Raw genomic sequence first — 288,358 nt, 5'->3', positions numbered from 1 at the left:
CGAAAGTGGCCGAAGTTTTTAACAAAGAAGTAACAAATCATCCTGAAAAGTTACAATTATTACTTAAACAAATGATTTATGTCAAAACTTTCATTTTTAATTTTAAATGATGCAATTTCACCCCTTGGCGCCCTTATAGTGTGTGGTCACACCAATTTGTCTGTGCATATTTTAAAAGCTTTAAAAAATACTCAAACAAATTTTATAGGGTATTCTTTGTTTCCTGCAGTGTGTTGTAATGGTTCAACGGTATTGTTTAACATGTTTTTGAAAGACCATATTAATGAATATATGATGGAGAAATGGAATGATTTCTATCCTGTTCACATTGCATCTATGTTCCACAATCCTGAAGTGTTATTGGAATTGCTTCAATATGATGTCGATGTGAATTTGCGAGCGGACGATGAAAATAAAATGACTCCTTTGATCTTAGCAGCTGGAAACGTTACCAAGGAAAGTGGTTTTCACCGCCTTTCAACAGTACACCTATTATTGAAGAATGGGGCAGATATTAATTTATCCTCCAATCACGGTAACACAGCTCTTAATATATCTTGTTGTAATGGACAGGTTAGCATTGCAAAAATGTTACTAGATCATGGAGCAGATATCAATATTTGTGATATTGAAGGATGCAGTCCTCTTTATAATGCTTCTCAAAACGGTCATGATAGCATCGTTGAACTCTTACTAGACAATGGAGCTGACTTAAATATATATAGCAATTACGGATTTAGTCCTCTCTATGCAGCGATACAAAAAGGACATCATAGGGTTATACAAATATTACTTAATTATGGAGCTGACATTCATGTTTGCAGCAAATACGGTGATACTCCTCTCAATATAGCTTGTTATAATGGAAACGATAATATGGTACAATTATTACTGGATCGAGGAGCAAACGTAAATGTGTGCTGTAAAAACAGAGCCAGTGCTTTAGCTAAAGCCTGTGAACATGGGTATGATAAAATTGTACAACTTTTACTTGGTAAAGGGGCAAATATAAGTTTATGTATGGAGAATGGAGACAGTCCGCTCTTTAAAGCTTGTCAAAACGGACACGTTAGAACTGTAGAAATCTTACTGGAAAATGGTGCAAATATTAATTTTTGCAATAAAAATGGAATCAGTCCTCTCTTTATAGCTTGTCAAAACGGGCATGAAAGCACTGTTCACCAGTTACTAAGAAATGGAGCAGATGTTAATTTATACATGAACGACAGAGTTAGTCCTCTTTTTGTGGCCTGTCAAAACCAATTTGACAATATTGTCAAAATTTTATTGAAAAATAAAGCAAACATTAATTTGTGCAAGACAAACGGAGCCAGTCCTCTTTACAAAGCTTGTCAAAACGGAAAGGATAACATTGTACATCTATTACTAGATTATCGAGCAGACATCAATTTATGTGATGAAAACGGAATTAGTCCTCTCTTTGTAGCTTGCAATAACCGATCTTATAGCACTGCAAAAGTCTTAGTTAAAAATCAAGCAGATATTAATTGTTGTAATAAAGATGGGGCCAGTGCTCTATACAAAGCTTGTCAAAACGGACACGATCAAACAGTTCAATTTTTGCTCAAACATGGAGCAGATATTAATCTCTGCGATAAAAACGGTTTTAGTCCTCTTCATGAAACTTGTCGGAACAAACATGAATATATCGTTAAAGTTTTACTCAGTAATGGAGCAGAAATCAACTTACGAAGCAAACATGGTGATACAGCTCTTAATTTATGCTGTTGTAATGGACTGGACAGAATTGCAAAGATTTTACTGGATCATGGAGCAGATATCAATCCCAGTGATATTGAAGGATGCAGTCCTCTCTATAATGCTGCACAAAACGGCCATGATAGCATCGTTGAACTTTTATTAGACAATGGAGCCGATTTGAATCTATGTAGTAAATACGGATATGGTGCACTATATGTAGCAATACAAAAAGGACACGATAAAGTTGCACAAGCATTGCTTAAACGTGGAGCTGACATTAATTCATGTAGCAAATACGGAGATACTCCTCTCAACATAGCAAGTAATATTGATCATAAAAGTATGGTACAATTATTGCTCGATCATGGAGCTAAAGTTAATTTTTGTGGACAAAACAAAACAAGTCCTCTTGCTGAGGCTTGCAAACATGGACGTGATGAAATTGTTCATTTGTTATTAAGTAAGGGGGCAGACATAAATTTATGTACGGAGGACGATGCCAGTCCGCTCTTTATAGCTTGTCAGAACGGACATTGTAGCACAGTGCAAATCCTGTTGAAAACTGGTGCAAAGATTAATTTATGCATGAAAAATGGAGCCAGTCCTCTGTTCATAGCTTGTAAAAACGGACATGAAAGAATTGTCGAACATATACTTCAGAATAAGGCAGATGTCAATTTATGTATGAACGACGGAATAAGTCCTCTTTATGTCGCCTGTCAAAACCAGTTTAACAATATTGTTCACATTTTATTAGAATATGCGGCAAACATTAATATGTGCATGACAAATGGAACCAGTCCTCTTTACAAAGCATGTCAAAACGGACAGGATATCGTTGTACAACTATTACTAAATAATGGAGCAGACATCAATTTATGTGATGAAAATGGAATTAGTCCTCTCTATGTAGCTTGTCAAAAGGGAAAAGATAGCACCGTACAACTTTTATTGAAACATGATGCAAACGTCAATATATGTGATAAAAACGGAATTAGTCCTTTCTATGCAGCTTGTCAAAATGGGTCGGTTAATACTGTAAAACTGCTACTTACGAATAAAGCAGACATAAATATTTGCAATAAAGATGGTGCCAGTGCTCTATATAAAGCTTGCCAAAACGGACACGATAGAACAGTTCAATTTCTTCTACAAAATGGGGCAGATATAAATCTCTGTGATATAAACGGATTAAGTCCTCTCCATAAAGCTACTCAGAACAACAATAGATACATATCACAACTTTTAACCAGGAGTGGAGCCAAAATCAACTTACGTAGCAATTACGGCGACACTGCTCTTAATATATCTTGTTCCAATGGACAGAATAGCATTGCAAAAATGTTGCTGGATCATGGAGCAGATATCAATCTCAGTTATATTGAAGGATGCAGTCCTCTCTATAATGCTGCACAAAACGGTCATGATAGCATCGTTGAACTTTTATTAGACAATGGAGCCGACGAAAATCTATATAGTCATTATGGATTTGGTCCTCTTTATGTAGCGATACAAAAAGGATATGATCGGGTTGTACAAGTATTACTTACGCATGGAGCTGACATTAATTTATGTAGCAAATACGGCGATACCCCTCTTACTATAGCTTGCTATAATGGACATTATAGCATTGTTCAAATGCTACTAAGTAGAGGGGCTAAAATTAATGTGCCTGGAAAAAATGGAACAAGTCCTTTATTAATAGCTTGCCAAAACGGACATGATAGCATTTTACTTCTTTTACTGAAGAGTAAAGCAGACATCAATTTGTGCGATCAACAGGGTTGCTGTCCTCTCTATAAAGCTTGTCAGAATGGACACGAGAGCACAGTACAAATTCTTCTGAGAAATGAAGCTAATGTTAATTTATGTATGAATGATGGCGAAAGTCCTATCGATGTCGCTTATCGAAAGGGATATCATCGTATCGTACACACATTGCTGGAAAATGGGGCAAATTTCAGTTTTGCAATTAAATAGTACTAGTTCTCTCTTTGGCATGTCTTTGTTAAATAACATTGCGGTGAAACTTATACAGAACTGAAGATCAAATATGGCATTGATAATTTAAAGAAACCGGGACTTTAATCTTTCTCTTTCTTTATGGAATTGATAGCTCTCCTTGGAATTTATTGCAGAATTAATAAACGGTTTATATGTCACAAGTTTGGTCATTTTTCTTAAAAGATTGTACTAAGGTACAGATAGAATTACTATTATTAACTAACTGCAAGTGTGATTTTTTAGGACCATGATATATATAGATATATATAGATATATATATAGATATATATATATAATACAGGGAGAAATTTAAATGTGTTACATCAGTTAGTTATGTTTTATTTAAAGTACAAATCAAACTATTTTAAAAGTAAAAACAATGTTTGATTATTTAAATTGTAACTGACTGAAAAATAAATTAAACGAACCAGCAGTATCTGATATGCAACAAACATTGTATAAACATAATTTTATGTTATCACAAAATTAGTATTGGTCGAATAGTATGAACATTTTGAGAGTAACAATTACATGTTGAATGACATGAATTCTTCAAAGAAAGTATAATGTTATTGACTGGAAATTAAATTGAATAAACCAGCGATATCTGATATACAACGAACATTGTACAAGTATAAAATTAATCAAAAACTTATCGCAAGATTTATATGAACCAAACCATGTATTGACATTCAAAATGGAATATGTAGAATAACAACACAAAATTTTCAAGGTAACAAAATATTTTGCAGCATATGATTTTAATGGAGTTGGGTGGGATTGGGTGAATTTTTCAGGGATGCTATGTGATGGATGGGTAGAGAAGAAAAGGATGTTGAACCCGATATTAATCAGGTCAATCTAGCCCGATTGATTTGTTAAAGCTAACTCCGTCAAAATATTTTAGTGTTAATATAATTAGTTGCTGTTACTTGTATAAATGAATTTATCTGTAGGGATAAATTCCATTATTTAATATTGTTTTCTCATATGTTGTGTCCATATTTTTGATTGATAAAACTTTGTTAAAAGATGTGTAAGAAACATCTATGGATCCTAAATCTTGGAACGATAACGATAACTTTGTTATGAACTCTTTTCCAAACAAACTTAAGTATTTGCATAATAATTTTGTCACGGTGTGAAATTCAATCTTTCGGACTATTTTTAATTATTGTGTAAATTAACGTTTTCGGACTTTGTGTTAATTGCTACAAAATCTATTTCGACAACTGTTTTATAAACGTTATAAATTCCGCGCAGTCTTAATCCCACCTGAGGCAGAATCAGTGATGGACAGCTAATATTTTAATTGACTTCCATTTATGTTTATTGACATTTAAGCTTCTTTCATTTTATTAATCTGTTTATGTACACGCTGCTAAAATGTCCTGAGTTACTCAATAGCTGTTAATAATTGATTTACTTACATCTGTACTTATTATGTTAATCCTTCATTGTGTTATTTATTGCATTGCATATTAAATATATAAGTTAAGAATATTTTGGAATTTTGTTTTCTGCAGATTTTTCATACCCGTAAAATACCACAGAAAATAAACAAGCGCAAAAATAACCATTATAAGGTATTTCACAAGATGAAGCCAAGGGAAATAGTTGATGTAGAGGGGGACAATAAAATTGCTTTGTATGATGAAAATATTACCGGTACAATAACAAGCTGTCGACCATCTCAAATATCCATAAAACGAAATACAAATTCGTAGCAGAGCAAGGCGGACCTCTAAAAAGAGAGAGGTAGGATCAGATGCCTAGGAGGAGTGAGCATCCTCTGCTCACCGGTCACACCCGCCGTGTGCTCTTTGTCGTAATCGGGAAAAAACGAAAAAGTCCATAGGTGATTAATTATGGTCTAACAATTCGTATGAAAAACATCAGTCAGCAGGCGATCCAGTGGAAGATTGTATTTGCTGACGGGTCGTTGTGTAGACCATAGAACGTACGAAAAGATGACTTCAAACGAGACTGTTGATAATCCTCTATTATCAACTTGTTTGTCAGTTTTCGGACTTGAACGTTGCGACTCTGCGTTTAAAACGGGGGAAATAGAATGCCGCTGGTTAATAGTTTCGATGACTTCTTACCATATGCAGATTGCATGGAAACTATTTCACTGTTAGATAGTATAGCATGTTTTCATGTAATTTTATATAAAAAATATTTAAAGGTATAATAATTTCCGATAATTTATGCTATGTATGATATTTAATAGGTGTGGCAGAAAACTTCCGTGTTAGGATGCTACGCGGCTTTGTTAAGGCTGTCCGAAGCTAAATATATATCAAAAAATGATACTATTTTAATTATCGCAATTTTTGTGACGTCATATATTTCTCTTAAGCACGTGACGGGTGTATTCTAACACGGTAAATAATCTATAAAAATCGCATCGGCGCAAGTGAATAATGACATTAAATCAAAAATATTTTTATGAAAAATCTTTTGATAAGTAATGTATTTTGCAGTTCTTGCTGAGGGTTCATATAAATATTTCGTTTATTTGAAATATTGTTAAAACATTTCGCACCGAAATTAGAATTAGGCACATTTTTACTTTTTAGGTTCGATTTACACAAAATTGGGTCAATCGGTAGGTTTCCCCCAGCAAGATTCACATTGGTACTTATTTTCTCTCCTGATTTCACGTAAAATATACTTAGATTGTTTTTATCTTTCATTTGCGCCAAGCCGTTTTTTATATGCATATATATATCACCATTCATTAGATTACACGTAGCAGGGGGAGTCTCAAAACCATTACTTTATGAATAGTTATTTACCTTTTACGAGGCTTTAAAACTGTTGATTTTTTTAAACTACATATCGGTGATATTGAATTTAGTATCACTAGTATTTGTAACAATGTCTATGTAAAGGAATGAAGCGGTTTTACTATGCACAATGAATATCACTTATTACGTTACGATACATTCCCTAAGAACGATTGAAAGGAATGCAGATCGTGACGTCAAATGCAAAGTTAACTATGACGTCATATATCTTATGAAGTACAGACAAGTGACTTTCTGCATATTGCTGTGAAATTGATCGGGCAGTCTTAACATAGCCGCGTACATTTGTAGTTATAAGCTGAAGTAATCAAAATATATAGATAAGTTTGCCACTATTTTAGCAACCAATTTCTAAGTCGTGCTGCTGTAGAAACAACTAAGGGTCTGACTGCGAACTACCGTCATCCCTTCACTGTACTGGCTCTCCAAGAAATCTGCATCCTCTTTTGTAATAACTTGCCTTGAATCCATGATCTTTGAAGTATTTTGATAAAAAAGAAAACAAAGTATTTTTTTAATATAAAATGGAATTGAGATATACAAAAAATTCATATCTGTATTTCTAGCTCCAAATAGTACAGAAAAAACGTTATTTTATCCTACAACCACCCCTTGCATTGTCTGAATAAATAAACCAAAGCTATATTTGGTCATTGTGTCGATATAGCCACATGCATTCATCAAGCCCTGCCCTCTGTCATTTTTGTTTCTCTTGTTTTTAGGGGTCCGAGTTAGCTTTATATGATCATCTGTAGTCCGTCGTCTATTTGTCTGTAAACTTTTCACATTCTTGACTTAAACTCTTCTCTAGAACCACTTGGTCAAATTTAACCAAACTTGGCTCAAAGCATCCTTTGAAAAGTGGAAGGGGAATTTTAAAATGTTAAACAAAGGGATAAAACCCTTTTCCAAATAGTCAGATAATATTGTGAAACATTTTTTTAAATAGGGTATATGACCCCTGAACTTCTATTAGGACCCAAAGGGGTTCAAAGTTTAACATAGAAATAAATAGGGAAATTTTTTAACTAATCTTCTTCTTGAGAACTACATGCTACAGTGTATGATATTATGCAAGCATAGCAATATAGCGTAGAATCTAAATTGTTAAATTATTTAAAGCCATGACCCAAGACTAATACTGTGATCCAAGGCAGGGTTCAAATTTAAACATAAAAATATATGGAAAAATGTTAAAACATTTTCTTCTAAAGAACTACAGTGCTACAATTTATTTATGATATTTCTATTCAAGAATCAAATGATACTGTAGATTCTCAATTGCTGAAATTGTGATTCAAAGATTTATGCAGGGGCCCAAGGCGGTATTCAATGTTTAATAAAGAAATATATAGGGAAAATGTTAAAAATTCTTCTTAAAAGAACCACAATGGTACAATTTGTAAAACTACATGTACTATGCTGACATTCTAAGATAATGTAAAATCTAATTGTTAATATTGTGACCCCAGGCAAAGACTTAGGCCCAAAGGGGAGTTTAAAGTTAAACTTAGAAAATGTAAGGAAATGTGTTAAAATATCTTCAAAGAATTAAAGTGTTACAATTTGTGAAACAAAATAATTTTAACAGAAGAATAAATATTCACCAAAATCATGACTATGTCCCTTTATTGTATTGCGAAATCTTAGATGACAATTTTTTTAAAGAATTCGAAATAGAATGATACAAGGAGCTGTTGTCTATGTGAGCGATGTGTCCCATGGGCCTCATCTTTCTTACCTTCGTCCTAATATCGTTCATATTAATGTATATAATATTTCAAAAATCATGTTTTGAAATCTTCTTCTCTATTCTCTTGTTGCTTTTCACTGTTTCTGTTTGGGGAATGAAAATTATTCACTCATTTTAATACCTACATTTTACACTAAGTGAGTTACATTCACTGTTTTGATTATTTTAGGAAATTCCTCAAATGTCCTGGGCTAAAAAGTAAATTTACATCGGTTATAATACGTCATACGTCATCATTCTTAATTTCTATAACTTCAGTCCGAAAAAATAATCTTTAAAAAATTCTTAATGTGTAATAAACTGTATTTATGTACGTTCGAAATATATTACAACTTATTTCTTATTTTTAAACGTGTTCGTGTATTCTATATATTGCGGATTAAGGAAAATTAATTGTTGTGTTTGTATGAGTGTGTTTCTACATGTAACGTGAAAAGCGCGTGATTATGTATTACATGTGCTTGAATGACAAGATAATCAAATGTTAATCTACACTCAAAGAATGAAGACGTGTTGTTTAAATAATTATTCGCTTGTAAGCCAATTCTTCCCTGATACTTATTTATTTTATTTTCTTTAAAAAAAATAGTATTCATTTGGATTTCTGGGGGAGGGAGTTATTTTTTTGTTGTGTTTTTAAATTAAATTGTTTTTGGACACTGAGATATATTGAGGTTAATGTATTTTTCTATATGACTACGTTAAAATTACTGGTTTTAGGCCTATTGTGGTAACAACCGACCGATACAATTTTTTCTGGCAAAATGTTGAATGATAAATCCCTACAGGTGTCTCTCAAATTCGATCTGTAGGAATAAAATAAGACTGGTTGCAAAAGGTTAGGATATCCTAACTTAAGATGTTCCTAAGTTGCGGTCGAATTACACCTTAAGAAGTGTCCTAAGTTGATCTAAGGATGTTCCTAATGTTTTCCTTAGTCATATGTTAGGAAAGTTTCGTGAACATGTCTGTGGGTGGTTTTCGAGTATCTTAGCAATTTTGATACTTTTAAATGAACGTTGCGCACTTAACTTTATTGTTAGATATGAAAGCATACTATCAGCGAAAAATTAAACACAAAAGACTCCGTCGTAAATTAGTACACAATGATTTCAATAAGAAATCGTCATGATAATCATTAGTTTGAAATATTGAACAGGCTCTGTTTGGAAATAAGACAAACTTTCAGTAGCAAACTCAACAGCAGCTTGAGTATATATTAACGTAAAGGCAAATCCCTTAAAGTAGAAAAAAGCTATGTTTAAGGAATATGGGTACAACAATCCTGTTACCTTAGTCCTGTACGGGAGGGATACTAATACATGTTTACTGAAACTCTGGCTCGACGTTAACTCAAGTTATCCGTATTTCAAATACCTTTGCCCATTGCTTTTTCTTCTTAAAAAATTATAGACGTATATTATAATATCACAGATAATATTACATCAAGATAAATTGAAACCTTTGTTCACAGCTATCTTTTTAATGTGCTTTAGACTTTTGTTATCTTTAGAGACAATCTTACATGTACACGTCAACTGGAAAATTGTCTACAAGATTGTTTACAAGTAACTAAAAAGGGTGTTATAGTCATTTAAAATTACAAATTTTTTCGTATGGTTTAAGCGTACTTGATTTTGACATTAGTATTTGTAACTAGAGCAGTATCTCGTGTTCAAGAAGAAAAAAAAACATCTATGCTGCTTAATAAAGGTTGTTTGCCAAACAAACGTCTCCTTTCGGGAAGAATATATTTTGTTCAAGGTGATTATAGTTAGAAGGCTTATCTTTCAATTAAAAAAAAAAGCTAACGGAGTTTGCTGTAAAAATTCATTTTAAAAAGTTGATCAAGAATTTTCTGTAAAAATCCTTGAATAACTCTCGTGTTTGTTTTTTCTGGTAAATGAGTTTTTATTATTTTGATTGTAAAATCTCACGACTTTAAAACTGTGCTTTATCACAAGGCATCACTGGCATTCCAAATCTTATTTACAGGTAACAAAATTTCAAATTAGTTCGGAGGATTCGTGTTTTTCTCCATAATCCAGGTCAGGCTTGGGGTAATGCTAAATGTAATGGTAATGCATTGCAATGCATTACATGTTTTCAAAGTAATGCTAGTAATGTGTAATGCCTCAAAATTAGCATTACAAGTAATGCCAATGTAATGCATTACTTTCCAAAATCTAGTGAAATGCTGGCATTACATGGCATTACTTTGCATTACTATGCATATTTATGCATGTTCACTTTAAAAAATGTGATGAATAAATAAATAGTTGAAATTGAATTTGTTTAAATTTATTTTTAAAGAAGAAAGAAATAATTCTTATTAAGAAAAACATGTTTTAATTGTACATGTTTTATTAAAAAAGGTTTTTTAAAATTCATTTTTGAATTGTTTATATTACTAAAGATAACAGCACAATTTCATAACATTTTTAAGAGTGTTGTTATTAAGAGTTTTTAATCATTTAAACAATTTACTCCAATTAGTTTGCACTTCAATAAGAAATGTGTCAACAACACACTATGCCCCCAGGATAATCTAAGTATCAAAACAATCTATTGTTATAAGAAGTGCTAAACACCCCAATCCCCTTCCCTTCGCTATGTCACAATAGAATAGGAGACAGACATGCACCTTTAAAAGCAAAATGAATGCACTGTCCATCCATGATGAAAATCAATATCACTTCCAATATTATAGCCCATTTGAAAATAATTTTACTTATTTTCTCTCTCTTTCTCTCTGTCTCTTTGTCTCTCTCTCTCTCTCTTGTATATTAATTACACTGTACATTAGTTTGGACTGATAGAAAATACAAGATTTTTGTATTTAATCTATTATTGCACTTAATATATCCTAAGATAAAGATCGTCAAACAGTATTTTCCAGCCCAAGCTTTGACTGCTCCTGCAAAACATTTATTTAGTATAGCCCGGTAGATGGATGCATTTTAAAGATGAACCCTTTGAAACTTCGATCATAAGTGCAACAGCAATCTTTTATCTTAAAGTGTCCTCCGTAAAAAGAAATACGATTAAAATATATTAAGAAATATAACTAGGAAAAATCATTTGTTAATAAATTAATCAAATTAAGTGTCCAGAATTATAAAGATTTGTGTAATCTGGGGATATATCTATATTTAGCTTTTAAAAACCGCAACATTATTTCATAAATTGTTTTTTGTTACGCATGTTATCCTATGTCTCTATTTCATATCTGATATTGTATCATGCCAAATGTCTATAAATATCATTTTACTTATGTAATATGTTGTTCATAACGCCACAAGATGATTATAAATTGAGCAAATAAAGAATGACTCTTGTATAGTCATTGAATTTGAACCTGATACTGAACATGAACCAGTAGATATGTTAAAGAGTGTTTTATATTTGAAACATTTGTAAAAACTCTTTATTAGCTTTACAATGTAATTCGCCCCAAGCCTGATCCAGGTCAGTGGTTTCAGGTTTATTGTTGCAGACATCGGATGGAGTAAGTGGAAATTTCCATTTAAATTCAGAACTGTACATATCTTATTACAAAAAGAATCATTTTATTTTTATGATGACGTACAATATGTGTGCATGTACTACCTTCCTTTTAAATAATTGAGAAAATAAATTTTATTTATTTAACACTTTATTAGCGATCGGAAATAACGAAACATAATTTCGACAGTAAACTTTGATATCCAAATTAGATTTCGTTGTCAAATGCATAATTTAGTTTGTAAACTATCTGGATTATGTGATAATGCTACTTAATATATGATATTGTTCCGAGGTAGCCAGGCTTTTAACTATTTCCCTTTAACTTTCAATAAGCAAAACGTTTTTACTGCCTCATATGCAATGATTTACTGCTGTCTTTGTTATACTCTGAACTGAAACCGAAACAGATGACTTGGATTTTTCCATCCACCAGGTTGCATAATATTTAGGACATTATCTTACAATGGGTTGTATTTTTGTTATAATGATATGGATAGATATACATCACAGCATGCATTGAGTAGCACTGTAAAAAAACTTAGAAAAATAAAATTGTTTCTTTTTTATAGATTTAACAAGTGAAAGGCTGTTAATGGGAGAGACAATTGGGTTTTCCTTAATGTGAACTGTATCCATTTTCCAAGTCAATTCTGAATTGATAAACTTTTTCTACCATTTCCAGAAAATTAGAGTACCCTTTATGCAATATTATGCGAGAAAATGACTAAGTTCAACAGCTGGGAATTTTTTATAAAGTAACACAATTCAAAATACAAGTTATACGCATACCTGTGACGTATGTGCCATTGACCTGCAAAACATTCTTCCTATCTTGAAAACTGTAGGAGGATTTATCCGTACAATAGGGGTACTCTTTATGCAATATTTTGCCAAAAAATGACTAAGTTTGAAAGCTGGTATCTTTTTTTAAATTAATAGAAATCAAAATGCTTGCAATATGCACACCTCTGATATATGTACAATTAATCTGCAGAACAATAACTTCCTGTCTTGAAAACTGTAGGTGGAGTTATCCGTACAATAAAGGTACATTTAGGCAGCCAGCCCGGCCGCCAAACCTCCACTTTCACCATTTCAATAACCGGATTTTTCCGTTGGAAAACCTGGTTAAAAATCATAAAGTAGAAACGCGCATTTTTAAATGCAATTACGACACACTTGTATTATATATCGCCCTACTGAACACATTTACATTTTTCAAAATTCTAAATGAGACTAAAGGTCTAGTTATGTACATTAAGGATGACGTTTATTCAGAATGGAAAAAAAACACAGATGATAATGAAAGCCATCTATTGTGTGTTATAGACCATTAATGGTAGTGTTAGTTTTTACTTTCTAAAAAGTGGAACAATGACCTTGTATTTGAATTAATGGCCATTGAATATTTGTTTGTGGAAAATTACAAAAAAAAACTTTAAATTTTACAATAGGACTGGGATTTTGTTAATTGTGAGAATATAACAGATAATCAAACTCTTTAAACAAGAAATGGCAGTAGCAATAAATGGATACAAAACAATTTTAAAGAACTATTCTAGTCCAAATTTCCTCTTTCAGTCAAATCCCTTCCTAATTTTGATTCAAATTAACAACAAATTGAATTATGATTATACAAAGACATTTATAGTATTTAACTACTTATTATACCCCCCGCAAACGAAGGTTGGGGGGTATATAGGAATCACCTTGTCCGTCCGTCTGTCTGTGCAATCGTATCCGGTCCATATATTTCTTATGGAGAAACATTGGAAGTTCTTACTTCACACAAAGATTGCTTTTGACCTATGGGTGTGTCATGACCTTGCAACAAGGTCATTCGGGCAAGGTCTAGGTCACTGGCAGAAGAAATGCAAAATCCTGTCCGGTCCATATCTTTCTTATGGAAAAACATTGGAAGTTCTTACTTCAAAAAATTATTGCTTATGACCGAAGGGTGTGTCATTATCTTGACCCAGGGTCATTCGGGCAATGTCTAGGTTACTTGGAGAAAAATGCAAAATTCTTGGCCGGTCCTTATCTTTCTTATGGAGAAGCATTGAATGTGCTTACTTCATACAAATATTGCTTATGACCATAGGGTATGTTATGACCTTGACCCAAAGTCAGTTGGGTAAGGTCAAGGTCACTAGCAGAAATTGCAAAATTCATGTCCAGTCCATATCTTTCTTATGGACAAATATTGAAGTTCTTAAATCACACAAAGATTGCTTTTGACCTATGGGTGTGTCATGACCTTGCAACAAGGTCATTCGGGCAAGGTCTAGGTCACTGGCAGAAGAAATGCAAAATCCTGTCCGGTCCATATCTTTCTTATGGAAAAACATTGGAAGTTCTTACTTCAAAAAATTATTGCTTATGACCGAAGGGTGTGTCATTATCTTGACCCAGGGTCATTCGGGCAAGGTCTAGGTTACTTGGAGAAAAATGCAAAATTCTTGGCCGGTCCATATCTTTCTTATGGAGAAGCATTGAATGTGCTTACTTCATACAAATATTGCTTATGACCATAGGGTATGTTATGACCTTGACCCAAAGTCAGTTGGGTAAGGTCAAGGTCACTAGTAGAAATTGCAAAATTCATGTCCAGTCCATATCTTTCTTATGGACAAATATTGAAGTTCTTAAATCACATAAAGATTGCTTATAACCTGAGGATGTGTCATGTCCTTGACCCTAGGTCAATTGAAAAAGTTTAAGGTCATCGTTTCATCGTTGTCTCAGGCCACATAAAATTATTTCTAGGTTCTCATCCCCGTCTCTCTGAAAATGGCCTGTCCTGGTGACAAAAAATCGGGCTCAGTATACCAATAATTCAAAATGTTGAAATATTGAATGGCTGCTTGACATGTGGATTTCGTTTGATTCGAGTCATGGTTGTTAACGTAAGGATGCAAATGTCCTAATGCCATTAACAGTTAACTTAAAATAAAATGGAATTAAAGGATAGAAATTGGTTGTTATTTATAGAAAATAGACAGTAAAATAATTCATCCAATATTTTCTATATTAGCAAACATACATGCGTAATGATTTTTTTCTTAGCGGGGGGTATCAATTGTGAGCTTGATGTGCTCACAATACCTCAAGTTTTTACCTTGTTCTGCTGGCATGAAATTATTATGAGGTCATTGATCTAAATTTTGAGATATGGTGTCTTTTATCGTTTCTATGCATTTTTAAATACTTTTGCATTGCGTGCCATACGATAATCTTCATTAATAAGTGAGATAAAACCAACAGAAAATAAGCAAATTTATATTGATTAACAAATAAAATAGTACCATCAAAAATGTCTTTTGAAAACAGAATCTGCAAAATTAGTCAAAATTTCTTCTGTTTTGCCATATGCCGATTATATTCCATTTTGATTGAGCCTATTCCATCATATAATTAGATATCAATGTTATATATGTCAATAGTAATTCATTTCATAAACACTTTTTGTGTTTAGAACAAATTTTGCTCATGCCATTTTAACAATCCGAACTTGACAACTCAAAGCTTGAGTAAACAATATCCTTAATATCAACCCATATCTTTTAAGTTTTGTCACAATTAATTTTTGGGAATGTTTAGGAAAATTCAATCCTCAATATAAGATTTCTTTTTCTGTTTGTCTGGTTTTTCACGCTCAACACATTGTATTGTGTCAAATGCACCTTAATCGACACAAGAAAGGCAGATGTGAATCAAGCTATATTATTAGTTACCAACAAAAGGTCTGTTTCCTGTATGTTGTAATTGTACGAGATTAATATCAAAACATGCGTGTTTACAGCTTTTGTTTTTATCGACAAAATAGGCAGGATCAGACTTGTCCCTGATTGTTTTAGTTTACAAAGAGTAACATGTATCGTCAACATTTGGTGAAATATGTGTATAACCTTTAGTCATTTAGACGATTTTTACTATCGTCGTTGTTGGAAAAGCGGCTATACTATGTAGAAATATACAAATGTTGTATCTGTCATTGTTTTGAAACTCAATTCCAAATTGAGCATCAGATATTACTTAATTATCACAATACCATTTCTATAATCTAGAGTTCAGAATGAATAAAAAAAGTTTCAATGTTCCTGATGTTATTAAATAAATAATGTAGAGATTGCAACAGCAAGTCTATGTCATACTTAAACGTTTCATTAAAAATCAAGTCTGAACTTTTCATTGTTCAAGTTTTTCATTGCAATTTAAATTTCTCCGAATATAATTTCTTTAATATCAAGTTCTTCATATACATTAAATGTATTTGTAGATGCTTAATCCAATTCCGGGTGCGGGTCTATTACTAGTAGAGAAGTGCACTCAAGGCATTTGAAGTGCTCGAGAAAAAAACCATTAGTTGTCATATCAAGTCTCACTGATTTATAAGATATAAAAAGATTCGGGTTTGATTTTCTTGACCCACAAACATTGTTCCTTCTATTGGCAGTTATGACGTCGCTCACAGGTTTCGTTGGGTTTTTTTTTATTTATTTCAGGGCACAACATTTCGCGTATTTTATTGGGATTTATTTTTATTAAATCGGTGCGCAAACATACGAGGGCGGTTTGATAAGGAACTTTGTATTGTATCACAGTTCGATAACACTTTGCACGATTTCGTGAATGAAGAAACTCTTGAATAACTAATTTAAAAAATTTAAACGGCATAAACACGAGCTTTTAGCTTGACATAACTTTTAACTTATGGCCATTTTAATAGTCTAAGAGCCCGCCTTTGACTACTGTTGTAAGTATGGTTTGGAAACGGGTTGAGGATATTAAAAAATTGGCAATTGGATCTTATATAACAGTTCGCACAAAAGTCGGACATTCGGTAATGCGGATTTGTAGTACTGAATTGGAGAAAGTTAATGTGTCTTATAATGTATCGTGAGACAGTTTGTAGATAAAAAAAAATCTGGCTGGCGCAAAGTCCGTCAAAGAACAAAATAGTGCAGGCATTTGCTGTGACAGGCAAGGCAAATGTCTCACAATTACATATAAAAAATGTAATTGAAAGTGATAGCAGATACACGATTCGTGATATTACCAAAACTATCGCGGGTGCACCACATTTTGAAGCGTATTTTGAAAGTACAAAAGATTTCTGCCATATGGATATTGCATATATGATAGATGACTAAAAATGGGTACGAGTACGAAACGCCATTGTATTGCTAAAGAATGTTTTCCAAATTCAAACAAAGACAACTTGCTGGTAAAGAAACATTGGATAATAATTTTGAAGTAGTAACAAAACAAAATAATGCTAACTAAACATGGTAGAAAGCCTGTAGTTTTAAAGAACCATAAGCACAAAAAAGGTTCTTTATTGCATATTCTTCTTATGTGATGGTGTAGCCGTGCAAATACCGGTGCCGAAGGGCAAAATTGTTACAGGTCGGTATTACTGAGATGTTATACTAAAAAGCTCAAGAAATATTATTATAAACGATGCCATGTGTCAAGATTTAGAAATGCCCGTCTACTTCATGATAATACCCCAAAAAATATATCTGAGCTTGTGAATCATTTTTTATCTCGCAAAAGGTTATCGTTTTGCCACCCCCTCCATAGTCTCCATGTCTAGTCCCATGCGACGTTTCCCTTTTATCAAAACTTAACAAAGTTCTTATCGGTTCGTAGTTACGAATCTCGACAAGCCCTTGGCTCAGCCATTTATAAGTGCCACAGCGGTTTACCTAAATCAAGGCAAAACAAGTGTATGAACAATCAGGAACGTGTACATGTACACCTCCCTAGAACAATGACGAAAACTATTTGCTTTACCCTAAGTGCTTTTAGTTCTTGCGAATTTTATCCTTTTAAAAATAAGCAAGAGTAAGGATATCGTGAATGAAAAAAAAAAGGTGTATTACCATAATACATGTATTTGTAAAAACTGCTAAAGATTACATGTAACACAATTGTGACAGATATGTAATTTAGCAACCAATAACAACCAAATTATTTCCCCAAGACATGCACAATTAGGTTGGTTTCGCTCCTCAGTCATCAGAATTCATGAAAAGGCATCGGATTCCTAAACACAAATAATACTTATTTCATTTTTATTAGTAGGTTATTTTACCGAACTTCACTAAAAGTGTTCTGTCATACTACTTTACATTTCACGCAATTTATTTTAAAGCAAAAAAGTTGCCGTTTCCATCGCGTGTAAATCTTTAAAGGGACATGGTCACGATTTTGGTCTAAAATTATTTTCCAAATTTTAACATTTACAATGCTTCAGAAAGGCATTTTAATAGGAAACCGAAATTTGAGTGTCATTAGATGAGTTATAAGCGAGTAACATAGCTTATAATTCTTCAGTATGTAAACAAAGCGTTTGTTTACATTTTGAACATTAAAGTAAAAAATTCAGTTTTAAGCCTAAAAGTTAGATGTTAAGAACTGTTTATCTGTATTTAAAATGAACAAAAAGATAGACAAATAAGCTGGAAATTTTTTTTTACTGGTATATTGAACCTATGTAAACAAAAACAGATCACGAGCCTTGTTTACATGAAAAAGAATTGTGAGCCCTGTATCTTGTTTATAACTCTACGAATGACTCTCAAATTTTATTGAATCATTAGAAAGGCCTTTCTTAAGCATTGTAAATAATAAAAACATAAAACTAGAATTTGAACAAAATCGTGACCATGTTCCTTTAAGTGTTCTTTCGTTATTATAATAATTGTAACACCCCACGCGTTTCTAAGTATCAGGACATGCAGGTGGCGGATTATAAAATACCAAACCTATAATTAGTTTGTTTTTTAACAATTTACCTCGCCTTTGATCTTTTCTTGCTTATTGTTCTTTCATGATTGGAATGAATTTCATCTTCTCTCCCTCACATCTCATGCTTTACGACGATTCGATTTGTCTGATAATTATGACATTTGACAATGTCCCTAAATTTTGTCGAACTTTACTTGTTCCTTGCTCTCGATTACCAAATTTGTGTGCTCTGTCGATTTTTTCTTTCACATGACAGATACCAAGTTCATTTTTTAAAATAGTGTTACCTTATATAAATGCAGTTTTCGTTTTTATAACACTAGGTTAACTCAGACACTCAACTTCAATGATTGTTTTGGGAGGTTGCACAATGGTTTCTGACTGTTGTTCATGCTTTGAAGTTTCAAACACCCTAAATCACCTGTCCAGAGGCGGGTTCAACAGGGCGGGTGGCATTTTTTTATTGCAGGTGTGGGGAATTATAGCGAGTGCTCCCGAGCACCCGCTCTGTTTAACACGCCTCTGGTTCATCACACTTAAATGTTTTCAGTTTGTCGGTCTTGCAAAAATGAAAAAAATATGTTTATCTTAACCATTAATAATTTATTTATATGTATTTCGTTTTAACCATTTTTGCAACAAATATCAGTGATCTGTGAAAAATAGAGCATGCATGTTTGGTTGAAATACCTGAGACTTCAATGCATGATAAATGATAATTTTAGCCTTATTTAGTTAAATAAGATAATTATTAAACAGAGGACTAACAGTCATTTTAGTTAACATGATAACAATTTTCTTAAAAGGGGCATGGTCACGATTTTTGTCAAAAATATTTTTCCAATTTTAATGTTTAGAATATTTCAGTGAGGCATTTTTGACAGGCAACCTAAGTGCGAGTGTCATTCGTTGAGTTAAAAATAAGTTACAGATCTTACAATTATTTATTGCTATGTAAACGGACCTTTTGTGTACATTTTGAATGTTGAAGTGAAAATTTCAGTTTTAGACCTTAAATGAATGTGCGAAACGAAGGAAACTCTTTATTTATGCTTATATTTGATTTTAAAAAATGCTTAATAATATGCGGTATATAGATAGCGTATGTTTATTTATGTTCATGGAGAAATGTGTTATTAAGTCCGGTGATGACCCTGTCGACGCCGGGTTAGAAATCAAAATAAAATGCTACTACTGACCATGGTGCGTTAGATCATTAATTAGAATGCACTTAATCGCATTTACTTATTAGGACGAGTATGTTGTAGCGCAGTGTCCGTGCGTTTAAAATGGGGTCGCGGGAAAAACAGCTGTCCAGTAGTCATTCTGCCACCTATTTTTATACAAGATAAATTATAGCGCTTGCGCGCATTCTCAAAAGAAAAGTAAATAGATTCAGATGGTTCAAATATTTTATTTTCAGAGATTTTTGTAATATATATTAATGTTGATAAGTTTCATTGTAATTAATATTTATTGTTTAAATGTCATATTAAATCGTTATTAAATAAAAGAGTAGTCATCTGGAAGCTGTATATCTGCCTCCTCTTTTTATACAGACTGGAATACGGGCAACTCCCCGTGTAGAGGAGGAGACATTTAGGCAACACCTTGGCTAGGGCACCCGCCAGGCGTGGGCATGTAGGAACAAAGCTCTCGAGGATCTATATAAACGAAATATCATAAGCTCCACATGACAAGGAAATGGCAGTATAATATAGTAGTGGACATTATGATAATAATTTAAACAATAAAATTCTTTCTTCGGATATAAAGGTGGCGACTTTGCAGAAAAAAATAGATAATCTGCGTTTGCCGGTTATGAAAATTGTTCTCTTCAATGACCGCTAGGTTTTGATCCCTCATTTGATTTAATCAGTGATTAGGCTACATAATTTAAGTAAAGTCATATTTAGAATTTTATCTGAACTGGACTATTAATATATTAATTAAAGTTGATGTTTTGAATTTACTGGAATTCTGAAATGAATTGAGTTGCTCCAGAATTTTTCACCTACAAATGTTATAACCCAACTGATTATTCAACTACAAAAGGTACTTGAATAGATCTTACAAATGCTGTGGAAAGAGTTGATAATATCGATGTGTTAACATCCTTTTGTGGGTATAAGTAGTCTGGTAAACCTTGAAATACACTTTAAAACATGCAAACAAAGGGCACACGAAAGAATTATAACAGACTACACCCATGTTAACTATATCTGACTAAATAATGACCTACAAAAGGTCAATTGGGACAGTGACGTATTTAAATATTAAGGATGTTCATAAAATTTTCACAGACGTATATACCCAGCATTCCTAAAAAAAGTAGTTGTCATTCGTCCCTCTGATAAAATCATGACCAATGGCAAAAGACGTAAAATGCATCAACAATATAGGTCCATTTTAAAGCAAAAATAAAACAAATAATAGTGACAACCAATGGAGTAAATATCGCTACCTGAAAAATCAGGTTATATACATGGTTTGCACTGCAAAAAATAAGTATAAGCAAATTCGTACTTCTGAAATATTAGACAGATCGATTCTACTATATAATAGTGGCACATAGTTTAATTATTATCATAGTATAACAATAAAAAAGTACAACCTCGATAAAGTCAAATGATAAAATACAGATACACCCAGTAGATAAAGCATCAGAACGAAATAAATATTGTTCAAGCATATCAAATACAGAAACAACAAATGAACCCAGTCTTCCATCTTAGGGTTCAAAGATCCCTCACAGTTTAGAAAGAATAAATATCACAGTTCAGGATGTTGTTGCACAACTATCAAAATACCAAATATCTTAACTTTACCAAACCTTCAGGTCCAGATGGAATCTCACCTAAGATTCTTGAAAACAGTATACCTTCAGTTTGTCGTCCGCTTGTTAAATTATTTACCTTTACACGTCATAACCAACAATTCTTTACAAAAACCTGCACAATTATATGAAGGACCACAACTTCTCATTTAAAAACCAATCATGATTTCATCCCTCTGAAATCCCTATTTATCAGCTTACTAGATTTATAATATTATAATATGTAACCTAAAAATGTAAAATGGATATTATGTTCATATTTTGTAACATATCAAAAGTGTTTGATAAGGTTTAGTATAAAGGTCTCATCTATAAATTTAAAAAAAGTGTTTGATAAGGTTTAGCATAAAGGTCTCATGTATAAATTAAAAAATATATAATCAGAGGAGAAATCCTTGGGTGGATTGAACACTGTCTTACTCATGGATGTCATTCTTGAAAGCATTGATGCTTAAAAACTTTGCCTTTATACGCCCTGTATTATAGTATGGTGATTTAGTCTGGAACAATTGCACAAATGAACAAAGTAGTTTATTGGGAAGTATACAGATTGAAGCTGCACGAATAATTACTGGAATACAAAACTCATCTTAACAATATCTATATCAGGAGCTTTGCTGGGAAACATCTAGGTAAACGAAGAAATAACTACAAATTATTATTATAACTGTTCCTAGTCTCTACTATTTGATACAGATTTATATGATATTTTAATTTTGCCTTTTTTCCAAAATTTGACACAGGAGGAAGACACGTTTATCATCCTTTTTTAATGAATATTCATGTAAGCTATCATTATCCCAATTTTAAACGATATCGATTCGGTATTCTAAATCTGTTCAATAATGATTGATAAACAAACTGTTAAAATTCTTTCAAATTTCTGATTTATGTCAGTTAACAAAACAAAAAGTTGTCGAGAAAACTATGATTAGATTTTGATTGAATTGAAAATTAACGTCCATCTTTTTAGTTACAATAAAGGGTACTAGTGTTCTATTCAGTTGTATATGATAAGGATTGGTTTACATTGCATGGATTAGCAAAGGCCAAAAAATGCCGGGTACACACTGACGCATTTCTACTCTTAAAAACTGTTAAACTGACAGCTGCAGGTTTAAAAGACAAATACTGTATACTTTTATGTCCGCTCTATTAAAGGTGTAAATGCTGGGAACGACATTCTGTGAGACGGTCAATTTCATGCTTATTTTGGGTTATTAATTACAGTATTCATTTTTTCAAATGTAAATTTAATCAAATTAGTTGCTGCGAGAAAAAGTGGAGGGGGGAAGCCCCCCGATGCTAAGTGCCTGTACACTGGTTATGTATTTTTTTCTGCAATGTCGCAAACTTCATATGCCGCATGAATCACCAAAGAAAGCATTTAATTGTTTAAAAACCTCCCCGACAAACTTGTAAACATTTCTGCATTTGAGCTTGTCTATGAATTCTTTGCTTTGGTTGGCTCTATCATTTCACCAAAAGCTGTTTTTTCCATTGCATTTTTATCCTCCTTTTTTAGATCATTACTAATTGGAACAGTGTCTGCATGTACTTGCAGTATTTCATTTAAATACTTTAAGTTTATCAAGAGGATATAGAGAAACACTTACATACTTAAGCATCAAATCAAATAAATTTGTATGTAAAAAAAATTAAATCTGTCATCTGTTCTGAATAGGTCTGTATGTACTCTCCATTCGAAGGAAAATAAAATTCTATGTTGAACGTTCAACAGCTCCTATTACTGAAGGCTTTTAAAAAGTCTTCAGATACATAATCTGCATGCCCAAGACACAAAGACGCAGTACTTCATGATGTGTGTTTATTTTTAAGATTGATATTTTATTTAAAAAGGAGGTGTATCACAATACAGTTGTACAGGAGAGCAATTCTTTAACTAGATTGCATGACACGAATTTTAAGGGGTTTATTATGGAATTTCATGCAAAAACGTGCCTTACGTTTTTAGGAATAATCTGTTCTTCTCTTCTCCAGCTTCTGGACAGTGTAAGTACATGTATATCACTTACTTATTAAAGACAGGTAAAATTCTGTTATAAAAAAACATTTCGTTAGGTTTTTTTTCGATATTGCTCGCGGTGTATATGTACCCACAATTTAAAAACAGCTTACTTTAATGGTTTATTCTACCGAAAAAGAAGAGAGCATGATGAGCCTTGTCACATAATAAATCCCAATTTTGACCAGAGGTTCTTGAGGACTTGTCCAACGCCCCCCCCCCCCCCTCAAGTATAGACCACCGAGTAATTTTTTTTTACTTAAATAGTCCTTTATGTCATACATGTATATACCTACATCCTGAAAAATCATCTCAGACATTTTATATAATATCACACCCGTCTATACATGTGTAATACAATAAGCTTAAGTCTAAACTTTAAACAATCAAACCTTTGATACATTTTATACATTGTCATTTTTGTCAGTATCTTTAGGTTTCTTTTAGTTAGCTCGTTATTTTGAAATACATGCTGCATAATGACCTCCCCTCAAACCTTGCCTACCCTCAAGACTGATGGTAAATTTGGTAACCTTATTAAAAACTAAAAGTACACTAACAGTCAACATTTGTGAACAGCCGCAACCATTTAAGACTATTTGTAGAGTTTGGTGACCTGAAGGCTGTTAGTAACAATTTAGTGAACCCAGAACACAACTACAGGAACAAGCGCTTGGTCTGTGGTTTTGTGTACTTTAAAGCTGACATGAATTCATAAATACGCATTATTTTTCTTTTATCTCAGACTATCGCCATATTAGTTGTCGATTTCTATTGTTCTGCTCATCGCTCCACACCCCCTTTATAAGGCCGAGAGGACTATTCATGCTTCACCGCATTCAGGAATTTCATACACCCGAACACATTACCTTGGACGAAAAGACGCGTAGAAAAACGTTTTGAAGAAAAATGATATGACAAACACTGCACTGGCAAGATATATCCAATAAACGACGAAACAAGACAGACTGAAATCCAGGCGCAGATAATTTCAAAATTCCTCGATAATTGTGGACCATTTTTCTGTGTATGTTATAACATCACGCATGCGCAAACCACACACTGTGGCAAATCGAGCAATGTCAATGATCCCATGGATTTTAGAAACAGAGCGTTTTTGCAATGACGGATGTTATGTTGTTACTTTCTTGGATTTACTATCATTTAGTTACTGTGTTGGATGTAGTTCCGCCGGGGTTTTCAAAAAGATGCAAACGTTATGCACTCTGTATGAACGACACACGTGTTCAATGTGCATGCGAAGTAAGGCAGCACTGTCAGTGCAAAAATAATATGGATACCTGCGAAATCCTTTCAAAGAATAAATATGTTTTGTATTTCATTGACTGTTGTTTCCTTTATTCTTTTATTACAAACATTTTTACAATGTGTAGTTCATGCATTTAGAAGTCATTGCAACCTGAATGCCTCGATCGGAAAGCAACCGACCGTAACTTTCTCAACCGGTATATATACCCCAGAGGCAGTAGAGGAACGATCGAAAGTAATATGGCGACCAAATGCTTCTATGAATTCATGTCAGCTTTAAAGAATAGACAAGCTCTACTTACCGCAAGTCGTCAAGCGTACACGGATATTATTTTGTATTGTACTGCTCCAATAAAAAATTACTCTTTCTCATACAGCTCTTTAACTTTTATTTCGGGGCAAAAAATGCCTTCTAAAATGACTTAAGGATAAAAAATATGGTACCCTAAAATACACAAGCCTTATGTATGAAAGCCATGCTTTTGTTAAATTTTGTTTGCTTGAAACGATAATATATTAATGAAGTGTAATAATGGCTTACCAGTAAAATTTTACCTAGAAAGGATTGATTTACGTCTTTTAACACAAGCCAGTTAAATGGATATTTCTTTTAAACTTACATTTAACAAAATGCTTTCTTATTGTTAAAAATGTGTGTTTAGGGAATTGCAGATGAATTTTAAAAAGAAAAAAAAACCTCTTACCATTTTATGTAGGAATAATTCAAGAAAAATCTTTTGAATTTGTCTCATAGCCCATATACCTAGAATTGTCAAAAGGATCTTTTGCGAATAGCAAGAGAATCGCCCTATAAGGGAGATATATATCTGGAAAAAAATCACTTTTGAAAATCATTTTTTTTAAATTTTCTATCATCATTTTTTTCTAAATGTGTCGAACTTCATTTTGAACTTATCATATTGTTTTTGCAGTTCTATTATTAGTCTTTAAAGTTTGCTATAACAATGTATTTCTCAGTAAAATGGTATATTTCTGCGGGGTTTTTTTTGTTGTTTTTGTTGTTTTTGTTGTTTTTTTTGCCTAAATATCCTTCAGGACCGGCCTGCCCCTAAAACATCTTTTGATAGGTTTTGTTCACAAGAATAATTAAGATAGAATGTTTTAGGGGCAGCCATGCCCTGAGGTCGAAAAAAAAAACAAGAAAAATTTCGGAAATTGGTCACTATCATTGGGGTTTATATACTAAAACACGCCTATAGCGAACACGCTTACAGCGAACTGTTTTTCGTTCCCCGTTACTTTATTACATGATGTAAACTTACCGGATATAACGAATTACGATTATAACTAAGCAAAATCGCCCGCCCCTGGCACTTCGTTATAACCGTGCTTTACTGTATTTACAAAAGTGTAAGTTCTGGATAACCCAGATGGTTAAACAGCTGGCTATGTCAAACACGATGTTTTTGTGCACTGGTTCGATTCCATCTGTAGGTATACTTTTTTTTTTTTAAATTAACAGCATTTATAAACACTGTTTTTATACAGAGTCGTGCATTTAATACATTAATCTACGATCTTCTTCCTTAAATGCACATTTTGCTCTTTAAATGAAGCAACCGGAACTATATCATAGTGTAAGCATGCTTTCTTAGAGGGCAAAAGTCATTCACTTTGTGTTACTCTAGACAGGTGCCACGTGCAAAAATCATGCTTAGCAAAATCTTGTGCGTGTGTCTTTCCAGAATATATATAGGAAATGGTACAATAGTGGGCGACTTACTAAATGAAATGTAGTTCGTTCTTTGCAAAGAACGTTTGCATTTATGATATTTAATGCCAAAAATACAGGAGGAAGGTTTCTAGATTAAAAAAAATGGTGGTGTTACATTTAGAATTTTCCTCCCCTTGCCATCCTGGCATCAGGTATGTCCCCTTATACAAAGTTGAATGTACTGTGAATGATGATAGTGTTCGAACGCCTCGTAAAAATCCTTCTACGAGGGTTGTTAGAAAAGTTCTCGGAAAAATTCGATTGTGAGTGGACTATTCGCATGATACCAGCGAACCTTTTTCAGATTTAAACTTATTTTTTGTAAGAAATATGTCAAGATTAGTATGTTTTAAATACATCATAAAAATATACAGCATAATTATTTTGATAAGATATGCTTCATGGAGATTTTTTTATTTTTTTCTATTTTCTACGCATTTGTCCTAATTAAGAAAATCAGATTTTAACTTGATGTATTTTGTAAAAAATATATACAGATTTGTATGTTTTAAATGTATCATTAAAATATACAGCATAATTATTTTGATAATATATGCATGTCAGATTTTTTATTAATTTCTTTTTATTTTGTACGCAATTGCCCTTATTAAGAAAATGTACCGTTTAAGCGCATAAAAATGAACGATATATCATATGACATCACAGTGACTTATGAAGGTCATTTTGTGAATGTTTCAATTAATTGAAGAATTTCTGACCATTTTGTCGCCGAATTTGGACAAACAAAGCCCGAAAATTAAGTCAAAAACGTTGGCGTCAGTGGACATCCTGGAACACCGGGTCATTTTATTTTGTGTGCACGCAGAAAAATCGGATTTGAGACCAAAGGTTCTTAAATGCTGCTATTTTTAGAATAAATGTTTACACCTAGAATCACAATGTTTTAAAGATGAAAGAACTGATATTTGATATTTTGAGCTCTTGCAACAGACCCCCCCCCCCGGATCTTGCACCTATGGATTTCACTTTTTTCCCTGAAAGGGGCACGGTCACGATTTTCGTCAAATTCTATTTTTCTTTTTTTATCATTTACAATGCTTAAGAAATGCATTTCTAATGATCAAATAAAATTTGATAGTCTTTAAGTTTTACGTAAGATACAGATCTCACAAATCTACATGTATGTCATAAAACATGACTCGTGCACTGTTTTTGTTTACATAGGTTCAATATACCAATTAAAACCATTTTCAAGCTGATTTTTCTATCTTCTTATTCATTTGAAGCATAGATAAACAGTTCCTAATGTTTAACACATTCATTTTAGGAATCTTCACTTCAACATTCAATATGTAAACAAAAGCTTTGTATACATGTCAAAGAATTGTTAGCTCTGTAACTCGCTTATAACTCAACAAATGACATTCAATTTTGTTTGTCTATTAAGAAAGCCTCACTGAAGCATCGTAATTATTCAAATCGGAAAAATAATTTTTGACCAAAATCGTGACCATGCCCCTTTAAATCTAAAGTCAAAACTGCGTGGACAGAGATTTTTGGACCTAATGATCTACGATATGCCACAAAAGATATTTTCTAAAAACTTGATAAATAATATTATGAACGTGTATTTTATAAATAGGTTAAATGACTTGAAAAGTGTGTGGAACTGAAAGGTGTTTACTTTGAAAAAGAGTAATTTTTACATGTATGACTTTCAGTTGTGTGACGTCACCATCACCTGACGTCGTGGAAATATGAAATGGTGCTCCGTAAATCTAATTCATACCAAAAAATTCAAATTCTTTTTTGCATACTTATTTTCATTTGACAGTCATTTAATAAAACATATGCCATCATACAAAGTACACAGTCATTTTGCCAAAAATCATTTTGTCCGCTAACTTTTCTAACAGCCTTCGTAAATCTATAATAACATTATTCCTGTCGTTTCTGTTGGAAAAACTTTAAGGCGACATGCTTTATTTGTCGCAAAGAGTCAAAGGGTTTGCTACCTTTGAAATCGCTTCACGCGAGACTTTCGATAGTTGCTAATATGTCCTTGATCGTAAATAAATGCATATAAGAATATGCATCGTATTATTGAAAGTAAACTGAAAATAAAATTAAAGATAATAAAGTAAGTAAATATAAGCCGTCCATAACTCAAACTGCTCGGGCAACAACTGCGGAACTTTTTTTTAATCACTATACATAATGAGATCTAGAATCTAAGAGTTAACTGTGTATGGCCTAAAATAAAAAATTGGAACAGAAATCAATATGCTTTTTGTAAAGATAGAAACCAGTACCGAATTGTGTGCATTTAATTACATTTTACTGAATCATGACCGCCTAAGTAATTTTGGTCCTGCAGTCCTAGTTAGCGTCGATTTTAACATTGAAATAATTAGAGATTTTTTTGGTTATCTTTTTAGAAACCAACTGTCCAGAAAAGTTGAGAATCCTCAAGTAGTGTAGGTTCAAGTTTGTTCAAATCATGATGTTTGAGGGTATACTTTTTTTTTTGAGGAATAAATGTGGATTTATCTTTTTAAATCTTTCAAAAAATCATTTGACCATAAAAGTTCTATTTTGTGAAGGGGGCATTTTGAAGTATTTTTCTGTGGCAATAATGGTGAGGGGTTAAATTGTACAATTGTTTGGTATTATGATCCGGAAACAGTTATGCTAGTATCCCTTCCTGATGTTTATACAAAAATTACTTTGTTTTATTTCTAACGATACATGGTGTCAGGTTTATCCGAAAAAAGGTACATTAAAATGGTGTTGTATTGTATATGATATGGTTACATGTAGGTATATTGTATTTAGTTTGAAAGTTTTGTTTAAGTGAACGATGTCGCAAAATGGATTTTGTTTGAAAAAAAATGTTGATGACAAGGATATGTCTTTTATAGTAATGTATGGGTTTTTAATGCAGCTTTTTACAGATGAAAAAGAGCATTATTTCTTTTAAAAAGTTCCCTCCATAAGGAAAAAAATAGCATTAGATTCTAAAATAAATTAGTGATTCCAGAGTACTTTTTCACTCAGTGGCTATTTTATAAGTCTCTTTTGCAATTTCTTTATCCAAAGTAATTTACAAGTATTTTTTTTAATTTTCAGAGAAAGCTGGAAGGTTATGAGTTCCCGGTGTATTCAACCGAGTTTTGTCCAAGAAACAGGTCAGAGTGGGGTCAAAGGTCATCAGCTATCAACTGTACAGACAACAATGGATACATGTGTCTACCAAACGAAAATCGCACTGAGCTGTTAGAATTCTGCTATATATATAGTCAAACACCGATTGAAAATGGTAACAAAAAATCAAGCAAAGAAAAACGGAACCGAATTTTTAATTGAGTAAAAGACACTTATAAAAGTATTTATATATTTTAATACCTTTATGTAAAATTTATTAACAGATACTTTGAATTTATTTCAGACCTGTGTTTATTTTTAATCAAACGCTACTCAAGAGTTGACTCATACAGCTGCAGAAATTTTAGCTATGGATGCCCTAACTCCACTTATTCCTCCTCTGAAATCTTTAAATGTAGGTATCTTTTGCACTTCATACACTTTAAATAATCATTGATTACTGTATAACTTTCAGCCACGGAACATGTTTTTCAGTTCTCTGGATATGTATGCTGTTTCAGTTGTTTAGAATTACCCAGTTAGATATACTAGGGCTATTCATTATATAGCTACATGTATATATACAGTGACACAACGTGTACTCCGTTATCATTTTACGTCTGATTAAACTGACTATTTGTCAAAGTAAAGACTGCAAGAAACCCCAAAATAAAAATTCGAACATAAGGTCGTTCACTTCATACCATTATTAAAAGAAAATTACAGGGGAAAACATTTAAAGAAATCGTGTAGTTTTATTGATACTTTTTTGTATCAGTTGAATTCGATGGATAAAACATTTCAAATTAGGTATAAAAATTAAAAAGATTTTTAAAGCTTTGCTCTATTTATTCCTTTGTTAAAATTCAACTTCCCAGTGTGGCCCCACCCTACTATCGATGTCATGATTTTCACAACTTTTAATTTACACCACCTGAGAAAGCTTCCATACAAGTATCAGCTTTCCTGGTTGATAAGTTCCTGAGAAAAAAAGATTTCAAAAGATTTACTCTATATATTACTATGTTAAAGTTTGACCCCTAATGGTGGCTACCTCCGGGTGTCATGATTTTTTTTGAATCTACACTACATGAGGATGTTTCCAAATAGGTTTCAGCTTTTCTGGCTGATTAGTTCCTGTGAAGATTTTTAAAAATTTAATTTATATATAACTATGCATTTCGCTAGCCAAGGTTTTCTGATCCGCACCGCTTCTCACAAACCTTTGGCATATCGTGCTATCAAAAGTCGGGATTTTTTCCTTGATTTTGATTGGGTTTACTGAAACCCTCGACCAATCAAATAATGCAAAGCATATCTAATTTAATCAACAATGTTTTCCTACTTTTTAACAAGAATAGCTCAAAAGCCTTATTTTTCTTGTTTTTCTTTTTGAGCCTTTATTCAATGGTACAATAATAAATATACCAGATTGTTTATAAACAGAGGCATTCACTTGTAGATTGAGGATTTACCAACTGTTTACCGCTCCAACTCTTTCACCTTTCGAATAAATTCGATCTATATGTAACATTTCACATTATTCCTATTTATTGAATACATTAAAACGGTCTTCTAGCTTGTCAATATCAATGTCTACAGAGGCTGGCATTTATGCTCCAGTTACGTTTATAGCACGGCATCTTTCATCACTTGGCTGATTTTAAAAAAGGATGGGAGATCACGTTACGAAAAGAATCCCGACTTTTCATAGCACGATATGCCAAGGGTTTGTGAAAAGCGGTGCAGATCAGAAAACCTTGGTTCGCAAAGAAGATTACTAGGTAAAAATTCGATCCCCCATTGGGGCCCCACCCTACCCCGGGAGTCATGATTTTCACAACTTTGAATCTACATTTCAAGAGGATGCTTCCAAATAGTTTTCAGCTTTCCTGGCTGATGAGTTCCTGAGCAGATTATTAAAGATTTACTCCATATATTCCTATGTACAAATTCGATCCCCTATTGTGGCCCAATTCTACCTTCGGGCGTCATTATTTTCACAATTTGAATTTATACTACCTGATAATGCTACCACATCAGTTTCAGTTTTTCTGGCCAAATGGTTCTTGAGAACATTTTTGAAAATTTCTCAAAATTCTTCAATAATTCCTAAGAAGCTCCCTTTGAAAAAGGGCTTTGTCCTTATATTCACAACTTTGAAGCCTCTTGCCTATGGATGCTTTGTGCCAAGTTTATAATTTGCCCAGAGGCTCAGGTGAGCTAAAAACTAATGAAAGTTTATGTGAAGTGAGATAAAAGATTTCAAAATACAGTTAATACAGGGGTTGGTACTTTGTTACAATTATGAACCTAAACAATCTAGGAAACAAAATATGGATCACTTAGCACAGCACACAACCTATAATTGCAACGACGAAGACTCTGTCGCAATTATCTTTAATTGTAATGATGTAGTTGCTCAGATATCCAACAAATTGGCAGAATGTGTTACAAGAGATGTTAATATTCATAAAAAACTATCTGATGTATAAAAACAAAAGAAGATAAGAAGACCAGAGTCAGAAATGAGAGAGAGACCTATATCTGACACTGCATCTGTGCACACTGCAGAGTACACAAATGACTTTTTACTTGAAAATGGTACATAACAATTGGACTATCCTTCATATTCATTACATGTTCCACAAGTGAATTTTTCTATTAACTATTCCAACTTCTATCTCGACGACGTTTTCACTCCCGTTCCACACTAGCGGTTTCTCGGTGTCTGAGGAGTATAGCTCTTTCAGAGTAAAGAGACGCATTCCAAAGCATAAACTTAATATAATAAGGGTGCTGAAGCTAATGTTGATTATTATGAGAAAATGTAAATAAGACCGTAAAAAGTACACATTATTTCGATTATAACATAAGTCGCACAATTTAATGAATAGCCCTCATATTTTTTGTTTTGTCGCAACTTTGACATCTCCTTAATTCAGTAAGAATGGTATTGTATACTTCCCTTTGAATGTTACATATAAAATTGGTAAAAGGTTCTATGTATGACCATTATTTTACACGAATAGTAGTCGTAGTAGGAGTTTACGTCAGCAAGAAGCAAATTTTTTAGTGATTTTGGCAATGTGAGACGAATTTGTTCTGATCTCGGTTGGCATGTAAAAAATATGCTTATAATATTTCAGCGCATAGTGTTTGTTTTGTTCGTATGAAATGTTTGCTTATTATTTGCATTCACCTTTTAAATCTTTTCTGAAAAGCTTTTTATCAGACCATTTACATCCGTATAATTATGAAGACTGCTTGAACAAGGTAATTTCTTATAAGTAAAAGTACAAAGTGTATGCAAAGAAAATGTAATTTATAATACCAGATCAATCAAATGCGGGATGTCCCTCGTGGAAAAAAATTGTATCAGGGCAATGCGGGTATAATTTGGCAAAACTGTTAATCAGTTTTCAAAATTACGTATACATGATCGAGACCATGCATGAGAAGAAAATTATAATTCTAAAATGTTTAAAACATTCAAAAAAAAAAACCGCATCTTGTCAGTGGCATTAGTTATCAGTCATCATTTTCCTTTATTTTCTTTCATTTTGTTAAAATATGGTAAATCCCAAATATCTTTGTGATTATTCTTAAAGAGTATACCAAATGCGTCGGACACGGTCAAAATAAAGTGTAGATATTATTTTATCTTATTCAAATTACTGTGATTATCATTTGTTTACATCTATATTAAAAATATTTTGTTGTAACTGGTACTTTTTAAGCGAAATTTGTGTACACGTATAATTTTATTCCATTCTTGTCTTAAAGGATTACAAGTTTTTTAAAGAAAAGTAATATTTCGTTTTAAACCTATGCAACATTAAAATGTAAACTAATACTACAGATATTTGAACATATAATGTGTTCAGGACATTTAAAAATTACTACGGTAAATTTATCTCCTTTTTCAAGTGTGTTGTGCAACAAATTTCTACATTGATTATTCGTTTAAAGTTAACTCTACATGTTATAACGATTTTAATTTTATAAAATCAATTATACTAGATGTCTCGAGAAGGCATTCACCAAAAACTTTCGGAAGAAAAAGTAAATTCTCTCTTTTATCTTTATCTATTTATTGTTTCAGTAATATCAGGTGTTCCGCAAAAGAATTTTAAATCGTTTTCAAAATAGTATTGATAATCATAATTTTGATTTTTGTTTATAGACCCAAGTTGTAGTCAGATTGAAAATGGTTGTTTTTTGGCAGATACAACATGTAAAAGGTATGTCATATATTCATTTTGTTATATGTTTAAATATCTAATAAAGATGAAGGTAATTCTTACACTCATAAAAACTTTATTTATTCATTATACAATGTATAATTTTAATTGTGTGTGTCCCAAATTTTTTGAAACTGCGGTTACCTTTGTAACCTTTGTTACCTTACTGTAACTTTTTTTTAATTTGCGCAAGTCATTTTTATGCTTTAAAATGTTTATTATAGTACATATATACACACCAGAGCCCAAAAAGCTCTTTAGGGTTTTTATGCTAACAATATAGTGGTTTCGTTTTTTTAACAAGTATGGTAGGGTTTTAAAAAGGCAAATGTAGAAGCAACAAAATTAAAACATTTATATTAGTCTTTGTAGTGAAATGTAAATTTAAAACTAGAGAGGTCGCCTGAATACTAGTATTTAAAAACTCTTATTTCCTTCTAAAATTCCCTAAAATAAAACAAATATTTAAAAAAAAAAAAAAAAAAGAAAAAAAAAATTCCAATATAACCATATTATTATTTACTTGATTCTCTATGTCATATCAGTCGTATCACGCAATTGAATGTAATATTTTATTTTCTTTCAAGTCAAAACATATTCAATTGTTTATCTATATTTCTAACGTATAGACGTTTACAAAGGAGCAATTAATTTCTTGAAATATAATATAACTGAGCGAAAATATTTCTGGTCATTAGAATGCTTATCTAAACATTGCCTTTTCTTTTTTAGCAAACTAGTTTTATTATTTAATGTCATTTCTATAGAGAGAGAGAGAGAGAGAGAGAGAGAGAGAGAGAGAGAGAGAGAGAGAGAGAGAGAGAGAGAGAGAGAGAGATGCTTAAATCTGTTAATTTTGGTTTAAAGAAAGTAAACAAAATATCAGTAATAAATAACTCATATGATTAATACTCAATAATTAATTAGGTTTATCTATAAAGATACAAATTTATAAATATGTTATGAACAGTTAACTTTGTTTTTAACTGATCGGTTCAATTACTTTAAGCCATATACCTGAGGAGAATGTTCAGAATGACAGTAGAACAACAACTTATCCTCAGGAAACAACAGAATTTATGGGAAAAACAACAATATATATAAATCATACGACGTTACATATAGCAATACAGAATGGTCAAATCAATGACAGAAATGTTTGGGTCAAGTTTGCTGCAGTTTTAGGAGTTCTCATCCCTATATGTGTCACATCCGTGCTGTATATTGTCTGTAAAAAAGGTATGTATTGCTTAATTTTCCTCCTTTTTAAAATCTAAGATATTTTAAAATCAAGGTCATATCAAATGAGAAAAAATCCATCGCATTATTTCATGGAATAGAAAAGATACACATAGATCATTACTTTCCCTTTTGTTTCCTACTTAAACTAAATCTAATTCATTCCTTTAAAAAACTTAATATTAATTCAAATTCAATTTAAATATTAAAAACAATCCACAAGCAATTTTTATTCTATTAAAATATAGTAATTCAAAAGTACAGAAGAAATAATGATGTAGAAAATCGTGATGAGGAAGAACTTATACCATTTTACCAATACCGTCAACACGATAGGACAGCATACAACAGCGGTATTATACAGTATTTTTTAATACGTTTATTTTCCTTTAGATTTATATGTTTGTTCTTGTTTATTTCCCGTGAATAGAAAAGTACATAAAATGAAGAATCGTTGTTAAAATAGATAAACATATCGTATTATGATAATAGGAGATATAATTGGTCAACATTTTGTGACTGGTTGACTGTAAATTCTTCTGTCGACTAACTAGTCACTATTATGTCCTATGAAGATGTACTAGTATATTCTAAACAAAATTGAAATCCAAATTTTAACTTTTTTTACTTTATTGTAAAACGGCAAACTTGTCATTTAAAAACTTTAAACAATCCACACACTGAAAAAATACAAACATTAAAACATTCATATAGTCTGCCATTAAATAGTGCCAGTGAATGACCATTGTTTACCTCCGACATTATATTGTTTTGGTTTTAAAATCTGAAATTGTTGACGTATCATTCCATTTACATGTACTGGTATTTTCATGTGCGCAGTGTTTAATATCATTTTATATGGGAACGATTTGAGTAATAGCAATGGTCAGTTAAATTCAAACCCATTCAATAGTATATGATTGACACTTAATTCTAATTCTTTAGGTGTTAACTATGGATGTGCTGATCTCATATAAGGATTGTTTTTATCAATGTGTAGAAATAAATACAGGCTATACCTAATTAAGTTTAATTCAATGTAATTTTAATTCTTTAAGAGTAAATCCTTAGCTCTATATATAATATCGTTCAGAAATGAATTAGCAATGAAAATATAAATAGATACATTAAATGATAAAATATAGAAAAGTACATAAAACATTATTTGATAGGACCAGTTAGATATGAAACAATAAGTCAATGTTAATTACGTATTCTTTATAATTTAAATACATTTGCTAAAAACTATGAATAAATGTATGGGGGGGGGGGGGGGTCGTTGAACTCAGTAAGCTTACTAACCAGGACCAAAAATTGTTTTTTTTTTGTTGTTTTTTTCACAAGATTTTTCATACCAGGACATATTTGAGGAATGGCAACAGGAAGACAAGTTCTTTGTTCCGACAAAAGCAAGCAAACAAGTTGAAAATAAAATAAAACAACAACATTTGGTTATTGCGACAGGGCGCTCGGGATCTGGAAAGTCCGCCATCATCCAGCACGTTGCTATCAAATATAGAGAAAAAAATTGGACTGTGAAACCCGTCATGAGAGTAGAGGAAATCTTAAACATATGTCCAACAAAAAGCAAAACGTTATTTGTTCTTAATGACCCAATTGGCAAAGAATCCTTAGATGAATTATTATATGATTCATGGCAAACATATGAAGAGGACTTGACATCTATCTTAGACAAAGACAAATTTCTGGTGACGTGTAGGAAAAATGTTCTCTTCGATAGCAGGGTAAAAGGAGTTATCAGTGACAAATCAAATATTGTAGATATTGATGATGGTCAATATAAATTTACTTGGGATGAGAAACGACAAATATTAAACAGATACACATCTGATATTAATTTATCCGACGAGGAGTGTTTTGAAATAATTAAAACTGAAGACTACTTTCCGCTGTTATGTAAATTCTACTTTAGCAAAAACAAATGCCAAAATGTAGGATTAAGATTTTTCAAAGACCCTTTTAAATGTTTAATAGCAGAAATAAGTGCATACAGACACACAATCAAAGAAAAGTATTGTGCTCTGTTTCTTCTTGTACTTTTTAATAATAATCTCTGTGTGAATGATCTTCTAGAAAATGATCAATCTGAAAACAAATACAAACATGCATTAAAACTTTGTGGAATTGATAAAAACACAAGCCTTGACACAATTGAACACAATCTTGATTCTTTAAAAGGATTTATGGTCAAGAAAATTGGTGACAAGTACCAGTTTTATCACGATTTTTTCATGGAAGTTATTTTCCACATTTTTGGAAGAAATTATCTTGCCGAAATAATTAAATACACTGACATCGGTTTCCTTCGGAGAAGAGTTACATTAAGTAATGATAAAGAACGCAAAGATCCGTTTATTATAAATGTAGATGGTAGACACATCAATTCACTTGGAAAAAGACTTTTTAATGAGATTTTTAGAGGTCGAATATTAGATGTCGTTCTCAATCCATGTTTAAGGCAAACGAAAGTGGCCGAAGCTTTTAAAAAAGAACTAACAAATCATCCTGAAAAGTTACAATTATTAATTAAACAAATGATTTATGAAGAAAAACAAAATCAACGAAAACAACAAATCACGTTGTCAAAACTTTCATTTTTAATTTTAAACGATGCAATTTCACCCCTTGGCGCCCTTATAGTGTGTGATCACACCAATTTGTCTGAGCATATTTTAAAAGCTTTAAAAAATACTCAAACAAATTTTATAGGGTATTCTTTGTTTCCTGCAGTGTGTTGTAATGGTTCAACGGTATTGTTTAACATGTTTTTGAAAGACCATATTAATGAATATATGATGGAGAAATGGGATGATTTCTATCCTATTCACATTGCGTCTATGTTCCACAATCCTGAAGTGTTATTGGAATTGCTTCAATATGATGTCGATGTGAATTTGCGAACGGACGATGAAAATAAAATGACTCCTTTGATCTTAGCAGCTGGAAACGATACCCAGGAAAGTGGTTTTCACGGCCTCTCAACAGTACAACTATTATTGAAGAATGGAGCAGATATTAATTTATCCTCCAATCACGGTAACACAGCTCTTAATATATCTTGTTGTAATGGACAGGTTAGCATTGCAAAAATGTTACTAGATCATGGAGCAGATATCAATATTTGTGATATTGAAGGATGCAGTCCTCTTTATAATGCTTCTCGAAACGGTCATGATAGCATTGTTGAACTCTTACTAGACAATGGAGCTGACTTAAATATATATAGCAATTTCGGATTTAGTCCTCTCTATGCAGCGATACAAAAAGGACATCATAGGGTTATACAAATATTACTTAATCATGGAGCTGACATTAATGTTTGCAGCAAATACGGTGATACTCCTCTCAATATAGCTTGTTATAATGGAAACGATAATATGGTACAATTATTACTGGATCGAGGAGCAAACGTAAATGTGTGCGGTAAAAACAGAGCCAGTGCTCTAGCTAAAGCCTGTGAACATGGGTATGATAAAATTGTACAACTTTTACTTGGTAAAGGGGCAGATATAAGTTTATGTATGGAGAATGGAGACAGTCCGCTCTTTAAAGCTTGTCAAAACGGACACGTTAGAACTGTAGAAATCTTATTTGAAAATGGTGCAAATATTAATTTTTGCAATAAAAATGGAATCAGTCCTCTCTTTATAGCTTGTCAAAACGGGCATGAAAGCACTGTTCACCAGTTACTAAGAAATGGAGCAGATGTTAATTTATACATGAACGACAGAGTTAGTCCTCTTTTTGTGGCCTGTCAAAACCAATTTGACAATATTGTCAAAATTTTATTGAAAAATAAAGCAAACATTAATTTGTGCAAGACAAACGGAGCCAGTCCTCTTTACAAAGCTTGTCAAAACGGAAAGGATAACATTGTACAACTATTACTAGATTATGGAGCAGACATCAATTTATGTGATGAAAACGGAATTAGTCCTCTCTTTGTAGCTTGCAATAACCGATTTTATAGCACTGCAAAAGTCTTAGTTAAAAATCAAGCAGATATTAATTGTTGTAATAAAGATGGGGCCAGTACTCTATACAAAGCTTGTCAAAACGGACACGATCAAACAGTTCAATTTTTGCTCAAACATGGAGCAGATATTAATCTCTGCGATAAAAACGGTTTTAGTCCTCTTCATGAAACTTGTCGGAACAAACATGAATATATCGTTAAAGTTTTACTCAGTAATGGAGCAGAAATCAACTTACGAAGCAATCATGGTGATACAGCTCTTAATTTATGCTGTTGTAATGGACTGGACAGAATTGCAAAGATTTTACTGGATCATGGAGCAGATATCAATCTCAGTGATATTGAAGGATGCAGTCCTCTCTATAATGCTGCACAAAACGGCCATGATAGCATCGTTGAACTTTTATTACACAATGGAGCCGATTTGAATCTATATAGTAAATACGGATATGGTGCACTATATGTAGCAATACAAAAAGGACACGATAAAGTTGTACAAGCATTGCTTAAACGTGGAGCTGACATTAATTTATGTAGCAAATACGGAGATACTCTTCTCAACATAGCAAGTAATAATGATCATAAAAGTATGGTACAATTATTGCTCGATCATGGAGCTAAAGTTAATTTTTGTGGACAACACAAAACAAGTCCTCTTGCTGAGGCTTCCAAACATGGACGTGATGAAATTGTTCATTTGTTATTAAGTAAGGGGGCAGACATAAATTTATGTACGGAGGACGATGCCAGTCCGCTCTTTCTAGCTTGTCAGAACGGACATTGTAGCACAGTGCAAATCCTGTTGAAAACTGGTGCAAAGATTAATTTATGCAAGAAAAATGGAGCCAGTCCTCTGTTCATAGCTTGTAAAAACGGACATGAAAGAATTGTCGAACATATACTTCAGAATAAGGCAGATGTCAATTTATGTATGAACGACGGAATAGGTCCTCTTTATGTCGCCTGTCAAAACCAGTTTAACAATATTGTTCACAATTTATTAGAAAAAAAAGCAAACATTAATGTATGCATGACGAATGGAACCAGTCCTCTTTACAAAGCTTGTCAAAACGGACAGGATATCGTTGTACAACTATTACTAAATAATGGAGCAGACATCAATTTATGTGATGAAAATGGAATTAGTCCTCTCTATGTAGCTTGTCAAAAGGGAAAAGATAGCACCGTACAACTTTTATTGAAACATGATGCAAACGTCAATCTATGTGATAAAAACGGAATTAGTCCTTTCTATGCAGCTTGTCAAAATGGGTCGGTTAATACTGTAAAACTGCTACTTACGAATAAAGCAGACATAAATATTTGTAATAAAGATGGTGCCAGTGCTCTATATAAAGCTTGCCAAAACGGACACGATAGAACAGTTCAATTTCTTCTACAAAATGGGGCAGATATAAATCTCTGTGATACAAACGGATTAAGTCCTCTCCATAAAGCTACTCAGAACAACAATAGATACATATCACAACTTTTAACCAGGAGTGGAGCCAAAATCAACTTACGTAGCAATTACGGCGACACTGCTCTTAATATATCTTGTTCCAATGGACAGAATAGCATTGCAAAAATGTTGCTGGATCATGGAGCAGATATCAATCTCAGTGATATTGAAGGATACAGTCCTCTCTATAATGCTGCACAAAACGGTCATGATAACATCGTTGAACTTTTATTAGACAATGGAGCCGACGTAAATCTATATAGTCATTGTGGATTTGGTTCTCTTTATGTAGCGATACAAAAAGGATATGATCGGGTTGTACAAGTATTACTTACGCATGGAGCTGACATTAATTTATGTAGCAAATACGGCGATACCCCTCTTACTATAGCTTGCTATAATGGACATTATAGCATTGTTCAAAAGCTACTAAGTAGAGGGGCTAAAATTAATGTGCCTGGAAAAAATGGAACAAGTCCTTTATTAATAGCTTGCCAATACGGACATGATAGCATTGTACTTCTTTTACTGAAGAGTAAAGCAGACATCAATTGGTGCGATCAAAAAGGTTGCAGTCCTCTCTATAAAGCTTGTCAAAATGGACACGAAAGCACAGTACAAATTTTACTGAGAAATGAAGCTAATGTTAATTTATGTATGAATAATGGCGAAAGTCCTATTAATATCGCTTATCGAAAGGGATATCATCGTATCGTACACACATTGCTGGAAAATGGGGCAAATTTCAGTTTTACAATTAAATAGTATTAGTTATCTCTTTGGCATGTCTTTACGTAAATAATATTGCGGTGAAACCTATACAGAACTGAAGATCAAATATGGCATTGATAATTTAAAGAAACCGGGGCTTTAATCTTTATCTTTCTTTATGGAATTGATAGCTCTCCTTGGAATTTATTGCAGAATTAATAAACGGTTTATATGTCACAAGTTTGGTCATTTTTCTTTAGAGATTGTACAAAGGTACAGATGGAATTACTATTATTAATTAACTGCAAGGTGTGATTTTTTAGGACCATGTTGGTCATTTTATTTACTTAACGACAGAAGGGTGAAACGACTAAATATTGGATTGCCGTGGCCAATTTTTTTTTTTAAGAAATGGGTAACCGCAAGTTTATTTTAATTGGCTTATTTTATTTATTTATTTATTCATCTATTTTGTGTAATGCAAAAACTAGATCGCTTCCATTTCAAAAATAAAAACAAGCCGTTAGTCTTCGGTCTTTAAACCTTATGTGGGTTTTTTTTTGGTTTTTGGTTTTTGGTTTTTATTTTGTGTGTTCTTACTTTTGTATCATTTTGGCTGAATATCATACTTTTTTTGATATTGTACAGTGAAAGACATTGTATTAAATACTAATTGTTATTCATATGATTGATTTTTTAAATTGGATTCTATATTTTTTATCTCATTGTCCTTATCATTTTTAAAAATAACTCTTTTAATGATTGATCCTTTAATTTATAGTTTCATGTTTGTAATTGTTATGTACCAAAGTTGTGTAGTTAACATTTCGTATGTACCAGAAACAATAAAGTAGTGAAGAGTCAAATTAAAACTTACATTGTCTCATATATTTATGCGAACTGGCATATCATGCTTGAATATTTCTAGATGAACATATCAATGTTTTTGTCTGTTTGAACTGATTATATATATATATATATATATATATATATATATATATATATATATATATATATATATATATATATATATATATATATATATATATATATATATATATATATGTATGTATGTATGTATATAACACAGGGAGAAATTTAAATGTGTTACATCAATTAGTTATGTTTTATTTTAAGTACAAATCAAACTATCTTAAAAGTAAAAACAATGTTTGATTATTTAAATTGTAAAAATTGCAATTAGATGGCCATTAAGTGTAAAACGCAGTTGTGTTGTTTTTAATTAAACACATCTTATTTGAAGAAAGAATATTTAATGATAGATTATTCGTATTTACCCTAAATGCCCCTTTTTTTACGGCAAACTTGTAATAATTTTGTGTCCCTGTTCCTTGTACGCAACGTGGAAAAGCTTTATAAAAGATAACAGCTAAACACAAGCTGGCGATTTGGTCATGGCTTATTTATTAATTGGCAATAAGTTTAACAACCGACCTGTCACCCACTTGATGAACAGGTATATGGCTGCACAATAAATCAATCAAAATCAATAGTTCAACAATCAAGTTATTCAATCAATCAATAATCAATAAATCAATAATCAAAGTTGAGTTAATCAATCAATCAATCAATAAATCAAAGTTCAAATATGAAAGTCAATATCAATATGGCTTTGCTTTAAGCGGGTTGCTGGTTAGGTTAGGTGGACCCTGGGAACATTTGATCACCTATTCCCAATTTTTGAGCAGGCCCTCGGAACAGTTGCCTACATCAAAGACTTGAGAAACCTTGCCATGGTGCAAATTCCGCCATACGATCAATTTCGCGTCCGTAACTGACAGTTGTAAGAGCACTTGAGGAAGCGGATGAAATATTGGTATAGGCCATGACGGGTATCTGAGGTAGGTAATAATGGGAAGGTATCGGGTTGCTGACTGAAAAATAAATTAAACGAACCAGCAGTATCTGATATGCACTAAACATTGTATAAACATAATTCAATGTTATCACAAAATTAGTATTGGTCGAATAGTATGAACATTTTGACAGTAACAATTACATGTTGAATGACATGAATTCTTCAAAGAAAGTATAATGTTATTGACTAAAAATTAAATTGAACAAACCAGCGATATCTGATATACAACAAACATTGTACAAGTATAAAATTAATCAAAAACTTATCGCAAGATTTATATGAACCAAACCATGTATTGACATTCAAAATGGAATATGTAGAATAACAACACAAAATTTTCAAGGTAACAAACTATATTTCAGCATATGATTTTAATGGAGTTGGGTGGGATTAGGTGAATTTTTCAGGAATGCTATGTGATGGATGGGTAGAGAAGAAAAGGATGTTGAACCCGATATTAATCAGGTCAATCTAACCCGATTGATTTGTTACTCCGTCAAAATATTAGTGTAAAATAGCTGGGTAGAAATGAATGTAAAAACGTCCCCCACCTCATACCAGGTCTGCTTATCCAGAGTACCTCAGCCCCAATCATGTCATGAAGGTCCATTGAATTGCCTCCAGCGTGCGTTTGGCTGTGTATTTTAGCTTTGGGAATAATTGATGATCCGACTATCCATATGTGAGGCGCTTGACCTGAAATTCTTGTTATATGTAAGCATTGGGTTAAAATGATGCAATAATGAGGATTTAAGACTAAAGCCTTATGTATTTCTTGTAACACATTGACTTCCAACGCCCCTTGGACTGAATTTGGTGTTCTGGGATACCTTTAATGAAAGCTGCCGTGGCAGCGCCTATGCGGAAAGAGTGGGATTTAAAGGCTGTGTGAGGGATCTTAAGATGCTGTAAAGTCTTGGTAAGGATTGTGGAAAATTGGTATGATGTAAGGGGTTTATTATCAAAATGGCAAAGTAGTGGGCCGTCAACAGGTGGTCTTACAGAGAGAAATTTTGTCAGAGCTTGTTTTAATATTAAAGTTTCGTGATCCATAGGTATCACTATGGTGATTCCCGTGCCAGCTTGATCTGCTTTTGAAAACTGCAGGAATAATCGTATGGTTTGAGATGTAATTGAAACTGCGTTGGCTTGCAGAATTCTACTAGGAGATGTACCCATTGTGACTGTTAATTCACCAACACGCAAGAAGCCAAAATAAGCTAAAAAGTAAGCAGAAGTGAAGAGAATTGACTCGTAAGTGGAGTGGCATGTGTGTGGTAGGGCCTGAATTATTGCATGAAGAAGAGGTAATGTGATAGGTCTTCGAATGTCGAGAGAAGGGTTTTTCCTGGAAAGGCCAATCAGAAGCTTTTGAATTATGAAGGATTTAGTAGTGTCCGGGAAGTTGTAAAATTTTTGTTGGAACGCTATTGCAGAGATGTAGGTTTTGATGGTAGAGGGGGCTAATTTTGAAGCAGACATATAACCTATGAAATTAATCAAATGGTCCAATGGGGGGATTGGTGTGTGGTTGATGGTAAGAATCACGAAACTGGGAAAAGGCAGTCATGCCTTTGGAATAAGTGAGCTGAGTATTTGTTGAAATCGATGCCGACAGTAGTGTTTGGACCTCCTCTACAAAAGGCTCCAGAACTCTGATGGGATTGGTTGCGGGTTGGGTGATGCTGCTGGTGCCAGCTGACGAAAGCGGTGCCACTGAAATCGTGAAATAGAATCAGCTATTTCATTAAGCTTAATTTGAAGGTTTAAATGTAAGCATTTTAGGACCAATGGCCTAATGAGGGACATAACGCGTGGAGACTTTGATAATTTGGAGTTGATAATGGATACCAAGGCCATGTTATCTGTGTGAAGCAAGAGTTTGGAATTTGACAACTGACAGCCCCAAATATAAATGCCCATTACAATTGGAATTAATTCTAAGTAGGATATATCTTGCCTAGTGGCTGAGTCCCAATGTTTGGGCCATGAGATGTAAGCCCATTCCCCATGGAAATAAACACCACCACCTGTTAATTTAGCGCTATCTGTGAAAAATTCCAGATCCGTGTCCAGAGACCACGACTGATCAGGGAAGGGGCAGGTTCCATTTAAGGAGTGAATAAACTTGAGCAGAACGAGTGCATCTTGCCGCATTCCTGAGGTGACTCTAATCATGTGGTGAGGTCTGTAAGCGCATAGCACCATAGAACCTTCTGATAAATGCTCGAGCTGCTGGTAATGCCCTACCACAAAATGCTAATAACCCGCAGAGTGATTGTAACTGTTGTAGAGTGATTTTTTTACGATTGCAGAGGTCCCTAAGTTGGACATTGAGGGATGTGACTTTATTATGTGGCATAAAAAGTGTTTGAGATACTGTATTAATCCCTAACCCTAAATAAGTAATGTTAGTTGTGGGACCTTTAGTCTTGTCAGCCGCGATCGGCACACCCAAATCTTTGCAAATGTGGCTGAATTGTTGCATTAATCTATCGCACTCGTTTGAAGCATTTGGACCGACAAACAGAAAGTCATCAAGGTAGTGACAAATGTTACTGGACTTTGTAGTATGGCTTAATGCCCAATGTAAGAATTTTGAGAATTTTTCAAATAACGCGCATGACAGTGCACACCCGAAAGGAAGGCATAATAGAAATCTTGGAACTTGATACCAAGTAAGCAGAAATCACTGGGATGAATAGGTAGTAGCCGAAAGGCGGACTTTAGATCCATCTTACCGATCAGGCAAGCTGGACCTTGCGACTGTAAAAGAGTAACTGCTTCGTCAAAAGAAGAGTACTTAACTAAACAATATTTGGGGTCAATGAAGTCATTAATACTGTTACCTTCCGGGGCAGACAAATGAGTAATTAACCTCCAGCCGCCCGATTTTTTATGAACAATGCCAATTGGAGAAATGCGCAAGTTTGAAAAGGGTCTGACAGGATACGGACCAGCCGTTCTACCTACATTTTAGTAGCTTAGTTTCTTGATCTAATATATTTTTAATTTGATCAGGGTGTTGCTGAGCGGATTTTAAATTTTTTGATTCAGTGAGGGTTCTAGGGCCTGCGAAGTTGAGTTTAAAACCCTTTGAAAAACCTTGTAATAGAAACTGCTTGTCCTCTTGATGCGGGTAGTCTTGAATGTACATATGTAACTGCTCAAATATTATTGGGGTAGCTCCTAGTTGCCATTTGTCTATATTGTCTTGGACCTGACATATGTGGTTGGGTGTGGCGAGGTCTGGTGAAGTTGAAGCGGGGGGATGATGGGCCAGAGATTCTAAATTGTGCGGAGCCTGGGCTCCGAAAGGGCTGATTGTAGGTGGGTGATGCGTTGCTGTGAACTTCTCGCCTTTGTCGAGCACAGGGAACTTGTGGGTGTGAACCGGAGCAATACATGCATAGGTGGGAGTAAAAGCAGGACTGGCGAGAACAATAGCCCTTAAAGTTGTAATCGTAGCACTTGTGTGAAGCTGTGGGGTTGTTTGTTGTTGAGGCCATGTAGATAAGCCAAAGCTCTGAGTCGGTTGCTGACCAGCTAATTGATGGATCAATGGACTTGCGAAGTCTAATTTGTTTGTCGTAATCAAGCCAGCCTTGACTGTTAGGGTTGCGGGAAGCCCTTGTGCGAATGGTGTCAATATATTTAAGCAAATGGGGGGCTTGGTCAATATGGCCAGAGATGTAGATGCCGGCGAACACGAGCATTGCGTCAGTCAACCTCTCTATGGAAGTTAGTTTGCGTGCTTTCGGTGCATTGGAAACAATGGCCAGCTGGCCGTCTTTAACTGAAAGTTTATGGTGGTCAGCATCAGAAGAGTCTGAGCCTGATTGCAACATGTTGGCTAAGTTAATGTATTCCCCCTTAAGTATCTTTTGTTTAATTGGTTGCGATACATGATTCCCAAGAGAGGACCCTACGCTAACAAGTGGTTGGGGTGAAAATTGCATGCTCGTAGTACCTGATATATGCAAGCGTTGTATGTCTTGAGTATCGGAGATTAGCGTCGGAATCGGTGCTGCAGTAGATACGACTTCTGTCTGTATGGGTGCTGCAACTTCCTGATGTTGGGGTCCAGCAGTGGGGGGAGTAGGTACCATGGTTGGAGCTGAATTAAGAGGTTCCGCATCTTTGCGGGCCGGTCTGCGTGTCCTAGAAGTGGGTGGCCTTGCCGGGGTATTTTTTGATTTTACTTTTGGCATAGTTCTACAATGTTGTAAAACAATTTAAGCCAATTGTTACAATTTAGTTATATTAATAATGTAGCAATACTGACAGTGAACTGCTATTTATTTGGCATATCTTTACAATGCTGTATAACACTGATAAGCTAAGGGTGCCAATGTAGCGTTGCGACGATATATATAATAATATAAGCATAATGATTACATGATTTAAGTTTTATGATAATAAAGTAAGTAACATATGTTTAATAATAATTGAGGTTATAAATGATGTGTTGTCAAAACAATGGAACTTTTGTGTGTTACAAATACTGCACCCCACGTGGTGTAATTCTATCACATAAAGGAAAGTGCAACGTTACCCAATTATCGACGAAATAAATTGTCGAAATACGGCCATATGAGTTGAATTGTATGAAAGCCCGTACTTACAGTGATAGGAGATATACTTAACCTCTATGATATGTGAAGATGTTTGTCGATGACGCCAGATTCCCTGGATTCTCAACGTTGAATTTTTCAGGGATGCTATGTGATGGATGGGTAGAGAAGAAAAGGATGTTGAACCCGATAGTAATCAGGTCAATCTAACCCGATTGATTTGTTAAAGCTAACTCCGTCAAAATATTTTAGTGTTAATATAATTAGTTGCTGTTACTTGTATAAATGAATTTATCTGTAGGGATAAAATCCATTATTTAATATTGTTATCTCATATGTTGTGTCCATATTTTTAATTGATAAAACTTTGTTAAAAGATGTGTAAGTAACATCTATGGATCCTAAATCTTGGAACGATAACGATAACGATAACTTTGTTATGAACTCTTTTCCAAACAAACTTAAGTATTTGCATAATAATTTTGTAACGGTGTGAAATTCAATCTTTCGGACTATTTTTAATTATTGTGTAAATTAACGTTTTCGGACTTTGTGTTAATTGCTACAAAATCTATTTCGACAACTGTTTTATAAACGTTATAAATTCCGCGCAGTCTTAATCCCACCTGAGGCACAATCAGTGATGGACAGCTAATCTTTTAATTGACTTCCATTTATGTTTATTGACATTTAAGCTTCTTTCATTTTATTAATCTGTTTATATACACGCTACTAAAATGCATTTATTGCATTGCATATTAAATATATAAGTTAAGAATATTTAGGAATTTTGATTTCTGCAGATTTTTCATACCCGCAAAATACCACAGAAAATAAACAAGCGCAAAAAAATAACCATTATAAGGTATTTCACATGATGAAGCCAAGGGAAATAGTTGATGTAGAGGGGGACAATAAAATTGCTTTGTATGATGAAAAAATTACCGGTACAATAACAAGCTGTCGACCATCTCAAATATCCATAAAACGAAATACAAATTCGTAGCAGAGCAAGGCGGACCTCTAAAAAGAGAGAGGTAGGATCAGATGCCTAGGAGGAGTGAGCATCCTCTGCTCACCGGTCACACCCGCCGTGTGCTCTTTGTCGTAATCGGGAAAAAACGAAAAAGTCCATAGGTGATTAATTACGGTCTAACAATTAGTATGAAAAACATCAGTCAGCAGGCGATCCAGTGGAAGATTGTATTTGCTGACGGGTCGTTTTATCGACCATAGAACGTACGAAAAGATGACTTCAAACGAGACTGTTGATAATCCTCTATTATCAACTTGTTTGTCAGTTTTCGGACTTAAACGTTGCGACTCTGCGTTTAAAACGGGGGAAATCGAATACCGCCGGTTAATAGTTTCGATGACTTCTTACCATGGGCAGATTGCATGGAAACTATTTCACTGTTAGATAGTATAGCATGTTTTCATGTAATTCTTACATAAAAAATATTTAAAGGTATAATAATTTCCGATAATTAATGCTATGTATGATATTTAATAAGTGTGGCAGAAAAATTCCGTGTTAGGATGCTACGCGGCTTTGTTAAGGCTGTCCGAAGCTAAATATTTCGAAAAATGATACTATTTTAATTATCGAAAGATACTTTAACCGAGCGAGTTTCTTTAAACTTTTATTACCTAAATTAGCAGTGACATTCAACACTATATTTGATGTATTTTTGTGACGTCATATATTTCTCTTAAGCACGTGACGGGTGTATTCTAACACGGTAAATAATCTATAAAAATCGCATCGGCGCAAGTGAATAATGACATTAAATCAAAAATATTTTTATGAAAAATCTTTCGATTAGTAATGTATTTTGCAGTTCTTGCTGGAGGTTCATATAAATATTTCGTTTATTTGGAATATTGTCAAAACATTTCGCACCGCCATCGAAATTAGGCACATTTTTACCTTTTAGGTTCGATTTACACAAAATTGGGTCAATCGGTAGGTGTCCCCCAGCAAGAATCACATTGGTATTTATTTTTTCTCCCGATTTCACGTAAAATATACTAAGATTGTTTTTATCTTTCACTTGCGCCAAGCCGTTTTTTATATGCATATACATATCACCATTCATTAGATTACACGTAGCACATATGAAGAAATGATGTACATTTTAATAATTTGCATAGCGGCCATATTGTTATCAAAATGACGATTTTCAGTACAATAGAAAGGAATGAGAAAAATTACTAATTTAAAAAAATAAGTATTTCGGAAATATTTTCTCCTCATTTGGTTTTGTCATTTACTTCATCCGGGATTGGAATGCGCTTGTTTTGTTTACATTAGAAATTGAGTTGGCGGTTCCTTTTCAATCAGAAAAATCGAAGCGGGGCGTTGTAGAAATTAAGTGTGTTTTTGTGATGAAAGGCGTCATGAAGGGATTTTGGAATTATTTTTAGAATATTTGCCATTCATAGGTAAAGTAGTTCCTCATATATTTACAAAGTTTACATTGCAAACTAGTTGTGTCAGAAATCTTGACTCAAATTGAAAAAGTCTTGTCGGTTCCTTTTCGCTTTCAATTTAGCATTTTTCAAGACTTTCTCAGTAACCTATCGGACTTGCAACTAGGCTTTAGGCTTTTTATTGAATCATTAGACATATTGCATATTGCTATTTAAGAATTATCATTAAAATTGAATGAAATTTTTCAGGTTATAATTCTATTTTGTTTCAAGTTGATATTTTTAGCTGTTTATTTATTTATTTATTTACTCATTTTAGCCGGTATAGTCCTATTTTTAGATTATTTATAATGGTTGGATAGAGAGGCATTCAAAGTGAATTTGAGGTGTGAATCACTGATTGTGGTGACAAAAACATACACAGATAATCTATGCATTGCCCCAACACATGTTCTCATTCCAAAAAATGAAAGTTTTGAAGTAATCACACAAATTACATACATAAAAGGTATGTAATTTTCATTCGTAAGGGAGACAATTTGAAGACATGAATATTAATGAGAACAGTGTCACGTGTCATTTAGCTCATGAATAAAGTGTACGAGATTTCTCCATATGAGGGGAGTCTCAAAACCATTAGTTTATGAATAGTAATTTACATATTACAAGGCTTTAAAACTGTCGATTTTTGTAAACTCCATATCGGTTATATTGAATTTAGTATCACTAGTATTTGTAACAGTGTCTATGTAAAGGAATGAAGCGGTTTTATTATGCACAATGAATATCACTTATTACGTTACGATACATTCCCTAAAAACGATCGAAAGGAATGCAGATCGTGACGTCAAAGTTAACTATGACGTCATATCTTATGAAGTACAGACAAGTGACTTTCTACATATTGCTGTGAAATTAATCGGGCAGCCTTAACATAGCCGCGTACATTTGTAGTTATAAGCTGAAGTAATCAAAATATATAAATTAGTTTACCACTATTTTAGCAACCAATTTCTAAGTCGTGCTGCTGTAGAAACAACTAAGGGTCTGACTGCGAACTACCGTCATCCCTTCACTGTACTGGCCCTCCAAGAAATCTGCATCCTCTTTTGTAATAACTTGCCTTGAATACATGATCTTTGAAGTATTTTGATTAAAAAGAGAACAATGTATTTTTTTAATATAAAATGGAATTGAGATATACAAAACATTCATATCTGTATTTCTTGCTCCAAATAGTACAGAAAAGGTTATTTTATCCTGCAACCACCCCTTGCATTGTCTGATTAAATAAACCAAAGCTATATTTGGTCAATGTGTCGATATAGCCATATGCATTCATCAAGCCCTGCCCTCTGTCATATTTGTTTCTCTTGTTTCTAGGGTACGAGTTAGCTTTAAATGATCATCTGTAGTCCGTCGTCCATTTGTCTGTAAACTTTTCACATCTTGACTTAAACTCTTCTCTAGAACCACTTCGTCAAGTTTAACCAAACTTGGTTCAGAGCATCCTTTGAATAGTGGAAGGGGAATTTTAAAATGCTAAACAAAGGGATGAAACCCTTTTCCAAATAGTCAGATAATATTGTGAAACATTTTTTTTAAATAGGGTATGTGACCCCTGAACATCTACTAGGACCCAGGGGTTCTAAGTTTAACATAGAAATAAATAGGGAAATTTTTAACTAATCTTCTTCTTGAGAACTACATGCTACAATGTATGATATTATGCAAGCATACCAATATAGCATAGATTCTAAATTGTTAAATTTTTAAAAACCATGACCAAAGACTAATACTGTGATCCAAGGCGGGGTTCAAAGTTAAACATAAAAATATATGGAAAAATGTTTAAAAATTTTCTTCTAAAGAACTAGTGCTACAATTTAATTATGATATTTCTATTCAAGAATCAAATGATACTGTAGATTCTCAATTACTGAAATTGTGATTCAAAGACTTATGCAGGGGCCCAAGGCGGTATTCAATGTTTAATAGAGAAATATTTAGGGAAAATGTTTAAAATTCTTCTTAAAAGAACCACAATGGTACAATTTGTAAAACTACTATGCTGACATTCTAAGATAATGTAAAATCTAATTGTTAAAATTGTGACCCCAGGCAAAGACTTTGGCCCAAATGGGAGTTTAAAGTTTAAAGTTTAAACTGAGAAAATGTAAGGAAATGTGTTAAAATATATTCAAAGAATTACAGTGTTACAATTTATGAAACAAAATATTTTAACAGAAGAATAAAATACACCAAAATCATGACTAAGTCCCTTTATTATATTGCGAAATCTTAGAAGACAATTATTTTAAAGAGTTCGAAATAGAATGATACAAGGAGCTGTTGTCTAGGTGAGCGACGTGTCCCATGGGCCTCATATTTCTTACCGTCGTCCTAATATCGTTTATATCAATGTATATATTAGTTATTATTTCAAAAATCATGTTTTGAAATCTTCTTCTTTATTCTCTTGTGTTATTTTTCACTGTTTCTGTTTGGGGAATGAAAATTATTCACTAATTTTAATACCTACATTTTACATTAAGTGAGTTGCATTCACTGTTTTGATTATTTTAGGAAATTATTCAAATGTCCCTGGCTAAAAAGTAAATTTACATCGGTTATAATACATCATGCGTGATCATTCTTAATTTCTATAACTTCATTCCGAAAAAACAATCTTTAAAACATTCTTAATGTGTAATAAACTGTATTTATGTACGTTCGAAATATATTACAACTTATTTCTTATTTTTAAACGTGTTCATGTATTTTATATATTGCGGATTAAGGAAAATTAATTGTTGTGTTTGTATGAGTGTGTTTCACATGTAACGTTAAAATCGCGTGATTATGTATTACATGTGCTTGAATGACAAGATAATCAAATGTTAATCTACACTCAAAGAATGCAGACGTGTTGTTTAAATAATTATTCGCTTGTAAGCCAATTCTGTCCTGATACTTATTTTCTTTAAAACAAATAGTATTCATTTGGATTTCTGGGGGAGGGAGTTATTTTTTTATTGTGTTTTTAAATTCAATTGTTTTTGGACACTGAGATATATTGAGGTAAATGTATTTTTTTCTATGACTACGTTAAAATTACTGGTTTTAGGCCTATTGTGTTAACAACCGACACGTACAATTTTTCTGGCAAAATGTTGAATGAGTAATCCCTACAAAAGTCTCTCAAATTCGATCTGTAGGAATAAAATAAGAATAGTTGCAAAAGGTTAGGATATCCTAACTTAAGATGTTCCTAAGTTGCCGTCGAATTACATCTTAAGAAGTGTCCTAAGTTGATCTAAGGATGTTCCTAATGTTTTCCTTAGTCATATCTTAGGAAAGTTTCGTGAAAATGTCTGTGGGTGGTTTTGGAGTATCTTAGCAATTTTGATACTTTTAAATGAACGTTGCGCACTTAACTTTATTGTTAGATATGATAGCATACTATCGGCGAAAACTTAAACACAAAAGACTCCGCCGTAAATTAGTACACAATGATTTCAATAAGAAATCGTCATGATAATCATTAGTTTGAAATATTGCACAGGCTCTGTTTGGAAGAAATAAGACAAAACTTTCAGTAGCAAACTCAACGACAGCTTGAGTATATATTAACGTAAAGGCAAATCCCTAAAAGTAGAAAAAGCTATGTTTAAGGAATATGGGTTCAACAATCCTGTTACCTTAGTCCTGTACGGGATGGATACTAATACATGTTTACTGAAACTCTGGCTCGACATTAACTCAAGTTATCCGTATTTCAAATACCTTTGCCCATTGCTTTTTCTTGTTAAAAAATTATAGACGTATATTATAATATCACAGAAAATATTACATCAAGATAAATTGAAACCTTTGTTCACAGCTATCTTTTTAATGTGCATTAGACTTTTGTTATCTTTAGAGACAATCTTACATGTACACGTCAACTGGAAAATTGTCTACAAGATTGTTTACAAGTAACTAAAAAGGGTGTTATAGTCATTTAAAATTACAATTTTTTTCGTATGGTTAAAGCGTACTTGATTTTGTCATTATTATTTGTAACTAGAGCAGAATCTCGTGTTCAAGAAGAAAAATAAAACATCTATGCTGCTTAGTAAAGGTTGTTTTGCCAAACATACGTCTCCTTTCGGGAAGAATATATTTTGTTCAAGGTGGTTATAGTAAGAAGGCTTATCTTTCAATTAAGAAAAAGCTAACGGAGTTTGCTGTAAAAATTCATTTTAAAAAAGTTGATCAAGAATTTTCTGTAAAAATCCTTGAATAACTCTCGTGTTTGTTTTTTCTGGTAAATGAGTTTTTATTATTTTGATTGTCAAATCTCACGACTTTAAAACTGTACTTTATCACAAGGCATCACTGACATTCAAAATCTTATTTACAGGTAACAAAATTTCAAATTAGTTCGGAGGATTCGTGTTTTTCTCCATAATCCAGGTCAGTGGTTTCAGGTTGATTGTTGCAGACATCGGATGGAGTAAGTGGAAATGTCCATTTAAATTTAGAACTGTACATTTCTCATTACAAAAAGAATCATTTTATTTTTATGATGACTTACAATATGTGTGCATGTACTACCTTCCTTTAAATAATTGAGAAAATAAATTTAATTTTTTTAACACTATGTTAGCGATCGGAAATATCGAAACATAATTTCGACAGTAAACTTTGATATCCAAATTAGATTTCTTTGTCAAATGCATAATTTAGTTTGTAAACTATCTGGATTATGTGATAATGCTACTTAATATATGATATTGTTCCGAGGTAGTCAGGCTTTTAACTATTTCCCTTTAACTTTCAATAAGCAAAACGTTTTACTGCCTCCTATGCAGTGATTTACTGCTGTCTTTGTTATACTCTGAAATGAAACCGAAACAGATGACTTGAATTTTTCCAACTTCCCGGTTGCATAATATTTAGGATATTATCTTACAATGGGTTGTATTTTTGTTATAATGATAGGGATAGATATACATCACAGCATGCATTGAGTAGCACTGTAAAAAACCGAAGAAAAATAAAATCATTTCTTTTTTAAAGATTTAACAAGTGAAAAGCTGTTAATGGGAGAGAAAATTGGATTTTCCTTAATGTGAACCGTATCCTTTTTCCATGTCAATTCTGAATTGATAAAGACTTTTTACCATTTCCAGAAAAATGGAGTACCCTTTATGCAATATTATGCGAGAAAATGACTAAGTTCAACAGCTGGGAATTTTTCATAAAGTAACACAATTCAAAATACAAGTTATATGCATACCTGTGACATAGGTGCCATTGACCTGCAAAACATTCTTCATATCTTGAAAACTGTAGGAGGAGTTATCCGTACAATAGGGGTACTCTTTATGCAATATTTTGCCAAAAAATGACTTAGTTTGACAGCTGGTATCTTTTTTTAAAATTAATAGAAATCAAAATGCTGGCAATATGCACACCTCTGATATATGTAGAATTAATCTGCAAAACAACAACTTCCTGTCTTGAAAACTGTAGGTGGAGTTATCCGTACAATAATGGTTCCTTTAGGCAGCCACCCGGCCGCCAAACCGACCCGTTCACCATTTCAATAACCGGATTTTTTCGCTGGAAAACCCGGTTAAAAAACCCGGTTAAAAATCATAAAGTATAAACGCGCATTTTTAAATGCAATTACGACACACTTGTATTATATATCGCCCTAATGAACACATTTAGATTTTTTCTAAATTTTAATGAGACTAAAGGTCTAGTTTTGTACATTAAGGATGACGTTTATTTAGAATGGAAAAAAACACAGATGATAATGAAAGACCATCTATTGTGTGTTATAGACCATTGATGGCAGTGTTATTTATCCACTTTCTAAAAAAAAAAAGGGACAATGACCTTGTATTTGAGTTAAAAATATTCAAAAAAATCCCTTGAAATTTTACACTAGGACTGGGATTTTCTTAATTGTGAGAATATTACAGATAGTCAAACTCTGAAACTCTGAAAGAAATGGCAGTAGCAATAAATAGATACAAAGCAATTTTAAAGAACTATTCCAGTCCAAATTTCCTCTTTCAGTCAAATCCCTTGCTAATTTTGATTCAAATTAACAACAAATTGAATTATGATAATACAAAGACATTTATAGTATTTAACTACTTTTTTTTACCTTGTTCTGCTGGCATGAAATTAATATGAGGTCAATGATCAGAATTTTAAAATATGGTGTCTTTCATCGTTTTTAAGCATTTTTCAATACTTTCGCATTGCGTGCCATATGATTACCTTCATGAATAAGTGAGATAAAACCAACTGAAAATAATCAAATTATATTGATTAACATATAAAATAGTACCGTCAAAAATGTTTAAACGGAAAACAAAATCTGCAAAATTTAGTCCAAATTTCTTTTGTTTACTTGCTTTGCCGAATTGGTTCTATTTTGTTTGAGCCTATTCCATCATAAAGTAAAATATCATGTAAAATAAAAATAAATGTTATGTCTTTTAATAACTCATTTCATAAATACTTTTTGTGTTGGATTTTCTCAAACATTCCCAAAAATTAATTGTGACGAAACTGAAAAGGGAGGGGTTGATATTAAGGATATTGTTCATTCAGGCTTTGAGTTGTCAGATTCGGAATGCTATAAAGTTCAATGTCAGGTATACATTTTAATCATGACATTGAACTTTATAACTATCCGAATTTTACAACTCAAAGCCTGAATAAACAATATCCCTAATATCAAACTGACAAACCATCCCTATTCAGTTTTGTAACAATTAATTTTTGGGAATATTTGGGAAAATCCAATCCTCAATAAAAGATTTTTTACTGTTTGTCTGGTTTTTCACGCTCTACACATTGTATTGTACCATATGCACCTTAACTGACACAAGAAAGGCAGATGTGAATCAAGATATATTAGTAGTTACCCACAGAAGGTCTGTTTTCTGTACGTAGTAATTGTACGTTATTACGAAGAGATTAAAATCAAAATTCAAAACATGCGTGTTTACAGCTTTTGTTTTTATGGACAAGTCAGCCAAAATAGGCAGGATCAGACCTTGATCGTTATAGTTACAAAGAGTAACATGTATCGTTCACTGATGGTCAAATATGTGTATAACCTTATTTAGGAGATTTTTACCATCGTCGTTGTTGGAGAAGCTGCCATCTATACTACTATATTAAAATAATAGACTCGAATTTTTGGGCTTTAATACCGAGAAATCGGAAAAGTACTGTCTTTTGTTTTATATATTTTAAACATCATTGGTACTTGAAGATTATCAATTTGTTTTCATTTTTTCTTAATCAAGCTTTGCTTATTAATAAACAATGAAAATTCCTGTTAAAAATTCAGAAATCATCCGAGGTTTTTTTTTAATCTTGCGCATGCGCATTACATTCACGCTAAATCACGGGAGGATCTTTATTTTATGTTTTCACAATATCACATTTGAATGAATAAACTCAAAAAAGATTTTACAAATACGTGAAAATGTTCACTGAAAATTTGTCATATATTCTGTTCATCTAACTTAGTGCATTTAATATGAAAAGTCGCGAGAGTTCCGAGTGTCAGCATGGTGTGTAAATTCGAAGCCAGTAAATGACATTGGTGAAAAAGTGTATAATTCTTTATTGATATGAATTAAGTTTTAGATGAAAGGTATTTACAGCTTTAAAATGGTTTGTTATGAATAATTTGACTGTTATTTTTAATGCTGCTTCATTAATTTTCTTTAAAATCGTTTTGGAGCGATTATGCAATTTTTTGCTACATTACGGGTTAATGGGAGCAAAGACATAAGTAAAAGAGATTGTCAACTCTGCCATTAGCGTGTTTTGTTGTTGAAAAATGTTACGGGACCAACCTTACTTTGAGAACTACATTTTAGTAAACTAACATAATGGTCTTAAAACAAAAAAAAAGTATAAATGTGCATAGGTTTTAGACATTTTGAAACAAAAAATTGAAAAATACGATTATATGATATATAGAAAATATATTGGCCAGCTATAAAACATCGCCGAAATCTCGGACGACAGGTGGCCAACTGACTCCTAAAACTCCTCTTTTAATATTGTTTATGTGATATAAACTCATTAAAAAAATATTTTGAATATGTTGGTAGTAGGTTTTAGCTTTTTATATTTCGATATAATTGTTAATTAGAGAGATATACTGATTTAAACTGGGAACACTTTACAATAGGGACCGCGAGATTTCGCGAGATTTCGATCAGTTACCAATCTCTGTTATTTGTGTCTCTCATGGGAGGCATTTTAACTGTGGTGAAGGTCGATACCAAGACACAGATTATTCTAACTAAGGAGAATGTAGTGAAATTAATAGCATTATTGTATTGCACTTATTTTACACTGATTTTCTTAACACACGTGCTACTATTAAGCCTTACTTCGCAAGATATTAATAAGGACCATTGAATTGTTCCAATCAGGAAAGTCAAATATTTTTTTTATTTTCTTTTAGACTTTTTTAGGTGACCTATTGATATCCGTTTTTGTCCGTCGTCGTGCGTATACAATTTACAATCATGTTTATTTTCTTTAAAACTACAAGGCTGATTGTTACTATTTTTGGTGTGAGGCATCTCTATGGTAAGTGGAATCTAAATTGTGAAATTCATGGCTCTACCACCCCCGGGGCGCCACAAGTGGGGCCAAATATGCAAAAAAAGCCAAATTTTCAAAACTCTTCTTCTCTACTCCCACACACGTGAGGAAAAAACCGGTTGCATAGTTATGATGTCCATGAGGCCTTCTACCAAAATTGTGAAATTCATGGCCCATGGGTCAGGGGTTCAGGCACTAGGGCGGGGCCAATATGGCCAAATATTAAAAATGTATTAAATCTTAGAAAATCTTCTTCTCTACTCCCATATATATGTGTTAAAAACTAAATGCATGATTATAATGTCCATGAGGCCCTCTATTAAAATTGTGAAATTCATGACCCCTGGCTCTGTAGCCATCCATATGTCTTGGGCAATTTTCAGACTGGTCAACTTTATTATTTATTCCCAAAAATCCAACAAACGCTAAGCGTACATTCACTTAACTACCATGTATTTTTTAAATCAATGTCACTAAGAAGCATAACAATCTTTGTTACTTAGCTAATATGTGTCGTAGCTTAAACATCATAGTAACTCACGCGATTTTATGACCGAATTTGTTTGAAGATTCCTATCGGCTGCATCGTTAACATTATTATATATCACAAAGTTTAAAAAAATATATTTAAAAGATGCTTCACACAAATATTAGCATAGTTTCTTACTGGATAACATGTCAGTCATTATACAGACGTGTTTTACACAATTTCACTTTAACAAAGGGAAATAACTGCAATAGCAAGTCCACAAAGGGAAAAACCAGGGCCGGGATTCATAAAAATACTCAAGTTTTATAGCAAAACAACTACTTTAGTAAAAAATAAATTCTTAGCTAAGAAAAATTACAGGTCCAGACGGAATCTCACCTAAGATTCTTAAAAGTACTATACCTTCAGTTAGTCGTCTAATTGTTTAATTATTTACCCTCTCACTTCAAAACCAACAATTTTTTTCAAAAACCTGCACAATTATATGAAGGACCACAATTTCTCATTTAAAAACCAATCATGATTTCATCCCTCTGATATCACTATTAACCAGCTTACTAGATTTATTATATCATAATATGTAACCTTGACAAAGAAATGGATATTATGTTCATATTTCGTAACATATCAAAAGTGTTTGATAAGGGCTGGCATAAAAATCTCATCTATAAATTACAAAAATATATAATCAGAGGAGAAATCCTTGATGGATTGAACACTGTCTTACTGATAGAACGATAGAAAACAAAAAGATTTCATGGATGTCATTCTTCAGAAATTGAAAGTATTAATGCTGGAGTACATAAAGGATCAGTACTAGGACTCTTCCTCTTTCTTATATACATAAATGATATAGTTGAAAATATAAGTAACCAGATTCTTTTCAGATGACACATCACTCTTAGTAGTAGTTGATGATATTGACAATAATGCAACTAAATTATTAACAGTTGATCTTTAGATAATCAAACAGCGGTTTAATTAATGGTTAGTAGATTATAATCCACACAAAACAATAAATGATAATTTTTCAACAAAACAACATATATATCATTAAGTCACCTTTGATGATACTTCAAAAAAATTAATCCCCCCAAAAAATAATAATCACTGTCACTTGGCTTACCTTGCAATCAAAGCTAGGGGGGGGGAGGGAGGGGGGTGGCACACCATCCATCAAATATCTTCAAAAATGCATGCCATGCTACGCATTCTTCAATACATAATTAATAAATAATAAATAATTAAAACAATAATTAATAAATAATTAATCAAAACGTTGCCTGTATTAGAGTATAGTGATTTAGGCTGGAACAATTGTACAGATGAACAAATTATTATTAAAACTGTTCCTAGTCCTTAAATTTCTTCTCTATTATGTTGATACAGATCTAAATGATATTTTAATTTTGCCTTTTTCCCCAAAGGTTGACACAGGGATGACACGTTTATCATACTTTTTTGTTTAAATGAATAGTCATATAAGCTATCATTATCCTGATTTTAAATGATATTGATTCGGTATTCTAAAACTGTTATTGATAAACAAACTGTTAAAATTCTTTCAACTGGTTTATGTCAGTTAACAAAAACAAAAAGTTCTCGAGAAAACTCTGATTAGATTTTCATTAAATTAAAAATTAACGTCCATCTTCTTAGTTACAATAAAGGGTACTAGTGTTCTATTCCATTGTAAATGATAAGGATTGGTTTACATTGCATGGATTAGCAAATGCCAAAAAATGCCGGGTACACACTGACGCATTTCTACTCTTAAACTGACAGCTGCAGGTTTAAAAGACAAATACTGTATACTTTTATGTCCGCTCTATTAAACGTGTAAATGCTGGGAACGACATTCTGTGAGACGGTCAATTTCATGCTTATTATGGGTTATTAATTACAGTATTCATTTTTTCAAATGTAAATTTAATCAAATTAGTTGCTGCGAGAAAAAGTGGAGGGGGGGGGGAAGCCCCCCGATGCTCAGTGCCTGTACACTGGTTATGTATTTTTTCTGCAATGTCGCAAACTTCATATGCCGCATGAATCACCAAAGAAAGCATTTAATTGTTTAAAAACCTCCCCGACAAACTTGTAAACATTTCTGCATTTGAGCTTGTCTATGAATTCTTTGCTTTGGTTGGCTCTATCATTTCACCAAAAGTTGTTTTTTCCATAGCATTTTCATCCTCCTTGTTTAGATCATTACTAATTGGAACAGTGTCTGCATGTACTTGCAGTATTTCATTTAAATACTTTAAGTTTATCAAGAGGATATAGAGAAACACTTACATACTTAAGCATCAAATCAAATAAATTTGTATGTAAAAAAAAATTAAATCTGTCATCTGTTCTGAATAGGTCTGTATGTACTCTCCATTCGAAGGAAAATAAAATTCTATGTTGAACGTTCAACAGCTCCTATTACTGAAGGCTTTTAAAAAGATACATAATCTGCATGCCCCAGACACAACGATGCAGTACTTCATGATGTGTGTTTATTTTTAAGATTGATATTTTATTTAAAAAGGAGGTGTATCACAATACAGTTGTACAGGAGAGCAATTCTTTAACTAGATTGCATGACACGAATTTTAAGGGGTTTATTATGGAATTTCATGCAAAAACGTGCCTTACGTTTTTAGGAATAATCTGTTCTTCTCTTCTCCAGCTTCTGGACAGTGTAAGTACATGTATATCACTTACTTATTAAAGATTAAATTCTGTTATAAAAAAACATTTCGTTAGGTTTTGTTTCGATATTGTTCGCGGTGTATATGTACCCACAATTTAAAAACAGCTTACTTTAATGGTTTATTCTACCGAAAAAGAAGAGAGCATTATGAGCCTTGTCACACAATAAATTCCAACTTTGACCAGAGGTTCTTGAGGACTTGTCCGACGCCCCCCCCCCCTCTCCCTCAAGTATAGACCACCGAGTAATTATTTTTTTTAACTTAAATAGTCCTTTATGTCATACATGTATCTACCTACATCCTGATAAATTATCTCAGACATTTTATATAATATCACATCCGTCTATACATGTGTAATACAATAAGCTTAAGTCTAAACTTTAAACAATCAAAATTTTGATACATTTTATACATTGTCATTTTTGTCAGTATCTTTAGGTTTCTTTTAGTTAGCTCGTTATTTTAAAATACATGCTGCATAATGACCTCCCCTCAAATCTTGCCTACCCTCAAGACTGCTGGTAAATTTGGTAACCTTATTAAAAACTAAAAGTACACTAACAGTCAACATTTGTGAACAGCCGCAACCATTTGAGACTATTTGTAGAGTTTGGTGACCTGAAGGCTGTTAGTAACAATTTAGTGAACCCAGAACACAACTTCAGGAACAAGCGCTTGGTATGTGGTTTTGTGTATTTTAAAGCTGACATGAATTCATAAATACGCATTATTTTTCTTTTATCTCAGACTATCGCCATATTAGTTGTCGATTTCTATTGTTCTGCTCATCGCTCCACACCCCCTTTATAAGGCCGAGAGGACTAGTCATGCTTTACTGCATTCAGGAATTTCATTCACCTGAACACATTACCTTGGACGAAAATACGCGTAGAAAAACGTTTTGAAGAAAAATAATATGACAAACACTGCACTGGCAAGATATATCCAATAAACGACGAAACAAGACAGACTGAAATCCAGGCGCAGATAATTTCAAAATTCCTCGATAATTGTGGACCATTTTTCTGTGTATGTTATAACATCGCACATGCGCAAACCACACACTGTGGCAGATCGAGCAATGCCAATGATCCCATGGATTTTAGAAACGGAGCGTTTTTGCAAGGACGGATGTTATGTTGTTACTTTCTTGGATTTACTATCATTTAGTTACTGTGTTGGATGTAGTTCCGCCGGGGTTTTCAAAAAGATGCAAATGTTATGCACTCTGTATGAACGACACACGTGTTCGATGTGCATGCGAAGTAAGGCAGCACTGTCAGTGCAAAAATAATATGGATACCTGCGAAATCCTTTCAAAAAATAAATATGTTTTGTATTTCATTGACTATTGTTTCCTTTATTCTTTTATTACAAACAATGTGTAGTTCATGCATTTAGAAGTCATTGCAACCTGAATGCCTCGTTCGGAAAGCAACCGACCGTAACTTTCTCTACCGGTATATATACCCCAGTGGCAGTAGAGGAGCGATGGAAAGTAATATGGCGACCAAATGCTTTTATGAATTCATGTCAGCTTTAAAGAATAGACAAGCTCTACTTACCGCAAGTCGTCAAGCGTACACGGATATCATTTTGTATTGTACTGCTCCAATAAAAATTTTACTCTTTCTCATACAGCACTTTTAACTTTTATTTCGGGGCAAAAAATGCCTTCTAAAATGACTTAAAGATAAAAAATATGGTACCCTAAAATACACAAGCCTTATGTATGAAAGCCATGCTTTTGTTAAATTTTGTTTGCTTGAAACGATAATATATTAATGAAGTGTAATAATGGCTAACCAGTAAAATTTTACCTAGAAAGGAATGATTTACTTGTTTTAACACAATAGCCAGTTAAATGGATATTTCTTTTAAACTTACATATAACAAAATGCTTTCTTATTGTTGAAAATGTGTGTTTAGGGAATTGCAGATGAATTTAAAAAAAAGAAAAAACCCTCTTACCATTTTATGTAGGAATAATTCAAGAAAAATCTTTTGAATTTGTCTCATAGCCCATATACCTAGAATTGTCAAAAGGATCTTTTGCGAATAACAAGAGGATCGCCCTATGTATATGTATGATGTATATCTTGAAACGTCGGTTGCTTTCCGATCGAGGCATACAGGTTGCACTGACTTCTATATGCATGAACTACACATTGTAGTAAATAATGTATATCTTGAAAAAAATCGTTTTTGAAAATCATTTTTTTTTTAATTTTCTAAAGTAATTTTTTTCTAAATTTGTCGAACTTCATTTTGAACTTATCATTTTGTTTTTGCAGTTTTATTATTAGTCTTTAAAGTTTGCTATAACAATGTTTTTCTCAGTAAAATGGTATATTTCTGCGGTTTTTGGGGGGTTTTTTTTGCCTAGATATCCTTCAGGACCGGCCTGCCCCTAAAACATCTTTTGATAGGTGTTGTTCACAAGAATAATAAAGATGGAATGTTTTAGGGGCACCCCTGCCCTGAGGTCGAAAAAAAAAACAAGAAAAATTTCGGAAATTTGTCGCTATCATTGGGGGCTATATACTAAAACACGCCTATAGCAAACACGCTTACAGCGAACTGATTTTCGTTCCCCGTTACTTTATTATATGATGTAAACTTACCGGATATAACGAATTACGCTTATAAGTAAGCAAAATCGCCCGCCCCTCGCACTTCGTTATACCCGTGCTTTACTGTATTTACAAAAGTGTAAGTTCAGGATAACCCAGCAGGTTAAACAGCTGGCTATGTCAAACACGATGTTTTTGTACCCTGGTTCGATTCCATCTTTGGGTATACTTTTTCTTTTTTAAAATTAACAGCATTTATAAACACTGTGTTTATATACAGAGTCGTGCATTTAACACAGTAATCTACGATCTTCTTCCTTAAATGCACATTTTGCTCTTTAAATGAAGCAACCGGAACTATATCATAGTGTAAGCATGCTTTCTTAGAGGGCAAAGTCATTCACTTTGTGTTACTCTAGACAGGTGCCACGTGCAAAAATCATGCCTAGCAAAATCTTGTGCGTGTGTCTTTAGAATATCTATAGGAAATGGTACAATAGTGGGCGACTTACTAAATGAAGATGTAGTTCGTTCTTTGCAAAGAACGTTTGCATTTATGATATTTAATGCCAAAAATACAGGAGGAAGGTTTCTAGATTTAAAAAATGTGGGTGTTACATTTAGAGTTTTCCTCCCCTTGCCATCCTGGCATCAGGTATGTCCCCTTATACAAAGTTGAATGTACTGTGAATGATGATAGTGTTCGAACGCCTCGTAAAAATCCTTCTACGAGGGTTGTTAGAAAAGTTCTCGGAAAAACTCGATTGTGAGTGGATTATTCACATGATACCAGTGAACCTTTTCAGATTTAAACTTATTTTTTGTAAGAAATATGTGAAGATTAGTATGTTTTAAATACATCATAAAAATAAACAGCATAATTATTTCGATAAGATATGCTTCATGGAGATTTTTTTTATTTTTTTTTATATTCTACGCATTTGTCCTTATTAAGGAAATCAGATTTTAACTTGATGTATTTTGTAAAAAATATGTATAGATTTGTATGTTTTAAATGCATCATAAAAATATACAGCATAATTATTTTGATATAATATGCATGTCAGATTTTTTTATTAATTTCTTTTTATTTTGTACGCAATTGTCCTTATTAAGAAAATGTACTGTTTAAGCGCATAAAAATGAACGATATATCATATGACATCACAGTGACTTATGAAGGTCATTTTGTGAATGTTTCAATTAAATTGAAGAATTTCTGACCATTTTGTCGCCGAATTCGGACGAACAAAGCCCGAAAATTAAGTCAAAAACGTTGACGTCAATGGACATCCTGGAGCACCGGGTCTTATTTTGTGTGCACGCAGGAAAATCGGATTGGAGACCAAAGGTTCTTAAATGCTGCTATGTTTAGAATAAAGGTTTACACTTAGAAACACAATGGTTTAAAGATGGAAGAACTGATATTTGATATTTTGAGCTCTTGCAACAGACCCCCCCCCCCCCCCTCCCCGGATCTTGCACCTATGGATTTCACTTTTTTCCCTGAAAGGGACATGGTCACGATTTTCGTCAAATTCTATTTTTCTATTTTTATCACTTACAATGCTTAAGAAATGTATTTCTAATGATCAAATGAAATTTGATAGTCAGTCTTTAAGTTTTACGCAAGATACAGATCTCACAAATCTGTGTCATAAAAACATGACTCATGCCCTGTTTTTCTTTACATAGGCTCAATATACCAATTAAAAACCTTTTTCAAGCTGATTTTTCTATCCCCTTATTCATTTGAAGCATAGATAAACAGTTCCTAATGTTTAACACATTCATTTTAGGAATCTTCACTTCAACATTCAATATGTAAACAAAAGCTTTGTATACATGTCAAAGAATTGTAAGCTCTGTAACTCGCTTATAACTCAACAAATGACACTCAAATTTGTTTGCCTATTAAAAAAGCCTCACTGAAGCATCGTAATTATTCAAATCGGAAAAATAATTTTTGACCAAAATCGTGACCATGCCCCTTTAAATCTAAAGTCGAAACTGCGTGGACAGAGATTTTTGGACCTATTGAACTACGATATGCCACAAAAGATATTTTCCAAAAACTTGATAAATAATATTATGAACGTGCATTTTATAAATAGGTTAAATGACTTGAAAAGTGTGTGGAACTGAAAGGTGTTTTCTTTGTAAAAGAGTAATTTTTACATGTACGACTTTCAGTTGTGTGACGTCACTATCACCTGACGTCGTGGACATATGAAATGGTGCTCCGTAAATCTAATTCATACCAAAAAATTCAAATTTTTTTTGCATACTTATTTTCAATTGACAGTCATTTAATAAAACATATGCCATCATACAAAGTACACAGTCATTTTGCCGTAAATCATTTTGTCCGCTAACTTTTCTAAGAACCTTCGTAAATCTATAATAACATTATTCCTGTCGTTTCTGTCCGCTAACTTTTCTAACAACCATCGTACATCTACAATAACATTCTTCCTGTCGTTTCTGTTGGAAAAACTATAAGGCGACATGCTTTATTTGTCGCAAAGAGTCAAAGGGATTGCTATCTTTGAAATCGCTTCACGCGAGACTTTCGATAGTTGGTAATATGTCCTTGATCGTAAATAAATGCATATAAGAATATGCATCGTATTTTTGAAAGTAAACTGAAAATAAAATTTAAAGATAATAAAGTAAGTAAAAATAAGCCGTCCATAACTCAAACTGCTCGGGCAACGACTGTGGAACTTTTTTTCAATCACTATACATAATGAGAACTAGAATCTAAGAGTTTACTGTGTATGGCCTAAAATTAAGAAATGGAACAGAAATAAATATGCCTTTTGTAAAGATAGAAACCAGTACCGAATTGTGTGCAGTTATTTACATTTTACTGAATCATGACCGCCTAACTAAGTTTGGTCCTGCAGTCCTAGTTAGCGTCGATTTTTACATTGAAATAATTAGAGATTTTGTTGGTTATCTTTTTAGAAACCAACTGTCCAGAAAAGTTGAGAATCCTTAAATAGTGTAGGTTCAAGGTTGTTCAAATCATGATGTTTGAGGGTTGAGATTTTTTAAAGAAATAAATGTGGATTTATCTTTTTAAATATTTCTTCTAAAATCATTTGACTATAAAAGTTATATTTTGTGAGGGGGCATTTTTAGGTATTTTTCTGTGGCCATAATGGTGAGGGGTAAAATTGTACAATTGTTTGGTAATATGATCCGGAAAAAAGTTATACTAGTATTCCTTCCTGATGTATGTACAAAAATTACTTTGTTTTATTTCTAACGATACAATGTGTCAGGTTTATCCAAAAAATGTACATTAAATTGGTGATGTATTGTATATGATATGGTTACATGTAGGTCTATTGTATTTAGTTTGAAAGTTTTGTTTAAGTGAACGATGTTGCAAATTGGATTTTTGTATGAAAAAAAAATGTTGATGACAAGGATATGTCTTTTATAGTAATGTATGGGGTTTTTTTAATGCAGCTTTTTTACAGATGAAAAAGGGCATTATTTCTTTTAAAAAGTCCCCTCTATAAGGAATAAAAATAGCATTAGATTCTAAAATAAATTAGTGATTCCAGAGTAGTTTTTCATTCAGTGGCTATTTTGCAATATCTTTATCCAAAGTAATTTACAAGTATTTTTTAAATTTTCAGAGAAAGCTGGAAGGTTATGAGTTCCCGGTGTATTCAACTGAGTTTTGTCCTAGAAACAAGTCAGAGTGGGATCAAAGGTCATCAGCTATCAGCTGTACAGACAAGAATGGATACATGTGTCTACCTAACGAAAATCGCACTGAGCTGTTAGAATTCTGCTATATATATAGTCAAACACCGATTGAAAATGGTAACAAAAAAATCAAGCAAAGAAAAACGGAACCGAAATTAATTGAGTAAAAGACACTTATAAAGTATTTATATATTTTGATACCTTAAAGTAAAATATAATAACAGATACTTTGAATTTATTTCAGACCTGTGTCTATTTTTAATCAAACGCTACTCAAGAGTTGATGCATACAACTGCAGAAATTTTAGCTATGGATGCCCTGACTCCACTTATTTCTCCTCTGAAATCTTTAAATGTAGGTATCTTTTGCACTTCACACACTATAAATAATCTTTGATTACGTGTATAACTTTCAGCCACGGAATCATGTTTTTCAGTTCTCTGGATATTTATGCTGTTTTAGCTGTTTAAAATTACCCAGTTAGATATACGAGGGCTATTCATTATATTGTTACATGTTTGTATATAGTGACACAACGTGTACTCCGTTATCATTTTACGTCTGATTAAACTGACTATTTGTCAAAGTAAAGACTGCAAGAAACCCTAAAAAAAAATGTCGAACATAAGGTCGTTCACTTCATACCATTATTAAAAGAAAATTACAGGGAAAACATTTAAAGAAATCGTGTAGATTTATTGATACTTTTTGTATCAATTGAAATCGTTTACCGATGGATAAAACATTTCAAATTAGGAATAGACTGAGTTAAAACATCCAACAATCTGAAAGACCTAAATCAGTTATTAATGAGAATTCATTCGCAGCAGGGAATTCATCATTGACAAATAGTACGTAAACAGTAAACTATATTGCAAAACCATTTGTCGGGTGGTATTTTTAATATTTTTAAAGAATATAAAAGTGCATCTTCGATAGGCAAGTGTCCGATTCGTTTTTCTCATCGATGAGAAAAACGAATCGGACATTTGGCTAGCGAAGATGATAAAAGTGTGAAAAAAAATTTGCGGGGAAAATCCCACACACATTTTGAATGATGAACAAACTTAAAAGCGATTGCAATTTTTTTAACAAGGGACCCATTGGTCACATCACTCACCTCAGAAGCAAAAGGTATGATAAAATCAGATTAATGGCGTCAAAATACAAACTATCAAAACAATGTAGTATAATACAGGTAGACCCTGTATAAATAATAATCCCCCCTAGATATTTTTATGTTTATAATCAAGTTCCTTTTCTTACAGGATGATTTTATAGTCCTACTACATGTTGAGTCTTGAAGTTCTCAAAAGATTCTAAACAATTGTTTATTTATGGAATATTAACCTACATCAAACTCTGAACCCCTTGTCAATCCAAAGAACCGTCAAGGGGTCAAAGTCTAAAAAGAATTTTAAAGAATCAGCAATAAGCTGAAATGTTTGCATATAAGTAAAACAATGAATTATAAGTATTCAATTTTTTTAATTATTAAAATGCTGTCCATTGTAAAATTGGATCCTCAATGTTGTCCCACTCTACTTCTCAAGTTTTTGATTTGAACGAATTTAAATCTAAATTATCTGAGGTTGCTTTTACTAATGTACAGCTTTTCACCTAAAGATACACAAGTTTCAGATTTCCTGTGATTATCTTTGTGATTTCAGATATCTTTGTGATTATATTTAAAGAGTATACAAAATGCGTTGAACACGGTAAAAAAAATGTATAGATTATTTTATCTAATTAAAATGACTATAATTATAATTTGTTTTACATCTATGTTAAAAATATTTTGTTGTACCTTTTTTAAACGAAATTTGTGTACACATACATATTTTTTATTCCATTACTGTCTAAAAGGATTATTAGTTTTAGAAAAGTAAAGAAAAGTAATAGTTCGTTTTAAACCTATGCAACATTAAAATGTAAATTAATACTACAGATATTTGAACATATAATGTGTTCAGGACATTTAAAAATGGCTACGGTAAATTAAGCTCCTTTTTTCAAATGTGTTGTGCAACAAATTTCCACATTTGTTTTATCGTTTAGTGTTAACTCTATGTTATAAGGAATTGAATTTTATACAATCAATTATATTAGATGTCTCGAGAAGGCATTCACCAAAATCTTTCGGAAGAAAAAGTAAATTTTCTCTTTTATCTTTCTTTATCTATTGTATCAGTAACATCAGGTGTTCTGCAAATGAATTTTAAATAGTTTTCAAAAAGGTACTGATGATCATAATTTTGATTTTTCTTCATAGACCCAAGTTGTAGTCAGATTGAAAATGGTTGTTTTTTGGCAGATTCAACATGTAAAAGGTATGTCATACTCATTTCGTAGTATGTTCAAATATCTAATACAGATGAAGATAATTCTTTTCACTTATAAAAACTTTATTTAGTCATTATATACGGTAAAATTTGTTTGTTACAAAATTTTTGAAATTGCGGTTAATCTGTAGCTTTTTTAATTTTTACGCTTTAAAATGTTTATTATAGTACCTATATATACAACATTAGAGCTAGAAGAGCTCTTTAGGTTTTTTATGCTAACAATAATGTGGTTTAGTTTTTGAACTAGTATGGTCGGGTTTTAAAAAGGCGAATGTAGAAGCCACAAAAATAAATCATTTATATATATTAGTCTTTGTAGTGAAATGTAAATCGTAAACTAGAGAGGTCAACTGAATACTTGTATTTAAAAAATCTTATTTCCCTCTAAAATGTCCTAAAATAAGGCAAATATTTGTTCCAATATAGCCATGTTATTATCATATCATACCATATTATTATTTACTTGATTCTCTATGTCATATCAGTCGTATCACGCAATTGAATGTAATAGTTTATTTTCTATCAAGACAAAACATATTCAAATTGTTATCTATATTTTTAACATACAGACGTTTACAAAGGAGCAATTAATTTCTTGAAATATAATGTAACTGAGGGAAAAATTTCTGATCATAAGAATGCTTATCTTAACATTCCCGTTTCTTTTCTAGTAAACTAGTTTTATTTTTTAATATCATTTCTATGTAGATGATAGAGAGAGAGAGAGAGAGAGAGAGAGAGAGAGAGAGAGAGAGAGAGAGAGAGAGAGATAAATCTGTTTATCATTGGTTTAAGGAAAGTAAAAAAAGAAAAATATTATAAGTAAAAAAAAATAACTCATAAGAATGATACACAATAATTAATTAGGTTTATCTTTAAAGGTACAGATTTTATATAAATATGTTATGAACAGTTAACTTTGTTTTTAATTAATCGGTTCAATTACTTTCAGCCATATACCTGAGAATGTTCAGAATGACACTAGAACAACAACTTATCCTCAGGAAACAGCAGTATTCATGGAAGAAACAACAATGTATATAAATGAAACGATGGTACATATACCAAGACAGAATGATCAAAGCAACGACAGAATTCCTCTGATCATATTTGGTGCTTTTTTAGGAGTTCTCATCCCTATATGTGTCACATTTTTGCTGTATTTTTCCTATAAAAGAAGTATGTATTGCTTAATTTTTATCCTTTTTAAACATTACAGATTTTTATTAAAAATCAAGATCATATCCAATGAGGAAAAAATGTATCGTATAATTTCAAGGAATAAAAAGGATACACATAGTTTATTACTTGTTACTTTCCGTTTTGTTTCCTACTTACACTAAATCTAATTCAAATAAAAACTTAATAAAAATTCAAATTAAATTCAAATATTTAAAAAACCATTATTCACAATCCATTTAATTCTATTAATATATAGTAATTCAAAAGTACAGAAGGAATAATGATGTAGAAGATCGTGATGAGGAAGAACTTAAACTATTACATGAACGTCAACACGATAGGACAGCATACAACAGAGGTATAATACAATATTTTTAATACATTGATTTTCCTTTAGATTTAAATGTTTGTTTATTTATTTCCCGTAAATATAAAAGTACATAAAATGAAAAATCATTGTTAAAACAGATAAGCATATCGTATTATGATAATAGGAACTGTAATTGGTCAACATTTTGTGACCGAATGACTGTAAATTCTTTCAGTCGAATAACTAGTCACTATTGTGTCCTATGAAGATGTACTAGTATATTCTAAACAAAAATGGATTATAGGTTTTAACTCTTTTTACTTAACTGTAAAACGGCAAACTTGTCATTTTAAAATTTTAAACAATCCACACACTGAAAAAATACAAACATTAAAACATCCCTATATTCTGCCAATAAAAAGTGCCAAGGAATAATCGTTGTTTACCTCTGACATTATATTGTTTTATTTTTTATATCTGAAAATGTTAATGTATCATTCTATTTACATGTACTGGTATTTCCATGTGCGCAGTGTTAAATATAATTTTATACGGGAACGATTTGAGTAATAGCTATGGTCAGTTAAATTCAAAACCATTCAATAGTATAGGATTGACACTTAATTCAAATTCATTAGGTGTTAACTATGGATGTGCTGATCTTATATAAGGAATGTTTTAATCAAGGTGTAGAATTAATACAGACTATACAGAACTAAAGTTTAATTCAATATGATTTAAATTCTCTTAAAATAAATCCTTAGCTCAATAGATAATGTCGTTCCAAAATAAATCAACAATGAAAATATAGATAGATTTATGAAATGATAAAATATTGAAAAGTACATAAAATATTATTCGATAGGTCTAGTTAGATATGAAACAACAAACCAATGTTAATTAGTCATACGTATTTTTTTTTAATTTTAATACACTTGCTGAAAACTATGATTTAATGGTGTGTTTTTTTTCGTTGAACTTAGTATGCTTACTAACCAGGGCCAAAGATTGATTTTTTTTTTTGTTTTTTTTTCCATAAGACTTTTCATACAGGGACATATTTGAGGAATGGCAACAGGAAGACAGGTTCTTTGTTCCGACAAAAGCAAGCAAACAAGTTGAAAATAAAATAAAACAACAACATTTGGTTATTGCGACAGGGCGCTCGGGATCTGGAAAGTCGGTCATCATCCACCACATTGCTCTCAACTTTAGAGAAAAAAATTGGACTTTGAAACTCGTCATGAGAGTAGAGGAAATCTTAAACATATGTCCAACAAAGAGCAAAACTTTATTTGTTCTTAATGACCCAATTGGCAAAGAATCCTTTGATGAATTATTATATAATTCATGGCAAACATATGAAGAGATCTTGACATCCATCTTAAAGAAGGACAAACTTCTGATGACGTGTAGGAAAAATGTTCTCTTCGATAGCAGGGTAAAAGGAATTATCAGTGACAAGATAAATATTGTAGATATTGATGATGGTCTATATAAATTTACTTGGGATGAGAAACGACAAATAATAAACAGATACACATCTGATATCAATTTATCCGACGAGGAGTTTTTTGAAATAATTAAAACTGAAGACTACTTTCCGCTGTTATGTAAATTCTACTTTAGCAAAAACAAATGCCAAAATGTAGGATTAAGATTTTTCAAAGACCCTTTTAAATGTTTAATAGCAGAAATAAGTGCATACAAACACACAATCAAAGAAAAGTATTGTGCTCTGTTTCTTCTTGTACTTTTTAATAATAATCTCTGTGTGAATGATCTTCTAGAAACTAATTTATCTGAAAACAAATACAAACATGCATTAAAACTTTGTGGAATTGATAAAAACACAAGCCCTGACACAATTGAACACAATCTTGATTCTTTAAAAGGATTTATGGTCAGGAAAATTGGTGACAAGTACCAGTTTTATCACGATTTTGTCATGGAAGTTATTTTCCACATTTTTGGAAGAAATTATCTTGCCGAAATAATTAAATACTCTGACATCGGTTTCCTTCGGAGAAGAGTTACATTAAGTAGTGATAAAGAACGCAAAGATCCACATATTATAAATGTAGATGGTAGAAACATCAATTCACTTGGAAAAAGACTTTTTATTGAGATTTTTAGAGGTCGAATATTAGATGTTGTTCTCAATCCATGTTTGAGGCAAACGAAAGTGACCGAATCTTTTATAAAAGAACTAACAAATCATCCTGAAAAGTTAAAATTATTACTTAAACAAATGATTTATGAAGAAAAACCAAATGAACGAAAACAAAAATTCATGTTGTCAAAACTTTCATTTTTAGTTTTAAGTGATGAAATTTCGCCCCTTTGCGCCCTTATAGTGTGTGGTCACACCAATTTGTCTGTGCATATTTTAAAAGCTCTAAAAAGTACTCAAACAAATTTTATAGGACATTCTTTGTTTCCTGCAGTGTGTTGTAATGGTTCAACGGTATTGTTTAACATGTTTTTTAAAGACCATATTAATGAATATATGATGGAGAAATGGGACGATTTCTATCCTATTCACATTGCATCTATGTTCCACAATCCTGAAGTGTTATTGGAATTGCTTCAAATTGGTGTCGATGTTAATTTGCGAACGGACGATGAAAATGAATTGACTCCTTTGATCTTAGCATCCGGAAACGATACCCAAGAAAGTGGTTTTCCAAAACAATCACACCGCATTTCAACAGTACACCTATTATTGAAGAATGGAGCAGATATTAATTTATCCTGCAATCACGGTAACACAGCTCTTAATATATCTTGTTGTAATGGACAGGATAGCATTGCAAAAACGTTACTAGATCATGGAGCAGATATCAATATTTGTGATACTGAAGGATGCAGTCCTCTTTATAATGCTTCTCGAAATGGGCATGATAGCATCGTTGAACTCTTACTAGGCAATGGAGCTGACTTAAATATATATAGTAATTACGGATTTAGTCCTCTCTATGCAGCGATACAAAAAGGACATGATAGGGTTATAAAAATATTACTTAATCATGGAGCTGACATTCAAGTTTGCAGCAAATACGGTGATACTACTCTCAATATAGCTTGTTATAATGGACACGAGAATATGGTACAATTATTACTGGATCGAGGAGCAAACGTCAATTTGTGCGGTAAAAACAGAGCCAGTGCTCTAGCTAAAGCCTGTGAACATGGGTATGATAAAATTGTACAACTTTTACTTGGTAAGGGGGCAGATATAAGTTTATGTATGGAGAATGGAGACAGTCCGCTCTTTAAAGCTTGTCAAAACGGACACGTTAGAACTGTAGAAATCTTATTGGAAAATAGTGCAAATATTAATTTTTACAATAAAAATGGAATCAGTCCTCTCTTTATAGCTTGTCAAAACGGGCATGAAAGAACTGTTCACCAGTTACTAAGAAATGGAGCAGATGTTAATTTATACATGAACGACAGAGTTAGTCCTCTTTTTGTGGCCTGTCAAAACCAATTTGACAATATTGTCAGAATTTTATTGAAAAATAAAGCAAACATTAATTTGTGCAAGACAAATGGAGCCAGTCCACTTTACAAAGCTTGTCAAAACGGAAAGGATAACATTGTACAACTATTACTAGATTATGGAGCAGACATCAATTTATGTGATGAAAACGGAATTAGTCCTCTCTTTGTAGCTTGCTATAACCGATCTTATAGCACTGCAGAAGTCTTAGTTAAAAATCAAGCAGATATCAATTTTTGTAATAAAGATGGGGCCAGTGCTCTATACAAAGCTTGTCAAAACGGACACGATCAAACAGTTCAATTTTTGCTCCAACATGGAGCAGATATTAATCTCTGCGATAACAACGGTTTTAGTCCTCTTCATGAAACTTGTCGGAACAAACATGAATATATCGTTAAAGTTTTGCTCAGTAATGGAGCAAAAATCAACTTGCAAAGCAATCATGGTGATACAGCTCTTAATTTATGCTGTTGTAATAGACTGGATAGCATTGCAAAGATTTTACTAGATCATGGAGCAGATATCAATCTCAGTGATATTGAAGGATGTAGTCCTCTCTATGATGCTGCACAAAACGGCCATGATTGCATCGTTGAACTTTTATTAGACAATGGAGCCGATTTGAATCTATATAGTAATTACGGATATGGTGCACTATATGTAGCAGTACAAAAAGGATACGATAAAGTTGCACAAGCATTGCTTAAACGTGGAGCTGACATTAATTTATGTAGCAAATACGGAGATACTCCTCTCAACATAGCAAGTAATAATGGACATAAACGTATGGTACAATTATTGCTCGATCATGGAGCTAAAGTTAATTTTTGTGGACAAAACAAAACAAGTCCTCTTGCTGAGGCTTGCAAACATGGACGTGATGAAATTGTTCATTTGTTATTAAGTAAGGGGGCAGACATAAATTTATGTACGGAGGACGGTGCCAGTTCGCTCTTTATAGCTTGTCAGAACGGACATTGTAACACAGTACAAATCCTGTTGAAAACTGGTGCAAAGATTAATTTATGCAAGAAAAATGGAGCCAGTCCGCTGTTCATAGCTTGTAAAAACGGACATGAAAGCATTGTCAAACATATACTTCAGAATAAGGCAGATGTCAATTTATGTATGAACGACGGAATAAGTCCTCTTTATGTCGCCTGTCAAAACCAGTTGAACAATATTGTGCACATTTTATTAGAATATGAGGCAAACATTAATATGTGCATGCCAAATGGAACCAGTCCTCTTTACAAAGCTTGTCAAAACGGACAGGATAGCGTTGTACAGCTATTACTAAATAATAGAGCAGATATCAATCTACGTGATGAAAATGGAATTGGTCCTCTCTATGTAGCTTGTCAAAACGGAAAAGATAGCACCGTACAACTTTTACTGAAACATGATGCAGACGTCAATCTATGTGATGAAAACGGAATTAGTCCTTTCTATGTAGCTTGTCAAAATGGATGGGTTAATACTGTAAAACTGCTACTTAAGAATAAAGCAAACATAAACTTTTGCAATAAAGATGGTGCCAGTGCTCTATATAAAGCTTGTCAAAACGGACACGATAGAACAGTTGAATTTCTTTTACAAAATGGGGCAGATATAAATCTCTGTGATACAAACGGATTAAGGCCTCTCCATAAAGCTACTCAGAGCAACAATAGATACATATCACAACTTTTAATCAGGAGTGGAGCCAAAATCAACTTACGTAGCAATTACGGCGACACTGCTCTTAATATATCTTGTTGCAATGGACAGAAAAGCATTGCAAAAATGTTGCTGGATCATGGAGCAGATATCAATCTCGGTGATATTGAAGGAAGCAGTCCTCTCTATAATGCTGCACAAAACGGCCATGATAGCATCGTGGAACTTTTACTGAACAATGGAGCCGACTTAAATCTATATAGTCATTATGGATTTGGTCCTCTTTATTTAGCGATACAAAAAGGATATGATCGGGTTGTACAAGTATTACTTAGGCATGGAGCTGACATTAACTTGTGTAGCCAATACGGTGATACTCCTCTTACTTTAGCTTGTTATAATGGAAATGATAGCATTGTACAATTGTTACATCGTAGAGGAGCTAACATAAATGTGCCTGGAAAAAATGGAACAAGTCCTTTATTAATAGCTTGCCAAAATGGACATGACAGCATTGTACTTTATTTACTGAAGAGTAAAGCAGATATCAATTTGTGCGATCAAAAAGGTTGTTGTCCTCTTTATAAAGCTTGTCAAAATGGACACGAAACCACAGTACAAATTCTACTGAGAAATGAAGCAAATGTTAATTTATGTATGAATAATGGCGAAAGTCCTATCAATATCGCTTATCGAAAGGGATATCTTCATATCGTACACACATTGCTGGAAAATGGAGCAAACTTTAGTTATGCAATTAAATAGTTATTTGTACTATTTCTTTCTTTAGCATGTCTTTACGTAAATAACATTGCAGTGAAACTTATAAGTAGGAAACTGAAGATAAAATACGACATTTATAATTACAGGAAACTGGAGCTTTAATTATCAACATTCTGTGCTAGAATTGATAGCTCTCCTTACTACTTTTATTGCAGAAGTAATAGACAATTTCTATGTCACAAGTTTGGTCATTTTTCTTTAAAGATTCTACACAGGTACACATGGAACTTCGGAACAGGTAAACCACTTAATCTAAATGCACGCTGTGATTTTTTAGGACCATGTTGGCCATCTTATGTATTTTAAAACAGATTTAAGAGAGTAAAGACTAAAAGAAAATTTTGAGTAATGGGTTACTGCGATGTTATTCTAATTGGATTATCTTTTGTTTTAGTAAAAGGACAATAAATCTAATTAGATTACATGGATCTAGTAGTTATCTTGGCAGAAAGTGTTGCATGACCTTAAACTACAGAATAGGAACATGTTTCTTCATTGAGAAATTAACAAACGTTAAGTGAGTGTCTTTTAAACAAAGTGTGCCAGTTAGGATTTACCAAAGAAAACATTTTATTACATGTACTTAGAAATTTTCTGATGTACACAATTTTGGGTTTTTTGTGTAATGCTCGATCGTTTCTATTTCAAAAAAAAAACAGGCCGTTAGTCTCCGTTCTTCTAACCTTGCGTGTACCAGTATCTTTTTTCTTGTCCATACAGTTGTGTCATTGTTACTGTAGTATTATTTTAATTTGTCTGAATATCATTTTTTTATTGTATATATTGAACGACAGTGTATCAAATACTAATTGTTATTTAGATGAATTTTTTTTAATTGTATACTTTTTATCTCATTGTCCTTATCGTGTTAAAAAAAACTCATTTAATGATTGATTCTTTTAATATTATATAGTTTTATGTTTGTAATTATAATGTATCAAAATTGTGTAGTTACCGTAACATTTTGTATGTACCAAGAACATTGAAGTATTAAAAAGAACAATTCAAAATTATCATTGTCTCATATATTCATGCGGAACTGGCATATCATACTTGAATGGTTCTACATGTTGATATCAATGTTTTTGTCTGCTTGCACTGATTATATAGATATTTAGAAGACACAAAGAAAGAGTTAAACGTTTTACATCGATAAGTTATGTTTTATTTTAAGTACAAAATCAAGCCATTAAGGTAAAAACAAACTTTGATTGTTGTTAAAATTTAAAAATTGCAATTAGATGGTCATTGAGTGTAAAACCAAAATCACTCAGCCACCTCAATCAATTTGTTTTGCAAACATATGCCTAAAATTACGAAACCCCCTATTTATTTTGCTTTTGGCAAAGGCTGTACCAACATTATTCATACAAAGCTGAGACATAACTGTGTATTAAACTATGATCTTTGTAAACGTAATATTATAAATAATCCGTTGTGTTTATGTGGTCAAACAGAATATGTGTATCATTTCTTTTTTTCTTGTAAAAAAAATACTCTAGAGCGAGAAAGAACATATTTGATCAGTTGTTTATGTTAGATTTAGTCAATATTGATACTAATTTACTTTTATATGACAACAACAACCTACCTTTACATATCAACAAAAGCATTTTTGCTTCTGTACAAAAGTTTATACACGAATCCTTGGGATTTAAATAATATTTCTTTGTGTATATCAATATTATTTTTTCTTTTGTTCTATATTCATATGCATGACAACTATTGTTATATTTAACGAGAGGAGCTTGTAAGTTGTTAGAACTTGTTTCTGATCCTTTTGTTTAATCAATAAAATATGTTCAAAACAAATCACTCAGTTTCATTTTTTAAAATGGCATATATAGTATTGAAACCCGATTCTTAAAGGGCGTGGTCACGATCTGAGCTAAGAAAAGATTTTTTTTTTTTCATTTTTTATAGTTCAAATGTTTTACCAAAATTTTAATAGTTAAAATGTTTCACCCAAATTTTGAATGTCATTTATCAATTTGTGAGATACAAATCTCACAATAAATTGTTAATTAAACCAGAACGATTAAAACTAAACATGACACGTAAAGGCATTGTCCGCCATATTTCTTTCATCGCCGCTCTCCACCCCTGTATAAGCCAATAACCTATGACCAGTTAAAATATTTTGCTGTAGAATGACGTACATCTTGCATCGCGTTATTACTTGATCGCAATGAAATTATCATATACTTTACACACTCTCTCCGAACCGAACGAAAAAAAAAGAGGCTGTGATAAATATATTTATTACTTTCATATTAAGATTTGTGTCAATGTAAAATTTGGAGCAAAAATTACCTAGGAAATAATTGATGAATTCCAAATCTAGTTTTTTGTTTTTGGGGTTTTTTTTTTACACAATTTGTTTACGAAGTTAGTTTTTTTCTAATTATTTAAGTGAAAGGGTACATACAAACCATAAGTGCATTTACGTTTATTTGTAAATGTTTCACTAAAGTTATCAGTTCCAAGGTACAGATGTATGTGTCAGACGTATGGAGGACTTAACATAAACTACCCAAGTACACTTACATGTGTATTAAGTATACTAGTATTGAACGAGGCTTCATATAAATTTGAAGTTAGTTATATAAAGAGTAGGTGTATTTAACGTACGGAATAAAATCTGTTTAATCTGGAGTCAGTGTTTTGCATTGGCTGTATGATAAATATACATTATCTAATATTTAAAAAAAATTAGGGACTTTTGACGACTCTAAAACATAGTTGGAGCTTTCATCATATTTTGGTATTTACATTTTAACAATACTAAAAATACTTTTGTGATTAACCTTAGTTTAACTACCTAAGCTAACACCTTTCTCTCACCAAAAATGAAATAAAAAAGAGGAAAATATAAAGTAAATAGTTCACTTAGTGAGTTTTTGAATTTCAAAATATCCCGCTCACATATTTTGCGAGGAAGTTGGGGGTGGGGGTGGGGGGGGGGGGGTGAAATGCTTGAAATGCTAGACATTTCTTATACTTTTTAAACAAAGATACCTTTGTACTACATGTGCATCATGTACATCTGTATGTATATTTTCCTTATTATCCATTGCCCAATTTATTAAAGAATATGAAACGTAAATTAAATTATTGAATAAAAATAATCGAATGAAAACTATATATCGATTGTCTACATATGTCATTTTAACATGTAAACGGCAAGTGCAAATATAAAGAATGTGCATAAAACATAGAAAGATTCTATTCGAGAACGACTATTTAACGCATTAATTATTTACAAACAGAAAATCCACATAAACCAACAAAAAAGGCACAAAATCTAAGAAAAAGTACATGTAAGGAAAACAACTCAATCTTTTTAGACCAAAAGTTGCGGCTGGGGACCTAACGGGATTTACTCATGCAAAGCTTTTTTCTATTTTATGTTTCTTAATTTGATATAATTTATGAAAAAAGAAAAAAAAGCGTTCATTTCTCACGAAACTGGAAAATTCTCACGTAAGATGGCTCAAATTAATGGCGTCCAGATTCGAAGTGGTAGAACATCGCAGCGACGCAATGCCAAGTCCATAATTACATGTATGTTTACTATGTAACTCTGTATAGAGATATAAAAGATATGGCGACAACAAGCCCACCAATTTGACAACGCACTTTGAAAAAAAAATAACGCACTTTGAAAAAAATGTTCAAAATGCGTTAAATTTGGGACCAAGTCAACGCACTTTGAAAAAACAATCAAAGACTTTTTGCGTTATGAGTGTACATCAGCATTTTTAATTTATTGATCAAGACACTTATCGCACTTCGAAAAAAAAGATATATATATCCCGAATATGGTCTTCGTTATTAACAGATTTAGTTTTAGGCAGTTTAAGTGTTTTTATGTCTTTGTAAACACTGTTTGATGTGGTACGTGTATATCATCATTGGGAACGGGAAGGGAACAACCAAAGTTCCAGTACAATTTCCAATAAATTTTCCATATTGAAAAGAATGTACCCGCATCTTTCCTTCTCCCTAAACATCATATCTATTCCATAAACTTATAAATCTGCAGGTGTAAGCGTAAATGAACTTCTCAAATTCAAGCCAAATAAATTAGTACGATATTTGATAAGATAGTTTAGGTTCAGCCGTTAAAGCAATATCGACTCATAAATAGGCATTAAATTTTGAAAATGCGCTTTTTGCAATAGTTTCCAAAATAATATCAAGCTAGTATTGAATTTAATATACTTTGTCATTTTCTTTGCTCATAAGCTTATAAACGCCATAAACATGTAGGTTAGGTATTGTTTTCCATAAATTTTATCATTTTACCCTCTTTTTACACAAAGAAAAAAGTTTTTTTTTTTTTAATTGGAAGGACGGCGGACGGCCAATTAGTGCAGTCTATATGACAGTTTATGTGATGTTTTCATTTACAAATCTCAATAAACTCATTAAACTAAATGATCCTACAAACAAGCCTTTACGTTGCAAATTTGCTAATCAGGATAGCTTAAAATCTTATTGGTTTCCTTTTTAATGTCCCATTAGCTAAACTTGGTAAAAAAAAATTATCCATCATATCTGAGGGTCTTAACACACTTTAAACAAAAATATTTTTCTTTCAAAGTGCGTTGAGGTTCCTTGACACCTCGTGACTTCTACTTTTTATGACAATACGTCACAACTTGGCGATTTTAACGTGAAAGTTTATATCGCAACAGCTTGTTGTCTATCTCTGTGGGTGTATCCTCGATCTACCGACCCGCAGGTCCCGAGTTCGACTAATGCAGGGACTTATTTTTCCGAATATGGTAAAATTTTAAATTTGTCATTTTCCCGCCAAAATTAATTTTTTCTGTCATTTCCAAGTCGAACAAATGCTAGAAATTCATATTTTCAAGTGACTTAGAAGAATAGGCATTTATGCACAACTTTTCATAGGTTTGTGGACGACCCTTAACTTTGTCCTAAATTTAAGGCCCTTTGAACACATATCAAAGAGTATAATTTTACAAAGTGCATTGTAACACACCAATTCAAAAATTAAATTGCATATACAGAGGTCGCAAAATACGACAACAATTTGCATGCAGAACCACAACTACACTTATCAAAGTAAAATTTCAGTTAAATCAAATTAAAAATAAGTGAACAAGGTGTCTCCTTTAAGAAGTTTATTACAAGTAGAACATTCACACCGCAAATAAAAGAATAAATTGAACAGTTTATGAACATAAAGCATGTGTTCTCAAAGCTATCTCAGTAACCAAGACATCCTCTCACGTTATAATCATCAGTGAAAAGGGAATGATGATGAAATGTTAAATAACTTCTCATGCGATTTTCAAATGATATACAATGCATATTTAAAATGCTTTGACAACAAGACTCTGTTTCATTTTCTCTCATAGAAATTTCTGACCCAAGAAAAAGTATTTTATTAGTAAATCTCCTTAAAAAAATAACTACATGTAATTTAAAAATCATGCATCTGATGCAATGCATTTCAGAACTTGAGCTTAAAAATAACCACTATTCCCCAAAAGGTTACAACAAGAAAATTACTTAATATGTGCATTTATATCTGTATTATATCTAATATGAAACAAATGCAATCATTTTCACAAAATCTCTCTCCCATTCATTCATAACACACAAACACATCACACTAAACCTGCACTTTCATGATTTTGCAGTTTTACCCAAAAGTCTCTAATATACATGTACATGTAATAAATATGACAAGTTATTTCATAACGATGAAAAAAAAAACTTTCACCTCAGAGAGAAAAATATTAAAGAATTGGGTAAAACATGCCACTTTCTGACAGTGAATTAAAATATAGCTGCTTATATTCTCTTGATTGCTTCCTAATATTTCATTCTATAAGAATTTGAGAATATCAATATACCAATTTTATGACATGTTTTTGTACAATATTTTCATCTGTGTAGTTTCCACTTGTTCCTTATTAAGTTCAAAAACTGTTTCCCAAACTCATATTTTATAAATAGGTGTTTTTTAAGGATTTTAGAGGGGAAATCTTTGAAAAATAATTAATAAATCCTATACATATTAGAACCCTAAACACTATACAAGTTTCTTGGCCTCGAAGAAGCTCTTGAGATGCCTCATCTGCCAGAATCCTGTGATGAGAAGTATGATGGTTTGGGCTATAGACCACCATAGCACTCGCTGGTTGGTGCTCTCTGATGTTTGTCTGAAACGCTCCTCACGATACTGAAAGATTAAACGAGTACATAAAATTTACAGCTGAAATAACAATCAGAGGAAATGATATGTACGTCAGAAAAATACCGTAATAAATTATCTTTAATTTCATAACAGACAAGAACATTTCTATATGTAATATCAAAAGATTTGTTTAAGATTTATAGAATAAATTATAATTCAGAGTATATTACTTATTTGAAGAAAGCAATAAATATATTTATAAAATATCTACAAAGATAAATATCAAAGAAGCAAGCAAATAGAAAGGGAGGTAACTTTTTCTGAATTCAATATGAAACAAATATTTTTTTTCTTACTACAACATCAATGTCTTACATCAAGATATTGACCCTTCCTCTGTACACCAGAGTACACCTCACAACAATACATTGAGCACTCACCCTCTGATAATTTTGTTCTTTAGTAATTTGCTCCACCTGATCCAGCAGCTGTCGGATTCTCAGCTGGAGTTCGGATAATTTGTCCTTGGCCTGGATTTGGGAGTAATCCACAGCATGTTCTCCAACCTGGATATCCATGTGGACTCTCTGAAATTCAATGATCAGATCTCTCATTAGTCTTTCATACATATAAATAAGTGTTTAGGCTTTATTGCGAAAATCAAGTTTGTGTTTTTTTCAAACACAGATCTACCATGTCTACTGTCAAATAAAGTAAAACATGTGATTGGCAGAGGGAGAAAAAGTAGGAAATCAAATCACTCAGGAATCTACACTGATCTAGAGAATGACAATTTTGATTTTCAAATCTGCAAAATTTTGCATATTAAGGTCAAGATCTAGTAAATGAAAGGTGCTTACAGGTTTATGGAATTCAAGATATAAATTTTTTTAATGGTGCTTCATAGTAATATCTTTGTTTCATGGGGTATACCGGGGCTTAATTTTTTGGTATACAATAAAAAATCATGTTTTAAACAACCATTTTCTATGAAATTTGAAGGATAAAAGTAACAAGTCTCGGAGTTTTGTCCATTTTGGACTAATGAAATATATCTAGATTGCCTTCAGTCTTGCCAAAAACGACATTAAAGGCCGAACATTTTTACTGGGTGGTAAATCTCAGGTGAGGGCGGGGCTTAATTATTAGAGGTGTGAAAGCCTCCGGGGCTTACAGTCTACCTGCGGTCCTGGACGCTGCTAATCACTATACACAGGAGGCAAATTAATACACAGGAAATAAAGAATTAGTCAGAATTGGTCTTAGTTTAAATATCTTATTGTTCTAATGACCATACGAAGCGATTTTATACGGAAATGGTATTGTCGTCCGAATTTTCTCTAAGCACACGTGTGTAAAGCACAATTGAAAAAATGCAGTAAATTAATTCAGCTATAAAAGTATATAACTCAGTACATTGTGTTTAGCACTTGACATTGCATGTTTAAAAAGTTAATTTTAACAATTATAATAGTATAAGAAAACCATACGATCAGTAAGAATGTGGAATGTAAAGACAGCCATTATACGTCGACAATTAATGGAGTTCGTTTTCCATGAAGAGACGTTTACATGCACCAACTTCCAACTGAGTGAATTACCAGTAAATATAGCTTTAGTAGCACATTGTACGTTTGTTGTAAAAAGAAAATTTTATATGTTTTGGAGCTGTCCATGCATTTTCGTGGAATTTATTAGCTCACACACATTCAACATAATTCAAATATAAATTGTGCGTATTTTCAATCACTGAATAATTATTTTTCATAATACTGGTAATGTTTAAAAACCAATTTTCAATCCCCCCTTTTTAATACATGACTGAAGATATCAAAGATCATGTTGTTAATTGCTAGTAAACAGAAAACCGCGGACCTGGCAAGATCATGCTTGGACAATCACGTCAATCAAACTGGGTGCTATTGTTTCAAACTTGATTGACAAGCGGCATCATTTTGAAGTTTGTACAGGTAAAAAAGGGGGCGTTTGTAAAATGTTTGGCCTTTAAACAAGCTCTTGGCCTCCTATTTAAAATGATGTCAAATTGAATATAGGTACCGAGATTACTTTTCCCGTGATAAAACATAGAATGTCAAAATATTGTTTTATTTTTTCTACATAATTCCTTTAAAGCTGTAGAATACGGGAAAAGATTCATCAAATATATTATGACGTCATAATGGTTCTAGCACCAAAAGGACAGTGTGGAATCATTTACTAGATCTTGACCTTAAAAGAAAAAGCACATCCCTGAATAAATCTCTAGCTAATTTATGCCAGATACATGTACTAGTATCCGGTATGTTATAATGAACCTTAAAAGAAACAACATATGACTGTGAAATGAGCATCATATTAAACATATACATTTATCAATGGAGCTATATTTTTGGTCTGACAAATTTGACAATGTGCACACATAATTGTGGGTCTCAAGTTCAAAGGTCAACTCACCAACTGGCCACTGGAGAACCAGGCCGTGGAGTTAGAGTGTAGACAGATCACATGTTCCCCCGCTGAGTGGGAGGTGAAGGTGAAGCGGCCATCAGCAGCGTACGTCTACAAAATCAATCAGATTCTTGTAATTACTTCATTCCATGGACCAGAGAATCACGTTACCATACAACTGGGTTTTTATGAACCTATCAGGCTATTTTGGAATCAGAATTAAAAATTTTCCACACAAATAAAAAACCCAAGTTATATGGTTTAACATAAAAGTACCGCAAATTTCGTCTTTTTAATTAATAGAAAGGTTAAGCATTTGAACGAGTACGAGTACGCGTCACTAGGGGAATCCCCTAATTTTACGTATTACGTCATAATTTCTACAAGTTGTACAAAACGTGTAGAATAAAAGTACAGAGAGGTGAATACTTGAAGCATTTTTCAAAAGAAATACAGACATTGTGTATATCAAACGTTGTTTCGTGTAAAGCAGACAATAAGCATATGATGAGTGTGCTTTTGGTTTCATCAAATTCACAGAATTATTTCATAAACAGTGAGAGTAAACTGAACATGTTGAAAATGTTAAATCTAATTATTTTACATGTTCATTTACAAGTAGTTTATTCAAATTCTAGCACATGTACATGTAAACATACTTGTAGTTCTACACGTAGCTGTAGATGTACATGTTCAAATGGCATTAATGCTTAACCTCTCTAATAAATTGATTTAATTAACCTTTAACAAGTAAAAATGCTTTGAATATAAATTTATATTTGAAAATTTTTATTTTTTCATTCAAAATGCTGAATGGCTAATTTTTTGAAACATTAAAATATGAAGATATCTTCACTTTAATCATATTTTCAAGCTGAATAACATAAAACATCAAAATAACATGCATATGATAAAATAATCATCAATAATGCAAATAAAATGCTAAACATTGAAACTAAAAACAAGGCATGCAGAATTAATCCCCAACTGCCATTTAAAAAAATAAAATCTTGATTTTTCCTACAAAGAAAAATCCTCTCCCATAAAAATGGCTGTCTGAAACAAAGGAACAAAATGGGGAATTTCATATGACACCAGCTTCTAGGCAGACGAGTGGTTTTGCATAGTGTATTCAAGTGGGGTTTTGTAACCTGACTTTATTTTGAACATTTTCATTTGAAACATTTTTGGGGCAAATTTCAGGTCTTCATTGGTATGAAATATATTTTAAGCCATTTTGCTTTTGTAAAGTCACTTAACTGAAAATAGGAATCTTAATTTAATCAAATAAGAAAAATAAATTGCTTCATATATCTTAGTTGTAAGAAGGGCCACACAGCAGAATTATTCGGTTTTCACTTAACTGGGGGTGACAATAACTCACACTGATGTAATGAGTATATATATGTTCAGGATATACATAGAAGTTCTCATACTGGGTTAAGTCTGTGCTACAGAAATCATATCCGAACTACTGTGTTTTTGAGTAACTATTAGATTACAAAGAGAATATCACCAGTGTGTTTTGAGGTTTGATATTAGTTGTGAATCATATAGTTGATTATCTGCTGGGATGCAATGCAAAGCACTTCAAAAAAGAGAGACATCTTCGGTCTCCACAATTGGTGAAGTCAGAAAAGTTCAAAGGTCAGAGAAATTCAATGCAACAGCTTCCTCCTCCAAAGGGGGAGCAACTCACCCTGGACAGGACTACTTTGTCCTCGGGGTCCTTGACCTCAACCAACATGCCCACCCCCGGGGCAGAGGGGAGGTAATCCTTAATAGAATAGTCATAGACTTGTACCCTGTATGTGCCTGAAACAGAGGGGCATTTTATTTAGATTCGCTGTCAATGTTATGAAATTAATGCAAGTCTCCTCTCAAACTGTGATGTAAAGCTACATGGGCACTGCCTAGCATTCCAAAATCTGCTTCTTTTCCTGGCAACAAAGAAGAAAGCTCAATGGATTAGATAAATATTGGCACCTTAAAGATTTCAGTTTTCTTTTCCATATTAAGAAAATCTGAAAACTAAAACCGATAAAATCCCATTATCTTTCATACAGCATTGCACATCCACATCAACATGTCAAAATCTTAAATCAATACCAATTCAAGACACCTGGAACTCTTCCTCACTTCACATGTGATTTTTAACCAGCATTCAAAAACGACCAAAGTCATCAGTGTTTTATTTACATTTTTTTGTCTTTAAGAAACCCAGGTCTGAGGAGATAATAAAGAAAAAACCCACTTTGAATTTGGTCTTGAATTAGGACTGATAAAAATTTAGTCATGCATTGGGGATAGTGATGCCATGCATTGGTGCGATTTCAGTGATCCCTTACCCTTGACATGATAGTTTTATCCTCAGGGTCTGTGACTTCAACATGCATACCAAGTCCGTAGACTGTTGGTACATAATCATTGACATTTCTGTCAAACATTTCTACTTTATAATGACCTGAAATGAACATCATGTATGTTGAAATATTTTTATCTTTCCATAAAGGAAAACAATCTTTTCAGGCGATTTTATCAATAAATCAAACAATCTTGCATTTCTGGAAATATATGCAAGAAATATTAATGGAAATTTGATTATCTCTCTTGATATCTCTCTTAAGGTGACAAAGTCACTCAAATTAACAGGAAAATTTTTTGATCATGAAAGATATAATAATAAACTGTACAAATGTCAAATAAGCAAAAAATTTGCAGTTTGGGGGTAAAAAATGAATATCTAAATAATTATTCCAGTAAGTATAAAAAAAAGCCCCTGTAGGATTCGAACTCGGGATGTACGGATCACAAGTCTGACACGTTATCCACTCGACTATGGAGTACGTTACATGTTTAGTCCATAAAATCCTTTTGATAAAACGAAATTTTGTTTTGATCAGCGGTCAGCCCTTTTGTGATGATGTGTTATTCCACCTTAATTCAAAATAACTTGCAGATCTCTATACACAACTGATTTCATATAGTAATGATAACTAAATCATGTAAATGGTTGAACTAGTTTGTACAGTAGGGATTTAAACCATCAGTAAACATAATTCTTTTACTCTGAACTGTATCAATATTGAAGTTATAAGGAACTTAATAGTTGCTATCATATGTGTGAACTTTTTGTTCAGCACTTAAGTCTCTCAATGGTCGCAATGGTGAAGGTAACATTTATGCCTCAAAGTAATAATTTCTGATGGGTGCACTTTGCAAAGAGTGATTTCAAAGGTCAAAGTATAACTTTAGATAATTTTGTGGATAGAAACAGACCAGAGACATCTCTGAACAGACTGAGTGATTCTAAAATATTCATTAATCAATTTAAAATTTCATACTGTCCTTACTCAAGATTAAAATTAACAGCATACACCATTTCCATGACTTATCCTCGCTATAACATTTTGTATTTTGTGCATATTCATGCAATGCATGTCCAACCGGCGAGATTCTCATCGAATTATTTTGCATAAAACCTTCAGAAATGTAAAAGTACCATATTTTAACTCCTTAACTTATTGTTTATGTCCTTAACTTGCAAAACGTACCGACAACCATAGTTTCATCTGGAATTTCTTCGATAAAACATTTCTTTTCTGTCTCGCCGATGTGAAAATATAAACCTGATGCCACAGAAATAACAGAAAATAAAGCAAACGCCAACATGTTGTTGGTACCCATCTTGGTGCAAATTCACAGGATGTTACACGTTGGCATGCGCACTTGTTGGCCACGTAGCGAAGAATTATCTGAACACTGAACCCGATGTCAATTATTGAAAATGTCAACAACAACAAATAGATAAATAGATGAAAGAAGTTTCTTTTCTTTTTTCAATTTGACCACAATTAATGTTGATTATATATTGTTTTAAAAACAAAAAAAAGCACAAATTATGTTACAATTTGATGAAAAAGATAATAAACCATAATGTAATACTTGCAAAAAAAATATAGTTTAACGGAAGAGTGTATTACAGCTGTAAATTATAGTTTAACCGAGCCTGGTGTGCAATGCAGCATAAATTTTTAGTCAGCATAAACAGCATTGAAAATACACTTTTGATCATTTATGATGCAATATTAAAAATGAATATTTATCTTAATAAGTTAAAAATCAATGATTTTTAAAATCATAATCAATGTTTCCAAATTATCATCAACACAGATAAATAATTATTAAAATAAAACTAACAAACTTGATTTATAGACTTGTTTACGAATGTTCTTGATATTTCCTTTTATTTATCGACTTATCTTCTTCCGTTTTGTGAACATAAAAGATATAAGATTCAAAATCTTGCAACATGGCATGATTTTTTCTCGAACCGTGACCATTTACAAGTCTAAAAGCAAAGTCCAGGGAATGAATGCTTTTAGACTTCATCATGAAAATACTGTATATTCCGATCTAGTAGAGATTTTCAAACATTCCTTTTAATTATTAATTTGTTAAAACGGAGTCTCGATCCATATTGGGTATAAAACATTTTTAAATTGTGTGTGTGTGGGGGGGGGGGGGTTGTTTTGTTTTGTTGTTGTTGTTTTTTTAATTTTTAAACAAAAACAACTCATTTCATTTATTCCATATCCATATGTCAAGTTATAAGAAATAAGAATTATTCAGTTATCGACAATGTGTCACTGCAGCAGGGTGTGGTAAGCGGAGGCTGATATACAAGCTCTCCGACGAGAGGATAATATACATGTACTATTCACTGATACACGCTAAAAATTTCTTCATAATACGTGTCATTCTAACAATCTAAATTATCTTAATTTGGCAGGTTTTGGATAACCTTCTCCATTCAAATTCAAAATTTAATGAAAAAAATTTAGTAGATTAATTTGTTATAATTTTTGTTACTCCTATCTCTGAATTACACTGAGTTCATTAACAAGCTTGAAAATGTGGGCCGTTTATTGAAATATTATCAATTATTGCCAACGAGGAAAACAATACTAAGAGAACTCATGCTTGCCATTCAGTTTTTAAATTTCTTTAAAAGTAATAAGGCAAGGAACCACACCGAGGACTCTCCAGTGTCTGGCAGACGACAAGCTTCAGAAAAGCTCCGCCAGGCGTCGTCCAAATTACCGATCCGCAGTGACAGGTGCCCGATCAAATTCAAAGTCTGGACGTGGTATTTTTGTGGGATACGTTGGAGAGAAGACGACATTTCGTCACAGAAGATTTGTGCATTCCTGAGATTGTTTTGCGACAAGCTAACCAAACATCTCAGAGCAAGAGCGAAAATTTCGGGGTGGTAGAAGAGAAAATTCTCAACCGACGAGGAAATTTTCAACACTGCAAGTTCTAGTTGGATAGGAAAGGGTACACAATCTATTTCATCCGGAAATAAAATGACTTCTGTTAACAACCACTTTTTCGAAAGAAATTCTAGGAAGTTCTTTTCCATATCAATTAAAGGATGGATATGTTCCCCTAGGTTTTCAAACAAACCCTGTGCTAATCCACATTTATAGGCCCTTTCTATAATATTTTTGTGCTTTGCGTGGGTTTCTTCGTGTGATATCGATTGCCCCTTCAACAAATTTGATAAGAATTGTATAAATATATTCTCTAAATCCCTTGCCGTTGTTAACAATTCCTCATCTCTGCCATATAAATTATGTTCAAATACGTGTACAACGTCTTTTAAAATATTTTCGACCCGTTCATATTCTTTCATCATGAATTCAAAATTTGCGAGGCGAAGTTTTGACCCGACGTCAATTCCTTTAGAGCCTTTTTCAAAGTTTTTTCTCGCATCGTCAACAAAGAGATTTAGGATCTCAACTTCTTCTTCGTCGTCGGGATTTATCTTATTAATTGTAATTTCAATATGCTTTAATATCCCTAAAAAGGTGTGGTTTACTCGAACAAATGGACGAGAAAACAACTCATGAAGCGGGTTGTCGGCCATTGCTTTTAGATTCTGTCGATTCTTGACGATAAAAGCCAGTTTCTTGTTGTGTGTATCATAATGTTTTAGTGTCGTTTTCCAGAAAAAACCACCCGATACTGACACAAGTTCATCTAACTGTCGGTAACACATCAAGAACCACTGAAAACTCAAGTGACATTGATGAAGGAAATCGAAAGTCATTAATGAGGGTTTGAAAAGTTGGACAGCTACGTAATGCGGTGTAGGGGTCTTCTAGGACAGAATCTAAAATTTTACTCAGTTTTCCACACGTTTCATCCTTAAAAATTTCCCTGTCAAAGAGATTGGCGTGTTCGATAAAGTAATGCGGACAATGACGTGATTTTATAAACGTCATCAACTTGACCAAACACGTTTTAACATGTTTCAGTAGATCTTTGTCCGACCAATCCGGGTCATCGGTTTCTTCTAACACCCAAAGCAAAGTAGTTTTGAAATGATATGATGTTAAAACCTCCGTGTCAAAATGGCTGGCTAAATTTTCTTTGTTCAGAATTTTTAGTAGTGCAAAACATTTTCGCTGGCAATCATTGAAAAACCACATGATGTGTCTTTCAGGTTTTACAAAGGAATATCGCCACTCAAGCTCTTCTGTTTTACTCCCTGGAAACCCAGTGGGGACCAAATGACACCCCAGCTTTGCAGCATTTATGACATCCGCATTTTCCGGCCAATTTCGTCTTCGTGTTATCCAATTCTGAGCACATTTTGGCCAGAATTGACACCGGTGGCCATAAACTAAATCTCTCTTTGCGTATCCTTCTTCTTTGCTCTCGATCGTAACACTACTTGCTGGACCATGGCGCTCGAATTGAACTCCACCTAAAACTTCCTCCTCACGAATAAAACCCAAAAGCTTCCGATTGATTCGCATAAGAGACGACAACGTTTTCAAACCCGAAAGGAACAGTCGGTCTTCAAATTTGACAGCCAAATGCAATTTCGAGGGTACTTTAACGGTTATCAGTTCCAGTTTTGCATATCCTTGTCGCACACTGTTATGACAAACCCGGGCCACCAACTGGAAATTATTTGGGGCATCGTCTTGAGTTTTGTCTTCATCTACGATGTACGGAAATCGGTTGAAGATAAACATGATATCGAAATCAGCACGAGAGATCTTTGAATAATAGTTACCACTGAATCCTTCAGCTAAGCTTCCTGTGTAAATGCAGGAAAATTCCGAATCCAAACAAGCATTCTTAGTTAGCTCTAGTGCTGCAACCATATTTTGTCGTATGTGGCAGACGGATTTCTCAAATCCAAGAGCATTTAACAGTTTGTTTATTTCCTGATCCTGATTGTCAACCGCCATGTCGCATTTCAACATGTACATGCAACGGTTTTACAGTTCAGTTGTCGTACTATGTTTCAATCGATAGGTAGAACCCTAGTAGTCTGAAAAGGTATTTAAAGTTTTACAATGATACATAAAAATAGTTCACGGGGCATACTCACTATCTTCCTGTGCATATTGTATGTATTCCAAAATAGTTATATGTTCGAGATTTGTGTATATATACCGAGTATTTACATTTTCCAATGTTTTGTGTGACTACGAATCATTTGTAGCATATAGTTCATTAAACCCCAGTGACGTATGTGGGCGCAATAAGGGTTTGCATAATAAAGTATACGAAATGAAAATAACGTAAAAATGTCAATGACTTAAATCAAATTAAATATCAATTGGTGAAATCTAAGCCTTCTGGATTTATTGGAATTGATCACTCCGACTATATTTGATACTCTCATAATAATATTATAATCAAAGAATGATTCCTTAAATTATTCCTTTAACAGAACTTTTCTAGAGAGGTTTGTGATGTTTTATATTTTATGTAAAAACACGCAGTGAAAATGTGCTAGGGAGGTCATAGGAACAGCCGCGTTGATCATTTGCGGCAATACACATCGTTTTGACTGGAACTAACACGTGGAATTGACATGGTTTTAAACTTTTTACGGTTTGAAGTTGTACTTTCATGATCAGTGCGAGACAAATAGGTATTTCTGATCTGATAATTTACTGATGACGTTTATGGTATATTGGAGAATAATGTCCGCGGCATATCTTTGATCTCGGCAATAACTGTATAGTAGAATAAAATATAAACTCTTACATGACATTGTAGCTCATATTGCTTTGATATAGGCGATATGTTTATACCTTTTAACATACATATATATCCATGGGAAAGTAATAATCCATGAGGATGAAATAATATTTCAACAGAATAATTAGATTTTCCTGTAGGATTTTCAAAAAATCCTATAGGAGTTATATTTTCTATTTAAAAGATATAGGTTTTACCTACAGGAATTTAATTTAGACACATTATAGGTAATTTTAAAATAGGCTATTTTTGTTATCCAATCGGATTTTGAATTAATACCATTACTTGGCTATTTGCTTGGCTACTTTTAATTTAGTAGAAAATTATTTTAATCCTATGGAAAAATACTATTTTCCCAAAGAATTTATTTTATAATAAAAATAGCTAAAGATAGCTAAAATCGTTGAATATTTGCCCTCAATTTACATGTTTTTTTTTCTAAAAAAAATATGCTTACATGTTTATCAAATTATAATTAAACCAATGTCTAATCAGAGACATAAATAATAAATGTTATTTATGTCTCTAGTCTACAGAGTATTATAAAAAATAGTATACATAGTAAACATATAGCTTTTTTTTATAACATGCAGCCGAATTTGTTATTGTAGTGTACATGTATTGCATATGATAAAGGCGATATTAATCTTAGCAGGCGATATATTTACCTTTTAAAATAGATATCCCATAGGAAAGTAATAATCCATGAGGAAGAAATAATTTTTCAACAGAATAATTAGATTATCCTGTAGGATTTTCAATAAATCCTATAGGAGTTATATTTTCTATATAAAAGATATAGTATTCCCTACAGAAATATAATTTAGACACATTATAGGTAGTTTTTAAATAGGATATTTTTGTTTTCCAACCGGATATTATATGTAAATCATAACATTACTTAGCTATAGGAAGTACTCGTAATTTAGAAGAAATTTCTTGTTTTTCCTACAGGAAATAATCATTTTTCTAAAAGAATTTATTTTATAAACGTAAATATATAACCTGACAGGTGAGATTAATCAATAACAAAAGTGGTTATAAACTACTTGAGTCATGATTTATTAAATTGCATATTTTTTAATTAAAGGGATGCAAAATTGCCACCTTGGCACTTGCATAAATATCCGGCCAGGATTTCTAAATTAAGCCGCAATACGATATTTCTTGCATATAACCATGGGCGTCTATGTGCCAAATGTTGTATATGAAAAACAACCAGCATTATTAAACACTCGAAAAATCTTCCCTTCCGCTTTAAATTTGAAAGGGACAATCCAGATTATTGCGTAAGAGGGCGAGAGTCCAAGTACAGTCAACATGACGAACAACTATTACGATTTTAAAAAGGTGTTATTCGGAGTGGTTCGTGGAGGTGTTTTCAATTTTAAAACATTTACGGAAATTTATACTAGTATGCTATTTTTTGTGTAAGTTTCTAAATGTTCTAAGTACATTACAAAAATAAAAGGGCATGAGAGAAGAAAAGGTAATAAAAACGTTTATTGTAAAATGAATTAACTTTCAACGAGATTGACGATTCTGCACTGTACATAGAAATGATTACACCTCCCACCCCCCCCCCCTCTCTCTCTCTCTATAGTTTAGTTTATAGTTTAATAAGTATTTTATTCAAAAATATACATATAAGTATATAAATGAATCTGGATTGAACAGCAGGCAACACTAGCCTATATTAGTTCTCTCCATCTGAGATCAAGGTATAAATATTTATAATACTAATAGTATATACTTTTCAAAGATTTACATGGACATTTACTAACTTATAAAGAATATAGTAATAAAGGATTTAGATAAATAACAATATAATGATAGACAAAAGAACAAAAGAGAAAATAGAGATATATATATACACATATATAGTACTAGTTATAGTATAATAGGCTCAGTAATTAGTATATGTAAAGTACATTTAACACAGTGTTACTCATTGTTAATTTACATCTTAAAATCTTTTACTGTTTTTTATAAATTGATGAACTTGGTCAAAAAATGATATATTTTCTGTTAGAGATAAGCAATCATAACCATTTAATAAAATATTGATATCTATTGGTATGTCATGATCACTCATGTATCTAAACAGAGAGTTTATCTGAGAATTATAAAATTGACAATGAGAAATGTGAAAGTCTTCAAATTGTTCCACGGGTATGTTTGTCAAATCAGTTATTTTTATAAAAAGCATAAATATAAGAAAATGTAATTGTAGATCAGTTGTGGATAGCAGCTTTAAATTAATCTGTAGTCTATTTTTTACTTCTGGAATTCAAATTTATTTAAATAACCCCTTAACTGCATTTTTTGACAATTGACATACTAAAATGATCAATAGTGTCCTTTACAAAAATTTAGATTATCGAGAATCAAAATTTGTACATGACAAAAATTTTGATTCTCAATACTCCAAATGTTTGTAAAGGACAATAGGATATATTTATTTTGTTATTGGCGAAAACTTTTATTTCAGATAATGAAATCTAAATTGTTTAAAATAAAAAAAATACATCAAGATTTCATTTTCATAATTAAAGTCTAGGAGTTCTGGGTCCTTCTATAAGAATGTATTTTTTTCTTTCGTGATAATCATGCGTATTTTTTTGAAACTGTATCATTGCAAAGACTGTGTAAGGGAGTGGTTTTTCATTGCACTTAAGTACTTGTTCTCCGTGTGAAGAATACAAAACGTAACAGCTGTGATAATAAGTCACAACAATGGTGGTCTGGATTTTACTAATAGTATTCCTTACACGAGCAATTGCGGAGAAAAGGATTTTACTGAACGATCCAAACTTAGTTCAGTCGCAGATTCATGCGCTTGAGAGAAAGATGGAGGATGTGGTTACTAAAAACTCTGATCTGGCCGCCAAATACAACGATTTGTTCGCTAAATACAACGATCTGTCCACTAAATACACAGATCAGTCCCTCCAGTTCACGGATTTGTCTGCGAAATACAGTACTCTGCTAACTAAAACCAACGGTTTGTCCACTTATCATCGACAATATTTTCACATTTTATAAATCAATCTAGACATGCGATATGTTATAGTGAAAATGATAGTAATTTGATAAGATGTTAAGTTGCATTGCAGCTTTATAGTACATGATCATATTGACGAAATTTGAAAAGTTAACAATTAAAATTTGCTTAATTTTGAGATTTGTTATTTCATACAGTATTTCTTGAAAGTCAATTCAAATTTTATCCTGGTACAAATTACGCCTCTATTTTGGTTCATATTTATGGCACGCAAAATTCAAATCCAGAAGATTTTTTTTTAAATCATTGTTTCCTTCTGTTTAACTCGATCATGATATCACATGGTACTTTTTTAAAAAGAGCATATCAAATTATAACTCAAGTAATATTTTTTTTAAGCTGGTGGAATTTTTGTGCGATGGGGACGAAAAGATTGCCCTGGCAACAATACAGAATTGGTTTATTCAGGTACATATAACTACATAAACTAAAGAATAAGAACTTGACCAGACTCGTCCCGTATTTGATAATAATTATTGAATAATTACCACTTTAATAGCTTGAATTTGTTTTGAAATTCTTTTAGAAAAAGAAGAAATTAATATATAGTTATTCTACGAATTACATCCGGTTATGAAAGTCACTAAAATATTATGTCACACAAAGTTCCTCTTATCGTTTCTTTTCTGTTAGGGTTTGCTGGAGGTTCATATTATCGTCACAATGGAGCCGCCGCCGAGTTCGTTTGTCTGCCACCTGACCCAGATCTCACTACAAAGTATACTTCTAGTTATGCATACATGTATGGGTCAGAATATTATTCGAATGAGTTTGGTCATGATGGGGGCAATGACCTTCCATGCAGCGTTTGCCGGAGCACAGTACAGTCAAGCGTTCTGATGATTCCAGCTAAATCTTCCTGTTACGATGGCTGGAGCATGCAGTACCAGGGAGACCTTGTGGCAGGATATACTGCTAATGAAGCAGCAAGTCAGTATATATGTTTAGACGAACATTCTGAAACCTTGATTGGAGGGCAACGTAGTGACTATGGAAAACTGTTTTTTCCCGTTAAAGCAGTGTGCGGAGCCTTGGCCTGCCCACCATATCACAATGACAGATACCTTACTTGTGTTGTCTGTACCAAATGACAATAATTAAACCGTTACATGTATACGGTAATTAAAATAATAGTGTGTATATATATATATATAATCAAAAAAGAAAAAGAAAATGAACAGTTCCAAAGTTTCTATTCACTAGCGCTTTCTGGATTTACATCCTTCTTCAGGTGAATGTACATAACTTATGTACGTTCACCTGAAGAAGGATGTAAATCCAGAAAGCGCTAGTGAATAGAAACTTTGGAACTGTTCATTTTCTTTTTTGATTATTTATACTGTGTGATATCACCTTTCACTCATTTTGGATTATATATATATATATATATATATATATATATATATATATATATATATATATATATATATATATAATATATATATATATATATATATATATATATACACACACACACACACACACACACACACACACACACACACACACACACACCATTTACTGTATTTGAATAACGTCATTAAACATGAGTGACACAAAATGAGCGTGTCTTAATGCATAACCGAAAAAAGGTATTGGCTGCGCCTCGTAGTAATACATTGCATGTGCTACATAAAAATAGTGGTTTTAAAATAATAATATAAGTAATAAGGAATCATTCTTTGAATATTATGTGATGATAATTTCGGTCGGAGCGTCTGGTCAAATCTATCAAAAAGCCCTTCGGGCTCCATTGGGTTTGACCACGCCACGGCCGAAATTATAATAATTATAATACCCAAATTATATAATAAAATATATAATGATTATAATTTATCATTTATTTATAATAATTATATAATAAATCATAATACCCAAAGAATGATTCCCTATTACATAATTTTATGACTATGTAGATAAATTGTCGTAGAAGAGAATTATATAGTGAGCACTTTCATGTTTCCTTTTGTATGGAAACATAAATGATTGCATTCTATGTAATTATGAGTTGGATACATTGTGTTATTATAATACAGTATAGAGTGAATCTTTATTTTTTATTACAGAAACATGCGGCTGTGGCTCTTTGTAATACTTAATATTTAGGCATTTAATCCATGTAATGTAACTATTCTTTAACAAAATTACATTTTTGAAATAAAAAATGAACAACTATTTTGCCATTCAGTTTTTAAATTTCTTTAAAAGTAATAAGGCAAGGAACCACACCGAGGATTCCCCAGTGTCTGACAGACGAAAAGCTTCGGAAAAGCTCCGCCAGGCGTCGTCCAAATTACCGATCCGCAGTGACAGGTGTCCGATCAAATTCAAAGTCTGAACGTGGTACTTTATTGGAATTAGTTGTAAAGAAGATAGCATTTCATCACAGAAGATTTGTGCAGTCCTGAGATTCTTTTTGCGACAAGCTAGCTAAACACCTTAAAGTAAGAGCGAAAATTTTTGGGTGGTAGAGGAGAAAATTCTTTTCCGTCGAGGAAATTTTTAATGCTGCAAGCTCTAGTTGGAAAGGAGACGGTACACAATTTAATTCCTCCGGTAATAAGATGACGTCTGTTAACAACCACTTTTTTGACAGAAATTCTAGGAAGTTTTTTTCAATGTCAACTAAAGGCCTAAGCTGGACATATCCCTCTTGGTTTTCAGACACCCCTTGTGACATTCCGTATCTATATGCCCTTTCAGTGAAAAATTTGCATTTTATGTCCCCCGTTTTTTCTGCCAGTGATTGCCTGTCAAATACATCAGATATAGTTTCAAAAAATAATTTCTCTAACTTTGCCATTTTTCTTGCAAATTCCTTATCTCTACCAAATAAACTGTTTTCAAACACAATTTCTTTTAAAATCGCTTCGACCTGATCATATTCTTTCATCATGAACTCAAAATTTGCCAGGCGGAGTTTTGCGATGACTTCATTTCCTGTAGCGCCTTTTACAAAGTGTTCTCTCGCATCTTCAATATAGAGGTTTCGGATCTCAAAATCCTCTTCGTCAATGGGATTCATTTTAGTAACATCAATATGATTTAACATTCCCAGAAAGATGTGGTTAACTCGAACAAATGGACGCGAAAATAACTCATGAAGCGGGTTGTCGGCCATTGCTTGAAGATCATTAAGAACTCGGATGTTATAAGCCATTGTTTTGTTGGAATTGTAATGGTCCATCATCACTCTCCAAAAGCGGTCTCCTAACATCGTCACAAGTTCGTCTAACTGTCGGTAACACATCATGAACCACTGAAAACCCACGTGACATCGATGAAGGAAATCAAAATCTTCAACAGTGACGTCACTATCAAAGTTTTGAAAAGTGGAACAGTTACGTAATGCGGTGTAGGGGTCTTTCAGGACAGAATCTAAAATGTTACTCAGTTTTCCACATGTTTCCTCGTTAACGATGTCTCTGTCAAAGAGATTGGCGTGTTCGATAAAGTAATGCGGACAATGACGTGATTTAATAAACGTCATCAACTTAGACAAACACGATTTAACACAGTTTAATAACGTTCTCTCCGACCAGTCAGACTCATCAGCTTCCTCTAACACCCAGAGCAAGGTAGTTTTAAAATGATATGACGTAAGGGTTTCATCGTTAAAATGACGGGCTATTATTTCTTTGTTCAGAATTTTAAGTAACGCAAAACATTTCCTTTGGCAATCATTGAAAAGCCACATAACATTTCTCTCAGCTTTTACGAAGGAGTATCGCCACTCAAGCTCTTCTGTTTTACTCCCTGGAAACCCAGTCGGAACCAAATGACACCCCAGCTCTGAAGCTTCTATAACAGACGCCCTTGTCGGCCATTTTCTATTTCTTGTTATCCATTTTCGAGCGCACTTTGGCCAGAATTGACACCGGAAGCCGCATACAACATCGCGTTTTGCGTATCCTTCTTCTTTGCTATCGACCGTAACACTACTTGCTGGACCGTGACGCTCGAACTGAACCTTATCCACCTCTTCCTCTCTGTGGAGATGTCCGACTATCTGACGGTGTGATGGCATAAGAGTCGTCAGTGCTGCGGAACTCGAAACAAAGAGTCGATTATCGACCTTCACAACGAGGCCAGATGTCAAGGCCAATTCTTCCTCGATAATCGGCTCGAGTTTTGTATAGCCTGGATATACGTCGTCATGACAAACTCGGGCCACAAACGGGATATTTGTGTCGACATCGGCCCGACTTTTATCTTCATCCACGATGTACAGTAACTTATTGAACGACACCATGACGTCAAAATCGGACCGGGAAAGTTTCGAGTAATATTCACCACAAAATCCTTCGGCTGAGCTTCCTGTGTGGATGACAGAGACTTTCGGGTCGATGAAGGCATTCTTTACTCGCTCGTGGGCTAGAACTTTAGCTTGTCTCCTACGACAGATGGACTTCTCAAATCCCAGAGCATCCATCCATTTGTTTATGTCCTGATCGGGTCTACTCGCCGCCATAACGTTTTGCGTTAAATTCCTCTTCGTATTTTACAGTCCAATGGCCATAAAATGAATTTAAAATACTTTGGAAATAGACCCCAGTTTTCATAGAGACATTCAGTGGCTTAAGGAAGGAGTCTTTTCTGGTTTTCGACTTGTCAAACGTAAAATTGATTAATTGTTCATTAAATCAAGATGAAAGGAAATTAAAATAGAATATTTTTCTTTCTTTTTTATCATCATACAACTTGGCATAGAAAAAGTAATCAAAGTTTACAATCTAACAGGGACTACATGTATATTTTTGGCGTAATATTGGCGTAGGAAAATATCACCTGTTGCGCAATTCAGAATTGCTGCAGATTAATGAGTCTGATTTAGCATTTTAAAAACAATAACATTAATGTTGGATTTTTTTCACTAATGTAAACTAATGATATGATACTTGGGTTTCAGAATATGTTTTTAAAATATGATTTGCCTATCAAACTACATTTTTATAGGCTTTTTAAAGCGCCCATTCTATACACTGATTTTTGTGAAAAAATCACTAAAATCAGTTTTTCTCTCTTATAAAACGGTCAATATATTAGCTTTTCTGTCAATTTATATCTTTTAATAAAGTCTTCATTTTACATAAAAATCATAAATATTTTATTATTTGAAGCATAAAAAAATAATAAAAATTTCTTCAAAATTTAAGAAAATTAGAGGAAATGCGGGCTAAGCAATATCAATTTCAGTATAAATATTTATTCCGATTTAGTAGTATAAGCTGATAGACATTCTTATATTCTATCATTTCATTGAAGAATAGAATATTCAAATCTTAAACAAATGTCTACAGAACTGCAAAGATCCACACTTATTTTTATCATCCTTTACATTGAGGAAAAAGGTAGTGACCTTGACCTGACCTTTATGCAAGAACGAAAAGGTCAAATTTGATAAAACTGATAGAATCATTTGGTAATATGATCCGTTTGACTGTGTCAAAATTTCATGAATTTCTGATTATAAGAAATATGTTTGATAACGAGAAGACTCCTTCCTTAACAACAAACCATTTAAATACTAAAATAGCACCACAAGCATTACAGTGCTTATATGCATGTCATTCTCATCAGCTTGCCTTGATGAGTCATCAGTATTGATCTATAAATGTTGTTTTCTCGAGAGGCTTGATGGAAAGAGGGGGTGTTATAAAAAAGTGTTTTATTGTGCGCTCAAAACATTAACAAGGCAAGGCACAATGTATACGCTAACAAAAAGATGCTAAAAACGAATGAGAAACATTATTTGGTCTTGCCGGTATCTATACTCTTATTGGGACCTGCAGTAATTTTTTATTTAAATGATGAATTAAAAAATATATAATTTTTATGGATAACTACAATCATTATATGACTGTGTATTTTTTAAAATGAGAGGATATCGAATTCACATAGGTTAACTATGAACCCTTCAATGTCGTACTGCATTTCGCGGGCGACGGATTGTACGTAAAGCACTTCATGTGCGTGTGAATTATGACGTCATCTTTTTGTCATAACGGTAAAAAGAATTCTAACGTCTATACAGAGCGGTCGTTCAACGTTTACCCCACTAAGGTAAGTCTTAATTTATTTCAACATCGTGACTTTATATTCTTTTTTTTTTGACCAGACGACACCAAGGGATATAAATATAGGAAAAGTCTCGTCAATGAATTTCTCTTAAATTTGTATATTGCAGTTTGGGTCTCAAATTATTGTTATTTTAGTGCGTAATTCGTTTCTACTTAGTTGATATGTTTACAATGTTTGGATTTGAAAGCAGTTCACCTAATCCGTACACCTGTCCTTCAAACCACCCCCCCCCCTTCCTTACCTTTGAATGATGAATAAAAAAAATTTGAAGGCGTAACTTACAGGGTATCTAAAATGGTATTTTTTGTAAATGAATTGCCATAAATTGTCTTTCATGTTTTCTCTATAGAAAATGAGATTCTTGTAAAGATTTAATCAGATCAAAAGTAATACATAAGAACACTTTAATAGCGGTCAGAAGAGCGCCAGTTCATGTACAGTAGGTCGGCTTTGACTGGTCCAAGCCCCGTCAGTGAAAAAAAACAAATTTAATCCTCATATGTGTGCCAATCATAGTCTTTTCGACCAAAATCGCAATATTACTGAGCAGGTATATAGTCAAACATGCATATATTTCTATTGTGTAAATAATAAACATTTTTTTCCTTCGTTTTCTGTAGCGCAAGAAATGGCTACCACGGAAGTCCCATCCCTTCTAGAGAATCACTCGATGTTGAGCAGAAGTAAATCTAAATCTATCATAGAAACTTTCCAAAAGAAACGCCTGGCACACGACAGTCGTTTGAACAGACTGGGGGTGGTAACGGAGGCCGAGTTAAACCTGACGCGACTTCCGGCGTCCTTGTGTCAAGAGGTCAACCGCCGAGCAGCCGACAATATGAAAGGTCATAAAATTTCTTTCAAGTGCAATGGCGGCGCTAGCAACGAGTTTTACATCAAGACAACAGACAACAAGGCGTACGGTTCCTATCTTTCCACTCCATTAGTGATGCAGGTCTACCCAAAATCCATGTGTCCCAATAGGGAGGACCATTTAGTCAAAATTTACCTGCAGAAATTGGACCTTCCGTTAGCTTGCCCCACGTGTTGGAGTTTACAGAGGAATGCTTGATGCTTAGTACATGTATAAATAAAAAGAAAAAGAAAAGAATCGTTTCTTGTTCATTTTTTATTCATTTGTTTCTCTCAGATTTAGATGGGTTTTTCTTACAACAAATACAGATATCAACAAATAACAATGAATATCCATGAACATGCTACAGAATGATGACATAAATGATGGTCAAAGATTGCTTTAAAACAAATACAGCGTTCTTGAAAATGTATAACTAAGATGGTTCAAGATTGTTATACATATAATAAATGTCAGATAATATTATCCCAAGATTGCTTTAAATCAAAAGCACTTCAATAGAATTTTTTTATCATGATGATGAAAAACACAAAAACACTTTTATAGAATGTTCAATCATGATGATGTTCAAAGATTGCTTCAATAAAACAAAAAGTTTTATGCTACATTACTTCAACCTTCAGAGATGCAATGAAGAGGGCAGTTATAAAAGCAAATGTCTATACATCTCCATTTGTACACTCTCATAAACCTCACATACAAATAATCCTAACACAAGTCCAAACTATTTGACACGGTGAAGTCACATAGTTCTGGGGACTTCTATGTCCCCTGTAAGATTCAGTCCTCTGACACTGTGTATCAGGCTGTGTGCCCCTAGACCGTGGACCTGGGTTAAAATCCTTCCTGATACTGCTTACTCTCCAACTTTGCAATAATTCGCTCCAGCTGTCGCTTGGCTTCACACATTGGGAAGTTGGACATTTCATAATATTGAGGAGCTACCTTGATTAACCTGAAAATCAAAATTGAAAGATACATATTAAATACATGTTTAATAAAAAACCAACAGTAGAAAAAAAATTAAACAGGAAAATGATCGAAATACACCATATACTGTAAACCAACTTAATATTCCCAACTTTACTTCATAATGTACCACTGATATACTCATTCTTCGCGACTAACTTTTGCATCCAAACGTGCGGACAATAATATTGAATAACAAAATACACTGAAGAACTGGTTTGCTGCCAGGAAATATTTGTGATGTCAGGATTTAACAAACATAACAAACCTTTCTAGCATGCAAACAAAGGTAGATTAAAAGGATCACCTCAAGCAGATTCAAAACATTCCATTGCATATGCATTATGTAGTTCTAACTCTTGTAAGCTTTCACACATCCCTATAGATCATAAGTACCCACCACTCTTGTAAACTTTCACACATCCCTATAGATCATTAGTACCCACCACTCTGGTTAACTTTCACACATCTCTATAAATCATCAGTACCCACCACTCTTGTAAACTTTCACACATCCCTATAGATCATTAGTACTCACCACTCTTGCAAGCTTTCACACATCCCTATAGATCATTAGTACCCACCACTCTTGTAAGCTTTCACACATCCCTATAGATCATTAGTACCCACCACTCTGGTTTGATGTCCGTCACAGTCCTGATGTAGTTCTTGGTGGTCAGTACAAACTCGTTGTACAGGACCCACTCAGGCTTGTGGTCCAGGCAGGTGGACGGGTGGAGCTGTACCACCTGGCTGTCCTTGACCGTCAGATAGTGACCCGTCCTCTCCAGGTGGGCAATCTTAGGTACGAGGAAAAGATCTCATTAGAATGGGCAATCTTAGGTACTAGGAAAAGATCTCATTAGAATGGGCAATCTTAGGTACGAGGAAAAGATCTCATTAGAATGGGCAATCTTAGGTACGAGGAAAAGATCTCATTAGAATGGGCAATCTTAGGTACGAGGAAAAGATCTCATTAGAATGGGCAATCTTAGGTACGAGGAAAAGATCTCATTAGAATGGGCAATCTTAGGTACGAGGAAAAGATCTCATTAGAATGGGCAATCTTAGGTAAGAGGAAAAGATCTCATTAGCAATAAAAAGAAAATCATGGCCAGATACACTTCAAAATCAAAACTATATTCACCACTTTAAACCTAGATTTAACTAAGCATGCAATAAATATAATAATATATTTGACATTTTAATCTAAGAATCACCTTTCTACCCCTCGCAAACACATTTCTGACTAAAATATCTCAAATAATTAGTTAGGTACATTTGAAACAACTTTTACCTGCCTTATAATTAAAATAGAATTACTTTTCTCCAAAAAGATATAAGAAAACCAGTTAAGGCAAATTTAAATTTTTGCTTTTTGGTGAATCTTAATTTAGGTGGGAATTGTAAATATGATCTGAAACAGGATCCAACAATCTCACTCCCTGGCCCTACCTGCATGAAGAACCCGGAGACCAGGGCTTTCCTGATGTTGAGGTAGTAGTCCCGACTGGCAAAGTCAGTGCTGGAGCGGCGGAGGTTGAACCTGTCCATGATCCGGGCCAGCTGTTGTCGCACATTGTCCGCGCTCTTCAGTGACCGGTAGTTGACAAAGTTGTCGTAGCACCACTGAGGGTCTTCCTGGCCTGTAAATCCAAGTACAACACAGGATTACATGTACTTCTCTTATGAACATTACATTGTGGAATTTATTAGTAACAAATATAGGAGATGGTTTTCTAATATCTCCATCAGTTTTGATTATTATAAATTTGTACACCCTTGAAAGTAAAATCCTGAAGTAAGGTAGATCCCTTATTATCCAATGAATTAGAGTTTGAAAATGAGTAGTGTACACTCACATTGCTTAAAGGCATGGTAGACATTCAACAGGGTCAGATGATCGCCGTCTATGTGGGCAAATCTCATCTTGGCCTCGTCTGCCGTTTTCTTCATTTCCGTGGGTCGGACAAAACACTGTGGGACTAAACAGGGGGGTACGGAACGGGGCCAAAACACGGCCCAGCCCCATCGCCATTAGTGACATCACATCAAGTCAATACTAAAAGGAATGCTCTATGTTATGCAGTGCACGGAGCTAACTGGTTAAAGATGTCCGATAGCCGGACAGCTACAAATCATTAACGTTAAATCTGATCTCCGAAAAAATATCTTACGTGCACTGCAGTGTTAATTTCTTCAGTGAGAAATGTTAACATTTTCATTAAATATAGATAACAAATATTAAAACACAACATTCTTAAAAATATTTGATTTTGTCATTTCAGAGCTCTTGTATTTATGCAAACTGAATAGATACATGCAATTCAGAAAATTGAAATTCTCAAAGCAGAAAAAATCAACAGGACAGAAAAGTTTGCATCGGACGGAATAAAGACTACCTGACAACATGGCGGTGATGGACAAAATCTCATTGGAACAGTTGTGATCACAACTGGCAATGACCATTTTGGCCAGCTGAGGGTCGAGGGGAAACTCGGCCATCATTGAGCCCAACTCAGTGAGCTCACCATCATCGTCGAGCGCAGCCAGGTAATTCAGCAACTCAAGAGCTCTCATCAGGGTTTCAGGAGCTTTAATAGATGTATGAAGAAGTTTTTAGTTAAATTTTAAAAAGTTTGTTAATTTAAACTCAAGTTGAACATAAAAAAAATATATCAAAATAAAAATATGCTTAAGAACCTATTGACTGAAAACTTAATGCATTCAGGAATGAATGTCTAGAATTGACCAAATTCTTCTACTTACAAGTTACTCAAAATTACAAAAGCATTTTGAGACACACATAAATGACTGAAATGGTAACAAACATTGAACTCTTACCTGGGGGGTCCATGAAATCAAAATGCACTAAATCATCAATTCCTAGCTTCTTCAGTTGTAGCACTACAGATCCCAGATTGGATCGGAGAATTTCGGGGTATGTGTTATCTTGCATTTCCTGTTTGTAGGCTTTCTCTGTGTAGAGACGGAAGCACTTTCCGGGCTTTGTTCGTCCGGCACGCCCCGCTCTCTGCTGAGCACTGGCCTTACTGATAGCGGTGACTAGGAGAGACTCCACCCGAATCCTGGGGTTATATACCTGACAAAAACACCACAGGGTCATTCAGTTTCCATATTATCATATGTATATTACTACTTATATTTATTGGGGAACAAATTTCCATCAATTTCAAGGTTTGCCTGTTTAATCATCTATCAAACAAAATAAGAATGACAAATTCTGATTCAGGGTTGTCTCTAAAAATTGAAGTAGAAGGAAGAAAGAAATCAAAGGCCTGAAGGGCCACAATGGCGTCGAGTTAAAGTTAATTTGAAGAGTAAAAACCTAAATAATTTTTTAAACAAGTGAAAAGCTGTCAATGAGACAGCTAACTGGGTTTTCTTTTTATATGTGAAATGTATCCATAATCCATGTCAACCCATATCCAGTGAAATAAAGTACCTCATATGCAATATTTTGCTAAAAAAAGACTAAGTTCAAAAGCTGGTATTTTTTTCATAAATAATCAGAAATAAAAATCCTAAAAATATTCACACCTCTGATACATGTACAATTAATCTGCAAAAGAACAACTTTTTATCTATAAAACTGTAGGAATAGTTATCCGTACAATGAGGTAACCCTATATGCAATATTTTGCTAAAAATTGACTAACTTCAAAAGCTGGTATTTTTTTCACAAATTATCAGTAATCAAAATCCTAGCAATATGCACACCTCTGATATATGTATAATTGATCTGCAAAAGAACGACTTCTTATCTTGAAAACTGTAAGAGGAGTTATCCGTACAATGAGGGTACGCTATATCATATGCAATATTTTGCCAAAAAATGACTTAATTTTTTTTCCATAAATTATCAGTAACCAAAATACAAGCAATTTTTTTTCATAAATTATCAGTAACCAAACTCCTAGCAATAAGCACACCTCTGATATATGTATAACTGATCTGCAAAAGAAAAATTTCCTATCTTGAGAACTGTAGGAGGAGTTATCCGTACAATGAGGGTACCCTATATGCAATATTTTGCCAAAAATGACTAAGTTCAAAAGCTGGTATTTTTTTCATAAATTATCGAAAATCAAAATCCTAACAATATGCATACCTCTGATATATGTGTAATTGATCTGCAAAAGAACAACTTCCTGTTTTGAAAACTGTAGGAGGACTTATCCGTACAATGAGGGTACCCTATATGCAATATTTTGCCAAAAAATGACAAAGTTCAAAAGCTGGTATTTTTTTCATAAATTATCGAAAATCAAAATCCTAGCAATATGCATACCTCTGATATATGTTTAACTGATCTGCAAAAGAACAACTTCCTATTTTGAAAACTGTAGGAGGACTTATCCGTACAATGAGGGTACCCTATATGCAATATTTTGCCAAAAAATGACCAAGTTCAAAAGCTGGTATTATTTTCATAAATTATCGAAAATCAAAATCCTAGCAATATGCATACCTCTGATATATGTTTAATTGATCTGCAAAAGAACAACTTCCTATTTTGAAAACTGTAGGAGGACTTATCCATACAATGATGGTACCCTATATGCAATATTTTGCCAAAAAATGACCAAGTTCAAAAGCTGGTATTTTGTTTTCCATAAATTATCAAAAAAATTTTTTTTCAAAAAAAATAGAAAATGTTATTTATCACATAACTAATAAAATTACAATTCATTACAAATTTGCTCACCTAATTCTTAAAAAGTTTTGAATTTCAATTGAAAATTTAAGTTTATAGTAATATCTTAGGAGTTAAAAATTTTTTAGATTTTTTTTCTCTATTCATATGGAAATAAATATTTAAATTATTATTGTGTTTAATTCTATATATTGTATACTGCTGATAACCACTCTGTCTCTTATTATCAATTTCATCTAAAATTCACAAGGATCCAAATGACACGGGCCGAAAAGATCGGGGGTAGATAAAAGAAAGCACCCATTCACGTTGTTTACAAAGTGAAAGTAGTTCACTAGTTGGTTTATGTAGATGTACTTATCACTCGATTAGGAAGTTTTGTTTCTACAAGATCAAACATTTGTGCATTGTCAATTTTCGATATGGATACAAAATCATCTATTTTGCAGGCTAGTACATTTCATAACCAAATTGAGTATGTAAGCCCAGCTATCGCATGTGTCTCGGTGCTAGTGTATTCATCCGCTGAAACCGAGACATATTGTTTTCAATAAAATGTGAACATTTTTAAAGACGGCAACCATTTCGAATCTGCAAACTTGTTTTGTTGACGTACAGTTCTGCTCGAAATTGAAGTATGTCATCTATTTTTCTTGAAACACATACGAAAACTTTGCACTCATTTGAGTTGTTTGGCTCCTAAAAATGTAACTTCCGGACGTACGATCCCTAGATGGCTTTCGAGCTTCGCTCGACGCCATAAAAAGTAGAAGGCATTATAGGCGGAAGAATCCCCCCCCCCCCTCCCCAGTCTTAGAGACAACCCTGCTGATTATTTTCTACAATTATTTCACCATAAACCTATCAATCCCATCTAACCCCACAAACCAAACCTTTATAAACTTTCCCCATAATAATAATTTAATGATTCATGGTATCTTATGGGAATAAAAAAATATCAAATCATGGGAGCTACCATTTTATAAGAATATATTGCCATAATTATATCATATAAGAAAATCAATGTTCAGCAACATATTCCAAATACATTTTTTTTTATAGATATGAACAAAAATATGCATATGCACATCTTCTTAATCTGATTGGGTTTCTTTAACAAAGAGGATAAGCCACTCACTTTTTGTTTGGCGAACCCTGGGTCAATCACGAACACAACTCCATCAATGGTCAGTGAGGTTTCTGCAATGTTGGTGGACACCACCACCTTTCTACCCACCGCCCCGTTAGCCTTGGTTGCTGGCGCTGGCTCAAAGATCCGCTGTTGTAGATTGGGGGGCAGGGTAGAGTACAGGGGGATACACTTCATGTCCCCCACTTCTGGTCCCAGGTTATCAATTTCTCTTTGTAGTCTTTTACATGCCTCATCAATTTCCTGTTAAACATTGATATCAAACATTAAACTTAAATTTACGAAATACTATAAATCCAACATGATGAAATGCGTTTTACATCAATAATGTTATGTACGCTATAGTCTATGACTAGCATTGTTTTTGGATCCAATAATGAATTACAAACAGTTCAAGAAGCTCCAAATTGATATACAGATATTCATCCTCTTTTATAACAACTGAACAAAATCTCATTGACAAATGTGCACCCTAACCATCTCTTTAAACAATACAAACAGAATATGGATTTCTGTTCACTCGTTCACAGTATCATTCTGTGTTATATGTCTCACCTCTTGTCCAGTGAGGAAGAGCAGAATGTCTCCAGGTCCCTCCTCACACATGTGGATCTGGACCACGGTCCGGATGGCAGCCTCCAGATAGTCTCGCTCGGCCTCTGGAGTGTAGAAGATCTCCACAGGATGTGTTCTGCCTGGCACTGTCATCAAAGGGGCATTATCAAAGTAATTCTGAAAGAAAAATTCCATTAATATCAGAAACTTTTCAAATGAAAACATAATTCTTTGCATACAAGTAGATTTATCAAGTAAAATTTTAGCATTTCAAACTAAAGCTGCTAATTATTCTGACAATGTAAAATACAACAACTGAATATGATATCTTTCTAAAACGATCTCTTCATAACTCTTTCGTTTGTGTTTTAAAAGTGAAATAAAATTAGCAAAACTCCTGCAAATTAACTCCCATGTGCTGTGTAATGGCTTAACCAGAAATCTTGATATTAATACTCTGTACTAGGGATTAAGAACAGAACGTATGTAAACCAACTATGCTTAATAAATACAAGCTTTGTAATGAGAAATAATATCGATTGAAGCAGGGCTCACACTGGCTCAAAATTTTGTGTCGCAACCTTTCGCGTGATAAATCATTTTTTCTATCATAGTCTTTATCACCATACTAGAATACTAGTTTTAGATCTTACATGTACATGTATATTATAGCATACCCCATACTACCATTTTATTATTAAATTATTATAAATATTTATAGAATTATGTAATTAATTATGGGTCTATATGGTTGTGAATATTGACATCTTATGACAAATATCAAGCTTTTTTTAGATCTTTTTTAGAAAATTATTATTATACAGATTTTATCTTTTAATTTGTTTTCCTATGATTAAATTTATTTTTAAAAAATAGAGCAAGAGAAGAGGTCAAATTTGCTGTATTGTAATATTATTCAATCCCAAAACATGATTGTTAATGCATCTACTTGGCTTGTTGATTGGCGTATGAACATCATATCTAAGTAGATATATGTAGTTTGAGTTAATTTCGGGAACAGAGGAAATTCTGGCTGAAGGTATTAAATGTAAAGATTGTGATTTATAGTCAAGATTATCATTCCAAATCATACTTCTTTTGTTTCAAATAATTAGTAATTGAACTGTGACATTTTAGCTAAATTCAAATCTAAATATTCCAAGTTTGCTACATAATTCTATTCTTAGACTACCCTTACAATGTCAGAATTTTAAGTCTAAGCAGCTTGTCAAAAAAACTTACATAACAATTCAAATTAAGTAATTTTGATCAACCATATATCATATCTTATACCAGTTACACTTTTTCGAAATATATGTTTCATTTTTTGCAGTTTTTTGTTGTTCGTATCCATATTCTTTGTGAAATGACGATCACATTGTAAGCTCAGTTGATGAAAGCATTAGATATGTCCGTGGTTAATTACAAATCCATTTAGCTGTAATAAGGTGTGAAAATCACCTGTCATTTTTTAAAGACAGTTGTGTATACCCCGCTTACAGATGGCTTCCACCGTTTACCTGTGTCATTGTCTTAAGTCAGTCAAGCGTAAGGTCCAGCTACAGACTGTCGCTTGGAAGAGATTATGCAATCAAAATAAAAGGCTGGGTGATTTTCAATGAAATCTGGGTGTCGCATTTTACAAAAAACTGTCGCATTTAATTCTGAAAAATCGCAAAAAGCGACAAATGCGATGGGCAGCGTGAGCCCTGTTGAAGATACAGAATTGCTCAACTCCTGACCTGGAACTTTCCGGCATCTAGGGTGGCACTCATGACGATGATTTTGAGATCGCCCCGCTGCTTGGCTACCTCCTTAAGGAGCCCCATAAGAATGTCTGTGGCCAGTGTCCTCTCGTGGGCCTCGTCCAGCATGACCACCCCATAGGCCTCCAATAGAGGGTCTGACATTGCCTCCCGAAGCAACATACCATCTGTCATGTACCTGTAACAAAAGAGCAAGGCTTTATCTACTTCCTGCCAATGTGAAAGTAGATTTCATGTCACGAGGAAAAAAATCATAATCATAGTGTTTTCTAAAAAAAAAAAAAAGGAAAAAAAAACATTGCTTGGAAAAGCATGGTAATTATTCTCAAAACTGTACTATTTGCATTATCATTCATTTATTGTAATACTATCATCTTTCATTTTAACATAATCTAAGAAAATTGTCTTGTATAATTCAGATTAGGGGTCAAGACAAAGATTAAAGCCAGAAAAACAGACATTTAAAAATTCATCCTTTTGAGTCATAAGACCCTTAGATTCTTCATGTTTTTTACTGAAAATGCACCTTGCAAAAACTACTTACTTGAGTAGAGTCTTGGACGAAGTGCAGTCCTCAAATCGAATGCTGTACCCTACTTCCTGTCCGAGACCCACGTCCATTTCCTCTGACACACGCTGAGAGACAGACATAGCGGCCACCCTCCTGGGCTGGGTACATGCCACTCCCTTCTTCTGATACCGACACCGCACCCACTCCAAACACCACTGAGGAATCTGTACAAAATTCAGTTCAATATTTTTTAGCTATTATACTAACTTGATATAAAAAATAAATTACATCAAATGACTACAGACGCAGACAGTAAGATGATGTTTATGAAGTCAAGCAAAACTGAAACATCACTTTCTGTTCCTACTGCATAAATGTATCATATTCCTACATTTCAATTTAACACAAATGATGCAAATTTGACACCAATTCATCAACAGAAATAGGCTTACTATTTATGTAATTTTGACCTATTCTGCTCATGAAGAAGGCAAATCGACTTTCAATAATAAAAATTCCCCCCCCCCCCCCCCCCCCCGAAATCTTTAATCATTGACTGTGATACCTGTGTTGTTTTTCCACTGCCTGTTTCACCAACCAGCACGAGGATTTGGTGATTGTTCAGGATCTCACAGAACTTCTCTTTGTACTCCCAGACAGGAAGCATCTTCCTTTTGTTCAGTAACTCAAAGTACTTTGGAGTGTACGGCAAGCCTGAAAGATAAATCACTTGTAATACCGAAACTGCATTATTTTAAGTGACATTTTGCAAATTATCAAGTAAACGTAATTTCAGATGTAACGGTTCAGTAGAAATAACGATGGACCAGACATGGATTTGAACCCGGGCCACCTGAATCTCTAGCCAGGTACTCTTTCAACTGAGTTATCTGTCGCCAGCCATCAAATGGGTCTGACCATCATATTCCTACCCCCTTCAATGATCGCCATAGCCCAATATCATCACCGCAACAACACGTACCCCCAACCCAACAACAATTCACCTACACCCTAACAGTATGTTAAACTTACTGTATCTTATATTTCTTTAACAAAGAGAGTTAAGGAACTGAGGTTGGGGAAAATTTACCTGTGAAGGGATTCATCTGTAACGTCGGCTTGGAGATCCCAAACTGCTCAAACACCGACTTGTACGACTTCTCATCTTTCTTTTCTTTTTCATCTTCCCTGTAAACAACATAAATGTCATAAAACATCACAAAAGCCGAACATATAATTATCCCAATGCCAGTATAACGTTACATTTCGAATTTATTCTTTGTCACAGCAATCAGTGTTTACTAACTTTGCCTTGTTTTTATTCGGATATTTACAAAGAGGAAGATTGACAATAATTTACATGAAAACGCTGAGTTTCTTATTTGTGTCACATAATGATAATTTCCCCCTGACTTTGTCTACTTACCGTCCACGTTTACTTTGTGAAAGGGAATCACCGACGTCTATACGTCTTTTCGACATTTTTGTCGGCTAGGATTATTTAAGTCTCTAGTGTACGTACAGAAAGCATGGCACAATAAGCTTTAGGCATTGTGGGTAAATAATACTGTATTTGAGAATGAGGTACTGTAAGTGCCCGGATTAAAGCAGCATGTTGTTCACTTCCGGTTGAATGAGAAAATCAAAACAGTGCCATGTGATAGCTGATGTAAAGTCACTGTACAGTTACAAGAATTAAATCACGATGTCTGAAGACACGTTGTCTTTTCATGAGATGGGTCTTGATGACAGGCTTCTTAAGGTGAATAACTAATCATTACGATGTCTTTGTAAACTCTTTCTTTTTCATACTGATAAACTGATGTAAGTTATTTCAGGTCCTGTTATTTGTAACAGAACTAAAGAAATTGAAATTTTAAAGAATATACCAATTCATTTCTTATCATATCTTTTTATGTCTTTGATTTTTGAAAACTTTTTGTATAAATAATTCCTCACTCTGTACAGTATAGTTTATAATATTCTTTGAACTCATTTAAGGCAATTTCCCAACTAGGTTGGTCAGAGCCAACACCAATTCAGGAGAAAGCTATCCCACTTGCGCTTGATGGGAAAGATATATTGGCACGAGCAAGAACAGGATCAGGCAAGACGGCTGCATTTTGTATCCCAGTCATTCAGAAAATACTAACAGCTAAACAGGTACTATAGTTGGGTTCCATACATTTGTATTTATAAGGCTTTGTGCATTTGATTTAGGAATATGCATGGACTCAATTGAGGTATCATTGCAAATATAAAGTACTGTTCGACTAGTTATAGAAGCATTTAAATTTTAGGTTTAGAATAAAAAAAATGACAGACAAGACACAATACACCCCTCAAAACTTTGATCTCTTACTTCCCATTCGGAAAGGTCACAGTACCTGCATTGATTACTTGTTGTCTGTAGATGTTAAGGTTAAAGGGAAATAAAACATGAAGGTCAAAGTCATGTGGGAAGTTCAAGGTCAAATTGATTATAAGACTTGGATTGGGCACAATCTAATGATGTTACACCAAGGGGCATGATGATTAGGACTGATTCCATATTGTGTTTATTTTTTTTTTCCTGATTTATATAGACAAGTAGCACAGAGCAATGTGTTAAAGCATTGGTCCTTACCCCTACCAAGGAGTTGTGTCATCAAGCATACAAGAATTTAATGGTAAGAATATCTTATTTGTTGTAATTTAAGTTATAAGGTACAAAAATGAAATTTAATTTTTTTCTGTGAGGTCAATGATTCCACATACCGAGTACATGTACATATTTGAAGGTATATATATTATTATCTTAATTTACATGAAAGTAACACATATTTTTCAAATTAGTTATAAATTCAATAGACAAGTTATAAGAATCTAAATGATTTTAAGGTGTATATGACCACATACTGAGGAGTGACAACTCATTTTACATGTTTTATTTTGTATTATAGGACCTCACATCAAGCTGTTCCAGAGAAGTGAAAGTCCTTGACATTTCACCCCAGGTGCCCCTTCCCACACAGAAGTAAGTGAAAGTCCTTGAAACTTTACCCCATGAACCCCTTTCCACACATTAATGAGAAAATATCATATCATAAGGATAAAAAATCTAACTTGTAATTTCAAGAGAAGATCCATACTATTTGAACATATAACTTATTAGGCCAGTCAACTTGCTTGTTTACAAGGAGAATTAGAATATGGATTTTGTTAAATAGGCCCATGTTGATGGAGAAACCAGACATCATTGTTGCCACACCTACCAGAGCATTGGCCCACATCAAAGCCGGTAACCTTGACCTCAGACAGTCACTGGAGTTGCTGATTATTGACGAGGCTGACCTACTTTTCTCCTTTGGATATGAGGATGATGTCCGAGGAATTCTTAGGTACATACACAGTCCATATCTTCATGTATAAATAAGCTGTAATATAACACAGTTCAGTTATATGATAGAATCAAGTAAAATCTTGTTTGTATTTGAAAGCTTTATGTTGTTTGTTAAATTATTTTTAATCTGTATTTTCCCAGTAATCTCCCAAAGATATACCAGGCCTTTCTGATGTCGGCCACACTGAGTGAAGATGTCCGAGCGCTGAAGAGAATGGTGCTCCATAATGCTGTGAGTGTGATGGAAAATACACAGGACTACAAATTTAGACTCATCTGTATCTTTAAACTAAAAAACGAAAATAATAGCTATTGTTGTGCGAGACACAGTTTTATTTTACATATTGATTATCGAAATAGCTTTCTTATTTTTACGTTGTAGGTGATTTTGAAACTTGAGGAATCACAATTACCTGAGGCATCACAGCTGACCCAGTACCATATAAAGTAGGTCAAAGATAAAAGTACAAACAAAGAGTATCCATTGACCAGGGTTGTCTCTAAAAATTGAAGTAGAAGGAAGAAATAAAAAAGGAGAAGGGGGTCTGGGGGTCTTGCTTATAGCTACATTGTGTTTGAAATACAAAAATAGTCGGGGAAATTCCCAGACCCCCCGGTCTTGGAGACAACCATGAATTGAAAAAAATACATGTTCAATATGGCATTTTATCTTTCTGAATATGGCAGTCCAAAAGTACATGTACAACCTGTCTTTGTGTCTTTATTGGTTTGTTGATTGAATGATTAATTGATTGATTGTTTGATTTTTCCCTAGGTGTGAAGAACAGGATAAGTTTACATTGGTGTATGCTTTGATGAAGTTAAACCTACTTCGTGGGAAGTCCATCATCTTTGTTAATGAGGTCAATCGTTGTTATAAGTAAGTTCTGCTATCCTACTTTTGAGTGCCCGTTGAATAAGTACAGCCAAACCTGCCTAGAGCATTGCCTGTTTCACAAATTTTCCAAATGATATTTATCAACTTGAAGGTTTTTTAAATATGTAATACATTGATTTTGTAAGTTCCATAGGGATGAAATATCCCCTGATTTGAACAGAGGGCAATAGCTAGAGGCTCAGCTGTATGACCAATATTGCCCTTACCCTATCAATTGTGAAGAGTTTAACTTAAAAAAAGTATTGTACTGTCAGTGCTAGTTACTGGTCTCTTAGACTCTTTTTGTAGATAGACTTATGATAGCCCTGTATAATAATTTATGGTATATGTGACATAGGCAGGAAGAAAAATGAGATAACTATTAATATTTTGAAGTCTTGCACTTGTCAACGAATTCTTTAATTGATGTATTATTTACGTAGAATATTAAATGGTGTATAGAAGAATATCCTGTATTTCTAGGCAATTGAGATATGGTACATGTAATAGATACTCTACTCTTTCTCTTATAATGAATGCTTTTAAAGAGGGCTACATAAGTTTTAGAACTTGTGCCCAATCCCATTGTTAGATAAATTCAAACCAAATCAAAACAATGCTTTTGAATGTTATCTACACATGCCTTTGTACATGACAGCGATGTGTATCGTACTTACATGTATTGTTCTGTTGAGAAGTGAATATTCTATTTCTATTTTACATTTTCAGGTTGAAGTTATTTTTGGAACAGTTTGCAATCCCAGCTTGTGTGTTAAACTCCGAACTCCCAGTCAATTCAAGGTACTGAATGCTTTACGGTGGAGGACTAGGTTAAGCTTTGATCTGGTATTGCCCTTGTTTTTACAAGATATTAAGTTTCCATTAAGTGTCCTCCTTTGTTCCAATGAAATGAAAGGCCAGCTTTAAAAAAAACCCTTTTTGTTTACCCTTTCTAAATTGACTGACGTGAGAGTACCAGACTGAAGATATTTTTATTAACAATCTTGACATATTTCTTTTATAAAAAAGAATTCCAATATGCAGATATATTTGCTAGTTTTTGGCAAAACTTAATAAAAAAAATCCTTTCCCTGCCTACCTCCTCAAAGTTTAAACAAAGAGTTGTGAAAGGCCATACAAACATTTTCTTTAAGATGGTCAATACATTCCATGTAATATAATTGCTAAGAAATCTGTTGAAGACCTTTGGGCCTGTGGTTTTCTTTGCTTTAGTTATGACATTGGGAGAAGGGTTACTATAGCACCTGTCCATATTTTTCAGATGCCATATAGTTAACCAGTTTAATGAGGGTCTGTATGACATCATCATTGCTTCTGATGAAAATTTACTGATGGATCCAAAAACAAAACCATTGGATCCCGAGAAAAAGAAGGACAAAAAGTAAGAGTTCTCCCCAGTGTAGATCATTTGCACACCTGTAACAGTATAATATTTAAATTCTGTAACAGATATTCTATGAATGAATGGTCATTTAATAATATAAACTAAGATGTGGGGTTAATGTAATTTAAACGAGATTGACACGATAAAAATATTTTTGTGAATTTTTACTGGTACATGTACTGTATATTGACTAATTCACACATCTGATTAAAGAACATATTTGTGTTTCTGAAATGATACTCATTTGTTATCAGAGATTCTCATAAATAAAACATGCTCAAATATCCACTTTGAAATTGGGCTAAAAATAGTTTCTGCATTGGTAGTACATGTACATGTAGTATCTGAGCTATTTCTAAAATTAGGTCAGGTTTTGTAATAGAATCAAATCTATTTTCCTTATCTTGTAGACGAAAGAAGAAAGACAAGGAGTATGGTGTTTCTAGAGGAATAGACTTTCAGAATGTGTCCAATGTAATAAACTTTGACTTCCCTTGTGATGTGGATACATACATACACAGAGTTGGCAGGTGAGAGATTTAACCTGCTCATCTATACAGTTATCAGTATGAATTTTTAATCCTTGCATTGCAATGCAGGTATTATGCCCTTGCAACAGATTTAAAGGAGCTAGATGAATGTTAGTGAGTTACGAGTTATTTTGAAATAGTTTGGAAATTAGAATTAAATATTAGAATTTACTCGACTCAAGTAAGTCTTCTCCATTTGGCAAGGAATATCAGTGCATGCATTTGTTCTATCAGTGCATATATTTGTCCATTGCTCTCCGTAGGACAGCCCGTGGGGACAACCAAGGTAGTGCTCTGTCCTTCGTCAGTGTCAAGGACATGGACTTGTTAGTGGAGGTGGAGAAGACGCTCTCAGAATCAGGCAGTGAGTACACTCATCATAATGAACACAGAGTCAAGCATTGTTTACACTCATCACAATTAACACAGAATCAGGCAGTGAGTACAATCATCACCATAAATACAGAATCATTAAGTGAGTATACTCATCACAATTAACACAGAATTAGGGAGTAAGTACACTCATTACAATTTACACTGAATCACAAAGTGAGCATACTCATCACAACACATAATCAGGCAGTGAGTACAATAATTAACCCAGAATCAGGCAATGAGTTCACTCATAACACAGAATCAGGCAGTGAATACACTTATAACAGAATAAGGCATTGAATAAGCTTATAACACATAATCAGGCAGTGAGTACACTCGTAACACAGATTCAGGCAATGGGTACACTCATAACACAGAATCAGGCAGTGAGAACACTCATAACACAGAATCAGGCAGTGAGTACTCTCATAACACAGAATCAGGGAGTGAGAACATTTATAACAAAGAATCAGGAAGTGAGTACACTCATAACACAGAATCAGGCAGTGAGTACACTCATAACACAGAATCAGGTAGTGAGTACATTCATAACACAGAATCAGGCAGTGAGTACACTTGTAACACAGAATCAGGTAGTGAGTACACTCATAGCACAGAATCAGACAGTGAGTACACTTCTAACACAGAACCAGGCAGTGAGTACACTCATAACACAGAATCAGGCAGTGGGTACTATCATAACACAGAATCAGGCAGTGAGTACTCTCATAACACAGAATCAGGCAGTGGGTACACTCATAACACATAATCAAGCAGTGAGTACACTCATAACACAGAATCAGGCAGTGAGTAATCTCATAACACAGAATCAGGCAGTGAGTACACTCATAACACAGAATCATGCAGTGAGTACACTCATAACACATAATCAAGCAGTGAGTACACTCATAACACAGAATCAGGCAGTGAGTACTATCATAACACAGAATCAGGCAGTGAGTACTCTCATAACACAGAATCAGGCAGTGGGTACACTCATAACACATAATCAAGCAGTGAGTACACTCATAACACAGAATCAGGCAGTGAGTAATCTCATAACACAGAATCAGGCAGTGAGTACACTCATAACACAGAATCAGGCAGTGGGTACACTCATAACACATAATCAAGCAGTGAGTACACTCATAACACAGAATCAGGCAGTGAGTACTATCATAACACAGAATCAGGCAGTGAGTACTCTCATAACACAGAATCAGGCAGTGGGTACACTCATAACACATAATCAAGCAGTGAGTACACTCATAACACAGAATCAGGCAGTGAGTAATCTCATAACACAGAATCAGGCAGTGAGAACACTCATAACACAGAATCAGGCAGTGAGTACTCTCATAACACATAATCAGGCAGGGAGTACACTCATAACACAGAATCAGGCAGTGAGTACACTCATAACACAGAATCAGGCAGTGAGAACACTCATAACACAGAATCAGGCAGTGAGTACTTTCAAAATACAGAATCAGGCAATGAGTACACTCATAACACATAATCAGGCAGGGAGTACACTCATAACACAGAATCAGGTAGTGAGTACATTCATAACACAGAATCAGGCAGTGAGTACACTTGTAACACAGAATCAGGTAGTGAGTACACTCATAACACAGAATCAGGCAGTGGGTACACTCATAACACAGAATCAGGCAGTGAGTACACTTGTAACACAGAATCAGGCAGTGAGAACACTCATAACACAGAATCAGGCAGTGAGTACACTCATAACACAGAATCAGGCAGTGAGTACTTTCAAAATACAGAATCAGGCAATGAGTACACTCATAACACATAATCAGGCAGGGAGTACACTCATAACACAGAATCAGGTAGTGAGTACATTCATAACACAGAATCAGGCAGTGAGTACACTTGTAACACAGAATCAGGTAGTGAGTACTCTCATAACACAGAATCAGGCAGTGAGTACTCTCATAACACAGAATCAGGCAGTGGGTACACTCATAACACAGAATCAGGCCGTGAGTACACTCATAACACATAATCAGACAGTGAGTAATATCATAACACAGAATCAGGTAGTGAGTACTCTCATAACACAGAATCAGGCAGTGAGTACTCTCATAACACAGAATCAGGCAGTGAGTACTCTCATAACACAGAATCAGGCAGTGGGTACACTCATAACACAGAATCAGGCAGTGAGTACTCTCATAACACAGAATCAGGCCGTGAGTACACTCATAACACATAATCAGACAGTGAGTAATATCATAACACAGAATCAGGTAGTGAGTACTCTCATAACACAGAATCAGGCAGTGAGTACTCTCATAACACAGAATCAGGCAGTGAGTACTCTCATAACACATAATCAGGCAGGGAGTACACTCATAACACAGAATCAGACAGTGAGTAATATCATAACACAGAATCAGGTAGTGAGTACTCTCATAACACAGAATCAGGCAGTGAGTACTCTCATAACACAGAATCAGGCAGTGAGTACTCTCATAACACAGAATCAGGCAGTGGGTACACTCATAACACAGAATCAGGCCGTGAGTACACTCATAACACATAATCAGGCAGGGAGTACACTCATAACACAGAATCAGGCCGTGAGTACACTCATAACACAGAAACAGGCAGTGAGAATACTCATAACACAGAATCAGGCAGTGAGTACTCTCATAACACAGGAACTGGCAGTGAGTACTCTCATTACACAGATTCAGGCAGTGAGTACACTCATAACACAGAATCAGGCAGTGGGTACACTCATAACACAGAATCAGGCCGTGAGTACACTCATAACACATAATCAGGCAGGGAGTACACTCATAACATAGAAACAGGTAGTGAGAACACTCGTAACACAGATTCAGGCAGTGAGTACTCTCATAACACAGATTCAGGCAGTGGGCACACTCATAACACAGAATCAGGCAGTGAGTAATCTCATAACACAGAATCAGGTAGTGAGTACTTTCATTAACATAGAATCATGCATTGAGTACACTCATAAACACAGAAACAGGCAGTGAGTACACTTCTAACACAGAACCAGGCAGGGAGTACACTTAAAACACAGAATCAGGCAGTGGGTACACTCATAACAGAATAAGGCAGTGAGAACACTCATAACACAGAATCAGGCAGTGAGTACAATCATAACACAGAAACAGGTAGTGAGTACACTCATCACAATTAACACAGAATCAGGGAGTGAGTACACTCATCAATAGCTCAGTGACACATATTAAATCCTATTTTCCAGCTGAGGAAGACAGTGTTTTTAATCCATACAACTTCAAAATGGATGAAATAGATGGATTCAGATACAGAGCTAAGGTAGCTAACTTTGAGATTGGAAGAAATGTTGATTTTGAAGTACACTGAATGTCTTAATTAGATGTTTTGGTCAAAGCAGAAAATAAATTACTGTAGAGATTCTTAATCATACATTATAATGTCTAATACATATATTGCAGAAAGCCATTGTATATAATTAAACATTGAACATTTTAGAAACTACAATGAAGATATACGATGATACTTGTATTATTTAAATAAATGTATAACCGTTAATAACTGAAATTCAGTGTAATTGAAATGTTTCATCAATAGGATGCCATGAGGATGGTGACAAAAACAGCAATACGAGAGGCTCGACTGAAGGAGATCAAACAGGAAATGTTGGCCTCCAACAAACTGAAAGTAAGAAACACAATTCATGCTTGAATCTAATAGCTGCAGACTTTATTGTTACCAGGGTTTAAAAGATTTGAATGTTTGTCTGGTATGCAAGCCTATATTAAAGTATCATGGATCTGTGAAATTCAATCATTTTATATTCAAATGGAATTGATAGGGTTTTTAGCTCACCTGAGCTGAAAGCTCAAGTGAGCTATTCTGATCACATTTTGTCTGTCATCCGTCTGTCCGTCTGTCTGTCCGTCCGTCCATCCGTCTGTCCGTAAACTTTTCACATTTTCAACATCTTCTCAAGAACTACTAGGCCAATTTCAACCAAACTTGGCACAAATCATCCTTAGGCAAAGGGGATTCAAAGTTGTGAAAATTAAGGGCCACACCCGTTTTCAAGGGGAGATAATTAGAAATTAATGAAAAATTTCGAGAATTTTCAAAAATCTTCTTCTCAAGAACCAGAAAGCCAGGAAAGCTGAAACTTGTGTGGAAGCATCCTCAGGTAGTGTAGATTCAAAGTTGTGAAATTCATGACCCCCGGGGGTAGGGTGGGGCCACAATGGGGGGTCGAAGTTTTACATAGGAATATATAGAGTAAATCTTTAAAAATCTTCTTCTCAGAAACTAAACAGCCAGGAAAGCTGAAACTTGTGTGGAAGCATCCTCAGGTAGTGTAGATTACAAGTTGTGAAAATCATGACCCCCGGGTGTAGGATGGGGCCACAATGGGGGGTCGAAGTTTTACATAGGAATATATAGAATAAATCTTTAAAAATCTTCTTCTCAGAAACTAAACAGCCAGGAAAGCTGAAACTTGTGTGGAAGCATCCTCAGGTAGTATAGATTCAAAGTTGTGAAAATCATGACCCCCGGGGGTAGGGTGGGGCCACAATGGGGGGTCGAAGTTTTACATAGGAATATATAGAATAAATCTTTAAAAATCTTCTTCTCAGAAACTAATCAGCCAGGAAAGCTGAAACTTGTGTGGAAGCATCCTCAGGTAGTGTAGATTCAAAGTTGTGAAAATCATGACCCCTGGGGGTAGTGTGAGGCCACATTGGGGGGGGGGGGTGTTGAAATTTTTCATAGGAATATATAGAGTAAATCTTTAAAAATCTTCTTCTCAGAAACTAATCAGACAGGAAAGCTGAAACTTGTGGGAAGTATCCTCAGGTAGTGTAGATTCAAAGTTGTGAAAATCATGACCCCTGGGGGTAGGGTGAGGCCACATGGGGGGGGGGGTGTTAAAGTTTTACATAGGAGTAAATCTTTAAAAATCTTCTTCTCAGAAACTAATCAGCAAGATGATTCTTTATAATTGTTAAGACTTTGGCTCCAGGACAATTCTTCGGCCTCACAAGAAGGTTCAGAGTTTGATGTAGCTAAATATCCCATATATAAACAATTGTAAAGGATCTTTTTGAGAACTGCAATACTCAACATGTGATATGACTATAAAATTGAAGCAGGCAGCTATTTTTTCATTAGAATCTTTTTGTATTACTGTTTTGGGTTATTGCCCTTGATTTATTGATTCTTGATTATTTTAATTAATGCACATACTTGCCAACTGACCCGATTTCGTCGGGTCACACCCGATTTTTTAACCCTTCACCCGATTATTTTTTATGACCCGGCGGGTCATGCTTTTCACCCGATTTTTGTCGAACAACCCGAAAATCTCCCGATTTCCGGATTTGGTTCGTAAAATACGTTGCGCGTATGACTTCCAGTTATGAACCCAAGCTAAGCTTGGATTTACGTAACGTGTAAACAATGCCGATGGCTATAAGAGACACATTATTTAATAAGTGTAATAATTATCGTGAGTTGTTTTGACTAAGCGAAGGTTTAAATCATTAAGTTTGATGGCTTCCAATAAGAAAAGGTCTTCATCGGGGCCAACGGAATCAAACCCAACAAAAAGAAAACGATATTTTTGTACCTATCAACATATCTGGGAAAATGAATTCTCATAGGTAAAACAAAGTAATCGAGTACAAAACGAGGCTTTTGCGTTCTATGTAACGCACATTTGAATATTGGATTTTGTGCTCAAAATGATTTGACTAAACATTCAAAAACGCTAAGTCATGTATTGAATGCATTTTAATACACAAAAGTCTTCCAAGTCGCTTACAACTTTCATGCCATCATTTACAGAGTTCAAAACCAAGGTTAATGTAGCAGAAACTCTTTTTGCATTTTTTTTTTCAGCTGAACACAACCTACCATTTTCTGTGTCAGATCACTTTACAAAATTCAAAATCAGCAACTGTTAGTTAAAATGCTTCTTTGCAATAAAGTACATGTATTACACATAAGTTTTAACACATATTTCTATTGTATATACCTATTAAATGCATGATAAATATGTCGTGAATGTCGTTACGCGCTATGACCAGATTTTTTACTTTCCAAATCTGGTCATGACCAGATTTTCACATGTTGGAGGTTGGCAAGTATGTTAATGCATCCACTGTTAACCAATTAATGTGATGATTATTTTTATACAATAACAAATATTCAATGTATATAAGTTGTTCTGCATAAGTAGTTTTGGGTTAGGCTGGATTAGTTTGTTTATTTTTGATTTCCAATTTTTAGATACTATGAATTATTTTAGGCTGGCACATATATAGGGACAGTGTCTATTGCATTGCAATGAGCGACTGTTTGGGGTTAAACTTGAACAGGTACGGAGAGTTTGAGGGTGTTGACATCCCTGCTCTTTCTAATCTTCGTGTTTTTCTAACCAACGATACAGAATGTGCGGTCATTTCTGCCCTGTATTGCATTGATACAAGTGTGCGGTCATACCTGCTTGTATTGGTGGTGGTTGCGGCGGAGCACTAGTGTATGGTCATCCCTGCTGGTGTTCTGGCCTTTCTAGCGCAAGTGTGCGGCACTCCCTGCGTTAGGTTGAGCTGTTGGCGCAAGTGTGAGGTTATCCCTGCTTGCGTTATCTCTGCTTGCATTAACGTTGGTACCTGTTGAGTTGCGTAGGTGTGCGGTCATCCCTGCCTGCATAACGTTGAGTCCCTATATATGTGCAGGAGCGGTGATTAAAGTCTGCTCTTGTAAATATTTTCAGCAATCAGGGCTATCCGAGTTCCAAGGGGGAAAAATGGATTTTATTTATACAGGATCTACATGTATTAATGTACATTGTCCACATTGTATTATGACTCCATTAAGCTGACTTTATCATACCTATTGTTCCTCAGGTGAGCGATGTGGCCCATGGGCCTCTTGTTTTATGATATAATATGTTGTTATACTTTCATGTTAAATACTGATATCTGATTGGTTAAGACGCAGTTAATAATATTTACTATTACCCTCAGCGTTAGCAACGCACTTGGCAACGGGTAACATTAAAAAATGTTACATGCGCGAAAACTATGCGCATACGGTTCGCTGTAGAATTCACGTTATTCCTATATAAAAGCAGTAAAATTTTCTTAAAAATTTTAAAAAAGACATTCAGTATAACAAAATAAATAGTGCCTGTTTGGGAGGATAACAGTTGAAATTGACACCCCTCGAAAACCATTGTCAACCTCCGCTTCGCGTCGGTTGACAATGGTTTTCGAGGGGTGTCAATTTCAACTGTTACCCTCCCAAACAGGCACTATTTATATATTGGCCATTGATAATTTTTTTGGCACCAAGAAAGAATGTTACATTGACGTATAACTATCAAGTTTTTTTTATTGAAATCTATTGAATTCTGGAAATACTAAGCTTATCTGGTTCATTTATATTAATGATTTCAATGCATGTATGTGTACAATTTAATTTTATAGACATACTTTGAGGACAATCCACGAGATCTACAGGTCTTGAGACACGACAAAAGTCTTCACACAGTGAAAGTACAGAAACATCTCAAAAATGTCCCCGATTATCTAGGTAAGCAATTAAAAAATTATCCCTAGTACCTGTGCATGATGACATCATGCACGTAATATAGGTACCTTAATGTCGCGTGTATAAAACACACTTTTTTTCAGCCAAAATTTGATCTAAGGTGGGGGGTGCGTGTTGTACATAGGACTAAAATTTTACCCCATTTTTTCAAGCCGTGATTTTTGATACCAGGGAATAGTGACTGCCGATATAGCGTGTTATGCAAGTTGTATGAGTGTATACTAAATTTACAGCATCAGAAATACCTTATTCTTAGTTTTATTTTCATGTATTGAAATATTTATCCTCTCTCAACAATATTTTTTGCATCAAACAAGTTTAAATTTCACCAGTGTATTCGCCATTACGTAAGCAGTCACCTGTTGACTTTGCGTGTTGTCAATGTTTGTTTAACAATTTCCGGTGTCAAAAGCATGCACCTGTTTTGTGTCGGACTTCACAGTTTTGAAGTGCATGGAGATAAGCAATTATTCTGATTTTATTAAACTTGATTACTTCGTGTCCAGTTATGCAGTTAACGCGATAGCTTAAGATAGACATTGCTAAAATAACATCGATTATTTGTACGACTTGATAATGACGATATACGACATACATACGTTTCTTCACAATGTTTATTTAACAACAATCAAAGGGTTAGACTATAATTAATTAATTAAATCATTTCTTTTGATTTTGTTTTGGTTTATATCTGCAAACATTTATTATTACTTTTAAGCATTAACCTCGCTTGCCATTCTTCTCTAAGTATGATGATCTTCAACTTCTCCGCTGTTGTATAAGAAACTCTTGAAGTGTCAAATGATATTTGATACCGCCCATGTAAATCATGCCGTCCTTTTTAAGTAAAATTGTTAGAACTTTGACTCTAATATCGCTTGGGCCATGTTCTGATCATGAAATTACAGTAATTACCCTTGGTTATAGGATTATCATTAAACATCGATAGTAATTTGGAAAAATGGCGGCCGTCGATTTTCATCGTCTGTGCTATGTTCCGATCACAAAATTAAGGAAATTGCACTTGGGTTATATAATCATGAAACAATGATTGTTTGGGGGGAAGTGTTGGCATTTGATTTCGCCATTTTTTGGGTGCGTATTATACATAGGACCTGCTGTTTTTCGCCATTTTTTGGTCAACTTTGGGGGTGCGTATTATACATGAGTGCGTATTATACACGATACATTACGGTAAATTATTTTTGAATTAAAAAATTAAATTAAGGATTTAGGTTCTTTTGAGAACTTCAGGATAGCCAAACAATTCCTCACGACATGTATATTCACCACTTTATGTATTTAACATGGTATTAATGAACTTAAGTTCTATGATCAGATAAACCATGGACTTCATGTTAAGCTTTTAGGGTTATGGCATCCATTAACTCCAGAAAGTTTTTTTATTTTTCAACTATATTCTTAACATTATTTAATGAAAATTTCTATTTGCAGTTCCTCAGACTCTTAGACACATGCGAGGTATGTCAGACAAACCTGGCAAATCAAAAGCAAGGCGGAAAAATATGGCACCCAAAGGACCCACAAAGGCGGAAATTAAATACAAGGTGGGCGGAAATGTAATTGAATCAGTGAATTTCTTGGAAATCCAAATTTCTGGAATTTGTCTGTGCCCTCACCCACCCACTTGATAATAATTAAGTGGGTTGATATTAATTAGTGAAGAAAATCTTAAGTGGCCCCCAATTAATGTAAATGACACCACATAGTCTGACTCTTGTCACAGATATTACAGCTAGAATGCCATATTACTAAAAGTTCTCCAATTATAGAAATTCTAGTCTCGTAATCTCAAATCGGGTTAAGCTAAGGAAAAAAAAATAACTGAATTATGATAAATAATATGGATGTTAAATTTAAACTTAACTAAATAATCTGTGTTCAAAACACCTAACTCAGCATATTTGTTGTTCAGAGATTATACTTTGGTTTGAATGAGCAGTGTATTTACTTTTTGTTACAGAAGAGGAAAGCAGACCCCCTGAGAAGTTTTGAATCGGCCGGACTGGTGGGAGGGGGGAAGAAGAAAAAGAAGTCATAGTGTGTAATGTGTACTGATGATAATAAATGTTGATTTTGTTGACAAAACTATTGATTTTGTTTTGCTGTTATCAGTATTTATTATAACAAAGCAAATAAATCTTTAAAAAAATTAAAAAAAACAGGTACATGTAATAGTAAAGCCTGGATATTAGGTAGAATCCTGCGTAAAGCCTGCCACTGTAATTTATTTCAAATGTTGCCTATCAGGCCAAAATAAAATTGTTTGTTTGGAATTGCCTCCTGCCTCGTTGAAATACCCCATGCTAATAAAATTTTAATAAATAGAAATTATTTTTATATGGAGATTTTTATTTTTCACCATTTTTACATTATTAAATTAAGATTGAAAAAAAAATTCAAATTTCCTCCCTCCTGGGTCTTGAAACCTCACAATTTCTTATTTATTTTTTATATATATTTTTTTATAAGGATTGCCTCAGATAATGTATTTTTTTCCAAAGCTCTGTACCTTCAGGGAAATTATAATGTAACTGAATTTTATTAATGAATAAGAAATAATTCTTTGACTTTTATGAGGAGATCAATATTGGTTTGGGGCTTGATCAAATCCAATAAAGCCTGAAGGGTATGGTTTATGGTAAATTTGCATGAGTAACGACCGTGATTGATCCTCTTATTAAAGTCAAAGAAATGATTCCTTATTACCTATATTTAAATTATTTTTTGATAAGATATTCCAAGTACAATTTAAATAATTGACATTTTTTACATTAATTTCATCCCGCAAACCTTGCCAGTGTCCCAATAGCGCACGTCATTTGACACCCATGTCAATTTTCCAAGTAAATACATGTACTGGTAATGAGGACTATTACAGGTGCATGTACCACATGGCACAAAGCATTGCCACATGATGCCGTTAAACATGCCTTTTATAGAGTATGTGCTCACAATGAGACTGCACTGTGACTAATTTAGCGAAAAATGTTTAAGTAATCTGCAATTTGATGAAGCACAAGTACTTGATGACTTTCTTAGGAAACAATAGTTTGAATCCTTTTTGTACACAGATGATTTTGGAGCTAAGAATGGTATTTTAAAAATACTTGTCAACTGCTTTTTTCATTCAAAGTGAAAATGGTTGCAATTTACAAAAGGTAGGACTCCATATAATTTTGAGTTGGATACATTGTTTCATTATTGTCCAGTACAACAATAGTAGTATTACTATAGGGTCTAGGTCAAGTACCTATGATCTTATGCAACATTTCTCATCTTCCGTAATGCATTACATTAAGGAAAGTAAACAGTAACACATAGACTAATGTAATTGTTTAATTTTTATAACTGATTCACAAATACATTTAAAATGTAAGAAACAAACATTCTGTCACATGATGAGGGCCACGCCCCCTGTTTACAATGTCAAAGTTTTCACAATATCAATTCCATTTGTTGTTGCCAGGCAATGGTAATATTCCACATCTTTGACCTCAGTCCTCGGTCCACTCGAATGGCTCTGGTGGCTCGGGTTCATCTTCCTCCTCAATCTTTGGTCCTCCAGCTGAAAACAAAGGGTGCATTGTTAATTCTTGCAGTACAAACTATCTCTTATTTTAATATGCACAGAATACTGTTGTCGCCATTTATATCAATGTAAATATAGATCTTAATATGGACACACATTCCACGGTCCGTTTGAAATACATGTATATATCTAAATCCACCTATATGAACTGACTGTACAGACTACCTGCCACTAGTTCTGTCTCTTACCTTAGATAGTATGCCCCCTCCCCCTATATCCATATAGACTACTGTGGAATCATTCGATTTCATGGTGGCTCAATTTTATTGGAATTCGTGGGCACCGCTCACCCACGAATTAACATCCTCCAGGAATAAATAAATTAGGACTGTAAAGTCCCAACGAACCTGTTAAATTGAAGCAATCCACGAAAATTGGCCCCCACGTATTTTAATGATTCCACAGTATATCTACCTGCTTGTAATACTGTTGTCTCTAATACATGTACCAGTATATAGATAGCGCGGAGCATGGGACCCCCATCCCAGCCTCCAACAATATATTTAGATCCCTGATCCCAGAAAGGTAGATAGAACAGCACGCCCCGTCCCCCCTACAATAAGTCCAACTCATCTGCATTCGGAGTAGCCATACACAACGTTTACAGTAGATAACAAAGACCCCCCTTCCCAATATTTCTAGCCCCACCCCTGGTGACCTGACTATGAGATGACGGCGTACCTGCCACTGGCTCAATGATCTCCTCCTGTTCTCCTGGTTTGTTGTTCCTCAGCAAGATAATGCCTCCATTAAACACCTACATCAAATACAAAACAGTTCAAATTAAACCTTGTGCTGGTGCATTTTATTCATGACCTTTAAATGTACTGTACATGGATGCTATAGGTATAAAGCTCTGATCATGAAAATCTGTAGTGGCAAACTGATATTATAAAATAAGGTTATCGCAAATAAGAGGTTTTTTTCCATTAATTAAATACATATTGCAAATGCCTTAATGTGTGCTTACAACAAAACAAAGGAAAGAGCCTCCTATTCCTTTATTATTATTACAACAGATAATTATTCGACATCTAAGTGTGGCATTATTCGTTTTTAAAAACTATGCATCTTTCTTAGAACAACTAGACTGCATATAGTGAGTGCCATTGATTACGCAGCATCGATTCCCAATTTTTATATAAAAAAAAAAGCTAGATACAGCCTTTTTCTTTTTTTTTAAATAAAACCCACATTAACAAAGACTTTTCCAAACCCACAATATTTTCTATTATTCGAACAATGAATGTTTTTTCCTAGACGGATACACGATATGTCTACATTTACTTACGTCTTTCACAGGTACATAACGGCTTCCTTCTGGCATGACCAACACCTTCAGCTGAAGCGAGAAAAAAAAATATAAAAATAGTTTAAGAGTTGCTGCTCTTGAAAAAGCTATGCAACTTTGATACCTTTACACAGTAACCTAACTTAATCAAAACCTGTGTATTCCGTTCCTCTGTAATTGCAACTGATACTGTGGAATCATTAAAATTTGTGGTGGCTCAATTTTCGTGGTATTCGTGGGTAGCCCTCCCCCACGAATTTACATCCTCGACGAAAACAAATTTTGAAGGAGTTTGTTATCTTACTGATACTAAAAACCGACAAATCCACAATATGACATCCCACGAATAAGCAAAAATCTCACAATCCACGAAAATTGACCCCCACGAATTTAAATGAAACCACAGTAATTGTGACTGTTCAGCAAAGTATACATTTGTGTTAATACCCTGCCTCTTATGTCATGGATATTCCTTCCTATAAAATGTCCAAATACAAGATAAATTTTCCAAACTAAATTTAATCTTTATAATCTGATACTTTTGACTTTCAATATATTGAACAATGCAGTGACTGTCATGAATCCCTGAAAAAGGATATCACAAATAGAACATTTTCAATTATATAAGTTTAATTTTCCAAATTGCACAATTCGCCACAATTTTGTGGTATTTGAATGTCAAATATTGTCATAGCATGATATTGTGAAAGTGGATATCAAAGATGAAATCTGTGTTCATAATATGTGTAAGTAGTTGTGCAAGATCTCAAGTAACTTCAGAAAAATAGTGAATTGAATGCTTCTTATAAACTGAATGCATTTTTATCATTCCTTGTACATGATTGTATTTAAACTGAAACAGAAATATTTTTTCCATGCCTTACTCCTGTGTACAGAAATCCTCAATCAGAGACCAGATTCTGGTTCCCAATTAACCTGTTGACGTTCGCGCTCGTCGAGACATTGGGTTCAAACAAATTCACCCCTTTAATGTCCTCAGAGCCAGCTGTATATTGTACAATAAGAGTACATTTGAATGTCAAAGCCCAGAAATGCTTAAAACTTATTGTTTGTTCTGCACAGTAATTGAGTTTGTTCAGATGAACCCGATTACTCCCAAGAACGAAATGAAAAAAAGGAAAGAATTATATTAACCGCTTTGGTGGTAGAAGTGCAAAATACAATCATTCACTAATTTTTCTGAAGCCTCACCAGTATCTCAGTTGTATCCTATAATTCTGATCAAACAAATGAAATCAAAGTTCATAAATATGTGCACTAGTTCGCATTCATCTGCAAGACAGTGTGATTGGGTGGGTGGTCCAATACTTTGTTTTTTAAGTCTGTATGATTCTTGGTGCAGAAATGATTTTTCTTTTTCACGCTTTGATCACACAATACCAAAACCTCCATGAATCTGAGATTATGGTTTTTTTTATTCTACAAAGTTTTTAACAATTTCATAAGGTTTTATAATTTGTAACCCTTGAGTTGTCTTGCTTTTTTTTTTTAAAAGAGGGTGAGTGGGGAATTTCTTGCAGACCAACATAAGAACTTTTTCTAAGGTCTGGAATATATTTGAGTTTCAATTCAATAGTTTTCAAAATGTCTCTATAGCAGGATTTCATCATGCTAGCTCCTGACCTTTCAGTTAAGATGTGGAGTTAAATTTGGTCATCATCACAGTGTGTGTGGTTATAATTTTCTCTTTACCTGAGCTTTCATGACTCGGGCGGGATTATCCAGCATCTGGAAGTTAGCTTCTGGTTCTTTCTCCTTCTCTGATTTCTCTTTGTCCTGTTTTTCTTTCTCTCCTTCCTCTGTCTCCATTTTCTCCTCTTCTTTCTCTTTCTTTTCATCATCCTGTAACATAGAAATCTCCATCTATAGATAAGCAATTCACTGAAATTCTCTTGGACATCTCCATCTATCCTAATCTCCTGCTAAGAATAATACATCAACAGAATGTAGGATTTTGTTCACGAATTTATCTAGATCTAACAGTTTTCACTGAAACAAGAATAGATCACAATAAACAAAGTGAACAAAAAGTCATGCATCAATTTCCAACAACTGGGATCCAACCATAGCTTAATATTATCTTTTTTTTTCCAGTTTGAAGAAGCCCAAAACAATAAATATATTCTTTAAATACTATATGACCTTGGTGCGTCCTTGATGAATTTGAGACTTTGACCTTGACTTTTCAGTTTATAAATAACCAAGTATGAAGTTTCAGTGCCTCTTTTGTGCATTTCACCATGCAAAAATTGAAGACCAATATTTATACTCATAGAGTTCAAACAGAACTATCATGCAAAATATGAAAAATGTAATTATCAAAATGAACAATGAGTTTAAAACATTTAGTTTTGAACTTGCTGTCCTTGAAGAAATGCTTGTAAATGATGAAAAATGCAATGTCATGAAATTTTTGAAGACCTCAATCTTTTCTAATGGGACATTTCTGAGCTTTAAAGTAAAAGTCCACTTACCCAAGTTCTGTAACTCTCTAGAACCCAGGCAGATGCACCATTGTGTAAGTGTTTCATACACAAATGTAATTAACTTTTCATCTTTCATTACCTGCAAGCTGCGCATTTTTATCTCCCTTTCATTTTTATTTCCTTTTCAAAAGAGAACCGCCAAAGAAATTTTAACAGAAACTGACATTATTTACCTAATCCTCCAGTATTTTGACAACTAGTGATTATTTTGTACTTATTGTGACTGGAACTTTGCTGTTACAAATCAACATGTCTATTTTTCTTACAAGTAATTGTACATGAACACATAGCAATAAGATAGAAATGTTCTGACAAGAAAATCTTTTCTTCCGAGTCCATTTTACATACTGTAACACCATACTAGCTTGCTAGTGCATTGCACAAGTACATGTTAATATACATATAAGGCAGCAATAAAATAAGAACCAACTTTAATCGTTCTCCCACATAAACTGACCAACTTACAGTGTCATTGAAGCTGACGTCAAAGTTTAATGCTTAATTTACAAGTGTTATCCAATTCACAACACATTCATATGAGTCGTTTCATTTGCTATTTAAAAAGAATCTTGATTGAAATAGAAATTGAAAACGTTACGTGAGCCAATAAGAGGACTACATGCATATAATGCAAATAAAAAGTTCTATATATATAACAATACTTCATTTAATGATAGGTATAACAGTAAGAAATATTAATTCAAAATGTCAAAAGGAAGAAATTAATACTAATTTCTATGATTTGATGCATCAGAAGCCAGTAAGATTTTTGAGCATGACAAAAGATTTATCGATTCACGTACATTTTAGAAAAGGTGGGCGAAGGGCTATAATTATATTTTTACCTGCTTCACTGCATCCCAGTAGGATAAATTCTAATACAGCATTTCTCATTTTGATTCACAAGAAACCATAAACATGAACATGGTAACGTTAACAATTTGATCTGAAATTTCTCATTTATTTTTCCATTTTTGTAGTTGTGTTACGATACTTTACTAATTAACAAATGAAAGGTAACAAATACTTCACCATCTGTCTTAACTGTCATACCTATTCTTCTGCTTGATATTTTGACCTTTTTCTCCCTATACATTTCACTTCGTGAATATGACTTTCTTATCACATGAACTTTGACCTACCATATCCATCAATTTTTCCCTCACAAAACACATGCTTTTGCTAAGGTCATCAACGTTAGATTTGACTTTGAGACAACAAGCTTATTAAAGTTGACCTAATACATCCACTTTTTTCCTTCTATATTCTACTTAACCTACTTCTATTTGCCCTTAATTCTGTAAAATTTGACCTTGAGATTATGACCTTGTCTTTTCTTCTATGCCTCCTTCTTCTGTCCCCCCCTTTAGAATTATGATCTTTACCTTGTTTACCATTTTTTTTAATTACTACATCCATTTTTTCTTCATCTTTTTTTCTCCTGAACCTTCTTCTGTAGATTATGTCCTTGACCTTATTTTGACCTACCACATCCATTTTCTCTTCATCCTTCTTCTTCTCAGCCTCCTTCTTCTTCTGTTTGGCGGTGATGCTGAGGACCGCAGTGAGGACCTTCTCCTTTGTCTTCTCCTTCTTGTCCTCCAGGGGCGGGGGGTAGGCGTACTGTGAGGGCTTAGCATTGGAGCGGAACTCCAGCTTGGGCATCTGAAATATACACAATTATATGAATGAATCTATTGTAACTCTTCAGAGAAAGTCTTTGATTTATACAGTCAATCAAATATTTCATCAGTTCTTTGAAATCAGTTGGAATCTAAAATCTTTGATCCCCTCCTTTCTTTCCAAGGATTCTACTTTTTTGAATACACATCTGCAACATCAATAAAAATAAAAACACATTTAGCTATCTACAGTGAAGTATGATCGATTCATAAAAATGAGGAGGAAGAGGGAAAATAAATCAAAATCTGCGTTAAATAAGCATGGCCAGCCCCAATACTATCTGAGAATACATGTGGAAAATGTCCATCTATCGTAGCAGGAAATGTTTTGATTTTTTTGTAGATTCGATACTCTGTAAATGATGGAAGTTGATTGGAGTTTGGAGTGAGTAAGAGTAAATGTTGTGTAGCCTTGGGGTGCAGGTGGACTTTCTCATCTCTCAGCTAATTCCACTGGATCTGTAAATCCCTGAATTTAACTGCATTTGTTTTGGAAAATCTTGTTCTTTCACACCCATGTATAAAGGCCTCTAAATAATTACTGCTAAACTTAATATTAATTAAGGGACCTTGACCCACTTTTGAAAAGTTTGACACAACAAATCAAACTATAAATAAGTTTAATAGTAAGTTGTAAAAAAATCTCTTTGACACAGACAATTTATTTCAATTGGATAGCTCCATCCAACCCATTTATTATTCCATGTTTTTCTGAATGCCAGGAAATTTGAACATAATGGCTTCAGTCAGTGTTTTTCTTCCGGTCACCATTTACATGTCCTGCCATTCTATGTGATGTAGGTGTACCGCAGCCTCACTCTGGCCAGAGATTCACTCCCTCCACGTCAAAATAATCGAAGCATTCATTATTCACTCCAGCCAGTTAAGTGAACGATTGCAATCTATTGTTTCTGCGATGGTCGTTACCAATGGTTGTCGTCCAATAGTCGTTACATAGCAGTGGGACATGACAGGGATTTCCTGTATGTAGGAGTCGGCCGTGTGTGTGTAGTTAGGTCCAAGGTCAAATTTCTCCTATCATAACCACACCGCAGATAAATTCATGGAAATTGATGTAAATCAAAATCTATGACTATTTGTGCATATGAGCCATTGCTGAATTGATAGTCATTTTGTCCATTTCTTATTGTAAAATGTTTAAGATAAATAAAAGGGCATTATGCTTCCTCAGTATGCACAATAATTGGATGGGATGAGGTGAGGGGTTTGCAACTTTACAGATCAGTACCTTATAGTGTTGTGCTTGATTAGTATGCACAATAATTCATATTTTCTTCACAACCTATTTGAGTATCCTATTTTATAAGATGATGTATTTGGGTGAGGTTAGGTGAGGGGATTGCAACTTTACAGTAATGTTTGATGTATTGCTTAATTAACTTTTTGGCCATATATCTTTATTATAAAGGCGTGTGGGATGAGGGATTTAAATATTGGTCAGGATAACATGGATTGATCAGTATGAGCAATCAAATTGCCTGATATTTATTTTTTTTAATTGGGTTGGAGGTGGGTGCAAGCTAAAATACAGGTAATTTAGTGTTTTGCCTGATCAGTATACAAAACATAGTACACAAATTCACAAGTACTTTTTATTTGTACTGACTGCCATCAACCAGTATAAACAATAATATGTACTACATAGTACACATATACATTCTAACATCAAACAATGGTACTATTAAGTGTATGTGATTTGAAAAGTACAAGTATTTGTGACTTGAACTGACCTTGAGATCCTCGTTGAGCCCCACGAGACAGGTGGGTGTGAAGGCCATGGAGAGGAACAGGGTCAGAGGGTACCAAAACCAGAACTGGGTGAAGACCAGCATCCCGACCACCCCCTCCATGTTCATGTGACCGGTGCGCGACTGCAGCGAGATCGTCATGTTACGGCCACCTGAAACAGAGAAAAAAGGTTGTCCAGTTACAAGGTCAATTATTTTATCATTTTCATTAAATAGCATGTCATGATTTTGTGGAAAATATAGCGGGAAAAAAAAAATGACAACAAAAAATATTTCATGTGAAAAGTAAATATTTTTTGAAACTCATGCATATGCTCCACTGGGGTTTCAGCATTGTTTGTTGAGTACCAATATTAGTGGTTATTTCTGAGCGGAGGAAGAAAAAACAAGACCACCCTTTGTAATGGCAGACTCACTCTGTCATCGTCATAAATTGACGTATACTTTTCTTGAAACTATGTTCCGTTCAAAACCCATGAAAATGTATGCCCACCAATATCAATGAAACACAATACATGTATATGCAATTCAGGTCATTCCATTGGATGATCAGATTTGTTATGTCCAGTGGGAATGTATGAATAAATGTTAACAGTACTCAGAGAGTGCTAGTGATCTTATTTATGGTGGACTGTGGCCAAAAATTCTCACGCTGCAGTCCTCTCTAGGGGAAAAAATGGCTATTTTAATATTTCATTGTTAACATTCATTGTCACTTATTGATAGGAACTGCTAGAAATGGTGCCAAATCTCACAAACTCTTTCTTATAATGGACATATTGATGGTCGTAATCTCTATCAATATTGCCAGCAAAGACCAAGAAATTATGGCATAGTGAAACACATAAAACCACATAGACCACAACTGTTTTTTTTTAAATATTGGAATGTAATTAATGCTCCACAGAGTAAAATCACAACTACAGCTCCAAAGTAAAAAATCCTACTGGAGACCTGTACTTGTGATTTTATACTCTGTGGAGCATTAACTACATTCCAATATCTTATTAAAAAACATGATATATCATTTTTATATACATGTGCAATGGTTCCAGTTAAATTATAAGTCATATTAGTTGTACCTTAAAGTTATTAGTCCCCTACCGGTTTCACCGGAGGGGACTATAGCTTTCCTCTGCGTCCGTCAGTCCGTCTGTCCGTCCGTCCGTCCGTCCGTCTGTCTGTCCGTCCGTCAGTCCGTCTGTCTGTCCCACTTCAGTTTTCCACACTTTTTTTCTTTATGCATTTGAGGAATAATATGAAACTTGCTGAACAGCTTCAAAATGTCAAACTACAGATCAAGTTTACACTTTTGTAGCGTCTGATTGACATATTTTCGAGAAAATTAATTTTTTATATTCCAATTTTTTAATGTTCGGGTTCGTTATCGGGTTCGGAGTGTATTGAATAAACGAGGCCAGTATGTAGTCAGTAATAATATCGTGCGTTACTTGTACCATTCCTTTTATCATATCTAACAAAAAAATAAATTCTGTAAAATAGTGTTAAACATTGTGTTGTAAATTTAATCGGCAGGGGTTTTTTTGGTATTATTACAATCGGGTTCGTTGTCGGGTTGAGCTGTTTAACTGTTTGGTTTGATTCGGGGTACAGAAGACGGTAAAAAATGATATTGTGCATAACAGTGCATTGTTTTCACAAATTTTTACCAGCGAATACAGAATAGACTTGGCGAAATTACAGGAGATGGAAGCTTTCATAGAATAATACAAACCGGTAGGGGACGTGTATTGCTTATGCAATACTCTCAGAATGCTTGTTACATTTACAACACAAGTTGTTAGACTTACAGAGCATTGTACAGATTGTTATTACATGTATTTATTATCAGCTACTGGTACTATTCTAGACCTTATATTAACTATGTTATTACTTTATAGTACTTATTCTATGCCATAGTTCATGCCTTGTAAAACTAATAAAGTTAAATACAATTCCTGAATGATAATTGACCATTTTGTAAACAAAATCATTAAAATTGACAAAATCCTAAAAATCTTGGTGAGCAAATCAATTTTTAGAAAAAAGAAACTCTTGAATAACAAATTCTTATTTTGGTTTTAAATCAATGAATTCTTAAGTTTCATTTTGTTGAAAAGAAACAAGATGAAAGAAATTCAAAACTGCAGAGATAACTCATTTCTTCAGAAAACATGAAAATTCAGAATTCCTGATAAAAATAAAAGATGGCAATGTCATTTTTAATCTGAAGAATTTCAAAATGTGATAACAATATACAAGTAATTTTCCAATCTAACACATAATTATTATCACACAAAATCTCTTATTTTGTTGTTGTTGGTACATGGCTAAAATAAAATACTGAACCAACGAACCAAAATGTAGCCGACAATCTGAAACCAATTAATGCGTTTCTACACTGACTTCTGTTTTACATCTCAAATTGTCTTTTTATTATCACTGGCAACAAAATTCATCGCGGCAAATAAAAAAAAAGAAAGAAAAAAATTCTTCCGATGTCTAGAATGTTCAAAGAGACAAAGAGCATGGTTGCCCAACCCCAACGCTGAATTCCACCGAAATTCTGATAAACAACACCCCCGGAATAAACGTGTACATATTCAGGGGGAGCCGTCATACAATCGTGCAAAATTATCTCCAAGACATCACAAGTTTGCTCCATTCTGAACGATATCTAAGTCTCAATCTTTGAAAATAAATGGCATAGTCTTGTTAATTTGGTATCAAAACAACTAGCTAGCTCTTCCTTTTCTAAAAACAAAATCCCCCAAATAGTAAAAGAGGGAAAGAAAAAGGTTCAATTTCATTACAAAGAAAAGATACTCAGGTCATTTTAAAAAATCTTACAGTTGTTGTGGTTTTAAAATTCTTGAGAAAAAACTATAATAATTTCAGATTCCAACTGAGAATAACATGCCACAAACTAAAATATTGAGTCACTGGGATGATTATTCGAGATCTTCAAACACTTTCTTTGAAAACTGTAAAGTCAGACAAAATATAAAACCCCGACTGTTCTAAGAATTCAGGTGGTAATTAATGGGCTAGAATGACATTTCTTGAATCAATTTGCAAAGATTCACAGCATAATAAAAGTGTCTGATTCTTTTAACAACAAAGTATCAATTTAGCTGAACAGATGAAAGGAGAGGGTTCAAGTTTTAGTACTGCATAAAAGTTTTAAAGATTTTCATCTCCTCATCATCTCATCTTGCAATAAACTTATATGATGCAGCATTATCTTTACAGCATGGGAGGTCTTTGTTTGTTTTTCTCAATCATTATGGCTTCTTTAAATGTTTTCTTCTTTTTTCTTAATTCTAAACATTGCTTTAGTATATATTACCTGCAATGTGCACAGCATAAATATATATATATATTTGTTGCAACTGCACTAATCTAATGCTCAACAACAAAACAGTTAAGACATTTCTTTGCATGGTGAGATACTGAATATTTCATATTTTAATTCATCTTAAACAAAAATATGTTATAGTTGGCTTTAATTGAGTCCAATCCGCTTCTTTAATTGACCAATGAGAAGTCAGCATAGAAAATTAAGAAAAAAAAATACGAAAAATCCAAAATGTTGTCCAGTTTGTCGTATCAAAAACTGCACAATGTGTTAATGCATATAGAACTTGTGTGCAAAAGAATTCTACTGATAAAATAGCTTACAACAATCATTGTTTAATGTTGGAATTTTTTTTCAAATGAATTGAACATTTGTTTTGTGTTATATAAATAGCTAAGGAATGTAAACAAATGTGGGTTTTGTGAATGAACACAAGGGGTGAATTATCTCGATTGATGAAAGCTTTTTAATGCTATGTTTGAAAATGTTTAAGAGAATTTACGCAAATGTTTAGTGAGATAGATCTGATAAGTTCTTATCATTATATAGATGATTTGAATTCTATAAATATAAAACATTTGGAAATGTTTCCTGTAGGAGCTGACTTCTGATTCCACAAAATATATAAATTCAATGGATATAAATGAAAAATCATTGATAAAAATGAAAAATGAAGTCCAATTCACTTAAATCAAGAACTCGCTGGATAACAGAGAAATGTTTCCTGTTAAGTGATATAGACATTCTTGATAAAGTATAAAGACATATTACATATACAATTTGAAGAACTATTGAGGAACCCAAAGAAGATCAGAAATCTTAGATCTACAAAATACATTGCAACAGTTAAAAAGAACAGTGTCAAAAATACTGAAGAAAAATTCTGCTGACATGCAGAAAATATAATATAGGATAAAAAAAAAAACCCACCATCTTTCAGAGGAACATTTAGCATGCATTTATCAGTTACAGAAAGTTGTGGCAATTTCATGAGAGTCAGTCATAAAACATGAAGCTTGTTTTAGGAAAAATTTGAATGCATTACACCCATCCATAAAACGATCACATTACTATTACCCTGCCTGTGTAATGTGAGGGGATGGCCAATTAGCAAACAATACGAGAAAGGAGCCCCGACCAATTAACCAACACTGAAATTTCCGGAACACTATTGCACCTTTTAGCCTCAGTATTTGTTAAACTAAGGGAATCATCTATATACTTAAGGGAACATCGTTACACTTGAGAATAAATAAGTATACACCTTCACCCACCTGGTCTGTAGCACGCTCAAACTAAAATCAACGAGTCAATGGTGCTTTTTTTATTAAGTGTTTATTGTCTGAAAACCGTAACATTCAAATTTTTTTTATTTTGCACTCCAATGGAGGGAGACTTACACAGATGATGCTGTCTTAATGTGTAATAGCGTTACTTGCCTGAAGTGGCTTTAACCACTGATCTAAACTATCAACTGCGAAAGAAAACATGCAGATTCTACGTCAACATATAAGATTTCTTAGTCATTTCATACTAATTTAACTGTCTGATTTGGCCCCCCTAAAATCCCAACAATAAATCTGTAAGCACTTAATATTGTTGTTTGATAATTATGGTTAGTCACTGTGCAATTGCGGAGAGGACGCAAAGTGACAGATTGTCTACGTGTTTTTTGTTTACATGCCGTGAGATCACGCACGTAAATAAACTATTTTTGTAAATGATTCTTCATGCAATATGTTGATGACATAATTATAAGCTACATGGGATAGCCTTAACATAGGAGCTTGTTTGAAAATTTGGTAAATCCTTCAACAACAAAGAAGCATTGCGACTTTCTTGATGCCCTCTCTGCGATGTCTACATGCTTCTTGCAAATTTGTTTTCAACTCGAGAACATTGAGCCCTCCTTCAGCTTGCATGAAAGCTAAATTCTGTTACTGTATACCAAGAAAACCACGGTTCAGATCTGATGATTGCATGATCATCATTTTATAAAATTTGAGAAAACATTGGCAGACAAATTATTGCTTGCAGATAAATTATTGTTTGCATGTGTTTGGTCTGACTAATTACTCATTTTTGACGAAAAATTTGAAAAGACCTAACATTTATTTCCAATACGCAATATGCAAATGTAGTACCAGACTTGAACTAAAAAAATTTAACTTTAAAAATGCAAAATTCACAAAGAAACAACATTCAGAGTCTCAGAAACATTCAGAAAGTTTTGGAGAGAACTGTATACAGAAAATTATTTGCTCCTGTTTTATTTTTGCCCCTTTTGACTTCATTATTAGTAGGCGAATTTTAGACTGGGCGAATATTAATTCAACTGTCTCGAATTATCTCTGTTTCTGGGCGAAATCAAGATGGAGCGGAACTGTTTGGAAATGTAGAAGGGTGAAAATTACACAAGGCAAAGCTTACCCTGTAAACAGTAAATTTTTTAAAAAAGAGGGTGAAGTAATAATACACGTATATAATTTTGCATTGCTATAACCTACCAAAGTACATCCATTGCAGCAATTGACATGCTCACATAAACCCAGTGTTGCTCAACTAAATGACACCCATTATCAGACCCCTCATTTTTCTATCTCTGATTATCACTGCATGAAGATCTTGTTCACACATCATCTCATTTTTTCCTATAAGGTCAGTCTACTCTATCTTCCATCATCTTGTCCTACTTTTTTAAGGGGAGTTCGAACTTGAAAAGTGCAATATCATATTCTCACACGCTGCACCTCGCAAATGCCGTCTTTCATTGGGGTCAGTCAAATCCCTGGTACATAAAATAATCATCGAAAATATCTCGATCCTGGATTTTTTCCCCACAGAAACACGTACAAGAAGTCAGAAAGGCCCTATGTGATATCTGTTGAGGAAATGGTCTTATCTCCCAGGGCACCTGCTACTACAGTCTCACAGCCATCAGTAATTTTTTCCCCCTCTCCCTGGTATTTGCCAGGAAATCATACATATCACATTCATGAATCAATCTGTCAGATTATAAAACATAGCGATAACCAAACCACTGCAGTTCCCATCTATTGCCCCCCCCCCCCCCCCCTTCAATTTTTGGCACAGAATTCTCTCCCCTTTTCTATTTATTTTTAACACTCAATCACTTCTTTCAACGTTCAAAACACTTCTATTGACTTTTAATGAAGAAATAGAATACGTCTGCAAGACTGCAACACAGATAAAAACGTGATTCTGATCAAGCGTCTCTCTTTATTATCTCCGAAAATATTTATCCTCTTTGAGAGGCGGGAAAAAATTGATTTTGTTTTCTAAGAAGAATGGCAAAAAAATTTATTGTCCAATCAAATGGATACTTTAGATAAGATTGATTGAGCTAGAGAAAAAAAATCGAAGCTCTTAGGATACTAACATTGAAGTTCAGAATTTTCAATTTTGGTCAATTACACAGCTATAAAAGAATTTTTATTGGTATCTTTTATTATGTACTCTATAACATGCCATTCATGACGATATGAATTCATTGAAACAGCCAACCAACGGAAATTTAAACTTATGTTTGCCTTGATTTCACAATATTTGTTATCCAAATAAGATTCTCTCTCTCACCTGCGTCAATAATTCCTTGGGCCAGGATTGCTCCAAACTTCGCCATGACATCATCGTGTTTGTCGCTTATAATCTTAGAGTAAAGGCTTCTATAGTGGGCAACCTATAAAATAAATACAACTTTAAGCAATGACACCGAAATTGAAAATTGCATGCATCAAGAAGACCCAGACCAACCTGCTAACTTATTTTAACTATTTTCTAAATTGTATATTAAAATATGAAGATCATATTAAACATTGTGGTTTCTCATCAATATTAGTTGAATACCTATTTTCAGGGACTTTTTTGTTGAGTTCATCAACAAAATTAGATTTTCATTGGAGTATGATTTTTAATAACAATTGTATTGATATATGGTGATATACATGGTCTATGAATTGATGTCTTCTAGAAACTGTTCTTTTCATTACATCCATAAATATCGATGCCAACTAATACTGATGACACCACATTATTTAGAAAATCATATTTGCTATATGACTAAACTGTGGGATTGGGTATGACTACCTGACAGTATTTGACCTGTAATACCTTGGGCCATTTGCTCATCACAGCTATATTGGCCACCCTTTGTGTGCGACTTGTTGACTGTCATACCTTAGTTCTCACATTAGTAGACAGGTATTGACAAAGATCACTGCCAAAAGGTGCAAATGATTCTACTCCATCTACCACAACCCGCAAATTATACGCTTCTCGTTAGCACAGACTAATCAGAGCAGCTGACCTTGGACCAACATCAAAGCTGACTAATATGAATTTTGTAATTCTATTATTATATATTACATGTATTGTACTTATTGACATGGTGACTTTCACAGAAAGCACCTACACTCAGAAAAGGAAACTAGGATGAAAGAGGATTGTCACTGCATTTAAAAAAAAATAGCACACTACCGTATATTCGGGGTTTTTTTTTTCGCGTGTCACAAAATTTGCAAAGATGGGGAAAATATGTAGTATTTTTAATTTGCGTCAATCATGTTTTGCGATTTTAAAAGTTTGTTTTAGAAATGATACAAATTATTTTGCGATTCAAAAGACATTGAGAAAAAAGCAAAAATTAGATCATCGCAAAAATTACTGGACACACAGTATGTTTTCTGTGGTCAGTCTCACTTGTTTTAAGCTTAGAAAAGCCTTGCAAACAAAGAAGAAATCAATTTACGTGTAAATTTAATTTCCTGTTACAAATACCTAGTAATCATTGTCAAAAATATGTGTACTATGTAATTTAAAATACATAATTATTCCAAATTGATAATTTTCTCAGATTTAAAATTCAATTTTGAAATTAGTGTTAACGGCCAATTTTCTATGGATGAGTGCACAACATTTTCTGCCCTTATTTTACACAATCTTTGATTTGATTGGCTAGCGGATGCACTTCCTGCACGATAACGTCCGCTTTGATGATATTGTTCTTCCTCAGACACCTCAACCGAGAACCCCCAGGAAGCCGAGATAAACCTGCCGCACGGAAAATCTCCACGCACTCTTTATTTCATATTTCAAAAGGACTCTCCATGATAATGAAGGGCATGGATATATTGCTTTTGAGAAACTTCAAACATTTCTTGTTGAAGAGCATGGATGTAAAGCAAGATGAGCTGATAAAATGCTTCAATTTCCTCAGATCTTTTAGTGGCAGACATTTCATTGACCCACAAAGTGTGAAGTCTCTCATCGAACACTTCAGAAAATGGAATTTTTTTTTTGCTTGCCCCCAAGAGTTGCTAACTGTCCATCAGAAATTACTCTTAACCGAAACATGAATTATCAAAGAATCATTTGTTAATCTATAGAGACTCATTTGTGTATCCAAAATCTAACAAATCTCTTTAATATTTGAGTAAATTTTATCAACACAAATTTCAGCTGTCAAGAGAAAACATGAAATTCCTCTACCATAATTGTATAACTTCAGACATATTTAATTCATTAATGCATTTACCAAATAATATAAATCATAATTAATTAAAATAAATCTTCATAAATCACCAATGTAATATGTCTTCCAATTACTTGTTAAACTACCATTGAATGGAATATTATGCTCTGACTCTATTGTCTGCCCTTGTTTAAAGAGCAGATAAATCTGGCATTTCCCAAGTTTAGCAAAATTTTTCCAACTACACTATTCAACGAACAGAAAAATAGTACGGTTTGAGTCTAAATACCTCTTGCTAGAAAACTTTTTGATATAGATATGACCTTGGACTATTTGCCCATGAGCAAGGTCATGACACACCTTTGGGTCATTTAACAAACTTTGAGGCAGGTATAAACTTCTTCTGCTGTTGTTTCTTCTATAAAATATTGTGGATTAGACACAGGGGTGGTCAGATTAGTCAAACATACATCATCCTCTCTAGTTTTGTTTGCAAAGGTTAAAAATTCCAAAATATACCTTCACATTTTTACGACATGTAATAAATTGTTAATCTCTTGTTGCAACAAACAGCTGAAAAGGGTTTCTATTGAGAAATATATTATGTTTCCCTCCTCAAAGCGATTTTACTTTCTTGAAATTTATCATTAACTCATAAATGAAAAATAAAATATCATATGTATTACCAGTACTTTAAAGTCACAAATGACTGGCAATGACCTTGACTTGTACATTTACCCTTACAACACCTTTATCTGCAGCAGTGCTATAACTTTGTTGCTATTACCTTAGGGCAGGTGTTCTCATTTTGTTGTACAAGAACCAGGGCTGAGGCAATCAGTGCACCTTGACGGACATAGTTCACGGGGTCATTGGTCATCGGCTCCAGCAGATTTAGGGCTTCCTGTTACAAGAAAAAAAAAGATACCATTATATCACATGACTTTAAAAAATAAACATGAAAAATTGGTCATCAGCTCCAGCAGAATGAGGGGTTCCTGTTATGAGAAAAAAAATGAACTGTTACACGATAAGCATGAAAAACGTATCAGATTAATTTTTACATAGAAGCAACACAACTTGCTTTCTCATCTTGTAAACTTGAAGCACATGTTACAATACACCAAACACCCGTTGTAGGTAAGAAAAGGTTCAATGTCTGAACTCCTTGATTGTGGTTTTTGTTCTCACATTTTTTATTTTTTCTGAAGAAGACTATTTAAAACATGGAGTCAGTTGGCAGAGAAAAAAGATTCCCAATCCATACAATACCCAAAGAAGAATGAATTCCAAACAGTCACTATAAGATTCAACATAATTTCTCTGATTCTCGCAAAGAAATTTTTTGTTGTAGTTGAATAATACAGTGGAATCCGCTGAAATACTGATCAAATAGTAGCAGCATTCTTGGCATCAATGCATGCATACTTTTCCTATGTGTGGGTAAGTCTACATATTCTTTTAATCTATATTGATCAAGGAACAACAATAAAATAATAGCTAACAAATGAAGATTAAGGTCAAGGATAGCTCAGTGTTACAAGATAATGACCTTGACCTTTTGCAATATCATAGGGAATAAATGTTTTCGATCCACATTGATACGTGTCAAATTCTATAACAAACATGTAATTGTTTTCAGTTTTCTGCCTCTATCCTTAAAATGAATTACTGGTATATATATTGATAAAACAAAAGATGTTTGTGAAACACTTATGTCCCCCTCCTTGAAGACCTCTGCAAAGAAACCAATAAAAACTGCAAAAATTAGAATTTTTTTGAGTCCAAGGGGTATAACTCTGTAAACAATTGCTCGATCGTATCCAACATCAAAATTGGACTAGATATTAACATGATAAATCTGTATACCAAATTTCATTTCAATAGTATTATATGTGCGACCTCTGCGAAAAAATGAACGAAAACTGTTGGTGGACCGACCAACAGACAAATTTTTAACAGACAGCAGCAAAGCAATACACACCCTCCCTTCTTCAACAAGATTTTGATTTCTTATACCAAACCAAAAACAACAGATTTTATTCTTTACAAATTGACATATCAATAACAAATAAAGTAAGATATACCGTATTTTTCGGGGCATATGTCGATGTGGGGCATAGGCCGAATTCCTAATTTTTAGACAAAATTCAAGAAAAATCCTTAGACTAGTCTAATTGGGGGATAAGCCGATTTTCAATCGATGATTACTATAGTGAAAGTATGACCGCTGATTAAGAAAGTCACCGTATTAAATATATACTTTCAGAATATCGATGTAGAAAGTCAAAAGAGTAATTAAAGTTATTAAATTTGCTTAACATATATATTTCAAGCAATTTTCAAAAATTAATCTGTGTTTTGTGGCTGTTTGGTCTCTTCCGTATTCGTCGGTGTATCGCTGTGTATCGTAATTTTACATAGTGTAAATTTAATTGCAACACCAACCTCCGTGGTTCTGTCTGGTAGAACTAAGTATAATATTTTACCAAACCTTTTATATTTTATTAATACCTTATTGCTAAATCTCATTTAATCAAGTTATACTTTGAAAGCTACTTGTAAATACGGGGTATGGCATCCATTAGCTCAACACGTGGTTTCATATCCAAATAGAGTTATCCCCCGTAATCGCTATGAATGAGAAAACGAAATACCAAACATAAAATATTTAATTTGTGTTCTTTCCATTAATTAATTAAATAGTGACTTGCCGTTATGCAGAGAAGTTGTAATGTTAAAAACACAGTTAATGCAATGAAGTGTAACGGTGTACACTACGTGCCCCCAGGCTGTGTTTTAGTCACGGGTTTCACACCTTTGTATATACACACGACACCAGAATACCGTTATTTCATCCAACAGAAAATTAATTGTAAAAACACATAGCATTTGATTTATTCTACACCCAAGACCAGTGATTCCTACGAACGCAGAAATGAAGAATTCACCAAAATTCCGTCATATTACATTCTACCCGGTTTCGTTTTCTTTTTTACTACGCAATAATAGTTTCCAGGGTTCATACACGAACGTGGGAAAAAAATTCTTTTGATTGGGATTGTAAAGAAATACCTTGTACAGTACTGTACATTTTATTACTCACGATGTCATTACAAAAATTATCAACGGGACAACTATCGAACAATAGTTCAAACGGATGAAAAAAACCAACCCTCATAATAAATTGCTACAACAGTACAACGGATAAAAACAGTGGATTTTATATTTTACTGTTAAATTTTTTAAACTTTGAGTCTAAGAATAGCCGATCCCGGGGGATAGGCCGGGGCTCGCTCATCGGAGGAAAAAAATACCGGCCTATGCCCCGAAAAATACGGTAATAGGCAAAAAATCTCTCTAAAAATTAATAATAATTGAAAAGCCCATCCATAATGTTCCTCTGAGATAGTCAGTTGTGTTGAGAAAACAGCATTCTTCCAGCAGTAATTGCCTAAATTTAACTCTCACTCCATACATCAATAACGAAAATAAAGACGCATTAACTGTAAACATTCTTATTAAAAATACATTTCGACTGGAATAGGCTTATCACTGTAATACTGCTTCTAACTGGCTCCTGGGGTTTGGTCAATCACGATTGACTTCAGTTTTAATGGGACCACAGAGGAGCAGACTGTTCAAAAGAATCTTAATTGGCTTTTGTTTGTGTGGATCCTTAAAACCGTTAGATTTGATTGATCCATTTTGAATGAAGCCAATCCAAAAAAATACACTACAGATACACAATTTTGTTGTTGTTTTTGTAGTTTTAAAGTTTTCGATATTATTAATTTCCAATATGCTTGTCACAGGCTCACTACATTTAAAATACCACCTTGAAACTCAGTATTCTATCCCACTTTCGCAATTATTAATAGTTGTGGGACTATCAGACCACGAATCTTGGACAGCGATTATTAATTCATTTAGAAAATTATTGTTTGGAGACAGTAAATTGAACAAGTGGGTGTGATATTTTGTCAACAGTTGCTGATGCCTTATTAAATGGCCACAGAACAGTAAAAGAAAATTAATTCTACAACACTGCATTGATTTTGAGACACTACATTTTTCTTCGCAATTATTTTGTGATGTTACATCAATTTCTTTAAAATGTTAAGGGAATCTCAGATAATTAAAAGATCTCTCTAAACTTAATGTACAAATACTTTTAAGAATCATATCAGTTACAGTTTACTAATTTCAAAGAAATGACAGCAGTTCTTTTAAACAATCAGAATAATATAAGCTACAATTTCTTCAATACTTATGAAACATCTGTTGGATTTTGTGGACTTAAATTGTTGATTTGATCTAAGAAATTAAATGTTCCTTGAAGTGCAATATCTGAGAAACATATTGTATTGATAATATAAGATCATACTGTCAATACTTGTGCTTTCTTGTTCCACTAAATCAAAGAAATGTGATGCTAACAAATATTATCAAAACCCCAGTTTACAGTTTTACTTCAGAGGTTCTTGGTTCTCCAATTAAACATATTCAAATACTTTTGAGATTCTTGTTTCTGCATTTTACAGTATACATATATATACTTTCGAGGTTCTTATAAGTTTCTACATTCTACAGCATTATATACTTTTGAGGTTTTGGCTTGTTTCTACATTTTACAGTATATACTTTTGAGGTTCTTGGCTTTCCAGTTTACAGTATATACCGGTACTTTAAAGTTGGAAGTTTTTTTGCTTTCCAGTTCATGGAATATACTGGTTTTCCAGTTTACAGTATATATTTTTGAGGTTCTTTACTGATCCCCCAGTTTACAGTATCTACTTTTGAAGTTCTTTATTAGTTCCCCAGTTTACACACAAAAGTATTACTTTCCCGGCTTAACGTTTTACAGGATATACCTTTGAGGTTCTTGGTTTTAATTTACAGTACATGTATATACATTTGAAGTGCATAGTTCTGCACATTTATTGTTAATTTGGATTGTCATTAATCTAGGACGAGACTTGCCCAATATCTGATTAACCTGCATACAAGTAGGCAGTAATTGCGGGGTACCGATTGCCGGGGACTAATGGCATAATGTCTGCCCCGGTCTCTTCCTGTGGAATCGTTGCATGATGAAGATACTCTACCAGACCACTACTAATTGAATGGTTCTTTCAAGTTCCATAAAAATTATAAACGAACTAAAAAAAAATTGTACCATTACTGAACATCACTGATTTTTTTTTTCCCCATTTTTTTTTCCGAAAAAAAACCCCAAAACAAAACAAGCACTATTTCTCTTAAACTGTTGCCATTTATAAATCATTCTCTTTAATATCTTACCACATTAATTTCACTTAACTAATTTTAAATGGAGTATCTCTGTTAATTAGTCTCTGTGTGATCATCCATTGAATTTGTGGTCCATGGGCCACAATATTCTACTCATGACAGGATTATGAAACTGAATTTGTGAACTTTATACGCACACACCTGGTAAATTAATGACTTCAGAACATCTGTATCTTTGGACTTACCTATTAAACTGCCCTACATATTTGAACAAAATTTAATTTTGAAGCCAACAATTATGTAAGTAAAGCATACTTGCCAACCTCCAACATGTGAAAATCTGGTCATGACCAGATTTGGAAAGTAAAAAATCTGGTCATAGCGCGTAACGACATTCACGACATATTTATCATGCATTTAATAGGTATATACAATAGAAATATGTGTTAAAACTTATGTGTAATACATGTACTTTATTGCAAAGAAGCATTTTAACTAACAGTTGCTGATTTTGAATTTTGTAAAGTGATCTGACACAGAAAATGGTAGGTTGTGTTCAGCTGAAAAAAAAAATGCAAAAAGAGTTTCTGCTACATTAACCTTGGTTTTGAACTCTGTAAATGATGGCATGAAAGTTGTAAGCGACTTGGAAGACTTTTGTGTATTAAAATGCATTCAATACATGACTTAGCGTTTTTGAATGTTTAGTCAAATCATTTTGAGCACAAAATCCAATATTCAAATGTGCGTTACATAGAACGCAAAAGCCTCGTTTTGTACTCGATTACTTTGTTTTACCTATGAGAATTCATTTTCCCAGATATGTTGATAGGTACAAAAATATCGTTTTCTTTTTGTTGGGTTTGATTCCGTTGGCCCCGATGAAGACCTTTTCTTATTGGAAGCCATCAAACTTAATGATTTAAACCTTCGCTTAGTCAAAACAACTCACGATAATTATTACACTTATTAAATAATGTGTCTCTTATAGCCATCGGCATTGTTTACACGTTACGTAAATCCAAGCTTAGCTTGGGTTCATAACTGGAAGTCATACGCGCAACGTATTTTACGAACCAAATCCGGAAATCGGGAGATTTTCGGGTTGTTCGACAAAAATCGGGTGAAAAGCATGACCCGCCGGGTCATAAAAAATAATCGGGTGAAGGGTTAAAAAATCGGGTGTGACCCGACGAAATCGGGTCAGTTGGCAAGTATGAAGTAAAGCATTTTCTGCTCCATACAAAGGCAGTTCTGTTTCTTACATGAGGTAGCTCCATTATGTCATACAATTTACATGAATTATATCTTATGCCAAGTGACATTTCGCTCCCTGTGATATGATGTAAAATTGAATTAATCGTAACCAAAAAAAAAAAATTCATGTGAATATTATGTGAGAAGAAATCTCAAGTGAAATGTCATGTAAATGCTCGTTTCACATGATGCATGACATTTTCACATGAAATTCACTATAGTGGAACAACCAGATGTGTAAATGTGAAAGCATCTTCACATTATCAGGTGATTAACACCAGCTAACTGTTATTTCATACTGCCGTAATGTTCTTATCAGGCAAGATAATATTATACCAAGATGATTAAATGGCCACTGAAAGAAACTTAAACTTGACCTGGATGTGCAGTTTTTACATTAATGTACTCTTCCATTAGCATTTTTTTAAAACTATTAGTACAGATTTCTGTACTTTAACTGAAGCCAATAAAGTACTTGAACACCATGATAGAACAATAGCTCTAATGAATAATTCTTCTGATTAACTGATTATAATACTGGGTTATTGATTGACACATACCTACAGTACATGTACTACAATTTATATACAAACATTGTAAAAACTTAAACTATGTCTGACTCAATGAAGTACTAGCAAAGCTGTGTAGTATGTTTGCTCTCATTAATAATTCTATAAATTATGATTAACGGAATTATACTATGGGCTCTTTCATTGACATTTCTATGGTGCATGAGAAATTTACAAACATGATATATTTTATGTGTACCCAAAAAAGTACAACCACATAGAAAAACAGATCAGATCTTCAATAATGAATAATTCTTTAATGATTAACAGATCATACCATGGGCTCATTGAATGGGAAAATTCGTAGTACAATATGGACTTACACTTAATCAATTTAACCAAAGTAATCCAAAACACTTAAAGTTCAGTACCATACAAACAAAATTATAACCATTTCACTTTTTTGAACTACTCACTCTTTGTTGCTTTTTCATCTTTTCTGTATCACTGTTTTTTACCTCTTCTGTCTCGTTTTGTTTGTTTTTGACCTATTCTGTCTCGTTTATTTCAGATTGCAACCTTTTCCATCTTGTTTTGTTAAATCATCATTTCTGCCTTGCTATATTGTTTTAATATTTTCAACCTTGTTTTGTTTGTGACCTTTTCTGTTTGGTACTACCTTGAGTCCGGTCCCTGCACAGGCGATTCCCAGGGCCATGGCTGCCCCGAATCTGACGTGGGGGTTGTAGCTCTCAGACAGAAGGGAGACAACTTGTGGGCATTGTTCTGGCGTTCTGTAAGAAATGGAAAACATTAAATAATGTAAATACCTAGTACCAAAAAATTCACAACATTAAGAAATGAAAAATCAACCTCTTCATAGGTGCCTATCATAATTTGTTAACTCATGACAAAATCTTATGGTCATTATGTATAATGTAGTTCTATTCAAAACAATATTGTTTAAAAATAACATCATGCAAGCACAATCTGAACAAAAATTGTTTACAGTGACTTTAATAATCAAAACTGTAAACAATTAAAAAATTAAAGCCCAATCTTCCAGTCAACCACGACCAGCTATTAATGCATCAGCCACCTCCTTATACATTCTCCCGATTACAAGGATTCCCATTACATTATCACAGTTTACAATGATCCCCATTACCTTATTTCCATTACAAGGATCCCCATTACATTATCCTATTTTAAAAAAATCCCCAATACATTATTCCCATTACCAGGATCCCCATTACATTATCCTAATTTACAAGGATCCCCATTACATTATTCCCATTACCAGGATCCCATTAAATTATCCTAATTACAAGGATCCCCATTACATTATCCTAATTACAAGGATCCCCATTACATTATTCCAATTACAAGGATCCCCATTACATTATCCTAATTACAAGGATCCCCATTACAATATTCCAATTACAAAGATCCCCATTACATTATCCAAATTACAAGGATCCCCATTACATTATCCTAATTACAAGGATCCTGGCATTACAAGATTACATTTTAGATCCCCATTGTAAGCCTGAATCATTGTATAAAACAGCTTGTGCGCATTGTGCTGTTTAATATGCTTTCTCATGTAGAACTCCTTGAAATCAAACCTCATATACAAAAGGCTATTGCTCTCTCTGGATGTGTTTGTGTGGAGTTTTACATAATTTGACAATAATCTGTTTACTTTACTACCAACCTCGCAGACCACAATCCATTTAATTCAGCCACTGTAGCCATGAATAGTCTCAAATGGCATAACGTTGGGGCATTGATTTCTTTTTCTACCGACAAATTAAGCAGATTAAATACTCACAACTGAGTTAAAAAACTCTGAACATGGATGTTGGCCCCCAGACTGACAATAGAACGGACACTACACATTATGCAATCAGTGACCTTGAGAAAATGAGCATTTCTCTGTTCCAAAACTGTTTGTGTGATGTCAACAAATTTCTGCAATCCTAGCTTTATGATGTGATACTGGGGGTCATTGGTTATGAATCAGCTTCATTTTGAAGTCTACCGGACCCCTAGAGCTATTAATAATGCCGGGCAAACTTCCCGCTTTACCACTAATACGATATCAACAAAACAAAACTGGCAAACAATCTACAGGAATTGGTCTCAAAGAGAGTTCAATAGTCTTGTTTTCAAATGAATGACACTGAAACCAAGCAAATATTGCTTTTTACTATAGTAGGATCCTCTAATACCATTTGTTTTCTTTCTATTATAGGATACATGTACTAATCATGACTTCCAAAACAAACAAAGATGCTGCAACCTCTGGCAAAAAGGCAGCTTAAAACAAGAGATGCTTGGTTTCCAGGGGATTGAAACAAGCACAGGGGGAGAATAATATAGCTCAAGGGTAGCACAGGCCTGGTAATACATGTACATACAGTACTGTATACACTGAATTATCTGTCCCTGTTTTATTTTTGCCCCTTTCTCTCTCATTGTCTCTGAGCAAATTTTAGGACTAGTTGAAGTAAAAACAAATTTTTAATAAATAGCTTTGTTAATTTGAATTAGAAAGAATTTCAATTTCTAACTGTATCTTGCCAAATTCACGACTGGGTGAAACTGTTTGGAAGTGACTAGAAGGGGAAAAAAAAGTATCAAAAATAACCCTGTAAACAGTACTAAATAATACAGTGTAATTAAACTCTGATACCCTTGGTTTGCTTTCCTGACAATTTTTAATTTTGGACATTTATTTCCAAAAATTGTTGATTAAAATCATAAAATACACTCTCTTTTCAAGACAAAAAAAAATCATTCAGAAAAATTGGTATTGGAACTTGATATTTGGATCATCCTGGCTTGGTAATACATGTATACTGTATACAGTACATTCTGGCTTTCTGGAGAAATTTAGGCTCTTTGAAGACGTTTCACAGAGGGTCAAATAAGGTCAGTCTGAGAGACAATGGTTGGTTGTACATATAGATAATTGTACGGTCATGGATTGAGTTAGTCCGCCTAAAATCTCTGCCAACCTGCCAGTCGCTAATCCAACTCCATGTCTGCTAGTCGATAACTCCATGTCCGAGACATCTGCTCTCCTTATTGCAGACACTCCTGGGCTGGTACATTGTTAATGCTGCATGCAGACATTGATATGGTTGTATTGAACATGAACCTAGATTACAGGCCAGCATTGTATGTAACCACTAATGTGTGTTTTGTACCAGTATATGATACACTTCTTCTAATTGTATTGATTCAGTGGTTGTCTCAGCTTATTTAATACCAGTGAGAGCATTTTACTAAGGCCAAACAGACTTTCTTTTCTGGGAAAATAAAGTAACTGATTTGCAAAGAAATCGAATAAGCTTAACATCAAAAAGTGCATGCAGGCATAATGTCTCCATAAGCTTTTAAAATTTGTGTCCCAATATGACTCTCTGATAGGAAAATCTGGAGATTACCTTATTCTTGTTGTTGTTTTTTTTTTGCTTTGTTCCATAATTTATACATAATTTAATTTTTGAAAGTGTGACATTTCAGTCATGGGGGAAAACCAATTATCTTTTGGAAGGGACCATGGGGGAGTTAAGGTGTAAATAGAAGAGAAGCAAGAGGGAACCATTGGAATTCATGACATATTAATTTAGTTCATTATACATGTAACATGAATCGACCAAATAAAAGAAATCTAAGAAAAAAAACCCAACTGAAATGTAGATATGTTATCATTATCTTCATTTGTAGTTTTGATAAGATAGAATTTTTCCAGCTGATTTCTTAGACCACTCCCTGGCTACAATGATCACAGAACTTTTAATACCCGGTAGCTTTCAAAGTGAAATCTTGATAAGCCATTGGTGTTAAATTTTAAAAGAAAATCAAATTTCTATAATTACAATCTAACTTATAAGCTTTACATACAGTGCTAATAAAAATCTCTTGCATAAAAACTTTTACATGACTAGCTTTAGCATTAAACAATTTACAAGCAAGATTTAAAAAGGGTAAAAAATAAACCCCAAAAATATGAATTACGTTTAGATTTAGAATTCAATTAATTCTACTTTTAAACTCCCGCTCTCTTTGATGTTGGCAATGATAAAAATTATGACATGTACTGCAAATGATTTCCACACCTTCTTCGTGTTCAGATATCTGCGCCGTCTCGGAGGGATTTATATTTTACGTCATGCTTATCAAACCAGTGACATTTTGTTTTATGTGTTTTGATCCATATGCACTGATGGAAAGAAACATTTTTGCATGTCTGTAATTAAGAAACTTTGTTCCATAAATACTTGAATGTTCCTTAATCAGTTGTTTGCAGAATGAACAGTTCTTTGCAGAACACGAAGCTGGAAGTTTACAGATATTGTCTGAAAAGGAGCGCTAATTGACTATTTCATGTCATTGAGTGGTAAAAACATTTGACTGCATGGTAAGGTGGTATACATTAGCCTGATCAGGTGGTATTATTACATACATATGTGGTTAAGGTGGTCTTTACATAAGATTGGTTAGGTGTTTTTTGTTTGGTGGTTATGTATATTGATAGAGATGAGGTGGCATACATTATGGACAAATCTTATCTACACAAGGAGAAAAGTGGTTAATATGCCTTAAAGATAGAGACTTTAAATGGTTACCTGTATTATAAAATAAGTGGTATTAAATATTTCTTACTTTTATACTTCGTCTAATATTTAAGAACATTGAGGTAACTTAACTATAAATTAATGAAGATAATATTCGTGTTCTCTTTCTCTCTTTATTTCTCAATATAACCTTAGTAAATAGCTAAATGCAGTAAAATCACTTCAAACACTTTGTTGAAATAGAGAATTAAGTTCAAAAGCCAATCAACTTGTCAGTCTTAGATGGGGAGCTAATTGATTAATGACCTTGCTATCTAGTTTTTCCTTTTAATTGATAATTGTGATTTCCCCTCTTTTTATTATTAATCCATGTCCCATAAACCCTCCACATGCTGCGTAACACCGTCACATTACAAAAAACGCTCAGGTAACCCCGGCAACCTCTGACGTCCCTTTCACTTTCCATTCTGTTGCAACACAAGCATTGACGAAAGAGTCATATGATTCTAAGATCACACTGAATTGCACAATGGTTTTATTGGTATTATGAAAGTTTCACATCTCTCTGTTAGCGACCACACCAATTGACAATATATAGTTTTCTTAGGGTTTGAACTTTAAAATGATGAGGTAATATTAGAACAGGGTTTTAATAATTCTTTAAAAAAAAAATTTTTTTGTTGACAGCAATCCTTGCAAAGACTGCAAAATGGTTAACATTTTAGCTTACTGTGGGGAATCATTCAATTCATTGGGGCCAATTTTCATGGATTGTGGGTTTTTTGCTTCTTTGTGGGGATGTAATTTTGTGGATGCATCAGTTTTTAGTTTCAGTGAGAAAACTTAATCTTTCAAAATTGTTTTTCATTAATGATGTAAAGTCATGGGGGAGTGCTAACCACGAATACCACAAAAATTGAGCCACTATGAATTCTAATGATTCCACAGTACAAGAAGCAACCTAATATTGCAAGTAATATTCATTTTATGATATTTTCCCCAATGATATTAATAATGTGTAAATTGACTCAATAACATACCAATTAAACAATTAGTCCCCTGTACAATTTCTAACAGACATCAACACGAAATGAAGAATAATTAAAGGTTAGCCCAAATGAAGCGAAAGGAGGCTGAAAAATATTTATGACCATTAATTTATCAATGATCTATTCCCGTCTTTTCCTGCAGTGTCACCACACCTGACGTCAATTTCTTCCTGCGATTCATGGCTCTATAATTAGCAATGGGCTAGGGCCCAGTCCTTTGTTTTTACAAATTGAAACTTTGCATGTTTCGTCAATACCACCAAAGCGTTTATATTGAAAGGAGTCAATTTAGAAAAGCATGTGGAGATTGCTAACTTGTTGTTAGTGCATTTAATTATAGTTGATCGGTGTGCATGCTAACATTACATTTTGGGTTGGGGATTAACAATGAAAAATGTTTGCAATTTTGAGATTCCAAAAGAGATATTTCCCTGGAGTCAGCAATTTCAATGGATGAAAGTGAGACTATAACAACACAAAGGTGTGGACACTTGGTGGAGCCCGTTGCTTTTGATAACTTTTGAGAGCCATATTACTTGAATTTATTTCATGTTATGAAAGTATCAATCAAAATTTGGTGATGAAAAATATCTTTTTAAGACTGAAAACAAAATTTTCTAAATTTATATAAATATTAATACAGATACCATAGTTACTATTACACAGACTTAAAAAAAAACCCATATATTTTACATTGTAATTACTGTCTCTTTTCTTTGGATGTCATGTCTTAGATTACTAATATCCTCTCTCTTTTTAAACTAACAGTGGATCTCAAGGTCCAGATGACCTCCATAAATAAGTGCTCTTTGTAAACCTCGGTTGCATTTTAGAAAAAGATCTTACAACAAAGTCATATATATTGTTTGTCTCATGGAAGGCTATTTTATGAACAGAATTTATATAAAACTGTTAATTTTTTTTATTTCCGTGCCTATATTTTACAACCATTAAATTGATCGAAACATTGAATAGTTTGTGATAAATAAGCATTCATTTATTTGATCAAAAGTGGTAAGTTCTTTCGTAAAATGCATGGAACCCCGATTCTCAAGGTCACACGAATAGTCCTCTAACAATGGTGAACTGCACTTCTATATTGCAAAAGTCCTTTGCTACAAGCAGGTGTCAAGATTCAAACAAATATAAAATCAAACAGGCTCTTTCATAACTTTAGGATGTTAAGACATCCAATGCCTTTTCTTCATATAAAAATTCTTATACACCCTCTTTTTATGTTTTTGTTCTAAAAGACTGAAGTTCAAATACTGTCAGGAAATATCAAGCCAATATGTGCAGTAAACAGGAGACATTGGACAAAATTATCTAAACTTCAATCAATCTCATCAAGCAAGAGGGGAAATAAGAAGAGAATTAATAACAACTGTTTAGCTACTCCCAAAAATTCTCTGACAGAACCTAAGAAACCAGCTGGGGGGCAAAGCTTGGTATTTTTTATGTTTGCATATGCCACTTGATAGCTATAAACTATTGACATATCACTTGAAGACATAATTATTATGCTAGTACGTAATACACAACAAATTATAATCAATAAACATTGAGAGAGAGAGAGAGAGAGAGAGAGAGAGAGAGAGAGAGAGAGAGAGAGAGACTGCACTGACAACTGTTGTATATTCAGCCTAGGTTTGTACATAAAACATTCCTAACTATTCCTGGTGTCAGCGAGTCCAAATATTTTATTATATTTACATTCTACTGTGTTTTTCCATTAAATTTTGTGATCTTCAAATGCCTCTAAATGCAACAAGTAGTCAAAGGTCAAATCGACGAGTTTTATTATGACGTCACAAACGTTGAACGCTGTAAACTGCAACGTCACAAGCGAAAATCAAAGTTCACGCTTGTGGCTGTTACTGTGGCTCTTCCATTAATATTAACTTACCCTTAGGATAAGATAGGAATTTTAAGGTATGAATCACATTTGCAGACAAGGCAAGAAGTTAAAAAAATGTAAATATAAGCATTAAATCATGATTTTTTGAAGTATACACTCTCATAACTGCAGCGGTGTGTGCATACAAATTTTCTTAACGCGCTAACGCGCGTTACTCAATTTGTATGCACACACCGCTGCAGTTATGAGAGTGTATACTTCAAAAAATCATGATTCAATGCTATAATGGACACACAAAATTCAAACACATTACATGACTGCAAAACATAAATACTGTGATAATAAATGCCATATTAGTCTGAGAACAGCTGTATTTCAGTACAGTTAACCCCCAATAAGTATAAATCATTCTCTATTTTTTTCTTACAACTGTTTACATATTTCCGGTTTCCCATCTTTCCAATCTGCAGCATGTTATGTAAAACACTTCCCTAAAAATAAAAGCAGTATGACCTTGACATTTGCCCTTGACCCAGAGCGGAAGGATATAAAATAACATAGTCAGGAAAGAGAACAAAAATTACATCATATTTAATAACATTTTTAGACAGGCATGAGTCATCATTAAAGGAAACTTTAATACAGAAGTGATAAAACTTAGTGATTATACTGAGAGTGCATAATATTGCATCACTCAGTGATAAGAAAATGGATTTCTAATGAGATCGTAGTAACAGTATCAAGGCCTGCATGTGGCATTATTAAGAAATAGAAATCATAAGAATTCTCAAAAATTCCAAAAAAGAAATTCATTATCTCTCTCTCTCTCTCTCTCTCTCTCTCTCTCTCTCTCTCTCTCTCTCTCTCTCTCTCTCTGTAATTGGCTATCATTTTTACACTCATTTCATGATGCAACATCAACTGATTGATAACATGTGAAACATACTGTCACCACAAAAAGAAGCAGACAGCAAAAAAAAAAAACCCCAAAAAACAAAGAAAATAAAAATCTAAACAATGGACACACATGAACAAAAAAAATTGACCCCCCCCCATATTTTTCAACTCAACGACAGACACCATGCACCAAGGTATAATATTTCAGTATTGGTTCTAAGCTAGGTGATATATAACATTATCGGATGTCTGGCTTCCCTCTTGAGATAAAGCGAGGAGGCATCTCTTGTCTAACACCGGAGCCTCCAAATCTCCATCACTGATCACATCTAATTCAAAGGAGCACCATGGATCAATGGCAGGTTTGGAATCAGGTGTTCAGAGCTAAGGGCCAAGAGAGTTCGACAATCTCTCTCACTTACCACTTGTAGAGAAACCCTCTTTGGCCAATGGAAAACAAATCTGGATACATGTGAAAATTTTTCTTTTCTTCTAATCATCAAAGTTTGATGAAAGTTTGATGTTGTTGGATTATTTTTTTTTTTACCGTGGCTATATAAATTCAAAGTGCACAAAAAATTTGGAAGAACTTTCATATACTTGGATAAATAGATTACATTTTAACTGGACAATTTATTCTATTGCAAACTGCCAGAAATACTGTAAGAAAATTTCTGGAAAGCATATAGCTTCCAGTTGTTGAAAACTTTGTCAAAGGCCTCTTGAGAACTGCATTGATACTGGCTGCACACAAACAGGTGCTAAATATAACATTCAAATAACGGGAGCCTAATTATCATTTGAGTTAGCACTTCTGATACTGTCAATTCCATTTAAGCTTGCAGCTTACAATGCTCGACCACTAAGTGTAGAAATACGGAGGACTTAAGATTCATTTTCTAACTAAGAGGTGGAATTAAAAATAAAATTCATTTTTAAAAAAATCCCCTATCTTGTAATTCAGTATATCGGAACCCCCTAAATCCTTTATTCCAGAATTGGAGTAAAATGGACCCCTCATCGCTTCAGTGGGATAATGATCGGCAACAATACAGGTAGAAAGCTTTAATGGGATAGATTTTTTCCTCAGTGAGTGAATGAGGCTGAACAGAATAGGACCAATTAATAAAACGGCTGAATGATCCCCGCACTTCTGATGGAATCTACAGTGACTGTCGGAGATACAAATTCTGTGTGATACAGGTAATTGTTTTATTTGTCTGTTTACTTGATTTCATGTTAGTTGACAATGATCTATGTTGAATTGGTTTGTTTTAATTCAAGTAGCTCCTCCATTTTTCTCCTAAATTTTGAGTTCAGATTATAATTATGATACTAAAGAAATATAATTTAAAATAAATTTTTTTTTTTTTATTTTAGAAAGAATTATATTTTTAAAATGTTTGCACACATATTACTCTCTTATTAAAAAAAAATTAGTAATGTATGAAACTAATATATCCCCAAAGATGTAAAAAAAAAAAAAGAAGAAAAGAAATGAATTAAATAAAAGCGCGACTTGCTTTCATCATTGGTAATAACTTTATCATAGAAAGTAGAGAAACTGGTCATAAACAACAGTTTTAATCAATACACTGCTGCAATCTGTCAAATTCGGATCATTTTTATTGCGGTATTTCTTCCCCTTCAAACTTTATGCATTTAATACATAGGTTACAGTTGTTTCTTTTTTTTTTGCCCCAACAGGAAAATAAATTACAGTGAGGGACTATAAGGCCCAAAGTATTTCCTTTTCCATTCAACTGTGGAAAATAACTTGCATTCTACTATTCCTGAATGGGGAAAAAACTCTGAATGAGTTGGAGTTTCACAAAAAGAAGAAATATATTTGAAATTTTTAAGAAAATTACTCTCCTGTGCAGTTAAAAAATTAGAAAATAATTGTGGATGCTTTCAAAGTTGTCACCATGGAATTAAGACAGAAGAAAGTGAATTAAGGTGTGTTCAATCTTAGGGACGGAATATAATATTCCCTGTACCCAAGTGCAAATTGTTGAAAATTTCCAGGAGAAACAAATTTCTTAAATGCCGGTTGGAAATGTAACCGCGTATTACACCAACACTTCGCTCGAACAAGGAATAACCAATGGAATGTTTCTGGTGGAAAATACAAGTGTTCAACTGAAGACAAATGAGTGTCCATTCTACCATGGAGTACTCAACGGATCAGTCAACTGTAGTGAAAATCTGGCCATTGTGGACGAGCCACGGGGCTACAATTGGCCCATTCTGTTTCTGACCCCCCTGATATTCTTTGGGGTGGGTGGGAATATTTTGGTGTGCATGGCCATTTCCCTGGAGAAACGGTTACAGAGTGTGACAAATTATTTTCTTCTTTCTCTAGCTATCACGGACCTACTAGTTTGCATCATAGTTATGCCGTTTACAGTGATAAATGATTTTGCAGGTAAGGAATTCCCTGTCCCCCCATAGCTGTAACTCCCCTAAACCCTCACCACATATCCAAATATTTTACATTCTTCCACAATCTACCCCTCATATATGAAATAAACAGATATATCAAACATATCGCATAAAAAATTACTTCAATTTCATACTCAACTCAAAATGTATTTTTCTATACCAAACCACAAAACCTGTCCATGTACATGTAAATACCAGTACATGTAATCCCACAAAGCGTCTGCGCTGCATGCAATCACATCACAACATGCATCGCAAAAAGAATGAAAAAGAGCAATAATCCCGCTCAGGGCTCTACGGAGAAAATGCTGAGAGACTAGAACGCACTACTTGACTACAACAAATTAAACACAAAAAAAAACCCAAAAAAGAAACAATTCAATTTGCTATTACATTGATCTTATACAAGGTTAAACACACACAAAAAACCTAGAGGCGCAGATCCACCTTAACCATCATTTACAAATTATCAGTGGGTCTGTGAGAGAGGAAAGGGAAACGTACATTACAAGAATTGACTCTGTAGCTGGAATTAACTGCAGGTAATTGTTAAAATGAGATAAAGAGTCCATGGGGGCAATTCCAGTGTTTTTCTTTAATTAACATTAAGCTTCAGGGGGCAGACTTTTCTATCCCTTGTCTGGTGTGGCTACTACAGCTATTTAACACAGAACAGAGTCTTGGGGTCTTGCTGCACAGTGAAAGTGATAACTAGGATCCGGTAACAACAGAGAGCAGTGATGGTGATAGCATGTCTGTCTGAGATGTGAGCTTCTGTGAACTATTCGTTGTAAGAGAGAGAGAGAGAGAGAGAGAGAGAGAGAGAGAATTAAGGAGAGAATGAGATACAAAGTAATGACTATAAATAAATGAAATTAAATTTTCAATTTAGGTATGTTTCCAAAGATTTCACATATAAAGGAAAATTACAGGTTATAAAACTTTATTACAAATATTTCCATTTTGACTCAAATTTAACTGAGAGAACACTGGCTGCCTGACACAGACACATATCAAAGAGTCCAAACTTCTACTTTCTACATGTGGTATTGCAATAATCCCAACACATTCTGTCATCATAGAAAGCAGTGTTCATATGAAGCATCAGGAATCTAGCTCAATTAGACCCATTAAACAGATTCAAAACCCAGCCTCCCCATTCGGATCAGAAGATGCAGGGCTGAGATTTAGGAGAGAAACAACCCATTTCTTTGGGCCTATCTCTGCAGGCAGTATTCTTTTCTTCTGAATCTTCTTTTTCCCTTGCCCCAATACGTCAGAGTTAATTAACATTAGGAGAAAAAAAATCGCCCATTACACAATTCCACACCTGAGGAAACACATCTGCGTTATTAATTAATATTTCCCCCAATTTCTCTACAGTGGGTGTGGATTTAATGCCAGCAGTTACCGAGTAAAATCCTCCATAAACCGTCTATAATCATCAAATAAATCAGGTTTATGAACTTCTGGCTTTAAGCTTATTAGGATTTGTAACAGTAGCAACAAGTTAATTAATGTAATAATTAGGTTAATCAATCAGTCCTCCTTTTTCTCTTTATGACCACAATACAAAAAGCAGTTTTCTTCTGTTTGATGACAACAATGAAAATTCTTTTGTGTTACCATCATTTCATGCCAAAACTACCCCAAACTACAGTGCAACTTGAGTAAGCAGAATTCAATGTTCACTTTAAAGCCATTTTAAGCTGACCTAATTATGAAATACGTGACATAATTATCAAACTGCCTTCTGGATTTGAAAGATATTGTCTCTCTCCAGACAGTTGTATCCAGGACTATTTTCATTTATTTTCAAATTACTTGAAGTTAATGCAAAATATTTAACATCAACGTTAAAGAGTCTGTAAATATCAACTAAAAAAGAGAAAGGAACATAAAAAGGTGGTCATTATAACATGACTATCATTTAAATTAACCATATTAATTGTCATTTAATGTGCTAAAGATGCATGGAAAATTCTATTTTCGTAATGAATTTTCTTTGCTCTTTTACTTTATCTTTCACAAAATGAATTAATTTCACCAGATCAATAGCTGCATGCGGCAGCAATATTCCATCTAAACTTTTCATTACACAATTTCAGCTTTATCTTCCATTTAACATATCATACCCATTTGCAGTAATTAACTTGATAAGCCAGCAAATTGATGAACTGTAATTTTTCTCCCTCTAAAACAAAGTCAAAATAATCTCGCAAACTCAACACCTCAGAAGCTATAACGACCATATTCAAATCATAGATATGACTGTAAAATTATAGAGAAAGCAATTTGCTTTTGGAGAAAATGGCATTTGCTGTGAATGAATTCATGTTTTTCCTGATGATAAATGTCTTGCATATCATAATTCATCTAAATCTATGGCAATAAATGGCCTAGCCTCTTTCTACAGATGACTGAAATACATGTATCAGATAATAACTGCAAATTAACCAATATTCATGACCGAGATGAATGCATATTAATATATCGTCACACCTTTTGAAGCTTACTTATCTCAAACAATACAGATCATAACTATTACAGTACTTCTTATTCCTTTATAACATATTGCAATGAATTCATAGTACAAATACATCATCAAAGATAATAGCTTATCACTTGCTAAATTGAGAGAGCTTCAGCGATCGTATATTTTCTATCAATAAGCACATAAGCATCTTGTTCCAATGCTAGCATAATCCTGAGAAAATCTTACATTAATTAGTACCATCGAATACAAGACCATTTCTATCAGAAATTAATAGAGCTATTTGCCAGAAAGGCCCAAAATTCTGCAGCATACATCATCATCTCATGCACAGGAAATTGACTGACAACAGTATAATATTTCTTTATATGAAAATTCATTGCTCCCCAATTAACCAAGTCATCTACCAATTCCTTCCTCAATATGGCCATTTGTCACTTATTCATGTCCGCCTGCAGAAACTGGAAGCCTCTGACCATTCCATGGGATGGGCATTCCAATCTCGATTTCTTTGTTCTTCGGTTCATCAATGACCTCTCTTAACCTATCAATCCATCATCGTACTAACAAAATGACTACATGGAGTAAAACCTTCCTTTTCCTTTTTTTTCTTTGAATTTATTTACACCTTAATTTCAGCAACAAGCTGGCTGTACTGAATAAAGGTGGCCATATTTATGATCATTCACCTTTTTGTGAACATGACATTTCTTTGACCTTCTGAATACCCATTCAAGCTTTAATTAAACTAATTATGAAACATAAGCATCAAAGCTTGAGCACTTATCCACGGTACCCTCTTCATAATCGACTGGGTGCACTTAGGAGTTTGTTTGGCTTCACCAATAACATCCCTGCGCGACCTTGTTGAAATTTGATTAAAAAGGAGCGAGGGTGATTGTTCTGAGATTTATAAAGGGAGATAATTCTAAATGGAGTTCCTTTATTACCAATACACAGCAGGGCCCGATACAGAGAAAACATTTTCCTAATGCTTTGATGTCGACACTTGCCGCTATGTAAACATCTAATTATCTCCGAGTCTGCCTCATCTAAGGTACTTTATGTATAAGCAGAGGCTAAATGAAAAGAGTTATGTCCCCTTGACTGGTCAGGCTGACAATAATGACCACAGTATTAACTTAATCATTGGGTGAATCAGCACAGAATTCAATTCATAGGACCAATATTAGATCTTTTCCCTATCCCATATACTAAATTTTTTTTTTTACCAATTTCAATCCGTCTACAGAATAATTCTGGCAATACAAAATAAGAGGGGTATTAATTCATCTTTACCACTCTACCATGCCTGGCTATTGGACGACTGCTTCAGCATAAACTAAAACAGAATGGCATTATGGGCTTCTGATGAAAGCGTACTCTCAAGATACCAAATAAATCCATACAGTCGGAACAATTAGATCCATTAAGCCGTAAAAACCCTTGCTCTCATAACTAGAGCAAGCGGAAAGACAAATTCCGCACACAAACAAGATGCCTACAAATTAATATCTAGATTAGTTCCACAAATATAACAGTTTAATTACTGGTTATATAACAGGCAATCCTTTACATCACGATGTCAATGCAATACTTCAGAGAGGTAGAGTATTTCTATTCCAGAGAGAGAGAGAGAGAGAGAGAGAGAGAGAGTAAATGAAGAAGGAGGAGTTCTCAAGCAAATCATTTAGTAGTTTTAAGCTTCCTCTTTAGTGAGATTAATTATCACTAAATTTAATGGTGGGGAAAGCTGTTGAAATAAATGAAAGAATGCAAAAAACTTAAACATTTTTTGGCAGCTCTTTGGAATATCAACAAGACCTTAAACAAGCGCTAATTTCTCCCCCTGCCAATATTATTCCAGTATTCCAAACACTCTCAACAAATAATTCCACTGCCCCTGCATTCATCTCTGCAAAAATGCTTTCTAACTGGCCATTAGAAATTTCTCCTCGCCCCTGAAGAATGGGGTTAACGAGATTGAACCCTTCCTAATTTACCAGTAAGCTACCTGAAGACAGAGTATTAAAGCGGGGAAAAGGTAGAAGGGAGGAGGCCTTGCTGGGAAAAACTTCCAACGTTTGAAACTCATGATCAAAATATTAACCCCATTACCAAAATCAGGGCATACCTTTTGATCCTCATTTACCCAATTTGAAAATTTTGTAAATTTTGACACCATTCATGAGCTCTACAAACTAAAGAAATGATAGAAGGAAAATAGTTCCAATTTCTAAATTGGCTAGAGAAGCCAGCAGCCTACATGCAGCAGATGGAATGTTTGAAATTCTGACCGCTTGTCACTGTTTCCCATTACAGGGCCCTATTAACCTGCATGCTGCTGAGATGGAGTGCATTTCAATATTTACTTGACCAGTTAACTGATACAGACCCCCCTATCCCCTGCCGAGATCAAAATCCATGTACATGTATGAACGAACTCTTAACCAAAAATGAAAGCTTTTGCTTCACCTGAAAAAATTAATGAAATACAGGAATTTATACAAAGATTTTTTTCACTTCATTCCTTCACTACCAGATTCTTATCTGTTTCTTGTTTTCATAGCTGATATTTAATTTATAATCATATCAATTCACACTAAACATTTATCAATTTGTGCTGATAAGATCATAAGACTATTTCAGGCAATTTAGTTTTCCACTAAAAAAAAATAAAATCAAGATGTAACCCCAGTAAGATTTTACACTTTCAGAGATGAGTTGATACTATTTAATTAAGTCAATTAATCGATTAACCAATTGGTCTGTATACATTATTTAGCATTTAGGATGGCTTATTTTTCTATCTACCTCTTTTCTGAATCTTTCATAGGAAATTAGGTTTCATATAAATTTTTACAAAAACAAGATACGTAATAACAAGAATTTCACTTCACATTAATTTTACAATAGGTTTTTGGTGCTTAATTTATAGTCATATTCTTTGCACTTATTTTGTAATTCACCACGAATTTTACATGACATTCATTTGAAGACACAACCTCTGCAAGTGAATGGAACTAGTTATCTCCCTTTTGTAACGATCAGGACCCTCAGAATCAGCTGGCATTTAAATACATCTTTATTAGTTAAAGAAGCGAGCAACAACAGAGAAATTCACTTAAGAGTGAACCCTAATCTGTAGTTATTCTTGACTTTTGTGGCCCAGCCTTTGCCTGAAGAAACTGTACTGGTCAACAGAGTTTGATGACCCTATCAACTCTTGTATGTGTGTGGCAAATACCATAATGTTCCACTACTATTGCTAAGTGGAACCTCTTTCATTTCATGCACAAACACTTTTCCTGCACCTAACCACTGTCATCCATCATTCATTATAACATACTAGGACATTCTGTCAATATTTTTGTTTGTTCTGTTGGATCATAACTATATTTATAGTCTTGTAAATAAGAATGGCATATGTTGAAAAGGATTATTACATTTTATCAAAACTAAGTTCTCTTTTTGAGAGAGAGAGAGAGAGAGAGAGAGAGAGAGAGAGAGAGAGAGAGAGAGAGAGAGAGAGAAGGGATGGAATATGTCCTTAGACAAAATGAACATCTCCAGAAAACAGCTTTATACATACAATTATCAAAAGCATAAGTATTCTCATTTCCCTATGTATGTCCATTGGAAGCTAGTTTGCCCTGTCAAAATATTCAGCCTTCTGATTATGACAAACGATCTCCAAACTCATAAATTCGGGATGAGCTGAAAAAGACTTATTTATCATATGTACAGAAACAGACACTAAAAAGCGATAAATGGGCACCAAGAGAAAACTGAACAGAAATTCCACCTACACGATTAAATAAGAGATTGAGTCTCGTGCTATAGCAGCGTTATGTTATTCATGTTTTATCGCTGATCTCGGGATGATTTTGTGGGAGATTTAAGAAGCATCGTGCTGAATACGATTCCCAGCGATGATTAATTTCAATCGTAATCGGACCAAATTTAGAGATAAATTCCCCTTCTCCAATCATTAGCCAGAGAATCACAAATTACCATCAGAGCATCCATTCAAATCAAGTAACAGACTAATCCTGGGATCCCAAGCTCCAAAATTCTATGAAAAATTGGTCACTTTATCTGCCATTGATAGCGCTCCAATCAATTACCGTCTGTGATGTAACTGGTCTCTCATTGAATGCCAAACCAAGGTTTATTGTAAACATACAATACAAAGAAATTAACAGAGAAGCAGATTAACGCCATTAAAAAATATCAGACAGTGGAACGTAATAAAACGGTCCTTGGCCGCAAAAAAATAAAGGAAAAACATAACCTTTCCTCTCCTTTCACAAATAGCTCGTTACAATTGATGAAAATGGACGGAAATAGGACAAATAACAGCCTATATAAAAAGTAAAGAATAAAATTAACCTTGAATTTTTCATCATTGTCAATACCAATAAATAGATTGATTCAAGGTGGGCTTTGTGAATTGAAGAGTTTTTATTGATAAAACAATATATAAAATGGGCAATAAAAGAAAAAAGAGTCATAACTCACATCTTGCCAATTTATGAATCAAGCATTTGTACTATAAAGACCATTATTAATTCGTAAAGATTTTTCTTTTCTTTTTTTCCCATTGACAAAATGGGAAAACTATTGAGGAAGCCATTAAGAATGAGCAAGTCGTGAATAGAAATTCATTGACGGTCTCAACCTTTCCACCATATATCAATCAAACGGCTATATTTCCCATGAAATTTCAGTTTTAAACTAATTGTTTTTTTGTTTTCTTTAAGTGCAATTGCAAAAAAAGAAAACACATCAAATTTCAATATTAAATTGATGCCTTAATTGATGCTATTTTACTTCTTTGTTGTATATTTTGAAGAGTGGGTGAATGAATTTAAATAAATAACGGTTATGTAAAACAAAACCCCTTCTCCACTGACCTCCATGTTCCTCATACCAATTCTTTCCTACTCACTACAACTTTTACTCAAAGAATGAAATCAAGTTATTACTTTCTTAAAACATTCCCAAGCTCCTCATACCAATTCTCTAAATGCACTCATTGTAAATTTTGCTAAAAAAAACCCTGCTTAATAAATCAAATTGTTATACTCTATTTCTTGAGTGATACTTAATGAACTTTGACCCTGCCTCTGTTTCAGGGTACTGGTTATTTGGACCAATCATCTGTAACCTCTATGTGACGGCTGATGTCTTGATGTGCACCGCCTCCATCCTCCACCTCTGTACCATATCCTTAGACCGCTACATGGCTATCCGCTCCCCGCTAACCACCAGAAACATCTCCAAGTCCGTCGTGGTCATCAAACTGGCCATCGTCTGGGTCACCTCTATCGCCATCTCCAGTCCAATCACCATATTAGGATTTATAAATGAGAGCAACGTTTTTTCGAACCAGCACTGTGCTTTATCAAACGGTAACTTCAAGATCTACGGATCCGTCTGTGCTTTTTTCATTCCGCTACTCATCATGGTTTTGTCTTATGGACTGACATTGTATACGTTAATAAGCCAATCTCAGAAGCTTCATGCTCAAGGGAAGGAGAATGAACAACCCGTCATACGAAGGTCCCTGAGCAGGAAGCCATTAAAGCGAGGGACCAGAGTCCGATTTCAGACCAGAAATCGAAGCACTCATCACCAAGAAGAGGCTGATGAGCATTTATACACGCCCATAATAAATCGCAAATCTATCCCCAAAACATCCTTACATTCTAGCATGGAAAACATGTGCGAAACTTCTAGCCAGAAAGGTACATGTGCAACCTCTCCATTAATAGACAATCATCATCAATCTAGAAAAATTCCCACAAAAGAATTCAGCATGTCAGATTCTAGCTGCCATCTTAATATCGACCATGGGTCCAATGACCAGTCCAAAGAAATTGTGCCTTGGACTAGGACAAGATTAATTCTACCCAACGGCCATACCAGCAATCTGAGGGGACTAGTCAGAAAGCACCAGTTAGTTCTCAAGGCGACCAGCATATTGCTGATGAAGAAAACACACATTAAGAAGCTAGATGACGTCCATACAGAGCAGAAGGCTTCTAAAGTGATTGGGATAGTGTTCATAATCTTTGTAGTGTGCTGGGCACCGTTCTTCATTCTCAACATTATGACTCCTCTGTGTAAGGACTGTAGGATTCAGCCTGCATTGTTTGCCTCCTTCAACTGGTTGGGTTACATTTCTAGCACCCTGAACCCGATCATCTACACCATGTTTAACAAGACATTCAAGTTGACCTTCAAGAAACTCCTGCTGTGTCGCTACGACCGTATCCAACGTAAACAAAGGGCCCAGAGTTGGATGGTCAGCAATGGATCATTCTATCACAATGGCTCCGACTCAAACAACAGTATAGACAAGTGTGACACTCCATGCTGATCATTGAGTACAGGCTGTCAACCATGTGACAATTGCTGGTCAACCATGTGACAATTGCTGGTCAACCACGTGACAATTGCTGGAAACATCATATCACATGTGACAGACACTCAGGTGACTTACTTGATCTTGTGTGACAATATCTTTAACATGTGGATCAAGATACAGCTGTACACAATATGTTGATCATATGAAAGTCATGCGACAATACATGTCATTGATGTGTGACTTTCCATGTGGATCATGTGACATGCCTATCATGCACCAATTGGAAACAAAATTCAAATCTTGTGACAATTGGGGAAAATGCCAAGCATGTGATCTGTTGGAAACAATTCATGTGATGTATTGTGTAAGAAACCGTGAGGTCTGACATGGAGTGATGTGATGTAAAATGTAACTGTATCGCACTGAAGAAAACAAGGAAGACTGGAAACTCTATCATATTGTGATAATTGTGATTCCTGGAGTTGTGTCTTTGAAGTGTACCAATAAATGAGGAACATTATAAGTGACCATCTAGAAATTGATACATTGTGACACAAAAATGTGTAGGAAATAGTCTAAACCATTTTGATATCTCATCCAATTCCAGTGGTTTATATTACATCTGATTTTGACTTTTTCTAAAGACTGAGGACGCTATTTACTGGATTCTAAATACTTATCCTTCTACTAGTTAATTATACTGAAACTGACCATCCTTAACTAAGGATTTTGGACTGTATTCTGTGGTTTTAAATTTCGAGATTGAACAATTCTGATTTTGTATGGAGTGTCCAATTTCAGAGGAGACTATAACTTGAAGAATTTTGAATTCTTATTAATGATTCACAATTTCATTGTGTGAACTCTAAACTGATGATTCTGATTGAGAATTACATTTATGGCATACTCATAAAAGACTATATTTCAAACTGTGATAGACTTTAACAAGATAACTCAGTAATCTATTTTATTGAACTTTTATGCATGTCTTTCTGTGAATATTACTATATGTATAGATCCATGATATTAAAAAAAAAATGCCAAATCACCAAAAGTGTTCTGGCCTCTTCAGATGTTTTTATCAGTGATATATATTTAGTCATCATCAAATGAGACTGAAATTGATGTACTATTTTAGACCTTCCCCCAGAAAAACGTTTTCCCTTATCAAGAACCCACCTTACTTAGCTAAGTCTTTTGAGAAGACAATAAATATAGATCCCATACATTAATCCAATATTTTCCCAGAAAATCATCAACCAATTGATTACTTTAAGTTTCGTGTCAATGCGTGCAGCACCTAAGTCACAAGGAATATTCAATGAGCAACAAATCCTTTTAAGTCTCGGCCATAAGAGCTTTAGTCATAAAATTTTCAATCAATTCCAAAACAATGTAGGCCATCATGGCGTCATCTGAGAATATACGTAACTGTGTAACTGATGGTGCTAATACCGTGGTATAAAGGTAAAATACCATTTTGCATCAAGGGTGACATGATACCACATCAAAAGAATGTACTTCCTCCCTTGGTATAAAATTCTGACGTACTTGATATTTGTTGCATCAGAGAGGAGGTAAATAAAATTTACACCTCTCCTTTCCATAAATAAAAAAAAAAAACGTCCATCCATTTTACATACTTTTAAAGGATGATAAATCAAAAGGATAAAAAAAAATTACAGGCTCTTAAATTATACATTCATAGATTTTAAGTGGGATTAAAGACTAAATTTAATGAAAGAAAATCTAAAAATACAACTATGATTGATCTACATGCAGTAAATTTTTCCCACTGAAGCCTACACCAAATAACTCATACTTTAAGGTGCCGTTAAAAAAGAGTGTTTATCGGAGATATCATTTAGTTGCAACCATGTTTACGATTAACTTAATAAACCCATGTTTACAAATCATAAAGAAAAATGCCCATAAATCCTTTCCCCAGTGCATGAGAAAAACTTTATCAAATGATGAGTTTGTAGCTTTTATAGGTCAAGGGCAAATCAAGAGGAGAGTCTTCGGAGAAAAAAAAAAAATTAAGCGAAAATCAGGAAGATTGAACCTTACTATCAGAAGGAGCGCAAGAAAACATCAAAGTTAAAGAAATAACAGTGCCTTGTTTACCAACCAATTGTTTAATCTCCGTATAATTCGAAGGCACAACTGAATCAACTTAATGAGTGCATTGAGAGAAAAAGTCAATGAAAACAATTTGTGAGAAAGAAACGGAAAAATCAACACATGATTTTGCTTGTTTATCAGCGGTTAATGCTTGGAAGAGTGGGAAGAACAGATCTGATATCATTAGCATATCTCTGTACTTTAATGATTTAAAGAACGGCAAGAGAATTATATTTACTGAGTTGAAATGCTTAGAGAGCTACATTTTTTTCTAACCTTGACTCATTTACCATTCTATCTAAATAAAAATCCAATTTAAATAAATGGGCAACTCTTTAAAAAAGAAGATCAGACATTCATTCTTATTAACTTGAAATTTTCAATCTGGCAATTATTCATATACCGAAATTTGTATCTATTAAGTTGACAATTAAGATTTCATCAACCGGAACTCTCTTGCAATTAAAGGTGAAATTGTGGAAAGCAGTATTTAGCCCCCTTAACGATTCTTCAAAGAATCACAAGATACACTATATATACCAGCCAGGCTGACATCCAGGTCTGATAACATGCGATACATTCATGTAAATATTTCTCCCAATATCTATATGTCATGATAAACAATGAGATAACCACAAGTATTTTACTGTTTATCATGCAAACATGTCTTCTTTCCTCAGATTCAAAATACAGAGGCCAGATTATAACTAGCACTTATTCTCTTGAGCTATTCATAGTGAAAAATCAACTCTTGAGATAACCGTGACACGGACATCTCTTATAAACCTGTTGAAATCTTTCAGGAAACAAACACTGCAGCATTTTTCACCTCTATAAATGTTTTGCGGAGACAACAGTTTACATGCACACAAAATGTTTGGCATTATGGGAACTTTCACAAAAGGTCAAAGAGTCAGCAAATCAGAAGTTAGGCATGTATTATTTTGACAAGCATTGCTTTGCAAAGTAAAGTAACCTGGGGCATTTTTTCTTGAATAAAATTGTACACAGCTTGTAGAATTTCATAAAATACCAGTATATCAAAGCTTATAGAAGGCTTAACATTATATTGTTAATTATATGAATAAGCAAAATTAGTAGTCAGATAATTGTCATTGATTGCTTTCAATTAGTATACAGAATCATTTTATTTTTCAATTATTCCTGCCAACAAATCTTCCTAAAAACTGACTACAGTGCTGTTCCATATTTTTAAAATTAAAATTGATGTATTATATGACATTCTATATATTGTATGGATACTTTATATAAAATCCTGGACATAGGCACCAATTCAAATGGTGTTCATGTGGCTAAAATGTGTTTGTATACTAGCGCTCCTTAAATCTCTTTAGTCAGTGCAGTTATTAATATGATAATTAATAATAATTTAGTTATAATAAGAAAATATGTTTTAATTATCTAATAACATGATGATCCATTATTTTCATCATTACTTACTGGTGTTTCAAGTCATAAGATCAAATACATGTATCAAATCCTTTTTCATACTTCTTTCACTTACCTCAAAGAGTCCATTTATTTACCTGTACTTTCTTTTAATAAACTTGATCATAATGGAAACTGAGAGTCCAAACCATGGTCATTTTTACCAAATAAACTTTTGATGAACTTACCTACAAAATATAAGATAATTACATAATTTTTTCATACACACATATATATACGAACTAATGTCTAATTGTCATATTCATGTATAATATATAATTTACCATTTAGTGCAATTTTTTTCACAATGTGCACATATGATTTTTCTTTGAATCCCTGAAGAATAGGAAACTCGCAGAAACCTTTCATTCATTCTAATATTTCAGGGAATATATTTTTTTGTTTGAAATTTATTTTAAAAGTTATTTAAGGTCACATCTCTGGAAACTTCTAAAACAACAAAACAACAAAACCCAAAAAAATGTGTTCCCAACCCAGGGAATCCATAAGGTTTATATAGCAAAAACATCATAAAAGAAAGATCAACGAATAAGAAAACACATTCTAGAGTTCCTAGGAATCGTAGTTTTATGATTCCCTGGGAAATATAAAACCACAGAGACAACAAAAATACAATTCCACGAAGCAATTCCAAAACTTAGGACGGCAGATAAATTATCGTTTTATTGTACGTCTTTAACTTTGAAGGCGTTTTTTTTAGAGGGGAACAGCGTTGCCTAATTCACATCACCCACCATCAAAATAAAACCTCACTTCATCCCACAGGGTCTGAAGCTGATCAGAAGGGTGAGAAAGAAAAATAAATCAGCATTGCAAAAACAATAAATTAAAAGTCCTTGGCATTATCGACAGGAAATTACCAAAGATGTGAATGAACTCTACCGTCTGGTGATGAAAATAAGTTGTATATGTTTGTTGTCAAATTGACGAGTAATTAGACAGGAAATTAGTCAAACGTTTGTTGTCAAATTGTCCAAATTGTCGATGTAATTAAGCAGGAAGTGCAAACAACATTAGAGCAAATTACAATAAGAGGATTTTACAAGAAACGGCCTATTTTTATCTCCCTTTTGGCAATACTTGTCGAAGGGCAAAATGTTAAAAATAGCTTCATTTGTATCACTGAAGGTTACTGAAGATATTTAAACATGCATTGATGCTGGACTCTTAAAGCAATAACTGTATACCAACTTTTATTTACTGTAAATTCCTAATTCAATGCAAGGAATTTATATCCGCATAAAATCGTGAAAAGCACCCCTTGCGGATTTTAAAACCTCGCTATTTTCTGAGAGTTTGGAACCATAAGAAATATGGAGAAAGGATCCGCGTTCACGATTTTATATTCTTGCGATTTGATGCAAAACAGCAGCATCGCGGAATTAAGTACTCGCGTAATATAAGGAATTTACAGTACATACTTTATTTTGCAAATTACTTAAACAGGGTTGACTGTGACAACAACAAGTCTGGATCACAGGAGGTTCTGTTAATTTAAACATATTATATTTAACATGGACAATATTTGGCGGAAAATATCATTTTTAAGAAGTAAGTGTGGATTTTAATTAGCGTAATTCTAAATGTGCCTTATTCTAATACACATATGAATGGCATTTAGTAGAATTCTTGATTTAGAGGAAGTAGATTTCCACATAAAAGAATACACGGCCAAATGTAATACGTTAACAGTATACATTCCTGTATCAATATGAATTTTTAATTATTCCTGCAGTGATTTGCAAAAACAAATGACAACAGGTACTAACATGAAAAGTGTCATGATGATCGTGTTAGTTGCGACATAGCATACAATCACAGTAAAATAAATAGCTGAAAATTTTTACCAAACATAGGTATCACGATTTCAAATTCATGTATTGCTGCTGTTATAGGGGATTGGTCACACTTCTGGTCAAATTCTATCTTTATTGATTTTTTTTAAAAATTACAATGCTTTAAGAATGCATTTTTTATGACCAAATGAAATTTAAGAGTAAGTCGTAGAGTTATAATCATGATACAGGGCTCACAATTCTTTGTCATGCAAACAAGGTTCGTGCCCTATTTTGTTCACCTTGGTTCAATATTATCTGGAGTAAAAATTCTTTTTTCAAGCTGATTTGTCGATCTTATTATTCATTTTAAGCATAAATAAGCTCGATAACTTGGAAAAATAATTTTTGACCAAAATCGTGCCTTTTTAAGTGTCGACCTTTTAATTCTTTTTGAATTTTCTTCATGCAAAAGATTTATTGGGTTTTTAATTTTTTTTAAGTTTCTTATTTCATATTGATTTTCTTGATTCTTGATTCAATTAGAATAAATAAAACAGAAAACAGAAATCCATTTTCTTTATTCCCTGTAAAATGCGATGAATCGATGCAAAATAAAGTCCTCTATCTCCTAAGAATATAAACACAGACTGCTGTACTTTAATTGACGCATTTAAAATATGAAAACCTTCAAATATTAATTAAAACCTAATCATAGGTCTGATTAGCAGAGTTTAGCCAAGTTGAGTTTTTCATCCACAAGTCTGCACCTAAATGAACTGTAAAAAATGCTTCACAAGCTCATCAGCAGGTGTATATTCTCTTTTTACCCGATTTTCTCAGAAGCTAACAGACACCGTTGTCACCCAATACAGCTGATTACAGGGCCCTGCATCACAGGCCTCTGAATCTGGTAGACACCGCCGAAACACCAGGAGGATTACCGTAATTTACCCTATCCTAAATGCTGCCGTAATTTACCCAATCCTTCCCCTCGTAAAACCCAATTAAGCCTGAACATTAAAGACAGAACAGGCTTCATAAAAGCAGGGAAAGCGCAAGCATCCAGACAAGCTTCAACTCTGCTCCCCACCGAAATGAAGCAATAATGGGACCAATATTCTTAAACTAATAATTTGTCTGGGGTTAAAGACTAAAAACAGAAAGGCTCATGATTGTCTACAATGGTGTAACCAGAGCGTCTAACAGATTCTGTCGATGAATGCGGATTTAGCTTCCATTCAATATTTTATCAGGCTGCTTATTTATTATTATTTTCCAATATATTAACAACATAAAATTAATTTGCTTTCTGTTGTAATAAAAGTTTACGAGGGAATGTTTGGTAATTCATATATTTGGCCTTAAGTATGTATACATGTATGTAATGATTTTAAGATGATGAATTATAAATCTCATACTTTCCTGTTACAATCTAACATTCATATATTTAGGAAAAAAAACATAATTAACTATGCTCACAAAAAATGAAATTATTTAAATGTATTTATATAACAATTTTACAAAAAAAAAAAGACATTCGGACAGACGATCTGGGAGCTACAGTGCTTCCCATAGTAAAAATCGGCAGTCATCATTTATTAATACAAAATGTAATTATTTTTTATCATAAGGCTTAAAGGTATAGGTAAATTTTGATTTAAAAAAATACAAGTTATAGCATTACAACCATATGTTTGATATACTGAATTAATTATTATACCAGTCTTCTAAAGGGGCTTATTAATAACTCATCTGAGTTATATCTGAGTAATAATTCACAAAACTCACATTGTATTCAGGACTGTAAGAAAAACCAGAGAAATTAACTAAAAAAAATTTTAAGTAAAAATAAGGCCTAATGTTGATTGTCAAAACAGTCATAGATTTTAATACATTATAAACAACATTCGAAAATAAAATGAATTCCTATTTGTTGACATTTTAAAGTACCAAAACCTAGATTGTCTGCAACCAATCAAAACAATTTACAAGATAAAATCAATTCATGATCACATGTAAACAAAAATTTTTAATCATCCCAGGCTATCAAATTTCTGTAAGGACAAAAAATATTCTTGGCAGTTCCATTTGATATAGTGCAAGTTAGATAACTCTGACTGACCATTTTTGTCTTTTTGTGCAGTTACTTCTCTTTGCGTTATGTGATGATCGAGATGTGTGAATTTTTGGGTCGTATCCGGTACATAAATTGCTATCTCTGTACTTTAGTAGACAGATTATGCTGATCCAGCTGCCAGTGATGGCTCTAGTTTACTGACATAATAACTTAAATCCTTAAAAAAGAAATAGCTGCATATCAATCTTTAATCTGCATCCCAGGTGTCAATGTTAAAAAGAGAATTATGTGTCAAGGAGTTTTTGAAGCAGCCTTTTCCGGAAGATATTAGGACTACTATTAGAAGATGCTGCCGCGTTTTTATTATTCTTAAATACTTAATACTCCCCATTAAAAAAGAAAAAAAATTGAAATTAAATCACAAAAATCTAAACTATTTACCAAGACACTCCCTTGGATAACTGATTTTATTCACCAAGAGTGAAATATGGTAATTGAATTGTGTTACATTTTATATTCGAGAACTTAATTTACACCAATTTTCCATCTCATCAGTAGAAATTTACATCCAGTACAGGTCTATGCTAAGCTTCTAATCAGCCTGTAGAGAAAATTAAGTTTAGAAGATATTTCCAGTAGCTTGAAAATTCTTTATAAATCAAATGATCTGGACACTCCTATTGAAAACATGTGTATGTCAAAATGCAGACAATGATTTGATCATTATTATAAATATGTCCTTGATCTTCAGTAAAACAATTACCTTGAACTAGAAACATTTACTTCCAGTTTCCAATTACCGGCCGATAATTGCCTCCCTATCTCCTACTTACCTGAATGTGAATCTGCCTTCTGTCAAAGTCTATGTTAAACTCATTTTTTTCTCTTGACCGTTTTCTCTCTCTCTCTCTCTCTCTCTCTCTCTCTCTCTCTCTCTCTCTCTCTCTCTCATTAGAACTATTTTATCAAGAGCTTGGACTTTGGGTAGTTGTGTCAAACAGCAATGTGCGGTAAGCCTGTCTAGCTATTTCATTGCTGGCCACTTAGCCATGCATGGTTCCATCATTGAAAACAACAAGATTTGTCTGGCTTCTTAGCTAAGATTACACAATCCCTGCATATTTCATTTGAAGCTAGAGTCATTTTTAACATGTTTTGATGCAAGAAATAGATAAATGAGTCCGACCGAAAGTCCAAGGTCTTGTTAAAATGGTTCTATATAGATCCATAATGCACTAGATTTTAGAGGCTGGCTGTGTTGGGCAAGACAAAGTAATTACTTCCTTTTTAGCCAAGCTCATTAAGTAAGCAAAGTAATATGCATATCTTCACATTTTGTCTTAAATACCTACAGAGTTTCAAGAAATTCTGTACAGTAGTTTAAGCCTACAAGTTGCGCTTTCAAACTGTTCAAATACAATATAATACATATGGCCAAAATTCTATGTTCAAAAGGGTCGAAATTCTCACAAAAATAATGGAATCAGAATTTCCTGGTAATATGCTGATCTACACATTGTGTCCTATTAATATCAAAATGGTTTCCCAAAATTTCACGGTGCAGTATATAAAAGAAGCTGCGCTTACAAAAAAAAACCCAGGACTGACAGAGTTTTTTAACTAACTGATGGATGGGTAAACAAGAGGCCCAGGGGCCACATTACTCACCCGAGCAACAATTGCCTTAACTCTGATCAAATAAGCATTACAGTATCCAAATCAAAATATCCTGACAACCAAGTACAGTAGATCTTGCTAAAAAAAATCTAGCAATTTCTATCCACATATTTTATGGTAAATATCAAGCCCCTTTCGTTGTTGTACCTGTAAGAAGATATTTCTCTATTCCTATAACCCCTCCCCCGCCCCACTTTATGGCCCCACTTTTCTCTAGGGAATCATGGTTTGATTAAACTTTAATCTTCACAACCCGTGCTTTCGGACAAGTTACTGCTTTTTAGACTGAAAACTTTCCCAGAATATTTTTAAAAATTTTCTCTATATATTCCAATGTAAAAATTCATCCCCCATTGTGGCCTGCCCTACCCCCAGGGACCATGATTTAAACAAACTTAAATCTGCATTATCTTAGGATGCTTCCACTCCAATTTGAGCTTTTCTGGCCTAATAGGTTTTGAGAAGAAGATTTTTAGAGATTTTCTCTATACATTCTTATGTAAAAATCCATCCCCCATTGTGACCCCACCCTACTCCCGGGGACCATGATTTGAACAAACTCGAATCTACACTACCTGATGATGCTTCCATACAAGTTACAACTTTTCTGACCTAATAGTTTTTGAGAAGAAGATTTTTGAAAAATACCAACACTTTTTCAATAATTCTAAATCATCTCCCCTTTAAAGAGGGTGTGGCCCTTCATTTTATTACAAACTTGAATCCCCTTCACCCAGTGATGCTTTGTGCTCAGGTGAGCTAAAAACAATACCCTCTCGCAACTTTGTTGCATGGGGTATAATTGATTTATTTAACAGTAGTTTTTCCAAAAAAAAAAAAAAAAAAAAAAAAAAATCACGGATTCACAAATTTGATTTAACTCGAGACATCCTATTCCAAAGAGGCTTTTAACTATCCATAACATGTATAAGGTCTTAGAACTGAATTATATGCTATATCTATAATAATTAAATTAATGGTATCTTTTTAACTTGAGATGATTAAAATGAAATCATGTTTTAAGTTTTTAGTTGCATTTTAAAGAATCATGTGATTAATTGCAAATCCCATTGAGAGAAAATGGTTTTGAAGAAAAACTTTGGTCTAACATGTTCCTTCCATAAAAATCAGTAATTTGAAATCAATATGATTTAAATATTTTATCTTTCATCATTCATAATGAATCAATTGCTACTAAAGCTCCATTGATAAATAAACTGATACTTTTCAACATATTATATCAACTTGACAATCAATAAATTTTCTTTATAACATGAAATATTAAACCATTGAAATAATGTTCCTAATTTAAAATAGAATTCATAAGAAGAGATTGCAATGGAATTTTTGACATAATTTTTCAATACAATAAAACAGAGAGTTCTCATCCCATTTCCAATACAGATGTCAATCAAATTAACAGCCAATACCCGTTAGGTAAAAACTCCTTCATCGATAGCTCAGATAGGGGTAATGGTATTCAATAGTTTGAGCCTGAGGTCGAAAGCAATAAATCTGTGAGAGGAGGCTTCAAGCAATTATAAGGAGCTTAATGTTGGCCTTTTTTTGGTTATCGCAGCAATTACACAAGAGGACAATTCCAATACCGAGTATTAAATCTAACTGATTATGTAATGTTCACCTGCAGTAAGACTACATAAGGAATTTGGCAAATTTGGTCCTGATCTACAAGCGACTCTATTATCGGAAGCCTAATTTCTACAAGCTGTAAAGGCCCTGTGGAAAATGGAGCAAATTAATTTTGGTCTAATTTGGATTTTGTACTCAAGTCCTGGCATCTATGACCGATTTGGTGCATTGATTGACCAAATATTCACAGATAACATCAGTTTTGTGCAAACGTTCCTGATACGTACTTGATCTTCAATCAATTTATAAAGTCGTTTGAGTGCACAGAATACAATATCCAACATATATGCCAGGAATTCTGGTTCCAGAAAATGCCCCATGCTCAACCGTATAAATGTTTCAATATCTGCTTTTTGTCGGGCAGAGAACAATAATTTAGGGTGGTTCAAATTCGGGAGACTTTAGTCTACAAAATCCTACAGTTCTTCTGATTGTGGATTACTATAAATCAAATGCTATCCAGATTCCACACTCTCTGAAGCTTCCTCTGAAATTTATTGAAACCACAGGGATGCAGAGAAGACCAAAATCTGAAGTCACTCAACCGACTACAAAACTTTGATAAATAAAACCTACAGAAATTTTTCATTATCTATCTGAATCAGTCAGCTTACTGAGCTTAAAAGAGGATGAAAGCAAGCAGATGAACAGAGCAAAAAAACAAAATAATTTATCAATTTAGCCAAGGATAGACTAAGATGGTAGGTAGCAGTTGGTTTAGTTTAGCTCCACAGAATTCCTACCAAAAAGATGTGAGCTGTTTTGTGAGGGGGAGTAATAGCCATTTTCTTCTGCAAAATGTGACCAATTAGAGTCCGATACATCATAGAGAACTGGAGACACACCTGGCGGATATCAAAATCAATGGCTCCAATGAAGAGCCCTGCACGCAGCAACTGGTGGAGGATGACTCAATACTCTAATGCCTTCTTGCATAGTCCAAAAGTTAACATTGCATCGCTTCAGCAGCTCTGAAGCTCTTCCTAAAAGCTCACCAACATCAATCAAGTTCAACTCCCAAGGAGTTAACACAGTTGTGAGTTGGAATAATACATCATTTGGAGAAGGAGTTTAATAACTCCATTGGAGAACTATAAAATATTTTAAGAAGGCGAAAAGAAATCTTTGACTTTGGACTTTGCATTACCCAGAGATGTGATGGAAGAAATATCATTCACCAATGTCACCATTTCTGGAGACGATGCAGGTTGTCCTAACCCTGCATACTGAGGTGCACCCTAAAATCAGAATGAATTTTTCCGACCATGTTGGAGGGTACGACATTACCAGTTTTAACAATATTTCCTCCCCATTAGTGAATTCCACGGCCATCAATGAATCAATTCCTCACTCCCCTAAGTGGGGGGTGCTGGCCATCATTTTCATCGTGTTCTGCACGGCCCTGGGGAACCTTTTGGTGTGCCTAGCGGTGATCTGGGACCGACGCCTACAGAACATGACCAACTATTTCCTAATGTCGCTGGCGATAGCCGATTTCTTGGTCTCGATTTTGGTGATGCCGTTTGGAATGATAGTCGAACTCTTTGGTATGACTAATTTATGATTTAAATTATGATGATCTTATTAATAATGATGTTTTAAATTCAGATATAAAATTATTTAAAATTTGCTATTACTATCAGTTTGAGAAATGAAAAATCTGATAAAATCAAAATGATTTATATTCCAGATATGAATCTATATAATCACAAAAGTATCACATTGTAAATTATTTCCCACTTATTTCTAATTTGCTGTCTTTTTTATTGGCAAAAAGGATTTCTCCAAATGCCAAAATTGGCTTTTTTCATTTTCATTTACAAACATAAAATCTTTATGTTTACAAGTCAGTTATGTGCTCAAAAGCAATGTTATAAAACCTCTGAGAAAAATTTCAACCAATTTCAAAACTTCATGGTATTGGCAATTTAGCAATTATTCTCAAATCTCTCTATTTTCCACATGAATTATCAGAAATTGATAATTTTCTGTCTACACATTAGAGACAATCATTTTCTCTTTACACTAAATATCTCTATAAGTGGGTTTAAATTTCCTTTCTTTCTTTCTCTCTCTTTATAACACCTCTCGCTTTATCCCATTTCGATATTTATTTCTAAAATAATAGTAACTGAACAACAGATGCAAATATGAGAATAGAAGCGATTTCTCACCCAAATACTCCGAAATTGCCCACATATCATAAAAAAAAACCCTCAGGAGACCACAAAAAGACTCGGATTAATTCAATAGCAGCAATCATAAACTTGTTAAATTAATCTTCCATCGTTTTCCTTGTTGCAATCCTAGAACTTCTGTTGACAATATAATGTAGTCAGATTTACGCGGGTCTACAGATACTGCTGCCTCCCTACAGATCTGTAATAACTGGTACATCACTCTTAGAGGAACAAGTACAGCAACTATAAAGTATCGTATTTCAATAAAAACTCTGTGAAAAATACTCATTATTCCTCAATGAATTCTTGTTTTTCCTCCTGCTTGAGGCCATAAATATATTTTTAAGTCATTATAAGGACTTGGCATCAGACATAATATTTCCTCGAAGGCTCATATTTTCCTTCAAATTTATCCCAAGATTGGGATTTTTATGCATCCACCTTTTACTCCAATTAAACAAATGTGAAAAAAATTCAATTATAATATGATTAATAGAAGAAAAAATGTAATTCAAAATGTGATAAAAGTTTGTTTAAAAAATGCAGCAAAGCAGTTTTTCCAAATCATTACATAATATGACACATACAAATGAGGAGGTGGGGGGGGGGGGGGGCCACAATATTCTATGATATTAATCACACAAGGTGGTTAACCATTGGCCCCGACCTTCGAGATGATCAACCCCTAAACGGCAGCTTCCTGTCCCGATGTACACTACAAAAACTGAAATCCAATCAATGTACATAAGTAGAGACCTCAATCCGAGATAATCTGATCAGGCCAAATTATTACTGCCCATCCATCGTTATTAGGAGTCTGTGATCTAATGTATGTAAAGACATGGAGGATGAAAGAATCAGTCTGCATTCAGTTAAGCACAGTGTTACAATTACAAACATCTTTTACTTTCAAAAGCGTTAATTTTTGTGAAAGTGATGTTCAAGATAATGTGATTCGAAAGAGCTATACTTGCTCTGCACTTTTAGAAGACAAATATATTAATTTCATTGATACATGCTTTTTCATACTGTAAACATCTTTAAATAATGTAGATTGATGCTGTACGTTTAAAATGCAAATACATAACGACCCATGTTGGTTATTAAAGACATTATTTTTTTCGAAATAAGAATTACAAGCATATAACCCCAACTTATTATAAACCTTTATCTAAAAATGAATCAAGTAAAAATGGGAGCTTAGGAGTTCAAATACTGGAGAAGAAAATTAATTTGAATTTTAAAATGTGCTTATTTACTTAGAAAGACAATTAAAGTAAAAAAATCCTCAAGCCATGAATGATGCAGCTGTTAATAAATGCTGCAGACTGAGAAGCATGAAACTAGTCCTTTGTACGATAGATTTTTATTAACATCCGCCATTAATGCGAGATGCTACTTATATAGTCAGAGAGCAAGCTATAAACATCATCCATGTCCCCCAAAAACCTCCATTCTCAGAGAATTATTTCTGCGATAACATGCCAAAATTGAAGCTTACAAATCGTTCTGAACATTAATGTATTCCCTACAGCTTCACTAAAGTCAGCAAAATATCAATATTACAATGACACGCAAAAAAGTCTGAAACAACTCGTGGGGATCTCTGAAAATTGACCATGCCCAAAGGATTGTTCGGGGTTAAAAAGGGACAAAAATGAAGAAGATTGGAAGGGAATGAGTAAATAGATGGAATTATCTTTTACTGAGCTCTGATCATGAAAGTTGATAGATTTGCAATAATCCCTGGGGTGATACATTGGGGGGTTATTTTGTTCACTTATTAACTCCTTGTCATCAAGGTCCTTGGGATATGGAATTGATCTCACAAATTAAATTTAATCACGCATTTGATTTAAAGTTCAAAATCAATATCAAGTTTTTATAACATATTACTGGATAGAAATTTAAATAATGGATATTAATTCTTGGTTTATGAAATGGATTTCAATATGTTGATTCAATTCTAGTGCGAAAATCAATTATTTTTTTTAATCTTTTTGATATAGTACAATAATTTTTTTCTTCCTTTTTTTAATATCTATATGGGATTTCCAAATTGGTAACATCTTTAAAATGTCAGGGTTTTCTGATAACAAGCAAAAAGATTCATTACCAGTATCAATGGATGACCAGATATTTACACACATTAAAAAATTTAAAATCAAAATCACAAAAATCAATTTAATATCAAATTTAAATTTCATAGAATCTGTAAAGAGATGATACAGAAGCGAGAGAAAAAAAAAAACCACTTAACATTTTTGCTGCGGACATGCAGAGAATATAAGATCCCCAACAGATTTCTGATCTTTTACTTATGATAAATTAATAAAGTGCGACAAAGTAATCAAATATTCATTGGTATCGGAAACCTTTCCCTGCGTTATCGGAGCCCTACTGAATGTTTGGCGTGCTTTGTGATTACTATCAGTGTTATCAATGGTTTGATACTGAAAAATGTTGCAGCACCAACACATTTCTTTTCACTATGAAAAATTCCAGAATGCATCCCGCTGCTCCCCGACTTCCCGCCAGGAGATAACGTTCTTTAATGATCTGGACTTTGATTAAAAGAAATGCATATGCCGGCAACAAGAATATCCAATTTTTTATATTTTCCTCCTCAATATCCAATTTTTAGTCAATTGCAATCTCTGCTCTTTTTATGACATTCTGCCTATGATTTATGTGTATGGACTAGAAACAACCATATAATAACGATAATATAAGTAATACTGTAGCCAAATCACAAAGATGATAAAGATCAACTCAAAGCTGTTATGAATAGTAGAACATGCTCTCTCTCTCTCTCCTCTCTCTTTCTCTCAAAGCAGAAGTCATCGCTCCTTTTCTCTTAATTCAAGCAATAGATTCAAATTTCTTCTTTTGATAACCATACTACCGTATTTCACGGAATTTAGGTCGATACGGTTTATTGGGCGAAGGAGGCCGTTTTTAGCCATAAAATAAAAAAAAGTATAAATAGGTCGACTTCGAAGAATTGGTCGAAAAATTACCGCTAGTTCTAATGAATAAATGGTTTAAACCAATAACGTTATCATATAGTAGCCTTTAATCTTATTTCACAGTTTTAAACAAAAGGGAAATAAATGTATTTCTTGAAAACATCGTAAGAAAATGTCTGAAATTGCGTCAAAATTTTCAAACCAAATAATTCAGTACGGCCGGTTTTAATTAAAGATCGTTTTTTAATACTTCCCTGCCATGTGTACAAACTGGTGTTAACCGGGGGATAGTTACCTAGCCTGGAGGCATGACTACGGTAGCACATGCCACCCTGTGTCTCTATGTGACTTTTTACTGTGTATATACACACGAGTCAACCTCTGATCTTATTGAAGCCTGCAGGCATGAGTAGCACGTGCCGAGAGTTCAACTGTGTATAAATAAAGTCAGCGCTACCCAGACTGATTTCAGAGACACCTGGCTAAAATTTCATCGAAAGTTTTATGTTGAATATACAGAAAAAAACTTGTTCATGTATTCTATTACGAAAACAAATTGTTTTGTTTTTTTATTTCTACCCGACGATATTTCCCCCCCGTAAATACCCTTTGTACGGTTCTCATTTTACTTTTACCGCGCGAAATCGATTTCCTGTTTATCGTAAGCACACGATCAAAATGCATGACAGCATTTAATGATTCAGTCAGTGATCTAAGTAAGAAATGTAAGAAGAAATAAATCTATTTACATTTAATTTTGTTTAAATGATAAATTACTACAGTATATTGATTAAAATCCATACGATTTTTACACAGAAATTCAAGCAGTATTACAGTAAACACTCATGATTTTATTGGAGGGTTGCATAAATTTTTGCAAAATTCCAGCCAAAAAAAAAAAACATAAATTGGGCGAAGCGATGAATAGGGCGAGGTCCACATGTCAGGGGAAAAAAGTATCGACCTAAATTCCGTGAAATACGGTACATATATCATTCTCAAAGCTGATTAACAATGGTTTACTTCTCTCTTCAGATACATGAATTCCTCTCTTTCTCAAATCTTTTCTGATTTTATAACTGTTCAGATATTATTTCTGAAAATCACTTATTGTTTGTGATTAGATTAAACTCTCAATAGCGGTCCAATCTCTGCAAATGTTGTCCACTCAGCGTACTCCAATTTAATTATTCTCAAGAGGTACAGTACTGCCCTAAAGGAATATCCAATAAAATATTTCACTCTTACAGAGTGCATTAAACTTTATGAATTCTGTGAAGGGGAACCAATGCATGTCTGTCATTCTCTTAATTCATCATATTTCTACCAGTTACAGATAAAATCTCTTTCGGCAATAAAAATTTGGCAAGAAATAAATGTGAAGATAACAAGCATTCAGGATCAATATATTAACGTTATTTTCTACTGATTTCTTTCTTTTCGGCCCGCAATCTCCAGTTCCGGGAAATCTTAAATTTGCTTGCTTGACAATAAAAAGACACATTGGCGGGCAAGATCAATTTCTATGTTGCATGCTAATTGGAATATTTGCTGCTCCCACGATTTTGTCACAGATGAACCCGATTTGTAAACAAGTTTGTGGGTGTGGTGTGCTGTACCATTGAGGGCAATTACTCTTCAATTATCACACCTCCCACACATGGACAAAGACATTTTATTTGACTTATTCTAACTTCCCTACAAACCCTTCCTTTTTGCTCTATCACTTTTATTTCTGGGTATCATATTTTGATTTCGTGAATGTACTTAACTAAGCATTGAAAGTTATTGGTCAGGTGTGATTGTGTGTAGGTGGGGTTTGATAGTGGGGTGAGTGTGGGGGGGGGGGGCCAAGCCAAAGGAATTTGAGGCTACTAGACTGCAGAATACTAAACTAGGAGCAAATTATATAATAATTAAAATAATTGTCCCTTATTTACAACAATCATATATTAATATGTAACTCCATTCATTTTTATAATAGGTTGATAGGTTTATAATAGGTTTAAAATAACTCACTACCCTAACCCTAACCCTGACAGTTTATCATCCATTGTAGAAACTCTACATTCTGTCTTACAGGGGACTTCCCGTTGCGTCCGGAGTTCTGTATTTTCTGGGTCACCATGGATGTTCTGATGTGTACAGCCTCCATTTGGCATATGTGTACCATGTCCATGGACCGCTACTTTACGCTCAAATACCCAATGAAATATGGCCGAAACAAGACCAAAATGACGGTTGCTCTGAAGATTCTGTTTGTATGGCTAGTATCCATCACCATAAGTAGTCCCATCTGTGTTTACGGAATAAGCGACACAAACTCAGTTTTCAACCATGGACAGTGCGTTCCGGCCATTCGTGACTTTGTCATCTATGGTTCAATATTTGCTTTCTACATTCCCTTGACTATCATGCTGATAACCTATATTCTAACCATCAGGATTCTCTGGAAAAACCAGAAGCTCATGAAAACCATTGACAGATCCGATTTAAAAGCCCTCCAGAAACACAGCGAAAAGTGCGAGCTGAAAACACTTTTATGTCCACCATCAGACGACAAAGATAAAAGTAATGCATTAAGTGATAGTGACCCATCCGTGCTGGGAACGCTACTGAATACCCCAAAATGTGACAGTAGTCTGCAAAGTCAGACCACACTCCTACCCAATGGAGGACCATGTTCCTTACCAAATCCTTCCGCAAGCCAGAAGTTTCATTCTAAATATAGCATTATGTGTGTGGATAATGTCAAAGAACAAAATGAACTGGACATGGTTCAAATTAAACCATCTAATCCTGTTGTGAGACTACGAATGGAAGAAAAATCGACCGCTGAAGGGGATTCAAAACTAGATCAAAAAGCCTCGTCCATGTTGTGTCTAAAAACTCTGGCCGATCAAGAACCTTCATCGTACAGTTCAATCTGCAGAAAACCTCAAAGGTCTTATCCTCTGATGTCTGGTCGCGGAGACAATTTCTTGCGCATAAATTCGAACGATTCGTTAGTGAAACGGTCACTGGGGAAGGCTTCTGTGTCGGTACACCAAGCAGTGTCATGCTCAACCGTTAATACTTCTAACTCCATCATATCAAACCTCGTCCCTTGTTCGGGCAACAGCCATTTCCACAGCTGTAGCGACATTGGGAAAAAGGACCTCAAACTTGTGGAATGGAAGGAAAATTATTCCAAAATCCAGAAAGAAATGGATCAAATCCTAAAAGGCGACTTTGACAAAGACGATTTTGTGTGCAACAGATCTCATTTTCTTGCTCAAGTTCAAAGTTCAAAACTCACTCCCTCAGGATCTGAAGAATCTGTTTGGAGCAAAGAAATTCATGAAGAGCCAAAGATTGACGATTCCCATCAAAATTCAGCAGATGACAGAGATAATAAGGGACTAATTGTGAAGCATTTGCAACAAATTAGTGACAACAGTGAAAAACATGCTTGTGATGATGATGACTCATGCATTGATGAGTTAACGCGCAGCGACTGTCAATTAATTCCCAGAACCGAGGCATCGCAACAATTCACGATGGCTATCAACAACAACAACCATCACACAGCATTCTCAAAATGTGTTACGGAAACCAGTCTCCTTAATGTTCAACATGTTACGTCACATGGAATGACATTATCTTGTCCTTGCGGAAGTCGCAAAATGTCGCAGTCCAGTATTGACATCAGCACATGCAGTCGTCATTCCACTGCTCTATCTGAATCAGGTGATTCGTTAAATGACCACTCGGAAACGTCTGAGAGCTCGGAATGCCTGACCATAAAACTTCGGCCCGACACCCTACACATGTGTTCTATTCCTAATCAAAAATCGTCCAGTCCCTCCACTCCGCTTCTCGGTTCCCGTGGTCGACTCTATAATGGCTCCAGTCGTCAGCTCTGTAATGGGACAAGTAAGCATCACAGTTCATCAGGCCATGAACTAAACAACGGGGTGCTGAAGACTCATACCATTCACCGCCTGCTCTCCAGGCTGAACAAGTCTCAGAGAATGATGCCTGTTATGTCCAAGCGAGCCACCACCAACGAACGCAAGGCCTCTAAGGTGCTAGGAATCATATTTGCCGTCTTTGTAATACTCTGGACACCGTTTTTTACGGTGAATATTCTCTCAGTGACGTGTGAGCACTGCATGCAGAACGTGACGCCTGAACTGATGTCAGTGTTTGTGTGGATGGGATACACGGCTTCGCTGGCGAACCCGATCATATACACAATGTTTAACACTGCATTCCGCCGTGCATTCATTCGCATCCTGAAATGTCACATCTGCATCAACGGTTCTCTTCGGGCTGCTGATCGGAGCACGGTTATGAGTTACCCCATGTCGTATACCGAGAGAAAGCGATACTGTGGACAAGTTTCAATGAATCATCATTCTCCCTTGTAACTTAATTCTGCCACGTAAATTTTTTGACTCCATTTATGTGAGTTTTTCTAAAACCTCAAACCCAACCTACCTATTTGAATGTATTTCTTCAAATTCAAATTCATTTACAATTTTTATAATCAAAATATGGAGGAGAAAAAATCAATGTGTTAAGTAGTATGTATGAATTTTTTTTAGTAAAAAATATACAAAACAATGAGTGTTTGAATTGTATATGTATGTGCTGGTTTTAATATACTGTGAAATCATTTTATGACTGCAAACAGCCATTAATGCTTTATTTACCAATGACATCAAACCTCTGGATGAAAAAATTCACATGTTGTCTTTAACTTACACTTTTACTTTCAATAAATGTTGAATTTATACTGTGACTTCACTTTTTTACAATCAGAGAAATGGTGATTTCTGGCATATGCAATATTAAATTTCAAGGGGGAAAATTATTGTATACCTAACATTGTTAGGTGGAAAAGTAAATTCATTATGCATGGGAACAGTGAATTGGATATGTAAGCCATTACATGGTACAATTTGGGTACCAAACACGATAAGGGAGCACAGGGTATGTGCAATGCAGAAAATGAATATCCCATTCATAGGGGCAACTTGTGTAACCATTCTTAAAATAGGGCACAATGTTTTAGCAACATATCATATCTAAATGAATATTAGTATAAATACCAAAGATAGCCACAGTGTAAAATTGAATGTAGTTGCTAGTCGGTAACATGGAGGTTTTACTGGTAATGCTGATACTGTAAACTGGATGCTGTCATACTGTAAAAGTTGTTAATTTGGTGTGGGGGGAAATTTTCACTAGTTACGCAGAAAATACCTCCATGGGTATGGTACAGAAATTAAAACTTTAGAGAGGTATATCACACATTCGAGTATTTAATACCAACTCGTATTGTTTGACAATAGAAAACAGGTATTTCTTTAATCACCAGTGTAAATAACCACTTTTACAGCACCTAATGCTACATTAATCAAGCCTAAAACTAAATAAGAGTTCTTGTGATAACAAGAGACGTTCTCAAACACTGTAGAATACAATGGAATAATAAGAGGGTCTTTGATCATCCGGAGGAGTCGCATTAAATTCAAGTTAACATGGTGCTACTTCATGAATAATTACCATATTATAGAATCAAATCCCTCGGTTTAGAGTTTACTACAGGAATTCAGTTGAAATATCATCCATTTGAAAAGAAAAAAATTCAGGGTAAAGTTTATACACCTACACCTAGTTAACCCTCCTTATTGGAGCCTTTGATCTAAATGTAGCCTTTTTACTATATTTCCATTATTTATTCACAACATTGTTTTTATTTTAAGGTATAAGTTCAGTTCAAGTGAGTACAAATAAATCAGTAGAACCCCCCCCCCCCCTCCTTTTCTAAAATTTAGCCAATTTCCTTGACTTTGATCAGTTTAGTGTATTTGTGTTTCTCTAAGTTAAATCAGCCAGAGAGAGAGAGAGAGAGAGAGAGAGAGAGAGAGAGAACATCATATCTACAGTCAAGGCTTTTCAAGAAAGTAACTTAAAAAGCGACCATCTTTTTTCCCTCAACACCCCATTAAACATTGATGCATATCCCCCCTAAGGAAAATGCTAAAAAACCGAGAAGCTTTAAAATCTGTGTTAGGAGAGTTTGATTATATGCGACTAATTAAAACGAAACCATGCAAAGTGTCTCCAAGCGCCATTTTGCTGAGGAGTGATTTAATAGATAAAACTCCTGATAAGCTGAATGTCTTTTGGACTGGATCAATATAATTTGTATAACACCAACAGAGAAGCCAGATCATGTAAAGCCCAACTATCTCTCCAGTAGCACAGACATTAAGGAGATGCTAACTGATTCTCTTGGTGCTCATGCTTTTAAGGGACAGTAAAATTGCTGGACAACAAACCAATCTCAGTACAATTCTTTTAGGTTTTTTATCCTTTCTTATTTTGCCCGGGAAGAAATGCAGGAAGAAGAATTCGGTAAACATGAACTTCAAGACAGTGCTAAATTGAGCTTAATTTATACCCTGTGCTGGTGAATATTATCCAATTAAAGACAATCTATTGCTTCACACTGGTAACTTTGAATGCACAGCCAAGTGCAATAATACCTAAATGGCTGAAATTGATAGCATCCAACATTTGCTGTCTGTAGTAGGAGAAGATGTTAGGTAATGTATTCAGTAATAGTGAAAGCAAAACTCATACGGTTTTGGTTCTAAAATGATTTATTATTACAAAAAAAAATATATCATTAACATGTAAATGCTTGATTGATCTGACCTTAACCTCAATTAAAATGGCCTTGACATTTAATGGTTTAACCTCTGACCTGTAGATACATGCACTTTTGTATGATGCATTTAAAGCACTAAAATTACATATCATATATTTTCATCCAAATGTTGACTTCAGAGAAAAACTTTACAGACCAACAATGTATACTGGATATATCAAGTATGTGCCAGTACTGACTTTATGAAAGGGCAACATGCATATAATGGCTGCTTTTTTTTTCTTAAACTTAAACTCATCAATGTGAAATGTACTCCTTCCAGAAGGCCTAACCAGTATATATATGTGTTATTTAAAAGATACCACGGAACTGTCTAAGAGGTCAAATCCTTTGACCTTTATCACAGACACTTTTAGATCTTCTATGAAACCCCTGGTCGCAGTTGTGTTAATAAGTTGGTAGAAAAACATCTCTGAATTTTTTTTCTTTTTATCTAAGCTAGAATACAGCTAATAAATGTCAGCCAACTTGTGTATAGAATAAGGAGATGTCAGTCCTAACCTAATTAGGGGTTGGAACTCTTTTGTAAGAAAACAAGGTTTAGTGCACAAAGGTGAAAAAGGGGTTTTCCCCTCCAAGTCTGTAATGAACTATGAATATGAAACAATGTCTAGCATGCTCGGTCTACATTGTCTTTTCTGCATGCAACGGGAATAAAAGAGACAGTCCAAACAACTTTTAATTGATAATTAAGAAAACTCATATAATTTTTAATTAAGAGGTACTCTACCAGCTGTTACGTCTGTTGCGTTCCTTGGTAGAAAATTTATGATTGTATACAATTTTCATCATTATTGCATTGTCTCATCATTATTGCAGGCAATAAACATAGATGAATAGCTCTTCTAATGCTCTCAATTACTGCCAGCCCTAAGCTCAAGAAGGAGAATTCATGGCATTGAGATGATGGAAGTGCCATCTTAAGTTGTGCAGCAATAATATTAATGGAAGAGGAACTATTAGAACTGAAGCATTCATAAATGCATTCATACAATGGTTTACTGATGACACATAAAAACAAGTATCATCAAATTAATTTACTCTCATGAAAGTCAGATATCATCTTTGATAAAACAGTAAAAATCCGTGCATTTTTTACTTTCTTGAATTTCAAAGATTTATTAAATGCCAAAATTTTATCAATTCAACCACTCTGCAAATTTCAACTTTCCAGAATCCCATACATGACATATTATGTCCCTCGTATCTAGATATCTTGACTTTGCACGACACATGCTGAGAGATCAAGGCAGTGACCCTTTGTGATCTCTCTGATATCTCATCTTTCATATAAACATAATTTTTATAGATTACACTTTTTATAGCTCGTTTGTCTGGAGTTTTAAGGATATACACAGACTGATCTTACATACAAAAGTCAATTTTTAACACAGAATATTACCAATATACTTTGAATTTTTTTTTTACAAAGACATTTAAGGGGGGTAACATGTATCTATGTATAAAAGAAATCATATACATATATTAGATGCAATGGATAAAGTGTTGTGAAGAAAGGATTGAGAAATTTGAGGCCTTAATGGATAAAAAAAACCCACAGAACAGACAGCTTAAGGAAGATCAGAGCCTGTAGTCTCCAGGTCTTAAAAGTGTTTGTGTCCGATTCATGCTTATAACATTATCTAAAGCATTTAAAATGCCTGCAAAAATTCCGAAAATCCATGGCAACCTATGGTGTTAATGTGAAAGGAACAGACTTTTATCCACACTATGATGGAGGATGACTTTTGTTATTCAAAGGTTTTAAATAATATTTTGTAAGGTATTTTTTTTTCATATTTTTTGGTCTAATTAGAAGAGCAACATTTCAAAGCAGCTACAAATAGTTGAGTTAATGCCTTATTCTACAGAGCAAAGGTACAACCCTTTTTTAAAATAAATGATAAAAGGTGAATTTCATATCTCTCGAAAAAATACAAATTCAATTCTATTTTATTTCTGGTGTATGTCTAATGGACCAAAAAAATCTGAAATTTCTATTTTTAGCAAAATAACATTTCTAAAAGTATTTTTAGAGAGCAAAGTTACAACTTTGTTTTCTTAAAAAATGGTAAAGGAGTCCGAGAATATTGCATATCACTGAAAGGTTGCTTACTTTGGAACTGCAATGAAAAATCATGATTTTTTAATATTTTTTCCTCTACGTCTAATGAAAAGGAAAAAAAATCTTTGCAAGAATCATGAAATCAATTATCTGTCAACTAAAGAAGTCCAGCTTGATTTAATTAATCAAAAGTGTATAGGGATCTACATAAACACTAATTAATTTGTTTCTGGATGTCATAAACAGTTGTTTACTGAACAAATTTCAAACAAATACTTAGCATGTACATGATAGGGACTCTTGTCTTTGAAAGTCATTAAATATGCCTGAAAGGGGAGGGGGGGAGAAATAAACCTTTGATAGAAGATTTTGCAGCAGCTGTTAGAATGGTGTGGGTGTGCATGTGTAGACAACCTAATAGAACGTTACTGCTGTGAGGTCCTACAAAGACTCCTAAAAAACATCTGTGTATGGTTCATTGCAAAGGCCTACCGAATTATTTTGATTATTGTACTGTTTGTTGTTTAACATCTTCGACAGAATATTTAAACAAATAAAAATGAACAGACCAACAGAAATTTTTCTAGTAAGATCGTAAATGAAGTTTAATAGAAAACAAAGAACAGAGAGATCTAAAACCTTGAATCTCAGAGGAAATCTAAACAAAAAAAACCCCAAAAACTGCACAGTTTTTTTTACAAAATTGCTGGCCACAGATCTATTCTTCAACATCCGGCCCCAGTACCATTATGTTTATAATAATTATATCTTTTATTCCTACTGCTTATGATTCATTTATAGAGCTGTTGTCAGTACAAAAAACCTTACACTCACATACTCTCATAATTTGCTATATTCATATCAAAGACCATTTCTTGGGCATGACAGAAGATGGGTGATTTCCTGGTTTTGTCTGATGTCGGTGTTGGTTTGGATCAGACAAAACCAGCTTGCTCAAAGAGTTCACCCGTACTGGAGGTTCTACCGATACAGTGACGACAATGCCCGCCACTGTACTATGCACCCTGTGAAATGATGGTCTGTGACAGACCAATGGATAGCTAATGATTTCCACCTTTCCTTGCTGAATAAAGGAGAAGTGACAGGTGCTAATGAGATGAGAGAGAACCAAGCAACCCTTAATGAAATGACATCAGCTTCGTTTCTGTCCAATCACAGTTAGAAATCTGCCTTTATTTCCAAAAATTCATCTTCAGATTCAAGGGTTCAGTTGTAACACAGACAAGATTCACAGTGCTATTATACCAGCAACATAATCTGTCATTTTTTCTTCTCAGATAAATTTGAATGCATGCACACATCTTTTAGTTCTGAATTTTTTTTTTTTTTTCTTCAGGAGAAAAAGAAAAACAGTTGAAATTTACCCAAATTGTGCTAGATGCCTAATGACTGAAAACTTTGAAATGTGAAAAAGGCGGAATTAAAAAACGAAGCCTGATTACAAGGAACAACAAATTAAAGTGCCACAGACTTCATAACAACATGTCTAACAACCAATATGGCTGACACCTCAGAGGCCTACTTAAACTGAACTTCCTTCTTCTTTTCCTTGAAAGAAAAACTGCTAGATCCACCATCTGTTTTTCTTCCTTAAAAGAAAAAAAACCCTAGATCCACCACATGTGGTCTTCATGGAGATTGTCGTAAGGTTTTATATCTCTGTTTCCTTCCAAACAGCACTCCGACTGAGCAATAAAACCAACACCAATCCCTGCTAGAAGCCATACACCACTACAATGGGTTTTAGCGATGCTTTGTCTAAATATCAGGCAAAGTTTTTTAATTTCTTATTCTTTGTAAACATGCAGCTCTTATGACATTAACCACTTGAAAGTCTGTTGTTTTGAATTTTCTAGTTTTCTTTCACTGTCAGATATTAGTTCTGTTTTGATAAATTCATCCATTTAAGTCACAGAGTATAATAGTTTTTCTCTAACAAATTTTATGCCATGTATTATTTATACATTTGTACAGTTTTGGAAAATATGTTCATCGGAGAAAAAAAATGTCTGAATCAATTAAAACTTCTTCAACTTACAATGCCTATGATATTTGTGCAATAAGAATTAACCAAAGATTTAAATCACCAAATCTAAGAGAGAAATGTTGGCTTAGAGCTGAGATGGGGTGTGGTGGAAAGGGGGAAAAAGGATGTGGGTGGTGGGTGGGTTACCAGGCTGACATCATTGGGACACGTTACGGGTGAGGAAACTATGATGGTTCATATTAACACTCAATTGAAGACATCAATTGGGGGGGGGGGGGGGGATGAGGGGTGTGAATGTGGGTGTTAAAAAACAATGAGTTGTAATACATGCATAAAACTTAAAGTCTAAAGTCTGATATCATAACATGGGCACCTGTTTCTATTAAGCCCAGCTCCCCATGAATATTTAGGGGGCTTCTAAGTGTACATCATCAATTGATCATCAATAATAACACCTCCCACTCTCATATAAAGTGACTCATGGAACACACTAACTTCCCCCTTGTGTTGTGTAACACTATCTTCGTAATTTATCTGGATGATTACGATAATTAAGCAGAAGTTGTACAAACTTTTGAAAGGAAGAGATCAAAAAGTCTTTTAGATTACAACAGTCTGCCACAAACCATTTCAATTAATACAAATTACTTACTAGATTTCTTGAAATTTCCATGATCTACAATGTTCACGCAGACTATTTTGCAATGTCTTGATGCAATTAATTTGCAATATATTTTATACAAATCGGTCTTAATAATACTATAATTATAACATTTTGTCTTTCAATCGAATTACCACACTAGTAATTTGAACAAAAATAAACTTGTTTCTTTTAAACTTTGCAGAATCAAAATGACCATGTACTTTACATAAATTGTTTACTTCACCCCCTCCCCCCAGTAAATGAAGTTTGCATTATCATAGTTTAATGTACAAGAACAAAAATTTTCAGAGATGAAATTTTAGAAACAACTAATTTCCCTACCTAGCATTTTTAATGAATTTAAGTTGCATATGCCTACATTTGTTCATTTACTTCTTGTTGAGAAATATTAGCTCAATCAATTAGGTGCATTATAAAGTGTCAGATAACAGCTATCCCATATGTATCCCATACTAATGCATACTTTAATTAATTTTTAATCATAAAAATATTGCTCCTTTTAAATATTAATTATTGCAATTTATTTCTTAAATTACATTGAAATTAATGTTAAAAGCTAATTATATATTTTTAGAATTTTCTTAATAGTAAAAGGATGGAAAAAGAGGTTTGTAGAGTCTGCATACATGTTGTCTGTAGAGGGGGATTCAATATATAGTGGCCACAATATTTTGAACCCCATCTCCAATAGCAATGGAAATCAAAGTAGGGTTCAATATATCACAGCCAAAATATTTTAAACCCTATCTTCAATGGGAATTGGAAATAGGAGGGGATCATTCAATATATTTCGGCCATAATATTTTGAGCCCCCTCTCCAATGGGAATTGGAAATATTGGGGGGGGGGGGGGGGTGTTTAAAAAAAATCAATATATCACGGCCTTTATATTATGAACCCCCTTTCCAATGGGAATCTGAAATAGGTGGGAGATTCAATACATGTATATCGCAGCCATAATATATTTGTACCCAGGTTCAATATTTAGCAGTGTTCAAAATATTATGATACAGTACTAATGAAAGGCAAGGCCTTTTTTTTTTTAACAAAGACAGTTTCCTCCATAGACTATGTGATGTTATATCATTGAAAATACTTAAATTCATTTTTATCATTGAGAATTTAATATACAGGCGTGACATGGCCTACACTTATTAAACATGCAAAGAACAATTTGGTGCATTTAGACCCTTCCCCCCCCAAAAATTAGCGAACTTAAATATCATTTTCTTCATTTTTACATTGATTAAAGCATATAATTAATCTTTGTCGGAACAGACTTAATTAATGAAATTATGATTTGTAATATCTTATCAATCTGACATATATCCTATATTACCTTCTGCCTGAAAGCAGATTTACAGATACAGATACCTGAGCCACCCAAATCAACATTACTTTGACATTGACTGAGTTGTACTGTATCCACACAGTACCTCTCCATACCTTGCAACACAATAAAGGAACAACTAATATGGTGAATTTTTGCTTCAGTTTCTGTTAGGAGGTGGTATGCATATGAAATTTTTAAAATCCCCTGATACAGAGAGGTAGATGAAAAAGAGAAAACAGACTGAAAATGAGTCAGATCCAGAAAAAGAGACTTTATACATTTGATAGAAAAAAAAAGTAAGTTTGTAATGAAAAATAGACTTTTAAAGTCTGAGACAGTTCTGCATCGATAAAAATCTTCAGATCTGCTTTTAAGGGAAGAAAAACAGTTTTACTCTTAGAAAGCAGCCATAACTGTAGATTTATAATCCCCTTGTTTCCCCATCACACTGGAGTTATTGTCAATCTGAAGGGCCCTGAAGCCATTCCACAATGATGCCATTTACTGCTCTCCATTTTGTTCACCCTGCCTGGGAACAATAGGTAGATCCTATCAGGAGAGAGAATGGAAGACTGCACAAAGTAATGGGGAATTTCCCGAAGACGACACATCCCCCGGAAATGAGAGTCAACTAATCAGACCAAACTGTCCACTCAAAAGACTGCAATTCATTATTCCCCCCAAGCTCACCCGATAAACTCGGGTCACGTACAGGACACAATCTCAGAACACTGCGAACCACAAGGTACATGTCACCACTATAACTACAAAGGTCTATCCAAACCTTATTTTCTGGAACTCGATACCTACCAACCACTATATCACTACAAAGGTCTATCCAAACCTTATTTTCTGGAACTCGATACTTACCGACCACTATATCACTACAAAGGTCTATCCAAACCTTATTTTCTGGAACTCGATACTTACCAACCACTATATCACTACAAAGGCCTAGTCAAACCTTATCATCTGGAACTCGATACTTACCGACCACTATATCACTACAAAGGTCTAGTCAAACCTTATTTTCTGGAACTCGATACTTACCAACCACTATATAAATACAAAGGTCTAGTCAAACCTTATTTTCTGGAACTCGATACTTACCGACCACTATATCACTACAAAGGTACAGTCAAACCTTATTTTCTGGAACTCGATACTTACCGACCACTATATCACTACAAAGGTTTAGTCAAACCTTATTTTCTGGAACTCAATACTTACCAACCACTATATCACTACAAAGGCCTAGTCAAACCTTATCATCTGGAACTCAATACTTACCGTCAACTATATAAATACAAAGGTACAGTCAAACCTTATCATCTGGAACACGATGGCCAAAAATTTGATTTGTGCAAAATTGTTTGATTACAAACATAGGCTGCACTCGTGATCGTCAGATCATGGAGGTCAAGGATTGTCATTCAAAAGTCAAGGATTCAAGAAATATGAATATCTTATACATGTACATGTACTAGTATTCTTTAAGTAATTGCTAATTTGTCTTTGATATCTACATCTCTGCAGCCTTTCACGTCTTAAAAATTATAAACATCAATTTTTAACTGTTTTTATCAAACATGCAAACATACAAATGTTTCTACCTTCCATTACAAAAAAAACGATAATTTAAAATCCAATTTTGAATTACCACTGATTGCCTATACATTTGTTCTTAATTTTGCCAAATTGTTTGAAGTTTTAATTTAAAATACAATAAACAATTAATAAATTGAAAATTTGTTATTTGAAAATTTATAATATTTATACAATAAATTTTATACAATAAATTTTATACATTAAATTTTAAAATTAGATCTAATTCATAAAAAAGAAAGATTTTTTTTTTTTGGCTTTTGATATGTGTCAAGGATTGAGTAAGTAGGGGAAAAAATCTTTAATATCTAATCTTTTTCCCCGATTCATTCATGATTTAATGAAAAAAAAAGGAAGATACAAAACATTCCAATCACTATGATGCAACGTTTGTACTTCTATTGTCGGTTATCTGTAAAAATCATGAATGCTGCTCGTCAATTCAAGGTTAATCGACAAAACCTACGAAAAGCCAGCGATTGCCGATACACAGACCAGTGAATGAGGACTAGCCACTCCCAAATCTTAATCGCAGGACAACCATCCGCAAACCGTCAAGAGAACATTGATTATAGCAAGGGCCGTCTCTCATTGATTTTTCCAATTCTTTCTTATCAAATTATCGTTGTCTTTGATTTTTGCTGTACATTTGGCACTGGACAGAGTTAAACAAAACTCAATCTTTTTATTGGCAAATTGAGCTCCTCTAAACATGGGAATGGCCGAACTAGAGTAAGATGACCTCAAGTCATTGCGACAAGTTTAATATACCTCTAACAAAAAAGATTTCCATAAATCTGATTACCAAACACCTTAAAGAAGACATCAAACAGAAGTAAAAATTAATTTGTTTTTCTTCAAACAAAAAAAATCACTTCTCAATATGACTTCGAGAAAAAATCTCCTGTTCATTTTTTTCACACTTAAGGATGACTTCTCTGTACTGGCTTCTTCATACCTTTATAGTATCCCCACTTGAGACAAACACATGAAAGCAGTAACAGAATCACCTATAGATTTATGGGGTTTTTTTTTTTTTAGCTTTTTGATCTGACACAATTTAGAGCTAGCTGCAAAGTGGTCAGGATTTCTCACCCTATTCCATACATTGTCAACTTATATGTGTGGAAAATTAATCAAATTTGGTTAGCACATCAACAAAGACCTGTCAAAGTCGGCAGTAAATTGGTGGTCGAAGGCTCTAATTACGGTGGTCAATCGTCAGCAGAACTCAGTCACATGGCCGATATTCCTGTCATATTAGAACTTTCATTTGCACGCTGTGCCAAAAGGGTCAGCCACGTATCTATATTTAAAGAATGGCTTGATAGGATGACTCTTCATGACAGGTGAAAACAACTCGCAGAGAAAATCAATCTCTACCACCAAAATCACGACCCACAACCACAAAATATGAAGAGCCGCAAGGTTAAAATAAAATTATTGTTTGATTGGAATTGCCTCCTGCCTCATTAAAATACCCTTCACTGATAAAATTTTATTAGCAAAGAAATAAAAAACTCTCTTTGTGAAAATCTGAATTTTTTACTAATTTTTTATTAGTTACACTTCAAATTTGAAAAAAAAAATCCCTCGATTTCTCCCTCCTGGATCTACAAACCTCCAGGGGCAATTCCAAACAAAAATTTAATTTTTTCAAGGATGGCCAACTACTGTAAATTCCTAATTAAACACAAGGAATTTATATCCACGTAAAATCGCGAGAAGAAAGCCTCGCAGATTTTAAAACCTCGCATTTATTTTCTTAGAGTTGGGAACTACTAGAAATAAGGATAAATGTTCTGTGTTCATGATTTAATATTCTCGAGATTTGATACAAAACAATGGGAATGCAGAATTAAGTGCTTGTGTATTATAAGGAATTTACAGTACTTAACAAAAATAACCGGTCTAAGATAATAAAAAAAAAGCTAGGTTGTCTCAATTCTATATTTATCCCCCCCCCCCCCCCCCAATTTTCTTCAATTGAATTTTACATAGATGCTCAAGACTGGTTACCTAAATCACAAATCTGTGCTTTCTGGCAGACTTACCTGAATAAAAGGAATCCAAGGGAGGTAACTGCTACTCTTCTGACATCATCATTTACATCACTGACCTGGAAAAGTTTACAATATGAAAAATAAGATAAAAACCAAAAAAATATATACATATCAAAAACAAAGACAATAGTTATTAACATCAACTGTCAATTTTACAATACAGATAACCTTAACCAAACCCTGCATTATTATTCTAGATTAAGTATGGTCTTGGGTTTGTTGCACAATTACAGTTGAACTTCGATGTCTCAAACACTGATATCTCAAAACAATGGATATGTCAAAGTGATTTGTAAGTCCCAACTTCTTATTTTTAAGTATTTTACCCTCGATATCTCAAAAAACTTGGATATCTCGAAGTTTTTAAACAGTCCAATCTAGTCTGAGATAACAAAGTTTGACTGTATACTGATTTTTACATATTGCTGCATTGCAGTTGTGTACACGTCATGTGTGTGTTTACATGGTATTTTTTTGGTTAATTTTTTTTAAAACAACCATTGCATGTTTTCTTGGCAAAAATTCATGCATCAATCAATCATCTTCAATCACAATGTACTTTATCTTAATTAATGACTAAAAAAAATTTTGAAATATTTTTGGATTGTGATTTGACGGCGTGTGTACATGCAGCTCTATAATCACCATTTCCTCTAAACTTCACATTTTAATATTTTTATCAATTTTTTCCTCCTATTTTTTTCCCACTTGTTAATGTAACCCTGCAGAGTCTCTCGTGAAGTTTATCATGCAATAAGATAGAGCTATCCAGAAAGCCTGACAAGTCCTAGAGCGTTCTCTTTCTCTCTCTCTTTCTCTCTCTCTCTCTCTCTCTCTCTCTTTCTCTCTCTCTCTCTCTCCTCAGAACCTAAACTGACATGATAGGAGGATTCATTTAGTCTCAGCCTGTGACATTCTTCTTCCTATTCTTTTTCAACTCAACTCAACTCAACTCTCCTCTTCTCTCTCTCTCTCTCTCTCTCTCTCTCTCTCTCTCTCTCTCTCTCTCTCTCTCTCTCTCTCTCTTTCCTAGATCCATGTGTAGGGAGGGTTTGACTTGTCTCAGCAGGGATCTACCCTCATCAAAATATCTTACATCTCATAAAAAAAAATTACCAACCAAAGATCCTCCAACCACCTGCCCTCATTTTTGGCTGAGACCTCTTGTTCATCAATCTCATTTGTTTTTGTTTTTATCTTTATAAGTTTTGCCAGAAATGATGGGTTGGCCTATTTATGAATGAACTGACAGATCAATCTAGCGGTAGATCCAAAACTTCTATATTCCGTATATCTGGTAATTCTTGCTATGATCTTATTTTCTTATTCAAACTAGATCTAATATCATTTGCTATTTTGCTTTTAAATTCACAAAAATGACTGATGCGAATAAAGAAAAGTTGCCCCATTTTTGCATATTTTGTGACACAAATAAAAAACGGATATGCAGTACATCATTGTTTTTTGGTGTTTTTTTTTTTTTTTTTTTGATTTGGAACTTTCCCCTTCCTTTTAACTTAAATATTTATCTACTACCAATAATAAATTTAAACATCCATACAACCACTAAAGTAAACTTGATTTCATAGATGGAGAAGTCTGTAGAAAACAACAAACCAAGCAGTTATGTAACCACTTATTTTTTTCTTTCTTTCAAATTTTGAAGTTGCATAAGCAAATTGCATAACTATCATTGAGAGAGAAAGAAAAAAAATAAGATGAACAGGAAATCAATAAAAATCACTCTTAAAAAAAATCACTTGACATTGAGAACAACATGGGAGACTATAAAACCGTTTACATCATAAAGGTATCAAAATGTCTCGTTATAAAACCTACTCCCATCAATTCTAATTTTGCACGCCCCTTGATCATCACATCTTTCAAAAACAACATTGCTACATTTTAATTACAAATAGAGAACTACATCCAAGCACCTTGGGATTTAGCTTCACTACAATACAAGGATGACATGCTGAATTTTTTGTAAATCAACTCAGGGATGACTTAAATCTTTTATCGAATTTTTCTCTGGAGGAAAACATCTCATGCTCAATCTATAATTCTGGGGATTGTCAGAGATCAACTTAATAACGTCTTGTATAATATGTGACATGTTTGTTTCAAATTCTCTCGATTTTATGACATATTACACCATTTAATGCCATGAGCAGCGTGCTAAATTGAATTCTGCTTCAGGTTAATTCACTGCATCTGAAGTATTTATAGAGAGCATGGAGTTCTTAAAGATTAATAAACTGTCACGATACACCTATAATTCCACCATTGCTGACAAAGCATAGCCATAGTTTAAAGATCTTAAATCAAAGGCCGGAACAGCCACAAAGGCGTCGAACAGACATTTTCTTTTATATATAATGATATCAATAACTTGAATTTCTGTTAATTTAATTGTGACTTCGTATTTCAAATAATTTTAGACATAGAATAGAGAAGTATATGAATTATGTTTTGTGCTGCTTTAAAAACAAAAATAAGTTTATTTTCTTATAAAATAGGTATTGGTGCTTTTACAATTCAATAGCTCATTATGGTTACAAAATTCGAAGAAATTTCAAAGTTCAAAAATAAATTATTTTTTTTAAACAATTTTCACAAGTTCATGATTTGAATACATTAACAGTATGTTCCTATTATAATAACAAAACATACTTTTATTTATTTCAATTCCCGTTTGAAACAAGATTCCCTATGGTACAGTTGTTTACAAACAAATCCACAACACGTGCTATCTAAAATGCTCGACCAGACCAACTACATTATCGTGATTATTTTTAGCAACAAAATCACTAGATACGTTTATCGCTTACATTTATTTTGGAGACCGTGCCCGATAACAAATAAATTTACATCGCAAATTTTATTTCTATCGGGCACGCTCTCCAATTAAAATGTAAGCGATAAACTAAAATAATATTTAGTGAATTTTTACACCTGATTGTATTCATCCGCCATTTCTTGATTAAGCAAATTTATACTTATGCAATGAGTTGTCAATAACCAGGTAGGCAAAGTTGTTTTTTTGTACACAATTTAGTTTCATAAATGGAATACGTTTGATACTTTAAGGAACTTATTTCTTATGCGCATTTAAAAGGCGGTGCAGTGCATGAATTTGGACGATTGCCAATCCAGACGATCGCTAGAAGGCTCTCGAGCATTAGCTCGACGCCTTAAAAAGCACAACTTTCTTTACAACCATAAAAAGATTTTTTGAAATGAACTTCATTTATTTTACAACGACTGATAAACAAGTTCTACAACTTATATTAATTTCTATCGTTGGCACGGATGATAGCGCGAGGGGGTCACTGTTGTGGGAAGAGGCCGGAGTACCCTGAGAGAACCCACGTGTCCAAGATGGCGACCACCATACCCTATCACATGCAACCACTATCGATCACGGGGATCAAACAGCGGTGAGAAGCGAGTGCATTGTCCACTACGCTACTTGGACACCTTTTTTTTTCAATTAGTGCATGAAATCACAATTTGTTTTATTATTCTTTCATGTTAAATACTGAATCTGATTGGTTAAAACGAAGTTAATAATCTTTTCTATTACCCTCAGCAACTTACTTGGCAACTGGTAACATTATATAAATAGTGCCTGTTTGGGAGGTTAACTGTTGAAATTGACACCCTGAGACAACCATTGTCAACCGACGTGAAGCAGGCACTATTTATTTGATTATACTGAATGTGTTCAGTTTAAAGAAAATTTTACTGCTTTTATATAGAAATGAAATGAATTCTATGGCGAACCGTACAAGCATAATTTACGCGCATGTAACTATTCGTTGTGTTACCTATTGCCAAGTTTGTTGTTAACGCTGAGGGTAATAGAACTGATTACCAACTACGTCTAAACCAATCAGATTTCAGTATTTAACATGAAAGTATAATAAAACGAATCGTTACATGCGCGTACGGTTCGGCGTATAATTCACGTCATTTCGATATAAAAGCAGTAAAAAATTCTTTAAAATTAAGACATTCAGTATAATCAAATAAATAGTGCCTGTTTGGGAGGATAACGTCGGATGACAATGTTTCCCTCTGGGTGTCAATTTCAACTGTTACCCTCCCAAACAGGCACTATTTATATAATGTTCCTTTATTTCTAACGCAAAGAATAAACATGAATAGAAGAGGGAAAAGCCCTAATGTTCAACTATTACATGTACAGTAAAACACGGTTATAGCAAACACGGTTATTATGAATTGACACTTACAGCGAAGTCATTTTTCATTCCCCATTGTAAACTTTACAGATATGATGCATTGGTTTATAACACATCAAAATCGTCCGTCCCTGGCACTTTGTTATAAGTATGTTTTACTGAATGTACTGTATGTCCATTGTACAGTAAAATATGCTTATATTGAGTTTACTGCAACTTTTTTTTTTACTGTATATTGTTAATTAAGCAACATTCAATGCATCATGATTTCTGAACATTTAATGCAATTTTGCCTGTGATAAGAAATAAAATGAAGCAATCTGATATCATATATAATATACACTTTCATAACCAGACTTCCTTCAAAATTTACAATGTCCTTAATTTTACATTTATTAAAACAGCAAGCTGACTTCGCCCAATCCTCAAGTTCAACTGATATGCATAACCATACATGTATATAAGAATTATCTTGAGACTGCATGCACATGAATACACCTATCAATTTCTAGCCAACACATGAGTGAGCAGCTTCGAAGCACTTAAAAAAGTGCTTTAACATGTAATTGTGAGAATCAAATTAAGAATGTTTACAACAATTTAGTTTGAGATAAATCCTCGGCAGTTTAATCTGTCCTCTACCTAAACTACCAAGATAATTATCAAGAATGGAACAAGTAAATTTAATCCAAAAATATTCAAATATCGGCATCAAGGACAAGATACCTCTGATTTCAAGGTTGTTGTTTCATCATAAGACAATCAATTTTTTTGATTACATAATATGTAAACAAAGACTGACAAAAGATACACCACATTGATTTTGGAATAAATTATCTGGTGAATCGACACAATTTATGCAAAAATTCCAAAATTCTGCCACTCAAAGTAAACACCAAAACAATGCAATTTATTGATACCTTCAGAGACCTTCATATATATATACAACTTTAAGAGGCAATGACTTTTACATTTCGGTATTGCAATTTTATGATTATTTCGAATAAATAAGTCAAGTTGCCTGAGGCTGGCGCTGCTAACAAAGGACTAGAAAGTGCATTGATTTCATTTGATATCTGCTCTTATAGTCCTAAATCTGCCAGACACATTCATTTACTTTGGTCATTATGCAACATAAACATGAAAGCAAATGAGCAAGATCAGAGAAATAAAGGAAGTTTGTAAAATTATAGCTATCTAAGTTAAAACACAAAAATTCAATATGATCATTTTGTAACATGATCAATGTTTCTGAAATGCTGCAATATGATCCGTGTTACAGAAGAGCTTTAATAATGATGAGCAGTACTAACAAACTTTAATATTAACAGCATTTCTGAGAAATTTCAACATGATCACAATATTACCAACTGAAGAAACTTTAATTAGTATATGATGGAAGTTACTGAGAAACTTCAATATACGATCAATGTTACTGAGAAACTTCAATATACGATCAAAGTTACTGAGAAACTTCAATATATGATCAGCATTCTGAAGATACTTCAATCTATGATGTGTTTTACTGTGAACCTTTTATAGGATTTGTTTAAGTCAGATATGTATGGTTATCATTATTGTTTGCTGCTATGTTTAGTTTCTTTTACGTACCTCACTACACCTAGACTTACACTTTTTAAGACAGTACATCACAAGATGGCGATTTCAATGTTTTGTTAAGTTGTTAATTTTATTTCGGAAAGTAGGTTGACCCTGTTTATAGGGGTCGACACAGCCCTTTTTAAGCAAAAAAATAAAAAAAGTATAAATAGATTGACTTTGAAGATTGGGTCGAAAAATTACCATTACTTTGAAGAATTTATATAAATGGTTTAAATCAAAAACTTATCATAGTAGCCTTTAATCTTATTTTACAGTTTCAAACAAAAGGGAAACAAAATGCTTTCCTTAAACTAACACATCGTAATAAAATGACGTCTGAATTTGCATCACAATTTTCAACCCACTCTATTCAGTACAGATCAATTTAAGATTGTTTGTTTATCACTTCACTTCCCTGTGTACAAACTAGTGATTACCAGGGGGATAGTAATCTAGCCTGGAGGCATGAATAGCACATGCAGTCTTGTGTCACCATTGTTGATAGAGTCTGAAGTGACGTATGAATTAGTTCACAAGAGATTTCAATTCCCCAGCTATGTAACTGTCCACCTATCGTCATTGCAATTATTTTTCAAGATTTTTGGTCAGTCTAACTTTTTCTAATCAATTCAGTTTCTTTATTTCTATCCGCTGATATTTTTCCCCATAATTACCCTAGGTACGGTTCTCATTTTACTTTTACCATGCAAAATTGATTTCCTGTTTATTGTAAGCACATGATCAAAATGCATGACAACATTTAATACTGATCGAAAGATGAATCTGTCTTAGCAACTGAATTAAGAAGTGCAAGCCTGCCTTAAAAAAAAAACCTCTTGGTTGTTAGGCCAACATTTTAAAAAACATGTGGTCGGACGGCGATATTTTTTTCTTTTTATTCAATATAAAAGGATGCAGTTTTTTTCTTTTTTTATTTTAACAATGTGCAATTTTTATTAAACTCCAGAAAAAGCGATCTTTTAAAGCAAATAAAAAGCTAACTTGCAATGAATGTATCAGATTTATTAGCTCAAACTAAATGAAATAAACAAATCATCGTGTTCTTCAGGAAACACCACAACTACAAAGCCTGAGAAAGCCTTGTGTTAAAGCATAATGGGAAATATGTATAGTACAAGCTGCAGGAACTCTCCTCCAATATGTATTTAAGGTTAAACAAAGTTCTTCTTTATATACCAAAACTAAAATCATTGCTATTGTGATCATAACTTAAACCCAGCATCTTGTATCTAGATTCGGCAGCCATTTGTAATTGTTTTTAATTAAACCTGAATCATCGCAATCTTTGCTATTATGTTCTTTATAAAGTCAAGCATTTTACTGACTTCAGTAACTAAAATGTGGTCCTAAGTCCATAATTTTTTTTCTGGAAAAAGCAAGTGCACTATTGAACTTTTATTTATATGCGCAATGTTAAATCAGATGCACTTGGGTCAAAGAACCAAGGAATTATATTTTTATAAAATTATTAACATTTAACTTGTTATTATATATTACTGCAGTGAATTGATAATAATTCATACATTATTATATTGATCTGTGTTTCATATTGATAAATGTGTCTAAGATTCAAATGTGATCAATGTTTCTATATTCTTTTAACATGAATAATATCATTGTGTTACCACCATATACATATCAATCTCTGTAGGTCAGATTCAATATAACAAATCTCACTGGACAGTGTCCAATCTAGCCAATGTTACTTTGTCCATCACAACAATTGTTACTGGACTATATTTACATTCTACTGTGTTTTACCATTAAATTCCGTGATGTTTAAATGCCTCTAAATGCAACACCTATTCACTGCGTATGAATTTACGAGTAATTTACATAAGTAGTTCTCAAACAGTGATTTCTATATTATCGGTTAAAAAATGCATTTCATGGATGTTGTCAAAACACAATGTTTTATAATTATTCAACAAAAAAGTTGACTTTATTGTTAAAAGCGACATTTCAAGAGTTATTTATCGTGGATTATATTTTCATGCTCGTCGATCTCATCTCAACAGTCTATGTGAAAACCAGTTTAAACCGGTTTTACAAAACAGCTGTTCTTGCTGTTACTTATTCACTCCCTCCGTGATCTGCACTTTATATCGATTTATTTAAGTAAACAATTGATTTCTTCATTAAGGGAATGTAAATATAAGCATTAAATGATTTATTTTTGACGTCGTCGTGTCAATAACTGCCGTCAGGTGAGCAGACAAATTATCATAACGCGCTAACGCGCGTTATTCAATTTGTCTGCTCACCTGACGGCAGTTATTGACACGACGACGTCAAAAATAAATCATTCAATGCTATAATGTCCAATATAACTAATATTACCGGACTGATCATAAAATGATTACTGTAATTCAATTTGATTAACATACTTGTAAGCAAGTTATTATTAAAAAAAATTTCATTTCACTAAATAATGTGCCTGGGGCAATTCATATTAAAATGAAACAGTAATCTGAATTGAAATCACACAATAATATCATTATTTATAAAAGTTTTCAAAAAGTCCGCCATTTAGTTCATTAATCTGCTATGCAAAAAAAAAAAGACTCTGGAACAAATATAATGACTGACTCACCGCCACGTGCAGGAGTTTACGGATGGCTTGGTTGCTTCCAGATCCGCAGTACGCCATGGCGAGGGTGAACATTCCGGACCAGCGGAGGATGGGGTCCTTGTCCAGACAGAGGCTGTCAATCAAGGCGTCTGCCTCCTCCAGACGACCATACATGGTCAGGGCAATCCCCAGGGCCAGACCCCGCAGAATCTTCTCGTGCTGCGTCTCCTTGGCGTACTGAAGAAAAATGTTATAAACAAATATAGAATAGAGCAAACAATGGAATATTTTTTTGTTAATAATGAAAAATTATTGGATAATCCTACATCTTCTTGTGCTATTTCCTTGGCGTACTGCAGACATTTGTTATAAAAATCATAAAAACACAGGAAATTAAGAATTTCATTTTTCATGACGCAATATTTTAAAAATTCCTATATCTTCCCTTGCTGCATCTCCTTGGCGTACTGCAGAAATTAACTTAAAAATATCAATGACAAGAAAACACAGAAATTTTTTTTGTTTGTAATTACAAAAACACATAATTTGAAATACTCCTTCCTATCTATGTTTTACATTTTAAACAATAAAATACACTGAATGCAAATTATCAGCTCTAATCGTTTTATAAATTGTGGTTCATTTCTTAATTGCTTTACAATATTTTTTAATATATAGTTTATTTTTTAGTACTTTTACCAAAATTATGTTATTCTGTAAGTTCAAAATGAAAATTTTCAAAAATTGAGACTTTCATCAATTTAGTGATTTCTGGTTAATATTCTTTTAATTTAATGTACTTCCTGTAGTTTTTGTGCATTTTGCAAAGCTTTGTTAAAGACAGTTCTAAAAAAAATTCAATGTCATTAATTCATTTATATCTATGACAAGATCTACTTTGGTCCAAATAAAAAAATTGTGGTACATAATAATGTTTTATGATGACATTACTTTGGCCAGAGTCACATGTACAGATTATGTTGCATAATGTGCAAAAGTTATGTTGTTTAAGAATTGCAAGAATCCTAAAGATTCTAATAATTCCAGTTTAATAGTTTCCACTGTCAGTCCATTCAGGACTTTGATGCATTGATACATACAGCAACCATGTCTTCAATGGCTGTTGACTGTTTGGTTCCCAGCATGACCAATCCCATTGCTATCCCAGCAGCCTCACCTATAGGCAGAGAACCTCATATAAATAGAAGTACCGGTATGCTCTTTTAAGTCACTTCAAGAAAAATTCAGAGTTGTGACTAATTTTAATTTCTTTTTAAAGATATACAACGAAAGATTAAAGAGGTTTCAAATATGTGCTAAAAAGTATAATGCTTGAAGACTTTACTAGATATTTGAAACATTTAAAAAAATTAAATTATATAATTTTACATAGATTTATATTTATGTAACATTTTTGGGAAAAATAATTACACTGTATTAGTGTATTTTGGAAGTTACATTCTTCGAACATTAGTTAAAATTCCTTAGAAAAAAAGATAAAATTCTGATTTAATTTTTTGGGATAATCATAAATTTGTTTGAATACTCATTATTGTACAATAAACCAAAATCAGAATTTAATACATGTAATTAGCATCAACAATTTTATTTTTTCAAATGTACTTGCCTGTCACTGCATCATCTTGATAAAGATTAAATTTCAGCTGCTCATAAATATCTACAAAAGATAAAGGGAAAAATAGGTATTTAAAAAAAAGATGATTGTACTAAATCTAAAAAAAACATTAATCAGTACACACCAAAATAAAAATTCTCTCTTTCTCTCTTTCTCTTTCTCTCTCTCTCTCACTCTCTCTCATTTTGGACCTCAATTTCATATCTGCCTTTGATTTAAAACGGTGTGTATATGGAAACTTTATATGACAATTCTAAAGATGCTAACCAAACCAATATCAAAAGTTAATTATCAACAACTGATTAATTTCAGGAATAAAGAGACATTTAAATGAAAAATCCTGATGGAACATAAAACAAAAAGAAATCAATATAACTTGACTAAAATTCTCTCTTTCTCTCTCTCTCTCCTCTCTCTCTCTCTCCCCCTTTTCTCTTTATCTCATTCTAATATTTTAAGTGCACAAGCACTTAACCAAAATCTTGCACTTCAGATTAGACCTAATTAACTCTCTACAGATTGTCAATCATCTGATCTTAATTTAAATCTCTTGTAAAAAAAAAAAAGAAAAACACACACAGCGAAAAAAGAGGTTGATGTAAACTAACAAATGACATTGTGTTTTTTAAAACTTGATCAAGAGCGATTAAGCACAAGTCTTTTATCATAATGGCACTATACCAGGTCTATAAAAAAGAAGATAAAATTAGATTTGCCACTGTTGTTCTCTGTCAAGAGGGGTCAAGCCCATCATTTAAATAACATTTCCAACATGAAATAAGTCACTGATTGCTACAAGAGGGTTTTAAAGCACAGCAATAAATTTTATTTTAAGTATGAATTACGAGGCATCAGAGATACGATCTAATGAAAGTGCTGAACTAGCAGACTCTTTGAAACTGGAGAAATTTCACAAGGAAATATAAAGAAAAACCAAAACTGTGTTAATTAAACATAAACTGCAATTTATGAACAATTCTCATAATTCTTTCTTTCATTTCTCCGCTGCATTTTGAACTAAGCCACCTTGTATTTCTCAATATATACGTCTCCTGGCTTCTTGCGAACAATGGAAATCTGAATTCGCACTTAAGGAAAAAGATGCAAGAACACTGGTACTGGCTGTTTGGAATTCAATGCGATGAGAGGACATTCCAAACTAATGGAGGAACTTGACTGCTATGTAATGGTAGCAAGTCACTGAGTGTAATGACATAGCTGTTTTAACAATACTCTTATTGTGTGTGATCTTAAGCAAAAATAACAGTTATTGCTTAGTAAATAATACTATTTAATCACTAAATCTAGACTTTGACCTCCAAAACAGCATGACCTTGACCTTTGATATTTTAAAAGAGGTGTCTGTCCAAACAAACAAAACTTACCAGGGTCTGAAATAGTCAAACTATTCGGCATGCACTAAAATTTCATGACGTTTACATGAACACCCTCCTTGTAAAGTCTGGTCCTTTAATGTCTTTTGCTTACGATTATATAAGTACTTAGGCTTGGTCATGTAAACCAGTTCATCCATTTTTAATTGCTTATTGAAGTTGTCACAAATAACACTTCACAGTATACAACATGTTAAATATATATATCATAATTCTTAGTTGTTCCATGACCCTTCAAGACTCTCTTTCTGAGTTTAAAACATGCAAACATCATGCTCCAGAGGCACTGAACATACTGGATAGATAAGCTAACACTTGATCCAAGTCTTTTACAAAAGGAATAATGTAAGCATATTAAATTTGGTTATTCTTGTTGGCGTTTTTGGCGGAAGTGGATTCCTTTAAATTTCGTACATTGCTAAATGCCATGCATGTGTGCATTAAAAAAAGGTGCATCCAGAAATGTGCTGATCGATTCAAATCCACAACATTTTCGAAAACTAATTTCCATCAAAAATAGTACATGTCAAATTTAATACGTAAGACTGAGATTAAGTGTCAGCACACCCAAGTTTTATGGTCCTCTAGACCAGGGCCGGCAAAGCCAACTTTCCTCAAGTCAATTCTCGATTTTAAAAGTCTGAGAATTGACCTAACATTATGAGCTTTTATTCTAAGTTTAAACTGAGAACTGAATTGAGTGATTTAAAAATTTGGCGACAGTGGGACCAGACCTTCAACCAGAATGTCTCTCCTGTTTATCTACTGTCCACTTGCGGACCATACAAGGAGATACTGTGGTTTCCTTAACATTCAAAGGTATCAATTTTCGTGGATAAAGTGAAAATCACTGTTTCAAGGATACATAAATTTGTGGCGTATATTCGTAGCTAATGACCCCATCAATATAAATTGTTAGTAGAAATTGTACTTCAATGAGCATTTATATCATGGATAAACTTAACATCAAAATCCACGAAAATTGGTAATCAACGAATATTGAGGAAACCACAAAATGTGATTTTGTTTCCAAGCAGTTGTTACCTTGTCTGGCTGTTCCCATGGCAGCCAAACCCAAACCGAGGCAGCCCCCATGTCGCACCATCTGAAAAACCAACAGAATCCACAACTTAAGTACTATAAGGGCATTGAGAGTAAAGTCAGGCATTAATTAATTAGAATACAAACTTTTAATTTATGCCAAAAAGTCTGCATGATTTACTTCAACTCTGAGCGACATTGTTAATTTTGTGAAATTGCTGAAATCTTGATTCAATTTCGAATCAACAGTAGATTTCCCAAAATAAATATTCTTCAGGTGGAAAATTTCTTTTTTTCTTTTACTCTGAAAGAACTTTTTTTTTTATCTCATTGCAAAACCAGTGGGAAACACACTTTAAAGAAAAATATCGAATCCAACCAAAAATTCCAAAAATTGTACTGCAATTTCTAGCTAACTGTTCTGAATATGCATTGGATTTAATAATTTGATCTTGAAATGTATGCATTTAGGTAATCAAGAGAAAAATGGAAGATAATTTCTTGGTAATTAGCACTATCAGAAAACTACTTACAGAGACTAATCAAACACTTTGATAGTTTCCTGAGAATTGAAAATCAAAAATAGGGTTAATCGTTATTTTGAAGTTATGATCCAAAAAAGAAACTTACGTCCGTTGAGGCGTCTTTTAACTGATTGAGTAAGTAATCGGTAATTTCCCCTCCATGATTAGCATGTATTAAACCTAAAATTAAAATCAAACAATAAAGAAAACAGAAATAGTAAGGATCTGAGATTTCATGAAAATGATTTTCTACTCGGGGAATGTCTACTTGAAGTTTACTCTACAGGTAGAACATAGTAAGTTTGAATGGCCTTGAATTTGTTGACTAAAACAGCAAGTTTTTATCACTTAATGCACATGCAGTAATGTTAGAAATAGGAAATACATGAGAATAATGAATTTTTTTTTAAGAAATTACTGTAACATTAGAATTGACAAAATAAAAATGAATTTAACTCAATTTATTCTTTAATCTTCTGCTTTCTTTTTATATATTTTATGATAAATCAATTAAAATTATACATGTCATGCATAATTGGTGACTCTTTAATGGTATAGATTATTTAATAAGGAGGGGTGTGAATCCTCTATGTATGGCTCTTTGGATGAGTGATTTTTTAAAAAAATTTATATAAAAACTATGTATATGACATTATACATATGCACCTTACAATACATAATGTCACAGGTAACGAACTATTGCTTCTCCATGCAAGCTTTAGAAAGCGACTAACCATTTTTATTTGATTTAACTCTTGTGTTTATGTTTACTTTGCAAAGGAGAAAAAAACCCTTCAAGAGAGAACAATTTTTCAAAAATCTATATTTGTAGCCTTCATAACATCAGGGTTTACAATGAACATGTATGTTGACAACCACAATTTGTTTTCTCAGGAACTACACTCTTAGCCCAATCAGCAGCTAATTACCCTAAACTATCCCCTTCTCACTGCAGTCTCATCACCAAGATTCATTCGCTTTTTATTCCAGCAAATTATTTTTTTTTCTAACATTACTACACATGACCACAAGAGTTCCTTCCCTTGGCACTCTAACTCTTGAGAAAGCTTGAAGCTGTCAGGTTCTCTATCTGTTACCTCTTTCTTTATCATAAGCAAGAACAACAAGAAAATAGAGTTGAACAATCTGTGCTTCATGCAAGCACTTAGGTGATTCTCAGTCTGATTTTGTGGGTGTAAGAAATGATTCACTATTCTAATCCCGCAAACAAATACTTTGTGCAGAAATCCTATAATGTGATGAGCATGTCTGCACCTAGGTGAACTGAAGATATTTTTAAGGTGAAAAGGGATTATTTTGTTTTCACAAAGTTTTTAAATCATGACAGTCTGTCAAATACAGCTCAAATATAATCTCTAAAATTATGTTTTTAAAACCTTGCAAACTGTTTTTCAAAATAACTCATCTCTTAAAGTTTCATTATACATTGTTTATTTTTCAATGAGGCAATGAATTTTTCTTGATAGTTTGGAGGGCAGATGACTCAGTCTGCTCTTAATAAAGTAGAATCTTTTTAAATCTAATTATTTTAGAGTACAACTTTATTGAATTTACTTAAACTAAAGGTTGTGGAACCTAAACAAACTTGTTTAATATAATTCTAAATACAGTAGAACATTATAAATTAATCTATTCTACTTAATATAGAAGATCATTATTAAATTCATGAAATCTACAAGTGTTGTGTATGAGAATAAGACACTAGAGTCCTAGCTCACCTAAAGCATAGAGTCCGCCTCCCTCAGAATATGCTGACCCTGGGCCAGAGTCCTTAGGCAAGTAGGTCGACATTAGATTCAGAGCCTCTTTTTCATGACCCTAAGGAAAGAAATTGAATACTCATAGCGCATTGCCTTGGATGCATGTTAAATCAGATAATCTAATGAATAAAAGTTGGAAGTATGATCCCCCACTTACATTGCAAAAATCTTTTGAAAATTATGTTTTCCCCAAAAAATTTTCCAATCATTTTCAAATTATGAACATTCAGCAATATTAGACCTTTCTAAAAAATACTAATTTGTCTTGAGAATTTTTTTCCATATGGTGTGGAGGACTCTAAACATGATTTTTGCACAAGGGAGAAAACACTGCTCCACATTTCATTTGCAAAGCTCTACTGGATTAAACTTGAAGAGATGTGTCAGAGGTCAACTTGTTAGCTTACCTTATGTATAACTCCTAGACTAGCTGTAGCAGAAAATTTAGCCCAGTTTGTAGCTCTTGCTAGCCATTCCAAATTATCTCTACAAAAATAAGTAGTGAAATATGATGAACATTTTGGAATTAGTTAGAAATAAAGTCCCTTGACTTCAGTCTTGATATTTTCTAAAATTAAAAAAATGTATATATGCAGGTTTGAGGTAATAAAGAAAATAAAACTACATCTTAATCAATTACGTTAAAATCAATATAAGCTCAATTTCATATAAAAATTTATAGGGTAGGAGGGGTAATTGCGAAAGGCATTGCTAAAATTTTGAAAGTGGATTAAAATTTCAAATGAAAAAACACAAATTAGTTTTTTAAATTCTTGGGTTTTATTTTAACCCTTTTCTATCTCACCTTAAAAATTGATCACAAGTTGTTCCACAATGCATAAAGGAGTTAGCTATGACAGTGGACGAATGACATACAGAGTTTCTCACAGCCTCCTGTAATAAAATTTAAAGTAAAATTTTACTGGCGGTGATTGTAACAACCCTCTGTGCAGCTAAGAGACAAACAAAAGCAGGGGGGAAATGTAAATGGACAAACATCATAATGATATTCCTTTTTTGCCTTTTTTACAGCTAGCGGATTATACTTTGTGATTTTTAAATATTAGTGTCTTTGTCTGGATCTACATTAAATTTTCTGGATTTTTTTTTTCAGTACTATAGATTCCTAATTAAATGCGAGGAATCAATATCCACTTAAAATTACGAGAAGCGCCCTTCGCAGATTCTAAAATCTTGCCATTATATTCTGAGAGTTGATAACTATAAAAGAAATATGGGGAAATGTTCCGTGTATGCAATCTAATATTCTCACAATTTGAGACAAAACAACAGGATTGTGTAATTAAGAACTTGTTTAATATAAAAAAGTTATAGTATCAGAGTGTCTGTTCTTTTGTCTGGATTTACCTTTGTATTTTTCAGAATAAGAGTGTCTGTTTTGTTGTTTCGGATCAGGAACTGTAGATGTAGGCCGATGGTCACCTCGCCCCCAAGGATGGTATGGAGTTTCTTCATTCTGTCCGCTAGTGTCTTTTCTTCTTCAGTCTATATATAGTAACAATATAAAAGACTCTATGGTAGATGGTTTAACAACAATATACATTCCTATATATAAGTTCTTCAACTACTTAATTGGCGATACCATATTCACGAGTGAAATTTTTTTTCTATTGGTGCTATTTTTTTTTTTATAATTTTTCAGCTATCATCTGGACATAAAATAATCAATCTCAAATTTCAGAAATTCACTACCACACCCCCCCCCCATAAAAATGCAAAAATTACCTATTTCAGAATTTTCACGGCTGCAGAAAAAAACCCCACTTAAATGGTACTTCAACATAATTTTCAACTTGATTTCTCACTTTGAATTATCAAAACAGGTTTCCTTCACAAAAGTGTTTTCCTCCGTTAGAATATACAGTGGAGCCTCACTTATCCGGACACTTTTGTCCCCAGGCCAAATCGTCCGGATAGGTGAAGCGTCCGGATATCTGAATTGTGATATTTACCTTTAATATGTATAGAAATATAACTCATAAATAAATTATACAATTAAATATTTTATTTTGATAGCCATAAGCACTACAAAAAAAGTTGAGTTTTTATTTTTAATTAACAAAACAAAATATTGTTAAAAACATTATTTAAGGTATGTTTTTTCCACAGGAAAGCAAGCACTACATTCTACAAGGCAACACATGTACATGTACATAACAATCACTGTATTAAAATGATTGAAAATGGATGAAAATCTGTATATATTCCCTTATTGATAATTGTCCAAGCTATTTTTTTCATTGACAGAACTTACCCAAGCTAATTTTACGTATCCATCTTACTATAGAGTTAATTGCACCCAAGCGATATTTAAAAGTAGCGTGAACACTCATCCACGCCATGTTTGGCATAAATTATTATTACACTGTTAATTGAACACACGCTATAAAATTAATGTCGATACCCTGAACATCCCAAGCGGTCTTACGGTAATAACTATCTTAAACAGAACTCAAATCATCAAATATTTCATTTCAATTACGTTTTAAAATGAATAGGCGTACGAACGATCTAATCACACTACGATTAATCGAATTTTAATTCAATCAATAGATGACTTTTTTAAACACAAATTAAACAATTTTCATGACATTTTAATCAAATAATAACAGTTCATAAGTTAAATGGCGACCATTAAACATGTCGCATCCATGGTTATCGTAATATCCTCGGGCGAGTACATAGCGTGACACAGGTGACCCCGATTACCGATGGAAGGCATTGTTTAAAACCAACAACCAGTGTCAGATGTGTTTACACCAATTTGCACTTGCGCATAAAAAAATTTTGTGCCCCCAAACACTAAAATGTGACTGTCCGGTTAAATGAGGTAAAATTTAAAGGAAAACTGTATTATGTGGTAAAATTTGACCGTCCGGATCCGGAACGCGGAATTCCAGATAAACGAGACAAATTATTGTGTAAAAATTCCGTTCCCAATACAAATCGACCGGAAAGTGAAGCGTCCGGATATCTGGCGTCCGGATATCTGAGGCTCCACTGTAATTGAAATTGCTGTCCTTTTTCCAATTTATCTTATCTAAATACAGTCTATTAACACTCTATGATTGCAATTTTTTAACATGTCATGTTAATTAAATAGTTCATATTAACTTGACCTTGAACTTGGCAAAAAACATTGACCTTAGCAAGTCATAAAGAACAAAAACAGATATACAATATATACAATGTAAGCCGACCAAACACAACAGGTGAGATTCCCTGATGTCTGGGGCAAAAAATATAAAACATAGTAGCAATATAATAGACACTGCATACATAAATACACAATGTCTAATGTTCAATAATTGCTCATAGAAAATTTAATGATCAAAATTTTTGTTAAAAATGTACAATACACTTAAGCATTAATGATTGTAGGCCTGACCTGAGGTTTAGCTGGGCTGGGTGAGGAGGTAGCTTCTGACGACTCTGCCTCCATCCTGATGAAAATCATTATATAACAAAATTTCACACAATTTATAAATTAAAAAAAAACATTTTTGATATTGTATGAAAGTCTTTATTATTTATTTAAAATTCACTCTGTTGTAATGATTTAAAAATCTTATTTTTTTTCCCCTTCCAACTCGACATATCTGAACAAGTAAACCCTTGAAATATTTTCACTTTTAATTACTCTTATCATCAATAAAGTGAGCTTGAATTGTTTAAGTTCTCTTCATCAAGAAATTTTCAACAAGAGAAGAAACACCCACTTTTCTTTTCCCTCGTCTGCGTTTGAGTCTTCTTTTTCGTCGGCTGATTTCTTTGATTCGACCTCTGGGAGGGGGACTGTTGATCTGAGTGCGTTCTGTACACGGAGGAGAAACTGCTGTGTGGCGCTGTCGTACATATCAAAGGCGATCTGGTAGGCCATCAGGGCATTATCCTTAGTAAATACAGTGTACCAAATTATTTGTACATATCAAAGGCAATCTGGTAGACCTGTGTTTTTTCTTCAGTGATAATTAATGGTATTGGAAAAGAAATTTAAAGACATAATTTAATTCACCACAATTTTATCTTAATTTGCTGAACCAAATTTACATAAATAATTTTCTAATTTGTTAATCCCAGTTAAAATAAAAAATGAGAGTTATCTTCCTTGTCAGAGGGTCAATGCTTCTCTGTGATTTAGAGTTGGTTGATCACATGTATACCGTAAAAGCTTTGAAGTTAAATATAAACTTTGTGGAAGATGTGATCAGATAAAAACTTCAAAGTATCTCATTTCCTACCAGAAGTCTACACCCTGGTTGACCTGAAATGTTTAAACTTTTTTTTTTCGTAGTAACTTCCTTACCTCAGTTCCCTTCAGAAGTTTTTCTAGAATATCTGCCACTGCCTGAGCATCATCAAGGAAAATGTAGCACTGAAATTATAAATTATACAATATGTTAACCTAGCAGATTGAACACATGATTGAATTATTTGTAAAATACATTTTTAACAAGAAACACACAAATTCTTGATGAGAAAAATAAGCAAGCTGGTCATCAGACAAAAAGAAGGTAAAAGGCTTGTCCATGGACATAACACATAACTTCAAGTGTGTACAGTGGAATTTGAACCAGCAACCTTCTAGTTACTGGCAAATGCATTTGACCACTGAACCACAAGTTCCCCAATCCATTGGATACATATGTAGATTAAGAAATGCATGGATACTAGATGGACAGGAAAGAGGTGGTCAGAGACTGCAGGCCTTACCTGACACACATTGATGTAGTCTGGGGTTTTCAGCCCCATGTAGAGTTTGGTCAGAAGTAGAAGAACAGTGTTCCTGAAGTGTCGGTTCTGTATCAGTGACATACAGACATTCAGACTGTACAGCAACATGGTGTTCACATCCTCCTGTACACAACGGAATGGAAATAAAACACTGGTTATACATGTGTCATCAACAACACTTAAAATAAATTGATAATTTTCTTTAGCAAAAGTCATGAGGTAATGTTATAGAGATACATGTAAAAATTCTTCCCGTTTAATTTAATGTTTTCCATTTTGTTTACCTATATTTCCTGCATGTAAAGAACTTACATTTTCTAATATTGATTTTATTGTGATACATTATATATTAACAAAGACAGATATTAATACATGCTATTGAACCAAAAAACGGTTTTCAATAATTGTATCAATGTTTTGAAGATGGATAGACTAAGGATAAATGAAAGGATTATGGAAGTGACCATAAATTTTTTTTTTCTTGTACGCCACTTAAGTTTCTTTCAAAGTAAATATGTCTAATACATGTACATACACTTTCCAAAATTGCTCTCTCAAAAATGTCAATTCTTCTTGTTTCCAATGAGATTCCAACAGCCTAAAAACAACAATACAATTTTCAGAAGAAAAAAAATGGAAATGTGACCATATACTGATAATTTAGTCGACATCATTCAATATTTACATTAATAAAAGCAACAAATATCTTTTTCCCAGATCATCCAATTTCTACAGCAACTTTTTTATATGAATAGGATATATTTAATTCCAGGTAAAGACATGAAGGGCAAATTCCTTTGATTTATGTCTAATTAAAGGACAGACTGAGAAAATAGCAGTTAAAAAAGATTCATTGTTTTAGTAAAATGTTCAGTCTACAGTGATTTTTACTCATTAAAATAATATGATCTTTCATTTTCATCACAAAAATAGCAAACTTGCAGAAATAGGCCTTTTCAGATTTTGGGAGATGACAAGCTTTCATTTGATTTTACCTGTTTGTATTGTCGGTCATCAAAACAGCGCTGAAACATTCTATTTACGATGGCCTCCAGTCGTGGATCAATCTCCTTCTTCTGTTCATGGCTGCCGTCGATGTTTCGGACTCGCTGCTTGGTGTAGAAGTCTATACATTTGGCTGTCAAATGAATCACAGTAACATTTTGAACGACCATCTGACTGTAAATTCTTTATTTTACGAGAATACTTATTCAACAGTTTTGCAACAAATTGCAAGAATATCAAATAGCTAATACGAAATTTTTATCATAGTTCTGTTTAGTTTACGTATGTCCGAAAAATAAAAGCCAGATTTAAAAATCTATGAGATGCATTTCTTGCAATTTTACGTGGATATTAATTCCTAACGTATAATTAGGAATCTACAATATTCATTTAAAGTCTTAAAGTCAAGATTGAGTAAATCAAAGTATACTACAGGTTGCAGAAATTCGAGAAATGTATTTCTTTTATGATGTTCAAGATGGTTTAACACACCCAAATATCAGTATTGTTTGATGGATCTATGAAATTTTTATTTTGAAATATGACTTTACAATGAAAAGATTTAAGTATGATATTCCACCAATGACAAAAACATATATATGCATATATAATTGGACACCAAATTTTCATTCCGTGGGGAATAAATTGCAAGTTCATATCATCACCTATGATTGTTTCCACATATTCTGAGGTATCATTGACATTGAAGAGGGATCCTGCGCCAAGGGCAAAGGTCAAAGATTCTTCAAATGCCCCTAAATGGTAATATACCTGTAAATGAAAGCAAATAAAAAGGAACTGTTATTAGGTTAAACAATATTTCTTTACAAGAAAAAAATGTCATGTTGAATTAAGGGGCATTTCTTTATCCTCTTTATTTACTAAATCTAATTAATTAAAAAAGGCTATTAACTTCAACTAATTAATATATCATACACTGTAAGTATGTTAATATTTTTTATTCAAATCCTTTCAACCATCGGTCATAACATAATTTCAGAATAACAAAAGTAGTACTTCAGTCAATGATTTTTCACTTCATTATGTGATCATGTAAAATATATACAAACCTTTGAAGCTACTAGTGCTGCGAGTTCACTCTTTTTAAATGATGCATCTTCATACAAAACTTCTCTGAAATAAGACTTTGTATAAGGAGATACCTGGTATCTTATTCATTAAGAACTTTTACAGTACATTTTAACATATTTTTAAGAGAAAAGTTTTGTGCACTTACAGCTACAAAAAGCTAATACAACACAACTTGCTAAGAAACACTACTTAATATTTACAAAAAAGCAATGAAGGCTTGCAAAATATGTCAGCCATCCAATTTATCTTTCGTTTTTACAGACTTAACTGAAATATTTTGTTGCAAACCCATTGGCCAAATTGATATTTCAGTATTAAAGCATTATTAAGTGCCATTCTGTCTGTGTCTTGGTATAACTGTTGGCCAAACTGGTTAAGTAAAATAACTTCCCTTCCAGACCATTAAGTAACTCTATAACATGGGAATAATGTACTTGTCTATCATTTTTCACTCTCCTTTCTCTGTACACTTACATTTTGTCCACATTTTCTGATATTTCTGCCCAAAACACATCTACAATGCTGTTTAGTTTCTCCAAAGCAAATGCCTGCAACACAAAGATACATTTACATATATTAAAGACAATTTCAATTTGTTGAATCAAAAACAGTCTCTGGGTATAACAAGCAAAACATCAAGCGAACAATTGCAGTACATGTATCAGCTTTAAGGTACCCTAATAGGACCTATTCAAAAGTGGTCAAACGAATGTACACAGTGTATGTACATGTTGATTAGAAAAAATATGCTCAGGGCGGAGTATGAATTTGTCTCATATACTTGCAATGTACCAGCCGTGAAGCGTAAGCGAATGCTTTGTGTTGCTTTCAAATCTTTTAGAAATAATTAATCCGCAGGGGAAAAACATTTTTATACACATTAGAGACCTTTTTGAACATGCATATATTGTTAAGTCCACCAAATATCCATTTAATGGATGGTAACAAGGCATTTTGTAAATATAAACATTTGAATTTGCCTGCCATTTTGTCGGAAATCCCACTCAGAATGTCTCTGATTTTATGATTATCATTAACAAAGCGAATATGAACAGCGAATTTTCAAATGAGATGTTAAAAGTGGCAATGATGATTTTGTTGCAAAAACAATTACTGTGGAGAATCATTTAAATTCATGGGGGTCAATTTTCGTGGATTGTGGGATTTTTGCTTATTCGTGAGGATGTTATTTCATGGATTCGTCAGTTTTTCAGGGTTGTCTCCAAGACCCGGGAGGCGGGGAATTCCCCCGCTTATAATGTCTTAATTATCCGGCTATTATTGGATTTCAAACACATTGTAGCTATAAGGGAGACCCTCAAACCCCCTGCTACTTTCTCATTTCCTCCTTCTACTTCAATTTTTAGAGACAACCCTGGTTTTTAGTATCAGTAAGGTAACAATATCTTTCAAAATTTGTTTTGTCGAGGATGTAAATTCGTGGGGGATGGCTACCCACGAAGATTGAACCACCACGAATTTTAATGATTCCACAGTATAATGGGGTTATAGATGAGCAAAATTGTAGGTATTTGAGACCAATCATTATTCATATGAAATTTAGGCGATATACATTGTGATATTCTATATACAGAAGTTATAAAGGGGAGAAATTGTATCATTAAACCAGGTCTGTAGGACATCTATCATTATAAAATTGAACATTTTTATCTACGTGTAGGAGACTGTAACCAGAGACATAAATAACATGTTATTTATGTTTCATGTTATTTATGTCTCTGCTGTAACCTCCAATATTTCTGACTTACTTTTAACTGTGGTTCTGGTTCATCCAACATAGAAATCACTCCAGCTAAAACCAGACAAACCAATAATTATTTATTACATTAACACATTTATAGATATATAAATAGTTTTAACGTAAAGTACATTTAGCTTTATTCCTGTATCAGTGTTTGGAAATTGTGTCACATTTTATAATTTTTTCATTTGTCAAGTCAATATCCACTTACCAGCCGAAGTGATATTCATCTTCATTTTTATTTTCTAGTTTAATCCAAAGCCGATAAATATCCGATTCAATACAACCGGCTTTATTCATAAACAAAAAGGAAATTTCGAAAAATGTGATGTTTCATACACTAACGGAAGTGATTATTTTTATTGAATCTCGATCCCGATAATGACCCCCCCCCCCCCCGTTTTTACGAACGTTTAAATTAAAAGTTCGTGTTGTGTCTGGTAAGTTTAACATTTAACATATTGGTTTAATAAGTATTCATTAATTTACTTTATACGACGGTTGATCCAAATGTAATGTCACAGATTGCAATAAATCGTGAAAGATTCGCGTTTTAAGATTATTTCTGAAGAAAAATTTATTTTATATAGCATGAGGTATTAATAATCGCCGCTGGCGACGTCATATTTGGTTTCTTGGCGTCATATTAGTTAAATTTCAAGAGTCCTTTACAAAGAAATGAGAAGGATGCACAATTTTTTATCACTTTTTTTTCATTGAATTGATTATTACTCTTTTTTTATTCGATAAAGTAGTATAATGGATTATTTGTTGTGCGATTAGTTTTATTGTTGGCTTTTCAAAATAAAATGAACGTAGTTTTATAATGCTGCATGAATGAACCTACTTTGCCGAATTTTCTTCAGAATGCATATCTTCTGACTATCTAATTCAGTTATTAGCATGGCATATGCTTTTATAAAAACATTGAAACAACCCCCAAAAGTTTTGATCTATCTCTCTCTCATTTTCTCTCTCTCTCTCTCTCTCTCTCTCTCTCTCTCTCTCTCTCTCTCTCTCTCTCTCTCTCTCTCTCTCTCTCTCTCTCCCTCTCCCTCTCATTATTTATTTGACACATTTATTTCAATATTTTTTTTTAGTTACATGTATTTCTATTTATCAAAGCAAAAAATGCATCGTCTAATCATATTTTGCATACCTGTTTTTTTGGGGGGGTTCTATTCATATATCTAGAGACAATTATAAAAAAGCGCCGCGTAGTTAACCAAAATGGACAGTAACATTTTCTAACGTTTTCTAATTTGTCAAAATCGTGAGAAAGCATGCTCTGAAATGAAAACGTAAAAAATGACATAAAATGACGCGGCGATGTCACCGGTATAAATCATGTTATAAACATTCATATCTGTTTGATTATTTAACGAAATTCAATTAAATTTCTATTTCAAATAAGATTTTTGGTTGGGCAAATATTGGTACTTTGTTTTATTTAATAAAGCGGCAACCCGACGATATGTAATGGTTAAAATTATACGTGGTATTTGCGCGAATCGCGTACCGTATATTTTACCTGTGTTTATTCTATTTATAGAGTTTCTGTTCAGCGCAAATTCTTTTTTTAGAGATTATGTTTCTTTAAACTTATTAAAAATATCTTTTGAACATTTATCTAGTTGTTTTCGATTCTATTATGATAATCAGCAAAGTGAGACTAATTTGTGAAATTATTTATTTACTTATTATAATATTTGAGATTTAAACTAGTCTAACAAGTTTATACGGAGTCTCACTTCGCTGACGCCCTTGAGAGTGTTCAGGTGTGAAACGGGTGAAACGTGTGAGTGATACTAGTACCTTACATTATTTACGGTAAGAGAGTTATTTTCATGTTTGGAATAACTATTCATTTGTATTATATTCCACACACAGTAATTTCAATATCATTTATGTGAGAATAATAAAATTGTTTTATATGCAGACTGTTTAGAGAAATGTATAGCGATTTGAGATAACTTCAAATAAGTCTGTAGTATTTTTAGATTTAAGCATAAATATATGTGGTGGTTTTTTTTATTATATACAGTCATACCTGTTGCAAGTGAGTGCGCTAGTCTACTAATTGACTGTGTGTGGCACCGCCGCCATATATTGGAGGTTCGTTGATGTCATATTTTGAAGTAAATGCAAATTGTGTATTATTAATTTTTTAGTGTTTCTGTGTGTGTCTATTTGTAATATGAGTTATTTTGTTTATATAGTAGCTCATTGCCAATAAATTTAATATTTAATTGAAATAAAGAACTTGAACAGAATAAGCGATTTTATTCTATTACAGAGAAGCTCGGTGGGCTGTTTGACAGTACTTTTGGATCACCCCTTGTCTATACTACTATATTAAAATAAAAGACTCGAATTTTTGGTCTTTAATACCGAGAAATCGGAAGAACACTGTCTTTTGTTTTATATATTTTAAACATCATTGGTACCTGAAGATTACCAATTTGTTTTTATTTTTTCTCAGTTAAGCTTCGCTAATAATTAATCAACGAAAAATCCTCAAAAAATCCCGGAAATCACATGGATTTTTTGGATTTTATAATATTGCGCTTGCGCAATATATTCACGCTAACGATGTTTCCACAATATCACATCTGCATGAATAAACTCAGAAATGATAATACAAATACGGGTAAATTTTTATTGGACTTCTGCTATATTTTTGCAGTCTCAAAAAGGTTTGTTGTGATAAATTTGACTGGTTTTTTTTTCAGTCAACTTCATTAACTTTCTCCAAAATCGTTCCGGGCGATTCTGCAATTTTCTGCTACATTAGGGGTACAAGGGAGGCATTCTAACTGGTGAGGGCCTTTCCCTAGACACAGTTAGATTATTTAAACTAAGGAAAGTGTAGTGAAATCAACAGCATTATTGTAGGCTTATAGCTTTGTTATGTAAATGTCAATAATAAGGTGTGTCGATATACCTATTTCGTAAATGTCCGATATGCAACGGGTCAAAGTCTAGTATTATGTAAATAACCTTTGTTTCCATTCTATTTTTTCTTAACTCTGCAAATATCAATGATCTCAGTATCGCCTTGTCAATTTTTAAAAATTATTTAGCCAATTTATTTAGCCAATTTATTTAAATGCAATGAAAACTTAAATTAAACAAAAACCAAAATTTAAAGGGAAAATGATATACCATAAAGGACGCCCCTCCCCTTTTGTATATACTTTTACTATATAATTGTATCATGTTGTATTTTGTTTTAGTATATATTTAGTATTTACCTCCACCAAGTATAATTCCCTCTATTTCTTATGGACATTGGTTGTATTCATAGCTCTGAACCTTCACCGACCTAGAAAAAATCACATACTGCACGAAATTATCGTGATGATGTCAGACTCAAATTCCCATAGGGGACGATTTGGCTGTTTCTTTTAGCTAACGTACTTATGTACGTTAACAATAATTTAGTGATGTTTCCTTACCTTTCACGATCAATTTATTAATTTGTTAAAAAAGATGTTAATATAAACAATAAAATGCTTTCTTTGATGATCCATGCGGGTTATGAAGGTATCGATCATTGCAGAAGAAATTTACTTAACCCGCCGGTTATGTATTTTTTCGCAATTATCTACCAAATGCATGAGTACCAAAAAATGTAATAGATGATAAAACTTTAAGCAAAATGAATAAGTAACATTCAATGACGAGAAAAAAAGAGAAAGATATGATATGTCAATATACACGAATTGCCGAGAAACAAGCATCGCGTACAGAGAAAGCACATCTCGTTAATAAAGCGTGTAACCCCTTTTAAAGGTGGAATGCTACACTAATTTTATTTTATGGATCGTTAAAGTATCATTTATCTTTGAGGTTCGGCCGATTTTGATATAAATTTTCATAAAATTCCATATTTAGTGATTTTTTTCAAGTGTTAAAAATTGTTGATAGGGTCAACTTTTGATCTGAAAATCAAGAGTTCAAAACCGATCGGGGACAATACAAATTTTATCTTAGAAATGTAGAAAAATGTTGTTCTCTAATTCACATCGAAGTCAAAAAGCTTAAATAAATCAATAACTTCTTTTAGTTTAAACACGTGTTGCATCCAAATGATGCTGATATTCCGCAAGATCTCATGTGGTTTGCTGGACAACTTAAAGTACTGATCCATACGGGATATGAAGGTGGAAATTATTGGAGAAAAAATTAACATAACCAGCTAACACTAATACTCAAAGAATGATCCCTTTTCCTTATGAACTGAAAAATCAATGGTCAAATAGTTATATAGTTTTAAATAGTTTTTTTCTTGTTCTGTATTGAAATTTACAATAGAATTTTAAATACGTTCTCATCCACCCTTTTATACTCCATATTTGTACGCTGATGGTGGGATTTGAACCCAATCTTCGTTCTCAAAGGAATGTGTGCACCATTACACCACATCAGCTTTTACATAGAGCAAGTATGCCTTTGACTCCAACTTCTCAATATTACAAACGTATATTACGGAACAATTATGTTTCCTGCGAAGAAAAAGTGGGGGGGGGGGGGCTTAACCCTCTATTCTGCTATGTGCCTAATGGTTAGGTCTAGCTTAGTGAAAAAAGTGTGGGGGGGGGCTTAGTCCTCCGGTTCCGACGCTAAGCCTCCGGTTCCGACGCCTATGGACCTAATTTCAGGACTTTAAACTCTATATCTGTAGGTACAAGTAAAAGTTTGTACCCATCTTTGCTAGCCAAGGGTGACGATCGTTGTCTTACCACTTAACTAAAATTCTGAATTTTTTATGAGTCACTGATTTTAGCTAAGTAATAATGGTGCATAGGTAAGGGTGCCAAAGATTAAAGGAAATTAATTACAGGGGACTTATAGTCTGTTCAAGTATTGACCGTAGATAACTTTTTAATTAAATGAAATATAACAGACAATTTTTTAAGATGATGTTTAAAATAAAAAAAATAATTAAATAGATACATGTTATAGATGTAAATTTTAATAATTAAAAATGGTTTGTTCTATAATTGATCTTAGGTGAATTTTATTTCATTTAAATTACTCAATATTCATTCTTTTGAACATCGACACACCGTATTGTTGACGCTTTAAGCCTACAATAATGCTATTAATTTCACTACACTCTGCTTATATTAGTTAGAATAATGTAACTGTGTCTCGGGACAGACCTTCACCACAGTTACATGTAAAATGCCTCTCATATACCCGTAATATAGCAAAAAATTGCAGAATCGCTCCGAAACGATTTTGGAGAAAATTAATATCAAGCTGCCTTGAAAATAACAGTCAAATTATTCATAATAAACCATTTTGAGGCTGTAAATACCTTTCATTTAAAAATTTAATTCATAGTAATGAGAAATTCAATACTCTTTCACCAATGTTTTTTACTCGCTTCAAGTTTACACATTCGGAATTCTCGGGATTTTTCATATTAAATGCACCGGTTTAGAGTTATATCCCGCATTTCCTTTGATGAACAGAATATACAGAAATTTTTTATGAAAGTTTACACGTGTTGTTATAATCGTTTCTGAGTTTATCCATGCATATATGATCTTGTGGAAACATAAAGTAAAGAGCCTCCCGTGATTTATCGTGAATGTAATGAGCATGCGCAAGATTGTAAAATCTCAAAAATCAAGATGATTTCCGGATTTTTTAAAGGAATTTACGTTGATTATTAATTAGCGAAGCTTGATTGAGAAAAAATAAAAACAAATTGGTAATCTTCAAATACAAATGATGTTTAAAATCTAGAAAACAAAAGACAGTACTCTTCCGATTTCTCGGTATTAAAGCCCAAAAATTCGAGTCTATTCTTTTAATATAGTAGCATAGATTTTATAATTTATCTATTTTTAAAGCGATAAGCATAGCTGTAGCGCTTTTTTGTCGCCAGATTTCTAAACCTACTTCCACTTTCGTTTTCGCGTTTCCTATATACCGCCACTTACTTACGGATGCTGAGAGGTCGTACCCAGGAGATGACGTACTCTTGAAATATCATAACTTTGCAGTAGAGAGAACTTATTTAAATTGAAGTTATCCTGCATGCAGATGCATATGTTCTACCAGTATTAAATTAACAATAAGTTTCATTTAAATGTCATTATTTTATATCAGATACGGGTGCTCCAAAACCCATATCATGATGATTTATTTCGAGAAAAAAATGGATGTTATACTAGTATGCATTAAGTTGTGTTTTAGGTGTTTACTAATAATTGGAATAATTTTACATACCGGTATTTTTTTCATCTCAAAAAAAAGGTAGTCCCTGTCGCAGGCGGAAACGGCCCAGTTCGAAGAATTCGAATGGTTTTGCCTCAGCTAGGTTTTGACGTGAACCTACGGTGAAATACTGTTGGGACATCTGTAAGCCTTCTGTCTTACAGGATCCTATTGAGGGTCAGCTCAAGCTTATGGATGACAAGTCCAGTATTTCTTTCTCAAGCGGTTTTATTAAGCGTGATCGTATAGTTACAATAACATCAGCTAATAGCAGCCCAAATCAGGAGTCTGCACAATCTCATTTCATATGGGTATATATAAGGTTTTACTTATGATGGACAGTTTTGACTAGTTCGGCCCATATACGACGATCATGAGTGAACATTTAGTGTTCAAAATTAAGATTAATATTTTATTTCTAAATAAAGTAACAAAACCGTCAAAACTGCCAATCAAAGAGTCTGGATGCAGGATGTGGGTCTCCGAGTCCTGGGTCTCGGAGCCCCCCACCTAGTATGAGGCACCACTTACTCACAATACGTTCATTCATACACGGCATAAAAGGTTACAAAGGTTAATATATAGAATACACAATACATGACTCAATATAGAATACTAGAGCATTCGTTGCAGACACAGAATCGCCAAATAGGTCACATGTTGTTAAACTCTCAATTTGGATATTATTCTGCCCGTATTATGACCTGGTTTCATAACATCATTTAGGAATACTACGCATTGCTACAAGAGTCACAGAGTTCATTCTGTCAATTATCATTAACACCATTCAGTGCGCAGCATCTAGGTACACATAAATATCATAGTGACCATTATGTAATACTAGCAATTCAAGGTCATAGCATGGCTATCTGTTTACATACGTCCCCCATACAAAAGAAATATCCCGAAGGGAGATTTCTCATGCCTGGCGCCCGGAATAGGAAAGCGTCCTTGATCTACCCTTGATCAGACGAACTTCCTAGTGACATACCAGTCAGAACATCTATGTTAAGAGATAGTAACAAGTGACATGTTTCCACCTCCGGCTTGGAACACCATTCATCTATAAAAACAAATCTATACCCAGGATGTATACATGTTCATAAAATCATATAGCTTGATTATATCGCATTACAATCATGAAAACAATAATGAATAAAGTATGATAATAATGACCAAGATGAAATAACCATAGTTGAATATAATCGTAATTCATCATCAAAGTAATACTAAGTATGATTAAGCTTGATGTCACATATATATACAAAGTCAGTGCATGCTTATAAGTTCACAAAAATATCTCTTCCTTCCTAGGTGCGAGGTTCGCGTCATAAGTTCGGAGTCCATCGGTTTCTTCCTGAATTTCTCCAGAGTGAATCAACAAATACAAGATTTACATTAGCACAAGATAACGCACATTTCTACTTTAACACATTTCACATTTTTTTTAATTTTCGCTAAATTTCACAATCCTTTCATAAGGAATACACAACTTCTTTGCGGCTGTAGCTCAATTATTCATCCATCATCGGCACCCGTGGATAGAGGGTCGGCGCGGATGGCGAGGCGACTTCTCGCGGAGCGTCTCCTGCGTTCCTCTGTTGCGTAGACATCGCGGCCTTCTCTTCCAGGTATTTACGTGCCAGCTCTGGGTCCGGTCGATAGTATTTGGTCAATGGATAGTCTTCATTTTCCTCCTCTCCAAGAAATTGTTGTGCTAGTTTAGTCGAAATTGTCCCCGTGTTACTGGTCAATTTGCGAGTTGCGATTCTTCCGCCTCGTCGGGGTTTCTCTTGGATCCTAGTGACTTTCGGGATTGGTTCAAGTTCAATAATGTCGCTAGAGGTCCTTTTCTCTGGATTCTCACAACAAAATACAGTGTCTTTGGAAGAACCTTTCTTATCTCCGTCACTACCCCTTTTTCGACAACCTGTCCAGCAACCACTACAGCATATACCACCCCACTTTTTAATAGTTTCACGTTTCTTAATACAAAGTCCTATCGTTATTGTTACTGCCAAAGTTAAACACACATAAAACCAGGGGCTTCCCCCCAAGACGAGGATTTCATGGGTTGCAAATTAGTTACTGGCAATTCCGCCATAAGTGAATTCATAGGGAAAACTTTAATATCTTTTAGTCTTGAGACATTAAACCTTGAAAACCTGATCAACCTTGTCCCATACTCAAGATGTCGATCGCAAAATTAGATTTTTTTTCTTTTCCTTTTTAATAATTATCTTAAATTACTTACAAAAATCAGTCGTATAGTTTCCTTACTTACTCGGTGTTTTATGTATTTCGAGTATATGTTAAGTCTCTTTAACCTTTATATACCTTCAAATAACCGAGGTGCTGAGTCCGCGTTTGCTAGTCGGCGTATCTCAATACATGTTTTATGTCACAGGGGGTCATCCTGTCATACCTTTTTAAAAGCGTGCAATATATACAAAGCTAAGCTTATTCAAGATTATTAACATCTACATATACAACAATATAACCTATTTAGTTTATTATTTTGGCTAATTCCTTCATAATAGCCAAACAATCTACAGCAAACTTTTGTTTGCTATTTTCCCTACGGGGCTTAGGAATTAGGTTACGCGGTTTAGGGATTGGTTTGAAGCCTAGACCTACTTTAGGGACTATTTCATCTATTTCCATATTTTCATCTAAGGGTACATTTGGGTTATCTAAGGGTATTTCATAGTCTTGACCACTATTTTCATCAGATTGTTCTGACCCACGGGTCTCATCCGATTCTGAATCTACGGTCTGATCGTTCTCGTGTTTATACTGCTGATCATCCATGATCTTCTTAGCTCTTATACGTCTTTGAAGTTCTGCTAGGGGAATATCCTCTTCATCTGAAGATCCTTCTCTTTCCCATTGTTTGGACTGTATAGCTCTTTCCAATGGTTCTGGTTGCATGTCTTCATTTTCTGACGACGATTCATCTTCCGGTGGCACCACATAGTTAGTTTTTCTTAGAGTTCTTCTACCATCATCAGTAGTTGATGACAGGGGCCAGTGCGAAATGTCTGCCAGTCTTAATTGTCGTGCGTGGCATTTGGTGGTTAATCCAGTCAATTGATCTCTCACCACGAAACTAACTGGTCCTTTCTGCTCTATGATTCGATAATATGGTAGCCATTTTTTATCTAACTTATTTTGTCTTCTGTTGTTCTTAAGGTAGACAGGGTCACCTACCTGAAAATTTTCATCTTTGCTTCTCTTATCGGCCTGAGCTTTCTGTTTCTTCTTGGCTTCCTTCATATTACGATGTACTAGCAGGAAAGCTTTATGTTGTTCTTGAAGGGCGATCTTGTGTTGATCTTCTCCCGCATATCTCCTTCGAGGTTTCATCAACGTATCAAGAGGTAATACGACATCTCTGTTGTACATAAGGTAATATGGAGAAAACTTTGACGAATCGTTAGGATGGAAACGAATGGCTGCCAACGTCTGATTAAGATGAATATCCCATGTTTGAGCGTTGTCTGTTGTTTTCTTAGCCATCACGTCATGTAGAGTTCTATGAAATCGTTCTACTTTACCATTACCTTGAGGACTGTAATAAGATGTTTTGATATGGTTGATATTCAATTCTTTTAAAGTTTCTTCCACTTTCTTATTCACATTTTCTGTTCCGTTGTCTGTGAGGATTTGAAGAGGACAGCCATATCTTGGATATATTTCTTCTAAGATAAGATGTACTATGTTGTCAGCTGACTTATCAGGAACGGGAAAAGCTTCTGGCCAACCAGAGTAGATGTCAATAAAAGAAACTATGTACTTGTTTCCCGACAAGGATGTTGGATATGGTCCTGATAGATCAAGTCCTACTTTAGCCATTGGAAAAGGTGGTATATCTGTCTCTTGAAGTGGAGGTTGATTTTTCTTATTGCTCCTCGTTTGGCATACTACACATCCTTCTATATGAGAGTATAACCTTTTGTACAAATTTGGTATGTAGTACTTTTGTCTGAATACGTCATATGTTTTGTCCACTCCCATATGTCCAAGTCCGTCATGATACTGCTGCACTACTAAAAGTTCTAACTCACGTGGTACATACAGGCGAAGTTTTGGGCCTTCTGAGTCTCCATTTGAAAGATAGTACATTAAACCATCAATTTCCAGGAACTTCTTTTCTTCGGTTGCCGTTGCTGTTCCTTTATTTAACCGATTCTTCAGTTTCTTGATCTGCTTATCGTGTTGTTGACTTTCTTTGATGTTGATTTCTTCTGGTAGATCAATAAAGGGTTTGACCAATTCGTCGTGTTGTTTAACTTCACATCTGGCTAATCTCTTAGGCGAAAAGGCATTGGAGTTAAGTACGTTCACTTCAAAGAAATTGTCCTTAACATCTGGCTCATCATGCTCTGATTGTTCTTCCTCTTCACACTCGAGGTTGAATGTCGGTAATCTGGATAAGAGATCTGCACAGCAGTTAAATCTTCCTTCTATGTACTCTACTTTACAGTTATATCCTGCAATAATTAATGCCCATAGTTGAATTTTCTTATTTTGCATTGGAGATTCTAAGATATACTTGAGCGGCTTATGGTCTGTTCTAATAGTAAACTGAGCACCGTGTAAATAATGGTCTAACTTCTGAAGGGCGTAATGGATTGCAAATGCCTCCTTTTCTATGGTTGACCACTTTTCTTGAGTTTTACTCAGCTTGTGGGATAAGTAATATATTGGCTTATCTTCTCCCTCATCTGTCTTTTGAGTAAGGCACGCTCCAATACAATTGTCGCTGGCATCGGTGTACAGGATGTAAGGCTTATTAGTATCTGGATATGCTAGTAAAGGCACTACCGTTAAACTTTCTTTAATAAAGTCAAACGCTTTTTGGCAACATGGCGTCCATTTGAACCTTGCATATTTTCTGGTTAAGTCAATCAATGGTTCCGCAATCTTAGAGAAGTTCGGTATAAATCTCCTGTAATAACTACACATACCTATAAAGCCACGAACTTCTCGGACTGTAGTGGGCGCTGGTAACTTTCTTATAGCTTCGACTTTCTTTGGATCAGGTGTAACGCCATGTTCATCAATGATGAAACCAAGATATTCTGTCTGTTCCTTGAAGAAACTACATTTCTTTAGCTTCATTTTAAGTCCATGTTTCCTTAGGCGATTGAAAACGTCTTGAATATGCCGAAGATGATCTTCCGGTGTCTCTGAGAATATAAGAATGTCATCCAGGTATGCGATGGCAAACTCCTCTTGTCCTTGAAGAACTATGTTCATCAGCTCTTGAAAGACTGCTGGTGCATTACTCAACCCAAATGGCATCCGGTTGAATTGGAATAGTCCCTTGTGACATGCAAAGGCCGTTTTTTCTTTACTTGAATCTTCTAATTTCACTTGCCAATATCCACTCTTTAAGTCTAGTGCAGTGAAATATTTTGCCTTACCTAGTAAACATAGGATGTCATCAATCAACGGTAGCGGGAATGATACGGGTTTCACTATCTTATTCAAGCTTCTAAAGTCAACGCACATCCGGTCTGATCCGTCCTTTTTCTTCACCACTACTAAGGGAAATGACCAAGGCGATTGTGACCTCTCAATTATCTTTGCGTCCATCATTTCCAGTATGGCCTTGTAAATTATCTGTCTTTTATTTAAGGGTACACGGTAGGGTCTGTTCTTTATTGGGTGGTGATCTCCAGTTTCTATCTTCATTTTAACAGTATCAGTCACTCCAAGGTCACTGTCTTTCTTTGCAAATAAATCATTGTTTTTGCTCACAAGTCTTTTGATTGAGTGTTCAAATCTTCTAGGTACATCAATTTCTTCTTTTGTGTCTTGAGTAGTCTGTATTTCTGAGATTTCCTTCGGTTTTAATGCGGTAATTCGTCCTACTATGTAGCCTCTTGGAATTTTATAATTTTTGTTAGTTTGGTTAACGAAGATCATTGGAACTTTCTTATCCTTCCGAACTATACAAACGGCGTCTTTTAAATATAGTCCTGGGTCTTCCATAATGCAGTTATTGTCTATGCTGTTCACTTCAACCAAGTCATTTTTTTCCAGAGGAAAATTGTTATTTATTTTTCCATAGAATACAGTCACCGTGTTTGGTCTCATAATAAGTTTCTTAGGAGTTCTTACAATAGTTGAGACGTGTAAATCTTCTTTAAGTTCCGCGTATACTTTGCCATCAATACGCATGAGTCCAAGATCAAAGTATAAACGAACATTGTTTTTCTTGAGCCAATCACGACCGAGAATCATGTTTCGGTTGAGTCCCTTTGTCACATAAAGTTTGTGGTCTAAAGTTAACCCTGAAATCTTAAAGGAAATATTTACATACCCTATCGCAATTAAAGAATTGCCATTTGCTGCTTGTAAAGAGGGGATGTCATTATTAAACAACTTGGGGCGGGGAAATAGATTATCATACATTTTCTTACTAATTAGAGATACGGCTGCGCCTGTATCTACCAAAGCTCTAAATTTATTTTTACCTACTTTTAATAAACAGCTACTGGGGTTGTTAGTAAAATTAATTTCATATGTAGGTCTTTGTTTAAAGTTCTTTCTTCGGGCTTCAACGAAGGAAGAACGTCTTAGTTTTCCTGTTTTTGTTTGTCAAAATAAGAGCGCGATTTGAAATTTTGAGACGATCCCCTATTTACTTGGTCGCTAGATTTATATGTTCGGCCTTGACGATTTGATGGTCTGCCCCGATTTTGCTGCGTTCTTTGATACATATGCGAGCCCCAACAATCTGCACGCACATGACCTACTTTACCACAATTCCAACATTCCACAGGCGAACGGGGTTTCTGCTCTATATTATGGACGGGTTTGTTTTGACTGGGTCGTTAATCTATTTGAGGACGGAACCTGACTTGGGATTTATTTTGAGTACAAAATCGAGCCCTATGACCCGTCTGTTTACATTTAAAACACCTACTATTACGCGCATGGTCAATTTCCATTGGTTCTACATGCCTTGTTTCTACTGAGGTAAGATTATCTGCTCTATCCTTTAATAAGGGAAGAGTAGTATCAAAATTTGAAAGAGTTCGTCTGTTGTCATTACTTTGTACAATTTCTGTCATATTTGACCCTCTTATCGCTAGCCTTTGTCTCAGATTTTGTTCTCGCATTGCTATTTGAATTGCGGATTCTAAATCTTTAGGGTTTTCTCGCAAAATTTTCATTCTGAGGTAGTCGAATGTCAACCCGTCACAAAAGATATCTACTAACTGTTGTTGTATCAAAGGGTCTTTTAGTCTGTCATTACTGTAGGCGTCTTCCGCGATTTGCAATAGTCTCTCGGCGAACAACTGAACACTTTCATTTGAATGTTGTCGAGTCTTACGCATTACTGCTAACGCGTGTTGGGGACCTGTTATTTCTGCAAATCTATTTTTAAGGGATTCCTTAAGATCGTTCCAAGATGGGATTTCTTCAGACGCATCTGTTTCATCTAAATACCTTTTAATATAATCCCCAACTGAACCCTTACTCGTTATGTATGCAAGCATGGGGATCTCATGACCTTGTTTCCCAGACATAACACTGTACTTTTCAACTTCCTTTATCCACTGTTTAAATTTTTGAGCATCTCCCTCAGAAGGAGTTATCACAGAAGATAGGGGCACTGAGAGTGCGGCTGTTATAGCTTTAACTTGCCCAATAAAAAAATCTTTTTCATCATCCTGATCTGAGACTCGGTGTCGAGTTTCACGAGTTTCATACGGCCTAGCATCATGATATGTTTCAAAAGTATTTTGTTTAATCTGCTCTTTTTCTGGGGATTTTTGACATGTTTCTTGCCCTTTATTTTCATTGTTCTGACCCAACCCCGCGAATTGTTTTTCTAATTGCTCCATTTGATTTTTAAATTCTTTTTTATCAAACCCATCACCTGTCGCCATATTGGTTGCTTAGACAAAGTTGTTTACTTCGAGATAGCTATAAGAGACATATAGAAATGGTTCTTACCTTACTCTGTATTGAACTTCGCTCAATCCTGGTCACGGCACTAAGAAAGTTCATGTAAGCCTTCCGTCTTACGGATCCAATTGAGGGTCAGCTCAAACTTAGTGATGACAAGTCCAGTATTTCTTTTTCAAGCGGTTTTATTAAGCGTGATCGTATAGTTACAATAACATCAGCTAATAGCAGCCCAAATCAGGAGTCTGCACAATCTCATTTCATATGGGTATATATAAGGTTTTACTTATGATGGACAGTTTTGACTAGTTCGGCCCATATACGACGATCATGAGTGAACATTTATTGTTCAAAATTAAGATTAATATTTTATTTCTAAATAAAGTAACAAAACCGTCAAAACTGCCAATCAAAGAGTCTGGATGCAGGATGTGGGTCTCCGAGTCCTGGGTCTCGGAGCCCCCCCCCCCCCCCCCCACCTAGTATGAGGCATCACTTACTCACAATACGTTCATTCATACACTGCATAAAAGGTTACAAAGGTTAATATATAGAATACACAATACATGACTCAATATAGAATACTAGAGCATTCGTTGCAGACACAGAATCGCCAAATAGGTCACATGTTGTTAAACTCTCAATTTGGATATTATTCTGCCCGTATTATGACCTGGTTTCATAACATCATTTAGGAATACTACGCATTGCTACAAGAGTCACAGAGTTCATTCTGTCAATTATCATTAACACCATTCAGTGCGCAGCATCTAGGTACACATAAATATCATAGTGACCATTATGTAATACTAGCAATTCAAGGTCATAGCATGGCTATCTGTTTACACATCTGCATAGGCGTCCATGACAACATCCTTTTAATAATACTTGTTAAAATCACGATACTTTTTTACGTCTGATGAGATGTGAGCTAGACTTCATCAAATTCAATGATATACCCTAAAATATACCCCAGAAGAGACCGTCTAGTTGATGCTTAAATGAAAAGAAGCGACTCCATTTTGATATTCTAACATCTGGTAATTTTTATTCATTAGGGGTCTTTGCATGGTGTATTGTTAAATAAGGCTGGAAATACTGTTCGAATACCAAAGCTTATATCTGGAAGAATAAGTAGCATTCCCTGCAAGGAAGATCTTTAATGCGATTAGTATCATCTTACTTTTGTCAAACTTTTTGGCTTTTTATTTTGCAATAATATTGGTATCGTAATTTGTCATTGTATTTTTTAGTGTTCATCTTTTTTTTTTGGAAGTTGTCAGATGTGAAAACAAAAAAATGATGAAAATTAGCAAATAAACATTAATCATTATTTGATCATTGTTATTGGCGACAATCTAATTTTACAAGAAGCATGCACTCTGTAGCTCTGCTTAACAGTAGCGAAATCTGTTTAAAACTAACTAGCAATATCATTATAAAATTACTACTAATGATCTCGATTTCCAGAAATTGCTGAAATTTTAAAATCAAGCATCCTCTTTTTAAACATGCTTTAAGGCAGATTGTTATATAACTGTAAATTTGAAATTTCAATTTTACATATTAAGTGCATTTTCTCAATAACGAACGATATAATTCTTTACATGTATTTTCATATCAATCGATATATTTTTAACACTTTCTTCCCGGCTTAGCGCTTTTTAGTACTCTCAGTACTTTGATTTATTTATTTAATTTACTCAGTTTATAAATATTTAACCTTTCAATAACTGAGAGTACTTAAATCAAAATTTTATAACACTGTATATCCATATTGTCAAGAATATCCAACAATATATCACAGGTGATTTCTATACAGGTTGTTTACACCTGAAACAGACCATACTCAGTGCTCACTCAGATGTGAAACTCACAATTTTAGCTAGATGGGAATAAGAATTTCAGGAATTTAGCTTCGTGGTAATAAACCCGCTCCTCTACTCTTTTCACCCTAGAGTAGAAAATCGGATCGTCACTCCTAAGGGTTCATGAGCCTGAATATTGAGTAGGCTGTGAGGTGTGTCTTGGCTAGTGAAGATGGTTTATACCTGAAATTTAAATCAACCACGTGATCTCGTACAGGTAGCAAGACAAGGAACAAAAAATACCTGCACCCAGCCATGTTCAGATGTTGAATTTTGAAGCCTTGCAGTTTAGCCATTAGGTAAAGTAAAGTATTTATATTCTTAGGTATATACATGTAATAAGAATGATACTGTTACATCATTTAAACTTAAATTTTGTACGTATTTTTCTTCATTGAAAGTTGGCATTATTGACTCAGATGTGAAACTCACAATTTTAGCTAGATGGGAATAAGAATTTCAGGAATTTAGCTTCGTGGTAATAAACCCGCTCCTCTACTCTTTTCACCCTAGAGTAGAAAATCGGATCGTCACTCCCAAGGGTTCATGAGCCTGAATATTGAGTAGGCTGTGAGGTGTGTCTTGGCTAGTGAAGATGGTTTATACCTGAAATTTAAATCAACCACGTGATCTCGTACAGGTAGCAAGACAAGGAACAAAAAATACCTGCACCCAGCCATGTTCAGATGTTGAATTTTGAAGCCTTGCAGTTTAGCCATTAGGTAAAGTAAAGTATTTATATTCTTAGGTATATACATGTAATAAGAATGATACTGTTACATCATTTAAACTCTATTTATTTTTGTACAGTTGTTATATCAGTGGGCGAAAAACCATCTTTAAGCAAGTCCTTAAAAATGGCTTAAAGGAGGCGTAAAGGATATACAATCTTTAAGCCACCTTTAAGTCACCTTTAAGCTTAAACTTACAGGTCCTTAATGTCCAAACTTCTTTAAGCCACCTTCAAGCATCTTTAAAGTGGCATTTACATGTACGCTCCCTGTAAGTTGTTTTTACACCATCTTTAAGTTCCCTTTAAGTCAAGTTTGATCAAGCTGAACAGATTCATCTTAAATACATAAATTAAATGCAAAAGCTCTTTTGTAGGGATGGGAGGGGGTGATCCGAGTGATGATAGTTTCCAAGGAAGGGGGGGGGGGGGTGTTCCAGGCGGTTTTAATTGTCAACACCCACCATGCAGAAACAGGTTCTGCTCCATTGAACACAGATTGCTATTACATGTATCAACATCGCTCCAATGAACACAGATTGCCGTATTGAAATTTTATTTTTATTTTTATTCAAAATTATTTTATGCATGTGCAAGTGCAGTTGCTGTCTCTAAATCTACGCATGAAATTATAATAAAGTATGTCTGTTTCTAACATTATATTTCTATAACTAATCGGTGAAAGCTCTCTCTCTCTCTCTCTCTCTCTCTCTCTCTCTCTCTCTCTCTCTCTCTCTCTAACTCAGTGCAATTAATATGAAAAATGCCGAAAGTTCCGAATGTCTACATGGTGTGTTAATTCAAAGCAAGGAAAAAAGTTGGTGAAAAGTGTTGAATTCTTCATTAGTATCAGGGATATATATGTCTCTGTTAGTATGAATTAAATTTTTAGATGAAAGATATTTACAGCCTCAAAATGGCTTTTTGTGAACAATTTGACTGTTATTTACAATGCAGCTTCATTATGTTATATTTGTGAATATATATATCTATACTAAAGCTTACCAAAAGGTCAGCAGTAGATGGCCCAGGTCCTCAATCCTAGAAATACGTCTGAACGTCTCCAGGACAAGGGAATAAAGGCGCTGATTAGTGTTCAGTTTAATTGAGTTCTATTGTTAAGTGGCACCAAGCCCGACGTAAATACCACAATTAATTTTCTCCAAAATCGTTCCGGAGCGATTCTTCAACTTTTTGCTACACTAATACGGGTGTAAATATCGGAGACGTTTTAATTAACTGTGGTGAAGGCCCGTCCCAAGATTTTTCAGTTAGATTTTTCTAACTAAGCAAAGTGTAGTGAATTTAATAGCATTACTGTAGGCTTAAAGCTGCTTGGTCCGATTTTATATCAAATTTTATGCACGATTTTAAACGATGGCTATGCTTAGTAAATGTATAATAATAGACATTGCATTAGTTTTACCCGTCAATAATGCCAACTTTCAATGAAGAAAAATACGTACAAAATTTGCTAACAAGACAAACGACATTAAAAGGTACCGCGTTATTTCGCCTCATGTTAAATTTCACCCCTGACGACGAGACGGGTATGGTTGTATTACGACTTTGACATCGCTTTAAATAAAGGTCGAAATGATCAGACAAATTACTAATAAACATGTATACGTTTGTTCGCTAATATTTCCAAAGTCTGCTTTCTTTAAATGGATGCATAGCATGCGGGTTGAATAACCCCAATCATTCGGGGGACGAAACCAAGCGGTTTCCTTTTCTAAACATTCCCGTGATGCATTTTGGTTTGTTTTTTCCTTTGCCCAAAAAGAAATTAGTATGATTGTACGTGTATACGATAAGTCCAATGAATTTACATTAATTTATTAGTTTATTAACATTTATTTTGTAATTCATTCTCAAAATATTATTACCTTACCCTGGGTTTAAAAAGTATTTCGTCTACAAATTAGAGATACATGTATGTAAGAGTAAAATCTAGAGGCTAATTTATTACGGTACCGGTACTATAGTACGTAAGCCTAACAGGTGTAATATAATTGTTTTTTCACTGAAGACCAAGTACCATTTTTCAATCTAAATTACATGCATGCGTGTAATTTATAAATTAGATATAATTGATTGTTACAAACTGAATGGATTTCAAAATCTTTTCAAGTAAAAAATACAAACACATTACATTGATTCAACAGCCAACGATTTATAGGATATAAAACCCTATTAACAGGTATGAGTTGCCGTGGCACAGTTGATGTGAGGCGATGTTAGTAATCGGAGGGTCCCGAAATCAATTCTCGTCTTGGGCGTATCGAAATTTTATTTTTAAAATTTTTTTTAGAGCAAAAACCGTTTTCAATACCTTTTCTGACTTGGAATTATTGAAACTTGCGTCAGAATATACATTATTTACATATCTACCGTACATCATGTTCATGTATAATCAATTTCTCTTGTTAAAATGGCTGCGTTGTGTTTCTAGACATGTTTTTATTTCTTTGTGTATATCTTATTAAAATCTATTGTTTGTTACACCTCAGAAAAACCCTGGCACTAACACAGAATATACATAACAGGCGTGTTTTTTGTCAAGACGCACGGCCATGCTTTTTTGAAATAAATACTTTGCAAATAGGTTGAAAATATTTTCCATTGATCATATATTTTCTGATTAAATTGTCATAAAGTTAATATATTTTGTTGGTAAATTAAACACAATATTGAATTAAGAATGGCTTAAAGGTGGCTTAAATGTGCCTTAAAGAAGTTTGGACATTAAGGACCAATAAGTTGTCCTCAAAGGTGGCGTAAAGGTCGCTAAAAGATAGTCTTTAAGCTGCCTTTAAGCACCTTTAAGCCATCTTTCGGTTTCATTAAGCCCCCTCTAAACAACCTTTAAGCCATCTTTAAGCACTACATAAAGCTTAAAGGTGGCTTAAAGATTGTCTTTCCGGTACCTTTAAGCACCTTTAAAGACCGAGGAAATAAGCACCGCCTTCAGATTTACCTGGTCAGTGTGCCCCTGTCAATCATCTGAATTGAGGCCCCAGATTGGATGTTAGAAAATGATCGACATTCGTTTACTCGTCCTGTGTATACCATGTCTAGCGATCGCAACGATCGTGCAATTAACTTTTATCTTTTGATGGATACCGTGACGATAAAACGCCATGTCTTTATAACCAAAAGAAACTACTGACGATTCAATTAAATTTTCCGCTCTTGAAAATTGTGAAAGATATGAATTAAATACTTACTCGTACTTAGTTTATGTACCACACCATACGCGCTGATCACCTGCAGTCTGTCAAAATCACGTGGCGCCGATCATCTGTGAGAACTTTCTTTCATTAATAAAGATGTTTGTGAACAATTGAGAATACAGAATTAAATTAAATCAAATATTGCGTCCAGGATTTATAACTTTAGTTATAATTTTTCTTTGAGAATTTTCACGAGCCGAAACCGGAAATGAAACAAGTACAGACAACTCTGGAACATGCGCAGCAGGTAGAATCATGTGCACTTGAGCAGTTGATCGGGGAAGTAATACAAACGTATAAATGTTGCATTAGTATTTGAGTACAGTACGATGATAACATATTGCATAAAATATTGCGATAAACTCTCACTAGATCCCGTCAGAAACGGATTCAGAAACGTTTTTAAACAAACGAAAGATTTTGGCCATGTCGCACGCGGTTATTTCATGCTTTTGTATTCATCTCAACGATAGACAATTTGCTTTTCCAAGTAAATTAAATACGATATTTTTCTAGATCATCGAAAAAACTCTGTCGAGAGCATTTTAACACTCCGTGTATACAGACATGTATATACACAAGCAAGTGTGTTTCCCTTGGGGCTTCACACCTTTATCGATATAGGCTCCACCCCCACCTGAACTTACCTGAGGTAAACCACCCGGTTAAAAACCTCGGCCTTTGAGCTATCTTTAAGGAGAACTTAAAGATGGTCATTTATCCTGTGAATCTGCCATGGTATATTTAGACATACTGTATATTATGAAATCCCTGAAAATGTCCTATAAAGCTGTTTATCTACTCAAGATAGTGTGTGTGTGTGTGTGTGTGTGTGTGTGTGTGTGTGTGTGTGTGTGTGTGTGTGTGTGTGTGTGTGTGTGTGTGTGTGTGTGTGGAGGCGAGTGTGAGAGGGTGTGAAGGTGTGTATATAAATATATAAAGTATCATAAAAATATATGTAAACATTACTTTCCAGATTTACCCCCGGTAGTCCCTGACCATGGACCCCCTTGACATCCTCCAGGATCTTGTACGCTGCATCCTCTGTGAAACGTCTGAGGCCACCATGTACTGTAAAATTTGTCATATACATCTGTGTAAAGACTGCGAAGAAAAACATTTATCCGATTCCTCAAAAATGCATAAAGTGGTGTCACTTAAACAATATACATCATTAACCGTATTGAACTATCCTAAGTGTAGGAAACATCCCAGTGAACGATGTGAACTCCACTGTGAACAATGTGACATTCCTATTTGTGAACAGTGTATTTCTTCTAACGAACATTTAGGGCATATACAAGTTGAGATTTTGAAAAAAAATGAAAGTAAGAAAGAAGTTTTACAAAACGAATTGGAAGAATTAGAGAAATCTATTCATCCTAAATTCATTGAGGTTGCATCTAACATCCCAGTGCAGAAAGCTGATCTGAGTAAAAACTCCCGGAAATTGATGACAGCAATTGACAAACAAGGAGAAGTCTGGCACAGAGAAATAGACACCATTATCACAATCCTGAAATCTAAAGTGGAGGAAATGGAATCCAAACACCTGGTTATCCTAAATAAACAGAACAATGAAATCACACGCTCCATTTCTGAAATCACACAGACCATTGCAGAACTGAAGAAGTTACTTAACTCCAAAGATGTCTGCCTTGTCTCTGAGTACAAATCAAGGACCGCTGAATTCAGAAGATTGCCTCCTAAACTCGAAGTGTCCTTACCAAACTTTAGGCCTCAGGAAATCCACACAGATCAGCTGATTGAACAGTTTGGTTCTCTGTCAGCATTATCGTTTACAACAGAGAAACAAGACTACAGCATGCCGCCCCAGGAAGCCGAGTCCTCTCCCCTACACCGGTCAATGAGGGTTGTACCCAGGATCACCACAGCTATAGACACAGGATATAGATATCTTTACAGTGTGACCTGTCTAAATGATACAAAGTTTTGGACGCGGGGTGATGACAGCATAATAAAACTGTACAACGTCTGGGGGAAACGAGTGGAGTCCATCCAAACCAAGTCACGGAACAATCCATCAGACATAACAGTGACAAAGAGTGGGGATCTAGTTTATACTGATTACAATGATAGAACTGTAAACATAATGAAGAATACACAGATACAGACAGTGATAAGACTACAGGGGTGGAGACCTCTCGGTATCTGTAGTACCTCCTCTGATGACCTCCTGGTTGTCATGGACAGTGATGATAAACAAACAAAAGTTGTGCGTTACTCTGGCTCAATAGAGGAACAAGTTATTCAGTTCAATGATAAAGGACAACCTCTCTATTCATCTGGTGATGACACTAAATACATCAGTGAGAACAGGAACCTGGACATCTGTGTGTCAGACTATAGAGACCATGCAGTATTGGTGGTCAATGAGGCCGGAAAACTCAGGTTTACCTACACTGGTCATCCTTCTACTACCAAGGGATCATTCTATCCACTCGGCATCACAACAGACAGCCAGGGTCGGATCCTGACTGCAGACTATAAAAACCACTGTATCCACATCCTGGATCAGGACGGACATTTCCTCCGCTACATTGACAACTGTAATTTACAGCGTCCATGGGGTTTATGTGTGGACCCTAGAGACAACCTCTTTCTGGCTGAGTTCAATACAGGTAAAGTGATGAAAATAAAATATTACAAGTAAACAAACAGTGTTCATAATATGTAAACAACCTGTCTCTATTTACATGTGAGAAGAGACCTGTTTGTAATTATATGTAAACAACCTACATGTACAAAGAATTTATATACAATTATACATGAATAACATGTAAACAAAATAAACGCATGTACACTACAGAAGCAAATTGTGCATATTATTATATATCTTAACAAAATGTATGAGTAAATACATCATATGTAACCAAACTGTGTGGCAATTTGTAGGTATATGTTAACATTAAACAAACTACCAAAAAATCGTAAAATAAACTTTAATTGATTTGACATTGAACATCTTGAATCCACTGTTTTGATTATCGCATCTGAGACGCAGTTCTGGCTTGATGTTTTATCTCTGTATTCTTTACAAAACTGAAGGGTAGAATATGAATCATTAATTTATCTAGATAATGAAAATAATTTATATGTACATGTATATAAATGATATAGTTATAACAATAAATTGTGAGTTTTGAGTTTTGTGATGAATATTTGATTGGGGTAAGTAACACTACTATTTTATTAGTTCCTTGTTCATCCGCTGGATACTATTAAACATTTGGCTTAGGCCATATTACCATTAACATGTACTCATTTTGCAGAAAATTAGTAAAGATTAATATAAAAATACCATACTTATATATATATATATATATATAGAGGGTTAATCTGTCACCTAGAAATCTAGAGGTATATGATCATTTTAGCACTGGACGTGCATCTATATTCCATGCTTGGCTCACACAAACGGCCGAAAAGTAAAACTTTTTAATTTTGAATTTAAAGTATAAAAAAAATAAAGTTATCCCTATATTATTTATCCTCTGCGACCCTACGTCTCCACTTGCTTACTCCTCCAGACGACATCCAGTGAATTCCAAACTAAATCAGAAAACTTCAATTATCATATGTGCGGATCTACAAGGGGTCGAGGCGGGGGTTATAACCCCCCCCCCCCCCTAGGAAAATCAAATAGATTCACTTACCGAAATGGGTTTGAACCCCTCCACCGAAGAAACGAAATTACCCCACCCCCTTAAAAAATATATTTGCGCCGTGTAAATGTGTCAAAATGTAAAGAGATGTTAATTGTTACACTTATTACGATGAAAAACCGTAAGCACAAATATATATTGATTCAAGGCCATGAGTACCTTTAACAAGCATTCTTTTTAAAGGAGTAATCGGCATGCAATACCATTGGTCAGGTCTGTTAATGTAATACGAAAGCATTACGGTACATGCAATAAACTTTATATAACATCGTTTTGTTGATTTCCGATACAGCTAGGCATAGATAGGTATAAATGTTTTATTTTCATGGCAAACGGATAAGAGTAAAGTTTTTAGTAAACTACGTGTAGTTTAAGATTTTAAATGAGGTTGTCATTGCATGCTAAATTGAACACAACTGTGATCGGCCGAAGTCGATCATAAATGGGGAGAGGGTTAAGAAGAAATCTTGTATGCAGGTTTTACACTTTACTTACAAGGAGACACTAACATGTTGATTATAATTAAGCAACTGTAATTTGTTGTGTAGGGTATTAAAACAATAACATTCAGCATTTGTTATGTTGAAACAACAGTACATAACACATCTAGAATATCGATGAATGTCTTTTCAATGTTAAAAAATATTTTAAAACAATGAATCAGCCAACCTTGAAAGGCTTTCTACTTGTCTACAGGTATATTTGTGTAGGAGGAGCGGGTATACAAGAGTATATATGACAACAACCAACTCTTACTACATGATATGAAATTATACTATATGGAAGACATGACTTTAATCATTGACTTATTTGTGATCATGACCAAATAGCTAATGAGTATTTAAAATCTAAAGGCTGCAGTCCATAAACGGGATCATTTAATGAGTTACTTATTTTACGGAATAATGATGGCGAATGTATTTTATGAAGATGACGTTGAGACAGAAATTATTTTAATGATAGAGGCGTTTCAATGATAAAGAGACAGAGAAAGAGAGAGTGAAAAGGAGATTGAGAGTGAGAGAGAGAGAGTAAAATGTGAAAAAAGAGAGATTGAAAGAGAAATGTATCTCAAATATCCATCGGTGATGGTGTTAGAGTAACAAAAATGAACAATAAATACATATATACTATGGTTTTCTTCTTTCTCAAATATAATGATGTTACGTTTCACAATGAAGCACAGCTAGGGGTATCGTATCCGCTCTACACTCTATGATATATATATATATATATATATATATATATATATATATATATATATATATATATATATATATATATATATATATATATATATATATATATTATAACACAAGGGAAGAATCGAAAGTTGGACACGATTTGTAAACAATGTCAAAAAACAACTTGCTCGACAAAAGTTAAGCAAATCCTCTAACACAATGTTGCAAATGTTGTCAAAACAGACGTTCACACTGAAATATTCATAATTAAACTCGATAAAAAGTGTTTTTATCCCATTAAAACCGTTGTCTGCTGCAGACATTCAATCTCTTCGCCCAAGAAAAGATAACTCCATACATTCGCCATCCGAAAACTCTCAGGACTCTCTATATGTTCAGTAATGATACATTGTAAAATTTCGCGAAACACCAATAACAAAACAAAGAAATAAATTTTATACATCTGCAGACCTGTTCTTGCGTCGGGGTAGGGTGAATTTTGAATAATGGACAATCTTATTTTAAAATAAATAAGTAGAATTCAGTTTAAAATGTATATATATATATATATATATATATATATATATATATATATATATATATATATATATATATATATATATATATATATATATATATATATATTCTTTATAATGCAGATCTCTTGTCACAATGTATGTTTATTCTGTGGTCTTAAAGAGATCATGATGGAAGGTTTGAGAACAATGAATTGTTCGACCTGCTACTGCAAATTCTTTTACTGGACCACTATAGAGCAAGACTGTTTAATTTAGAAGAAAAAGACTCGTTACGTTTAAATTTAGTTAACAAATATATTTAGTAATTTTATTCATAAAAATTGTGAATGAAAACTTAATGCTTTGAGTCTGTTTAGTGACACTGCCATTCATAAACTGTACTTCATTTTTAAAAGAGTTTAGCAATTTGTATTATTTTCACAATTAAGAAAATTTCAATCATAGTGTGAAATTTTTAGCGACTTTTCTTAAATTTTAAAAAAAATATTCAATGGCCATTATCTCAAAAAGTAGGTCATTGACCTTTTTTTGAAAGTGATAAAAAAACAATACCATGATAGGTTTTTAACACACAATAGATGGTTTTTCATTATCATCAGTGGAATTTTTTTCATTCTGAGTAAACGTATACCTTAACTGTTTAACATGACTTCGATGAGTTTAATTGTCGGAAAAATTCCCAGTGACCGCTTCTCAAAAAAGGCAATCAAACAAGCATACAAACAAAACAAAACAAAAACAAAACAGCATAAATTTTGTTATTTGTTTAAACTTTGACACATTCGGATCATTCTAAACAATTATGAATGTAAAGAAGGTTTACAAAAATTACTTGATACACTTCATGAATACAGTAATGACGGGAAAATATCAGTTAATGTGTGTAAAACAAAAATAGTAGTTTTTAGCTCACCTGAGCTGAAAGCTCAAGTGAGCTATTCTGTTCAAATTTTGTCTGTAATCCGTCTGTCCGTCCGTCCGTCTGTCTGTCTGTCTGTCTGTCCGTCTGTAAACTTTTTACATTTTTCTTCTCTAAAACCGCTTGGCCAATTTTAACCAAATTTGGCACAAAGCACCCTTATGGGAAGTCAAATATAAATTGCAGACATGAAAGACTGATCTTTATTCAAAGCGGAGAAAACTTTGAAACTGTAGAAAAAGGGGGTGAATTTTAAAAATCTTCTTCTCAAGAACTACTGAGTCAAATTCAACGTAATTTAGCATAAATCATCCTTAAGGGAAGGAAAATATAAATTGCATAAATAATAGGCTAATTCTGTTTCAAATTTGAGTAATTTACGAAAATAATAATAAGACAGAGAGAAAGGGGGTCAATCAGTTTAACCTCGGGCTCGACATTTCATATATCGAAAACCAGCTTAGAGGACCAGTCTATGTTAGAAACAGCCATCTTGAACTGAGATGAATTTGCTTGTTGTGCCACAGTTGACGTGCAAAGAGAATATTTGAAACATCCAAAATATATTTGTGCCGTTTATGTGAAGTAAATTGAGGTTAAATATTTCAATGCGTTGACATTTTCATTTGTGACGGTGGTTTTAGCTTGTTTTGATTTTCGTTTAGCATGTTTATTTTCTTTTTGTTTTGACCATCGTCTTTATTTTAGAATTTGAAATGTTTACGTGTAGACCGGTAAATCAGACAGCTGATTGTTTACATGTTCCTGCTCAAAATTTGATGCACTAACACCATATAAAATAATATTCATTATGTTGGTACGTTATTAGTATTCGGTACGATCTCTACGTAATGGTTGATTAATGCAACATGTTTTATTAAGACGCTCAGCAATTTCAATCTAAACGGAGATTATTTCTCGCTGCAAGAAATACGTAATTATATATATGATGAGAAATACATTGTTTTTTCTTTGTTTAAGTACATTTTTCTCCTGTTTTGTTTGCAAATTTCTATTTACTATTCTGAGAGTCAAGCTTCGAGTTATAAGCAAGATACAGAGCTTTGCGCACAATGCTACTGTGTGTTTGTACACAAAGCTGAGGTCATGCTTTAGTTCCAGGCCTCTCAATTCTCTTTATTCATGTTAATTGGGGCCGATATTCGGCCCAATTCCCAACGTGAAAAAGGCATCTTTTTTCCCAAAATTGAGTATGTTTTTCCCAATTTGAGATTGACTAAAATAAATAATGTAACTAAAAGATACTTATTCTAAATATATAACATGTATATTCAACAGTCATAAAAACACTGTGAAGATGGGCAACACTACCGCATTGTAATATGTTTCTTGTGATCGGTAACTTAGCCAAAATTTCCTCAGACAGAGACAGTGTAATGAAAAACGATGTTTATTAATTTTAATGCTAATATTGCAGTTAGTTGATAAGCTGTTACTTGTTTATAATTCTGCGATAAATGTTAAAATTATTATAAAAATGTTTGTCTTTACAGATCCTCTACAAAACGGTAGTAAGTGGGTCATAGGGTTGGACTAATACCCCAAATACACAGAAGTACAGAGATTGATTTTATAAATATTGTCATTCAGCTTACACAATCAAAAACACATTAATACAAATAAGATAACATTTTTAAAATTCTGGTAAACTGTTTCAATTTTTTTCTTTGCCATTTGACATATATAGTAATTGCACAAAAACCTTTTGGGAAATTTTACATTTACATTAAGAAACTTGTATCACACTCTATGAATAAACTTTTTTCCTACTCATTGTTACACGCACATGCTCCCAGTTTTAAAAATAATTTTTTTTTTATAACAACTGTTTTTATTACCCCAGAACATGTAGAAGTATTCTTATAGCCGAGGTTGGGGAGCCTTGGAGTCTATAAGTTAACATTATATATACTGAAAAATTTTTGAAACAGGGTGTTTTTACAAATAGCATCATTCATACACCCACTCATTCAGTTGCATGTATATGCACATTACTCTACATCATAATCAAGTATGAAAAATCAGCATTTTACAATAAACAAAAATAAAGTACTTTGTAATATCTAAGATCATATGGGGCAAAAGGCTTAAAATCAACAATCATCGCCCATCTTACATGAAATTTCTCTAATTCACAATTGTTCGTGTAAATAAATTTTTCACATTTGTAATAATAAAGTATTTCACGTTTGATTCCAGTAAAGGAGGGTAATCCTTTTCTACTCATTTTTCTATATATATGTCTCTTTACAATACATATTATTATATTGAAAATGTTATCATATTTGTAGTATCTACCAAATATAACATCTATTTTGTTCAATGGTATATCTAATTCAAATTCTTCCTTCATCCAAACTAGTAAATTATCCCAGATTTCACTCACATATTCACATTCCCAAAAATGATGACAAATAGTTTCTGCATTACATCTACAAAATGTACATAACTCTGATTCAACTATTCCTATCTTACGTAAATAATTATTAGTCGCAATAATTCGACGTACAATCCTGTATTGAAACCATCTTAATTGTACGTCGTTAGTTATTTTGAAAAATAATAAATTTTGTCTTTTCCACCATATGTTATTTACATTCATGTCTAGTTCCTTTTCTTATTTCAATTCTGATTTTGGTTTTTTCCATTTCTCATCAATAAAAATGTCATAAAAGTCTCTTGAGCCTTGTTTATTTTTCCTAATTATCCGTAAAAATTCTGGATAATATGGAATATTTTGAAGAATAATTTCTGTATCATAGTTTAACCGTAACTTTTTAATACAATCTACAATTCCTAAAAAATGTGTAAACGGAGGTTTAATATCATATTGGTTACATAATTGTTCGTATTTCATTATTGTACCATCATTGTTGAAAAAATGTAGTATTTGATGTACACCTTTTAAAAACCATTGCTTATAAAAGACATATTTGTTATTAATATATATAGACTCAATAAACCATATCGGGCTTAAAATAGATAATTCACTGTCAGTACATTTTCTAAGTTCAAAAAATGACAAAAAAACATCTTTCCAAAATAGATTTTTACAAGTTTTTGACAGTTGATATAGTATTTGTCTTCCAAAAATTGTCATATTTAAAATATTTGGAAAAGTACTTATTATCAAGTCTTTCCAACTTGACTGACAAGCATCATTAAAAAATCTACGTATCCAGGTGATTTTCAAGCTTTTGCAAAAAGAATCAAGACATATCATTCTTAGCCCACCCTTTCATAACTTTGAATAATGCTACTTTTGGCTACTCTTGATGTTTTTGAATTCCATATGTAATTATAAAAAATTGTTTCAATTTCCTTTATATGTTTTCTTGGAGGATGCGTAATTTTTGGAAGAATCAAATTTTTAATTACTGTGATACGTCCTGCTGTAGATAGCATTCTTCTAGACCATGCGCTTATTGATAGTTTCATTTCATTGATTTTTGGTTCAAAGTTTAACTCGTACATACGAGGGTTGTTCGGAAATTATTGAGACATTTTCTCTTATTCTTTTAGTAAAAAAGATAAACTCTTGAAATTTCACCAAAACGTAAATCAGGATAGAGATTATCAATGTGAAAAGTTTCTTGTCCATGGCATGAATAGATTATTCCTGGTAAGCTGGCCAACGTGCCTTCGTCCAGTGACCCGGCGCAACCGCAAACTTTTCGCAACGTCATTTTAACGCTTCTTATTGCTCATGTGTTTTAAACACCTTACAAACGAACGGAAATAAGAATTATTCTTTATCTCTCATCTTTTGTTTTCATTTCAAGATGTCATCATTCACATTTGCTCTCATTCTTGGTTTTTTTAAAGGAAAAATCGAGTTATTTTTACCCGAAAGTCTAATTACTGTGAATGTCTCCTGCAGTCATTTTTTATATATTTTAGAACTGTTGACAACAGTTAGCGTGTCGAAAGTACTTGATAATTAATCTCTTTGGCCTAATTCTAGTTAAACAATCAGTGAAAAAAATATGATGAACTGAAGCTCTATACATTGTCTTGTCATTGTACAGTTTTTTAAGCAATTGCATGGCCTTAAAAGGTCTTCTTCTGAGATTTCCACCAGTTTGACGGTTTTCAATGCGCCGCCTTGACGTCAAAATTCAATGTAAAGTCGTTGTCAGATTTCTATTGTTTGGTAAATATACGTGTACCATATCCGTATTTCAACTCGAACATCAGTGAAACTTTATCAAAAGTTAGACGCAAAGAATAGCAAAATGAACATATTTAATTTGATTTCTTTTATCATTAACTGTAATTCTACGTACACTTATAATGTAGATGTTTAAGTTGTTAAATCGCCGAGTTCATGGCTGCGCCGGGTACCCCGACCACCGACTTGTTTATCTACCGTCGTAAAAAAATATTAAATATTCTTTTAATATTACTTTGTTTTATTATTTGCTGGCGTTTCTTCCGTGTCGATGCCAATTTTCACCAAAATTCGTCAATTAGAAAAGAAAATATTCGAGTTGTCTCAATAATTTCCGAACAAACCTCGTATATGTTTTATCTAAGTTTACACAATAAGTAATGCCTAAAACTGTAAATGGTTCCTGAGACCAGTTAACTTTTTCAAAATCCTTGAAATATTCATTTGATTTGTTTGATAAGGGTCCTATTTTTGGTTTGTTCCCGTTTTGCACACATTTGAAAATTAGGTATCGAAAAAATGTGTGCGAAACGGGAATTTGACCAGGTGAGATAATTGCTTAATTGCTATAGTCTATATCACAATTCCTGCGAGGGCAATTGACAATAAAATAAATAAAACATATCTACTCGCAATTGAAATTAACATGTATTTTATGTTACAAAATAACTTGCATAAAAGCACATTTACATAATAATTGACATCCATATTCATGAATTTGATTTAAAACATCACTTTGGTCATGAACAATTTCATTATTTTTTTTAAACAAGAAAGATTATTGCCAAAATGTTGAATATGTAGCGCCTTTGTTTAACTTACTGCCTATAGAAAGTACATATACATCCTAAAAGTTTGAAGAGAAAATATCATATGTTAATATTTAATTATTGCTTTTGCTGACATAAATGAAAGAAATGTGTCTAGTGAAAATGCTGCTAAATATTTTTCATTTATGTTGTGTTATATCTTGAATAATCGAATAAAAAGACAAACTGTATGATGATAAATAGGCAATTTTATATGCATGCTTCAAAAACTATAAAGATTATTTCACAAAACCGATCAAATTCAGACCTAATTCATGCATTTTCAACCTTTTTTCAGTTTGAGGTATATCGCATCAATATTACAATATTATTTTTGTCAGATTTTTTATGTATTTAACCTCTGATTTGAAAAACTAGAAAGTGACCCGCCATATACTAATGCAGTGATGTCATAAGAACTACTGTCAAGGTCACTACATCAAGATCTGTTTTCTTTTATAATATTCTTTCTGTTGATACCAAACAATCAATAATATTATAAACATGCGTTTTACATAATTTGCAACTCAATAGTAAAAAGAGACACGGGGTACCCCATATGACTGTCTATGTACAGTGTAGTTTTCCCCTTCATCATATAATTATCCATTGAATCAGCTTCCAATTGGCTTTGGACCAGCAATTTTTCATAATTCATTTGGTTTTATATTTAAGGTAAATGTAAAAAAATGTAAAAGTCAATTTATCGAATCTAATCATTAATTTTTTATCAGACTTTTTAAATATATCATTATTGTGTCAAACGAAAAAAAATAAATGGTGATAGTTATTAGACCTAAAACACAACAAAATATCTGTATTCCTCTTGTTTTATCGTTAAGGCACTAATAAAACACAGGTAAAAATCCAGGTAAAATCTTTGACCGAAAGCAGACTATAATTGCTATCAAAACACAATTCACACCTATTGTTCTATACCCAATTATCAAATGTGTGCAAAACGGGAACACACCCTATTTTTACACATTTAGTTTTATCATAATTAGGTTTTAGTCCTGAGTATTTTGCATATTCATTAACCAAAGAAAGTGCTGACTTAATTGAATTTTTCGAACCTTTTAATAATAACACTGTGTCATCTGCGTATTGTAGTAATTTATATTCTTTGTTCATTACACTAATCCCTTCAATTAATATATTGTTTCTTATCATAAGGCCCATTATTTCCGCACAAAGTATAAAAATATATGGTGAGATTGGGTCCCCTTGTCTACATCCCCTGCCCATATTAAAAAATTCTGAAAATATACCATTTTGTATCACACAAAGTTTGCATTATTAAATAAAGTTCTTATTGCATTTTGGAAATTCTCACCAAAATTAAAAAATGTTAAAACTTTAAAAATAAATTTCCAAGAGACTGAGTCAAATGCCTTTTCAAAATCAAGTAAGAGAATTAGACCTGGGGTATTAGTTTCATTGCAGTATTGTTTAATATCATAAAGTAGTCTGGAATTCTCCCCGATATATCTCCCTGCTAAAAAACCTTTTTGATTTTCGTGGATTATGTCAACAAGAATGGGCTTCATACGGCTAGCCAGGACACTTGATAATAACTTATAGGTTACATTAAGAAGTGAAATTGGCCTCCAATTTTTAAGATATTCTCTGGGTTTTTGTCCTTTTGGTAGGATTGAAATGATTCCTTGTGTTTGTGAGTGAGAAAGGATACCAGAATCAAGACTACATTTAAAGGAATTAAATATATAAGATCCAATATCAGACCAAAAAAATTAAAAAAAATTCTGCTGTAAATCCATCTGTTCCTGGTGATTTATCATTTTTAAATAGTTTTAATGCCTCTAATATTTCCTTTTTAGTTATTTCTAATTCTAATTGATTTCTCATACTTTCTGTAACTTTTTTTTACATCCTTTTCCACTATTACTTCTTGAAGATTTACCTCATCAATTAAATGATCTTTATTCTCATACAATGACTTATAAAATTTTTTCACTTCATGTAAGATTTCATTTTGATTATTGATTTCTACTCCTTGGTCATTTATTAGCCTAGATATGTTTTCATTTATATAGTTTCTTTTTTCAAGTGCAGCAAAATATTTAGTACGTTTTTCTCCTTCCTCTATCCATTTGCAATGACTTTTCTTATATCTTCCAACTCTGTTTGAAGTTCATTAATAGATCTGAATAAAGTTGTAAAGGACACATGTCATACATTACTTGTAGAGCTTTAATCTGAATGATAAAATCTTTTTTCTTATCTTTTCTTTCTTTAGCTTTAAGTGATGAATAATATATGGATAAGCTTCTGATTTTCATTAGCAATACATCTAAGAATAAATCTTTGCGGATATATAATTCCGCATCAGGCCCTGGCACGTATGGAGGCCTCGTATATTCAAAAACTGTGTCATTAATAATTTCTTTGATTTTCAATATATATTCTTTGTCTCTTAACAAAGAGTTATTGAATCTCCAGAATCCTCTACCTCGTTCGAAATCATTAATCTTAAATTCAATATTTATTATTGAGTGATCTGTTCTATAACCTGGAATAATCTTAACATTTCCTAAAATTGACAATAACTCTTCAGATATGAGAAAATAGTCTAATCGAGCTTGTTTTGTGGGATTTCGACGAGTCCAGGTAAATTTTTTTGAAGTTGGGTTATTTACTCTCCAGGGGTCTACCAGATTGAATTTATTTTGAAGATTTTGTATTTCTATCCTATTTTTGGGGTTGTTTTCTTTGACATAATTATGGCAATCTAACTTAAAATCTTGAACTACATTCCAGTCTCCACATAAAATAACAAATTCGTTCAAATTCTTCTATAATATTTCCAACATTTGAGTAAAAATCTTGATCATCTCTATTTGGTCCATATAAATTAACCAAAGTTATATTATATTTATTATCTACTAACATATTGGTAATAATAAAGTTTCCATTGGAATCAGATTTTGTTGAAGATATTTTAACTTCTACATTATTGTTCATAAGTATTAGTGTTCCCCTAGCATCTGTTCTACCTGCACTCATCAAAATATCATGTCCCCACTGGGCATATACTGAACTCTTTTCATTCTCTGTACAATGGGTATCTTGGAGACAATAAATGGAAGATTTTAAATCTCTAAGGTAATTAAAAACATCCTTTCTTTTCTTACTATCATTTAGCCCCCTGCAGTTTACAGACGTTATACTAAAATATGACATAATATAAAGTTGTTAAGTTTGTGTTTGAACATGCTACATATACACACACAACATTCATGCTTAAAAAACCAAAAGCTTCCGGGTTGTGCATCTACTTACACCAAAAAAAAAAAAAAAAAAAAAAAAAAAAAAAATTGAAAAGTTTCAAACAAGAATGTGAGGTAGGTTTATAATAAGCTTTGAATAGCCACAAAAAACCTCTTGTGTTACATATATAGGGAAAATAGGCTAATAAGGCTACCTGTAGGACTCATTAATAATAATGATGAACTATCACTATGTTAACTATAATCAGTCATCCTTGGTAGGGGATCCATTTGTCTTCACTCTTTCTACGGCACTGGAGAATTACATCATCTTTTGTTTCTATGTTCCGAGTCTTCAAGTTTTTTTCCCTCCTCAGTTTGTATGCTTTGCTGGCTAGCTCGCTACGTTTTTTTTTTCAGGTGATTTACGAGGTCTGTCCGAATTGCCATACCTTTCGGAAGAGTTGTAACCCTGGCGAGATGGAGGATCAGGTTTCGGTCTGCCATTTTTGCGAATTTCACAATGATTGCCTCCGGCGCACTCGGTTTATACGTATTAGATGGGTTCTTTGGAATCCTGTGCGAATTCTGTATTATGATATCCTTGGCTTCCGAAACCCCAAGAGTTGACTCCAGACAATTGAGGACAACTTTTGTATCTTCTTTATCCACTTTGGGTAGGCCATAGAACAGCAAGTTATATTTCCTTGAACGATTTTCTTATTGGTCTATATATCTTTGCAGCTCTTCTACTTGGTTTTAAAAATAATTTTATTAAAAAGACTATTTATTTTTAAAAATCCTATCAGTATACCGGTACCCTAGTTTTTTGTTCAGGGGACTGTACGTATAAAGTAGAAAAAAAATCCCATTCTTTATCAAAACGTCGCATTTTTCCCAATCCATCGGATATGGCCCCAGTACCAAAAATGGGTGTGAGAGGCCTGCAGTTCGTTTATATTTTAATTTCAGCTATGCTGAATAGGAAATACTAAGTTTAAAAATCTTAAGTTGAATGTAATAAAATCATGTGAACAAAAACATGACTCAAACCAAGCTATGTATCTTGCTTATAATTCTATGATTGACGCTGAAATTTTGGTTGATCAATAGAAATGTCTTGCTAAAAGGATGATATGTTGTAACTACTTTCTGGTGTCCCTTCTTAAACGATGAATTGCATAAAATCTACACAAATTTTTGATAGTTTTTAGAGCACAAATAAAAACGACATCTTTTAAACAGTTTCCATATGCATAGTCCTGACACATTATTATAATGAGGATAAAAGGATAAGCGTTGTTCTTAAAAAATTATTGCAACGGAAAGTCATCTTTTTATCTTTTTAGACATTGTTGTTTTTTAATAAAGATGAAAATAATCTTGGTACAATAGAGCGACATGCCTGCCAAAACATTGATTTGAATTATAGCTCTTTAACATATGTAACAACATTTTTCAGTTAAGTTAATTCATCAGTCAAGTGATTAAAGATATGCAATGTCATACGAAATGAATTCATGCCTGGTTAACGACAATCGTTTATAACGGAGAAGGCCAATGAAATTTTTCAATGTTTTTAATTTGAGGAATTGAGCAAAAGGGAGAAAATGTAACTTTATGCTCTCATGTATTTTAATTGTTTTTTAAAGTGATTGGGAGGGGGAGGGTTTAAAATAAAGAGAACTGGAATTAAGGTAACTGTGAAAACCAACTGAAAATTTAGTTATTTATATTGTATATAATCTTATTTTCGGTAAAAATGGTATTCCATAAAGGTCAAATAATTAGTATATGCAAAAATGAGTGTAAAATTTGGATATTCATTTTTGGTTAACCTATCAAAGGGCCATATGGCATAATATCCTTTGAACGCCCATAAAAGGCCGGTGTTGCTCAGGTGAGCGATGTGGCCCATTGGGTCTCTTGTTATAAAATCCGGACGCTTGAAACAAACTGAAAGGTGGCTGTATAATAAAGAGGAGGTTGAAATTGTTAATCATTTTACTTATTTATGGCTAACACTTTCATATACTGGTAGCTTTTTGAAATCCCAGCTACAACTGGCATCCCAAGGAAGAAAATGTTTGTTTAAGCTTAGGAAAACAATGAAAAATGTATACTATAATCATGTTACTTGTTTATCATTATTTGATACATATGTAGGTAGTGTATTGAGCTGTGCAAGTGAAGTATGGGGATTTCACAAGGGTGATGCTATTGAAAAAATACATTTAGAATATCTTAAAATCATGTTAAAAGTCAGAAAAATTACTTCATCACTGATGGTGTATAATGAATTAGGACGCTTACCACTGTATATTCAAAGAAAAATACGCATTGTTATATTTTGAGATAAATTACTGGAATTTGAGAAATGTATAATGAAAAGTATTTATCAAGATATGTTTGAGAGGGCTAAAAATATCCATGTGTGAAATACAACTGGCTACTTACTGTAAAAAAAATTGTTATTTTCACTGGGATTTGGTGAACTTTGGTATTGTCAAAATGTTACAAACAAAAAATTGTTCTTAGCTATTTTTTAAACAAAGACTACAAGACTGGATTCAGCAAGAATGTAATGCATTTTTTTCAACATCATCAAAAAGTGTTTTGTATAGATATTTAACAAACAAGTTGTGTCTACAGTCTTATTTATTAAAATCAATTTCAGTCAACTACAAAATACACATTGAGTGTGCATTCATTAATGATAGAGAATGGAAGATTTACTCAGTTACCTAAAGAGCAAAGATTATGTATTTTTTGTCATCTGGATGTTGAAGATGAGTATCACTTTATTCTTATATGTTCGATGTACCATGAATATAGAAAAACTATTGGTATAAACCAAGTATGTATAAATTATTGTCAACTGAAAATACTACTGAGTTACGTAATTTAGGAAAATATCATTAGAAAGCAGAAACACTCAGAATTTTTTTGGAAATAGATAAATAGTCAATACTTTTATCATGGAGTGGAATTTGAGTTACTGTTATCTATTCATAAATGTACCTTTACCTTTGTACAAGACAATAATTCACTCCAGTTATGATTGCTTAATTATATTTTTATTAACTCTTACACCTCACCTTTGATTTAATTGACTCACTCATATTGAAGTTTTACTCTATGACATATGTCGCTCGTGCCAATGTGCTTATTTCTATTGTTTTCAATTCTTATTTATATTGTGTTATACCCCAATGTCGAGAGAGAGGAATTAGGTTTCGGATTGTTCGGGTGTAGTTTTTGGATTCCCAGAAATCACCAATACCGACCTAAAGTTCAAATAAAGTGCTTTTTACCATCTAAAGCATATTAGTTTTATTCTCGCCGGATATATTGAAACACCTTATTTTCCCCGGTGATAGTTTGGTGAAGATATCCTAAGGGTATTTTACCCGGGACTGCTACATATACTTTGTAGCAGTTAGATCCTGCGTACCAGCAACCGAACGAGTTTTCCAAGAGCATCAACAAACGCCGATAATACAACCCAAGAGCAGAAGATTCAACCGCCTTTTACGACCATATACCAACGTCGCTGCTTTTCGAGTTTTGGACATCCCAGGACTTGCACGGACATACTGTACGCCTGGATTCCATCCAGCATGTAACAAGAGCAGGACGCCGTCATCCTGCGAACACTTGTTCTCGTTCTGTGTGTTTCGTGTGTGGATTTCTTTGCCATAATGCTAATATGTTCTTTTAAGCGACCGATTTATTGCATTCGAATCTTAGGAAAATGTTCCTGGTGTGGCGACCGACGACAGAGGTTCGTTTTAAATATGGATCAGCCCAGAATGCCGTGTTGCAGTTGTGGATCTCCGCAATGTAGAACACATTTTACATATTCCGGCCAAGACCTAAGCAAACGACGCTGAGATACAGACCACACATTCCATACAAATCATTCCAATGAAATTCTAGACGAGGACGTCTCATTTTTCGAAGCGCGAGGGAATTATCATGGAGTGGAATTTGAGTTACTGTTATCTATTCATAAATGTACCTTTACCTTTGTACAAGACAATAATTCACTCCAGTTATGATTGCTTAATTATATTTTTATTAACTCTTACACCTCACCTTTGATTTAATTGACTCACTCATATTGAAGTTTTACTCTATGACATATGTCGCTCGTGCCAATGTGCTTATTTCTATTGTTTTCAATTCTTATTTACATTGTGTTATACACCAATGTCGAGAGAGAGGAATTAGGTTTCGGATTGTTCGGGTGTAGTTTTTGGATTCCCAGAAATCACCAATACCGACCTAAAGTTCAAATAAAGTGCTTTTTATCATCTAAAGCATATTAGTTTTATTCTCGCCGGATATATTGAAACACCATATTTTCCCCGGTGATAGTTTGGTGGAGAATCCGGGTATTTTACCCGGGACTGCTACATATACTTTGTAGCAGTTAGATCCTGCGTACCAGCAACCGAACGAGTTTTCCAAGAGCATCAACAAACGCCGATAATACAACCCAAGAGCAGAAGATTCAACCGCCTTTTACGACCATATACCAACGTCGCTGCTTTTCGAGTTTTGGACATCCCAGGACTTGCACGGACATACTGTACGCCTGGATTCCATCCAGCATGTAACAAGAGCAGGACGCCGTCATCCTGCGAACACTTGTTCTCGTTCTGTGTGTTTCGTGTGTGGATTTCTTTGCCATAATGCTAATATGTTCTTTTAAGCGACCGATTTATTGCATTCGAATCCTAGGAAAATTTTCCTGGTGTGGCGACCGACGACAGAGGTTCGTTTTAAATATGGTTCAGCCCAGAATGCCGTGTTGCAGTTGTGGATCTCCGCAATGTAGAACACATTTTGCATATTCCGGCCAAGACCTAAGCAAACGACGCTGAGATACAGACCGCACATTCCGTACAAATCATTCCGATGAAATTCTAGACGAGGACGTCTCATTTTTCGAAGCGCGAGGGAATTATCATGGAGTGGAATTTGAGTTACTGTTTTCTATTCATAAATGTACCTTTACCTTTGTACAAGACAATAATTCACTCCAGTTATGATTGCTTAATTATATTTTTATTAACTGTTACACCTCACCTTTGATTTAATTGACTCACTCATATTGAAGTTTTACTCTATGACATATGTCGCTCGTGCCAACGTGCTTATTTCTATTGTTTACTATTCTTATTTATATCATTTGTTCATTATTATCATCAGTCAAGAATAAGGCTTTGGATTGTTCGGGTGTAGTTTTTGGATTTCCAGAATTCACCCTACCGACCTAAAGTTCAAATAAAGTGCTTTTTACCATCTAGAGCATTTTAGTCTTATTGTCGCCGGATATATAGAATCACCATATTTTTCCCGGTGATAGTTTGGTGGAGATATTCTAAGGGTAATTCACCCGGGGCTGCTGCATAAACTTTGTAGCAGTTAGATTCCGTGTACCAACAACAGCGAGTTTCCCCAAGATTATTACATTCAACGTGTCAGAAATGCAACCCAAGAGCAAAGGATTTCCCCCCTCATTTCGACCATCAAACCAACGTCGCTGTTTTTCGAGTTTCTGGACATCCCCAGGGTTTGCACGACTACACTCCAGACCTGGATCCTGTCTAGCATGCTACAGGTGCGGAAATACGTTCACCCGCGGACACCTGTACTCGTGTCCAGCGACACGTTTGGAGTGTTTCGTGTGTGGATTACTTGGCCATTTTGCTAAAATGTGCTTCTACGCAACCATTCCTTGCCATTCTCATCCGTGGAAAACTTACCCGGTGGCGACCAACGACAAAGGTTCGTTCAAAAATGGTTCGGCCAAGGATGGAAGGACCTGCAATCGGACAGTATCGTCTGTAGGATCGACTGATGCCCAAGCAGGATCAAAACTCGACCTTACTGTAGGAATTTCTGAGAATAAGCCTCAAGAAGTTTGTGTTGCAATTGCTGATATTTCGCAATGTAGAATGCACCTTGCACAAACCAAGACCTTAAGCAAACGACGCCGGGACGCGAAAAGAATTAAAGATTATTACAACCGACTGGAACTTGTGAAACAGCTGCCGTTCCAGCACATGAGTCCAGAAGACAATCAAAAATTATTTAAGCCTGTTGTAATTCAAGACAACGTTGAGAAATCAAAATAAAATCCTAAAGAATGTCGTTAGCAATCTAAACACCAACTGCTACGATTTAGAACAGAGACTTAAAGACCTAAAGCAAAGACAGACCATCGCTAACCAGAAGATAGCAGTCTTAAACGACATCATCACCTCTCAAGAATACGACATTGCGGCCTTAAGGAAAAACTCAAGTTCAAGAAACCGAATTCACAACACTCCCGCGCCCAGACCAAAGACACCGAAAAATAATCAACGACAATTTTACCAGTCCGTCTACTTCGGTCAAAGGCTGCGTGCACCCAGTAATCCTCATCGGTGAGCTTTGAGACGAGGACGTCTCATTTTCCGGAGCGAGAGGGAATTATCATGGAGTGAAATTTCAATGAACTATAATTCAAGACATTTTGTATAAAACTTCAAATTCACATTCCTTTATTTGTTATCAAATTGCTATAATATCTTTATCACATTTTGTCTTTCAAAACATTAATCCCAAAACATTTGTTTACGTAAGGCGTATTTGCTAAATCGTTTTAAATTAACTCTTAACTTTGTGGACTTGATATAATTGACTCACTCAATTTGAAGTTTTACTCCGTGTCATCTGTCACTCATGCTTATAGTGCTAATTACTATTGTTTACTATTCTTATTTATGTCATTTGTTCATTATTATCATCAGTCAAGAATTAGGCTTCGGATTGTTCGGGTTTAGTTTTTGGATTTCCAGAATTCACCCTATCGACCTAAAGTTCAAATAAAGTGCTTTTTACCATCTAGAGCATTTTAGTCTTATTGTCGCCGGATATATAGAATCACCATATTTTTCCCGGTGATACTTTGATGCATTTAATACGTATATTGCTACACATTATGCCTTACATTATATATATATATATATATATATATATATATATATATATATATATATATATATATATATATATATATATATATATATATATATATATATATATATATATATATATAATGTATTCTTTGTATCTGATGAGCCATTAATAAGGTATAAATAAACTTTAAACAGGACTACAGCATGAATATTCCTCGTTCCGTTAAATATTTGCTTATCATTCGAATGCAAGTGAAGTCTAATTTGTTAATTAAAACTATCGCTTATTAGTTACCTGGGTATTGTTCATTCAAGTAGAAGTGTTTTTCTGTCGGTATACGGGAGGGGAAGAGGGCATATTTTTCCAAGGCAGGTTTTTAGTTGCACACAAAAATGGGGAAAAGAGGATGACATTTCCTTAAATTGTTTGAAATGGAGATAGAAAAAAAATTAAAAAAAACACTCCGTTTGAAAACAACCTTCGAATACCATTATCAAATTACAAACCGTCAGAGAAAGTCGACAAAATTTGAGAGAGAGAGAGAGAGAGAGAGAGAGAGAGAGAGAGAGAGAGAGAGAGAGAGAGAGAAGGGGGTACCAGGGAACACCATTAATACGTGCCTGTTGAGGCCCCATATGCTAGTAAATCCATGTGATAGTAGTGCAGGGGCGGAGTCCCTAGAAGTTATAAAGATACTTTATTAAGCGAATAACCTAGTGTGTTTAAAGAGTATAAAAATGTTGAAAGTGTCAAATTTGATCTTAAAATCAAGAGTTCCACATTGATTGGGTACATGCATAATATACATTTTATCTTAGAAATGTAGAAAATAAATGTTCTCTCGTCCACATTAAAATTGCAATGCTTAAATAAAGCAATCATTTCTTCTTGTCGGACCTCTAATTGCATTCAAATAATGCTGCTGTCTAAGATTCCATATCGTTGTTAATTAAACCACTTATTGATTTCTTCGGGATATAAGGGCAGCGATAATTGGATAAAAAAACTAACAACAATTATTCACAGCTAATACTCAAAGAATTATTTCTTATTCCCTAAATAGTTCAAAATCATTAGATAAGCAGTTAAATTTCTTTAATTTCTTGTTTTGTGTTTTACGATGGAATTTTAAATATAATCTCAACCATCCTTTAGTCCTGTATATCTGTATGTTGATGCTAGGATTTTAAACCATTCTTCATTCTGAAAGGAATGTGTTACACCACACCAGCTTTAATTTTAAATACAAAAATGTCTTGACATTTGGAACATTTGATAATCCGACCCAACTTAAAATTTATTTTGCAAGCAAACATGGTGGAATTATAAATGATTACAACCGGAGCACAACCGATTATGAACTTCTGATGATACCTTTGAAAACAACATGTACCTCATCTGTTGATTCATAGTACAAAGCAATAGACCGCATTCAGTAATAGGACAGACACACTCCCCTATCCATCCTTACCCAAAAATCTTAATGCAAGCGAGGCTCCCCGGCGACACGCGTGTTAATAGAAAATTTGGACGAGTTGCACATTAATGTTGATTTAACGGATTTTTTTGCGTCAGTTATTCAGACCAGTAATGCCCTGTTTTTATCGGACAAGCAGTTACCTGTAATAATATGGTTTCCCATTTCGTACTTTCACGAGAACAAGATAAGAATAATTTAAGACTATGTAAATGCATTGTAAATGCACTGCTGACACAACGTAATCCCATTACACAAGACTAACGGAGTTATCGTCCTTTCGAGTGACGTCACAATGGATTTCTTACACATTGATCCGACAGATTGTTTCGACGTTAGTAATTTTGACCCTCAATGCAGTTCCATAAATGGCGTTATCAACTTAAACTCTCGCCAGAATCAAAGTAAAACTTGAGAGAAACCGATAAAAAGTGTAACTCCAAGAACATTGTGCTTTTTAAGTATATAAATTTTAAAGTATATTTTGCGTAGTTTTATTTCCAGGGTAGTTTTTTTTTTATCGAGACAAACGACACTTGACCGACGTGAACTTTGACGTCACAATACGAGAAAATTTAATAAAAAAAATCTTATAAATTATGAATAATGAAAATTTACTTAAAAAAGTATGTTTTATTTAAGGAATGAATTCAATATTCAATTGTTCTATACGATATAAAATGGTTTGGGACAGTTTATACCTTATAAACCGCGAAGCGGTTTATAAAAAAAGCGTAAACTGTTTCAAACCATTTTATATCGTATAAAACTAATAAATATTGAATTCATTGCTTATAATTTAATTGTTTTACTCTTCGTTGTAGATAAAAACGGTCATTTGACCTTTAAAATGACGTAAAATTGTACATAATTCAAACGTTACGTCAGGCGTATCGATACGTTTTTGACATTAGTCGTACTATGTCGTAGGCGACATTCTTTATGCGATATAAAATAAATTTTTTAGCCAATCAGAAAGCGCGTTACAACCAGAATATAATTATTAGTTTTTGAATTCAAATTCATTTCTGTTACGTTGCCTCTTTTATTTTTATTAATTTATCATAATTTATTTTTTGATCACATGCTGCGCTCGTCCCAACAGTCGCACCGTAAGACATATTACATAACAGAAATTCACTGAAATGAACTATTTTCACCAGAGGCTGACCTTATTTCAAGACTCATTTCTATGTTTGTGAATATCGATGTACCTGACATAATAATCAATCTTGTTATCTTGCTCAGGTAGCAACCGGAAAAAAAATACCCGATGCCCGCCATGTTGGATTTTGAAACCTCGTAGTTTACCTCGTAGTTTACCCATTAGGTAAATTAATATTTTTTAACTGACGTCATTATGTGTATTCTTAATTATAAAATAAAGTAGTAGTAGTAGTTTGGTTTGAACATATTTTATTGTATATATAATATACAAAGGGTTCACAAACATTCTCAATTTGTGTGCACTACGTTCCACGGTTGTGGTAATTCCAGTGGAATGCCTGCTTGGTAAGTCGGTCCTCTTCCATCATCACCAGACGGTTCCACATCCGGAACATATTCACCCAACGTCATTGCCTAGCTGGGAGCCATCCAACATCACCATTTAGGGCCAAAAGAGGAGTAAATCTATGTAATCCTAAAAAATATCTTATTGCACGATTCTGAACACCATCCACACATGAAAAATTATTAAATCCCCAAACTCCAGAACAGTAATCCAACACAGGTACAACACAGTTATTAACTAATGACTTAAATATTTTGAATCCAATATCTTTATATGGGTGTATTTTTTTTATATAACTGCACCAAGTGCTCGTCCCCCCCCCTTCGACAAAGTCTCTGCTGCTTCCTGGAATTTGAAGTTTTCTTGAAAAATGATACCAAGGTATCTATAATGTGCTACAATTAATAATGGCTGGTTTCCAATTCTAAAGTTAAAACTGGTGGAAGGCATTTGAAGTCTTCGGAAATGTACAACATTAGATTTAGCGATGTTTACATTGAGTTCCATTTCATACACCATTTATCAAGAGTATCTAGTACATGTTGCATACCATGTTCATTTCCCGTGAAAAGTACAATATCATCTGCAAATAACAATCAACAAATTTTCTCATTATTCATCTGTACTCCCTTGTTCAGTTCTTTGACTTCAGTAGCTAGGTCATTTATAAAAATCGAGAAGTGAGTGGGTGATGGGTTATCTCCTTGCCGAACACCATTAGCACAGTTGAACCAATTTGTAAGGTAACCATTAATAGATACACATGACTCTGCATAAAGACTAGCTATTGCGTTGTACAAACAACCATCTAAGCTGAAGTTTGTATTGAAGGAGGTTGTGGTCAACAAATTCAAATGCTTTCCTTCGGTCTACAAATGTAGCAAACGTGAATGTACGGTTCTGCATTAAACTATTTAATTTAAACACATGATCTACACATGACCTATCCTTTCTGAAGCCATTCTGTTCGTCCACTATTACGTTGCTTTCTTCTAGAAAAAAATGTTTTCCCTTATTTAATACACAACTATAACACTTGACCACCACAGACAATAAGCTAATTCCTCTATAGTTTGACGGTATTCTTGGGTCTAACTGTGTGTCCTTGGGGATAGGGTGAATAGAACCTTCCTCCCACTGCTGTAGTACTTTTCCTGTTTGAAAACACAATTGAAATACTTTTTGGAGTACGGTTATGGTTTCATAGTTCTTGATGACTTCATAATACACCTGACCGAACCCCGGAGTCTTTTCTTCTTTTGAATTTAATATGGCATGAGCAACTACCTCTCTAGTAATAATCTTGTTAAGTAATCTATTTGGTACGTATGAGGGCAGCACCATGTTATCTTCAAGAGATTGTTTATGTTGTAGGCATTTGCGCTCAAAAATTCTTAAGATCCTATCAAAGAGTTTCTGGGCCGCGAGAAATTCATACTTTATAATTTGTTGAGTGTGTTTGGTTTTAGCCTTTAAAAAAAGTTTTTCTTTATCTCGCATAGTTTACCATAAAGTTGATGGTTCATCATTCCAATATGGTTTATTTGTACGTAGTTTCTTACGAGTTTTTCTGGACCCATCTTTACTTGGTAATTCTCTTTCCATCTCTTTGAATATAATAGCACAAAGTTCACTGTAAATGTTATCATTTTATTTTGTTGGTCTTTGCATAGCTCAATAGTACATATTAAATCGCATTATGACCTCCTCATCCGAGTTCATAAAGTCTGCTGGGATGTTTTTCACTACAAAACGCTTCCTAGCAACTGTCTGATTTGGAGCTACCAGTTCATTATCATCATGAGGATATTGTTGAGGATTGTCTCTTAATTCTGTTCTAAAATGTAATCAAACAATAAAAAAGCATGGTCCGGGACTTTGCTTTGTGTAGATTGTTAGATTCTTTAATACTGTTACAGGGCAGAATCTTGAAGTCTGAACAGTTTTCTAATTTAAGATGTCGTATGGAACACATACATAATCCACTACTGCTTTTCCCCGTGTAGAAATGGATGTATGTTGGACAGATTTTTATCACCAAAATACCACTGAGGACACAAAATTTACTGTCATTCAAAAATTCAAGAAATTTTTAGAGCAATCGGCGGCAGTATCAACACCTTTAAGAGTGTGAATGAAAGATGTTTATAATGTAGCTGTTCTGTTTTATTGTTTCTTAAGTAGTTTAGTAGTAGCTTTAGATTTTTTCTTTGTTTTTTTTACTCATGTGATTTACTTTTTTGGTCCTGAAGAAGGGACTGTTTGTCCCATAAATTTGACAATTTCTATTGTTCGTGTCGTTAGCCATTTTTAGTGCTTTATATATTCAGTTTACTGGCTTAGTATCCATAAATATGATCCGACACTTTAAAGATGCCTAGTGTTGTTGATTCTATTCAGTGCTTTATATATATATATATATATATATATATATATATATATATATATATATATATATATATATATATATATATATATAAATAAAACTTTACTTTCAAAATTTACCGCTGTAATCAACCTTAAATAGGTTCCTTGTTCATGGACCCCTTGTTCAACCTACAGGATCTTGTACGATGCATTCTTTGTGAAATGTCTGAGGCCACAATGTTCTGTAAATTTTGTCAAATAAATCAGTGTAAAGACTGTGTAGTTAAACATTTATCTGATTCCTCCAAAGTTCATTAAGTTGTGCCACTTAAACAATATATAACCACTATAAACTATCCTGAGTGTAGAAAACACCCCCTGAAAGATGTAAACTCCACTGTGAAGAATGTGACATTTATATTTGTGAACAGCGTATTTCATCTAAAAAATCATTCAGGGCATACACAAGTTAAGATTTTGATTGATTAAAAATTGAAAGCAAGAAGGAAGTTCTACAAAGAGAATTGCAAGTATTAGAGAAATCCATTAATCAAAAATACAAAGAGATTGTATCTAACATCCTAGTTCAGAAACTTGTCTGAGTAAAAACTCTCAGAAATTGATAACAGCCATCAGCAAACAAGGACAAGTCTGGCTTAGAAAAATAGGCACCATTATCACAAACCTAAAATTTAACGTGGTGGTAATGGAATCCGAAGACCTGGTCGTCCTAAATAAACAGGAAGATGAAATCACATGCACCATTTCTGAAATCACAAAAACCATTGCTGAAGTGAAGAAGTTACTGAACTCCAAAGATATCAGCCTTCACTCTGACTATAAATCCAGGAATGCTGAATTCAGAAAATTGCCTCCTAAACTCAGAGTGTCCTTACAAAACTTTAGGCCTAAGGAAATCATCACAGATCAGCTGATTGAACAGTTTGGTTCTATGTCAGCATTATCTTTTACAACAGAGGAACAAAACTGCAGTCCAAGGGAGCCGAGTCCTCTCCTCGACAGGTCAATGATGGATGTACCTCAGGTCATCACAGCTATCGACACCGAGTGTGAGTGTGGAGTATATGGTGTGACCTGTCTGAATGATACAGAGGTATAGACGCTTGTTGACAACATGATGAACCTTTACAACCTCCGGGGGGAAGTAGTAGAGTCCATAAAAACCAAGTCAGGAAACAGGCCACGGGACATAACAGTGACAAGGAATGGGGATCTAATTTATACTGATTACTATGATAGAACTGTGAACATAGTGAAGAATTCACAAATACAGACGGTGACCAGACTACAGGGTTGGAGACCTCGCGGTGTCTGTAGTACCTCCTCTGGTGACCGCCTGGTTATCATGGACAGTGATGATAAACATTCAAAAGTTGTGCGTTACTCTGGCTCAACAGAGAAACAATGTATTCAGTTTAGTAGCAAAGGACAACCTCTCTATTCATATGGCGGCATTAAATACATCTGTGAGAACAAAAATCTAAATACCTGTGTGTAAGACACTGAAGACAGTGCAGTAGTAGTAGTCAATCAGGATAGGAAACTCCAGTTTACCTACACTGGCCATCCCTCTACTACCAAGGGATCATTTGAACCACTCGGCATCACAACAGACAGCAGGGGTCGGATTCTGACAACAGACTGTAACAACCACTGTATCCACATCCTGGATCAGGACGGACAGTTCCTCCTCTACATTGACAACTGTCATTTAGACTATCCATATGGTTTATGTGTTAATTGAAGGGGACAGTCCTTTTTTCTTGAATTCATTCGAAAGTTCTCAAGAATACCGACATTTTTTGTTCTTACTCCTATTTGAAATTGTTGTTCATTTTTCAGATAATAATGATTGAATATTTTAGGGGCCAGCCCTCTAAATCCTTAATGGGGACAAACATTGGTCTTTTGATTAGTGGAATCGATAAGAACCATCAATGCAGACATTTTCTCTTGTACAGTGTTTAACAGGTTATGTCTCCTTCTCAAGATAAATGCATCAAAACTTAAGTACTTTGGCCCCTAGAAATCCCTAATTACGTAATAAATGGGAGTGGCAATGATTTTATCTGATAGATATTGTTACGATCAACAACTTTGCTTCTATGATGCATTACAAAGTCTTTATCGTTTTTAAGTTATTTGTAATAGAGTTTACGAGTGTCTTAGCCCCTAAATAAAGGGACCAGCCCCTTTTCCTTGATTCTATTGGAACGGTCTTAAAAATACAAACATTTTATGTTCTTACGCCTATTTAAAATTGTTGATCATTTTTGAGATACAAATGATTGAATATTTTAGGGGCCAGCCTTCTAGATCCTTAGTGGGGACATACATTGGTGTCTTGATTAATGGAAAAAAAAATAATAAGAAACAGTACGAAAACTATAAGGTCTTCCGCTGGAAACGGAAGACCTTAATAATCTAGTTTATTTAAATACTACGCACATAATCTAAATAGTGATATGTATTATATATAGTCATCATCTATTTTGTTTAGAAGCAGTGATCAGGCATTGCAGAGAAAAATATTTTTAATTCTTACCTTTGCTGGGTTTTATTTTTTGGAGGGGAACAGGGAGTTTGTATGGCAGTCACTCAGACTATGCTTTATATAAGTGTAGAGCGTCTTTTTTTGATGTCATCCATCATAAAAGTCGCTCTACATTAACCTTGGTCTTTCGTATATTTTTTAATTTAAATCGAGATTTTACTGGCGTATAAAACGATTTTTTCTGAGCTTTATATTGCTAAACAACGCAAAACATGTTCCTCTAGAGTATTTAAAAAAAAGAAAGATAACTGCAATAATTAGGGCTTATCGACTTCCGGTCGAAAACACCCATTGTTTTTGTCCTTTGTTTTGTCTTCTTGACTTTCAGTCGAAGATACCGATTGTTTTAAGTTTTTTTTTCGACTTTCTGTCGAAAAGGTATTTTTTTTCTGATGTTTTATTAAGGCTTTTCGACTTTCGTTTTTCGTCTTTGTAAAAAGCATGAATTAATAGTTTATACAATTGAAATAACATTGATTTTACTTGTAACATAAACAATTTTTTTAATTTAACTCAATTTATACTTAAAATTATAAATTTTTCCAAGAAAATGATTAAATTTTGAGGTAAAAGAGATTGAGCATACTATCAAAATTATTGGTACCTAACAAATTGATATATATTAGAAACATTGATATTCATATTTGACATGAATTTAGGAACCTCATGATTAGATAGTGAATGAGTAAAAATGTTTATATAAAAAAACTACAATTATATAAGTAAAAGCTAAACGCATTTAAGTACTCTTCCTAACTATTCCCGCACTTTCTAAAGTAAGTTCGGATATATTGTTGTTACCCTGTTCTCTCCGTCCGTTCGTCTGTCCGTCCGTCCGTCTGTCACGTTTTACTTTCTCAAACTGCTCTTACATCTTATTAACCAGCAAACTGAACTCTTGAAGTTTGATTTGGGGTGTCATGTTGTTTTGTAAAAAGGTTTCAAAAATTCTCTTGTAGTCCAGGGGGTCAAATAATTGGTAAAAAATTATTTATTTTCACAAAAAACCTTCTTCCTCGAACTCCTCCTATAATTTTTAACACGGACAAGTCATCTCTTGTAATATGTTTTGGGGTGTCCTATAGATCCGCAATAAAGTTTCAGAAATTTCAATTTTGTCCTGGGTAGATAAAAAATGACGTTTTTGTTAACAAAGAAATCTGGTTTCAAAAACGTCAACATTTTTTGCAGTAGCCAAATGATCTTTTAGAATATGATTGGGGTGTCATTTTGAAGTGTGATCGGGTCTTAGAAATTTTTTTTACCATGGGGATTGGTAGGCAGCAAAAATATCTTGGGATATGATAGGGGCTGTCCTATAGATGTGCAATAAGGTTTTAAAAATTTAAATTTCATCCTGGGTGTCAAATAATAGCAAAAAATTGACGTTTATCACTAAAAAAAACCTAACGTCCCAGAACTCCTCTTAGATTTAATGAATAGATACATCATATCTTTGGATGTGATAGGGATGTGATCTAGAGATGGGATCGGGGGAGGGGGGGGGGGCGGGGTCCAGATCTGCAATCAAAAAATCAAACTTCAAATCTCTTTAAAGTACATTATAAAATTGCCACACTGTAAATAAAATGACTTTTTCTTTCTTAAAATAAAAAACCTTGCAATACTTTTTATTTTTGCTTAAAATAAAAAAAGACTTAAATTTACACTTTTCTTAATTGTCGAATGTTCTATTAAAATCAAAATATAATTTGGGGTCTAAAAAGTTTTATAAACTGGTAAAAAATGTTTGTTTTTTTTAAAATCACATTACATCTTGCATAATTTAAAAATGATCTATTGAGATATGATCAGAAGTCTTATTTTCTACTTAGAGATCAATAACTAATATTCAAGTAAAAATTATTAACAATAAATGATTAAAACTAAATGTTTATCCTCCACATTCATCCCCCCCCCTCCCAATCAAACCTGGTTCTAAAGATTCAGAGACTTCTTACATGTGTATGGTAGAATATTATGAATCATTTCTTGACTGGTATTTTTCTCTAGATGCACATTAAGATTTTGGAAATTGCTTTTTAATTTTTGAGATAAACAAAATATTGTATATATTCAAGGCAATAGTTAAGTCTCTTAAACAAAGCAGGTTCATCAATAGGCTGGGAATAAACCACATGGGTCAATCACTACATATGAATAAGATTAAGTACTTTATTATTTCTAGTTCTAGATTTCAACAATTTTCAAGTAATTGGTATTTTCCTGTTTCTTTGGGTCAGAACGATCCCAAAGGGTCATGGTCTTCATTATAGTTGATTCATCATAATACATTTAAAAAAAAATGACCCCTTCCTTCCTATTTTAACTCATATAAACAAGATAATAAGTCTCTAGACTTAATTACATGTAATACACAAATTTAATACAAAATGTCACAGGGTCAATTAAATATGGGGTCAACTCAATAAGTATGTAAGTGTAAGTTTGACAAATTAAAAAATAAACTTTGCAATTAAAATGATAGACACTGTACAAATACATAAGATAGGTGATGATGATAAGCTTATTCAAATATCAAAATATGATGATACAGTATGCTGGCAAAGGGAGAGGGATAATTTTTGTTTTATTTGTAATAATTATAATGACCATACTTTCTATGACATGAAATGCTAAGATTATTGATTAACTTTAGAAATTAATTCACATGCAAACAGTTCAACCCCAAATCGTACATAAAAGGCTTTTCATATGTATTATGGGATGGGATCTTATTCTTTATGAAAATATAATTTTTAAAAATTACTGGAAATTGCATGTAGCCTTGTTTTTACAAAAACTGATACTGTAACAAAACAGTGTTATTTAGATGCAAACACTTGATGCGGGTATATCTGTCAAATGACAGCATCTAGTTTGATCTTTCAAACTTCTGTATTATCGGAAGTGAAGGCGATAGTGTACCGCTTTCTTATTCATATACACAATTATCAGTGTGTAATTGAAAGTAATTGAAAGGTAATTTGAATTAAATGTAATTTTTGGAATTAATTAACTAAATTACCATTACATGTTATGAAGAATATGTCACTTACACTTAACTTTCAATTACATAAAAAAATGTAATTAATTACACTCATTACCAATAGAAATTACTTTTGCCCCATTCCTGTACCAAAGCGTTATTTTTACAGCGTGTAATAGTTTAATTTTTCATCAAGATATTGCGCCAGCACTTACAGTTGTGCACACACGCATGGGTTAAGGTACCTCACTACAACTAGACTTATACTTTTTAAGACACTAAGTCACAAGATGGCGATTTAAATGTTGTGTTAAGGTAGTTCTATACTCGGCACTAAATGGGCTCAATCATTAAAAGCTTAGCTTTAAATGATAAATATACATTCTAGCAATACATATACAAAAGAAAATATGTATGTTTACATGCTAGTTTGTTTGTTATCACCTCTCAGACGGGTGTACCCCCTTGCGAAAATTATTGACAATTATGAAATTTGCCAGACGTCCGTTTTTCCTAAAAATAATTACCAATTTTTTGGAAATTTAGAACTGAACATACAAAATAGAGTATAAATATTTAATTAAGCCATATCTCATCAATAATTTTGTGCAAATTTTTGTAAGTAAGTACGCTTTATGGACCTGATGTATCAAAATAGAATACAAAAAATGCAATGCTAGTATCGCGTTTGGTAATTTTTTTACTATTTTATGGACTCAAACTTAAATTCATGGTGTTTATTCTATAGATTGACATCTTAGAAAAAAGATTTGGTAAAATAAATTATATGATGACGGATTACTTTTCACGCTATAAGCTCTAAACCAAGTAGACCCTGACGAAAAAATCCGTAAAATCACATTTTGCTACAGTTGTCTGCCTAGATCTGTCAACAATGTTAGATATCATTTAAAGATTAATTAATTGACGATTGATTAAATTCGAAATAGTTTCTGTCTCTTGATTTAAACCGGTTTTAGTAAAAGAAAAAGAAAAATTCGGGAGGGGGGGGGGGGTCAAAACAAAGAAGATATAAGCATACCTGAGATCCTGGTTAATTAGAAACTTCGTTTTTCATTTTACTTTAACAGAATCGAGTTTCTCAACATTATTCATTTCTATCTCTCATAGAATACATATATTACCGTTCTAATTGCTTATTATTGCCATTGTTTACAATGTAGAGCAAAATCAATATCGGGTATCTAAAACGCTCTGTAAAAGTCGAACCAATATTGTAAAATCCGTATTATGACGTAGTGCGATGCTCGGACTTCTTTAAACTGTTTATTTCGTTGATTGGGTTGTATATCGTCATAGCTTAGTGGTTAAAGTATTATGCTTCCCAACCGCAGATCATGAGTTCCAATCCGCCTGGAGCTTTTGTTCATGTTTCCCGAATTGAATTTGAATTATTAATACACATGAAGTGGCTGTCAATCCAAAGGACCACACTATGTGTCATACAAAGTGGCATTTATTAAGCTGTTTTGTTTTATATCAAATTTATATTATAATTTGATAAATTTACACCTAAATATTCTGTAATAATGTTCTTTTTGCTGAATCGTGTTCATAAAAAATGCTATAGTAAAGCAAAATACAAGCAAAATACAAAAATAAACAAGCACTTTATCATATGCATGATAGTTTTGAAGTAAAAAAGGTAAAAAAAAAACCAGTCGACATACATATTTTAAATTCAGAAAATGACTACAAGGTGGATTAATATGTTTATAATCAATTGGGGTATCAAGTTTGGGGACTAACATAATGAAAAGAAAAAAAACAACTTTTTGAAAGTTATAAAACTTGTAAGAAAATTTACACCAGTTTTTAATTTCAGCTGTTGTATTTTTAGCTTCTTCTGTGGAGGTTTTATCCTTGTTAGTATCTTCTCCTGCCCCGGGCACGGTGTCCTCTGTTATAGTTATCTCCAGTCCAGTCACTCCAGCCATTCCATCCAGTCCAGTCATCCCATTCATTCCATCCACTCCATCCAGCCATTCCATGTCATCCATTCCAGTCACTCCAGCCACTCCATCCAGCCCATCCATTCCATCCAGTCCAGTCACTCCAGCCACTCCAGCCTTTAACAAAATTAATGTCAACACTGAACCTTATCAGTATCTCAAACGCCAATGTATGTTAAACAATATTACATAACCAAATATGTTTAAAAATTAATTTACGTAAATATAAACATTATTTCCAATCTACAACATTCTTAAAAACGACTTTTTGATTATCTAGAAAGCAGTCTAACACTTCATCAATTTTACATGTATATGTTTGGTATATTCCCCATAAAGAAATGCATAATACTGTTATCAATTTTTTTTCATTTTTTAATGCTAAAATGTTTTTTAAGCTTATACCTCTTGGTTTGACATAAGATGTAAAATAATTGTTCTGTGACAATGCTCAAAGTTGGCTATATATCTGGTTGACGTTTTTTTAACTTTGAAATCATAGTGTAAACATGATAAATTCAAGTTGCTGAATGGTGCGACAAGTTTAAATATACATGAGTTATTAATAATAATAATCTGCTCATTTATAAAAGTGATTATTATGATACACAATTTTTATCGCATTACAATTTAAAAAAAAAAAATCCACAATTTTAAAAGAAAATTATCTGTAAATTTATTACAGCCTGGATAAAACTCTAGTTTCCATGTATGCTTTATAACATTATTTGTTTTTAATGTAAACCCTTTTTTCAGTTTACAGTTCATATCTTATAATTCAATTGAAAAACTGACCTCCCGTATCATAACCATCGCCGTTGTTCATGTTTCCATTAGGTTGCCAGTGGGCCTGGGCAGTTGTGACAGCGTAACACAAAGCAATAGCAAGAATTATTGCTTTCATCTTTGGGCTAACTTTCAGTGAAAGGGAAACATAGTTTTAAGAAAATTAAAATTATTCTAAACTTATCAATGTTTGTAAAATAAGTGTTTTATTTAAGCAATTAAAAATCACTATATTAATGTTGTTCGCGCGGATGTACTGCTTCTAAAAAATTAGTTTAAAAGTATGTGCTTAATTAATTGGTTTCAAAGGTTTAACTCATTTTTTATTTTTTTTTTTACAGCGTGACTATGATGTTTTAAGAAATGAAGATAATAATTTTTCTATTGATCGACGTATCAAAGAAAAAATTGACCGGAAAACTTCATCAATGCGCTACCTTCATTTCTTATTTAATTAAACATTTTCAAATAAAAAAATGTGAAGTGTCATTGATCAAAAATGTAAATAATGTAAATGAAGCGGCGCGTATGAATACAAAACAACAACAGCAACAATATTCAAAATGGATTCGCCTTCAGCTGATGCAGAGCTACTGGGCTGAATTTAATGGATTAAACACAAATAGTTAGTTAAAATCTGAACCAGCTGAATTGAAAACGAAAGGAAAATACATGCGATAGCTTGTGATATCATTCACTGCGCAGAAAAACTCGTATTAAAACTAGTTTTCATGTGAGATCGCTGGAATATGCAACTGGACATAACCATCCAAGGAAAAGCGATCGTGGACGAAAATAGCTGATATGTCGACAGAGAATAGTATGTATAAGCGACTTTTGTAAACTTTGTGGTAACTAGATAGCCAGTGATGCACTTAAATGGTATATCAGCCGCTTGGAATGCGCAGAAGGAGTTGATGCATCACTCATAGCTTTTCTTTACGACGCTTATTTTGATGACCGATCATCTACGTGTGTAAATGTAAAAATTATCATTACCAAATTTGAACAGAAGTGTTACCGTGAAAGTTTATAGGCCTATATGTTCGTTATAATATTCCTGGAAAAGGAACAGCCAGCCTCGCTGTAAATGTTGATTGATCTCAAGCAGACGAAATCGTGAGAAGACGCTTAATTTTCTATTTCGTGAATCAAACAAAGTGTTTTGTTTATTTTTGAAGGTTAAACTTTCAAGTTTCTATATTCACAAGTTTGCATTTTGTTTGCTGACAATAAAACAGACACAACTTTACATTTTGTTGACAGTGTTTATCTTGGAAATTCCCGTTCTATAAATAGTGTTAGATCAGAGCAGTTGAGAAAAGTAGATCCGGCAAAAATTTTATTGATGCAGGTATCAAAGAAATTTTTCAACCAATCAGAAGCGCCGATATCTCATCAAACGAATAAATATTAAATGATTTGCTTATCAAATCAAGCAACGGTATTTCAATGAAAGGATTATATATGATATGGGCCTAAAAGGGCCCCCTAAAATGAACATCATCATGTTACTGTAAATCTTTGTTTTCTTTGTACAGATATATATGTGATGTTTTTACATCATGTTTATTTTGATTCAAGTGCCCATAATTTAGAAATATGACATCGTGAAGACAACCTAATCCCGCCATTTTTGCATTTTTTGCATAAAACAGCTTGTTTTCAAGCAGTTTTTCTGTTAGAAAACACAGAGCGCATGCTTGAACAAACAAAATATTTTAATCAGAGATGTATCTAGCCAAGACTAATAATAACAAAAAAAGTTTCTTTTGTTCAAGCATGCGCTCTATATTTTCAATTTGGAATTATAAATATATGAGAAAAATGTTTTTGACTGATTTTGATTGAGTTATAGAAATAGCATCAGTTCTTACGTCATATACTGCCGCTGAGTGCAAATAAATCAAATTAATAGGCGAGAAATATATTTTATATCAGCTCTTCTAATATAGAGATCTTTAAGATACACATTGAACCTGTAAATTTCAAAACAATCGATGCAAGCGTTTTGGAAATATTTGAGTTGGAAAAAAAATAAAAAGAATAATAATAATAAGAATAAGAAAAAAAAGAAACCGTAGAAAAACAAAAGGGTCTTCCGTTGGAAACGGAAGACCCTAATAAGAAAGGGATGATTAAGAACGATAGCATGAACTAGAAATCAATTTTTTTTTCATAAGTTTTTTTCCAAAGTTTTAAAACTTTAAAAAAAAACACCTCTATTTTTTTTTCAGTTGTAACACTACGTGCACGCAACGTCGTCATTTTTATTTACCTCCTAAAACCCTAACATCCGTTGCCTGAATGTAAAAACATAAGCATTAATATGATTTTAGATTAAACAACTCTAACGGACATTATGTTGCCGGTTTTCATTCGGTACTGAAGTTTATACAACATTAACAGAGGAACATAT

General features: G+C 33.6%; 12 protein-coding genes and 3 long non-coding RNA genes across 18 annotated transcripts; 8 read left to right on the top strand and 7 right to left on the bottom strand.

The window, feature by feature from the left end:
- The first annotated feature begins 85 nt into the window (after positions 1-85).
- LOC136270480 (serine/threonine-protein phosphatase 6 regulatory ankyrin repeat subunit B-like) lies at positions 86-5,229 on the top strand. Its single transcript, XM_066067898.1, has one exon. The coding sequence runs from the start codon at positions 262-264 to the stop codon at positions 3,700-3,702; it is 3,441 nt and encodes a 1,146-aa protein (XP_065923970.1). The 5' UTR covers positions 86-261; the 3' UTR covers positions 3,703-5,229.
- Positions 5,230-23,181: 17,952 nt separating this feature from the next.
- Positions 23,182-41,583, top strand: LOC105330117 (serine/threonine-protein phosphatase 6 regulatory ankyrin repeat subunit A). Of its 2 annotated transcripts, XM_066067896.1 has the most exons (7): positions 23,182-23,404; positions 29,512-29,701; positions 29,831-29,941; positions 33,713-33,770; positions 34,780-35,009; positions 35,258-35,362; positions 36,354-41,583. In XM_066067896.1, the coding sequence occupies exons 1-7, from the start codon at positions 23,330-23,332 to the stop codon at positions 41,231-41,233; spliced, it is 5,649 nt and encodes a 1,882-aa protein (XP_065923968.1). In that variant the 5' UTR covers positions 23,182-23,329; the 3' UTR covers positions 41,234-41,583. The 2 variants fall into 2 exon arrangements, with proteins under 2 accessions (XP_065923968.1, XP_065923969.1); XM_066067897.1 differs by lacking the exon at positions 35,258-35,362.
- A 1,826-nt stretch (positions 41,584-43,409) lies between these two features.
- On the bottom strand, positions 43,410-47,910 carry LOC105318542 (uncharacterized). Its single transcript, XR_010708802.1, has 3 exons — positions 47,684-47,910; positions 47,029-47,273; positions 43,410-44,774 (listed from the first exon to the last, which is right to left on the bottom strand). It is a non-coding gene; the product is annotated as an uncharacterized lncRNA (long non-coding RNA).
- Positions 47,911-61,684: 13,774 nt separating this feature from the next.
- On the top strand, positions 61,685-79,796 carry LOC117690362 (ankyrin repeat and KH domain-containing protein 1-like). 2 transcript variants are annotated; one of them, XR_010708225.1, is made up of 8 exons: positions 61,685-61,884; positions 68,124-68,313; positions 68,441-68,551; positions 70,470-70,527; positions 71,495-71,721; positions 71,981-72,082; positions 73,075-78,222; positions 78,379-79,796. XR_010708225.1 is itself a non-coding variant. In XM_066067895.1 (7 exons), the coding sequence occupies exons 1-7, from the start codon at positions 61,810-61,812 to the stop codon at positions 77,964-77,966; spliced, it is 5,655 nt and encodes a 1,884-aa protein (XP_065923967.1). In that variant the 5' UTR covers positions 61,685-61,809; the 3' UTR covers positions 77,967-79,796. The 2 variants fall into 2 exon arrangements, 1 of the variants encoding a protein (XP_065923967.1); XM_066067895.1 differs by having other exon boundaries at positions 73,075-79,796.
- Positions 79,797-83,992: 4,196 nt separating this feature from the next.
- LOC105340822 (transmembrane emp24 domain-containing protein 9) lies at positions 83,993-90,342 on the bottom strand. 2 transcript variants are annotated; one of them, XM_034474424.2, is made up of 5 exons: positions 90,162-90,342; positions 88,307-88,422; positions 86,614-86,718; positions 84,600-84,746; positions 83,993-84,204 (listed from the first exon to the last, which is right to left on the bottom strand). In XM_034474424.2, exons 1-5 carry the CDS (start codon positions 90,292-90,294, stop codon positions 84,055-84,057), a joined length of 651 nt encoding a protein of 216 aa, XP_034330315.2. In that variant the 5' UTR covers positions 90,295-90,342; the 3' UTR covers positions 83,993-84,054. The 2 variants fall into 2 exon arrangements, with proteins under 2 accessions (XP_034330315.2, XP_034330314.2); XM_034474423.2 differs by lacking the exon at positions 88,307-88,422 and adding an exon at positions 88,956-89,071 and having other exon boundaries at positions 90,162-90,339.
- Positions 90,343-92,648: 2,306 nt separating this feature from the next.
- LOC136270997 (cyclic GMP-AMP synthase-like receptor 1) lies at positions 92,649-93,875 on the bottom strand. Its single transcript, XM_066070053.1, has one exon. It carries the CDS (start codon positions 93,873-93,875, stop codon positions 92,649-92,651), a length of 1,227 nt encoding a protein of 408 aa, XP_065926125.1.
- Positions 93,876-97,358: 3,483 nt separating this feature from the next.
- On the top strand, positions 97,359-99,858 carry LOC136270835 (short-chain collagen C4-like). The gene is made up of 4 exons (XM_066069634.1): positions 97,359-97,681; positions 98,081-98,149; positions 98,375-98,859; positions 99,808-99,858. Exons 1-3 carry the CDS (start codon positions 97,414-97,416, stop codon positions 98,830-98,832), a joined length of 795 nt encoding a protein of 264 aa, XP_065925706.1. The 5' UTR covers positions 97,359-97,413; the 3' UTR covers positions 98,833-98,859; positions 99,808-99,858.
- A 66-nt stretch (positions 99,859-99,924) lies between these two features.
- On the bottom strand, positions 99,925-102,317 carry LOC136270834 (uncharacterized). The gene has a single exon (XM_066069633.1). It carries the CDS (start codon positions 102,210-102,212, stop codon positions 100,125-100,127), a length of 2,088 nt encoding a protein of 695 aa, XP_065925705.1. The 5' UTR covers positions 102,213-102,317; the 3' UTR covers positions 99,925-100,124.
- A 2,619-nt stretch (positions 102,318-104,936) lies between these two features.
- LOC105330684 (putative pre-mRNA-splicing factor ATP-dependent RNA helicase PRP1) lies at positions 104,937-115,898 on the bottom strand. Its single transcript, XM_066069632.1, has 13 exons — positions 115,752-115,898; positions 115,416-115,513; positions 114,891-115,039; positions 114,359-114,549; positions 113,791-113,992; positions 112,049-112,225; positions 111,482-111,736; positions 108,510-108,768; positions 108,068-108,259; positions 107,528-107,650; positions 107,121-107,311; positions 106,296-106,465; positions 104,937-105,651 (listed from the first exon to the last, which is right to left on the bottom strand). Exons 1-13 carry the CDS (start codon positions 115,805-115,807, stop codon positions 105,531-105,533), a joined length of 2,184 nt encoding a protein of 727 aa, XP_065925704.1. The 5' UTR covers positions 115,808-115,898; the 3' UTR covers positions 104,937-105,530.
- Positions 115,899-115,928: 30 nt separating this feature from the next.
- On the top strand, positions 115,929-130,635 carry LOC105330692 (probable ATP-dependent RNA helicase DDX56). Its single transcript, XM_034474426.2, has 17 exons — positions 115,929-116,087; positions 116,327-116,488; positions 116,911-116,994; positions 117,268-117,341; positions 117,535-117,705; positions 117,849-117,939; positions 118,090-118,154; positions 118,483-118,587; positions 119,314-119,385; positions 119,867-119,986; positions 120,400-120,519; positions 120,783-120,883; positions 124,160-124,233; positions 124,510-124,599; positions 128,400-128,505; positions 129,979-130,091; positions 130,508-130,635. Exons 1-17 carry the CDS (start codon positions 116,031-116,033, stop codon positions 130,583-130,585), a joined length of 1,683 nt encoding a protein of 560 aa, XP_034330317.2. The 5' UTR covers positions 115,929-116,030; the 3' UTR covers positions 130,586-130,635.
- Positions 130,636-131,869: 1,234 nt separating this feature from the next.
- LOC105330688 (26S proteasome non-ATPase regulatory subunit 1) lies at positions 131,870-231,093 on the bottom strand. The gene is made up of 30 exons (XM_011432555.4): positions 230,946-231,093; positions 230,742-230,785; positions 229,447-229,520; positions 228,951-229,014; positions 228,546-228,651; positions 227,871-228,013; positions 227,411-227,473; positions 226,855-226,998; positions 226,448-226,516; positions 225,861-226,033; positions 225,530-225,584; positions 223,489-223,626; positions 222,926-223,014; positions 222,528-222,606; positions 222,079-222,178; positions 220,446-220,519; positions 219,819-219,879; positions 217,372-217,422; positions 216,845-216,921; positions 215,766-215,981; positions 207,336-207,400; positions 155,933-156,047; positions 149,022-149,138; positions 146,341-146,443; positions 139,368-139,537; positions 137,423-137,599; positions 135,141-135,290; positions 133,428-133,478; positions 132,818-132,893; positions 131,870-132,112 (listed from the first exon to the last, which is right to left on the bottom strand). Exons 1-30 carry the CDS (start codon positions 230,968-230,970, stop codon positions 132,042-132,044), a joined length of 2,940 nt encoding a protein of 979 aa, XP_011430857.2. The 5' UTR covers positions 230,971-231,093; the 3' UTR covers positions 131,870-132,041.
- Positions 163,881-176,029, top strand: LOC105330687 (D(2) dopamine receptor). Its single transcript, XM_011432554.4, has 3 exons — positions 163,881-164,849; positions 165,354-166,074; positions 173,724-176,029. The coding sequence occupies exons 2-3, from the start codon at positions 165,693-165,695 to the stop codon at positions 174,968-174,970; spliced, it is 1,629 nt and encodes a 542-aa protein (XP_011430856.3). The 5' UTR covers positions 163,881-164,849; positions 165,354-165,692; the 3' UTR covers positions 174,971-176,029.
- LOC105330686 (dopamine receptor 2) lies at positions 186,334-195,567 on the top strand. Its single transcript, XM_011432553.4, has 2 exons — positions 186,334-187,281; positions 192,966-195,567. The coding sequence occupies exons 1-2, from the start codon at positions 186,915-186,917 to the stop codon at positions 195,293-195,295; spliced, it is 2,697 nt and encodes an 898-aa protein (XP_011430855.3). The 5' UTR covers positions 186,334-186,914; the 3' UTR covers positions 195,296-195,567.
- A 1,120-nt stretch (positions 231,094-232,213) lies between the features above and the next one.
- On the top strand, positions 232,214-233,010 carry LOC136270787 (uncharacterized). Its single transcript, XR_010708647.1, has 2 exons — positions 232,214-232,564; positions 232,779-233,010. It is a non-coding gene; the product is annotated as an uncharacterized lncRNA (long non-coding RNA).
- Positions 233,011-284,900: 51,890 nt separating this feature from the next.
- Positions 284,901-286,269, bottom strand: LOC136271051 (uncharacterized). The gene is made up of 2 exons (XR_010708845.1): positions 285,949-286,269; positions 284,901-285,270 (listed from the first exon to the last, which is right to left on the bottom strand). It is a non-coding gene; the product is annotated as an uncharacterized lncRNA (long non-coding RNA).
- Positions 286,270-288,358: the final 2,089 nt, after the last annotated feature.

Source organism: Magallana gigas, chromosome 8, assembly GCF_963853765.1.
Source record: "Magallana gigas chromosome 8, xbMagGiga1.1, whole genome shotgun sequence".
NCBI classification, from domain to species: Eukaryota; Metazoa; Mollusca; class Bivalvia; order Ostreida; family Ostreidae; genus Magallana; species Magallana gigas.
This window is presented reverse-complemented; position numbering and strand designations above follow the sequence as displayed.

What these genes read in the sequence shown, in the direction of transcription:
- LOC105340822 (XM_034474424.2), bottom strand. Translation starts at nt 90,294, where the DNA reads ATGGGTACCAACAACATGTTGGCGTTTGCTTTATTTTCTGTTATTTCT. An exon ending in ACAAAGTAGTCCTGTCCAGG is followed by an intron (nt 86,719 to 88,306) that starts GTGAGTTGCTCC and finishes TTGATTTTGTAG; the next exon opens with ACGTACGCTGCTGATGGCCG. An exon ending in AAGAACAAAATTATCAGAGG is followed by an intron (nt 84,205 to 84,599) that starts GTGAGTGCTCAA and finishes TTAATCTTTCAG; the next exon opens with TATCGTGAGGAGCGTTTCAG.
- LOC136270835 (XM_066069634.1), top strand. Translation starts at nt 97,414, where the DNA reads ATGGTGGTCTGGATTTTACTAATAGTATTCCTTACACGAGCAATTGCG. An exon ending in TCTGCTAACTAAAACCAACG is followed by an intron (nt 97,682 to 98,080) that starts GTTTGTCCACTT and finishes ATTTTTTTTAAG; the next exon opens with CTGGTGGAATTTTTGTGCGA. An exon ending in TACAGAATTGGTTTATTCAG is followed by an intron (nt 98,150 to 98,374) that starts GTACATATAACT and finishes CTTTTCTGTTAG; the next exon opens with GGTTTGCTGGAGGTTCATAT.
- LOC117690362 (XM_066067895.1), top strand. Translation starts at nt 61,810, where the DNA reads ATGGAATTTCATGCAAAAACGTGCCTTACGTTTTTAGGAATAATCTGT. An exon ending in TCAAACACCGATTGAAAATG is followed by an intron (nt 68,314 to 68,440) that starts GTAACAAAAAAA and finishes AATTTATTTCAG; the next exon opens with ACCTGTGTCTATTTTTAATC. An exon ending in TAGGACAGCATACAACAGAG is followed by an intron (nt 72,083 to 73,074) that starts GTATAATACAAT and finishes TTTTTCCATAAG; the next exon opens with ACTTTTCATACAGGGACATA.
- LOC136270834 (XM_066069633.1), bottom strand. Translation starts at nt 102,212, where the DNA reads ATGGCGGCGAGTAGACCCGATCAGGACATAAACAAATGGATGGATGCT.
- LOC105330686 (XM_011432553.4), top strand. Translation starts at nt 186,915, where the DNA reads ATGTCACCATTTCTGGAGACGATGCAGGTTGTCCTAACCCTGCATACT. An exon ending in AATGATAGTCGAACTCTTTG is followed by an intron (nt 187,282 to 192,965) that starts GTATGACTAATT and finishes TCTGTCTTACAG; the next exon opens with GGGACTTCCCGTTGCGTCCG.
- LOC136270997 (XM_066070053.1), bottom strand. Translation starts at nt 93,875, where the DNA reads ATGGCGGTTGACAATCAGGATCAGGAAATAAACAAACTGTTAAATGCT.
- LOC105330688 (XM_011432555.4), bottom strand. Translation starts at nt 230,970, where the DNA reads ATGAAGATGAATATCACTTCGGCTG. An exon ending in TCAGAAAATGTGGACAAAAT is followed by an intron (nt 229,015 to 229,446) that starts GTAAGTGTACAG and finishes GTCTTATTTCAG; the next exon opens with AGAAGTTTTGTATGAAGATG. An exon ending in CCATTGAAGACATGGTTGCT is followed by an intron (nt 215,982 to 216,844) that starts GTATGTATCAAT and finishes ATTTTTCTTCAG; the next exon opens with TACGCCAAGGAGACGCAGCA.
- LOC105330692 (XM_034474426.2), top strand. Translation starts at nt 116,031, where the DNA reads ATGTCTGAAGACACGTTGTCTTTTCATGAGATGGGTCTTGATGACAGG. An exon ending in AAGCATACAAGAATTTAATG is followed by an intron (nt 116,995 to 117,267) that starts GTAAGAATATCT and finishes TTTGTATTATAG; the next exon opens with GACCTCACATCAAGCTGTTC. An exon ending in GTGCCCCTTCCCACACAGAA is followed by an intron (nt 117,342 to 117,534) that starts GTAAGTGAAAGT and finishes TTTGTTAAATAG; the next exon opens with GCCCATGTTGATGGAGAAAC.
- LOC105330117 (XM_066067896.1), top strand. Translation starts at nt 23,330, where the DNA reads ATGGAATTTCATGCAAAAACGTGCCTTACGTTTTTAGGAATAATCTGT. An exon ending in TCAAACACCGATTGAAAATG is followed by an intron (nt 29,702 to 29,830) that starts GTAACAAAAAAT and finishes AATTTATTTCAG; the next exon opens with ACCTGTGTTTATTTTTAATC. An exon ending in CTCCTCTGAAATCTTTAAAT is followed by an intron (nt 29,942 to 33,712) that starts GTAGGTATCTTT and finishes TTTTGTTTATAG; the next exon opens with ACCCAAGTTGTAGTCAGATT.
- LOC136270480 (XM_066067898.1), top strand. Translation starts at nt 262, where the DNA reads ATGTTTTTGAAAGACCATATTAATGAATATATGATGGAGAAATGGAAT.
- LOC105330684 (XM_066069632.1), bottom strand. Translation starts at nt 115,807, where the DNA reads ATGTCGAAAAGACGTATAGACGTCGGTGATTCCCTTTCACAAAGTAAA. An exon ending in GCAGTGGAAAAACAACACAG is followed by an intron (nt 114,550 to 114,890) that starts GTATCACAGTCA and finishes AATTTTGTACAG; the next exon opens with ATTCCTCAGTGGTGTTTGGA. An exon ending in CTACCATGCCTTTAAGCAAT is followed by an intron (nt 107,312 to 107,527) that starts GTGAGTGTACAC and finishes TTGGATTTACAG; the next exon opens with GCCAGGAAGACCCTCAGTGG.
- LOC105330687 (XM_011432554.4), top strand. Translation starts at nt 165,693, where the DNA reads ATGCCGGTTGGAAATGTAACCGCGTATTACACCAACACTTCGCTCGAA. An exon ending in AGTGATAAATGATTTTGCAG is followed by an intron (nt 166,075 to 173,723) that starts GTAAGGAATTCC and finishes CCTCTGTTTCAG; the next exon opens with GGTACTGGTTATTTGGACCA.